The sequence below is a fragment of the Pecten maximus genome, chromosome 12 (genome assembly GCF_902652985.1).
Source record: "Pecten maximus chromosome 12, xPecMax1.1, whole genome shotgun sequence".
NCBI lineage: Eukaryota > Metazoa > Mollusca > Bivalvia > Pectinida > Pectinidae > Pecten > Pecten maximus.
Window position 1 is genome coordinate 918,217 of NC_047026.1, and position 267,916 is coordinate 1,186,132.

The 267,916-nt window shown below is 37.1% G+C and overlaps 7 protein-coding genes across 10 annotated transcripts; 4 read left to right on the plus strand and 3 right to left on the minus strand.

The window, feature by feature from the left end:
* Positions 1-4,484: 4,484 nt before the first annotated feature.
* On the minus strand, positions 4,485-13,760 carry LOC117339193. 3 transcript variants are annotated; one of them, XM_033900642.1, is made up of 6 exons: positions 13,696-13,760; positions 11,502-12,516; positions 9,863-10,033; positions 6,462-7,227; positions 5,758-5,996; positions 4,485-5,497 (listed from the first exon to the last, which is right to left on the minus strand). In XM_033900642.1, exons 2-6 carry the CDS (start codon positions 11,982-11,984, stop codon positions 4,931-4,933), a joined length of 2,226 nt encoding a protein of 741 aa, XP_033756533.1. In that variant the 5' UTR covers positions 11,985-12,516; positions 13,696-13,760; the 3' UTR covers positions 4,485-4,930. The 3 variants fall into 3 exon arrangements, with proteins under 3 accessions (XP_033756533.1, XP_033756532.1, XP_033756531.1); XM_033900641.1 differs by having other exon boundaries at positions 6,363-7,227; XM_033900640.1 differs by having other exon boundaries at positions 5,758-7,227.
* A 3,394-nt stretch (positions 13,761-17,154) lies between these two features.
* On the minus strand, positions 17,155-24,153 carry LOC117339194. Its single transcript, XM_033900643.1, has 5 exons — positions 24,083-24,153; positions 20,929-21,909; positions 20,444-20,608; positions 19,889-20,137; positions 17,155-19,651 (listed from the first exon to the last, which is right to left on the minus strand). The coding sequence occupies exons 2-5, from the start codon at positions 21,907-21,909 to the stop codon at positions 19,256-19,258; spliced, it is 1,791 nt and encodes a 596-aa protein (XP_033756534.1). The 5' UTR covers positions 24,083-24,153; the 3' UTR covers positions 17,155-19,255.
* Positions 24,154-32,267: 8,114 nt separating this feature from the next.
* On the plus strand, positions 32,268-38,835 carry LOC117339697 (uncharacterized protein C20orf194-like). Its single transcript, XM_033901414.1, has 5 exons — positions 32,268-32,412; positions 32,669-32,754; positions 36,198-36,288; positions 38,269-38,297; positions 38,696-38,835. The coding sequence occupies exons 1-5, from the start codon at positions 32,339-32,341 to the stop codon at positions 38,833-38,835; spliced, it is 420 nt and encodes a 139-aa protein (XP_033757305.1). The 5' UTR covers positions 32,268-32,338.
* Positions 38,836-41,644: 2,809 nt separating this feature from the next.
* LOC117339225 (uncharacterized protein C20orf194 homolog) lies at positions 41,645-194,714 on the plus strand. The gene is made up of 35 exons (XM_033900699.1): positions 41,645-41,732; positions 42,056-42,134; positions 43,182-43,209; positions 46,991-47,068; positions 47,559-47,617; positions 48,715-48,757; positions 59,444-59,499; positions 62,327-62,462; positions 64,724-64,805; positions 102,200-102,239; positions 105,384-105,468; positions 130,111-130,193; positions 130,643-130,648; positions 144,538-144,582; positions 155,678-155,835; positions 156,885-156,955; positions 157,299-157,443; positions 162,291-162,397; positions 170,881-171,027; positions 173,990-174,069; positions 176,830-176,925; positions 178,287-178,452; positions 180,923-181,011; positions 181,465-181,620; positions 182,315-182,391; positions 182,806-182,854; positions 184,729-184,810; positions 187,654-187,742; positions 188,417-188,503; positions 188,829-188,935; positions 189,592-189,666; positions 190,098-190,303; positions 190,929-190,994; positions 191,353-191,446; positions 191,788-194,714. Exons 1-35 carry the CDS (start codon positions 41,687-41,689, stop codon positions 191,895-191,897), a joined length of 3,123 nt encoding a protein of 1,040 aa, XP_033756590.1. The 5' UTR covers positions 41,645-41,686; the 3' UTR covers positions 191,898-194,714.
* A 5,759-nt stretch (positions 194,715-200,473) lies between these two features.
* LOC117339226 (exocyst complex component 6B-like) lies at positions 200,474-237,604 on the plus strand. Of its 2 annotated transcripts, XM_033900700.1 has the most exons (24): positions 200,474-200,667; positions 208,569-208,734; positions 209,490-209,628; positions 210,197-210,242; positions 210,749-210,953; positions 212,415-212,471; positions 214,159-214,320; positions 214,829-214,897; positions 217,965-218,048; positions 218,439-218,485; positions 218,674-218,794; positions 218,937-219,008; positions 219,206-219,255; positions 219,664-219,817; positions 220,541-220,650; positions 221,423-221,534; positions 225,348-225,427; positions 226,065-226,119; positions 226,371-226,443; positions 227,153-227,259; positions 232,588-232,729; positions 232,839-232,912; positions 233,491-233,603; positions 233,987-237,604. In XM_033900700.1, exons 1-24 carry the CDS (start codon positions 200,507-200,509, stop codon positions 234,126-234,128), a joined length of 2,541 nt encoding a protein of 846 aa, XP_033756591.1. In that variant the 5' UTR covers positions 200,474-200,506; the 3' UTR covers positions 234,129-237,604. The 2 variants fall into 2 exon arrangements, with proteins under 2 accessions (XP_033756591.1, XP_033756592.1); XM_033900701.1 differs by lacking the exon at positions 212,415-212,471.
* Positions 237,605-242,904: 5,300 nt separating this feature from the next.
* LOC117339228 (probable phosphoglycerate mutase) lies at positions 242,905-258,596 on the minus strand. The gene is made up of 6 exons (XM_033900704.1): positions 258,382-258,596; positions 250,375-250,584; positions 244,837-244,920; positions 244,611-244,709; positions 243,974-244,082; positions 242,905-243,659 (listed from the first exon to the last, which is right to left on the minus strand). The coding sequence occupies exons 1-6, from the start codon at positions 258,511-258,513 to the stop codon at positions 243,535-243,537; spliced, it is 759 nt and encodes a 252-aa protein (XP_033756595.1). The 5' UTR covers positions 258,514-258,596; the 3' UTR covers positions 242,905-243,534.
* Positions 252,841-257,472, plus strand: LOC117339227. The gene is made up of 2 exons (XM_033900703.1): positions 252,841-253,179; positions 255,992-257,472. The coding sequence occupies exons 1-2, from the start codon at positions 252,918-252,920 to the stop codon at positions 256,972-256,974; spliced, it is 1,245 nt and encodes a 414-aa protein (XP_033756594.1). The 5' UTR covers positions 252,841-252,917; the 3' UTR covers positions 256,975-257,472.
* Positions 258,597-267,916: the final 9,320 nt, after the last annotated feature.

The window sequence follows — 267,916 nt, forward strand, 5'->3', positions numbered from 1 at the left end:
CTCCAGAATGACCCTATTACAGGTCAAGGTGTCTCCAGAATGACCCTATTACAGGTCAAGGTGTCACCAGAATGACCCTATTACAGGTCAAGGTGCCTTCAGAATGACCCTATTACAGGTCAAGGTGCCTCCAGAATGACCCTATTACAGGTCAAGGTGCCTCCAGAATGACCCTATTACAGGTCAAGGTGCCTCCAGAATGACCCTATTACAGATCAAGGTGTCTCCAGAATGACCCTATTACAGGTCATGGTGCCTCCAGAATGACCCTATTACAGGTCATGGTGCCTCCAGAATGACCCTATTACAGGTCATGGTACCTCCAGAATGACCCTATTACAGGTCATGGTGCCTCCAGAATGACCCTATTACAGGTCATGGTGCCTCCAGAATGACCCTATTACAGGTCATGGTGCCTCCAGAATGACCCTATTACAGGTCAAGGTGTCTCCAGAATGACCCTATTACAGGTCAAGGTGCCTCCAGAATGACCCTATTACAGGTCATGGTGCCTCCAGAATGACCCTATTACAGGTCATGGTGCCTCCAGAATGACCCTATTACAGGTCATGGTGCCTCCAGAATGACCCTATTACAGGTCATGGTGCCTCCAGAATGACCCTATTACAGGTCATGGTGCCTCCAGAATGACCCTATTACAGATCAAGGTGTCTCCAGAATGACCCTATTACAGGTCATGGTGCCTCCAGAATGACCCTATTACAGATCAAGGTGTCTCCAGAATGACCCTATTACAGGTCTAGGTGCCTCAAGAATGACCCTATTACAGGTCATGGTGGCTCCAGAATGACCCTATTACAGGTCATGGTGGCTCCAGAATGACCCTATTACAGGTCATGGTGGCTCCAGAATGACCCTATTACAGGTCAAGGTGCCTTCAGAATGACCCTATTACAGGTCAAGGTGCCTCCAGAATGACCCTATTACAGGTCTAGGTGCCTCAAGAATGACCCTATTACAGATCAAGGTGCCTTCAGAATGACCCTATTACAGATCAAGGTGCCTTCAGAATGACCCTATTACAGATCAAGGTGTCTCCAGAATGACCCTTTTACAGGTCTAGGTGCCTCAAGAATGACCCTATTACAGGTCATGGTGGCTCCAGAATGACCCTATTACAGGTCATGGTGGCTCCAGAATGACCCTATTACAGGTCATGGTGGCTCCAGAATGACCCTATTACAGGTCAAGGTGCCTTCAGAATGACCCTATTACAGGTCATGGTGCCTCCAGAATGACCCTACTACAGATCAAGGTGTCTCCAGAATGACCCTATTACAGGTCATGGTGCCTCCAGAATGACCCTATTACAGATCAAGGTGTCTCCAGAATGACCCTATTACAGGTCTAGGTGCCTCCAGAATGACCCTATTACAGGTCATGGTGGCTCCAGAATGACCCTATTACAGGTCATGGTGGCTCCAGAATGACCCTATTACAGGTCAAGGTACCTCCAGAATGACCCTATTACAGGTCAAGGTACCTCCAGAATGACCCTTTTACAGGTCAAGGTACCTCCAGAATGACCCTTTTACAGGTCAAGGTACCTCCAGAATGACCCTATTACAGGTCAAGGTGTCTCCAGAATGACCCTATTACAGGTCAAGGTGTCTCCAGAATGACCCTTTTACAGGTCTAGGTGCCACCAGAATGACCCTATTACAGGTCAAGGTACCTCCAGAATGACCCTATTACAGGTCAAGGTACCTCCAGAATGACCCTATTACAGGTCATGGTGCCTCCAGAATGACCCTATTACAGGTCATGGTGCCTCCAGAATGACCCTATTACAGATCAAGGTGCCTTCAGAATGACCCTATTACAGGTCTAGGTGCCTCCAGAATGACCCTATTACAGGTCAAGGTGTCTCCAGAATGACCCTATTACAGGTCAAGGTGTCTCCAGAATGACCCTATTACAGGTCAAGGTGTCTCCAGAATGACCCTATTACAGGTCAAGGTGTCACCAGAATGACCCTATTACAGGTCAAGGTGCCTTCAGAATGACCCTATTACAGGTCAAGGTGCCTCCAGAATGACCCTATTACAGGTCAAGGTGTCTCCAGAATGACCCTATTACAGGTCATGGTGCCTCCAGAATGACCCTATTACAGATCAAGGTGTCTCCAGAATGACCCTATTACAGGTCATGGTGCCTCCAGAATGACCCTATTACAGGTCATGGTGCCTCCAGAATGACCCTATTACAGGTCATGGTACCTCCAGAATGACCCTATTACAGGTCATGGTGCCTCCAGAATGACCCTATTACAGGTCATGGTGCCTCCAGAATGACCCTATTACAGGTCATGGTGCCTCCAGAATGACCCTATTACAGATCAAGGTGTCTCCAGAATGACCCTATTACAGGTCAAGGTGCCTCCAGAATGACCCTATTACAGGTCATGGTGCCTCCAGAATGACCCTATTACAGGTCATGGTGCCTCCAGAATGACCCTATTACAGGTCATGGTGCCTCCAGAATGACCCTATTACAGGTCATGGTGCCTCCAGAATGACCCTATTACAGGTCATGGTGCCTCCAGAATGACCCTATTACAGATCAAGGTGTCTCCAGAATGACCCTATTACAGGTCATGGTGCCTCCAGAATGACCCTATTACAGATCAAGGTGTCTCCAGAATGACCCTATTACAGGTCTAGGTGCCTCAAGAATGACCCTATTACAGGTCATGGTGGCTCCAGAATGACCCTATTACAGGTCATGGTGGCTCCAGAATGACCCTATTACAGGTCATGGTGGCTCCAGAATGACCCTATTACAGGTCAAGGTGCCTCCAGAATGACCCTATTACAGGTCAAGGTGCCTCCAGAATGACCCTATTACAGGTCTAGGTGCCTCAAGAATGACCCTATTACAGATCAAGGTGCCTTCAGAATGACCCTATTACAGATCAAGGTGCCTTCAGAATGACCCTATTACAGATCAAGGTGTCTCCAGAATGACCCTATTACAGGTCTAGGTGCCTCAAGAATGACCCTATTACAGGTCATGGTGGCTCCAGAATGACCCTATTACAGGTCATGGTGGCTCCAGAATGACCCTATTACAGGTCATGGTGGCTCCAGAATGACCCTATTACAGGTCAAGGTGCCTTCAGAATGACCCTATTACAGGTCATGGTGCCTCCAGAATGACCCTACTACAGATCAAGGTGTCTCCAGAATGACCCTATTACAGGTCATGGTGCCTCCAGAATGACCCTATTACAGATCAAGGTGTCTCCAGAATGACCCTATTACAGGTCTAGGTGCCTCCAGAATGACCCTATTACAGGTCATGGTGGCTCCAGAATGACCCTATTACAGGTCATGGTGGCTCCAGAATGACCCTATTACAGGTCAAGGTACCTCCAGAATGACCCTATTACAGGTCAAGGTACCTCCAGAATGACCCTTTTACAGGTCAAGGTACCTCCAGAATGACCCTTTTACAGGTCAAGGTACCTCCAGAATGACCCTATTACAGGTCAAGGTGTCTCCAGAATGACCCTATTACAGGTCAAGGTGTCTCCAGAATGACCCTTTTACAGGTCTAGGTGCCACCAGAATGACCCTATTACAGGTCAAGGTACCTCCAGAATGACCCTATTACAGGTCAAGGTACCTCCAGAATGACCCTATTACAGGTCAAGGTGTCTCCAGAATGACCCTATTACAGGTCATGGTGCCTCCAGAATGACCCTATTACAGGTCAAGGTGTCTGCAGAATGACCCTATTACTGATCAAGGTGTCTGCAGAATGACCCTATTACAGGTCAAAGTGCCTCCAGAATGACCCTATTACTGATCAAGGTGCCTCCAGAATGACCCTTTTACAGGTCAAGGTACCTCCAGAATGACCCTATTACAGGTCAAGGTGTCTCCAGAATGACCCTATTACAGGTCTAGGTGCCACCAGAATGACCCTATTACAGGTCTAGGTGCCACCAGAATGACCCTATTACAGGTCATGGTGGCTCCAGAATGACCCTATTACAGGTCTAGGTGCCACCAGAATGACCCTATTACAGGTCAAGGTACCTCCAGAATGACCCTATTACAGGTCAAGGTACCTCCAGAATGACCCTATTACAGGTCAAGGTGCCTCCAGAATGACCCTATTACAGGTCAAGGTGCCTCCAAAATGACCCTATTATAGATCAAGGTGCCTCCAAAATGATCCTATTATAGATCAAGGCGCTTCAAGAATGACCCTTATATAGTACTGTAGTTATAAAAACACTTTATGATATATGTATATCACCTAGACGTTTATAGCTAAAGGTAAGGGAGACATTTTTTCGACAAGTTGAGAAGAGAATGAGACAAACGGGAAAAACTACTTGAAAACAAATAACCTAAAACAAATTTTTCCTCATTTTCAATCGGCTTTCAATTAATAACATCCTTCTTCTATCATCTATGATTTGATTTTGATGAAATCAAAGTTTAAAACAAACAATCATACCATTTCCATTTTATTTGTTTTTGTTGTTGTTAATACTCGTTATCAAATTATTAGTATGATTTGTATTAGATGTAGTATGATAATGGATGAATATGTTGTTAACACTTGTTATCAAAACATTGATATGATTTGTGTTAGGTGTAGCATAATTTTCGAATGTGTTGAATGTGTGTCTAATGTCATTTCTAATGTATAAATATGTTTAAAAGTTAAAAAATTGAAAAAACAAAACAAAACAAAAATCAAAATATTAAAAACAAACCCCCCCCCCCCCCCCCCCCCCCCCCCCCAAAAACAACATTGCAAGTCTTCAAAAATGTTAGCTTAGTAAATAAGGATGAGAATATTAAACGTACACGTGACACTGTCGTGAAAATTTGATGTAAAATGTCAAATGCATTTTGTATTGCTGCCGTTTCGTTCGTACACAAGATGTTACTTAGTACGAATCGCTGGAAATCCGAACCCCACATCGTTTGAGATTTCGAAATTTCATCTTTCTTTCTTTTCGTCCAACCCATGCGTAGTCGTACTTCTTGGACATTAATTCAGACACTTTCTGAATTAATGCAGATCCTTTCCTTTTAAACTGACCCTTTCTCACCATAATGTCAGCATGAGAATTCACGACTTCCTTGATGGCGCTGCGTACCCTTTTTTGAGAGAGGAGATAGCTAAACCAACTGCTGCCTTTTGGTACGCCTGTTGTTACCTTGTATAAAACAGGGTACACTTTCTTCTTACCAGACAGACGTACAGCGAACTCATACACTGCTGGTACATCCTTAACTTCTCCCCCCTTAAGTATCCCGTTGTTGCAATATGCGTCACACCATTCACGACGAGTGAGACTGATGTCTGGCCCGATCGCCGCAGACTGGGTTTTGGCGATGCCTAACATCCATTTTGACCACACCAGCCGTTTCAGTGGTCCTTTTGTAAATTTTGCATCCGTAAGAGTTTCCCTGTTTATTATTCCTCCTGACTTTGCCCTTGTTTTCGTTTTCTGTAAAACACGATTAAAATTAGCATTCAACATTTCCTAGACCTAAAACACATACAAAAATAATCTGAAAATGCGACCCCATGTCATGTAAACGGTACACTTCTTCAGAGTACGATTAGTTTTTTCTAAAAAGTTTTTTTTTTTTTTTTTTTTTTTTATAGTTTTCGAAGCACGGAGTGCAATATTTGATGTGAAATGTAATTCTTTTCAATCGATCTATTGCATGGTTTCGTTTACAATTATATCAATATCAATTTTACCTGATTTGTTTTTGCATTTTCGTCAGATTTTCTAGCAGATTTCGTCTTCTTGAAGGTTGATTTTCCCAATCGAAATACAGGTCCACCCCTACTCCCAGTGATTCCCATTGGCATTGGTGTTGGGAAAAGTCCAGGCCCACCCCCAAGACCAGTTGCCGTTGATGTCGGTAAAGGTCCAGTTCCCAGTGGAGTCGGTAAAGGTCCAGTTCCCGTTGATGACGGAAAAGGTATAGGCCCACCTATCATCGGGACACCTCCACTCCCAGTCCCCAATGGTGGCCATAAAAGTCCTGGATGTGATGAGGTTTCGCTTGTCTTTTTACCCTTGGTTTTTTTCGTAGTTTTGCTGGGTTTTCTAGTAGATTTCGTCTTCCTGGAGGTTGTTTTTTTGATCGCTGGTTTGAATAATGAAAGTCCAGATCCAATATCGGTTCCTAATCCAAATCCAGGCCCACCTCCAACCCCAGTGATTCCCATTGCCGTTGATGTCGGTAAAGGTCCAGGCCCACCCAAATGTCCAGTTCCCATTGATGTCAGTAAAGATCCAGGAATACCTCCGAACCATGTTCCCATTGGCATTGGTGATCGGAAAAGTCCAGGCCCACTTCCAAATCCAGTTGCCGTTGGTGTCGGTAAAGGTCCAGTTCCCAGTGGAGTCGGTAAAGATCCAGTTCCCGTTGATGTCGGAAAAGGTCCAGGCCCACCTCCAAACCATGTTCCCATTGGAGTACCTCCCATTGGTGTTCCTATCATCGGGACACCTCCACTCCCAGTCCCCAATGGTGGCGAAAAAAGTCCTAAAAGTGATGAGGTTTCGCTTGTCTTTTTACCCTTGTTTTTTTTCGTAGTTTTGCTGGGTTTTCTAGTAGATTTCGTCTTCCTGGAGGTAGGTTTTCCCAGTGTTGGTTTGGATAATGGAAGTACAGACCCGATCCCAGGTCCGAATCCAGAAACTGGCCCACCTCCAAGACCAAACCCGTACGGTGAAACTCCAATCCCAGTTCCCATTGGTGGCAAAATAAGTCCTGGATTGGGTGACATTTCGCTTGTCTTTTTACCCTTGGCTTTTTTCGTAGTTTTGCTGGGTTTTTTAGTAGATTTCGTCTTCCTGGAGGTTGTTTTTTTGATCGCTGGTTTGGATAATGAAAGTCCAAATCCAATACCAGTTCGGAATCCAGGTACAGGCCCACCTCCACCTCCAGTGATTCCCAACGGCACTGGTGGTCGGAAAAGTCCAGGTCCACTTCCAAATGCAGTTCCCATTGATGTCGGTAAAGGTCCAAGCCAACCTCCACGACCAGTTTCCATCGCTGTTGGGAAAAGTCCAGGCCCACTTCCAAATCCAGTTCCAAACGGTGGCGGTCCTGGATCGGATGATTTTGCGCTTGTCCTGAGTGTTGTGAAAATATCATCCCAGGTACTTTCCATTTCTTTTTCTTTGTTTCTTTCTCTCACTTCCGCTTCATAAGCCTATAACAGTCAAAATTGACCCTATTGTATCTTTACAGTGAAAAAGAAAAATATCTAGGCGACCTGGTCCTAGAACCATCAATGTTACATAACTTCTGGAACTTTTCCATGGCAAGTCAGATCCTACTTATCCAATTGAGATTAAAAAAAAATAATACATGTACAGATTTCCAAAAATCGTTTCCGAGACATTCCCCAGATATGGTAGTGTCGTATCTAAGGACGGGCAGACATTTTTTTTGTTATGCGTGGATACAACCAAGCCGCTGCTGCTATAAAAAGAAGGTGCTTCGTCACATTCGCATTCACTCTAACCTCAGGTTTTCACGGTGACACACCTGTATCACCTACACTATATCTCTACACCACGTGACCTACAACTGTATTCGCGAATGACACCAAAGAGAAGCACTTACCTGTAACCTGAGCAGAAAGATGGTCAGTGTCTCTCAATTACATTGTATCTTTCAAATCTTGTTCAAAATAAAGTCTCCAAATAAATGCTGGAAAATGCATAACGAATTAATTTCAAATACTCTATCCATTTTCTCACGTGTTTTTCGTGGGTGCAGCCATTTTGATAACAAGTAAACAGTCCGAAGAGTTCCGATTTTTACTCGCATCTACACTAGCATTCGGAACTCCTCGGATGTATTCCTATTGTCTACACTTCAATAGGGCTGTTGTAGTACAGTAGTGCGGTTTTATCACGCTTTAATTGCGTTATGACACGTGCACAAATGAACGAAGACACTGGGCGAACTTGATTCTGACGTGCCGGTGTGCCGACGGCAAGGTGGCAAGGCGGTAAAATAACTTGATTGCTTCAACCACATTAGGTTCTCAGAATTCCGAGACACACTTGTACAGCCACCTCGACGCAGACACACGCAGGTAAAAACTAATTGAGACCAAAACATATGCTCGAATTTCGGATTCCGGATTAATACTTATATTCCACCAACATATTTACGCATTTATTTTCTTCACTTGATTATCATTGTTATTTTTTTGTAGTACTCTTTATTAAAAGAGTTGTTGATTTATTTATTTATTATTACTTTATTTGTATATTTACTGGTCCAAACAATTATGTGGAGAGAGAGAGAGACAAACAGACAGAGGGAGAGACAGACAGAGGGAGAGAGAGACAGAGAGACGGACAGACAGAGAGAGAGAGAGAGAGAGAGAGAGAGAATTACCGAAATGATTACTTTATGAATTATATTCAAAGACATAATATGCAAGTAGAATGAATGTGAAAAAAAAGTAGAAGAATGACTGAGTGTGCAAGCCCTCCTGTGAGAGGACATAACTGTATTTGTAATATCAACATGTTTTGCCTGAATAAAAAGATTTTACTAAAAAAAAAAACAAAAAAAAACTTGATTGTGTCCCGAAAATGCGCGCGCAATTTCGGCACGTGCCAATCGGCGTAAATTCCTGCCGGATTGGAAGCACCGGCACACCGGCAAACAAGATGGCGACGTGTTCAACCGAATGATAAGATTAAGTTAAAAGTTAAAGAATTTCAACTTGTTTTGAGCCTGTCAGGCTATTTTAGTCATATATATTGCAAATAAGTTGATTTTGAATGTTCTGGAGCGTTCGATGTTTACAATGCTTTTGAAATATGTTTATTCATATATAGATATATAAAATAAATAAAATTAAATATGTTTTGGTCTTTGTCGGCCATATTGCAAGTGAGCCGTTTTGCTTGAATGTACGTGCCGTCGGCAAGCTCAAAACCGGCAAACGGCACAAACGCCTAGAATCAAGTTCGCCCACGGAAAATATTTCGATGGAAACTATGGATATAATACTGTAACACTTGTAAAGTTATTCTTGCTGCATATCCCACTGGAAAGACTCGGGTAGGAATTTACTCATAATTTTGTATTTACTCTGTTTATAATTGTATTAGATGCATGTTTTGTTGAGGCCCTAATATTTTGTATTGTCAATATTTTCTTTTCTTTCTTTTATTGTAAAATTCTTTTATTGTAAAATAAAATATATATGTATATAAAATTACCTCTTCAAATTCCATATTCAAGTTCTGCAATTGCGTACAATGTTAACAAAAACCCGTTGGCGTGTGTATTGAGAACGTATACTTTACTATAATGGAGAGATGTGTCGCTATGCGCATGTATCGATAGACTGAAACATGTCTCTTGATGTTGATGTTGCTGGTTTAAAGTCTCGATTTAGGTTACAACCTCTACTCGCGACTCTAGGTTAGAACATTAGTCCGGGGTGACTGTTAGATGTTGTCAGTTGGTGATTCCCTCCTCCTTTCTCAACGCGGGCTTGGGACCGGCTACGGCGGAGTTGAAACATGTCTCAATGAACGCACGCGCTTTTATAGCGGTTCGTATCCACGCATAACAAAAAAGAAAAATGTCTGCCCGTCCTTAGATACGACACTACCATAATCTGGGGAATGTCTCAGAAACGAATTTTGGAAATCTGTACATGTATTTTTTTTTTAAATCTCAATTGGATGCTTTTTAACTTGCACTGTCAGCTTTAAAAGGGAAACTTAAACACGTTATTCCCTCTTTACTATTTTTTATTGATAAAGTGAGTCACTCACGATAAATATATATCGTTTAATTGGTTTATTTACCTCAAACAAGTCCGATCCACTTTCCTTGTAGCAGATAGACATCAGAATGTCAAAAATAACTCCAAACTTAGCAAGCGAGACAACTTTTCCACCCGTCATATTTGCAATATCGGTATAAAACAAGAGAGCAGATGGAGAAGTGTCGACCGCAACGCTGTAGATCTTGACGCCCTGAGAATGAAAAAACACAACAACATATACACTGATAATAAGTGTATTTCAAAATTGAATTGCATAGCACATAGTTCATTATTACATTAAATATTTACTATTATGCTAAATATATACAATAGTGTAGATCTTGAAGCCTTGAAGATGAAAAATATATACATACAAAATATATATTCCAAAAGGTTATGTCTTAGATAACAATTATTATATCTGTGCTAGTCACTGACCATATTCCGAAATTAAAGCATAAAACATTTTAATTGGTGCATATATATGTATCTTCACACCTCTCATACATGACAGGGAATTCTCGTGAAACTCTCACATGTAAAGAAAGCTGGCACGCGCTGTGACTCAAAACAGTAGCATAACAATGACACAAATTGAGAACGTCATCAATTTCGACACACATTTCTATGTATTTTTAAATTTACATTTTAATATTTTTTTTACTTTTCTAAGTATAATCCAACATGGCCCCTTCCTACCTGTCTGGTATCTTTTTTCACAATATCATATCATATCATATCATATCATATCATTTCATATCATATCATATCCAATAGTCTTTCTCAACCATAATCCATAAGTAATGTAATTGAGTCAAAAGAATTTTACTAGGAAAGTAATATATTTAAGAAATAATTAACGATGACTCGTGTATTGTTGCATGATATACAACGAGGACGAGGATATTTTGCAATTAAATTAATAACGAAGGCCGCAGGCCTGAGTTATTAATAAAAATTGCAAAATATCCGAGTCCGAGTTGTATATCCTGCAACAATACACGAGTCAAAGTTGATTATTTCTATTCTACCATGTACTGTTTAGTTCTGAGATCGACCTCTTTCTAATAGAAAAACAGCAAAGAAACCCCGGGAAAACCTTGTAATTTATTTCTTGAGTATTGCATTATTTGTTGATGAAATATACATTTCTTTACAGGCACTACAGTACTACGATCAAGAGCATACATAATATGGCGTTGAATATGAAAATTAAAAAAAAGGGATAAAGAAAAGAAAAAAAAGGGGGCCTCCGTAGGATTCGAACTCGCGTCGTGATAAAAATTTAATGAAAGACCAACCAATTAGCCCACTCGGCTATTGTAACCTTATAAGAAATAAGTGAATATTAGATATATAAAGTTGTAACAGCGGTGACTCACGAGCGTGTATTATTGGCACGAGCGTGTATTATTGGAAAATAATACATGGTTTTAAACCAATCAAAACTGCCGTTGCAAAGCAAACATGGTAGAATACCCTTTAGTGTTTGGGATCGATTTGTCTCAGTCTTGGTCTGTCTGATACTTTGTAACATTTGATCCATTTCATGCTTTTTTCCAACGAAATATGTCAGCCCACGACTACAAGGTATCAATCTTTAACACAAACGTGATATATATATTGATATATATTATGCATTAAGATAGCATCAAAATATTAATAAAGCTTTTAGTTACCATTTTGTACAGTTCATGAGCCTCCACACGCCAGTTGATGTCGTTAACGAAGTCTCCATATCTATACCCAACTTCATGAGGTGAAGAATCGCCTATAACCACTAGGGAGCGCTGGCTACCTGGTGTCCATGACAGCACTTCTCGAGCCCTCCGAAGTACAAGTTCGTAGCATTCGTCAGCGTCGCCACCGCTGGTACGGCTTACTGTTTTTACAAAGTCGCACAGCTCTGGAACAGTTGCCCCGAAGTCAATCCACTTTACAATGTAGTTTGCGGCATCGAAATAATCGCCATGTGCGATTATAGCTATTCTGATTCCCGGAATGTCTGCCTGAAGTCGCTGGACCATGTCTTGAATCCGTCCACGAACTTCTTCAAGACAATCGTACATAGATCCAGTGGTATCAAAAGAAATGGCGATCTCTAGTAGACCTCCCGGAGGGAAGTGGTGGACTAGTGGTCGAATCGGTTCCTGGGTCGACATCCGGGACACTGGATTGCCGTTTAGAGAGTGACGCTTTTCTCAAGGATGGTTCTTTAACGAGAGATGACTTTCTTTTTGACAGAGAACTTTTCATTGATGATGTAGTTTCCGTTAGTTCTTTAAGCTCTGAAACAGACATGCGCAAAGCATCCACTGCTTCTAATGTTGAGCCTACACTTCTTCTTTTAGAACGCGAATGAGATAGGGGTATGATATCGTAATCCTTCCCGACGGATGCTGCTATCAAACTCCCAGTTTTCCCGATACTGGAGCCAGATTCAAGAGCGACTACAGAGGAACACACATCGGCTCCTTCAGATACAAACGTCGCTTTCCGTTTGAGAGAAGTGACTGATGATGAAGGTTTTAACGACAATTTCGATGAGGTGCTTCGCCTCACAGACGAAGCAGATCGTACAGAAGTGGGTCGGGTGGACTCGTCTGATGGTGTCAGAGTCATTGTTGTGTCCCGTCGGAGACTTGGTTTCTTTACCATAGTCGCCTCAGTACTTCTCCTCTTTATTGGAGGCATCTGTAAAAAAGAAAATACATATATTAAATTAATTCAATTTTATTTAAAAAACGAAAAACAAAACCCCAGCTTTCTATGCCTAGTGAAATCATGTATGTATATATGTATGAGCAAAAGAAATCAACACGGTATAAACAGTTGAATTTCGCTGACGGTTTCAGCCTTGATACAGCGGCCATCTTCAGGCGATGGTCTTTGATATCTTAGTTACGACATTATGACGTAATACATGGAAATCTGGAAATGTGTGTCTTTTACAAACTCTACAATGCCTGAACTGTAAGTAACACAACACATTTTAAAGGTGCCGTTTATATATGTGTATTTGTACGATCCGCCTTTGTACGGAAGTTACAAATTTCGATACTAAGGTTTTCCCCATATCAGTGTTTAAAGTCCCATGGTACATTTTGTTAACAGGCAGCGAATAGCGCTTATCAATCATTTTGTTATATATACAGTGTAAGCGGAATAATGATAGAACAACCATACAGCAATTTCGTCAAAGAAGGCACAACGTTAATATATATTTATATTGTATACTGTAAGTTTCAATGGGAATCAAAGGTTTCGAATATCAATCACAATTTTTGTCATTGAAAAACATAGACACCCTTATATAGTTACAAGATGTATTGTAAGACTTTAATATTTTTTTGATATTCAAACATGAAGGATATAAGTAGAGATCTATTTTCCATTACAAATCATGACATTTTCATAAAATCGGTTCATATAATGTAGACTAATGAACGCTACCTGATGAATCGATACATTAAACTTCTAATGTCAACATTCTCCTGGCATTCCATTGATAATGAAAATCAAAATATGGAAACATATTATAATGAGGATGTACTCTAGGGAGGGGAACATGCTCGTGTTAGAGAGATGGTTAAGTGTCGTTCTTATATAACATTGTTAACCTCGAGCATATCAAATAAAGTTAGTTGTCAAGGTTCATTTCACAGTGTGACGTATGTAAGATATAAATACATTCAGGTAAAATGACATCACAAATCAATTAAGGGTAGACAGCCCAGTGACTGCATTTGAACAGCAAACATAGTTTAGGTGTTTATATACTGAACATATTTATATAGTTATGCAAATTGAAAGTATGCGAACTGCATGCAGATAAGCCTGTTGTTGTCTGACAGTGTCAAAGATATTACTTACCTTGAGAATGGATTGAAGTCTAAAACCGAACTGGTAGTTTGTACAACGCTAATGTGAGGCGTTCTCATTGGTTGAGTCCGTGGAATTCCCTATTCACAGTGCCAAATAACATGCGCATTGTACGGGGAATCCCGAACAGGTCTGTTCGTGTTTCTACCCCGACAAGACTAATCCATGTGTCAGCATTTTCTTTATAATTATGTGTGTATCTTAATAGTTTCCTGTTGTGCAATATAGTGTGAACACACACACACACACATATATATGAGTGATCAATTATGCCCACAGTAAAAATAAAAACATCTACTAATTATTTCTGACTATCGATCTGAATAGAAAATGTTTATGTAAATAATGATCAGCGTATTTAGTGTTTATATATTAATCGCCAAGTCTATTGAACTGAAGTCGGCGACTACAAATTACAAGCATGGCCTTATATGTATACATAAATTCGATCTTTACACTCAGTCCAAAAATAAAAGCAAAATAAAATCCAATGCACGTTCAAGTGACGAAGAAATGTGGGTATATGATCAAATATATGTACAATACAAATGCTTAGGCGGAGATCTCTACAACAGAAGTTCAGGTCTCCGTAGAAGGTTTTATCAGTACTTAATTTGGTTTCATTTGTATCAGACGGACAGCCTTCCAAAACAAGATGTATTATAACACACAGGAAATTCGTTATCAGAACATTTTTTCCGGTTACAATTCTAACATCATTTCGTGGAGTTACGTGGCGTTTTAGTTTTGTTTAATACTACTAATTGATTTACCAGTATATCAATGTAACAATATTTTATATATGAGAAGACATGTATTGTTACATATACCATCTTGTCGTATATGACGTATTGTACACCTTATTATATATAACTTATTGTACACCTTATTATATATAACTTATTGTACACCTTATTATATATAACTTATTGCACACCTTATTATATATAACTTATTGCATACTTTATTATTAACGTATTGTACACCTTGTTATATATAACATATTGTACACCTTGTTATATATAACTTATTGTACACCTTGTTATATATAACATATTGTACACCTTGTTATATATAACATATTGTACACCTTGTTATATATGACGTATTGTACACCTTATTATATATAACGTATTGTACACCTTGTTATATATGACGTATTGTACAGCTTATTATATATAACATATTGTACACCTACTTATATATAACATATTGTACACCTTGTTATACAAAACATATTGTACACCTAATTATATATAACATTGTACACCTTATTATATATGACGTATTGTACACCTTGTTATATATAACATATTGTACACGTTGTTGTATATAACATATTGTACACGTTGTTGTATATAACGTATTGTACACCTCGGTATATATAACGTATTGTACACCTTGTTATATATAACGTATTGTACACCTTGTTATATATAACGTATTGTACACCTTGTTATATATAACGTATTGTACACCTTGTTATATATAACGTATTGTACACCTTGTTATATATAACGTATTGTACACCTCGGTATATATAACGTATTGTACACGTTGTTGTATATAACGTATTGTACACCTCGGTATATATAACGTATTGTACACCTTGTTATATATAACGTATTGTACACCTTATATGACATATTGTACACCTTGTTATATATAACATATTGTACACCTTGTTATATATAACATAGTGTACACCTTGTTATATATGACGTATTGTACACCTTGTTATATATAACGTATTGTACACCTTGTTATATATGACATATTGTACACCTTGTTATATATAACATAGTGTACACCTTGTTATATATAACGTATTTTACACCTTATATGACATATTGTTCACCTTGTTATATATAACATATTGTACACCTTGTTATATATAACATAGTGTACGCCTTGTTATATATGACGTATTTGTACACCTTGTTATATATAACGTATTGTACACCTTGTTATATATGACATATTGTACACCTTGTTATATATAACATAGTGTACACCTTGTTATATATAACGTATTTTACACCTTATATGACATATTGTTCACCTTGTTATATATAACATATTGTACACCTTGTTATATATAACATATTGTACACCTTGTTATATATGACATATTGTACACCTTGTTATATATAACATATTGTACACCTTGTTATATATAACTTATTGTACACCTTGTTATATATAACGTATTGTACACCTTATATGACACATTGTACACCTTGTTATATATGACATATTGTACACGTTGTTATATATAACATATTGTACACGTTGTTATATATGACATATTGCACACCTTGTTATATATAACATATTGTACACCTTGTTATATATAACAAATTGTACACCTTGTTATATATGACATATTGTACACCTTGTTATATATGACGTATTGTACACCTTGTTATATATGACATATTGTACACCTTGTTATATATAACATAGTGTACACCTTGTTATATATGACGTATTACAATATAAGATGCCAAACTAGCTGAAAATCTGGGTTGGCCTCCATACCACTGTGTTCGAACAGGATGTTGGCTCGTTGGATACATTTTCTTAACAATTTTCAAAGCACGCTGTTATGATGATATCTATGTGTATCAGATTATATTACTCCAAACCTGTACTTTCGGTTTGTTGGCTAGAGGAACCTGACGTTCAATGACAATACCAGCATCATTATGCCAGTCACCGACCCCACATGTAAAATTAAAAAGATGAAATATTTCAAATGTTTCAATCTTTACATTGGAATAACTGATTTACATTATTCAAGGAGGTATCAAACGTTAGAATTTGTCACCATAGATAAAAAAGAAATACCCCGTACTCCTCAGATAATACAGCGATAACATACTAAACAAATTTAATTTTTCATTTGAATATATAATTAATTTTTCTTTGTTTTCATGGTAAATACTCAAATGTGATTGGTCGAAAAATTCTTTTCATTCTTCTATGAAAGAAATTCCGAGAATGGCGCGAAAAATGTGACGTCACAATACGACAATTGACGTTGCGTATTGATTTGAGAAAAAGAATCCCATTTAAAACCAGTAAAATTGTACATAAAACATGTTTTAAATTAGAAAATCATTTTCAAAAAATATTTATAAGCGTTGATGTCAATTTGTTTTAGTTTCATCGGGTTATGAAACGATGAAACTAAAAAAAAATGACATCAATGCTTAAATGATGTATGCATATGATATTTCTATTCAAGAGTTGAGAAATAGTTTGAACATTTTTCTAAAGTTACTTTCACATTATCCATATAGAGGAACTTAGCTCGTCCGTCTCATAATATTTGTATGATTGTCCGGAGCTGTTGTCTTGAGATATTTACCGTTAAATTAAAAACCCTGATAGCAGCGGTAACATTAGGTAAAATAGGTAATATAGGTACGAATTAAACAACATGACAATAGTTACAGTGCATTTATTTGTCGATTCAGGAAAATTAAGCATTGGAAAGTTTGTAAATATATTAAGAGATACAGCCTTTTGGTGAATCTCAAAACCATCGAAAACTAAAGTAATAAGAATTGTCAAAATGCATTAAACCAATAGTAAAAATAGTATGTGTCTGTATTTGTAGGGGTATTATGATGAAGTGTAATTTTTACTCATATAAAGCACATGGTATTTTTTCTTCTCATCTTTTATTCAGTTTTTGTACAATATACATGTACATTGATATGTTACTTTGTCAGTATAACTTTGATGTTGACGTATCATTCGAGTTTAAATACACATTTCTCTTAAAGAAATAAGTAACAATATACACGTCTCGTCAACTACTATTGTAATAAATGACTGACTACTCTAATATTATTTCTTCGTTTTAAGTGATCCGATTCGGTTCTGTTTCTGTCCGATCCGGTCCGGTCCGGTACCGGACATAACATTATACGCCGCGTCACTTTCTATCCGTAATACATGACTTACTAACCTATACAGTTTGTTTCTCCGATTCGGTCCGTTTTTGTCAGCTTCTGTGTACTGCGTTTGTGTATTATAGTTCAACACACTTTACAGATAGTATCAATAACTATGGGAAAAACAAAGAACTAAAACCACATTGCGTTTTTATAGAATGAAAACAATAATAGATCTCAAACCACATTAGGTCTTTATAAAATAAAAAAAACAATGGTAGAACTCAAAGCTCATTTCGTTTTTTTATAAAATGAAAACAATAACAAAACTCAAACCACATTACGTTTTTATAAAATAAAAAACCAATGGTAGAACTCAAAGCTCATTTCGTTTTTTTATAAAATGAAAACAATAACAAAACTCAAACCACATTACATTTTCATGAAATAAGAACAATAATAGAACCTAAGTCTAGGTAGGACAATAATACAACTGCTAAGAAATTTGAGATGACGGGCCTGTTACAACTTATAAATGTTGAGGCAAGTCAGTATGAAAACAAACAACTATAAAAAGGATTATCCGATACACGTGCTTGCAAAGGACAGGAGTTAGATTACACATCCATGTATATTTAGTAAGTCAAATAGTAGGAGATAAGTTACACGTCCATGTATATTTAGTAAGTCAGAGTAGGAGATAATGTATACGTCCATGTATATTTAGTAAGTCAAATAGTAGGAGATAAGTTACATGTACATGTATATTTAGTAAGTCAAATAGTAGGAGATAAGTTACATGTACATGTATATTTAGTAAGTCAAATAGTAGGAGATAAGTTACATGTACATGTATATTTAGTAAGTCAAATAGTAGGAGATAAGTTACATGTACATGTATATTTAGTAAGTCAAAGGGTCGGCGATAACGTTACACGTCTATGTATATTTAGTAAGTCAACGTTTAATTATTTTCATTTTTAGAGATGTAAATGCATATTGTTAAGTTTACTGTGATTAAATAGAAAGAATACAAAGTGTTATAATAGTCAAATAATTTACATCGTATTCACATAGACATACAGTAGACGGGATAGTGAGCTAATATGGAACGAATACTTGTACTTTCTAAGACAGTGTTCGAGTTGTTTTTAAAATACACATAGGTTAAAGTACTATGTATCGCATATATATTTACACTTGTTGTGTAAAATCAGTACAATATTTACTTATTTAGATATCAACAAATACGTATGTACATTTATATTTACACATGTGATAATTGTCATATAGATGTTTTTACATCACACGAAATCAATAAATGATTTACACAAGAATGAATACACTTCGATGATATAAATTCAGTGAGGAAAATGAGAACATTCAATGTACACGTGACACGTTCGTGTTAATTTGATGCAAATGTCAAATGCATTTTGTATTGCTGCCGTTTCGTTCGAAAAACAGATGTTACTTAGTACGAATCGCTGGAAATTCGAACCCCACATCGTTTGAGATTTCGAAATTTCATCTTTCTTTCTCTACGTCCAACCCATGCATAGTCGTACTTTTTAAACATCAACTTAGATACTTTCTGAATGAATGCCGGTCCTTTCCTTTTAAACTGACCCTTTCTCACCATAATGTCAGCATGAGAATTCACGACTTCCTTGATGGCGCTGCGTACCCTTTTTTGAGAGAGGAGATAGCTGAACCAACTGCTGCCTTTTGGTACGCCCTGTTGTTACCTTGTATAAAACAGGGTACACTTTCTTCTTACCAGACAGACGTACAGCGAACTCATACACTGCTGGTACATCCTTAACTTCTTCCGCCTTAAGTATCCCGTTGTTGCAATAGGCGTCACACCATTCACGACGAGTGAGACTGATGTCTGGCCCGATCGCCGCAGACTGGGTTTTGGCGATGCCCAACATCCATTTTGACCACACCAGTCGGTTTAGTGGCCCTTTAGTGAATTTTGCATCCGTAAGACTTTCCCGGGTAAGTCGTCCTCCTGACTTCGTTCTTGCTTTCGTTTTCTGAAAAACAAAAGTGAAAAATTATCATTCAACATTTTCTTGACACAAAATAAACTCATTTGTATGATGTTCATCTGTAAACCTTAAATTGGTTAGGTTTTTTTGTTTTTTTTTTATCTTTTTTTTTTTTACGAAGCTCAGAAGTACACCATTTTTTTTTATCAAATGCAGTTGTTTTCAATCGCTATATTACAAGGTTTGGTTTTACTTATACAAATGTGGTGGATTTATTTCTACCTTGGATTTTTCCCCCGTAGTTTTAGCGGGTTTTCTTGCAGATTTAGCCTTCATGAAGGTTTTTCTCCCTAGTGTTGGTTTGGATAATGGTCCAGACCCTATCCCAGTTCCTATTGCAGTTCCCAATGGTGGCGAAAATAGTCCAGTGGGGGATGATTTCGCGCTTGTTCCGAGGGTTGTGAAAATTCCATCCAATGTACTTTCCATTCCTTTGTCTGTGTTTCTTTCTCTTACTTCCGCTTCATAAGCCTATAACAATGCAATTTAACTGTAACAAAGATTCTTAAGTATGATAATGTAGGCGTCCTTTTCATATTCACGAATATTCCTTAACTTAAGAAAATCCCATAACTTAAAATTTCCATAGAATAAATTATAGATTAAAAGGAAAATTTCTTAACTAAGATTTTCCCCTTCGTTCCAATAATGCTCTACTAGGTCAGGTTTGACGAAACCGGTAACAGACATTTATCGAATCATGAAAAACAAAACAGTTGGGGATTTTGTTGAATGTATTGTCATTTTCATATACAAAAGTTTCATGAGTTTATATACCTCAAACAAGTCCGATCCACTTTCCTTGTAGCAGATAGACATGAGAATGTCAAAAATAACTCCAAACTTAGCAAGGGAGACAACTTTTCCACCCGTCACATTTGCAATATACTGATAGAATGGAAGCGGCAAAGCGTTAACACAAACGCTGTAGATCTTGACGTCCTAAAAAGTATATATAAGAACATGTATTCCAGTTTTATGCAGTAGATGACATATATTTTGCACTAGTCACTGATTGTATTTATTGTGATCTTGACTAAACAAGATAACAAAGGCAGACAAAGATTAACCACGCTTGGCTGATTTTATGGTAAGTTGTCAAGAAAGTTGTCATGGTGTATTACCTCGCCAAATATTTCAATCTTTATGGGCTTCGATGTTCTTTAGGGGAATCTTTATGTGTTTCTTTCTTTGTCGGGTATACATGTTATCAATTAAAATGACACCAGTCAACTAATTAGTAATAATAATAAAATTGTTACCATTTTTTTCAGCTCCTGAGCCTCCACACGCCAGTTGATGTCGTTAACGAAGTCTCCATATCTATACCCAACTTCATGAGGTCCACAATCGCCTATAACCACTAGGGAGCGCTGGCTACCTGGTGTCCATGACAGCACTTCTCGAGCCCTCCGAAGTACAAGTTCGTAGCATTCGTCAGCGTCGCCACCGCCGGTACGGCTTACTGTTTTTACAAAGTCGCACAGCTCTGGAACAGTTGCCCCGAAGTCAATCCACTTTACAATGTAGTTTGCGGCATCGCAATAATCGCCATGTGCGATTATTGCTATTCTGATTCCCGGAATGTCTGCCTGAAGTCGCTGGACCATGTCTTGAATCCGTCCACGAACTTCTTCAAGACAACCGTACATAGATCCAGTGGTATCAAAAGAAATAGCGATCTCTAGTAGACCTCCCGGAGGGAGTGGTGGACTAGTGGTTGAATTGGTTCCTGGGTCGACATCCGGGACACTGGATTGCCGTTTAGAGAGTGACGCTTTTCTCAAGGATGGTTCTTTAACGAGAGATGACTTTCTTTTTGACAGGGAACTTTTCATTGATGTTGTGGCTTCTTTCAGTTCTTTCAGCTCCGAAACAGACTTGCGTAAAGTGGCCACTGCTTCTGACGTCGTACCGGGTATGACACTGCAATCTTTTCCGACGGATGCTGCTTTTAAACTCCCAGTTTTCCCGATGCTGGAGCCAGATTCAAGAGCGACTACAGAGGAATACACACCGGATCCTTCGGATACAAGCGTCGTTTTCCGTTTGAGTGAAGTGACTGATGATGAAGATTTTAACGATAATTTCGATGAGGTGCTTCGCCTCACAGACGAAGCAGATCGTACAGAAGTTGGTGGTGTCGACTCGTCTGATGGTGTCAGAGTCATTGTTGTGTCCCGTCGGAGACTTGGTTTCTTTGCCATAGTCGCTCCAGTACTTCTCCTCTTTATTGGGGGCATCTGTGAGAAATGGAAACAAATGAAATTATAACCGTAAGTTTGTATGCCTAGTAAAGCAGTTGACGCTCATCCTTTGGGAAAATTTGCCTTAAATTTTGTACTTTATTTTGTACTTTGCCATGCAAATCTATAGTTTGTTCATATTTTCCCATCGATTCACTCATAGATCACTATATAGGTATTTATATGTACGGAGTGTGTGCTTCGTAATATGCTTAATTTGCTCAAATTCCCTAAACTTAGTATGGATATGAAATATATGGCGACATCAACTCAATGCCAATGACGGCAAACATAGTAAGATTAATTTCGCTGGAATCACTTTACCTAACAAATTTCACTTCTATTGTAAATGTATGACTAGGTTGATGTGCTCCTCTCTATATTTAACATGTACTGAAGACATAGCAGCCTATGTGTAGGCCATGTTTGGCTGAATATCACATATAATTACATTTTTTTATTAATGAATTTGGGGGTAAATAAGAAATTTTTCAGTACTATTCCAGTTAATTGTATCTAGCTACTGGATAGAGTGAGAATAACAGACCACCCTGCTAGGGGTCTCCCAAACTCTTGGGAAACTGATTTTTAGTGTTATGTCGAGCGGGAAACCTATATTCTAATGTAAAATACATTTCTGTTATGTGTATTTATGTAATTCTTTCAATACTACTTAAAAAATGTTTGACGCAGTAACTGTAAAAGAAGTCTTTTATTCATTTATGTATATGTAAGTACGATTTCAGAGTTTGATAGACGGAGGGTGTCCAAATCACCCGCTCTCTAGATTGGAATTCCTGATTAGTTTTATTTAGCTAAAAGTTACTTATTGTAACAGTTCTTTTTAGGATATCAATATTTTATATTTTATTATGGTTTGGATGACTGATCACCAATGTTAAACTATGTTTTATACTTTGTACTATTTGTACAATGTTATTGTGATATATGACACTTTGATAAACAAATTGATTCATTGATTATTTGATTGATTGATCGATATAAACAGGTGTTCTTTTGAATTTTAATATTCAATACTATATAAGTATAATAGTATTATATAACATATTCAAAAAATTATTGAATCGTAGAGCTATTCGACCTCTCAAGTCAGAGTTTGATATTTACGTCGACCAGTTGGGATTTTTCTCCGTCGCCTCTTAGGTACCAACACTTCAGCACTGGCAGCTACATGATGCAGTAAAACGTTTTGGCACTTCTTTAACTCTCAATTAGTATTGGTAGGAACTATATCTTGTGGATCTTTTACAATCCTCCTGTATATACTGTATGTTTATACTCAATTTATGTTGAAAGGTCCTTCTCAAACGTGTCTTTTCACCACCCTTTCAGATTCACCTCCTCTGTGATAGCGAAAAGGTTTTTCCCCTCCCAGTGTCAGAAGTATCACGGTACACTTTGCAGACATTTTAATCGATTGGCAAGTCAATTCACAAAGAGAAATATTGTACAAAAATCGCACATTAAGATATGGATTTGGCAACATGTATACAACGGAGGCTTGATTATAGAACTGTATCATACAGCATATAACTAATACATTTATGTAAATTATATTGATTTGGCATATCACAAGTTTACAATGAATAGGAGTTCAGGGTATATATCACAATCTGTTTAAATGTAAATCTAAAGACTGCCTGATATAGCAACAAGATCTTTCAAAAGACGCCAATCAAGCATGAATATTTTTTCAATGATTCGATTCATATAATGTAGAACATAGAAAACTACCCAATAAATCAATATCTGAACTTTTAAATATTAATATTCTCGTATGGAATTTTCAATTGCGAAAATATCTTGTATATGATTTTAGAGAAGGATATTTAGAGAGGATGCTTAGTCACGTTTTAGTATAAACATTAAGCATACCAGTTATGGTGGGTTCGTGTATCAAGGTTCATTTGGTAGGGTGGCGTATCTAAGATATAAAAATAGTTTAGCAAAATGACGTCACAAATCAATTACGGGAAGACATATGTCAGTATCCGTGTTGAAGTAAGAATATTACACTGATATTGCACTACAAATATAACGTGTTTTTATAGTAAATCAATTGATACAATTTATATGATTTTGTGTACTTTGAACGTAGGCGTGCATTGGGATAGACAGGTTTTCTATAAGTATCGAAGGTATTACTTACCTTGAGCGTTAAGAGGTCGGAATTGACTGAAGTCTAAAATCACTCTGATGATTTATATAAGCTAACGTGAGACATTCTCATTGGTTGAGCCTGTGGAACTCTCTATTTATATCATTCAACAGCATGCGCATTGGACGGGGAATCCCGAACAGGTCTGTTCATGTTTCCACCCTGATAGGTATAATCTATGTGTCAGCATTTTTCTTGTAATTATATGTATTTCAATAACTTCCTGTTGTGCAATACTGTGAATGTTTTTGTAAAGGTTTAAGTAAAAAAATCAATCTTGGAAATCTACACATCTACTTCTGTGTATCTGTATTGGAAAGGTGGGTAGTTCAAAATATTTAAATAAACAAAGTTATCGTGGATATTATCTTGAAGTGTCATATACACACTGTACGATAGATTGACTGGTGTTGTTGTGTGTAAGGGGAGGGCACTCGGGTGTTTCCACCAAATCCTTCCATATACTTACAATGTACACACACACACTGCCCTTACACTCCATCCCGACATTACAATACACACACCTGTTATAATAGGGATATATACACTTGCACATATAAATATATATGTATAGATATCAAATGTACTTATATACTTGGAATAAAAATTTTCATTTACAAATTAACGTGTGGACGCAAGTGTCAACCCCCTTATTATTATATACTACATATTGCTTTATATGATCTGAAAATTAATTTGGACAAATGCTAGCCCGAGTTTCCTGTGTCCCTGACACCAGACTTAGATATTCTGACAGATATATGTCTGGGTCAGAGGAAACTGGGGCTAAGTAAATACATGCATTTTTTTGCCTGAAACGTATTCGTTATAGTGTCTGTTTTTAAAGTTATCCAACAAATTTAGCCTGATTGATAACGAAATGGGGTTATATGTGTCAATATCTAAACTTTTATAATGCACATTTACTTCATTTCTTCTTTTTTCACACATGGAGTTATTCCTGGCGATTCCTCTAAGAATAAACTACCTGTATGATGCAGTCTGTTGCATGCACTATCCGGTATGGCTACCTCACCAGAGAATACCGAAATGCAAACGTCAGAGTAAATCTAATTAACATCAACACACACTAGTGTAAAATACGAACAATGTCAAGATACAGACAGACAGTAATTATTTCCTCTTTTACAAGACCGTATGTCAATCAAATATTATAAATGTTACATTTCAATTTAGATTGATATAAGTAAAAATAAGTAAAAATTAAGTAATGTGCCCAACTCTCTTGCCATTTCATTAAGTTTCCCCATTCATACACATTATACATTATATTACGTCGTTGTGGTGTTTGCATGATAAATAACAGATCTGGACTAAAATTGCACGCAAGAAAAAAATATATACCAGATAGTAACTTTTATTAGTTGAACAATAAGAAGCTTATTTTTTTAAGTGATGTACAAAATTAATCTTTATCACCAACCAATTAGCCTCAGAGACAGACTGATTCCCCATCCAAACTTGTCACAAAAAGTATTATCATATGACCTGCTGCCAATAAGTTGTTACTGATAGGCTAAACAAATTCAATACATACTAGGATTAATTCTCAGTAGGAACAGTTACAGATATAACACTACTTTCGTACGATTTCAGCAAACAACAATTGATAAACTGATAAATGAAATAGTTCATCACAGTATTTACGACAGAACAATAAAGCATGAAAAATGGGTACGATCAAGATGGCGGACAAAGGTAAACACCGTGTTTGCATGTCTGTGTTTATCGACGACATTTATCGTGTTCTCCTGCCGTAATGACATGGAATGAGGTATGGTGAACAACACGGGAGTACTTATATAATTTCAAATATTTTGGCTGCATGTTGATGAAGTTTGATTGTGTCTCTATATAGTATATGTGATATATATATACGATTGAACTATACGTATATCAAATTTACCTGTGTGACCAAGAACTGTACTCAGTGAACGCACGTCCGAAAATTCGTCACGCTCCATTGTGTTCTACACGACGGTATGGATAGTGCTCTATTGATAAGTAGAGAGGGCTGTGAAAGCCTTGTTCTTTTATTACATGGCAAAACGGTCAAAGTGACAACGAGGAGTCATTCATTAACCGCCAAATGATCATGACATTTCCCAAGTCTCATTTTATGAACCTCCAGGTAACCCATCTAATGATATACCCGGGTATCTCAGTGAACTTAAATCCATTATAGACAAGCCCCAGTAATTATTATTGGAACAGATTCGAACCATTACACACGACAGTGAACCCGACCTCGAACAGTTACGCCATGCACTATTTAAGCTAGCATCCGGGGAGGAAGATTTCCCCATTAAAGAAGGCGTATTGCGTAAGAGGCTTAGGGCCCGTAGACCTGGGCCCAGTTGTTTAAAAGGTGATTAAGCTAATCACATTTTAACAACATTTTTCAAATTCTGATATAATAATTTCTGGTATAACTAACTTGACAAAACTTTATGAAACTCTGTAATTCTTAATTCTCATCCAACTGGCATAATTTAAAGATGAAATACTCACAGGCTTTGCAGCAAATGAGAAATGAAATTTTGACTAATCAAGTGATTAAGGTAAAATCACCTTTTGAACAACTTGGCCCTGGTGGTCAACCAATACCGTCAAAGCTTGCTAGAGATTGCTTTGTGCTCATTCGTGCTGCTGTCGGAGAATATACAGAGGAATTAACCGAAGTCGTAGCCACACGGAAAAAAACAGCGTTAAGTGTCCTCAAAAATACCTTCTACGGATGGAGAGAAAGGTATAAAAATTCTTAGAGAAGCGGTCGTATCTCTGCAATCAGATGTACGTAACCTGAAAGCTAGCAATACAGTTCAGGCTTCTGATCTGGAGTATCTCATTACACAAATGAAAAATCAACAAAAAGACAAAGACATTGCAAGAGAAAGAGCAACGAAATATACAGAAGAACTAAGGACTATGTAATGTAAACTTAACAAACTAGAGAAGGAGAACAGTGAATTAGTTGTTAAAGTGGATCTACAATCTGAAGAACTAAATGAACACAATGAAAATAACAGGACGTTGGAAAAAACTGTAACTGAAGCTCTAAAACTCGCTAGGAATGCCAAACTACGAGTTGAGGAAACCTGGACAAAAATATCTGATTGTGAGAGAATTGCTCACAAGTTCAATGATGAACACTCACGTGGGATTGAAGGATTTAAGAACAAATTGAAATATATTCTCCAAACAAGTAAACATTGTGTCAATGACGTCATTACAATTAACGACTGCCTTCCGTCGACATCCCGTTCTGTTGAACAAAATAAACATTCATTGGTTACGCTACAAAAGCAAATGAATGATGTCAAGCGACAAGTAAAGCAGGGGAAAGAAGAACACTCCGAGCGGCCCTCGACTACTGTGAAGAAAAGACAATGTGGATCTTCTAAAACTGTTACACCACCATCTCCATCACGTCCTTCGCCGACAACACCAAAGACACACAGTGTAAAACTCCAGAACTTATACGCGATGTTACTGGAGATGAAACCTCCATCCCACCTACTTGTGACCACTTCATTCAAATTGAAAAAGATTCAGACAATAGGTATTTGAAGTAACCCATACCCGCGATTCCTGTTCATTTTCCTTCTTCCGTGTGTGTTTCTAATAATTTGGAAAAATTTGAGAAACGTAACTTATCACCAGTGATTTCCTCTGGCTCACTGTTCGTTGGTTTCATTCCTAGAAAGGAAAACAGAGGCCGACGGTATTACATTCATGGTATTGATAAAAAGGTGTCATCCGAGAATGCTTTGCGCGATTTCTTGTATCAGAACTCCATCACATACACTTATTTACGATACTTCGCTCGGTCTTGGAAACACACTGCATCTGCTCAATTGAATGTAGTGAACGTTGAAGCCATTACCAAACGTATCGAAGATCCCATGTTCTGGCCAAAAGGTGTCCATGTCCGAGAGTGGTGGCCAAGAACTGTCTTCCAGAATCAACATGGAGATACCTACTAGCTTTAACTTCATGTGTTGGAACATTGAGGGTATTATGCCCTACCTTCTTAACTGTTTACATGAACATGACATTGATGTTTGTGGTATCTCTGAGCATTGGATCAGGGAATGTAATATTTCGTTTTTTAATCTTTTAAAAACACCGGATATTCGTGTTTTGTTAAACCTGTCAATGAAATCGATCCTTTCCGCTATAGATGCAATATCAGATTTTGTATATTATTTAAAGATCATTTGAGAGTACAAGAAATTAATGTCGATAGCCCACGAATCTTAGGTCTCGAAGTTCAAATGCCAAATAGTGAGTACCCTGATGTTTTCTCAGTTTACATACCTGGCTGCTAACTGCATCCAGATCAATTAATGTTTTATTAGATCAAATTGATATTTTAGAATCTATGGTTTCTGTATATTCCGAGAAGGGTAAGGTTGTTATACTCGGAGATATGAATGTTCAAATCCAAGGAAGTCGCTGTCGATTTGCTAGTAACGACAGATCTTCAAGTGTTCAACATGTTTTGAATAATACAAACATGGCGTCTGTAAATGTGACGGAAATATGCAAAGGTCCAATGTACACATATTATCAAACAACTGGATATTTCTCTACTATCGACCACATTATCATTAATTCAAGTTGTTTAGACTTGGTTGAACATTGTGAAGTATAAGATGATCACGAGTTAAATGTTTATGAACACCATCCTGTAATTTGTATGATGACTATTCCCAAACAGTTTTGCAAAGTTTTAAGTCCCGAATGGGTCAGATTTATTTGGAGAAAAGCTGAAGAGAATGGGTCTATCGACCTTTATAGGTATCCTTTAAATAGTCTCCTCAACAAAGTTGAAATTCCGGAAGATGATGTACATACTAATGTTATTGATATATTTTACAACAAAATCAAATGTTGTTTACTTGAGGCATCAGACTAGTCAATTCAGCGAAGTTCTTTTAAGAAGTATTTATAACCATATTGGAACAAGGATTTATCTGGTTTGCATAATGAAATGGTTTCCAAGAGGTCGTTTTGGAATGCGGCTGGCAGGCCAAGAGGGAATAATCAAATGTTCTTTGAATACAAGGCTGTGAAAACAAAATTCAGACGAAACCTTCGTCATGCTTTTAATCTATATATGTAAGAGCAATTAGCCGAAATAGATAAATCTGGAGACGTTGACCAAAATCTCTTTTGGAAACTACTTAAAAATCGTACAAAAAATATTGGTTGTTGTCAAACTGAAATGAAACACAATGGTACCACACTTCGTGAACCCGAACAAATTGTAGATGCATCCGGGCCACCATTTTAGTAAGTTGTTCAAGAATGAGATACTTGATTCGTTTGATGAAAACTTTTTTCAAGATGTACTACTTAAAGTTAATAAAATTCAAAATAAGTCTTATCAAGAAAAAGATATCTTTTTGTAAGAAATGTTTACCACGGGCGAAATGCGAGAAGTATGTAAGAAACTTAAGAACGGCAAAGCTGGTGGGTATGATAGCCTGGTTTATGAACACATTAAGTTTGGAGGTGATAGACGATTAAGCTTCATTACCATACTGTTCAATTTAGATGTAAAATACATGTATTAGCATATACCTGAAGACTGGAAAAGAGGAACAATTTTCACTTTGTATAAGGGTAATGGAAAACCCAAAGACAACCCGAATAGTTATAGGGGTATAACTCTTATACCTGTCTTTTTTTCTTTTCTTTTTTTTTAATATTCGAGTCAATTTTATCTGTCAGAATGGATTTTTTACTAGATTCTGAAACATTTCCAAACAGACAACAATCAGCTTATATGAAAAATGTATGTAGTCTATGCACTTCCTTTAACTTACAGGAATGTGTGAGATATAATCTAGAAAATGACTCTGATTATCTTACCTTATCTGCTAAAATGTACCTGGTTTTTATCAACGATTTATCAAATGATGTCGAATTGTCGGGAAAATGAGCATTTGTTATTGACCCCAAAGTTAATATCCCCACACAAGCGGATGACATATGTTTGATCAGTAACACAAGTGTTGGTTTACAAGATATGGTTACAATTTGTGAAAGTTATAGTTGCAAATGGAAATTTTCATTCTCTGTAGATAAAAGTAAAATTGTTGTTTTTACAAAAGGCAGAAAATAAGTTTTGGTAAAAGATGTGTATTTATATGGTAAAGCATTACCAGTTGTTGGGAATATTACGCACGTTGGTGTGGTTTTAAATTTTAAACTGTGTTCATCAGACAGAACGGAGTCTGCATGTAAGAGAAAGAAAAGTGGAACCATGGCTCTTGTTCGATCTGGTGCTCACCCTAGGACCCTTAATCCTTTAACTGTTTCAAAGATTATTAAGTTTTCCCGTCTGCACTGTATGGGTGTGGACTATGGCAATTATCGAGAACCGAATTAATCAAATTACAGCGCGCTCAACATTTTATCGTAAAATCCATTCAGAACTAGAACTGATATGGCCAATTCCCTAATTGGATGGACCACTATAGAAGGTTATATTGACATCAGAAAACTTTTATTTCTTGGTGGTCGTCTTTGCAGACTGGACAGTAAATACTTAACTCATACTATATTTCTCAAACGTCTGTTCATGTATCTTTTGAAGGAATCATGTCAAACTGGTTTTATTCCTGATATCGTGAGAATACTTCGCAAGTATGATTTGTTTAATCAGTTGTTGCAGTATACTTCAGAAACAGTTTTTCCAAGTAGTTCGAAATGGAAGTCAATCGTCTATAAAGCTGTTTTTAATTGGGAAGAATTAATGATGTACAATAGAATGAATAACGATTCAGATTTCAGTAGGTTTTTGCTCATTCAAGATGTAATTTCTCCACATATTTTATGGATTTATTTAATGTACAAAAACTGAAAGTCTTAGAGACGATCTTTGGTGTCTTATTAGTGCTGTTTTTTATATAGAATTTAGCGTGTTCTTACATTCCTTATCGGAATATAACTTAATTCATGTACTACTTGGTGGTAGTCTTCCCTACAGATTAAGTCCATCTGAGCATGTGATATTTGTACTACATAGTGCTATTTTTGTTGACAAAAGGTTGCTGTTATATTAGCATTAATATTGTAATACACGTATGGCATAAAATCTTTTTTCACATGAGTAGTGCCGAATTAATAACTGTTTGATTAATTTATCAATTAATTATTTATTATTATTATTATATCACCCCTTCGTGTGTGTTAATGCGTGTGAAAGCCTGAGAGGACTTTGCTGGTAGGGCTCTCCCCAACCGCTGGAAACCTCAGGCTTCACATGAATTGTAATAATTTTGTATTATTTGCTACGTGACCTTTCTTTCTGTAGTTATTTAACTATTTCATAATGTATTCATTTACCCAGTCATCTCTGTAATTAATTGATGTGTTTATGTTCATTCAATTACAAATCAAGTGTCATCGATGACACTTGATTTGTATTTTGACAACAATGTATATTTCTTTTTGTAACTCTTCAATTTGGAGGAAATAAAGAAATAATAATATCCAGGTTTTGAATGATGGTAGATCTACAGCTAGTTCTCTGATGACATAAGATCTATAAATTTAAACATATTAGGGTCAACATAATATTTCCTATACAAAAAATTGACCTAATTTCTGAATATAAAGGACATTCCATAAGAAAATGATAACAAAAACCATGAGGACATAATATGTTCTTCACTAGTTTTAACAAAAAATATGGTACGGGAAGTTTCCGCTTGCGTATATATAAAGCTCATTATATATTATGCACAATTTTTAATCAAGTCTTGATGTATCTGATCAACTTAATTTTTCTATACATGTAGAGGACTTAGTTGGGGATAATTCGTATGTTCTCAATGAATTTAAAATAGACCTATCGGTGCATATATTTATATGCCTTTCAAGTTTTGAACCCGCCACTGGTTACTCAAACGACTATCGTAACCTAAACTATCTTGTCGTCGTCGTTTTGTCAATGACTGCTTGACTGAAAGGTGGTAACTATTTTTAGATAAAAGATTATGCTTAAATCAATGAAAAACACAAACATAATTATAGCATGGCCATGTAATATATTTTTCTTCTCTAAGAATGAAAGTTAAAAGATGTTGACATATTTAAAAAGCTATTTTCTCGCACATTTATTGATAGGATCATGTCGGCATATTTTATTTTGAATGCCTTAAGCTTTAGAAAATTTAATGGCGACCGTTTTGTCTCGCTAAGGACGCTAAGATGTCAAGAACTTCGAAACGACCTTCTTCTGCTAGAAGAAACATAAAGATTGAAACATTTTCACCTTTCGTTAGGTTTGTAATAATATGATAACCGTATTTTTACTCAAAGTTGCATATAAACGAGGCGCATGAAATGGTAACTCCTATTTTTAAAAATCGACGGGTTTCAACCAAGTCTTGTTTGGTAGTGTCACAGAGCCATTTACTTTTGGTGAAACATACGTTATATATGTACAATATAATGCTATGTATGTATAATGTCAAATGTGAAAGAAAACAAACAGTTTACCAGCCCTATTGTTTATTTTCATGCATGTCTCTATTTTAGTGCTACACGACTAAGAAATGTGCAGAGTCTGCTGCAGGAGCAAGCCAGGGACACCGACAAACCGGACACTATTATTTGTATAGCAGGTGTGTATAATGTACCTCGACATACAGTGTTAGTACTTTTAGGAGTAATCTACATGTAGGTTTTAGGGAAGGACGCCATCTGAAGAAACATAGGGAAAATATAGAGTTAGCAATTAAAGGGAATTGAAGCCTGAGCACGAATTAAACCTATTCAAATCTATTAGTGAAGTTAAGGATGAGGACATACATATATAGCTCCACTGGAAAATGTTATGAAAAGAAGATGCAAATTGGTATGTTCTGGGGCATTTGATGATATTATTTGCAATACACAAAGTATAAGTATAAAAAGACTGAGTTTAATAGGATCTATAAGAGAAAGAGAAACTTTCTGATGAATGATAGTCATACATGCCATATTTTCAGGAGACCAATAAGGGAGATTGATGATTATTTTAAGGGAGTTTTGTCTAAAATAAGGGAGATTTGTGTGCGACATGAATATCAACATTTTTACTCAATTTTAAAGCAATAAACTAATTTTGAAAGTGATAAAGAATATTTATATTTATTTTGGATATTAATCATATTGTATATGCAAACAACAAAAAGTTGTATAAGGTAAAAAAAATGCAATAAGTATACATTCAGATTCTGATGATATGAATTTTTTCCCGATTTTTTTTATGCAACACAAAAAGTTTCACAGCTTTATGCATATTGCATAACAGCATTTGAAAAGGGTATATATTATAATTACATGTAGCTAAAGATTAAGACAAGCAAGTTATTCATTTATCAGTTTGGATTTTCTTAAAATTAGAAAGCTTGATCCACTCCGAGGGAACACATCAGTTGTAAAAATCACCATGAAATGTCCTGTGGGATACCTTATGTTGGACCATTTAGATATAAAAATATTCCAAGTGTGCAAGTGTATACATGAAATTATGAGAACGGAAGATGTAAATGTTAGGAGACTGCAATAAATCTTATCACGATCATTCTAGATTTTGTATATTGTCTCTGTCATGGACTGTACAGTCATTGTAAACACCCTGATTGACCACTTTGTAACGACCAACAGATGTGCTAATTTTGATAGTTTTCTAAAAGAAATTATCGGATTTCATCTTGCTATCACTGATCAACGATACACATGGTAAATGAAAAACACGTGTGATTTTGCGTCTGACCAGACTCTGTATCAATTACCATCATCAAAGTATGGTCCTAAAAGAAAACAAACCATAATTCAAGTCTGTTAGCTAAGGGGGTTAAAATTGTTTGTAAGCGACTTGCCTTTATTTCATGGTGATAGATATTCTAGCGCAAACATTACACTAGCCAGAGCTTCGTGTGAAAGCCGTGTCCAACAGGCGCCATTTTGATTGAGTGATCAATCAGTCGGCAAAAATACCGGAGGGAATTACAAAATACGGGAATTTTGGCTCTCCAGAGTGCCGGGAGGAAATAAATGACTTGAAAATAAGGGAGATTTTGTCTCACGCCGGGAGGTATGGCATATATGGATAGTGAAAAATGATTGAGAGATGGGGATTTTTAAGCAGGAAATGGGAAATTTGTTCTATTTTTGTGGAGGGGAAAGAGTACCCATAAACGGCATCAACGAACCCCTCTATAGTCTCAGCCTGCAGCGGCATCATCCTGAGCTTTGCCCTAGCTAGCCCTAGTTTCCTCTGGCCCTGACACCATGTCTGGTGTAGGGCCAGAGCGCAATACTATATGAAAATTTGGAATTATACGACACCGTTTGGTGTCACTAAGAATTTGGTGCAAATACAATAAAATCGGGTGTGACATAACACCTACCTTACATGAAATTTTGACTAGCGTAAAGCGACAGATGAAATAAAACACCTAGATGGGACTAAATGTGTGTTCTGGGGTAAATAAATATCTCATTTATCCCTATATGTAAGGTAGGTGTTATATCACACCCGATTTTATTGTATTTGCACCAAATTCTTAGCGACACCAAACAATGTCGGATAATTTCACGTTTTCATATAGTAGTGCGCTCTGGCCCTACACCAGACATGGTGTCAGGGCCACAGGAAGCTCAGGCTATGCCTATGTGTCTTCCTCTAAAAACTAGATTAATCCCCGATTCCTTTAAAGATGATTGGAAAATGAAACACTGGACCACAAACAACACAGCTGTCCAGTATAATTACCATACTGGACCACAAACAACACAGCTGTCCAGTATAATTACCATACTGGACCACAAACAACACAGCTGTCCAGTACAATTACCATACTGGACCACAAACAACACAGTATAATTACCATACTGGACCCCAAACAACACAGCTGTCCAGTATAATTACCAAACTGGACCACAAACAACACAGCTGTCCAGTATAATTACCATACTGGACCACAAACAACACAGCTGTCCAGTATGATTACCATACTGGACCACAAACAACACAGTATAATTACCATACTGGACCACAAACAACACAGCTGTCCTGTATGATTACCATACTGGACCACAAACAACACAGCTGTCCAGTATGATTACCATACTGGACCACAAACAACACAGCTGTCCAGTATAATTACCATACTGGACCACAAACAACACAGCTGTCCAGTATAATTACCATACTGGACCACAAACAACACAGCTGTCCTGTATAATTATAATTACCATATACTGGACCACAAACAACACAGCTGTCCTGTATGATTACCATACTGGACCACAAACAACACAGCTGTCCAGTATAATTACCATACTGGACCACAAACAACACAGCTGTCCAGTATAATTACCATACTGGACCACAAACAACACAGCTGTCCAGTATAATTACCATACTGGACCACAAACAACACAGCTGTCCAGTATAATTACCATACTGGACCACAAACAACACAGCTGTCCAGTATGATTACCATACTGGACCACAAACAACACAGCTGTCCAGTATATTTACCATACTGGACCACAAACAACACAGCTGTCCAGTATAATTACCATACTGGACCACAAACAACACAGCTGTCCAGTATAATTACCATACTGGACCACAAACAACACAGCTGTCCAGTATATTACCATACTGGACCACAAACAACACAGCTGTCCAGTATAATTACCATGCTGGACCACAAACAACACAATTGCTGTCCAGTATAATTACCATACTGGACCACAAACAACACAGCTGTCCAGTATGATTACCATACTGGACCACAAACAACACAATTGCTGTCCAGTATAATTACCATACTGGACCACAAACAACACAGCTGTCCAGTATAATTACCATACTGGACCACAAACAACACAGTATGATTACCATGCTGGACCACAAACAACACCACTGTCCAGTATGATTACCATACTGGACCACAAACAACACAGCTGTCCAGTATAATTACCATACTGGACCACAAACAACACAGCTGTCCAGTATAATTACCATAGTCAGGACCTGTGTTATGTTTGATTGGTTTTATTTTTACAGGAATTGACAGTAGATACAATGATGGCAGTATGGAGCTATTTAACTATCTCCTGTTTGGTTTCTTTGAAACTAGGAAGGCAGAACTGGAGAAGTAAGTAAAACAAATAGGATTTTGAAGATCAACAGACAACAAAACTTGAGCATAGTAACACACTTGTTTTTTGCAAGATTTAACCTTGCTACAGTAATAGGAGTGGAAAAATGCACGGCCAGACCGGGGTTTGAACCTGGGACCTCCGAACACTAGCCAGATGCTCTACCGATAAAGCTACCTGGTCGCCGATGATCGACCCGGTCCAGTTCCGCTACACTCTTCCCTCTCTTTTTTTTAAGTCTTTGACCCCGAAGACTTCACAACCCAGGTTTGAGTATCCCCTTGTCAAGTATTCACCGGTCCAGTTCCGCTACACTACAATATGAAATACAACCCTTTGGATGTATATAATACAGAAATTGACTTAGCCCCATGTATAATACACATCAGTGCTTAAGGTAACTTTTGAACAGGTGGGATTTTCACCCATACCTTAAGAAAGTGATGGGATTTTTCCCCACTTGTATCTTGAGAAAGTGGAGGGTATTTCTATTTTCAAAATATAACTTTTACTTCTCACAATTTTCAATACATTTGCTATTTATATGGAATGCTAAATTTAGATATCATGTTACAAGATATTAGATCTAGGAAATATATAACAAGTCAATTTTTTTTCTTGTCTTTAATTTATTTGAAGCATTTTTATCAATAGCAGAAATGTGATCATAAAATTTCCTGTCGCATTGTTGAATGATTAAACTATATTTTGTAAAGTCATTTTCTTTCTCAAAATCAAAACATGGTATACATTTTAAATAAAAATTATAAATAATACGTCATCCTAGTTTGGGAAACATTAGGCCTGGAAAATCAATCGTTTCATGTTTAGATAAAGTCCAGTGATTGTTCCTACATATAACTTGTTATTTCTTGATATATGTTTTGACTGCTTTTTAGACTTTATTCCCATCTGCAAAAACTGCATGCAAAAATATATAAAACCATGAAGATTGTCGCTTCTCCATTTTTTGCTAATATTCATGATCATCTAAATACTTAACATTAACACGCTTACCCAACAAGCGTCTCTGTGACTGATCACATGAGTTATCTGCTAAAAATTGGATCCCAAGACTGACGCAAGATCCGGATTCTGCCTGCATGATTGACGCAAGTTGAAGTACTTTGCTTGTATTATTTGCGAGGAATTGTGTGTAAATACATATTCACGCAGGCTATTTGGAGCACTGATACATGTTTAAATTAGGCTATTCCAATAGACCGTATAGCCAACCAAAGTCCCACACAGGATATGGGTAAAAAGGTCAAATGTACAGTAGGTCAGAATAATCTACTTTTGCTACATGACGCACCACCTCACATATATGAACCCATGCTTTTTGTACTCTATGACATTCCAGTGACGAAAAGAACCCCATTACGTTTTGCCTGCTGCTGACTCTAAAAATAACATTTAATTTTACCCACAATTCTTAGTCGACTTCCTGTTGGGGAAAAACCACACGAGGCAGAATCAACAACAACACAGTTCTGAACATGACAAAACCCCGACATAACATTACCGTTTAAGGTAATATTTAACCGTTTTTGACATTTTAACCATCAAATTTACACTATTTGTTGATAAAAGTATAAAACTTAAAAGAAATACGCGATGACTTTCGTGAAAATCGGAGCATTTCAATTTTTTGTCCCGATTGTTCTATTCGAATAACCGAAAAATACGACTTTTCCAACCCAATTAAACGAATTTTTTTAACATGATTTAAGAGAAAATGGTTTTGGTTTTTGAAATTTTACCCAATTAAACGAAATACCCGATTAAGCGTTCCCGATTAAGTGGAATGCACTGTATATGAGACAGAGTCTGGGGAAGCTTTTGCTTAGGTCAGAGGTCATAATAAAGGTCAGAGTGACCTACTTTTGGTACATAGCACACCTACAAAATTAATGTTAAAAATAAAATCCTAAAAAAGTATATATCTTACCTACTGATATAATGTTGTTTTTCAGATCTGGTTTTGAGGAGGAAGTAATAGATGGTAAGTAAGAATATAGCCTTAGTGAATTTTAATGATATTTTTCATTGTTTTGTTGCATCCATACAACTCCTTGTGTACTAATTTTATTACAGCTACTCTTTGTGACTTTCCAAGGTACTAATCTGTTTCAATATTTTATTACCTAGCTACACCATTTTCCCAAAGGGAAGAAAATAATGTCTCCTCTTTTGGGATATTTTATTCACATTTTAAGTAGGAGACACTTGGTGTTCCTTTTGTATTCATTAAGCCATAAGGTGCCTGCTATTCTGTTTACTCTAAAATTTTAGCTGTAAATTTAAATTTTTTTCCGCTATTAATACATTCTTTCAGAACACTGTTTTCTTCTGAAGATGCTTGTTTGGGCGATGTTATGCGGATTATGACTTGTTTTACAGATGTTGTGTTCGTGATTCGCCGGTACGAGGTCGATATCTACTGTAATCCTATCAACTACCACTACCTCCTTCCTTATGTTAGTCACTGGAGAAATGTCCGCTTCCATTGTGTCACAGAAAAACAGGTATTTATGGCGTGAAACACTTTCAGAGGTACGTCATGGTAAGGTAAAATAAAAGCGTAAGATATAATTATGCAGGATTAATGTAACAGAGCACAGGATTATAATTAAATTTAAATCATTGTCTCGGCTAGAGATCGAACCTGTGACCTCTGGCTTACTAGTCTTACGCTCAGCCGATCGAGCTAAAGAGAAGATCTCTCTAGCAGAGTGGTATATTGCGGCTAGTATTTACCAGGGTTACATAAACATAAGAGACGAAGCGTGTACTGTACTGGGCTATAACTCCTTGTTGTGGGTACGGTACTTTTTGAGGTTTTTGAGGTTTCGAGCTACAGTCTATTTAGTATCATGGTTCCCACATCCCACATATTCTGGTAATCAAACACTAGTGTAGTACTTCAACTTAACACTCTAGTATGTTGTATTTAACATTGTATCAGGTGTCATGACATTCAATGTCACTGATAGATAATAAAATTCATACTTGTAGTTGAAATACTGGCACTGTAAATAGTTTGTAACTAGTTTATAATATAAACTTTAATTAGTTTACAACAATTGGGAAACAGGTTATATTAACTTATATTAAACATGCCTGTTGGCCCGGATGTAAACAAGCAAGGGTCTTACTATGGGAGGAAACCGGAGTACCTGGGAAAAACTCAGTTGGTTGGGTAGGTGACCCCATACCTTTTCACGTCCGATCGGGGAATGAAACCCCAGTTGCCTAGGTGAAAGGTGGTAGGGGTTTAATTGTAACTAGTTTGTAATTTTTTCTCTACTTTACCAAAATTTAAAGCAAAAAGATAACTTTTTCACACAAGTTATGAAATAGACCTTAATTTTTAGCTCACCTGGTCCGAAGGACCAAGGTGAGCTTATGCCATACCGTTGCGTCCGTCGTCTGTCCGTCCGTCAACAATTGACTTCTTCTTCATAACTACACATCAGAATTTGACCAAATTTGGTCAGAAGCATCCCCATGGGTAGGGGACTCAAACTTGTACAAATGATGGGGCTGACCCCCTGGGGGCCTCTGGGGCGGGGCCAAAAGGGGTCATTTTGCGCTATTGATATAAACGTCTTCTTCTCTGAAACCAAGCAAAGGCTATCACTCATATTTTTCTGGTAGCATCACTATGGGGTGGGGATTCAAAATTGTACAAACGATGGGGCTGACCCCCCAGGGGCCTGAGGGGCGGGGCCAAATGTGGTCAATCTGGCTATATTGATATAAACGACTTCTTCTCTGAAACCAAGCAATGGCTATCACTCATATTTGCCTGATAGCATCATTATGGGGTGGGGACTCAAAATTGTACAAATGATGGGGCTGACCCCCCAGGGGCCTGAGGGGTGGGGCCGAATGTGGTCAATTTGGCTATATTGATATAAACGACTTCTTCTCTGAAACCGAGCAATGCTTGTCACTCATATTTGCCTGGAAGCATCACTATGGGGTTGGGATTCAAAATTGTACCAATGATGGGACTGACCCCCCAGGGGCCTGAGGGGTGGGGCCAAATGTGATCAATCGGGCTATATTCATATAATTGACTTCTTCTCTGGAACCAAACAATGGATATCTCTCATATTTACCTGGTAGCATCACCTTGGGGTAGGAATTTCAAATTGTACAAATGACGGGGCTGACCCCGTGGGGTCTGAGGGGTGGGGCCAAAAGGGGTCAGTTTTATAGAATTGATATAAACGACTTCTGCCCTGAAACTAAGCAATGGATATCACTCATATTTGCCTAGTAGCATCACTATGGGTGGGGATTCAAAATTGTACAAATGGTGGGGCGGCCCCCAAGGGGTCTGAGGGGCGGGGCCAAAAGGGGTCAATTTGGCTCTCTTAATATAAACGACTTCTTCTCTGAAACCAAGTGATGGATATTGCTCATATTTGTCTGGTAGCATCACTATGGGGTGGGGATTAAAAATTGTACAAATGATGGAGCTGATCCCCCAGGGGCCTGAGGGATGGGGCCAAATGTGGTCAATTGGGCTATATTGATATTAGCGACTTCTCCTCTGAAACCAAGCAATGGATATTGCTCATATTTGCCTGGTAGCATCAATATTGGGTGGGCATTCAAAATTGTACAAATGGTGAGGCTGACCCCCGGGGGGCCTGAGGGGCGGGGCCAAGAGGGGTCAATTTGGCTGAATTGATATGAACAACTTCTTCTCTGAAACTAAGCTAGGGATATCGCTCATATTTGCCTGGTAGCATCCTTTTGGGTAGGGATTCAAAATTTTATAAAGGAAGCAACTGACCCCCACTCCCCCCGGGGTGCAGAGGGCGGGGTCAAAAGGGGTCAATTGGTTTAAACAACTTCTTTTCTGAAACTAAGCAATGGATATCACTCACATTTGTGTGGTAGCATCCCTATCGGGTTGTGGCAAAAGTTAATTTTATTTCATGGATTAATGCATTTTTTGACATAAAATCCTCACGTACCCATATAAAATGCCTATGATATATTGACATAGCAATACCAGCGACAAATATACTTAATCATCATTCTTGTTTCATATCTCATGAAATCCAGGTGAGCGATACAGGCCCTCTGGGCCTCTTGTCTAGGTTTAATTACCAGGTAAATTTATTTTCAAGGTATCCATTTTTGTGATTTATTTTATTCTTTTTTAGAAAAAAGTAAAAAACAGAAACACTTAAAATAAAAAGCTTACTTTGTAATATATACATTTACTTAAATTTAATATGAATGACCCAATTACTGTATTAGCCAATCAATGTTTTGTATTTACTGGTATAACAATTTGTATTTTCTTTTTATTTTGTACAGTATGAAGATGAAGAAGAGTCTGGTAATTTCAAAATCCAGTCTTTTATAGAGATGGTGGCCGATAGTAAGATCGTAGGGATACCATTCAGTATTACAGGTTAGTGTTGAAATCACCTCTTTATTAGAGTTTTAATATAGAACACAAATTATTTCACATATAAGGACTATCTAAGGTGGATCAGGACTTACTTATTCCATATCTTTGTCACTGATTTATCATTATGTAGCAATCAATGTTTTGAAATATCTGGTTCTATTATCTTTCCAAATAACTCTTGTCAAATAATATAGGTTAGTCCAACAAGTTGCGGAAATTTGTTTTAGAAATAACAACCTATTTGAAAAAAATGTTTTCTGCATACAAGAATGCTATCATTTAGATACTAATTGTAATACTCCTTGGACTCCATTTTGTTCCAGGAAATCAGCAAAAGTTTGACAAGATGTTAGTGGAGAAATGGCCGATTGTGCAGGCCTATGCTCTCGAGGATTTCGGAGGGTAAGACATTGCAAAGAGACATAATAGCAACATCCTACCCACTTTTTAATTTTTTAGCTTAATCGGTCTGAAGGACTGTCACCTGATCTGGTGACCGGTGAGCTTACACCATGGTGTATCTTCCATTGTTTGTCGTCCTGTATCCTGCATTCATCGTTCGTCAACTTTTACACTATTTAAGAGCCACTGGGCAGATTTCTACCCTTTGGCGGGGAGTATCCTTGGGAGAAGAAAAACTAATTTTGTATAAACGATGGACCTAGCTCCTTTAGGTGCCTGAGGGGTGGGGCCAAAAGGGAAGTATGTACCAAATGGGCTAAAATCCTTCTGTAGGAATGAAAGGATTTAGTCCAAATTTGGTTTGAAACATCCTTTGGTGAAGGAGAACCTATTTTGTATAAACAGTTGGTCTGCTTTGCCGCCGGGGGCCTGAGGGACGGTTTGGGCCCGCTTTCGCAATACTCAGTACACTTGTTACTGTCTTCTTGCTATGTGTACAGTTTTATATTTTTAACACAATACTGCAAGCCAAATGTGTTCAATTCCATTGGCTTACTAGTTGATTTTTTTTGAAGTTTTAGGTTTCCTTAAAGGTAGAACTGTACATTCATTAGCTCTGTAGGTTTGATTGTGAAGTTACATTCTTTTGGTTGTGTTAAGATGGATACTGACTTTATGGGACAATTCACATGTTATGTAGATCATTTTGATGACAATTCACATGTTATGTAGATCATTTTGATGACAATTCACATGTTATGTAGATCATTTTGATGACAATTCACATGTTATGTAGGTCATTTTGATGACAATTCACATGTTATGTAGATCATTTTGATGACAATTCACATGTTATGTAGGTCATTTTGATGACGATTCACATGTTATGTAGATCATTTTGATGACGATTCACATGTTATGTAGATCATTTTGATGACAATTCACATGTTATGTAGGTCATTTTGATGACAATTCACATGTTATGTAGATCATTTTGATGACAAATCACATGTTATGTAGGTCATTTTGAATAATCTTCTTTTTCAGGCGAGGATTCTTCACCCTGTCACATGAGGTAAGTAATATATTTATTATCTCGTTGAAATTTATCCTGTGTCACAAAGAAAAAATAGTAATTTTGTAACATAATTACATTACAATTTTGAATTCTCAAGAACATGATGGTCATTTGTCAATGTCAAGTGTCAAAATAATTCACTGGTTTGGCAAGGTGTCAGTATTTTATGAATTACAACATTAATGAGTGAAAATTAATGGATTATATTATAATCAATAATTTCAACTGTTTTAAAAGTTTTAAATATATATGTATGTTTAATTAAAATTTGTAATGTAATGCTAACCTAGTGTTTATTCCTAGAAAACAATGATTTTACCACATCTCGGAAATATTATCAATATCCTATTTAAAAAATGGCTAAATCTCAAAATTAAGTATTCATTTTCATGAAGATGAAACTCAATCGATCGTTCAGGGTTTAGAATAGTTCAAAGTCAATTAAGAAAACTGCTTGAGAATAAATAGTTCACAGTGACTAATTTTGTCAATTTTATATAATTATACATGTACATTCATAATTTGGAAGGAACAATCAGACTTCTTTTGGATTCTCCATTAAATTGAGTGTGTGTTTGACTGTTTATCTACCTGTGTGTTTGACTGTTTATCTACCTATGTGTTTGACTGATTATCTACCTGTGTGTATCACTGTTTATCTACCTGTGTGTTTGACTGTTTATCTACCTGTGTGTTTTACTGTTTATCTACCTGTGTGTTTTACTGTTTATCTACCTGTATGTTTTACTGTTTATCTACCTGTGTGTATCACTGTTTATCTACCTGTGTGTTTGACTGTTTATCTACCTGTGTGTATCACTGTTTATCTACCTGTGTGTTTGACTGATTATCTACCTGTGTGTATCACTGTTTATCTACCTGTGTGTTTGACTGTTTATCTACCTGTGTGTATCACTGTTTATCTACCTGTGTGTTTTACTGTTTAGATACAGTGATAAACTGTGTGTATCACTGTTTATCTACCTGTGTGTTTTACTGTTTATCTACCTGTGTGTTTGACTGTTTATCTACCTGTGTGTTTTACTGTTTATCTACCTGTGTGTTTGACTGTTTATCTACCTGTGTGTATCACTGTTTATCTACCTGTGTGTTTGACTGTTTATCTACCTGTGTGTTGGACTGTTTATCTACCTATGTGTTTGACTGTTTATCTACCTGTGTGTATCACTGTTTATCTACCTGTGTGTTTTACTGTTTATCTACGTGTGTGTTTTACTGTTTATCTACGTGTGTGTTTTACTGTTTATCTACCTTTGTGTACCACTGTTTATCTACCTGTGTGTTTGACTGTTTATCTACCTATGTGTTTGACTGTTTATCTACCTGTGTGTATCACTGTTTATCTACCTGTGTGTTTGACTGTTTATCTACCTGTGTGTATCACTGTTTATCTACCTGTGAGTTTGACTGTTTATCTACCTGTGTGTTTGACTGTTTATCTACCTGTGTGTTTGACTGTTTATCTACCTGTGTGTTTGACTGTTTATCTACCTATGTGTTTTACTGTTTATCTACCTGTATGTTTGACTGTTTATCTATGTGTGTGTTTTACTGTTTATCTACCTGTGTGTATCACTGTTTATCTACCTGTATGTTTGACTGTTTATCTACCTGTGTGTTTTACTGTTTATCTACCTGTGTGTATCACTGTTTATCTACCTGTGTGTTTTACTGTTTATCTACCTGTGTGTTTTACTGTTCATCTACCTGTGTGTTTGACTGTTTATCTACCTGTGTGTTTGACTGTTTATCTACCTGTGTGTATCACTGTTTATCTACCTGTGTGTTTGACTGATTATCTACCTGTGTGTATCACTGTTTATCTACCTGTGTGACTGTTTATCTACCTGTGTGTATCACTGTTTATCTACCTGTGTGTTTGACTGTTTATCTACCTGTGTGTTTGAATGTTTATCTACCTGTGTGTTTGACTGATTATCTACCTGTGTGTTTGACTGATTATCTACCTGTGTGTATCACTGTTTATCTACCTGTGTGTTTGACTGATTATCTACCTGTGTGTATCACTGTTTATCTACCTGTGTGACTGTTTATCTACCTGTGTGTATCACTGTTTATCTACCTGTGTGTTTGACTGTTTATCTACCTGTGTGTTTGAATGTTTATCTACCTGTGTGTATCACTGTTTATCTATCTGTGTTTATTTACTCGTGTGTTTGACTGTTTATCTACCTGTGTGTTTGACTGTTTATCTACCTGTGTGTATCACTGTTTATCTACCTGTGTGTTTGACTGTTTATCTACCTGTGTGTTTTACTGTTTATCTGCCTGTGTGTTTTACTGTTTATCTACCTGTGTGTTTTACTGTTTATCTACCTGTGTGAATCACTGTTTATCTATCTCTGTGTTTATTTACCTGTGTGTTTGACTGTTTATCTACCTGTGTGTTTGACTGTTTATCTACCTGTGTGTTTGACTGTTTATCTACCTGTATGTTTGACTGTTTATCTACCTGTATGTTTGACTGTTTATCTACCTGTGTGTTTGACTGTTTATCTACCTGTGTGTTTGACTGTTTATCTACCTGTGTGTTTGACTGTTTATCTACCTGTATGTTTGACTGTTTATCTACCTCTGTGTTTGACTGTTTATCTACCTGTGTGTTTTACTGTTTATCTACCTGTGTGTATCACTGTTTATCTACCTGTATGATTGACTGTTTATCTACCTATGTGTATCACTGTTTATCTACCTATGTGTTTGACTGTTTATCTACCTGTGTGTATCACTGTTTATCTACCTGTGTGTTTAACTCTTTATCTACCTATGTGTTTTACTGTTTATCTACCTGTGTGTTTGACTGTTTATCTGCCTGTGTGTATCACTGTTTATCTACCTATGTGTTTGACTGTTTATCTACCTGTGTGTATCACTGTTTATCTACATGTGTGTTTGACTGTTTATCTACCTATGTGTTTGACTGTTTATCTACCTGTGTGTATCACTGTTTATCTACATGTGTGTTTTACTGTTTATCTACCTATGTGTTTTACTGTTTATCTACCTGTGTGTATCACTGTTTATCTACCTGTATGTTTGACTGTTTATCTACCTGTGTGTTTGACTGTTTATCTACCTGTGTTTGACTGTTTATCTACCTGTGTTTTACTGTTTATCTACCTATGTGTTTTACTGTTTATCTACCTGTGTGTATCACTGTTTATCTACCTGTATGTTTGACTGTTTATCTACCTGTGTTTTACTGTTTATCTACCTATGTGTTTTACTGTTTATCTACCTGTGTGTATCACTGTTTATCTACCTGTGTGTTTGACTGTTTATCTACCTGTGTGTTTGACTGTTTATCTACCTGTGTGTTTTACTGTTTATCTACCTGTGTGTATCACTGTTTATCTACCTGTATGTTGGACTGTTTATCTACCTGTGTGTATCACTGTTTATCTACCTATGTGTTTGACTGTTTATCTACCTGTGTGTTTTACTGTTTATCTACCTGTGTGTATCACTGTTTATCTACCTGTATGTTGGTCTGTTTATCTACCTGTGTGTTTGACTGTTTATCTACCTGTGTTTGACTGTTTATCTACCTGTGTGTTTGACTGTTTATCTACCTGTGTTTGACTGTTTATCTACCTGTGTGTTTGACTGTTTATCTACGTGTGTGTTTGACTGTTTATCTACCTGTGTGTTTTACTGTTTTTCTACCTGTGTGTTTGACTGTTTATCTACCTGTGTGTTTTATTGTTTTTCTACCTTTGGGTTTGTTTTACTACAGGTAGTGGATGTTAGTGCAGACCTACACTTGCTGTACAGACAGATAGACCCAGTGTCATTAGAAAAAACTATTACTGAGGTTAGTCACATTTCACCTATCTAGCCAACCCCACCCCCCTCCTTTTGTAATCAGTCAAATTTATAGAATGCAGTTAAAAAATCAAATGTGATAATTGCTTATTTGTAAAACAACCAACCTGTCATGAGAGGAAATTGTTACATAAAAAGCAATAAAAGAAAACCCTTGAAAATCAAATGACTGTGCACTTTTAAAAAACTTGATTTCTGCTATTATGATCAATTTAGTTGTTTTTCCCCAAAATTTGAAATAAAGTATCTATTTGGATTTTTCTTAGGATGTTAAAAACTGAAAAATTTAGTCACATAACCCCCCCCCCCCCCCCCCCCCCCCCCCCCCCCCCCCCCCCATAACAAACAAAAAATCCCTTGGTTTTACATATATGTGTAGTTTTGGTGTAGTGCTGTATATTTGATGTTTCTTCAGGGAGTAATTGTATTGGAGTCACAGAGAACTACAGGAGTCATTTATAATCTGGTCTCTGTTTCAGCAACTGCCACTGTTGGAGAGGCAATGGACTAACATGATTAGCACTGTGGATGCAGACTTGTAAGTAGAGTTATCTCCCTTGCTCTGCTCTGCCATTGTAATTATCACCTGCCAGTTACACTGATGATGTATGACTTCGTAAAAATTAGAATTGGGACTCAGGCAGTTGTTAAACTGATGATTTAGTGGATGATTGCAGATGACGGGAGCATTGATTTAGTAGAAGATTATAACTGACTGGTGCACAGGGTATCCTGATGTGAATCGACATGCAGCATAGTTGTACATAACATCAAAGATAACTGGAGGCGATGAAAGGGATCGCTCTTTTTAAACTCTCGGGCGTTACATGATGATGTGCCACAAATGCTTTGTAGTAAAATGAGTACGATTGAACCAGAATAAACAATCCATTGAATATAGGTTTATTAAATTGGCCAAATAAGGAGCAGTTGTGCTTGAGGATTCTCTATATACCTGATCCTGAGTTTTTGGAGACTATACCCAAAAGTTCTTTTTTTTTTGTTTTTTTTGAGTAAATTCTTTTTATTCAGGCAAAACATGTTGATATTACAAATATGTCCTCTCACAGTAGGGCTTGCACACGTCATTCATTCTACTTCTTTTTCACATTCATTCTACTTGCATATTATGTCTTTAAATATAATTCATAAAGTAATCATTTCGGTAATTCTTTCTCTCTGTCTCTGTCTGTCTGTCTTTCTGCCTCTGTCTCTGTCTCTGTCTCTCTCTCCCTCTGTCTGTCTCTCTGTCTCTCTGTCTCCACATAATTGTTTGGACCAGTAAATATACAAATAAAGTAATAATAAATAAATAAATCAACAACTCTTTCAATAACCCAAAAGTTCTTATTATCACACAATTATTAAAAAAATACTGATAAGTCAGAATGTCCCTTCTAAAAAACCTTAGTAAAAATAATGATAAATCTAAACAAAAATCCCTACCTACATGTATATACCCTATTGTTTTTTAGAAGAAACACTTGGAATACACATATTTTTTAATTTGGCATTTAGATACAAGTTGTACCTAGTGAATTGATTAATTCAAATTATATTATTGATCTATCAAATTCAGATTCTGAAATATGAATGAAACAGTATCTGTTAATTGTGTTTGCCTTTTATCTTTAGATCTAAAGATCCGAAATCTATCACAGAAGAAAAGATTTGTGAGGTAAGCTTTAATAAGTATTAGTGAAATATGTCACTTTATGGTGAAATTTGATAATATGTATCCATTAGTATCATGATATCAGTATAAAAATTGTGTGGCCTATCTAACACACACTGTTCTTACCAGGGCTAGCACTGAATGTATTAGTTGGAGTTTGGATATGTAAAAAGTAATGTATTCTCCTTGTCAGATATTTATGGTGTTAAATGTTGGTGGTAATTATGTATGATTGACAACATGATTTACTGTGTAGTTGTTGATGTGATACTAGGGCATCCAGTAGACCCTTGAGAGTATGTTTTTGACTCCCCAAATTGAGATCTGACTCTTGGGTTTGAAGGGACATGTCTATTTGACATATGTTTTGACCCTTCAGATTTCTGAGAAAAGGTGATTTGACTTCTGAAATTGGCCAGTATCATACTGTAAAAAATGATGCTATATAGTATGGTTGTCATGGTGACAATGTAGTATGAAATACTTGTGCCAGAATAGTGACTATATACTTATGCTGTGGTGTTTAACAGCATGGTGTCATTTTGACCCTTTAATGGATTCTCAATAAACAGGAGGCACAGAGTCATGATATTTGGCCGTTAGCTTAAGATGAAGGGCTACAAATTTGATTGGTTAAAATGAGTGACCTTGACCTAGGTTCAAGAACATTTGTCATTGAATATATTAAAATTTTAAGACAACTTCTTAAAAACCAAGAGGGCAAGGGTGACAATATTGGGCCAGTAACATGCTGGGATAAAGGGTTACCCTAATGACCTTGATTAACTTTTAGGATCATATGTGTGAAAATCTTAATATGACTGTCTGAATGTTTTGCTTTTACATGTACATGTAGTATGCTAGGATAAAAAGATACTGTTAAGTATAAGTTCATTCTAATCAATGACCTTGTTGTAATTTTCAAAGTCACAGCCAGGAAAAATATTAAGAATATTGAAATCTTTTAAATGATTTATTCTGAATAATCAAAAGACCCAGGCTGTGGAAGCCTGAAATATTGAAAGAAATTTCAAAATCAAGTGTTGCTGGAATGATAAGTAGAAATTCTATGTAGATAGATGACATGGAGAGCTATACCTATCACCAGTTTGTCTTCTGCCAAGGTAAAAAAAAATATGTCTTCTGCTGCCCAAGACCTTTGAATCTTTGTTTGAATGGTCAACTGGAAAATTGAATCAACATCTCAGATATAATGGTAATGGTTATTTGATATCTTAATTGCCAACCTGATGGAGCTTTCAGAAAGTGATAATTAAACCATGAACTAGATACTCATTTCAGAGTTAGGAATAAGTGAGAAATACAAGTCCATTTGGCCTCTTGTGTTTATTGGTGCACTGATGATAAGTTTGTTGTAACAGGTTTGATCCAACATTTGATGTACTCTTTAAGATTTCTGAACTTTTTTCAAGATGGCCACCAGGGTAGTTGGTGTGAGTTTTGTGCTCCTGCTATTAGCAGTTTTTTTGCAGTTACACAGCAGTCTGTATGACTTCAAACTTTGCAGACATGAATGCAACTACCCTAACAACACATGGCCAGTGTTGGATCTGAAAATTAGTTCTCATGGAAAAGAGATTTTGACAAGGACATTTCTACAAAGTCGGAGGCTAATCTAGTCCGATTTTACTACCGTAATTAGGTAGTATTCCCCACTGATGGTGTTTTCCCCTTTGAATAAAAACAAATTCCCCGTCAAGAAAAAATCACACAAAACAGGGGAAAAGTCTCCAAAACAGGGGAAACCCCCAAACTTTTATGATATATGTAAGAATAATAGCAAAGAATAGCCATAAAATGTTAAAATTTAAAGAATAATTCAAGAATACAATTACTCAAAAACCGAGTTCTGAAAGGGAGAGCAGTTCTCGCCTGGCTCTCTACCTTTGCCTGCTGTTGTCCCAGGACATAGAACTTAATCCTGGACCTATGGGAGCAAACAATAGGCAACCCTGGTAGTGGTGGAACAGGTACAAACTGTGTTCACTGTAACTTACCTATACACATGGACAATATTGAAGTCTACTGCACAGGGTGCTTCAACTCTTGGCATAAGGAATGCCTTTCAGAGAATTACATCGAGATCGGCGAAAAAAACCTTTTTAAGTGGTTTTGTGGTCGACCAATGCATCAATGTTTCAGATGCTGGCCACTCTTGCCCAATATTTCCGGAACGCCTTATTAACTGTCAAGTTTCAAATGGACTAAATTTTTTATCATGGAATGTCAGAAGTTTTAAACAACAAATTCGATGAAATTAAATCTATAATTCTCAAGATTAAATTTTTATCATGGAATGTCAGAAGGTTAAACAACAAATTTGATGAAATTAAATCTATACTTCTCAAGACTAAATTTTTTATCATGGAATGTCAGAAGTTTCAACAATAAATTCGATGAAATTAAATCTATAATTCTCAACTCAGACATGGACATTGTTGGATTAACTGAAACTTGGCTCAACGATAACCACCTTGACAAAGACTTTCAAATCGATGGTTTTGATCTTCGTCTTGACAGGAAGTCAAAAGTTGGAGGTGGTGTAGCTGTTTATGTGAAACATGATTGTCGCCTCATCAGGAGAGAAGACTTATACACTGAAAATATTAAAGGTTTATGGATTGAAGTACATCTCCCCCATTCGAAACCGTTAATTATAGGAAATGTGTACAGTCCCCGAACAATGACAGCAGTTGGATGAAGTCTCTCGAATCAGTGCTGGACAAACTCTTCTGTGGATTCGAGGCAATTATAGTTATGAGAGATTTGTAGTGAGAATTGGGGGAGTTGTCCCCCTTGGTTGGAACTCATTTCGCACGTGAACTAGTATTTAATCCCGCGGGGTGTCAGAGAGCGGTCTCTTTGATCCTGAACCCAGCAATGTGAACGTGAAGCCACTAAGCGGGAGTACTTGTCACCACAATGTCGGGTTTTGGGATACGGGAGCATTCATTAGTCTTTTAGAAAAGGCTGGTGATAACCCACACAAGTTTTCTCTACAGACTTTAACATTGACACTCTACAGGAAAGTGCTAACAGTAAACACTTACATCATCTTATGTGTGAAAACTTTAACGTGGAGAATATCATAACAGTTCCTACAAGAGTTCAAAGTGATAGTGTTTGTAAACTTTATTTATTTTACAACAATTGCGAAACAAGTTATTAGCTCACCTGCCCGAAGGGCAAGTGAGCTTATGCCATGGTGCGGCGTCCGTCGTCCGTCCGTCCGTCCGGCCGTCCGGCCGTCCGTCCGGCGTCAACTTTTTATTTAAACAACAACTTCTCAATAACCAAAAGGCCTAGGGACTTGATATTGGACCTGTAGCATGCTGGGGTGAAGGGCTACCAAGTTTGTTCAAATAAATGACCTTGACCTTCATTCAAGGTCACATGGGTTAAAAAAGCTATAATCTTCAAACGACTTCTTCTCAATAACCAAGAGGCCCAGGGACCTGATATTAGGCCTGTGGCATGCTTGGCTTAAGGGCTACCAAGTTTGTTAAAATAAATGACCTTGACTTTCATTCAAGGTCACATGGATCAAATAGGCTGTAATCTTCAAACGACTTCTTCTTGATAACTAAGAGGCCCAGGGACCTGATATTAGGCCTGTAGCATGCTGGGGTGAAGGGCTACCAAGTTTGTTCAAATAAATGACCTTGACCTTCATTCAAGGTCACATGGATCAAAAAAGCTATAATCTTCAAATGACTTCTTCTCAATAACCAAGAGGCCCAGGGACCTGATATTAGGCCTGTAGCATGCTAGGGTTAAGGGCTACCAAGTTTGTTCAAATAAATGACCTTGACCTTCATTCAAGGTCACATGGATCAAATAGGCTATAATCTTCAAACAACTTCTTCTTCATAACTAAGAGGCCCAGGGACCTGATATTAGGCATGTAGCATGCTTGGGTGAAGGGCTACCAAGTTTGTTCAAATAAATGACCTTGACCTTCATTCAAGGTCATATGGATCAAATAGGCTATAATCTTCAAACGACTTCTTCTTGATAACTAAGAGGCCAAGGGACCTGATATTAGGCCTGTAGCATACTGGGGTGAAGGGCTACCAAGTTTGTTCAAATAAATGACCCTGACCTTCATTCAAGGTCACATGGGTCAAAAAGGCTATAATCTTCAAACAACTTCTTCTCAATAACCAAGAGATCCAGGAACTTGATATTAGGCCTGTAGCATGCTGGGGTGAAGGGCTACTAAGTTTGTTCAAATAAATGACCTTGACCTTCATTCAAGGTCACATGGATCAAATAGGCTATAATCTTCAAACAACTTCTTCTTCATAACTAAGAGGCCCAGGGACCTGATATTAGGCATGTAGCATGCTTGGGTGAAGGGCTACCAAGTTTGTTCAAATAAATGACCTTGACCTTCATTCAAGGTCATATGGATCAAATAGGCTATAATCTTCAAACGACTTCTTCTTGATAACTAAGAGGCCAAGGGACCTGATATTAGGCCTGTAGCATACTGGGGTGAAGGGCTACCAAGTTTGTTCAAATAAATGACCCTGACCTTCATTCAAGGTCACATGGGTCAAAAAGGCTATAATCTTCAAACAACTTCTTCTCAATAACCAAGAGATCCAGGAACTTGATATTAGGCCTGTAGCATGCTGGGGTGAAGGGCTACTAAGTTTGTTCAAATAAATGACCTTGACCTTCATACAAGGTCACATGGATCAAATAGGCTATAATCTTCAAACAACTTCTTCTTGATAACTAAGAGGCCAAGGGACCTGATATTAGGCCTGTAGCATGCTGGGGTGAAGGGCTACCAAGTTTGTTCAAATAAATGACCTTGACCTTCATTCAAGGTCACATGGGTCAAAAAGTCTCTAATCTTCAAACAACTTCTTCTCAATAACCAAGATGCCAAGGGACTTGATATTGGGCCTGTAGCATGCTGGGGTGAAGGGCTACCAAGTTGTTCAAATAAATGACCTTGACCTTCATTCAAGGTCGCATGGTTTAAAAAGGCTATAATCTTCAAACGTCTTCTCCTCAATAACCAAGATGCCCAGGGACTTGATATTAGGCCTGTAGCATGCTGGGGTGAAGGGCTACCAAGTTTGTTCAAATAAATTACCTTGACTTTCATTCAATGTCACATGGGTCAAATAGGCTATAATCTTCAAAAGACTTCCTCTCAATAACCAAGGGGCCCAGGAACCTGATATTAGGCCTGTGGCATGCTGGGGTGAAGGGCTACCAAGTTTGTTCAACTGAATGACATTGACCTACATTCAAGGTCACAGAGTTGAAATATTTTTAAATCTTGCCATAGCCAAGAGTCACCAAGACCTGATATTAGGCCAATAGTATGCTGGAATGAAGGACTAGAATATTTATTGACATGAATAAATCTAGCTTACTCTGATATTTGAATAAATTGGTTATCGGCATAGTATCTGTAGAAATAACTTCAATCAACTGCAAATTTTCTGTATAGCCAGGTGAGCGATACAGGCCCATTGGGCCTCTTGTATTAACTTATATTAATCACGCTTGTTGGCCCGGATGGAAGCGTGCGAGGGGGTCTTACTGTGGGAGGAAACCGGAGTACCCGGGGAAAACCCACGTGGTCGGGCAGGTGACCCCATACCTTTTCACATCCGATCGGGGAATCCAACCCCGGCCGCCTAGGTGAAAGGCAAGTGTGTTACCACTGTGCCACCCGACCACCCTAGAGTGATAGTGGAACTAGTATTGACCATATATGGACTACCAAGCCAGAACAAATATTACATACTGAAGTTCCGTCCATATCAGTGAGTTACCACTCTCCAGTAATTGTGCTGTAAGATGTAATACTGAGAAAGTAGAAAACACCACCAACTCTATTCATTATAGATATATGAAAAAAATCCAATACTGATGCTTTTATCTGTGATATTGAAAATGTACTGTAAGAGGAGTGGGAAAATGCACGGACAGGCCGGGGTTCGAACCCGGTACCTCCGAACACTAGCCGGATGCCCGATTGAGCTACCTGGTCGCCAATGATCGACCCGGTCCAGTTCCTTTGCACTCTTCCCTCCCTTTTTTAAGTCTTCGACCCAAAGACTTCACAACTCACAGCCCAGGTTCTGGTATCCCCTTGTCAAGTATTCACCTCACTTGAAACAAGGTTTGGTCACGGCACCAAATCATGTAAGAAAGGTAGAAAAATGCACGGCCAGACCGGTGTTCGAACCCGGCACCTCCGAACACTAGCCGGATGCTCTACCGATTGGGCTACCTGGTCACAGATGATCGACCCAGTCCAGTTCCGCTACACTACCATGGTCATGTTTAGATGTTTTTGATGATGTTAATGACATGCTACAAACTTTCCAATCTTTGTTTAAAGATGTTGTAGATAAACATGCACCTCTTAAAGAAAAAAGAGTATGTTAGCGGAAAATTCCAGAATGGTGGCATGATGATATTACTATAAATATTCAAATTCGAAACAAACATAAACGTGTGATCTTGATCTTTATCGTAAGTGGAGAAATAAAGTGACAGTCATGATAAGATCTGCAAAATCCAAATTTTTCACTTCCGTTTTAGATCAGTGCAAAGATTCCAAAACCTACTGGAATAATTATAAGAAGTTTTCTAGTGTGCCAAGTTTTATAACAGATCTAGATGGCAATGATATTACTGATGAAAATGAAACAGGAAATTGTTTTAAAAAGTATTTTACCAATATAGCAGGGGCCGCGGTGGCCGAGTGGTTAAGGTTTCCCGACACTTTATCACTAGCCCTCCACCTCTGGGTTGCGAGTTCGAAACCTACGTGGGGCAGTTGCCTGGTACTGACCGTAGGCCGGAGGTTTTTCTTCGGGTACTCCGGCTTTCCTCCACCTCCAAAACCTGGCACGTCCTTAAATGACCCTGGCTGTTAATAGGACGTTAAACAAAACAAACCAAATCAATATAGCAAGCCAATATGTAAGAGAAGTTGGTGATAATGAATCTTCAGATTAGTTTTTAAAGCTTAAATTATTCACAGAAAGCAAATTGGAAGGTAACTTTTTTGACATACCAAAAGTTGACATTCCTTTTACTGAAAAGTTTTTATTAAACTTAGATGTCAACAAAGCCACCAGGCTTGATAATATTAAATTTCTGAAATATTGTGCTAAGGCTATTGCTCCAGTTGTCTGTAAACTGCTTAATGTGTGTATTGATACAAGTTGTTTCCCTCAAAACTGGAAATATGCAAAAGTATGCCCTCTTCTTAAAAAGGGTAAAAAAGATTTGTTGTCTAATTACAGACCAATCTCAATATTGCCTGTTTTATCTAAGTGTTTAGAAAAACACATACATGTTCATTTTTATAAATTTTAGACTATAAACAATTTGATTACAGATAGCCAGTCTGGTTTCAGACCTAAACATTCATGTCAGTCTGTACTTACCAACATTACAAATTCTTGGTTTGATGCAATAGATAAAGGAAAGCTGACTGGTGTCCTATTTTTGGATTTCCGTAAGACTTTTGATCTTGTTAATCATACAATTTTGCTTTCAAAACTTGACTTGTATGGATGTTCATCCAGAACAGTGCATTTTTTTTATAGTTATTTGAGCGGGAGATGTCAAGTTCTAAATTTTAAGAATGTTCTAAGTGATTCTCTCCCCCTTTCAGTTGGGGTAATAAAAGCTTCTATTATTTTGACAAAAAAGATGTTCTGCATATTTTCCAAAGAAAGTATGAAATTGGCCATTATTTTAGTTATTAATATATAATGTATAATCAATAATATTTATATAATAAAACATCTAAAAAAAATAGTATGCTGTTGTTATTCTTTTAAAAATCTGTCATAGATAGTCCATAACATATAGCACTTAACACATACATTTATCTATTACTACGGGGCCGCGGTGGCCGAGTGGTTAAGGTGTCCCTACACTTTATACTAACCCTCCAACTCTGGGTTTCGAGTTCGAAACCTACGTGGGGAAGTCGCTAGGTACTGACCGTAGGCCGGTGGTTTTTCTCCGGGTACTCCGGCTTTCCTCCACCTCCAAAACCTGGCACGTCCTTAAATGACCCTGGCTGTTAATAGGACGTTAAACAAGATAAATCAAACGAAATCATCTATACCATAGTTGTTATAGAACACAATTTGTTTACCGTAGGGAATAAGTAATTTGTAGTTTCAATGATTACTTTTGGTCCATGTATAGCTACATATACCGGTATGTATTTTTCTTTCACAAGTATCCTCTGTGTGAATTCCCTGGTCTGAATTTTCTGTGTCTGTTTTCCAATTATAAACACATAATTTGATACAAATCATCCATTTCTGTTCCTTAAGGTCCCAAGGCCACACTTGAGATCTATCATTGAATAAACATGTCAATTTGTGTCAATTAAGGAACGTGTCAAGCTCACTCATGCACAAAAATAGAAATATTGTGATTTTCTCTGAAATCATGAACAGTTTTGCATCATCAAAAGAAAATCATTTCAAACTACAAAGAATAATTGATGAAATAATATCAAACATCTTTTCCCAAGATAAATATTTCATATAAAAAGTGCCTTTGGTCTGTAATATTTTTTAGTTTATTTTGGCACTAATCACTGTACCATAGTTTCCTACACTACCCCCTGACAGTCTCTTTGATTCAAGAATCAAGGGATATGTCAATATTAATTACAAAGTCAGTTTTAATTAATTGATATAGTGATTATTCTCTCTGATTTGATCTTGATGGATTATTTCTCAGAATGTACCACATTTGAAAGTTTTTTAATGGTTAAGTGTTCGGGGTCCAAATTATATGTTTTTTAGCTCACTTGACTGAAGGGCATATGAGCTTATGCTGTTATGCAGCAATGGATGGCTGCCCATCCTTTTTCTGTCATTTTTTCCTTTTATAAAAGTCCATATCAATAACCAAGAGGCCAAGAGACTTGATAGTGGGTCAGTAGTATGCTTGGGTGAAGGACTACCAAGTTTGTTCCAGTGAATGACATTGACTTACATTCAAGGTCACAGCTGGCCAAATGTGCTAAAGTCATTAAAATGTCTTCTTGTCAATCACCAAGAAGCTCAGAGACCTGATAATGGACATGTAGGCATGCTAGGATAGAGGGCTACCATTCAAATGAATGACCTTCATTTCAGGTCACTGGGTCAAATGTGTTAAAATCTGTTTACAACTTTTTCTCAATTACCAAGAGACCCAGAGTCAAGATATTTGGCCAGTAGCATGCTGGGAATAAGGGCTACCAATTCAGTTTTGTTCTAATGATTGATCATGACCTTGACCTACTTTTAAGGTCACAGTGTTCAAATGTGTGAACAATTTGATCAACTTTTTCTCAATATCCAAAAGGTCCCATGTTCAAAATATTGGGCCAGTAACATACTAAAATGAAGAGGTACCAAGTTTGTTGAAATGGCTGACCTTGACCTACTTTTAAGGTAACAGGGGTATGCTGGGATGAAGATCTACAGAATTGATTTAAAAGTATAAATTTGGCATTCTCTTATCAGTTCACCTGGCCCAAAGGGCCGTTGAGCTAATTCCATGGCACAGCATCTGTTGTCCTTTCTCAGTCCATCCATAGTCTATAATTAGTCAACATTTCCTTTAAATTACTACCTGAATGAATTTTGATGAAATTTAGTCTGGAGCATTATTAGGCAAATGAGATATAATGTTATATAAATCAAGGGTGTGGTTCCTCTGGGGCTGGAGGTGCAGGTCTCAGTAGGGAAATAGAGATTAATCTTTCAAATCACTACTAGTCCTAAACGACTGAATAGATTTTGATGAATTTCAGTCTGGAGCTTTATCGGGCAAAGTATATAAGTGTTGTATAAACAGAGTGTGTGGCTTCCATTGGGATGTTGGGGTGGGGCCCAATTGGGGAAATGTAGCAAAACACTTAAAATCCCTTTTCTTTTAAGAATGACAGGATTTTTGTCTACATTTGGTTTGAACCATTGTTTGGAGAGGAAGCTCACAAAGTTGGAAAGTATTTGTAATGTAACTTATATGAGTGTACTTTTGCCATATGATTACTGAAATATGCTGGTGAGCGATGCAGCATTCACATAAATGTCATACACAAACTTGTTGTGTTAGAAGCAAGTGAGTTATACAGGCTCATTGGGCCTCTTGTTAAACTTAAGGGTTCTAAATTAAATTAGTCCAAGCATAAGGGTTCTGAATTAGCATAGAATTATATAAAAATTACGAGAAAACTTTAGTGACTCATTTGAAAAAATATAATGTTTCATGGTTTCTGTGAAAAATATGCCATATTTTTCTTTTGTATAAAGTTTTTCGATTAAATCATAAAATCTGAACAGTATATAAACTCTTGTACCGCTATTACTGTAGATATACTGGAATATTGACCTTAGTCAAAGATTTACCCTCTCCTTTTAGAACTTAAATTGTTCTGGAAATTGCTTGCAATTTTTGTCTAGGCTTCAATTTCCTTAGTTTTAGTGTTGACTCATTTGAATGTTAAGGGTCTTTTTTAACAAGTGTAGGAAACAAACTGTGTTAATTCTTTGATTTTGGACTTAGTAGATTATTATTGGTTTGTACATAGATTATTATTATGTGTACATAGTTCATGTAGGTGTTAAAATTCAGAATAATTAATGAAAAATATCTTTGTTTTAGCCTCTGAAGAGCTACTTTTTACATGGAATAGTTGGTGCTGGCTTAGTCGACAGAAGGTAAGATTTATACTGAACTGAAGTGCAACTCTGACAAACAGTCTTCATTGATATTCCTTATCTTAATTAAAGAAATTTATTAAAGTTTAAGAAAATATGTTTTTGTAATTTTGACAGACTTGCTGTCAAAAAAAGTCTTAGATTTTTATCATTAATGTTTGTTCAGAATTTAATACATTTGATAATTTTCTCATAAATGTTATAAAAAGTTATAAAAAATATGACAAAACATTGCATGAAAGTATATAGGGCTGTCATGCCAGCAGAAAGTTATTCAAAGTTATACTTGTGTCTACCTGTGACTACCTGTGACTACCTGTGTCTACCTGTATCTACCTGTGACTACCTGTGTCTACCTGTATCTACCTGTATCTACCAGTGTCTACCTGTGACTACCTGTTACTACCTGTGACTACTTATGTCTACCTGTGAGAGTGTGACTACCTGTGACTATCTGTGACTACCTGTGACGACCCCCTGTGACAGTGTGTATCTACCTGTGACTACCTGTGACTACCTGTGACTACCTGTGACTTCCTGTGACTGCCTGTGGCTACCTGTGTCTACCTGTGACTACCTGTGACTACCTGTGACTACTTGTGTCTACCTGTGACAGTGTGACTACATGTGACTTCCTGTGACTATCTGTGACTACCTGTATCTACCTGTGACAGTGTGACTACCTGTGACTACCTGTATCTACCTTTGACTACCTGTGACTACATGTGACTACCTGTGACTACATGTGACTACATGTGACTACCTGTGACGACCCCCTGTGACTACCTGTATCTACCTGTGACTACCTGTGACTTCCTGTGGCTGCCTGTGGCTACCTGTGTATACCTGTGACTACCTGTGACTACTTGTGTCTACCTGTGACAGTGTGACTACATGTGACTTCCTGTGACTACCTGTGACTACCTGTGACTATCTGTGACTATCTGTGACAGTGTGACTACCTGTGACTACCTGTGACTACCTGTATCTACCTGTGACTACCTGTGACTACATGTGACTACCTGTGACAGTGTGACTACCTGTGTCTACCTGTGACTACCGGTGACTACCTGTGACTACCTGTATCTACCTGTGACTACTTGTGTCTACCTGTGTCTACCTGTGACAGTGTGACTACATGTGACTTCCTGTGACTACCTGTGACTACCTGTGACTACCTGTGTCTACCTGTATATACCTGTGTCTACCTGTGACTACCTGTGTCTACCTGTGACTACCTGTGACTACCTGTGTCTACCTACAACTATCTGTGACTACCTGTATCTACCTGTGACTTCCTTTGTCTACCTACAACTATCTGTGACTACCTGTGACTACTTGTGTCTACCTGTGACAGTGTAACTACCTGTGACTACCAGTGTCTACCAGTGTCTACCTGTGACTACCTGTGACTACTTGTGTCTACCTGTGACAGTGTGACTACCTGTGACTACCTGTGACTACCTGTGACTACCTGTGACAGTGTGACTACCTGTGTCTACCTGTGAATACCTGTGTCTACCTGTGACTACCTGTGTCTACCTGTGACTACCTGTGACTACCGGTGACTACCTGTGACTACCTGTATCTACCTGTGACTACCTGCGACAGTGTGACTACCTGTGTCTACCTGTGAATACCTGTGTCTACCTGTGACTACCTGTGTCTACCTGTGACTACCGGTGACTACCTGTGACTACCTGTATCTACCTGTGACTACCTGCGACAACCTGTGACTACCTGTGACTACCTGTGACAGTGTGACTACCTGTGACTACCTGTAACTACCTGTGACTACCTGTGACTACCTGTGACTTCCTGTGACTGTCTGTGGCTACCTGTGACAACCTGTGACTACCTGTGACTACTTGTGTCTACCTGTGACAGTGTGACTACCTGTGACTACCTGTGACTACCTGTGACTACTTGTGACTACCTGTGACTACCTGTGACTACCTGTGTCTACCTGTGTCTACCTGTGACTACCTGTGTCTACCTGTGACTACCTGTGTCTACCTGTGACTACCTGTGACTACATGTGACTACCTGTGACAGTGTGAATACCTGTGTCTACCTGTGACTACCGGTGACTACCTGTGACTACCTGTGACTACCTGTATCTACCTGTGACTACCTGTGACTACCTGTGTCTACCGGTATCTACCTGTGTCTACCTGTATCTACCTGTGACTACCTGTGACTACCTGTGTCTACCTGTGTCTACCTGTATCTACCTGTGAATACCTGTGACTACCTGTGTCTACCTACAACTATCTGTGACTACCTGTATCTACCTGTGACTTCCTGTGTCTACCTACAACTATCTGTGACTACCTGTGACTACTTGTGTCTACCTGTGACAGTGTAACTACCTGTGACTACCAGTGTCTACCAGTGTCTACCTGTGACTACCTGTGACTACTTGTGTCTACCTGTGACAGTGTGACTACCTGTGACTACCTGTGACTACCTGTGACTACCTGTGACTACTTGTGACTACCTGTGTCTACCTGTGACTACCTGTGTCTACCTGTGACTACCTGTGTCTACCTGTGACTACCTGTGACTACCGGTGACTACCTGTGACTACCTGTGACTACCTGTGACTACCTGTGACTACCTGTGACTACCTGTGACTACCTGTGACAGTGTGACTACATGTGACTACCTGTGACAGTGTGACTACCTGTGACTACCTGTAACTACCTGTGACTACCTGTGACTACCTGTGACAACCTGTGACAACCTGTGACTACCTGTGACTACCTGTAACTAACTGTGCCTACCTGTGACTACCTGTGACAAAATTTACTCGTTTGTATTACAGTCATAAGGAAGTTCCTTTTGTTCTGTTTGGATCCAACACCAAGAAGTCTATTTTGGACAGTTTGAAGGATGGTGGCAAGACTGAGAAAAACCACATCCATTCCACTGGGACTGGAAATGATCCCTCTAAGTTTATGGTAAATTTGTCTGATAAAAAGGTTCTGTTCAGGTGATGACAAGTGTGTACCTTTGAGGAGAGATAAATTTAAGATCCTGATCAGTTTATGGTTACTAAGTCGTCTAGAAAATGATGATACCCTGTTAAGTTTTTATCTCCACTGCTAGAACAAAACATGAAAACAGATATCTGGAAAACATTCCTGATGTTTTTGCTAAAAGTGAAGGTGTCTGGATTAAGTCATGTCTATTGTATATATAGATACATAATCTGAATTTGTATATCATTATTGTTTTAACTGTGATGTATACATACTGGATTTATAGATACATAATGTGAGTTTGTATATCATTATTGTATTAACTGTGAGTGTATACATATTGTATTTACATATACATAATGTGAGTTTGTATATCATTATTGTATATAACTGTGAGTGTATACATATTGCATTTATAGATACATATTGTGAGTTTTAAATAAAACAAATAACAGTGATGCTTGATATATAGTTACCATATTTATTTACATATATAAACATACTCATTCATAAAAATACTACAATTGTACATGGACACTAAAGCTCAAGATTATATTACACATACAACAAACATATAAAATATAAATTTGGCACATGGGGCAAGACTCAGCTATAGATGTCTGTAGAACTGGCTGTAACTCTTGTTACATTGCTCCAGCTCTACCATGAGACACTGCTGTAACTCTTGTTACAGGTCTATGTATCTGTCATACATAAGGCTGGCTGTAACTCTTTGGTTACATTGCTCCAGCATTACTTATTATAAAATGGCTGGCTGTAACTCTTTGGTTACATTGCTCCAGCTTAACTTATAATTATGGCTGGCTGTAACTCTTTGGTTACATTGCTCCAGCTTAACTTATACTAATGGCTGGCTGTAACTCTTTGGTTACATTGCTCCAGCCTTTGGACCTATATATAAATATGAAGGTTAAAAACAGAACTGTTAGAATATTTTTGGGGTAATTTTCATGAGAGATTGGCTTTTAACCAACCCTTATATTTATACATGAAAATACTGCCCAATGCCACATATTGCATTTATAGATACATAATGTCAGTTTGTATATCATTATTGTATATAACTGTGATGTATACATATTGTATTTACAGATACATAATGTGAGTTTGTATATCTTTATTGTATTAACTGTGAGTGTATACATATTGTATTTACAGATACATAATGTGAGTTTGTATATAATTTTATTGTATTAACTGTGAGTGTATATATATTGTATTTACAGATACATAATCTGAGTTTGTATATCATTATTGTATTAACTGTGAGTGTATACATATTGTATTTACAGATACATAATGTGAGTTTGTATATAATTTTATTGTATTAACTGTGAGTGTATATATATTGTATTTACAGATACATAATGTGAGTTTGTATATCTTTATTGTATTAACTGTGAGTGTATATATATTGTATTTACAGATACATAATGTGAGTTTGTATATCATTATTGTATTAACTGTGAGTGTATATATATTGTATTTACAGATACATAATGTGAGTTTGTATATCATTATTGTATTAACTGTGAGTGTATATATATTGTATTTACAGATACATAATGTGAGTTTGTATATCATTATTGTATTAACTGTGAGTGTATACATATTGTATTTACAGATACATAATGTGAGTTTGTATATCTTTATTGTATTAACTGTGATGTATACATATTGTAATTACAGATACATAATGTGAGTTTGTATATCTTTATTGTATTAACTGTGAGTGTATACATATTGTATTTACAGATACATAATGTGAGTTTGTATATCATTATTGTATTAACTGTGATGTATACATATTGTAATTACAGATACATAATGTGAGTTTGTATATCTTTATTGTATTAACTGTGAGTGTATACATATTGTATTTACAGATACATAATGTGAGTTTGTATATCATTATTGTATTAACTCTGAGTGTATATATATTGTATTTACAGATACATAATGTGAGTTTGTATATCATTATTGTATTAACTGTGAGTGTATATATATTGTATTTACAGATACATAATGTGAGTTTGTATATCTTTATTGTTTTAACTGTGAGTGTATATATATTGTATTTACAGATCGTAATGTGAGTTTGTATATCATTATTGTATTAACTGTGAGTGCATGTATATATATTGTATTTACAGATACATAATGTGAGTTTGTATATCATTATTGTATTAACTGTGAGTGTATATATATTGTATTTACAGATATGTAGAGCCACGTCTCCACACTCTGCCCTGAGTTGTACCAGGACGTATTTCTTCACCAAGTTGTCAGATCCATTTCAAGGTAAGGAAAGCCTGATTTTTTAGCTGCACTAGTTTTTGAAATCACTGCTTTGCCAGAGAGTCAATATCTTTTGGCTATTGACTCAGCATATGAAGACAAGGTAAAATGTTCAGAACCCTTGTTTTTAAGTTGTGGTCATAATTTTGACAGTATATCTGTGATATTGATTTTGACTGTACACAGGTATACAAGGTAATAGAACATATGAATCTTATACATATGATTAGATCAACTGAGCATCGGAACATAAAATTAATTAAAAATCAATGGAAACACTGAAAATATCACTCTCATCACATACTGTACATTACATCACTTTATCACCTACAATGCCCTGTTATCATTGTCATAACACTTGCTACTTTACTTGACTTGAGCTCTGATTGGCTGTTTCTTTCTGTGGTGATGTCATAGTTTCTTGGTGTCATATATCCATTAAGATGTAGCCAAAATCTTCTACTGTTAGACTCTGTATAATAGAAACAATTTTGGAGTTCCTTTCTTTAATCTTATACAAAACAAGAACTGATGTAAATTCCTGTTATTTGAATACAATAAATAAAGAAGTGCCTGGCAGTAGATATAAAGTATTGAAATTAAGACGACCCGATCTTTAAAATTCTTTTGTGGTTTCAGTACTCCCACCGAAATGAAATCCATTTATTTCTTAAAAGCAAATAAAATGAGACGGAGCTAAGTGAGTTTCTGTAGGGAAGCTGGAGATTTCATGTATCTCTTGTTATACCGAAACAATACATCCCGATAATGGCAGCATGCATCCGAGAGCGAAGATTGTGTGACAAAGACGAAAAGCTTCAGTACGTGGAACGGCCAGCTGTGAATATATTTAGGCCTTTTGCTAATGGCTCTTTCCCATTTGAGCTATTAACTGCGAGACCACCATGGCAACATATTAGGTTTTTAAATGGCATGAAAAAGTGATGAAGCAGAGTAGTATGTTTATCATTTGCTGTGGGTTTAAAGTGTTAAGTTGTAGATGTCTTTACCAGTGGATGAACAACTTTGGTAGTACGATGGATGACTTTTCTAGACAGACATTTAAACCAGAAAAACAAGGACACCGGCACACACTGTTGTGATATTTAAGCAAGACAAATAATCTGTCTCCAAACTTAACTGGGAATTGTCTGTGAGTGTACATCTACGTAGCTCCGGTACAGAATCAATTGTCTGAATATTTATTGATCCCTGCAACAAAATACGAAACAAACTGGTCAACATGTTCTCACGACACAAAGCTAATTAATTCACAATCAAAAAGATGGAAAAAAGTTAATACCACCGATACATTTATCTTTCTCTTCCTGGTATTAACTAATAGAATATTTATAGGAAAGTGGATAACTGTGAAACTACATCACATGAAATTAACTCGGTTATTAGAGAAGTGTGAAGCCATTTATCATATGTGGGTATTAAGTGTACAATGGTGTTCTATCTTACACCAGGAGGAGGCGTCGTTTGAATGACGTCTCATCTCGACACCAAATTTCTATTATCAGAAGTTTCATGTGACTAGTATAATAGATAGGATCGAGATGTCGGTTTCGTGTGATTTGATCAATACTTGCCTCTTCACATATACACACTCCGAGGGGATTTGTCGCTGGCATAAGGGATTATCTATCGCTAATATCTGAAAACTGAACAAAAATAAGAAAATATGTATGAAATTGACTTCAAACAATGGAAGTCTTGGCACATATTTAATTTAACCATTGAATCATCATATGGCATCTACAGTCAATATAATTGATGACCTGGCTTTGCAGACAAGCATAAAATTGCCTGAAGCATGGTATGTTTGCCTATACAAAGCTGTCATATTGATACATGAAATGCATGCATTTCGGTAGTTATGTTTTTAATTCTCGTATATTCTGATTAACTCCAAGAAATTACTTGCTACTGCATAGACAGAGTTAACAACCATATTGTTGCTGTAGTGATGTTATAATGGTCATACATACACTGGCAGTTAGTCTGATGATATACATGGGTACCATTCTGTCTGACAGGTTGGTATAAAGGAACAAATGGTAGTATATTTTTGTTGAGGAAGGGATACATGTATATATATATATATATATATATATATATGTATATATCGTCATTGCAAGGAACTCAGATCTAGACTTGGCAAGGAAACATATTAGCTATATGCTATGCGATATAATTTAAAACTCTGAGTATTAAGACTCTTCTTTATAACAAAAACCTGTCTATAAAAAACCCACTTGATGGCAAATAAGGACCTCTTTAAAACAACAACCTGTCTTTAAAGACCTCTTTATAGCATTTTCAGTTTAATTACGTTTTTTGTAATTTATCATTTGTAACAAAAACCTGTCTATAAAAAACCCACTTGGTGGCAAATATCTGTCTATAAGGACCTCTTTAAAACAACAACCTGTCTTTAAAAACCTCTTTATAGCATTTTCAGTTTAAGTATGTTTTTTGTAATTTATCATTTGTAACAAAAACCTGTCTATAAAAAACCCACTTGGTGGCAAATATCTGTCTATAAGGACCTCTTCAAAACAACAACCTGTCTTTAAAGACCTCTGTATAGCATTTTCAGTTTGAGTATGTTTTTTGTAATTGATCATTTGTGACTTTAAGACATCAACGTCTATGTAAGACCTTGAACAAATTGGTTCTCATTCTTGATAAATACTTCAGACATGCATTTAGATTTTTTTTTAGCTTGCAAATTAAGTTTGACAACTATGTTGAAAATTGAGAGTTTATATTTTGGTCTTGTCAAAGGAACCCACACCTATATATGATAAGTATACTTATATCACTATTAACATTGTTTTATTGATGGAAAGGTTCATAAAGAATTATTTTTACATCACCAAGGTAGATTGGTAGATTACCATATTCATCCTATATTGTAAGCCCCAGGAGCCAATACAGATTTTGGCTCAACCAAGCGATGAGCTTATCACAGGAAAGTGAATTTCTGTATTTGTTGTTATTTTTTGGGTCAGCCCAAAATTTAAGGCTGTTTTTTCTGAAAAACACTTATTTTAATCTTCTTGAGATTGTCCTGACCTGAAATTCGTTAGTTTCACTGGGTAGATTCTGTTAAAAAAAATTGCCTGAAATGATCATGGGATGGTTCTGATCAAGTGAAGTTATATTTTCAGGGTTGATCCAAAATCCAAGATGGCCACCCTGGCCAACAGTATCACATGCAACTGAGTATGTACTCTACAGTACTTAAGTACAAGGGTCTATAAAGTCAGATGATCACTAAGGCCAATGGGCATTTTGACTCACTGAAATAGACATGCATGCATGGGTTTATTACTGGACATGGGTTTATTACCAGACATGGGTTTATAACCAGGCATGGACTTACTACCAGACATGGACTTATTACCAGACATGGGTTTATAACCAGACATGGGTTTACTACCAGGCATGGACTTATTACCAGACATGGACTTATTACCAGACATGGACTTATTACCAGACATGGGCTTATTACTAGGCAATGGTTTGTTTTCAAATAATTGCTGTATCCTTAGGATTTTGCTGTTTGTGTTTTGATGGATTTTGTGTCTTGTGTGTACTAGTACTTGTACACATGACAATCTGTCATCCAAACACAAGGTCCCAGATGACCTCAGTTTGATAATTCCCAGAGTTGGTTAAAGATACATCTATATTCATTTTGGCAAACATCTGAACCCTAATCTTTTTGCTGGTTGTTATATTGTATCCAACTTGGAATAACCATCAAATGACAAGTTCCAGGCGAACTGGTTCGTTGAGCCAGAATGTTGGTGTTCCATTTACAGCTGTTTCAGCCTGACTGATGACTGACTCATGAACTATATCCTCTAAGGTTAACTTTTACTTTTGACTCGTACAATAGTTTGGTATTTAAGGACTATTTTGTAATTTTCAGAGTCAAGGAAAAGACAGCAAAACATGTAACTCCATGGAGTTCTTGTGTTTTTGTCAAATGTACATAACATGTGACAGTTTTCAACTCTGGATATAGCTGGAATATGATCCTGTTTATCAAGCACTCTATAACCTATGTAACATCCTATATAATCAAAACACAGGATCATTTTAACTGCTATTTTGATACTAATACTACTTTTGAAATAGCCTGTGCTATATACCCCAATATTTCCTTAAGTCATATTAACTAATTCGATATAAATTCATGGTGATATCACAAAATACTGACCTGATAACTCTAGTATCACAATCTAGCTATAGACCTAGATCTAGTATTACAACCTAGCTATAGACCTAGATCTAGTATTACAACCTAGCTATAGACCTAGATCTAGTATTACAACCTAGCTATAGACATAGCTCTAGTATCACAACCTAGTTATAGACCTAGATCTAGTACATCAACCTAGCTATAGACCTAGATCTAGTATCACAACCTAGCTATAGACCTAGATCTAGTATCACAACCTAGCTATAGACCTAGCTCTAGTATTACAAACTAGCTATAGACCTAGATCTAGTATTACAACCTAGCTATAGACCTAGATCTAGTATTACAACCTAGCTATAGACCTAGATCTAGTATTACAACCTAGCTATAGACCTAGATCTAGTATTACAACCTAGCTATAGACCTAGATCTAGTATTACAACCTAGCTCTAGTATCACAACCTAGCTCTAGTATCACAACTTAGCTGTAGTATCACAACCTAGCTATAGACCTAGCTCTAGTATTACAAACTAGCTATAGACCTAGATCTAGTATTACAACCTAGCTATAGACCTAGATCTAGTATCACAACCTAGCTATAGACCTAGATCTAGTATTACAACCTAGCTATAGACCTAGCTCTAGTATCACGACCTAGCTATAGACCTAGCTCTATTATCACGACCTAGTTATAGACTTTATATCTAGTATTACAACCTAGCTATAGACCTAGCTCTAGTATTACAACCTAGCTATAGACCTAGATCTAGTACATCAACCTAGCTATAGACCTAGCTCTAGTATCATGACCTAGCTATAGACCTAGACCTAGTACCACAACCTAGCTATAGACCTAGCTCTAGTATCACAATCTAGCTATAGACCTAGAGCTAGTATTACAATCTAGCTATAGACCTATATCTAGTATCACAATCTAGCTATAGACCTAGAGCTAGTATCACAACCTATAGCTATAGACCTAGCTCTAGTATTACAACCTAGCTATAGACCTAGATCTAGTATGACAACCTAGCTATAGACCTAGATCTAGGTAGCACACCACAGTAAGACAGCTTGGCCATGGGCAATTTTTTTGTTAAGCAAATAACTCCTGTATTATGATATGCATAAAAAATGTAAAAATAAATGTACACTATAATTGGTATATTCAGTATGAAGTAGTACATACAGGCTTCACATTTATTAAAACAAAAATCAATAAATTGGTTCCGGATTTTAAATGTCTGGATTTTCCGAACGTGTGTTTAGACAGGAAGTTTAGTTTCGCCTACAGCGCAAAATGGAAGCCCACAGAAAAGGTAAGATAGCGGAAAAACTTAATTTACAACATACACGTATGTCCAAACAAGATTAATTCTGTCTTTGGGATAGAGATATTTAATTTTAAACAGGTTTCAGAAAAAAAATGGTGTAGAGAATTGTGCCATTTTGGGTCAAATATCATAATATTTTGCAATTTTTGAGAATTTTTTAAGCTGTTACCATGGTATTCACAGCTCTAAAAATCACAGAAAATATCAGTTTACTTATCCTTCAGAGCTCTATTAAAATTGCAAATGTTGTACAGATTTCAAATATATATACTTTATTAGAGGGTATATGTAAGGTTAACTGGCAATGTTTACATATCTAAAACATGTGCCATATTTTTCAGAATTTGGCATTTTTACTGTACACTGCTACCCTAGTATCACAACCTATAGCTATAGACCTAGATCTAGTATCACAACCTAGCTATAGACATAGCTCTAGTATCACAACCTAGCGATAGACCTAGCTCTAGTATTACAACCTAGCTATAGACCTAGCTCTAGTATTACAACCTAGCTATAGACCTAGCTCTAGTATTACAACCTAGCTATAGACATAGCTCTAGTATTACAACCTAGCTATAGACCTAGATCTAGTACATCAACCTAGCTATAGACCTAGATCTAGTATCATGACCTAGCTATAGACCTAGACCTAGTACATCAACCTAGCTATAGACCTAGCTCTAGTATCACAACCTAGCTATAGACCTAGACCTAGTACATCAACCTAGCTATAGACCTAGATCAAGTATCACAACCTAGCTATAGACCTAGATCTAGTATCACAATCTAGCTATAGACCTAGATCTAGTATCACAACCTAGCTATAGACATAGCTCTAGTATTACAACCTAGCTATAGACCTAGATCTAGTATCATGATCTAGCTCTAGTATCACAACCTAGCTATAGACCTAGATCTAGTATCACAATCTAGCTATAGACCTAGATCTAGTATCACAACCTAGCTATAGACATAGCTCTAGTATTACAACCTAGCTATAGACCTAGATCTAGTATCATGATCTAGCTCTAGTATCACAACCTAGCTATAGACCTAGATCTAGTGTCACAGCCTAGCTCTAGTATCACAACCTAGCTATAGCCATAGATCTAGTATCATGATCTAGCTCTAGTATTACAGCCTAGCTCTAGTATCACAACATATATCTCAGATATTAAAATCTAGAAATACTTTGTAGTATCATAGTCTATACATTTTATTAGGTCATCTGACCCGACCAAGTGTTGTTATTTTTCGGGTCAGTCTGAAATCCAAGATGGCCGCCATAGCCGCCATCTTGAAAAACACATTTTAAACTTCTTCTCAAGTTCCACTGGTGCCATTGAGTTGAAACTTGCCTGAAATGATCCTGATATAATCCTGACCAAGTGTTGTTATTTTTTGGGTCGGTCCGAAATCCAAGATGGCCGCCATAGCCGCCATTTTGAAAACACATTTTAAACTTCTTCTCAAGTTCCACCAGTGCTGTTGGGCTGAAACTTGTCAGAAATAATCCTGAGATGATCCCGACCAAGTGTTGTTATTTTTTGGGTCAGTCCAAAATCCAAGATGGCCGCCATAGCCGCCATCTTGAAAAACACATTTTAAACTTCTTCTCAAGTTCCACCATTGCCATTGAGCTGAAACTTGCCTGAAATGATCCTGATATGATCCCGACCAAGTGTTGTTATTTTTCGGGTCGGTCCAAAATCCAAGATGGCCGCCATAGCCGCCATCTTGAAAAACACATTTTAAACTTCTTCACAAGTTCCACTGGTGCCATTGAGCTGAAACTTGCCTGAAATGATCCTGATATGATCCCGACCAAGTGTTGTTATTTTTTGGGTTGGTCCGAAATCCAAGATGGCCGCCATAGCCGCCATCTTGAAAAACACATTTTAAACTTCTTCTCAAGTTCCACCATTGCTGTTGGGCTGAAACTTGCCAGAAATGATCCTGAGATGATCCCGACCAAGTGTTGTTATTTTTCGGGTCGGTCCGAAATTAAGATGGCCGCCACAGCCGCCATCTTGAAAAACACATTTTAAACTTCTTCTCAAGTTCCACCAGTGCTATTGAGCTGAAACTTGCCTGAAATGATCCTGATATGATCATGACCAAGTGTTGTTATTTTTTAGGTCAGTCCGAAATCCAAGATGGCCGCCATAGCCGCCATCTTGAAAAACACATTTTAAACTTCTTCTCAAGTTCCACCAGTGCTATTGAGCTGAAACTTGCCAGAAATGATCCTGATATGATCCCAACCAAGTGTTGTTATTTTTCGGGTCGGTCCGAAATCCAAGATGGCCGCCATAGCCGCCATTTTGAAAACACATTTTAAACTTCTTCTCAAGTTCCACCAGTGCTGTTGGGCTGAAACTTGCCAGAAATGATCCTGAAATGATCCTGACCAAGTGTTGTTATTTTTCGGGTCGGTCCGAAATTAAGATGGCCGCCATAGCCGCCATCTTGAAAAACACATTTTAAACTTCTTCTCAAGTTCCACCAGTGCTGTTGGGCTGAAACTTGCCAGAAATGATCCTGAGATGATCCCCACCAAGAGTTGTTTTTTTTCGGGCCGATTCGAAATCCAAGATGGCCGCCATAGCTGCCATTTTGAAAAACACATTTTAAACTACTTCTCAAGTTCCACCAGTGCTGTTGGGCTGAAACTTGCCTGAAATGATCCTGATATGATGCTGACCAAGTGTTGTTATTTTTCGGGCCGATCCGAAATCCAAGATGGCCGCCATGGCAACCATCTTGAAAAACACATTTTAAACTTCTTCTCCAGTTCCACTGGTGCGATTGAGCTGGAAATTGGTGAGGATGTTAAGGAAGGAGAGCCAATAAAGTGTTGTTATTTTTCGGCTTCGTAAAAACTTTGACATGGCAGCCACGGCAGCCATTTTGTAACATGATTGCGCAATCATGGTTTTCCTGAACAACACCTATTTCAAACTTCTTCTCAAATTCCATCAGTGGGATTCAGCTGTAACTTACCAGAAATGATCCTGAGATGGTTCTGGCCAAGTGTTGTTATTTATTGGGTCAGTCAGAAATCCAGGATGGCCACCATGGCCTGCCACTAAACCTGCTACAGAGAATGCATACTACAATAGTATAAGGGTCTTTAATTTAGAGTCAGATGACCGTTAAGGCCCCTGGGCCTCTTGTTTGTATTGATAGTGGGGGTATACTGTGTTTGATCAGGGTTAGGTTTCACAGGAACTACTTGTTATACATAAGTAATCAATAATATTTGGATCTCTTTGGGTTTACTGTCTAGATATCATTCGAAAAAGATACCCACATTCACACCACAGATTTTAACATGCTCAAAACATTACAAAGTTAAACAACAATATTTGTAGCTAATTAACTATAATTTTCCAATTCTCAGAATATCTGGAACTTAATGTTTTTTTTGTAGCCAAGCAGTGTTTGTACCAGTTCTCAAAAAAATTGGAATTAAAACATAAATCGAGGATATCTAACACAGAGCCTTCAGTAATACCAAATATATTTCATGAGTGTGGCTAATATTTTGATATTTTTCATGAGTGCATAGCACTCAATGTAAACAGTGGGCTTATTGTAGGACAATGTAAACAGTGGGTGTATTGTAGGACAATGTAAACAGTGGATTTATTGTAGGACAATGTAACAGTGGGTTTATTGTAGGACAGTGTAAACAGTGGGCTTATTGTATGACAATGTAAACAGTGGGCTTGTTGTATGACAATGTATACAGTTGACTTATTGTAGAACAATGTAAACAGTGGACTTATTGTAGGACAGTGTAAACAGTGGGTTTATTGTAAGACAATGTAAACATTGGACTTATTGTAGGACAGTGTAAACAGTGGGCTTATTGTTGGACAATGTAAACAGTGGACTTATTGTAGGACAATGTAAACAGTGGACTTATTGTAGGACAGTATAAACAGTGGACTTATTGTAGGACAGTGTAAACAGTGGGCTTATTGTTGGACAATGTAAACAGTGGACTTATTGTAGGACAATGTAAACAGTGGACTTATTGTAGGACAATGTAAACAGTGGACTTATTGTAGGACCATGTAAACAGTGGACTTATTGTAGGACAGTGTAAACAATGGGCTTATTGTTGGACAATGTAAACAGTGGACTTATTGTAGGACAATGTAAACAGTGGACTTATTGTAGGACAATGTAAACAGTGGACTTATTGTAGGACCATGTAAACAGTGGGCTTATTGTAGGACAGTGTAAACAGTGGGTTTATTGTATGACAATGTATACAGTTGACTTATTGTAGGACAACGAAACAGTGGACTTATTGTAGAACAATGTAAACAGTGGACTTATTGTAGGACAATGTGAACAGTGGACTTATTGTAGAACAATGTAAACAGTGGACTTATTGTATGACAATGTATACAGTTGACTTATTGTAGGACAATGTATACAGTTGACTTATTGTAGGACAATGTGAACAGTGGACTTATTGTAGGACAACGAAACAGTGGGTTTATTGTATCACAATGTAAACAGTTGACTTATTGTAGGACAATGTAAACAGTGGGTTTATTGTATGACAATGTATACAGTTGACTTATTGTAGGACAACGAAACAGTGGACTTATTGTAGAACAATGTAAACAGTGGACTTATTGTAGGACAATGTGAACAGTGGACTTATTGTAGAACAATGTAAACAATGGACTTATTGTATGACAATGTATACAGTTGACTTATTGTAGGACAATGTATACAGTTGACTTATTGTAGGACAATGTGAACAGTGGACTTATTGTAGGACAACGAAACAGTGGGTTTATTGTAGGACAATGTAAACAGTGGGTTTATTGTAGGACAGTGTAAACAGAGGGCTTATTGTAGGACAATGTAAACAGTGGACTTATTGTAGGACAGTGTAAACAGTGGGCTTATTGTAGGACAGTGTAAACAGTGGGTTATTGTAGGACAGTGTAAACAGTGGACTTATTGTAGGACAATGTAAACAGTGGGTTTATTGTAAGGACAGTGTAAACAGTGGGTATATTGTAAGGACAATGTAAACAGTGGACTTATTGTAGGACAATGTAACAGTGGGTTTATTGTAGGACAATGTAAACAGTGGGCTTATTGTAGGAAAATGTTATAGAATCTGTAAGCATTTTTACTTAAAGCAAAATATATCAATGGGTTTATTAACAGGCATGGGCTTATTGCTGGGTAAATACGATATACTGTTTAGTTTATCTCAAATACAATCAATAAAATATCTTAAAATGTACAGATCACTGCTTGATATCACGTCACATACGCCTACATAAAGTCTTAGTAAACTAGGTTACAGCTAAAAAAAAGCTTGAAACATCACATCCATTTATAAACTCATGGTCAATATCTAACAATAAACAACAATTCAACAGTCATTGTCATATTGTTTTATTTCAGACACAGTTTCATCACATACAAAAACATATTTGAAAAATACAATTTGTAAAATAATGATCATAAGGAAATTTGTTGGTAATGAGCAATATATTTTGATGAAATATTAGACAGTAGCAGTTTTTAAATTGCATTTAATATTAAAAAAAAAATTTAGTGCAGAAGATATTTTGTTTATCTAATAGAATCACCAAATCACTTTTATGACAGTGTATGAAAGTATATATGAAAATTCCTTAGACAATTGGTCTACAGAAAATTGAAATCCCATAGCTCAAGTCATTTTGCTATATAGACCCATTTTGTAAACACATATTGTTGAAAGTACGTAGCATGATTGTGTCACGCAAACGCTGGCATCTTCCAGTTCATACTCGCTCACATGTTTGAAGCCAATAATGCACTGTTCTCAGTAAAAAACATCTTGATTGTAAGCTCTGATTTTATATACTGAATTGTCAGAAAATATAGGAATGATGTTTACACGAGGTTTTAAGTATGTCAGGACTTTCATAGCCGATCAGGCCAACATGTAGATATTTTACATAGACCGACCAGGTTTTCTATAGCATCGGGCCATCGAACCACCTTTACTTCCGAACACTGTCATGACGAGCTAAAACTTACTGATGAATGATTTCATTGTAAAATTTTTGTGCTACATATACATTGTATTATGAACAATAGAACAGAGTATTGTATTTCCATTCTCAGAATTATTCAGGCTTTAAGTCTGAAACCAACTTTCTTGTAACCAGATTAAAATTCTCCAACATAATCAAAGATGAGGTCTAGACATTAGGGTATGCATGATGGAATTATGTTTAAAGCCTTTCCAGGAGAAATGTGAAATATGAATAATTTATTAGTGACATTTTGTAAGGAATTGAGCTGAATCTCAGCAGTTTGAGCATGAGAACAGTATATATTACCAGCCTTGAAAATTCTTGAAGAAAATTACCTCTGAATTGATGAATACTCCTGTCTTTGTTTATCTATATTGTTTTTTGGGTCATGGACAATTGAAGTCATTTAAGACAATGAATATGTCTGTAATTGTTAAGACGTTATTTGTACTAATTACAAGCTTTTCAAATTAAATGGTCTGTGTTAAGTGTAAATGTTTTATTGCTAATTGCACTGGTGGGAACATTATCATACATCTCTTAAAACTCGTCTGTCCCAAACAGTTCCAGATTGATGGCCCCATTAACTGCTAATTATACTGTACAGGTCGTTATTTTGGTGTAGTTCCATTTTTCACTATCTTTATGGATGGAATTAAATGGTAAAAATTTATATAGTTTACAAAAAATAATACAAAAAAATAGAAATAAATATAGAAATTATGACAAAAAATTATACAAAAAATAAGAATAAATACAAAAATATGACATTCTTCAAAAATTCAATAAAAATGTCTTTTTTAGCATGAGTATTCAAACATTTAGTCAAATGGCGAAAAAAAAACCAAAAAAAAAACCAGTATGGAGTAATGGAGCAATGGAGTATAGTATAAACGGCAGTTTAGCAGATTAAATGTTTAATTGGGTATACTTGTTTTGTGCGAGTTCCTGATAAGCCAATCTAAGTGCTGTAACAGACCTTGTAGTAAACTCATTTTACCATCATGAACCCTGGATTATTGACTTGGAAACCAATCTCCATAATTTTATTTATTCTTTTAGTTCCTGCGGGCATAAGAATCCTAGAATTGCTAATTAACATAGCTGGTATGCAAATGACAACCAATTATACAGACTGTATGTGGGGAGGTTAGGATTCTTCCCGAAACAGAAATATTCAGAAATTAAACTTTACGGTTGGCGTATAATTGGAATGTGTAATTTCATTGTAGACTAGAACAAAAGCCTTGTCATTATCAAGATATATTATGGACTTTAAGATAGGGGAGGGGGGAATGTATTCACCAGTAAAAAAAAAAAGGGGGGGTGGGGGGGGTGGACGGGTGGGGTTGCTCAGGTAATGGTTATGATATATATTCTCAAAAAAGATCTAACCTTGAACTTGTTATGACCTGTTGAACTTTCAGATAAGATGTGACTTTGACATATGAACAAATTTAAGAATAGATGTGGTAATCGTTCAAACATTTTCAGAAAGTCATTATCATTTAGAAAGCAACACTCTATGAAGCATACGACTTTATCAGATCTTAATGTATCTGATGAAGGACAGAAATTGAGGCAGTATTGATATTATTATGATGCTGACCTCTGTTTGAGATTCAATATTTTTAAGTATAAGATTAACTCATGAAAAATAGAAAGCTTGGAAACAGTTTAAAATAAGAGAGAAAATGCATGATGGTACCTTTCATAATTTTCAAGAAAAATCTATCCTTTGAGAACTATAAACTATCAACAGCATTCAGACAGGAATGTGCGTCAGTATTAATTAGATCGACCTTGACCTTTGTTGAATTGACCCATCATCAGCAGAGAAGAACAGGAATATGATGCAGTAAATGAGAATTATGAACTTGACATTTGTTTGAACTGACCCAGCATCAGCAACTGAGGCAGTATTGAATATTTTGACCTTGACCTTTGATCTTTGTTAGCACTTACTTGCCATTAAGTACATATGAGACAGTATTGAATATTTTGATCTTGACCTTTAACCTTTGTTAGAACTTACCTGTCATTAAATACATGTGAGACAGTATTGAATATTTTGACCTTGACCTTTGACCTTTGTTTGAAATAACCTGTCATTAAGTGCATGTGAGACAGTATTGAATATTTTGACCTTAACCTTTGACCTTTGCTAGCACTAACCTGTCATTAAGTACATGTGAGACAGTATTGAGTGTTACTACCTTGACCTTTGTTAGAAGTCTGACTCATCAACAGCAACAGCAGCAGATTGAGAGAAGAGTGAGGCGATACTGTTTATTATAACAAAAGTATAGCTGCTGATGGAGGATGAAGTTGATGTAGTAGAGGATGCTGAAGATGTTCTGTAGGCTGATGGTGATTGAGCTGTCCATCTGGACGAAGCCTGGGGCTACCCCGGCCAGAATGTGGAGGAAAACAAATGGAAGAGTCAACACAAGGTTCAAAGTAATCATAGTTAGCACTAGTTTTGTCAACGCTCTGTCCTCTAATATTCGTCTGTTTAGTACCAATGCAGAATTACTGCTACACTTCGCATCAAAGTTTTTTGATGTGATTTTTTCAGTACTGTGATGCAGAGGAATGCACGCCGCTAACATTAGGAATATAGGTAAGATAACAAACATGGCAGACAAATACCAGAAATATATTATTGAGAAGCCAGCTCCATCTGCCGCCGGAGTACGATATATCACTGGAACGCTACTCGTGGAGTTATAAAGCGGGCTGAGCCCGTACCGTGATATGTTGTATTCCCATAAACGTGGTAGGACACTCACCAGGCCCACACAAGTTACTATCCCGGTAATAATCCATGTCTGTGATGAATGTTCCGGGAATGTAGGTTTTGTGAATTGAGAAAGTCACGGACCGTTCAAGACTTAACGAAACAAGAAGCCAAAGACATATATGGGTGAACCATTCACGACTTATCATGCTGTAGTATTGCGCATAAACCAACCAATCACTGTGGCCGAAGTAATACGGAGCACACATCACTGTTGTAGCACACACATGTAGCAAACTAGCTACAGACATACCTAGGAAGTATGTATCGAGGGACAGGCGTATCTGTGAGGACAAGATCACAATATTGACCACCTGACCCAGGACACAGAAGAAAATGACCATTGGAAGTAACAGATAACAAATGTAACTGACCACATCCATCCATAGCAATGCCTTGCCAGGGTCATTCCCAGCCAAGGTCAAGTTGAAGGTCATGTTAAAGCACACAGTATGTACCGTCAAGCAACGCCGTGGAGGTAGCAGCAGTAACGGTTCATTTCGGAAAGCGAACATCTTGAAGAAGAGTCTACCTATCGGTGGCATCACCAGAGATTCAGGGCTTTTCTGGACTTCTGCTTCGTTGGTTTCAACATCAAGAGAGCGTAACCCTTTAGGATGTGTCTGGTTTTGAGGTTTATGGTATGTGGAGATAGTGTAACCCTTCAGGACCTCGCTGGACTCAAGTTTTCTGGCTACAACACTACTGGAGACCTCAGTGTCAGTGTTGAAGCAGCACCACTCTGAACCACAGTGTGAAGATTACAGGTCAGCTACAAAAAGGAAAGGTTCATTGATCAGTGTATGTAACAATAAATAACTCTTTCAGGTTTAAAAGGAATGTCAAAATGAAGCGCAATATTAGGTCTATGGCAACTGACTACCTAGAACTATTATATTATAACCTTGTTTAAATCTCCTTTGTCAGTTGAATTGTGACTTGTGACCAGAAGTTTTGATGTGTTTGTCAAGGTGTTTGAAGAAAGTGACTTTGGATAAGGGATTACTCCAGGATATTTTTATAGTGTTATCACAATGAACTGCCCAATCTTAACACAGTTAGGTATGGCATTTCAACTGATCTTACTATCCTATTTTTGGTAATTGGTTATGTTTTATGGAATACATATTTTCTCTAAGAAAGAACAATTTTTTTATTTGACCTTGATGATGTTGGTTGAGAGTTAGTATTTTGCCTCAGTTTCATCCATATTCATTAATTTGAAATTTTTCCATCGGAATGAATCATTGAATTTTAAGAAAAAAAATCTTAGTTAAGGAGCTTTCCTTCAATTCTGTAATGCAATTTCCTGTGGAAAATTTTAACTTAAGGAATATCAATCAAATTTGGGATTGGTTGGTTTGTTTTTCTGATCTCGGCCCTGTTAGTGTGGAAGGAAATAAAAACAAAGGTTGATAAATTATATTTGATAAAATATTAAGACTGAATTATACATCTAAACATATCTGATGTTTTCTAAAATGTTCTGAAATTATGTATTTGTAATAAAACAGTTATGTCACTGTACCAGGTGACTGGCCATATGTCCAGAGCCCTGATAAATCAGTAGGCTTAGTATCGGTTTCCACCGTTGGGAGAACTTAAATGATATTACAGGTCCAAAGATAAGATTATGTAAATATTAGTGTTTATTTCTCCTAAGTCCTCAGAGAGAATATTGATTATAATGTCTGTGTCCAATTTATATAAATTATTAATGTTTGTATATGGAATAGAACAAAAGCATTTGGAGTTGTTAATCTTTAGGATACTGTTTAGTTTATGACACTCCGGGGCTGCCCAGGTGTCTTTCTGTTCTAATCTTAGACTAGTTATTACTGTAACCTTTACACCAATACTGACACCAGCCAGGAAGGTGTCACATCGACAGGCCTTAATGTCAAGGATCTCCAGTGTAAAGATGTAGATACATTTTCCTTACATATGCTGAACTAATAAGATACACCAGATGTAGGTAGAGTCAGAAATGTTAATTTATTAAAGCCTATTGTATTAACTCTTAGACTACTATTTGAGGCATACGATGCTCTGATATAAATGGCTCTTACTGCTATACATGTCAAAAGTTGTTTCTGGACTCGGTTTTTGATGGCCAGTCACGGTATCAAATCTCTCGCCCGTGGCTATGTTTGAGCCTCAAAGTGAAAGTAGAAAACTTCTGATTGGTTCTGATGTCATTAATTTTGATATTCTTGTGATTTTCCCTAATAAAGAAAAAGGTGTACAATAGATCGCAAGTTGGAAAACTCTTCTAGCAAAAATGGCCACGGACACTCAGATGGTTGTAGCGAGGTGGGATTTGACTTACCTATCATCAGCAGTAATAAAGGTTTCTTAATGTTTAAAGCAGTTGATTGATGAATATTGTGTGAAACAAAATCGTCAGAGCTTAAATGGGTTTCTTGTATTTCAACGAGGATGAGAATATCAGACCCTCCCCGACATGCGACAAAGGTAGATTCTTTTATAGATACCACTCAATGAATTGTTACTGACATGTTGATATCGGAGACATACTATTTCTATCAACATTATTTCCAACGAAAATTCTAATTATATTTTCATACAAATAAATCAAAATGCTAAAAGTTGTGTTAAATAAAAAAAGTTATATGACTGCAAAAAAAAATTAAGCAACAGAAAGCTGGCTTTGACATGAGTTACGATTTATGTGGGATTTCAGGTATAATTATTGAGATGTTGTTGATCAAGAAATGTGACAGACATTAATGTAACACTACCAGTCCAATGATAAAATACGAGAAGTACACTTTTTTTCATAATTGTTTAGACAGTTTATTTTCCAACTTGACAATAGTTTACCTGGCAATGATTGTGGACAGGTGAGATTAGCCAGGCAACTTGTTTGCTAAAGATAGGATTTTTAAAAATGATTTACATAATTAGGAACTCATTGAAAATGTGTGTCTAAGCATAACAAAATATCCAGTAGTTTTTACTCAAAATTCATTTAGATTGTGATGTTTTGCCTAGAAATTCTTCAACATAATTCATTAACAAGTTCAGAATTTACTGGGCGTTTTTACCTAATAAATGTTATAAGAAATATTCAGTTTTGGAACATAGAAATCAAGTTGGCTTCACTGACATGATTTACAATTAAAAATACTTGTGTTTATGATTATTGAAATAATGTGTTAAAGATAAAATTGATTAAAAAAAAATCACCTTTTCTTACCTGTATAACATCTATCAACATGTTACAAACATTTTTTAAGTTATGATAGTTTGAAAACAACACTAAATAAATGTTAATTAGATATTAGATGATTCAGCACTGATGGCTATTACTATACAAAACAAATGCAGCAGCCTAAGTGTTAACATGTTTGTCTGGTAATAAGCCCATGTCTGGTAATAAGTCCATGTCTGGTAATAAGACCATGTCTGGTAATAAGTCCATGCCTGGTAATAAGTCCATGTCTGGTAATAAGTCCATGTCTGGTAATAAGTCCATGTCCGGTAATAAGTCCATGTCTGGTAATAAGTCCATGTCTGGTAATAAGCCCATGTCTGTTATTAAGCCCATGTCTGGTAATAAGTCCATGTCTGGTAATAAACCCATGTCTGGTAATAAGCCAATCTCTGGTAATAAACCCATGCATGGTAATTAAGCCTCTATTTCTGGTAAAAAAGCCCATCTATGGTAATAAGCCCATGTCTGGTAATAAGCCCATGTCTGGTAACAAGCCCTTCTATGGTAATAAGCCCATGCCTGGTAATAAGCCCATGTCTGGTAATAAGCCCATGCCTGGTAATAAGCCCATGTCTGGTAATAAGCCCTTCTATGGTAATAAGCCCATGTCTGGTAATAAGCCCATGCCTGGTAATAAGCCCATGTCTATTAATAAGCCCATGTCTGGTAATAAGCCCATGTCTGGAAACAAGCCCTTCTCTGGTAATAAGTCCACCCACCAATGTCTATTTCATTCCAGTAGAAATGATAACAAATGCTTTATCATTGTCCTACAATAATCCTACTCATACTTTGTGTCAAATTCATATGTTGGCCTGACCGAGGATTATTATAGAATAAGTACAGTACTGCAGTCTTGTCCATTGATTTTATTCTGAAAAATGTTATTTTATGATCCTTTGAAAGTCAGCCATATTGTAAAGGTGATATAGCCGTCCAGTATTAAAACCATGAATGTCGGCCATATTGTAAAGGTGATATAGTTGTCCAGTATCAAAACCATGAAAGTCGGCCATATTGTAAAGGTGATGTACTTGTCCAGTTTTAAAACCATGAAAGTCGGCCATATTGTAAAGGTGATGTACTTGTCCAGTATTAAAACCATGAAAGTCGTCCATATTGTAAAGGTGATGTACTTGTCCAGTCGGCCATGAAAGTCGGCCATATTGTAAAGGTGATATACTCGTCCAGTATCAAAACCATGTTTTGTAATGAGCCTACCTTATGTTATATTGTCGTTTAATAGAATTAAAAGCAAATGATAATTCTTTGTCATAAATAGGTATAAGCCTATCAGGTTATGTTTTGGCCTCTGGAGTTATCGAAAGATGAATATGGTAAACAAGTTTGATAATACAATTTGACAGGTAAAACTTACTTATGTTGAGCAACAGATTCATTTGAAAACTGAAATATAGGAATAAAATCTCAATATTTTTTCTTTACTGACCTTGAAGTGATATTATCGTGTATAATTTGCCGCCGTAATCATTGAACCGTGAATCACGTTCATCATTCGCAGGAGTTTCGTAATCAACTTTTACCGGTCCAGGAGATGTGGCAATCCAAAATGACATCACAACATCTGCCAGGAAATCGTAATATCTGTTACTAACTTTCTGTTAGGATAAAACACACAATTTGATATCACTCATACATTTCCTGTGGTCCGTGATATCACTCATACATTTCCTGTGGTCCGTGATATCACTCATACATTTCCTGTGGTCCGTGATATCACTCATACATTTTCTGTGGTCCGTGATATCACTCATACATTTCCTGTGGTCCTTGATATCACTCATACATTTCCTGTGGTCAGTTGACGGGAAGTTATAGGTATCCGTGTTAAATCAAGCAGAATTAATATTGATCTTTGTACAGCATGATCTTCCAAAGACACAATGTGAAATACAATTTATAAATTCCAGACCGTCCAAGAGGAAGACTAATGAGACAAAATTCTCCAACCGTCCTTAAAAGATCATATAGTCCGGTTTTTTAAGCATTTCCTTACTAATCAACCATCGGTTCATGACAGCTATAAATGTTCGCGTCCCTGTAATAGTGGATGACCGTGTTGTTGAAATTCTCTCAGTATTGGGTGGGAGCAGACCACACGATTAGGATGAGGAACTCACCGATTCCGCAGACAGAATGCTCTGTCAACTGGTAGCTGCACTCTGTATCAACAAGCCTATAGGTCTCTCTGGCTCTAATAGTAACAGTGCTATGATTTATAATACTGATATAGGATAGCCGCTTCAATACTGCTGATGTCCTTTGACAATTGTCCACGATCTGACACCAGGAATGTACGACCGAGTCCTTAACTGACTCTACCAATAATATTTGCTTGTCTATAGAACTCATCATGGTAGTAGTTCATTAGTTCTGTAGAATTCCATCTTGAAACATTCGAAATAGGGATGATTAGCGGCTGGTCATGTCGAATTAAGCATCGAGCAGTCACACCCGTGAGGATGTCCTAAAATCAATATCCAGGCCTCTTAACTATTTTCCCATCATTGCCTGTATCTAGATTAATAATATCTTCCAATTATTGGTTGACAGAAAGCTTATGAATTATTCACTATATAATTTGCCGTCATTTAGGGATACTGGTGAGAATATCCACGTCCAGGGAAAACAAAATATTGTGTATTGTTGTACAAGGTCTGTCATGTGATTTCCTGCTGGTTACTAAAATCTCATTTGTGTTTCATATATTCTCCTTTTAGAATTTCCATACTCTGCAAAAATAAAGCAAAAGCATAGATAATAATAACAAAATCAATAATATCAAATAAAAACTTATATTTACTTATATGTTTGATATACTGTAAATGTAATCAGTAAGTGACATGATACATATATCAGACAACAGTCCTCATATGACCCTGGCTGTTGGTGTCCCCTAGACACCAGTCCTCATATGACCCTGGCTGCTTGTGTCCCCTAGACAACGGTCCTCATATGACCCTGGATGTTGGTGTCCCCTAGACACCAGTCCTCATATGACCCTAGCTGCTTGTGTCCCCTAGACACCAGTCCTCATATGACCCTGGCTGTTGGTGTCCCCAAGACAACAGTCCTCATATGACCCTGGCTGTTGGTGTCCCCTAGACACCAGTCCTCATATGACCCTGACTGTTGGTGTCCCCTAGACACCAGTCCTCATATGACCCTGGCTGCTTGTGTCCCCTAGACACCCATCCTCATATGACCCTGGCTGTTGGTGTCCCCTAGACACCAGTCCTCATATGACCCTGGCTGTTGGTGTCCCCTAGACACCAGTCCTCATATGACCCTGACTGTTTGTGTCCCCCTAGACACCAGTCCTCATATGACCTTGGCTGTTTGTGTCCCCTAGACACCAGTCCTCATATGACCCTGGCTGTTGGTGTCCCCTAGACACCAGTCCTCATATGACCCTGACTGTTTGTGTCCCACTAGACACCAGTCCTCATATGACTTTGTCTGTTGGTGTCCCTAGACAACAGTCCTCATATGACCCTGTCTGTTGGTGTCCCACTAGACACCTGTCCTTATATAACCCTGACTGTTAGTGTTGCACTAGACACCAGTCCTCATATGACCCTGGCTGTTTGTGTCCCACTAGACACCAGTCCTCATATGACCCTGTCTGTTGGTGTCCCACTAGACACCTGTCCTTATATGACCTTGACTGTTGGTGTCCCCTAGACATCTGCACTGATATGACCTCGACTGTTGGTGTCCCTTAGACATCTGCCCTGATATGACCTTGACTGTTGATGTCCCCTAGACATCTGCCCTGATATGACCTTGAATGTTGGTGTCCCCTGGACATCTGCGCTGATATGACCTTGACTGTTGGTGTCCCCTGGACATCTGCCCTGATATGACCTTGACTGTTGGTGTCCCTTAGACATCTGCCCTGATATGACCTCGACTGTTGGTGTCCCCTAGACATCTGCCCTGATATGACCTTGAATGTTGGTGTCCCCTAGACATCTGCCCTGATATGACCTTGAATGTTGGTGTCCCCTAGACATCTGCCCTGATATGACCTTGACTGTTGGTGTCCCCTGGACATCTGCGCTGATATGACCTTGACTGTTGGTGTCCCCTGGACATCTGCCCTGATATGACCTTGACTGTTGGTGTCCCTTAGACATCTGCCCTGATATGACCTCGACTGTTGGTGTCCCTTAGACATCTGCCCTGATATGACCTTGACTGTTGGTGTCCCCTAGACATCTGCCCTGATATGACCTTGAATGTTGGTGTCCCCTGGACATCTGCCCTGATATGACCTTGACTGTTGGTGTCCCCTGGACATCTGCCCTGATATGACCTTGACTGTTGGTGTCCCCTAGACATCTGCCCTGATATGACCTTGACTATTGATGTCCCCTAGACATCTGCCCTAATATGACCCTAGCTCTTGTGAGGATGCTACACTCAATCAGACAAACAAATGTGAAAGAACAGGGAAATACATACTACTGTTCAGAGCACCCAGCATAAACACACACTATGCACTAGCCATAGCAACCCACTCCCTATGACCATTCGACTGTTTGAATTATTCAGTCTATAATTGATTCCTCATTATTACAGAATTATCAGCCACATATATTTTTTTTATTTTTTTTTTTTTATTTTTGTTGTTCCAAGAAAAACATACAAAAATATATAATATAAGTAGGTATATTAAACACCGTTGTATGTATGTTATCTATATAGTATATTTCTACATTAATTTTGCATGATTTTAATGAAATATTTAAATCTAAAAAATGTATCAATCCATTTTGTTTACAGCTCCAATCATGTATCCATGTTTAGAAGTCTTGTCAATGAATTTACCATGACCTGTTTTTAGCTCATCTAACCCAAGGGCTGGTGAGCTTTATGCCATGGCGCAGCGTCCATTGTCTGTTGTTTGTCAGTCTGCTTTCCATCAACATTTCCTTTAAATCACTACTTGTCCTGAAGGCCTAAATGAATTTTGATGAAATTTGGCCTGGAGCATTATTAGCTCACCTGCCTTAAATGAAGTGAGCTTATATGCTATGGTGCATCATCTGTCCGTCCATCCATCCGGCAGTCCGTCCGTTACAGCATCAACTTTTTCCTTTCAACAACTCCTTCTTAATAACCATGAAGCACAGAGGCCTGATATTGGTCCTGTGGAATGCTGAGGTTGTGAAAGGTTATCAAGTTTGTTCAAATGAATGACCTTGACCTACATTCTAGGTCACAGGTGTCTAAAAGACTAAAATATTTAAACAGTTTCTTCTCAATAACCAAGGGGCCTAGGAAGTTGATATTAGGCCTGAAGCATGATTGGTTGAAGAACTGCCAGGTTTGTTCAAATGAATTACCTTGACCAACATACAAGATCACAGGGGTCTAACAGGCTAAAATCTTTTAAACAACTTCTTCTCAATAACCCAGAGGCTTGGAGACTTGACATTGGGCCTGTTGCATGCTTAGGTTAAGGACTGCCAAATTTGTTAAAATGAATGACCTTTACTCACATTCAATGTCACAGAGGTCAAATATGTTAAAATCTTTAAACAATGATCCCTCGATTGGCAGGAGACTCCTTTGGCATTCTTAGGGGCTGCTCATTCTTACAACTAAATTTACATCATCACAACTAACAATATTACATAATTAAATTTGACTCACTACTAAAAAAGATAACCTAAGCAATTGAAATACTAATGATACTATAGGGGTATGCAACCCCCGAGCTTGAAATTAAAGGGGATTTCCTTCTTATATTGCACAAATATATATAATATTTCTAGAGTTTGAGGAGTTTGTATCATCTGATAAAGTAGGGGAAGTGTCATCAGCAAATTGATTGATCAAGCATTCTCGAGTTATTATTTTCATACCATTAATATCAGGATTTACTTTCATTGCTGAGCTTAACATCTTTACTCTTAGGCTGAAGATATAGGGACTGCTTGGGTCACCTTGCCGAGCTACACATATTTCATGCTTACAAAAATCTCAGATATTATGACATTGTGATCTTCTATCTGGCTGGCTATGTTTTATAGTTTCATCTTCTATTTGGCGTGCTGTGTTTTACAGTTTTAAGATGTTAAAGTTTCTTTTGATATGAAATGTAGGATAATAATGGATTTTGAATGCAGGCGTCTGACAGCTGGTTGGGGTTATTCGAAAGAAGACTCGACATTCATTGGGTGATATGATACGTATAATGATCAGTGCTATACAGATAGAGGCAATATATGTTTCTGCTAAATATCTCACTTGAATAAATAAAATGGTTATATGACCACATACTGCCAATATATGGGGACAATTAATCAGGGGATAAACTGGGGACAATTTATGATGGGACGAACTGGGGACAAAGTACAATGGGACAAACTGGGGACAATATTACTAGGGGACAAACTGGGGACAATATTACAAGGGGACAAACTGGGGACAATTTATGAGGGGACAAACTGGGGACAATTTATGAGGGGACAAACTGGGGACAATATTACTAGGGGACAAACTGGGGACAATATTACAAGGGGACAAACTGGGGACAATTTATGAGGGGACAAACTGGGGACAATATTACAAGGGGACAAACTGGGGACAATTTTACCGGGGGACAAACTGGGGACAATATTAGCAGGGACAAACTGGGGACAATTTTAACAGGGGACAAACTGGGGACAATTTATGAGTAGACAAACTGGGGACAATATTACCAGAGGACAAACTGGGGACAATTTATGAGGGGAAAAACTGGGGACAAGCCCCCTTCGGGAAAAGCTATCTGGGTACATTGCTTAAATTTGGGATAAATCCTATTCTATGTGGAATAATTCTAACTGCAGAAAATGTTATCATAAACCTGTTACACAGCGTCTCCATATGTTTAAGTCTGCATATCATCTCCCACTTGATACAATTCAATACATCATTGCTGATAAGATTTTCAATTCTGCACTTTTGACATTTGTTGTACATAATGTATTTCTAGTTTTTTCCTCTCAGTGTAGTTTTAATACTCCCACACCACCACAGTATCTCCTCCTCTACTACAGGAATAGATTATTCTGTTGTTATTACCAATATCGGGGTTAAATTTCACAGTCAAAGTTATCAATAAATATCAGATTGTGGTTCTATATCCCCACGATTACAGGGTGTATGCCACAGTTTGGTGTGGAGAGTTTACAGAGGAAATGGCCGTAAGGTTAAGTGGAGTCAGCAGTATGTCATGTAACAGTGACAAGTGCCGCCCCAGAAATCATTTCATTCCCCTATTTGTTGGTAAATCTCCAGAAAATCTGATCTAACTGTGACAAGTGTTAAAGTGGGAAGGGGTAGTTTACTAGTTCTGCCTGACAGTGCTGTCTTATATATAGGTTTCCATTGTCTATAAATAATTAAGGAATCTTCTCAATTTCAAAGGATTTTATGAAACCGTACCAAAAAAATCCATCTGATCTCGGTTGGACTTAACTCTCCACTATATGGTTATAGATTTAGCTCTAGTTTTATTGAAGAAAAGTTATGAAGTTAATATGAAGTCTAACTTATCATTCTTAGTTTTTAAGAGTAAAATGTGCCATTTGATAATAGTTGAAATTATAAAATATTTATGATAAAGTTTGTAACAAATTTTACAGCTTATTTGAAATAATGAATTGATTTCAGAAAATTTAAGGAATAATGAATATATAACTGAAAAGTGATTTGGTAGCTAGGTCAGGAAAAATGCCACATATATATAAACTCTTTAGCAGTTGATTGAGGATATCCTTGGAATAATTAATTGTTGTTAAATTTCCTGGCCACCGATGGAAAAAATGATGCATTCTCTTGAATTTATTAATAAAGTTTAAAAATATTTCTGCAGCTAAAGAAGCTGACTGAGGATATAGAGTTATCTCCCTTTGCACTCTCTCATTGTGGATTAATAGACTTGATTTGATGGTTAGGTAATTATAAAGTAATGGGTATAACTTAGGATATAGAGTTATCTCCCTTTGCACTCTCTCATTGTGGATTAATAGACTTGGTTTGATGGTTAGGTAATTATAAAGTAATGGGTATAACTTAGGATATAGAGTTATCTCCCTTTGCACTCTCTCATTGTGGATTAATAGACTTGGTTTGATGGTTAGGTAATTATAAAGTAATGGATATAACTTAGGATATAGAGTTATCTCCCATTGCCCTCTCTCATTGTGGATTAATAGACTTGGTTTGATGGTTAGGTAATTATAACTTAGGATCAATACCATCACTGGGGCCAACACCTTATCAGGCAATCATAGGTTGAGACAACCAACTACTTGTAATTATAGTTGTGATTTATAACTTAAGAAGAAGTGGCTATGTCAGCTTAGAACAGTGTTGTGTGCACTTAACACTTATTTCACTGAATCACTTCAGCGTTTGTCATAATAGGATTGTAAGTGTGAAACGCTCAGTTCTATAATACTATAGCGTTTCACATTAAGTAAAGTGCATGTCAGTTGCAGATGTCCTCCATTCTGGTGCTGTGACTTAATGCATGCTATGAGTATTTGCAATTTGTGTGCTCCGTGACTTCGATCCGCGAGAAAAATTTCTAAGGATTTCACGGAACCCAATAGAAATTGTAGAAAAGTTTTTGGACTCAATTTCAGGGTATTTCATATAATGCACAAAATTGTCCATAAGAAAACATTCAGCCCTTAGTATTTGGACTCGTTTTCATGGACAACAGTTTCTTGGACAAGGTGTGCTATTTCTTTGTTGTATGCTGTAGAGAATCGGTGAGATTCAAGGATTGTGGCTATAGACACGGTGAGAGATTGGTGATTCTGACGTTGTGACATGTGGTAATTCTGTATTGCATGTATACAATTACACTTTAATGCTGGAGTATCACAAGTATATCTTCCTTTTCCTTATAAATCTGACATGTAATTCAGATGACACGCCCCCTGCCTGTAGTAGAAGGAATCCCAGTCCCTCTGTGATTTTATGCTTGCCACTTTTCAATGAAATGAAACAATTATCTTGGAATGTTTAAAACCGATCAGTTCAATAAATCACTTTTGTTTTATCTTGAAATTGTTTAATCTTATTTAAGATAAGGAAATGTTGCAGCTTTTATCCTATATGACATATTTAATTGTATGGCCTCTTCTATCCTGAAGCTTTTATCTAATAGATATATAATATGGCTTTGTTGTAGCACTGTATTCGTCTGTGTGGAAAATATCAATAAGTGATCAGTAGATGATAATCTTTGTACTTTCCCGATGAGTTGGCCCGAGAAACATAGCTTGTGGATATTGTCGTGTGTAATTGAACGAGTTTATGTTTAGAATCCAATTTGTCTCCTGTATATACGATAATGTCTTCAACCGAATATTACATCATCTTGGTATTGCTTAACTTTTGGGTCAATATTAAATGTTTCACGTAATTGCGTTTTGACATTCTACGATAAGCCCTTCGTTACTGGTGCCTGACCTCTGATTGGCTAGTTCTGTCAAGTGTTGAATCTGTATATCCTATAGGGTGATTGTCGAGGATGGATGGGAAATAACATATCTGGTTGACAGCTTGGTCATGTACTGTATACATTTAGTCATTGAATTTAAAAGGAATTTAAGTAATTTTATGAAATCAGCTACTTTACGAAGTACTGATTTCAGAAAAAAAAGAAATATTTCAGTCGGAGGATAATGTCAAAGGTTGTTGTTGATGGTTGATGTTGAAGGTTGTTGATGGTTGTTGTTGAAGGTTGTTGATGGTTGTTGTTGAAGGTTGATGTTGAAAGTTGTTGATGGTTGTTGTTGATGGTTGATGTTGAAGGTTGATGTTGATGGTTGTTGATGGTTGATGTTGAAGGCTGATGTTGAAGGTTGATGTTGAAGGTTGTTGATGGTTGATGTTGATGGTTGATGTTGAAGGTTGTTGATGGTTGTTGATGGTTGTTGTTGATGGTTGATGTTGAAGATTGTTGTTGATGGTTGTTGATGGTTGTTGTTGATGGTTGATGTTGAAGATTGTTGTTGATGGTTGTTGTTGATGGTTGATGTTGAAGGTTGTTGATGGTTGATGTTGAAGATTGTTGATGGTTGATGTTGAAGGTTGATGTTGAAGGTTGATGTTAAAGGTTGTTGATGGTTGATGTTGAAGGTTGTTGTTGATGGTTGATGTTGAAGGTTGATGTTGAAGGTTGTTGATGGTTGATGTTGAAGGTTGATATTGAAGGTTGTTGATGGTTGTTGATGGTTGTTGTTGATGGTTGATGTTGAAGGTTGTTGATGGTTGTTGTTGAAGGTTGTTGATGGTTGATGTTGAAGGTTGTTGTTGAAGGTTGATGTTGAAGGTTGTTGATGGTTGTTGAAGGTTGTTGTTGAAGGTTGTTGTTGATGGTTGTTGTTGATGGTTGATGTTGAAGGTTGATGTTGAAGGTTGTTGATGGTTGTTGATGGTTGTTGTTGATGGTTGATGTTGAAGGTTGTTGTTTAAGGTTGATGTTGAAGGTTGTTGATGGTTGATGTTGAAGGTTGTTGTTGATGGTTGATGTTGATGGTTGTTGTTGATGGTTGATGTTGAAGGTTGTTGATGGTTGTTGTTGAAGGTTGTTGTTTAAGGTTGATGTTGAAGGTGGATTTGTTGGCAGTTATTATACCCCCCGTATAGGGGGGGTGTACTGGAATCAGGTTGTCCGTCCGTCCGTCCATCCGTCCATCCGTCTGTAGACACAACGATGTACCGGCTACTCCTAAACTACTGATCCGATTTCTACGAAACTTCATGGCAATAATCCTTATACATTGTAGATGTGCGTAATCTATATCACGTCGTATTTTTTTGGTTACCATGGTAACCAGGGCACAAAGCTTAGTTTTTTGGGCGAGTTTGTAGACACAACGATGTACCGGCTACTCCTCCTAAACTACTTATCCGATTTCAACGAAACTTCATGGCAATAACCCTTATACATTGTAGATGTGCGTAATCTATATAACATCGTAATTTTTTGGTTACCATGGTAACCAGGGCACAAAACTTAGTTTTTTGGTCTACTCCTCTTATGGTTACCATGGTAACCAGGGCACAGAACTTAGGTTTTTTCATGACAATAATCCTTATACAATGAAGTGTGTGTAATCTATATCTCGTCATAATCTTTTGGTTACCATGGTAACCAGGGCACAAAACTTAGTTTTTTGGGCAAGTTTGACGCAACGATGTACCGGCTACTTCTCCTAAACTACTTATCTGATTTCAACGAAAGTTCATGAAAATAATCCTTATACATTGTAGATATGCGTCATCTATATCACGTCGTAATTTTTTGAATAAATCCCATTCACACTTTACCTTTCTCATAACCTTTTTAATTTTTTCTTTGTTATAAATTGATCAATTGAAAAGAATTTCTCATGTGAAATCATTTCATAATGTCATGTACAACAATTTATTCATAATATAGATAAAAAAAGAATTAGGGTAACCAAGAAAACTGAATACGACTAAGTGAGATTTAACTGTATATCTCGTTTATTGTATAAATGAACACATAGTAACAATGGGGGTTGCAGGAGCGGGGGGTATGAGTTGGCCCTCTGGACGACAGTTCTAGTTGTTGAAGGCTGTTGTTGAAAGTTGATATTGACAGTTATTGTTGGCAGTTATTGTTGAAGGTTGATGTTGAAGGTTATTGTTGATATTTATTGTGGAAGGTTGTTGTTGAAGGTTTGATGTTGAAGGTTGTTGTTGGCAGTTATTGTGGAAGGTTATTAAAGTTCATTGTTGAGGTTCATTATTTGACAATTGATTCCCTTTTAATACCCCAGGAAATGTAGAACTTTCCCCCTAGATATCAACTGAAAGCGGTTTAACTTGCATTGTTTAAGTTTGAAGCCTTAAACAATTTTCAAAAATGAGATGAGCTTTCCTGATAAATAAGAAAATTCTGACGAAGATGTATATCTATGCTGATAACTTGTCGTCAATATGATTAAATCTTTATTGAATTGCCTTCCAAACAGACTGACTGCTGTGTGTTATATCTGTAGAAGCTGTCACCTGATGGACACAGTGTTAACTGTGAGACAACTCTTTACGTTGGATTAAACATATCACTGTTGGGATTAATTTTCAGTAGACAATGAGTATCTATTGATATGTCTGTTTTATAAGCAAATAATACCTCACGCAATAGGTGATTCTTTTTTCTACAGATTGACGTAGATGACATACATTGATGTTTTAATCCTGGTTTATTATATCATCCAGATAGACAACAGATAAGATTTTACCAGTTTACTTATTTTTATGTTATGAAGATATGACACAAAAAATGGATTTTACACCAAATAAACAACAAAATGGTTTATAATAAGATCTACATTCTGGGTTTTAGCTCACATGGCCCATCATACAGTGTAGGTATAGCACATAATAGCAACTATATTTGAAAAACACTTAAACACATACAAAAATTCAAACTTTATTCACAGAGAAACACTTGTCATCTGCTTTATCTTTCTACATAAGAGAAAATGGTATTTTTCATTAGAAGCCGAACATTTTCTGGGAAGGAACTTTTCTGCAAAATGCAAGCTGTGATGATATCCTAACATCATAAATGGTATAATAATGTGTCACATTAGTTCAATGTCCAGTTTGACCACGCTTTCACACTGTAAATGAACCATTTGTTTCTTGGTTCTTTGACCTGATGATAAACATGTATAGAGCATGTCTATGGTCTATGTAAACATCAGGTAATTTTAACACACTGCACAGTGTTGAACATATAGCTTGGTACAGAATAAAGAGTTCTTTAACAAAATGATCTTAAACACCTTACTGATGTCTGGTATCGTGGACAGAAGTGCAGGTCTTCTACCTCTACAAAGTACCTGTGACCTGTAAATATGGTGTAGGATGGCTTGTAGTATCACTCTATATATCCAGTGAGGACCCCATGTTGGTTAATAAGACCATGTTGGATAATAAGCCCATGTTGGATAATAAGCCCACGGCGTGTAATAAGCCCATGTCATGTAATAAGCCCATGTTGTGTAATAAGCCCACATTGTGTAATAAGCCCACGTCATGTAATAAGCCCACGTCGTGTAATAAGCCCATGTCGTGTAATAAGCCCATGTTGTGTAATAAGCCCACGTTGCGTAATAAGCCCAGGTCCTGTAATAAGCCCATGTCGTGTAATAAGCCCATGTCATGTAATAAGCCCACATTGTGTAATAAGCCCACATCGTGTAATAAGCCCAGGTCATGTAATAAGCCCAGGTCGTGTAATAAGCCTAACATTATTTAATGAGGTTTGGTCAAAATGGCAACAAATGAATTATCACAGCTCTGTATAAGACCATTTATAAGCCCATCCCCTAGTCAGAAATTGTGTTGTCCATTGGGCTTACAGCAGGACAAATTTGGTATAGACATTTATACTTAACATTACATACAAATTGTTGTATATCTGCTGTCCATGATATATTAGATAGCATTATCAGTCCTTTAGACAAATTGGGGTTACATAAATAACGGATTGTTTCGTGATCGCGACTAGACTAGATTAATGAGGGTACGCTGTACTTGTGGCTGCTGATTCCAGGCAGAACTGACCTCTCGGCTCACAGACTTGACCTCTCAGGTGACGGAGCTCATCTTGAACGTAGCTTGTAATCAGCTACGTGGACTGATACCAGAATTAATACATGTAGATCTATCCCAATTTTATCATAGACAGTATTAGGAGGATCGATACATGATGGGTAAAACATGAAATTTTTCAGGCAAACATGCTTTTTAGGTCATCTGACCCGAAAGGATGGCCCGAGTGTCTTAAGTCATTGGGCTCCATCTGTTGTTGTATGCCATGCATGAACTTTTTCACATTTCAAACTTCTTCTTAAGTTCCATCAACCTGAAATAATCCTGAGGTGGTCCTGACCAAGAGTTGTTATGTTTTAATTGGTTTGTTCTGAAATCCAAGATGGCTGCAATGGCTGCCATTTTGAAAAACACAATTGCAAACTTTTTTTCTAAGGTACCTCCTGTGGGGGGCCTTAAATGATTTTGTGATGGTTCTGACCAATTTAATGCTTCACATTTATATTTGTATTTTTCCAGTACCTGACAATACTGTTTCTGAGTATGTTATACTGCAATAGCACTGGGATCTGTTAAAGTCAGATGACCATTCAGGCCTATGGGCCTTTTGTTTATTTATTCATTCAATACTATTTGTGACATTAAAATCAATTAAATTGGTTGATTACACATATATTGACCTAAAACATTCGTGTTATAATTCATGGGAAAAGATATCTCGGGATGAAATACATCGTGAGAATTCCATCACCATGCTATTTAGGGTCCAGCTGGATATTTTGATGGGATTTTAATGTTTCTAGTTGAATTTTACTTGAGGACTGTTGTACTGTCAAAGCAGTGAAATTCTACCACTGGGTTTGAAAACCTTAAAAATACATTAAAGCTCTGGATCTGTATGAGCAAGTTTGATGTATTAAAAATAAGATTTTATTGGAATCCTCTTGATTTTTTCTGTTATTTTGGTATTTAAAAAAAACTGGTTATAAGATTTTTCAAAAACAATCTTTTCAGCTCATCTGGTCCTAAAAAAAGTGCATAGTCCAATGCAGGAAGTCAAATTAGGTTAATATCATCAGTTTAGTGCTTCCAATTATTTCAACTTAATTTTTATCATCTTCAACTAGAAAGCTAAATGTTGGTTACAAAGTTAAATCATGGCCAAGTATAGTAATGAGAGAGACTGCAGGCTGATCCCAGAATGGGAAAAGATTTGTTCATACCTTATAATGAAAGTATTTTGCTAATCACTAAATTATCTGGGTGAGTGATGCCAGGCCCTCTGGGCCTCTTGTTTCAATGATCAGGGGGTGGTTAAAGATTATATATAAAAAAAAGTCAATATTGTGGGGAATAAGGTATGAATATAATTAATGGTTAGAAAAGCTATATATTCTAATAGACATACAATATTTTTCAAATTAAAAAGAAAAAAAATTATTGGTATCTGATGATACACAGTATTAGGTACGATCTCATGGGAGATTTATACAGGACTAAAAATATTTGGGTCGTACAAGGATCCCGGATCCTAAAGAGAGTGATGCCTCTGAGTTAATGCAAAACATCACCAAATACCTTATATTAAAATTCAACCATGCAAATTGGTAGGCTGGGTTTGTCAAGTGACAACGTGATAATACGCTGCCTGTTGTGGGCTGTTGACTTGGAGGAATGTACTCAGTTGGCTCGAAGGTTAAGTTGTTTTATACATCATGGTAATCAAGTTTTTCCAGAAAATCGAAATCCATGAATAATATTTTGGAAAAGAAAGAAAATCAATCTCTGATCTCTTTTTGTCATGCCTTAAAAATCTCATGTAATTGAATATTTTAAAAATAAAATTGATATAAAAATGGCGAGTTGTTTTGAAGGTTTTCTCGTCTGTGTTTATACTATTTTTACTTGCCTGTGGCGCCACTCAGAACAGAGAGCATGGCTTCATCAATAAGGAGTCATACGGATAGAAAAATCTCTCTCCGTGACACACACCAACCGTCACTCATAACTTCCTCTCCAAACAGATATTGATTTCTTCACTGACAGTCCCTTTCTTGGCGCGTTGCAACATCATTTTACTTCAGTAAAATCAAATTTAAAAGTTCCAAGTTTGGACATTTATGCCATGAAACAAGAGAGATTAGAGTAGAAGGTTCTTGCCCATTATATTCAGCTGTAGAGTCTAATTGAAGAAAAAAATAATTTTTAACTATGTATACTTCTAATGAAATCATCAGATTACAAAGTGTTCTGTATACAGATGACATTTTGGTGAGATCAGGATTTTGGTAAATGGGTCAAATTTCTATATGTATATAATAATGATATCTTTTCTTTTTTTTTTTTTGTCAGTGATTTTCATGTAAGTTGCTTCTAGGGGCTCAAGTATTTCAAATAATTTTAATTTTTTTTGCTGCGGACTGTCTTGATCCTGAAATTCTAACCTTAACTACTAATTGAATATATGTTGTGTGAAACACTAGACTCTCCCTTTCATGCAAGTGTAATTTTCTAAAGACCAATACTGAGATTTTGCCTGTTTATGTATACAATGTAATTTAAATTGAATTTAAAGTTTTTGTTAGAAATTTCCTCTGGCTTTTACACAGAGATATCACACAGGACGCAGTTTTATCTGTTTACGGCATCGGCAGGGAAGCTCACTGTTTCAGGAAACCCACCAAAATCTGCTGTAAGAGGGTTAGGCTCAGACACAAAGCCACATTTATATTACTTTGATTAGGTTGGAGTTCCGATCGTTTAATCAGATTTGATGAGGAAAAATGCAAACATCTCCTCAGAAATTCAGAAGCAGTAGTTGCAGGCGATACCATTGTGTGACAGGTCAAAGGCTGTACGTCTGACCAGGATTCAATTACAGCTCACTCTTTCCTTCTTGTCCCTTTCACACCAGCTTTACAATTTCAAATGACAGTTGGGCATTGGTTTGCCGATTGGCAGAAAATCTTCGGGAAATACTAAAAAAAGGACAAACATAAACTGGATCAATAGTGATTCCGATCAAATTTGTCGGAGAGAAATAGAAGTGTTAGTTCTTCCTTCAACTTGTAGCTCCAGGGTTCTGACAGCAATCGTTAAACACCTAGTTTTTATGGAGGTATTCAAGGTTTCAGTAGAAGCCATCTGTCAAATTTGATTTACAACCATTACGTTTTTTTTCTATTCTTCGATATCTCGTCAGTAATTTCTCTAAATGTTTATTTACTTCATTAAATGTATGACAGCAATATTCAGATCAAACAGAATATGAATCAAGATTTATGATTGTGTGATGATTTATCGCACATTATCAGACAGCAGTCACGCATTTTATTAGGTCACCTGAGACTAAGTTTCAGCTGACCTTTTGCAATCGCCTTTTGTCTGGCATCGTGTGTTGTTCGTCGTACGTCATAAATAAATTTTTTTAACTTCTTCCAATTACCAACAGGCCCAAAGACCTGATATTGGGTCTATAGCAAGCTGGGATGATGGGCTACCAAATTTTTTCAAGTGAATGACTTTGACCCTCATTCAAGGTCACAGGGGTCAAATATGCTAAAATCTTTAAACGACTTCTTCGATGTATATAATGAAAAGGCCCATCGTTTCAATACTAGGTCTGTAGGATGCTGGGATGAAGGGCCACTAATTTTGTTCAAATGGATTACCTTGACCTTTATTCATTGTCACAGGGGTCAAATATGCTAAAATATTTCAATGACTTCTTCTTGATAACCAAAAGGTCCAGAGATCTGATATTGCGTTTATAGCATTCTTGGGTGAAGTGCTATAAAGATTGTTCAAATGAATGACCTTAACCTTATTCAAGGTCACAGGCGTCAAACATGCTAACATATATCAAAACTCAGGTGACAGTTAAGGCCCATGGGCCTTTTGTTTCTTCTTGAATCTACCACTGTCTTTATAAATTTATGCACACATTGCCAGTGAATATGAATGTTAGAAGTATACATTGTGAAATGGATTTCAGTAGTTTTCAGCACGTGTTTCCCATGAGAATGTTTGAGATAGACGGAGTACCAGCATTTTGCTAAGTCTATTTTCCCATGTTTCAAGTATAACGTGTTGTTAGGCAATATAGTATTATTTATGGAATACATTACCCCAAAACTGTCTGGATTAATTGATCATGTGTTCATGTTTATTGTGATAAAAAAGAAAAAAAATGTGTGAATTGCATGATATTCTGGGAAAATTATAACAACTAACTACTTCAGTGCTTAAGTAGAGAACAGTGTTTTTTCCTACTGATCATCTTTGTCTTCTGAAATATTGATATGGGTATAAAACTGTCGGAAAAGGCTCCGTATGATTATGGATAACAAATAGGGGACATATCGTATGGCATTGTTATGATGACAATCTTTTTTGTGACAGAATGATAAATTTTCATGTGACAAATTGTTACATGGTCATGGAGGTCGGCCATTTCCACATAAAACCAAAGAGGTCTCTTCTCGTTTACAATGGATACTGAGCCTTGTTTCAAGATGGATTTTTTTTCTGGGAAGTTCAAGTCGACTGTGGTGATTATTAATAGTTACATATTTTTTGTGGTGTCATTTTGACACTTTGTAGGACAACATTTCATTGAAATTTTGACAGGTGATAAGTCATTGCTACAAGTATGAATGCAATTGAAAGTTGTGTTTGTCGACTCCTGTAGTCACTCCGACAGGTTGGAGAGTCTATGAGAAAATAGGATGAGGGCTCCAAGGGCAAAGGGCTTACAGAATAGTGATAGGGGCTCCATTAATAACGGTTGTGATGACAATAAAGGGTAAGATATTTGGTATAGATGAGAGAACAGCAATGAGGGTTTGATCCAAGGTAAGAGATTGGAATCCAAAGGTGGAAAGTTCGCAGGCTGACTGAACATCATCAAAATAGGTCGAGGAAAGGAAAGACAGCTTGAATGCAGACATTAGAAACACTATAAAATACACAGGATAGAGCTTGAAGTATAGAGCATATTTAGGATAACAATAGAAACAGCTTATTTGGCTTTAACATAAGCAATAGTTTACTGTGTACTGTAAATCAAATTAACCGAGGTTATTTTCGTTGGGGGCTAATTTCTTAATTCAGATATATTAACAATATGCGTGTGGGTAGTTTTCGTGATCGATCCACCTTTGTTTGTAGTTCTAGATTATGCAAATTGATATCAAAATGATATGCGTGGAGGAAATTTTTGCGATTAAAAGGACTCTGCATAATTAGCATAAATATCTCCCTTGTATATTTCCACATTTACAGTACTATACTTATCCACAAAGTGAGCTATAAGGGGTTCACACGTAAGCTCATCCTAAGTTTTTATTAACAGGTTACTAGGTACTTTCAAGAGGGCTAATTTGAGGATAAATACGGTTCTTAAGAATTCTAATAGTCAGACTTGATAAAGAACAGTGATGATGACTTCAGGTATGGGGCGTGTAGACAATCTTGCCAACATTACAAATTAATTAAAGTATTGGTGACTTCAGGCCAAAGGGTCTACTGAGTATATATAAAGATGGTAACTCTTAAATATCAGCGACTCTGGAATTTGCTTCAGGGTTTTAACTTTGAAGCAGTATAGATCTCTTCCCCATAACCATATATAGCATTGTTTGACATCAACAAATAAAGCTATTAACAAATTGAACATGAACATATTTTGATCTTTGGTCAAATCAAACCAGGTGAGTGATACAGGCCCTCTGGGACTCTTGTTTTGTATTTGCAGTCCTGATATCTGCTCAGTATTGTTTATTGTTTTCTATATATAAAATAGAACAATGGAACGAGAGCAATGTCCATAAAGTCCCCGGTAAAAGTCTTGACTTAGCTGGGTCTCCTTGTCGTAAAATGTTTCGGGAAACTACAGTAGATCAAATCGTTTTTACAGCAATTAGATAAGTCCTAGCCTCCGTAAATCATTTTAAACTGGTTGTACTAGAAATTTTCAACAAACATAAAATCCTTAAATATCTGTTTTATGATGTCTACATTATGTGTGGATGACTTTCACAGAACAAGTTTAGATCATTTTGACAGTGAGTTACAATGTAAATCTGTATCTTTTTGTCGTCACAGGGCCCTATGAGGACTACATAGTAGAAGATGAAGAAACCAGGTAGGTTGCTTCAAGAATATTTTGTTTTTTATTACGAAATTCTTTGTATGTTTGGGAATAAAATATTATGTCTCCACCATTTCCATAATCAATAATATTATTGTGTAAAAATCTGCAACCCCATATGGAAATGATGGTATTCTTGTGTAAACAACTGGGATAATCCTCCCTCATGGAAATTAAATTATTCGTGTGTAAACATCCCCTCCCCCATGGAAATGACGTTATTTTTGTGTAAACATCCCCACCTCCATGAAAATGACGTTATTCTTGTGTAAACATTCCCTCCCCCAAATAAATGACATTATTCTTGTGTAAACATTCCCTCCCCCAAAGAAATGACATTATTCTGGTGTAAACATTCCCTCCCCCAAATAAATGACATTAATCTTGTGTAAACATTCCCTCCCCCAAATAAATGACATTATTCTGGTGTAAACATTCCCTCCCCCAAATAAATGACATTAATCTTGTGTAAACATTCTCTCCCTTATAAATGACATTATTCTTGTGTAAACATTCCCTCCCCCAAATAAATGACATTATTCTTGTATAAACATCCCCTCCCCCAAATAAATGACATTGTTCTTGTGTAAACATCCCCTCCCCCAAATAAATGACATTATTCTGGTGTAAACATTCCCTCCCCCAAATAAATGACATTATCCTTGTGTAAACATTCCCTCCTCCAAATAAATGACATATCTTGTATAACATTCCCTCCCCCAAAGAAATGACATTATTCTTGTGTAAAAATTCCATCCTCCAAATAAATGACATTGTTCTTGTGTAAAAATTCCCTCCTCCAAATAAATGACATTGTTCTTGTGTAAACATCCCCTCCCCCAAATAAATGACATTATTCTGGTGTAAACATTCCCTCCCCCAAATAAATGACATTATTCTTGTGTAAACATCCCCTCCCCCAAATAAATGACATTATTCTTGTGTAAAAATTCCCTCCTCCAAATAAATGACATTGTTCTTGTGTAAACATCCCCTCCCCCAAATAAATGACATTATTCTTGTGTAAACATTCCCTCCCCCAAATAAATGACATTATTCTTGTGTAAACATCCCCTCCCCCAAAGAAATGACATATCTTGTATAACATTCCCTCCCCCAAAGAAATGACATTATTCTTGTGTAAAAATTCCCTCCTCAAAATAAATGACATTGTTCTTGTGTAAAAATTCCCTCCTCCAAATAAATGACATTGTTCTTGTGTAAACATCCCCTCCCCCAAATAAATGACATTATTCTGGTGTAAACATTCCCTCCCCCAAATAAATGACATTATTCTTGTGTAAACATCCCCTCCCCCAAATAAATGACATTATTCTTGTGTAAAAATTCCCTCCTCCAAATAAATGACATTGTTCTTGTGTAAACATCCCCTCCCCCAAATAAATGACATTATTCTGGTGTAAACATTCCCTCCCCCAAATAAATGACATTATTCTGGTGTAAACATTCCCTCCCCCAAATAAATGACATTATTCTGGTGTAAACATTCCCTCCCTAAAATAAATGACATTATTCTTGTGTAACCATTCTCTCCCTTATAAATGACATTATTCTTGTGTAAACATTCCCTCCCCCAAAGAAATGGCATTATTCTTGTGTAAACATTCCCTCCCCAAAATAAATGACATTGTTCTTGTGTAAAAATTCCCTCCTCCAAATAAATGACATTGTTCTTGTGTAAACATCCCCTCCCCCAAATAAATGACATTATTCTGGTGTAAACATTCCCTCCCCCAAATAAATGACATTATTCTTGTGTAAACATCCCCTCCCCCAAATAAATGACATTATTCTTGTGTAAACATTCCCTCCTCCAAATAAATGACATTGTTCTTGTGTAAACATCCCCTCCCCCAAATAAATGACATTATTCTGGTGTAAACATTCCCTCCCCCAAATAAATGACATTATTCTTGTGTAAACATCCCCTCCCCCAAAGAAATGACATATCTTGTATAACATTCCCTCCCCCAAAGAAATGACATTATTCTTGTGTAAAAATTCCCTCCTCCAAATAAATGACATTGTTCTTGTGTAAAAATTCCCTCCTCCAAATAAATGACATTGTTCTTGTGTAAACATCCCCTCCCCCAAATAAATGACATTATTCTGGTGTAAACATTCCCTCCCCCAAATAAATGACATTATTCTTGTGTAAACATCCCCTCCCCCAAATAAATGACATTATTCTTGTGTAAAAATTCCCTCCTCCAAATAAATGACATTGTTCTTGTGTAAACATCCCCTCCCCCAAATAAATGACATTATTCTGGTGTAAACATTCCCTCCCCCAAATAAATGACATTATTCTGGTGTAAACATTCCCTCCCTAAAATAAATGACATTATTCTTGTGTAACCATTCTCTCCCTTATAAATGACATTATTCTTGTGTAAACATTCCCTCCCCCAAAGAAATGGCATTATTCTTGTGTAAACATTCCCTCCCCAAAATAAATGACATTATTCTTGTGTAAACATTCCCTCCCCCAAATAAATGACATTATTCTGGTGTAAACATCCCCTCCCCCAAATAAATGACATTATTCTTTTGTTAACATTCCCTCCCCCAAATAAATGACATTATTCTTGTGTAAACATTCCCTCCCCCAAATAAATGACATTATTCTTGTGTAAACATTCCGTCCTCCAAATAAATGACATTGTTCTTGTGTAAACATCCCCTCCCCCAAATAAATGACATTATTCTTGTGTAAACATTCCCTCCCTAAAATAATTGACATTATTCTTGTGTAAACATTCTCTCCCTTATAAATGACATTGTTCTTGTGTAAACATCCCCTCCCCCAAATAAATGACATTATTCTGATGTAAACATTCCCTCCCCCAAAGAAATGGCATTATTCTTGTGTAAACGTTTGGGACAGACCTCCCTCATGGAAATGACACTATTCCTGTGCAAACATCCCCCCCCCCCCCCTTATAGAAATGATAGTATTCTTGAGTTAATCTATACTTTCAGTACTCTGATAGGTGTATTATTTTCATCATGATTATGACATTAATATACGTAAGAAACATTTTCTATTACCTACATATTACGTACATTTGTATGACACAATCTTTAGAGCATACATGTGTTTGATATCATCAACAGGATTCTGGTTCAAATGTATTCTGCCATGGTGGATAGTGTCATGGAAGGGATGCAAGTGTACGCAAACACACTGAGTGTTCACAAGGTAAGATATATACTTATCTATCCAGAAATAAGTCCATGTCTGGTAATAAGTCCATGTCTGGTAATAAGACCATGTCTGGTAATAAGTCCATGTATGGTAGTAAGTCCATGTCTGGTAATAAGTCCATGTCTGGTAATAAGTCCATGTATGGTAGTAAGTCCATGTCTGGTAATAAGTCCATGTCTGGTAATAAGTCCATGTCTGGTAATAAGGACATGTCTGGTAATAAGTCCATGTATGGTAGTAAGTCCATGTCTGGTAATAAGTCCATGTCTTGTAATAAGTCCATGTCTGGTAATAAGTCCATGTCTGGTAATAAGTCTATGTCTGGTAATAAGCCCATGTCTGGTAATAAGTCCATGTCTGGTAATAAGTCCATGTCTGGTAATAAGTCCATGTCTGGTAATAAGACCATGTCTTGTAATACAGTCCATGTCTGGTAATAAGTCCATGTCTGTTAATAAGTCCATGTCGGGTAATAAGTCCATGTCTGGTAATAAGTCCATGTCTGTTAATAAGCCCATGTCTGGTAATAAGTCCATGTCTGTTAATAAGCCCATGTCTGGTAATAAGACCATGTCTGGTAATAAGTCCATGTCTTGTAATAAGTCCATGTCGGGTAATAAGACCATGTCTGGTAATAAGTCCATGTCTGGTAATAAGTCCATGTCTGGTAATAAGCCCATGTCTGGTAATAAGCCCATGACTGGTAATAAGTCCATGTATGGTAATAAGTCTATGTCTAGTAATAAGACCATGGCTGGTAATAAGTGTAATAAGTCCATGTCTGGTAATAAGTCCATGTATGGTAATAAGTCCATGTCTGGTAATAAGACCATGTCTGGTAATAAGCCGATGCCTGGTAATAAGTCCATGGCTGGTAATAAGTCCATGTCTGGTAATAAGTCCATTACTGGTAATAAGCCCATGTCGGGTAATAAGTCCATGTCTGGTAATAAGCCCATGTCTGTTAATAAGACCATGACTGGTAATAAGTCCATGACTGGTAATAAGTCCATGTCTGGTAATAAGTGTAATAAGTCCATGTCTGGTAATAAGTCCATGACTGGTAATAAGATCATGTCTGTTAATAAGTGTAATAAGCCCATGACTGGTGATAAACCCATGTCTGGTAATAAGTCCATGACTGGTAATAAGTCCATGTCTGGTAATAAGTGTAATAAGTCCATGTCTGGTAATAAGCCCATGGCTGGTAATAAGACCATGACTGGTAATAAGTCCATGACTGGTAATAAGTCCATGACTGGTAATAAGCCCATGACTGGTAAGAAGTCCATGTCTGGTAATAAGTGTAATAAGTCCATGTCTGGTAATAAGTCCATGACTGGTAATAAGATCATGTCTGTTAATAAGTGTAATAAGCCCATGACTGGTGATAAACCTATGTCTGGTAATAAGTCCATGTCTGTTAATAAGTCCATGTCTGGTAATAAGTCCATGTCTGGTAATAACTCCATGTCTGGTAATAAGCCCATGTCTGGTAATAAGACCATGTTTGGTAATAAGACCATGACTGGTAATAAGTCCATGTCTGGTAATAAGCCCATGTCTGGTAATAAGTGTAATAAGTCCATGTCTGGTAATAAGTCCATGTATGGTAATAAGTCTATGTCTGGTAATAAGTGTAATAAGTCCATGTCTGGTAATAAGCCCATGTCTGGTAATAAGTGTAATAAGTCCATGACTGGTAATAAGTCCATGTCTGGTAATAAGCCCATGTCTGGTAATAAGTGTAATAAGTCCATGTCTGGTAATAAGCCCATGTCTGGTAATAAGTGTAATAAGTCCATGTCTGGTAATAAGTCCATGACTGGTAATAAGATCATGTCTGTTAATAAGTGTAATAAGCCCATGACTGGTGATAAACCCATGTCTGGTAATAAGTCCATGACTGGTAATAAGTCCATGTCTGGTAATAAGTGTAATAAGCCCATGTCTGGTAATAAGACCATGTTTGGTAATAAGTCCATGACTGGTAATAAGTCCATGTCTGGTAATAAGCCCATGTCTGGTAATAAGTGTAATAAGTCCATGTCTGGTAATAAGTCCATGACTGGTAATAAGATCATGTCTGTTAATAAGTGTAATAAGCCCATGACTGGTGATAAACCCATGTCTGGTAATAAGCCCATGTCTGGTTATAAGTCCATGTCTGGTAATAAGCCCATGTCTGGTAATAAGACCATGTTTGGTAATAAGTCCATGTCTGGTAATAAGCCCATGTCTGGTTATAAGTCCATATCTGGTAATAAGCCCATGACTGGTAATAAGTCCATGACTGGTAATAAGATCATGTCTGGTAATAAGTCCATGACTGGTAATAAGATCATGTCTGGTAATAAGTCCATGACTGGTTATAAACCCATGACTGGTAATAAGTCCATGACTGGTAATAAGATCATGTCTGGTAATAAGTCCATGACTGGTTATAAACCCATGACTGGTAATAAGTCCATATCTGGTAATAAGCCCATGTCTGGTTATAAACCCATGACTGGTAATAAGTCCATGACTGGTAATAAGATCATGTCTGGTAATAAGTCCATGACTGGTAATAAGTCCATGACTGGTAATAAACCCATGACTGGTAATAAGTCCATGACTGGTAATAAGATCATGTCTGGTAATAAGTCCATGACTGGTAATAAGTCCATTACTGGTAATAAGTCCATGTCTGGTAATAAGCCCATGTCTGGTAATAAGTCCATGACTGGTAATAAGATCATGTCTGGTAATAAGTCCATGACTGGTAATAAGTCCATATCTGGTAATAAGATCATGTCTGGTAATAAGTCCATGACTGGTTATAAACCCATGACTGGTAATAAGTCCATGACTGGTAATAAGATCATGTCTGGTAATAAGTCCATGACTGGTTATAAACCCATGACTGGTAATAAGTCCATATCTGGTAATAAGCCCATGTCTGGTTATAAACCCATGTCTGGTTATAAACCCATGACTGGTAATAAGTCCATGACTGGTAATAAGCCCATGTCTGGTAATAAGACCATGTTTGGTAATAAGTCCATGACTGGTAATAAGTCCATGTCTGGTAATAAGCCCATGTCTGGTAATAAGTCCATGTCTGGTAATAAGTGTAATAAGTCTATGTCTGGTAATAAGACCATGTCTGGTAATAAGTCCATGTCTGGTAATAAGTCCATGTCTGGTAATAAGCCCATGTCTGGTAATAAGCCCATGTCTGGTAATAAGACCATGTCTGGTAATAAGTCCATGGCTGGTAATAAGTCCATGACTGGTAATAAGTCCATGTCTGGTAATAAGCCCATGTCTGGTAATAAGCCCATGTCTGGTAATAAGATCATGTCTGGTAATAAGTCCACGACTGGTAATAAGTGTAATAAGTCCATGACTGGTAATAAGTGTAATAAGCCCATGTCTGGTAATAAGTCCATGTCTGGTAATAAGTGAAATAAGTCTATGTCTGGTGATAAGACCATGTCTGGTAATAAGTCCATGTCTGGTAATAAGCCCATGTCTGGTAATAAGACCATGTTTGGTAATCAGTCCATGACTGGTAATAAGTCCATGTCTGGTAATAAGCCCATGTCTGGTAATAAGATCTTGTCTGGTAATAAGTCCATGACTGGTAATAAGTGTAATAAGTCCATGTCTGGTAATAAGTCCATGTCTGGTAATAAGTCCATGTCTGGTAATAAGCCCATGTCTGGTAATAAGTCCATGTCTGGTAATAAGCCCATGTCTGGTAATAAGTCCATGTCTGGTAATAAGACCATGTCTGGTAATAAGTCCATGTCTGGTAATCAGTCCATGACTGGTAATAAGTCCATGTCTGGTAATAAGCCCATGTCTGGTAATAAGTCCATGTCTGGTAATAAGCCCATGTCTGGTAATAAGACCATGTTTGGTAATAAGTCCATGACTGGTAATAAGTCCATGTCTGGTAATAAGTCCATGTCTGGTAATAAGCCGATGTCTGGTAATAAGTCCATGTCTGGTAATAAGACCATGTTTGGTAATAAGTCCATGACTGGTAATAAGTCCATGACTGGTAATAAGTCCATGTCTGGTAATAAGACCATGTCTGGTAATAAGCCGATGTCTGGTAATAAGTCCATGTCTGGTAATAAGACCATGTCTTGTAATAAGCCCATGTCTGGTAATAAGTCCATTCCTGGTAATAAGACCATGTCTGGTAATAAGTCCATGCCTGGTAATATTAGTCCATGCCTGGTAATAAGCCCATGCCTGTTAATAAGTCCATGTCTGCTTGTGTCTACTTTCAAGGTCACAGGATCAAATGTGTTAGTATCTTTTACTCCTTTCCTTTAAATAATTAAAAGCACTTGTCAAACAAACATTCCAAAATCCTATTTCAAATGCATATTTACAACAGTAAATAATAAGTCATGCTGGTGATTTTGTGTTGGCTCTGGTGCAAGGCATGGTTTCTATGTGTATAAGTTTAGTCTTTATTCAAATACAGACTGACAAGGTGCATTACTAAGTCATAGGTAAGTCCAAGTATGCTTTGTGATGCTGTTCACCTCCAGTATAGAGTTCAAGTCTGCAACATCATTGTCCAGGATGATATACTCATTGCTGGAATCACAAAGCATGCATACTTTAAGTCCATACTTGGTTATCTGGACTGATACTGGGAATTAAGTTAAGATTTCCCCTCCAAGAAATCATTCCTTCATCAACTGCAGTATATTGTCCGGGATGAAACACTCATTGAAAATTTGTTAGAATGTCTTGATATGGCTTCCTCAACTTATGTAATGGGGAATCATCTGTTGTCAGTCGGATAATAGCAAAGGATTCATCTCTAGACATCAATTACAAAAAAATGGTGTATTGATAACTTGATCTGTTGACCAATAATCATGTGTTTGCCTGCTTAACAAGTCCCATAGCTGTAGTCATTGCAAAGATATTGCTTTCATTTCAGCAACTGAAATAACTGGGAGTCCATTTTTAGCTAACCTGGCCAGAAGGGCCATTATGAGCTTATATGCCTTCTTCAGAAATGACTTTTTCTTCATAACTGTGAATGGGCATTTAACCAAATTTGAGTGATAGTATACTTAGGTGATAAGGATTCAAATGAGGTTCTGACCCCCAAGGGGACTGAGGGCGAGGCCATAAAGGGGTAATTTGGCCATATGGATTTGAGGGACTTCTTCTCTGATACTTATTTAAGTGATGGATATCAACCATATTTACAAGAAGCATCATTTTGTGGTGGGGATTCAGAATTGTACATATGAAAGGGCTGAGGAGTGGAGCATGATGGGGAAATATAGGGAATACTAAAGATTATCCTTCTATCGTAGGATTTGTTCCATATTTGGTCTGAAGCATCCTTGGGTGAAGGAAAATCAATTTTGTATAGATGTTGAGTCGTTGCCCCCTAGAGGCATCATCATGGGGGTAGGGGCCTCATAAGGGGAACATAGCAAACTCTTTAGGAACTTCTTTTTGGTAAAAATAGGCCCTTTCGTCTTTTCCCACCTCTACGAACTTTGTTATATCTTTAAAGCAGATAAGATCCCCACATCAAAGAGATAAACACAATCCTGATGTAAAAATAGGTCCAGGTGTCTTTCCCCACCCAAAGGGACTTAATTAGTTTCTTTAAACACAATTATGTTTTAAAAACAATCCTTGGGGTCTTTTCACAGCCCAAGGGAGTCTGGACTTCGTTTCTGGGTTATATCCTTGAAGCAGTTGAGATCCTCATCCCATAACCATGTATAGCATTGTTCACATTCAACAAATGTAAAGCTATTAACGAATTGAACATCAACATTATTTTGACATTTTATCGAATCCAACCAGGTGAGTAATGAAGGCCCTCTAGGCCTCTTATTTATGACTATTATGTTAGCGGTGTGTAAGGAATTATTAACTGAAAACATCAATTGACAGATTTAACAAATAAGTATCAGTTGTGGTGAAACTTGACATGGAATATACCCGACTACAAGTATCTATAATTCTGTATCTGAATTCAGTGTACCTGTCAGATAAACATGTACCTTGGAACATTTTACCACTCAAAAAAAGATGTTATGTTTCCTGTGACATAACACAACACTGAAAATAGGCCCTAAACGTAACGGATATCGTGAAAATATGTGTGCTGTCCGCGAATTTATTGATCGTTGTTCCAAAACAATATTGAGTTTGATTTTCATCTCTGACATACATTTCCATCTCTGACATACATTTTCATCTCTGACATACATTTTCATCTCTGACAATACATTTTCATCTCTGACAATACATTTTCATCTCTGACATACATTTTCATCTCTGACATACATTTTCATCTCTGACATACGAAAGAATGGAATAGTAAGTTTTTATTAATATATCAATAGATCAACTAGCATTTAGAAATGGAGGTTTCCATATATCTTGTGTGGAACGCCAAAAGGCAGGCATAGCACTTGACCAGTGGAATGCCAAAAGGCGGGTTTGGTACCATTAGTTCATGTGGTAGATGTTTGTGGACAGTGTTGTCCGTTTTATGTTGTAGATGTTTGAGGGCAGTGTTGTCTGTTTTATGTGGTAGATATTTGTGGACAGTGTTGTCTGTTTTATGTGGTAGATGTTTGTGGACAGTGTTGTCTGTTTTATGTGGTAGATGTTTGTGGACAGTGTTGTCTGTTTTATGTGGTAGATGTTTGGTGACAATGTTGTATGTTTTATGTGGTAGATGTTTGTGACAGTGTTGTCTGTTTTATGTGGTAGATGTGGACAATGTTGTCTGTTTTATGTGGTAGATGTTTGTGGACAGTGTTGTCTGTTTTATGTGGTATATATTTGTGGACAGTGTTGTCTGTTTTATGTGGTAGATGTTTGTGGACCGCGTTGTCTGTTTTATGTGGTATATATTTGTGGACAGTGTTGTCTGTTTTATGTGGTAGATGTTTGTGGACAGTGTTGTCTGTTTTATGTGGTAGATGTTTGTGGACAGTGTTTTCTGTTTTATGTGGTAGATGTTTGTGGACAGTGTTGTCTGTTTTATGTGGTAGATATTTGTGGACAGTGTTGTCTGTTTTATGTGGTAGATGTTTGTGGACAGTGTTGTCTGTTTTATGTGGTAGATGTTTGAGGACAATGTTGTCTGTTTTATGTGGTAGATGTTTGGTGACAATGTTGTCTGTTTTATGCGGTAGATGTTTGTGGACAATGTTGTCTGTTTTATGTGGTAGATGTTTGTGGACAATGTTGTCTGTTTTATGTGGTAGATGTTTGTGGACAGTCTTGTCTGTTTTATGTTGTAGATGTTTGTGGACAGTGTTGTCTGTTTTATGTGGTAGATGTTTGTGGACAGTGTTGTCTGTTTTATGTGGTAGATGTTTGTGGACAGTGTTGTCTGTTTTATGTGGTAGATGTTTGTGGACAGCGTTGTCTGTTTTATGTTGTAGATGTTTGTGGACAATGTTGTCTGTTTTATGTGGTAGATGTTTGTGGACAGTGTTGTCTGTTTTATGTGGTATATGTTTGTGGACAGTGTTGTCTGTTTTATGTGGTAGATGTTTGTGGACAATGTTGTCTGTTTTATGTGGTAGATGTTTGTGGACAGTGTTGTCTGTTTTATGTGGTAGATGTTTGTGGACAATGTTGTCTGTTTTATGTGGTAGATGTTTGTGGACAATGTTGTCTGTTTTATGAGGTAGATGTTTGTGGACAGTGTTGTCTGTTTTATGTGGTAGATGTTTGTGGACAATGTTGTCTGTTTTATGTTGTAGATGTTTGAGGACAGTGTTGTCTGTTTTATGTAGTAGATGTTTGTGGACAGTGTTGTCTGTTTTATGTGGTAGATGTTTGAGGACAGTGTTGTCTGTTTTATGTGGTAGATGTTTGTGGACAGTGTTGTCTGTTTTATGTGGTAGATGTTTGTGGACAGTGTTGTCTGTTTTATGTGGTAGATGTTTGTGGACAGTGTTGTCTGTTTTATGTGGTAGATGTTTGTGGACAGTGTTGTCTGTTTTATGTGGTAGATGTTTGTGGACAATGTTGTCTGTTTTATGTTGTAGATGTTTTGGGACAATGTTGCCTGTTTTATGTGGTAGATGTTTGAGGACAATGTTGTCTGTTTTATGTGGTAGATGTTTGTGGACAATGTTGTCTGTTTTATGTGGTAGATGTTTGTGGACAGTGTTGTCTGTTTTATGTGGTAGATGTTTGTGGACAATGTTGTCTGTTTTATGTGGGAGATGTTTGTGGACAGTGTTGTCTGTTTTATGTGGGAGATGTTTGTGGACAGTGTTGTCTGTTTTATGTGGTAGATATTTGTGGACAATGTTGTCTGCTTTATGTGGTAGATGTTTGTGACAGTGTTGTCTGTTTTATGTGGTAGATGTTTGTGGACAGTGTTGTCTGTTTTATGTGGTAGATATTTGTGGACAGTGTTGTCTGTTTGATGTGGTAGATGTTTGTGGACAGTGTTGTCTGTTTTATGTGGTAGATGTTTGTGGACAGTGTTGTCTGTTTTATGTGGTAGATGTTTGTGGACAGTGTTGTCTGTTTTATGTGGTAGATGTTTGTGGACAGTGTTGTCTGTTTTATGTGGTAGATGTTTGTGGACAGTGTTGTCTGTTTTATGTGGTAGATGTTTGTGGACAATGTTGTCTGTTTTATGTGGTAGATGTTTGTGGACAGTGTTGTCTGTTTTATGTGGTAGATGTTTGTGGACAGTGTTGTCTGTTTTATGTGGTAGATGTTTGTGGACAATGTTGTCTGTTTTATGTTGTAGATGTTTGAGGACAGTGTTGTCTGTTTTATGTAGTAGATGTTTGTGGACAGTGTTGTCTGTTTTATGTGGTTGATGTTTGTGGACAGTGTTGTCTGTTTTATGTGGTAGATGTTTGTGGACAGTGTTGTCTGTTTTATGTGGTAGATGTTTGTGGACAGTGTTGTCTGTTTTATGTGGTAGATGTTTGTGGACAGTGTTGTCTGTTTTATGTGGTAGATGTTTGTGGACAGTGTTGTCTGTTTTATGTGGTAGATGTTTGTGGACAATGTTGTCTGTTTTATGTTGTAGATGTTTTGGGACAATGTTGCCTGTTTTATGTGGTAGATGTTTGAGGACAATGTTGTCTGTTTTATGTGGTAGATGTTTGTGGACAATGTTGTCTGTTTTATGTGGTAGATGTTTGTGGACAGTGTTGTCTGTTTTATGTGGTAGATGTTTGTGGACAATGTTGTCTGTTTTATGTGGTAGATGTTTGTGGACAGTGTTGTCTGTTTTATGTGGTAGATGTTTGTGGACAGTGTTGTCTGTTTTATGTGGTAGATGTTTGTGGACAGTGTTGTCTGTTTTATGTGGTAGATGTTTGTGGACAATGTTGTCTGTTTTATGTGGTAGATGTTTGTGGACAATGTTGTCTGTTTTATGTGGTAGATGTTTGGTGACAGTGTTGTCTGTTTTATGTTGTAGATGTTTGTGGACAGTGTTGTCTGTTTTATGTGGTAGATGTTTGTGGACAATGTTGTCTGTTTTATGTGGTAGATGTTTGTGGACAATGTTGTCTGTTTTATGTGGTAGATGTTTGTGGACAGTGTTGTCTGTTTTATGTGGTAGATGTTTGGTGACAGTGTTGTCTATTTTATGTGGTAGATGTTTGTGGACAGTGTTGTCCGTTTTATGTGGTAGATATTTGTGGACAGTGTTGTCTGTTTTATGTGGTAGATGTTTGTGGACAGTGTTGTCTGTTTTATGTGGTAGATATTTGTGGACAGTGTTGTCTGTTTTATGTTGTAGATGTTTGTGGACAGTGTTGTCTGTTTTATGTTGTAGATGTTTGTGGACAGTGTTGTCTGTTTTATGTAGTAGATGTTTGTGGACAATGTTGTCTGTTTTATGTTGTAGATGTTTGTGGACAGTGTTGTCTGTTTTATGTTGTAGATGTTTGTGGACAGTGTTGTCTGTTTTATGTTGTAGATGTTTGTGGACAGTGTTGTCTGTTTTATGTAGTAGATGTTTGTGGACAATGTTGTCTGTTTTATGTTGTAGATGTTTGTGGACAGTGTTGTCTGTTTTATGTGGTAGATGTTTGTGGACAGTGTTGTCTGTTTTATGTAGTAGATGTTTGTGGACAGTGTTGTCTGTTTTATGTGGTAGATGTTTGTGGACAATGTTGTCTGTTTTATGTGGTAGATGTGGACAGTGTTGTCTGTTTTATGTGGTAGATGTTTGTGGACAATGTTGTCTGTTTTATGTGGTAGATGTTTGTGGACAATGTTGTCTGTTTTATGTGGTAGATGTGGACAGTGTTGTCTGTTTTATGTGGTAGATGTTTGTGGACAATGTTGTCTGTTTTATGTGGTAGATGTTTGTGGACAGTGTTGTCTGTTTGATGTGGTAGATGTTTGTGGACAATGTTGTCTGTTTTATGTGGTAGATGTTTGTGGACAATGTTGTCTGTTTTATGTGGTAGATGTTTGTGGACAATGTTGTCTGTTTGATGTGGTAGATGTTTGTGGACAGTGTTGTCTGTTTTATGTGGGAGATGTTTGTGGACAGTGTTGTCTGTTTTATGTGGTAGATGTTTGTGGACAATGTTGTCTGTTTTATGTGGTAGATGTTTGTGGACAGTGTTGTCTGTTTTATGTGGTAGATGTTTATGGACAGTGTTGTCTGTTTTATGTGGTAGATGTTTGTGGACAGTGTTGTCTGTTTTATGTGGTAGATGTTTGTGGACAGTGTTGTCTGTTTTATGTGGTAGATGTTTGTGGGCAATGTTGTCTGTTTTATGTGGTAGATGTTTGTGGGCAATGTTGTCTGTTTTATGTGGTAGATGTTTGTGGACAGTGTTGTCTGTTTTATGCGGTAGATGTTTGTGGACAATGTTGTCTGTTTGATGTGGTAGATGTTTGTGGACAGTGTTGTCTGTTTGATGTGGTAGATGTTTGTGGACAGTGTTGTCTGTTTTATGTGGGAGATGTTTGTGGACAGTGTTGTCTGTTTTATGTGGGAGATGTTTGTGGACAGTGTTGTCTGTTTTATGTGGTAGATGTTTGTGGGCAATGTTGTCTGTTTTATGTGGTAGATGTTTGTGGGCAATGTTGTCTGTTTTATGTGGTAGATGTTTGTGGACAGTGTTGTCTGTTTTATGCGGTAGATGTTTGTGGACAATGTTGTCTGTTTGATGTGGTAGATGTTTGTGGACAGTGTTGTCTGTTTTATGTGGTAGATGTTTGTGGACAATGTTGTCTGTTTTATGTGGGAGATGTTTGTGGACAGTGTTGTCTGTTTTATGTGGGAGATGTTTGTGGACAGTGTTGTCTGTTTTATGTGGTAGATATTTGTGGACAATGTTGTCTGCTTTATGTGGTAGATGTTTGTGACAGTGTTGTCTGTTTTATGTGGTAGATGTGGACAGTGTTGTCTGTTTTATGTGGTAGATGTTTGTGGACAATGTTGTCTGCTTTATGTGGTAGATGTTTGTGGACAGTGTTGTCTGTTTGATGTGGTAGATGTTTGTGGACAGTGTTGTCTGTTTGATGTGGTAGATGTTTGTGGACAATGTTGTCTGCTTTATGTGGTAGATGTTTGGTGACAATGTTGTCTGTTTTATGTGGTAGATGTTTGGTGACAATGTTGTCTGTTTTATGTGGTAGATGTTTGAGGGCAGTGTTGTCTGCTTCATATAGTATCAGCATGGCTAATCACTTTCTAAATATAAAGAAAATATATGACCTTTTTTTGTCCTGGTGCCAGTTGGTGATGACATAAATTGTGCAGGTGGATTAGGAAAACATTGTCTTTTATTTTCTTACATGTCTGGTGTTTGTGTCTGCATCAAGTAATGGAGTTCGAGCTATGACAAAGACACAGCTAGATGTCACCCTAATGTGAAGTGTCACCCCAGGGGCTGTCCTCTGTGTAAGCTCAGCTGTCATTCTCTAAAACTCTCACCAACACTTGACACAACCAAGCGGATTCATCGAGTGTCAGCACATTTGTACAAAACAGACTTCTGTAGACTTTTTTAATTGATGTCTGATGGGAATTTACTGAGAGTTCTGTGATAATAGCAGTTTTGAAGATATGCCAGAGATGTTTGATCTCCGATGAGTTTCCACAGGATTATGTGTTGTCTGGTAGTCAGTGTCAGTTTTGTGACTTTATGTTATTGAAAAAAAAAAAAAAAAAAAATATTAAATCATTTCTGTCAGTATTTCCTTAAAACACATGCACTCTTTTGAATTGATCATATGATATTGAGCACATACATACACCTAAAATACTTTAAATTATTTATTGTTCAGATTCAATCTAATTAAAATTATACTTGTAATTTCTGCTCCTCTATGATACACTGTAATACAAGATCTAACAATACCTCGTAGGAGGTCATCTTAGCATGACCTTTGAGCTCAGCCAATCAGCACGCCGCCTATGAAATTTTCAGTGTGATTTCATTCTTCGGAAGTATAAATACTTATGTAACATTTCCCAGGTATTCCAATGCTCAGTAGCAAAGGTAAACAATATGACTTCGCCCACTCTGGCTCACTGAGAACACCTCAACAAATTTATAATTTTTTAAGTTTTTCCTGAATCATACGTGAGATAGACTGTGATGGCAAAAGTGTTGTGAAAAAAAATTAGTTTGAACATGTAGAGTAACGTTTTTGAAATCTAGTTGGCAACATAATCCATCCTGTTGGCGAGATATTGTATAATCGTTTTCTGTTCTTTTTTCAATGTAATGCCCAGAGGATTAGCAACTTTTTTATTACCATGGCCATTAAGGTTTCTGAAATTTTACGTATCAAATCAAGTGCTGAATTGAGTCCCTAATACTACGGAGACGTAATCTAAGGCTCCTATATCTCAAGACTCATTGGTTGACTAATGACGTCATTGACCAGTTTTCTTTGGCTTATATTTGAAGCTCAAAGGTCATGCTGAGATGACCTCCCCTAGAGTATTGTTAGATCTTATATTGTTGTGTATCGTAGAGAATCGTAGAGGAGCGAAAATTACAAGTCTAATTTTAATTAGATTGTGTAACATACTGTAACATAACATATTACTGTAACATACTGTAACATAACGTATTACTGTAACATACTGTAACATAACGTATTACTGTAACATACTGTAACATAACATATTACTGTAACATAATGTATTACTGTAACATACTGTAACATAACGTATTACTGTAACATAATGTATTACTGTAACATAATGTATTACTGTAACATACTGTAACATAACGTATTACTGTAACATACTGTAACATACTGTAACATACTGTAACATAACATATTACTGTAACATACTGTAACATAACATATTACTGTAACATACTGTAACATAACATATTACTGTAACGTACTGTAACATAACATATTACTGTAACATACTGTAACATAACATATTACTGTAACATACTGTAACATACTGTAACATACTGTAACATAACATATTACTGTAACATACTGTAACATAACATATTACTGTAACATACTGTAACATACTGTAACATACTGTAACATAACATATTACTGTAACATACTGTAACATAACATATTACTGTAACATACTTTAACATACTGTAACATACTGTAACATACTGTAACATACTGTAACATAACATATTACTGTAACATACTGTAACATAACATATTACTGTAACATACTGTAACATAACATATTACTGTAACATACTGTAACATACTGTAACATAACATATTACTGTAACATACTGTAACATACTGTAACATACTGTAACATAACATATTACTGTAACGTACTGTAACATACTGTAACATACTGTAACATAACATATTACTGTAACGTACTGTAACATAACATATTACTGTAACGTACTGTAACATAACATATTACTGTAACGTACGTACTGTAACATAACATATTACTGTAACGTACGTACTGTAACATAACATATTACTGTAACATACTGTAACATAACATATTACTGTAACATAACATATTACTGTAACATACTGTAACATAACATATTACTGTAACATAACATATTACTGTAACATACTGTAACATAACGTATTACTGTAACGTACTGTAACATACTGTAACATAACATATTACTGTAACATACTGTAACATAACATATTACTGTAACATACTGTAACATAACATATTACTGTAACATACTGTAACATAACATATTACTGTAACATACTGTAACATAACATATTACTGTAACATACTGTAACATAACATATTACTGTAACATACTGTAACATAACATATTACTGTAACATACTGTAACATAACATATTACTGTAACATAACATATTACTGTAACATACTGTAACATAACATATTACTGTAACATACTGTAACATAACATATTACTGTAACATACTGTAACATAACATATTACTGTAACATACTGTAACATAACGTATTACTGTAACATACTGTAACATACTGTAACATAACATATTACTGTAACATACTGTAACATACTGTAACATAACATATTACTATAACGTACTGTAACATAACATATTACTGTAACATACTGTAACATAACATATTACTGTAACATACTGTAACATAACATATTACTGTAACGTACTGTAACATAACATATTACTGTAACATACTGTAACATAACATATTACTGTAACATACTGTAACATAACATATTACTGTAACGTACTGTAACATAACATATTACTGTAACATACTGTAACATAACATATTACTGTAACATACTGTAACATAACATATTACTGTAACATACTCTAACATAACATATTACTGTAACATACTGTAACATAACATATTACTGTAACATACTGTAACATAACATATTACTGTAACGTACTGTAACATAACATATCACTGTAACATAACATATTACTGTAACATACTGTAACATAACATATTACTGTAACATACTGTAACATAACATATTACTGTAACGTACTGTAACATAACATATTACTGTAACATACTGTAACATAACATATTACTGTAACATACTGTAACATAACGTATTACTGTAACATAACATATTACTGTAACGTACTGTAACATAACATATTACTGTAACATACTGTAACATAACATATTACTGTAACATACTCTAACATAACATATTACTGTAACATACTGTAACATAACATATTACTGTAACATACTCTAACATAACATATTACTGTAACATACTGTAACATAACGTATTACTGTAACATAACATATTACTGTAACGTACTGTACCATAACATATTACTGTAACATACTGTAACATAACATATTACTGTAACATACTGTAACATACTGTAACATAACATATTACTGTAACATAACATATTACTGTAACATACTGTAACATAACATATTACTGTAACATACTGTAACATACTGTAACATAACATATTACTGTAACATACTGTAACATAACATATTACTGTAACATACTGTAACATAACATATTACTGTTACATACTGTAACATAACATATTACTGTAACATACTGTAACATACTGTAACATAACATATTACTGTAACATACTGTAACATAACGTATTACTGTAACATAACGTATTACTGTAACATAACGTATTACTGTAACATACTGTAACATACTGTAACATAACATATTACTGTAACATACTGTAACATAACATATTACTGTAACATACTGTAACATAACATATTACTGTAACATACTGTAACATAACATATTACTGTAACGTACGTACTGTAACATAACATATTACTGTAACATACTGTAACATAACATATTACTGTAACATACTGTAACATAACATATTACTGTAACGTACTGTAACATAACATATTACTGTAACATACTGTACAGGAACGTGTGAAAGTTTCTGATATATGTTTTGTTATAAAGTATTTACTTGAAAAGTATATATTTAGATGTATCGTTTTTAAATCTATTACAACATGCAGCCACAGCCTTGAGAACAATGATTTTAATGTCATTGTGTCTATTTCATAATATGTAACAACCACAGGTATGTGTCGTGATTTTTACAATTGGAATCTGTGACATCAGTATCTTCGGATATCAGACAATTCAAAAACAGGTCAATAATATACGTTTCATTAGGTATGAAGGTATAAGTTTTATCAATACTTATAAGGACACATGATGATGTTCATACATATGGATCGTGTTGCTTGCCACCTCCGCAACCTCCCGCTGTATTTGTTCACGACATGTTGCAGTGTCTTAAACCTCTACACTCCTCGTACCCTTGTGAGTGTTGGCTAGTTGAAACATACGCCATAATTAATCTCCGTTACTCAGGGGATACTCGTCACCCTTGGGCAATGTTGCCAATTCACCCGATTTCTCTGGGTTTACCAGTTTATAAAACAACCCAGAGTCAGTAACCCGATTGACCCGTCAGGTTTTTAATTGACAAACATTTTGGATTCAAGGCCAGGGATGACCCAGATTTGGAAACATTGTTCGGAAATATTTATCTATATGTGGATGTCATGGCTTCTATAATGACTTAAGATCGAATAGAGATTGTCCCAGTGACTTAAGACAAATAGACATTGTCCCAGTGACTAAAGATCGAATAGACATTGTCCCAGTGACTTAAGAGATAATAGACATTGTCCCAGTGACTTAAGAGGTAATAGACATTGTCCCAGTGACTTAAGATCGAATAGACATTGTCCCAGTGACTTAAGATCGAATAGACATTGTCCCAGTGACTTAAGATCGAATAGACATTGTCCCAGTGACTTAAGAGTGAATAGACATTGTCCCAGTGACTTAAGAGGGAATAGACATTGTACCAGTGACTTAAGAGGTAATAGACATTGTCCCAGTGACTTAAGAGCGAATAGACATTGTCCCAGTGACTTAAGATCGAATAGACATTGTCCCAGTGACTTAAGATCGAATAGACATTGTCCCAGTGACTTAAGATCGAATAGACATTGTCCCAGTGACTTAAGATCGAATAGACATTGTCCCAGTGACTTAAGAGGGAATAGACATTGTACCAGTGACTTAAGAGGTAACACACATTGTCCCAGTGACTTAACACAAATAGACATTGTCCCAGTGACTTAATAGGGAATACACATTGTCCCAGTGACTTAACACAAATAGACATTGTCCCAGTGACTTAATAGGGAATAGACATTGTCCCAGTAACTTAACACAAATAGACATTGTCCCAGTGACTTAATAGGGAATAGACATTGTCCCAGTGACTTAAGAGGTAATAGACATTGTCCCAGTGACTTAATAGGGAATAGACATTGTCCCAGTGACTTAAGAGGTAATAGACATTGTCCCAGTGACTTAAGAGCGAATAGACATTGTCCCAGTGACTTAATAGGGAATAGTCTTTGTCCCAGTGACTTAGGAAGTAACACACATTGTCCCAGTGACTTAATAGGGAATAGACATTGTCCCAGTGACTTAATAGGTCATAGACATTGTCCCAGTGACTTAAGAGGTCATAGACATTGTCCCAGTGACTTAAGAGCGAATAGACATTGTCCCAGTGACTTAATAGGGAATAGACATTGTCCCAGTGATTTAATAGGGAATAGACATTGTCCCAGTGACTTAATAGGTCATAGACATTGTCCCAGTGACTTAAGAGGTCATAGAAATTGTCCCAGTGACTTAAGACGGAATAGACATTGTCCCAGTGACTTAAGAGGGAATAGACATTGTCCCAGTGACATAAGATCGAATAGACATTGTCCCAGTGACTTAATAGGGAATAGACATTGTCCCAGTGACTTAATAGTGAATAGACATTGTCCCAGTGACTTAAAATCGAATAGACATTGTCCCAGTGACTTAAGAGGGAATAGACATTGTCCCAGTGACTTAAGAGGGAATAGACATTGTCCCAGTGACTTAAGAGGTAATAGACATTGTCCCAGTGACTTAAGAGGTAATAGACATTGTCCCAGTGACTTAAGATCGAATAGACTTTGTCCCATTGACTTAAGAGGTAATAGACATTGTCCCAGTGACTTAAGATCGAATAGACATTGTCCCAGTGGCTTAAGAGCGAATAGACATTGTCCCAGTGACTTAAGAGCAAATAGACATTGTCCCAGTGACTTAATAGGGAATAGACATTGTCCCAGTGACTTAATGGGGAATAGACATTGTCCCAGTGACTTAAGATCGAATAGACATTGTCCCAGTGACTTAAGATCGAATAGACATTGTCCCAGTGACTTAAGAGGTAATAGACATTGTCCCAGTGACTTAAGATCGAATAGACATTGTCCCAGTGACTTAAGAGCCAATAGACATTGTCCCAGTGACTTAAGAGCCAATAGACATTGTCCCAGTGAATATTTCTGTATTGAGATGATACATGTCTTCTGAAAAAATTTATGTAAATTGTGTTTTTTTTTGCGTTTTATGTTCATATTCCAGTGAAAAAATGTTGAGAAATGATGCGAAAAAATGGTGATGGCCATAATATGTCCTGGTGCATCCTGTACTTGTATACAATCATTGTAGGTCTTATAATTATAGTATGATAAGATGACAATTGAGTGCTGGAATTTTTCACGTGTTAGATTTAATCATTAGACATCAAATTTAAATTTCGTTTTAATAAAAAATTGTTTTTAGAAATTCATTCACCTCCACATATATGTACCAGTCAATATCTACTGGCATCAAGATTTTTCAACCTCATAATCTAAGTTTATGAAATTAGTGAAAGCATTTTGCTGTGACCACTGTCAGCAAGCTTTGCAATCATTGATTGCACTTCTTATAGTCTAAAGGGACTGAGTTAGAGCTACCATAGCCATTTTCTCAGCAGTTGATGTGATCAAATAGCATGTATTACCGTACTGCAGACAAGATTTTGCATCCTCCATGACTAAGTTACGGACTTTTATAGTCAAGATATACTTTCCTTCTACACCAAACTACCTGTTTTACAGCTAAGTCAGCACTCTAAAATGGCATGTGTTGACCAAGTCTATGAGGCTAGCTAGACACTGTGCCTGGTCTATTATAGCCAAGTCTTGTTTGTCAATATTGACTGCAGATAATTCAATAAAAATCTGTTTCATGTGCCAGGGTTTTCACCGCAAAAGATGTATCACCCCAGTAAAGATCGGTATCGCAATATTACTATAACATAGTCGACTGGACCCGTACAACTCTGATCGGAGATACTAGACAAAGCTTGCAGACAATACCGTGATTCAAACGTGATAAAGAGTTCAGTTGAGGCCATACAGATTGCACTGTGAAACTCTAGTAATAAACTGTGGTTTTAGCTGATTGCTTTTTCGGTGTTAGGCTTAATTTGAAAACCAGAAATTATAAATTTCTTTTTGAATTCACACAATGAGATATACAAACCTGTCTATAAGGACCACAATTCATAAATAGTGAGATATACAAACCTGTCTATAAGGACCACAATTCATATAGTGAGATATACAAACCTGTCTATAAGGACCACAATTCATATATAGTGAGATATACAAACCTGTCTATAAGGACCACAATTCATATATAGTGAGATATACAAACCTGTCTATAAGGACCACAATTCATATAGTGAGATATACAAACCTGTCTAAAAGGACCACAATTCATGTAGTGACATATACAAACCTGTCTATAAGGGCCGCAATTCACATGGTGATGTCATACAAACATGTGTATAATGGCCATAATTCACATGGTGAAATATACAAACCTGTCTATAAGGACCACAATTCATGTAGTGATATATACAAACCTGTCTATAAGGGCCACAATTCACATGATGATATCTACAAACCTGTCTATAAGGACCACAATTCATAGAGTGAGATATACAAACCTGTCTATAAGGACCACAATTCATGTAGTGAGATATACAACCCTGTCTATAAGGACCACAATTCACATGATGATATCTACAAACCTGTCTATAAGGACCACAATTCATATAGTGAGATATACAAACTTGTCTATAAGGACCACAATTCATAAATAGTGAGATATACAAACCTGTCTATAAGGACCAAAATTCACACAGTGAGATATACAACCCTGTCTATAAGGACCACAATTCATATAGTGAGATATACAAACCTGTCTATAAGGACCACAATTCATATATAGTGAGATATACAAACCTGTCTATAAGGACCACAATTCATATATAGTGAGATCTACAAACCTGTCTATAAGGACCACAATTCATATAGTGAGATATACTAACCTGTCTATAAGGACCACAATCCATATAGTGAGATATACAAACCTGTCTATAAGGACCACAATTCACATGGTGAAATATACAAACCTGTCTATAAGGACCACAATTCACATGGTGATACTATACAAGCCTGTCTATAAGGGCCACTCAATAAAGACCATAAGTGGTCTTTACAGGCAGGTGACCTTTGTATACAGGTATCCCCCATATACTCCACTCCAACTTAAGAACAAAAATCAACACAAACTGCAATTAGTCAGTGGGGACAATTCGGAACACCCAGCGTTTATTGTTTTATGTTTCATATGCATGCACCTTTCTGCTCTAATGTGTGACAATGACATGTTGAGCTTCAATTCGTTAATTTGCACAATATGACAGAACACCCTACACCATTCTCCAAACCTCAGAAAATATTTAATCATCAATTTTCCACAGAGTGAAACCAGGAAGATTATCAAAGTTTTCCTACGGAAACATCAGATGTATAGGTACCCAAAGGACAATTACTTTCCACCATTCTACGAGCTGTTGAATTCAACATTTAATTATTGGCTATGTGTTAAAAGTTTTCCTCTCTGTCTATCAGTGTACATGCATTTTATATAATTCCTCAGTGAATTATTACATTAAAATCAGTTACAATCTGATTGTATACTTTTCTTTTTCTTAGAAGCACCCCAAGGGCACCATCTTTATAAATTATTACATTGTCATAGCCAGCAGGGATTTCGGACATACATCTATCTAGCAATATACTCTTTATGCTTGTTTATAATGAATAATGTTTGGAACCAGAACAGGGTGCCTTTATAGACAGGTTTTCTCTATGACAGGTGGCCTATAACACAGGTTTTTCGCTATGACAGGACCTTTTAGGCAGGTTTGGCGGTACTTTGAGTATCCTCTGGGTTTTCAAGTCACATCCAATAAACAATATTTCAATAACTTTCTGGGATTTAATTATTTCTGATAGAACATGCAAAAAGATACTTCCTGAATATTTCCTTGTTGATAAAATTAAAATAGTCCCTTGTCAAGTAATTTAGTTAACTTTCTTCTACAGCTGAAAATGTTTGGAAATGATGGTTTGGTGCTGTTGTTTGGGTATCTAATTCTGTGGGTTTTTGTTTCACTGATAACCTTATTTCAGTGTAATGTCTGAGCTAATGGAAACATTTGATCACCTTGATGGATATCTGCCTGGGCCATTTTTACCATCTCAAAGATTCAGTTTTTATTACCGGCCAAATTGGATTCAGGCTATAACACATATTAATTTAACTTTGATACATGGATTTGAAAATGAAGTTTCTGTGCTGAATCTAAGCCTTCAAAATCAAATTAACTAATCATTTGGCAGTAGTCGGATTGCTGCAGGGTATTAGCTCTTCCAGTTTGAATGATATCTGCTCTCAAGAGTACTGGCCAATCGAAATTCTGAAACATAATATTTCTTTGGTATAATGATATAGCCCATGCAGTCTGAAACAATGCAAACTCAGGGAGACAGATCTGAGGATCATTGTGTTTTAGATATGCATTTTAAAGGTTTAAGTATCAGTGTTATTGAACAAACATTGTTTTTCATTACTGAAAACTAGCGTTGGCAATGGTTAAACATTGTTTTTCATTACTGAAAACTAGCGTTGGCAATGGTTAACCGATTAACTTGTTAACCGTTCATAATATTACTTATCGAATACTAATTTGGATAACCGGTCAACCCCAAAACAATTAAATGCTTGGATTGTCATCCTTACATCGAGATAGCATCCGAAGCATTTCCCCCCAGCACCTGTGTTGTCTCAATAATTTTATAGAAGATGTCAAATGGCCACAGGTTTGCTGAAGGTCATTGGGGATAGATTGGGATTACTATGAGCTTTGCTGAAGGGGGCGGGGATAGATTGGGATTACTCTGAGTTTGGCTGAAGGGGGCGGGGATTGATTGGAATTACTCTGAGCTTTGCTGAAGGGGGCGGGGATAGATTGGGATTACTCTGAGTTTGGATGAAGGGGGCGGGGATAGATTGGAATTACTCTGAGCTTTGCTGAAGGGGCGGGGATAGATTGGAATTACTCAGAGTTTGGCTGAAGGGAGCGGGGATAGATTGGAATTACTCTGAGCTTTGCTGAAGGGGGCGGGGATAGATTTGAATTACTCTGAGTTTGACTGAAGGGGGCGGGGATAGATTGGAATTACTCTGAGTTTGGCTGAAGGTCGTGGGGGATGGATTGGGATTACTCTGAGCTGTGCTGAAGGGAGCGGGGATGGATTGGAATTACTCTGAGTTTGGCTGAAGGGAGGGGGGATAGATTGGGATTACTCTGAGCTTTGCTGAAGGTCGTGGGGGATGGATTGGATTACTCTGAGCTTTGCTGAAGGAGGAGGGGAAGGATGTAGATTACTCTGAGCTTTGCTAAACGAAAAAAATCCTATTGTGATTATCAACAGAATCCTGATGTGTATGTTATACATATCCTTGTCTATAAACTCTGACAATGATTGTGTAAGTCATTGTTATGTCCTCAGACAATGATTGTGTAAGTCATTGTTATGTCCTCAGACAATAATTGTGTAAGTCATTGTTATGTACTCGGACAATGATTGTGTAAGTCATTGTTATGTACTCGGACAATGATTGTGTAAGTCATTGTTATGTCCTCAGACACTAATTGTGTAAGTCATTAAGATGTATTTTTAAGGTTTCGTCCTTGCTAATAATGGGAGTTTTGAAGAATTTCATTAAAATATGCTGCTCATGAAGCTGCATGGGATTTCCCAGTGAGCCCCTATCCTTAGAATCATCACTAGACTAGAGGGGATTCCCCAGTGAGCCCCTAAGTCCTTAGAAACATCACTAGACTAGAGGGGATTCCCCAGTGAGCCCTTAAGTCCTTAGAATCATCACTAGACTAGAGGGGATTTCCCAGTGAGCCCCTAAGTCCTTAGAATCATCACTAGACTAGAGGGGGATTTCCCAATGAGCCCATAAGTCCTTAGAATCATCACTAGACTAGAGGGGGATTCCCCAGTGAGCCCCTTAGTCCTTAGAATCATCACTAGACTAGAGGGGGATTCCCCAGTGAGCCCCTATCCTTAGAATCATCACTAGACTAGAGGGGGATTTCCCAGTGAGCCCCTAAGTTCTTAGAATCATCACTAGACTAGAGAGGGATTTCCCAGTGAGCCCCTAAGTCCTTAGAATCATCACTAGACTAGAGGGGATTTCCCAGTGAGCCCCTAAGTCCTTAGAATCATCACTAGACTAGAGGGGATTTCCCAGTGAGCCCCTATCCTTAGAATCATCACTAGACTAGAGGGGATTCCCCAGTGAGCCCCTAGGTCCTTAGAAACATCACTAGACTAGAGGGGATTCCCAGTGAGCCCTTAAGTCCTTAGAATCATCACTAGACTAGAGGGGATTTCCCAGTGAGCCCCTAAGTCCTTAGAATCATCACTAGACTAGAGGGGGATTTCCCAATGAGCCCATAAGTCCTTAGAATCATCACTAGACTAGAGGGGGATTCCCCAGTGAGCCCCTTAGTCCTTAGAATCATCACTAGACTAGAGGGGGATTCCCCAGTGAGCCCCTATCCTTAGAATCATCACTAGACTAGAGGGGGATTTCCCAGTGAGCCCCTAAGTTCTTAGAATCATCACTAGACTAGAGAGGGATTTCCCAGTGAGCCCCTAAGTCCTTAGAATCATCACTAGACTAGAGGGGATTTCCCAGTGAGCCCCTAAGTCCTTAGAATCATCACTAGACTAGAGGGGATTTCCCAGTGAGCCCCTATCCTTAGAATCATCACTAGACTAGAGGGTATTCCCCAGTGAGTCACCTGAGCTCCAGGGGACATGTTCTCTTACACTCTTCCATCCACAAACTTTGAATCTTCCCTGTCCCCAATTAACTTAGATGGAACCCCAGTTCTTTAGCTCAAATGAAGCCATGAAGTCTTCTAAACAGTAGCTTAAATTACAGTTGTGATGATCAATAGCATCAAATCCGTAATAAGAAGGATGATAATGAAAAATTCCCTGCGCATGCATGCTAGGGCTTGAACAGACAATATTTCTACCAAAATAGGCTAAAACAAAACTTCGCTTACCTAACCTGGTAAGCTAGGAGACTTTTACTCTTGGCTTTCACATTTTGAAAAAAACAAGTATTTTACCAATATTTTTTGAAGCCAGACTAGAGCTGACTTAATTCTGCAACCTTTACAGGAACATAGCAATATCACTCTAATCTTAGTAACCCAGATATTTATATATACAGCAGTCATGGGTTAAACATTAACTAATATAACAGTTCCATGGCTGTTGTGATGAAATATTTTCCCAGTGCTTAATGACAAATGAACTCAATATAAACACGCTGATCATTTTGAATGTTTCAGGCCCGAGCTATGGCTGTCGACAAATTGTTGGATCATTGTAAAAAGATCGGTAGTCCCATTATACAGAAATACCTACAGCGCAGGTAAGGACGAGAATAACATTGTGAGGTGTACACAGATGTAGAACTTGCTTTTTGAGAGATTTTAACAGATTGAAAGTTTTCTGGTGTTTTGTGATATGCTTTTAGTCATTTTAATTTCATTCATTTTGCTTTACATTATATCCAGCATGAACAAGCTAAGTTTGACTTCTCCTTTATACCTTCATACTGAACACCTTAAGTTCTTGTAATAACTTACAACTGATTACTCTACTTACGGATCACTGTAAAGATTATCATTTCATGAGGTTCTTTTATTCACTATTTTCAAGGATAAAATATATTTATATTAGAAAAAAAAAAAAAAAAAATCATACTTCTGGTAAAACTGCAAAAAATTGTACCATAAAAATACATTATTGACATTATTAAATTGTATTAGTTTTCATTTGATTCTGTCAAATATTTTGATTAACTTTCTTTGGTTTCAGCAATGTGTAAGTAAGACTAGAAAAACATTCCCTGTTTGTAGGTACAGCCACCTATAGACCCCTCATACCTCACTCCATACTGCAAATTAACTGATTGGTGTTTGAATTAAATTTGCTTTTAAAAACATAATTATTCAGGGAATAAGAAAGAGAAATAATTATATTTTGTAAGATTTTTTTTTTTTTTATTTAGACTTAATTAAACATTTCCAGTTAATTTGTATAATCGATAGTTAGCTCTAGTATTACTTATTCAGTTCAGCTTATAGCTGGGAGTTTGACTTGCAGCTGTAAGGAAGGAACTCTTATGTTTAAATGTACAATAACAATGTAGGTACGATGGAAATAATCAATTTACTGATTGGTGTTTGAATTAAATTTGCTTTTAAAAACATATAATTATTCAGGGAATAAGAAAGAGAAATAATTATATTTTGTAAGATTTTTTTTTTTTTTTATTTAGACTTAATTAAACATTTCCAGTTAATTTGTATAATCGATAGTTAGCTCTAGTATTACTTATTCAGTTCAGCTTATAGCTGGGAGTTTGACTTGCAGCTGTAAGGAAGGAACTCTTATGTTTAAATGTACAATAACAATGTAGGTACGATGGAAATAATCAATTTACAGTTCACTAACAGAATTGTTGGATTAGCTTTTAATGAAGTTCTATTGTTTCAATTTAATTATGTTACTTAAGTTTTTATGTTGTTTTCTTTTACAAAATGTTGGTTGCATTTTTAGGTCATTTGAGCTTTTGACCTATTCTGATCACTTTCTGTCTGTTGTTGTCTACCATCGTCTGCCGTCCATCAATTTTTCTTTCAAACGAAAGCCCAGGGTACTAATATTGGGCCTATAGTATGCTGGGATAAAGGGCTACCAAGTTCGTTCAAATGGATGAACTTGACCTTCATTCAAGGTCACAGGGGGTCAAATATGCTAAAATCTTTATACGACTTCTTCTTATTAACTAAAAGGTTCAGAAACCCAATATTAGGTTTGTAGCATACTGGGATGAAGGGCTACCAAGTTTGTTCATATGGATGACCATGACCTTCATTCAAGGTCACAGGGGTCAAATATGCTAAAATATTTAAATAATTTCTTCAACCAATAGGCTCAGAGACCCAATATTAGGTCTGTAGCATGCTGAGATGAAGGGATACCAAGTTTGTTCAAATGGATAACCATGACCTTCATTCAAGGTCACAGGGGTCAAATATGCTAAAATCTTTAAATAAATTCTTCTTGATAACAAAAAGGTCCAGAGACCCAATATTAAGCCTGTAGCATGCTGGAATGAAGGGCTAACAAGTTCGTTCAAATGGCCGACCTTGACCTTCATTCAAGGTCACATGGGGCCAAATATGCTAAAATATATTAAAATTCAGGTGACTGTTAAGGCCCAGGGGCCTCTTGTTTTGTTGGTTTCATGTACATTGTTTGCTAAAAGTGTGGTCAGCTAGTTAAAACTTTCATATATACATTGTATATTGTTTAACAAGGGGGCGCTTGGGATGGGGGTGTTGTTAACTACAATTGTTGCCTGATAGTTAAACCTTCCAAATCAAAATTTGAAGACAAGTACTAGCTGTAGTAGGAGATATTAAGTGTAGAAATCTGAAGACATGTACAAACTGTAGTAGGAGATAAGACACGTACAAACTGTAGTAGGAGATAAGACATGTACTAACTGTAGTAGGAGATAAGACACATACAAACTGTAGTAGGAGATAAGACACATACTAACTGTAGTAGGAGATAAGACACATACAAACTGTAGTAGGAGATAAGACACATACTAACTGTAGTAGGAGATAAGACATGTACTAACTGTAGTAGGAGATAAGACACATACTAACTGTAGTAGGAGATATAAAGTGTAGAAATCTGAAGACACATACTAACTGTAGTCGGAGATAAGACACATACTTACTGTAGTAGGAGATAAGACATGTACTAACTGTAGTAGGAGATAAGACACGTACTAACTGTAGTAGGAGATAAGACACATACTAACTGTAGTAGGAGATAAGACACATACAAACTGTAGTAGGAGATAAGACACATACTAACTGTAGTAGGAGATAAGACATGTACTAACTGTAGTAGGAGATAAGACACATACAAACTGTAGTAGGAGATAAGACACATACTAACTGTAGTAGGAGATAAGACACGTACTAACTGTAGTAGGAGATAAGACACATACTAACTGTAGTAGGAGATAAGACATGTACTAACTGTAGTAGGAGATAAGACACATACTAACTGTAGTAGGAGATAAGACATATATACTAACTGTAGTAGGAGATAAGACATATACTAACTGTAGTAGGAGATAAAACATGTACTAACTGTAGTCGGAGATAAGACATGTACTAACTGTAGTAGGAGATAAGACGCATGCTTACTGTAGTAGGAGATGTTTAGTAATATTGATGGTTTCGTTGTCATTGAGGAATTGTCTCCATTCAAATCTATAATTGTGTGCTGTTGGTCCCTTGGTATTTGCTTTTGTTGGTTTTTGGTACGTTCAGCATTAAATGGTAGACGATATGGCACATAACGACTCCTCTCTGCCTCCAAATATAAAAGACAGGGGCGAAATTGATATAGATAGCTTTGTAGTGTGCAGTACCATACAATTTCTCTACACACTGCTCTTGTGGTTTTTGGCTGTGAAAATTTATTGAGTTTTGATTGAAACTGATTCGGTGATATAACACAATTTAATTTCTTTAGAGGAACACAGAAGTCACATGAAAACATAGGTTTCTTTTTCAGACAGGGAAACGTTTTATAAATTTTGGATTGGTTGAGCAGTTTCGCAGGTTTAAATGTACATGCTGTAGACTATAGGTCTATAGCTGGGGTATAGTGGTATTGTGTACTGAAACAGAGACAGGGATTTGATTATTGGGTTGAAATTGTAGGTATGTACAGACATTTTGATCCAGGACAGCAGCATTTTACTGTAGACTAGAACTGTGAGCAAGGCTTCTGACAGAGTTCTTGAGCTTGAGTGTCACAGACATTTTCAGGAGCAATGATATGTTACAGCCATTTAACCCATGTCCTGTCTGTAGTAGATACAGGAGTCCTGACTGATCCTCCCCATACATGTCCTGTCTGTAGTAGATACAGGAGTCCTGACTGATCCTCCCCATACATGTCCTGTCTGTAGTAGATACAGGAGTCCTGACTGTAGTAGATACAGGAGTCCTGACTGATCCTCCCCATACATGTCCTGTCTGTAGTAGATACAGGAGCCCTGACTGTAGTAGATACAGGAGTCCTGATCCTCCCCATACATGTCCTGTCTGTAGTAGATACAGGAGTCCTGTCTGTAGTAGATACAGGAGTCCTGACTGATCCTCCCCATACATGTCCTGTCTGTAGTAGATACAGGAGCTAGTCCTGTCTGTAGTAGATACAGGAGTCCTGACTGATCCTCCCCATACATGTCCTGTCTGTAGTAGATACAGGAGTCCTGTCTGAAGTAGATACAGGAGTCCTGACTGATCCTCCCCATACATGTCCTGTCTGTAGTAGATACAGGAGTCCTGACTGATCCTCCCCATACATGTCCTGACTGTAGTAGATACAGGAGTCCTGACTGATCCTCCCCATACATGTCCTGTCTGTAGTAGATACAGGAGTCCTGACTGAAGTAGATACAGGAGTCCTGACTGATCCTCCCCATACATGTCCTGTCTGTAGTAGATACAGGAGTCCTGACTGATCCTCCCCATACATGTCCTGTCTGTAGTAGATACAGGAGTCCTGTCTGTAGTAGATACAGGAGTCCTGACTGATCCTCCCCATACATATGTCCTGTCTGTAGTAGATACAGGAGTCCTGACTGATCCTCCCCATACATGTCCTGACTGTAGTAGATACAGGAGTCCTGACTGATCCTCCCCATACATGTCCTGTCTGTAGTAGATACAGGGGTCCTGATCCTCCCCATACATGTCCTGTCTGTAGTAGATACAGGAGTCCTGTCTGTAGTAGATACAGGAGTCCTGACTGATCCTCCCCATACATGTCCTGACTGTAGTAGATACAGGAGTCCTGACTGATCCTCCCCATACATGTCCTGTCTGTAGTAGATACAGGGGTCCTGATCCTCCCCATACATGTCCTGTCTGTAGTAGATACAGGAGTCCTGTCTGTAGTAGATACAGGAGTCCTGACTGTAGTAGATACAGGAGTCCTGTCTGTAGTAGATACAGGAGTCCTGACTGATCCTCCCCATACATGTCCTGTCTGTAGTAGATACAGGAGTCCTGACTGATCCTCCCCATACATGTCCTGTCTGTAGTAGATACAGGAGTCCTGACTGATCCTCCCCATACATGTCCTGACTGTAGTAGATACAGGAGTCCTGACTGATCCTCCCCATACATGTCCTGTCTGTAGTAGATACAGGGGTCCTGATCCTCCCCATACATGTCCTGTCTGTAGTAGATACAGGAGTCCTGTCTGTAGTAGATACAGGAGTCCTGATCCTCCCCATACATGTCCTGTCTGTAGTAGATACAGGAGTCCTGACTGATCCTCCCCATACATGTCCTGACTGTAGTAGATACAGGAGTCCTGTCTGTAGTAGATACAGGGGTCCTGATCCTCCCCATACATGTCCTGTCTGTAGTAGATACAGGAGTCCTGACTGTAGTAGATACAGGGGTCCTGACTGATCCTCACCATGCACATAGGTTTACCTAATTGATTGATTAGGACACTTTTAAAATAGGACATCACTCACTGTGGTCCCACCTATAATGCTTGAGTTTTGACATATTTAAGTCAGCCATGTCGTCGGTAACAGAATGACCCTCCTGTAACAATATATAGATCCAATGATAATTGATGCCAAATATGGTAATCTGTTTCATGATGTTGATGGTGTTTTTAGTATGATATTATTTATGGTATTATATTTCAATTTCTACTCAAGTTGGACTCAATGAAACTACCAAACTTAATCTGTTTCATTTGCTCATGAATTTGACCAGATTAACATTGATCAGTGCGTATGAATACCTAGACAAAATCCTTCCGCGGAACGATTTCACTTTTTCTACATTGTTGTTATAAACATGGAATAATTATTAAAATTATCAAATTTATAATGTATTCTTGTACTTTATGAAAGACCAGATATGCTAAATACTTCTATTTTGACAAAATAATGCTTTTTTAATCCTAAAATGGCGGACTATTTAACTCGACCGACTAGACATGCACAATCCGGAACTCCTCGGACTTTTCCGCATTTGGACTTGCACAAGCTTCGAGACATTAATGTCTAGCGACTTTTTTATTCGAAAAAAAAAACCAAATGAAATATAAGGATTGAATCTTGATTTGGTCGATTTCATGGGGTCATGAATTGAGTTGCTCTTGAGACAAATTCAACATGAACTGCTTTGCAGTTCATTAAATTTGTCTCAAGAGCAACTCAATTCATGACCCCATGAAATCGACCAAATCAAGATTCAATCCTTAAATATATCGTGCAGCATAGCTAGGTGTTAAACGTTAATGATCTCTAGTCATGGCCAATTATATATATGATGGTATATCTAACTGGATAACCAAGCACTGTTTTCAGTTTCTGGTATTCTGAGGTAATATCAGAATCCATATATCATAAAAAGCCATAAGTATTGAATAAATTTTGTTTTTAAACACTAAACTGTCACGTGTTTCACAGAATTTGTTTTTTAAACACTAAACTGTTGCGTGTTCATGTCATCACTTCATAACTCGTCAGTGGGTTTTCATGCAAAAGATCATTTTAATTTTGGAAACTTAATTGCTTTTTGAACACTCATCCCTGTTTGACTGGTGTTGAAGTTATTGATTCCATCACTTCCATTAGTGGTAAATGTTTGCCTCTTGTACAATTCAAAAGCCCCCTGGCTTAGCGCACCAACACAGTATTCACCCTTCTTCCCTCCTCCCATCTCAGCTCGAGTTAAAACTCTAGTCATGATGCTGATCCTGTATATCTGGTATGTTTAGTTGCTCTTTTTATGATGTGTTTTTCAATGATGAACTTTAAAAGGAAATTCTATTTGAGGGTTCAAGCTTAGGATATGTTGATGAACTCGGATATGTTGATGAACTAGGATATGTTGATGAACTAGGATATGTTGATGAACTCGGATATGTTGATGAACTTAGGATATGTTGATGAACTAGGATATGTTGATGAACTCTGATATGTTGATGAACTCGGATATGTTGATGAACTAGGATATGTTGATGAACTTAGGATATGTTGATGAACTCGGATATGTTGATGAACTAGGATATGTTGATGAACTTAGGATATGTTGATGAACTCGGATATGTTGATGAACTAGGATATGTTGATGAACTAGGATATGTTGATGAACCAATTTTGGATAATCAATAGACACTCGATCTTCCTAATACCAGCTAGAGTGAGGTGTGAACTTTATGTTGAGAATGAAAAGTGAACTGTCAAAAACTTCTGTCTGCTTCTGTCAGATCTTTACCTCGATCTAACTGCCGGTTCAATACCAATTCTGACTCGATCTTATGTTTAAAACGTAACTCTGCCACAAATAAGTCGTAAATTTTGTAATCTAAGCTTAAATATCAGTTTTAATGTAGTTTTAATGTTGTTAGAAAGATAATGTTTTCCATCAGGCAATATGTAATTACCCAAAAAGCAATTTACATATACATGTAATCATGTTTTAGAGATAAAATTTGTATCATTGTATATGTATTAGTGTAAAGAACTAGTACATTAACAGTCGGTTTTGTTTTAATATCCTTGTGGTGCTATTAAAGATAGAATCTCAAGGCCATCTTCATGTGAGGAATATTTATACCCCGCAACGAAGTTAGGGGGGTATACTGGAATCAGGTTGTCTGTCCGTCCGTCTATATAGACACATTTTGTCCGGACAACTCCTCCTAAACCGAAGGGCCGATTCCAATGAAACTTCACACAAATATAGAGGGCCATGTGTAGATGTGCATGCCACTTTCTTTTTCTCAAAATTATGGTTGCTATGGCAACTGGTCACTATATTACTGGGTTATCTTAGTTAGCCTCTAATTAACAGTTCCAATTCACCATTGACCCGTGCAGATTGTGGGGGTATTAGTCAGCCATCCTGGCGACAGTTCTAGTTATATATATATCTAGTTGACAGACCTTATATATATACACAGACCTGTTTAGCTAGCTGGCTAGATATATGTAACCTATGTTAGCTAGCTAAATAGACATTTAATGGTGTATAGCTAGCTAATATCTGTAGTCTAGCTAGCTAAATAGACATTTAATGGTGTATAGCTAGCTAATATCTGTAGCCCAGCTAGCTAAACAGACATTTAACAGTGTAAAGCTAGCTAATATCTGTAGCCTAGCTAGCTAAATAGACATTTAACAGTATATAGCTAGCTAATATCTCTAACCTAGCTAGCTAAACAGACATTTAACGGTGTATAGTTAGCTAATATTTGTAGCCTATAGCTAGCAAAAAAGACACTCAGCAAGGTTAGCTATAGTTAATATATAACCAGTTTGCTAGCTTTAGACAGTTGTTATTAACATAGATATTGTATAAAAGTCCAGCCACTTGCCAAGTACATAAATAGGTTATCAACATGTTTTATGACAAACATTATAAAGCTCCATTCATATTTACATATATATGAAATCATTGTTTTCCTGATGGTATTGTGGTTTAGCATGAAACTTGATTGACAATCTGATATATTTTGTACACGGCCATGGTATAATGGCAGTATATGCTTTGAGGTCTGCCAATGTCTGGTTGTGATATGGGACTTGTTCTTGCATATAATAGTTATTTCACATGTATAGTCAATATAGAAATGGCAACCATACAGGACATAGACTGTATTTGTGATGTTGAACATACATCAGTAATCTCGCTGTCACTGATACCAATCTCCAAAGGTCGCACATTTTTTTTTTTTTTGGAATTCAGATTCTTTCAGAAGCAGTAGACCTCCACAGCAGTGAATTCATTTAATGTTGTCATATAAATTTTTACATGATTGTAATGTGTAGATTGATAGTAATATAAGCCGTTATATATAATTTGGAAACATTTTGCAACACACAAGTATCGTTTGGGTAGGTGAAATAATGGAAGTCATGGGGGTTTGTTAAGATGACATTGTCCGCCGTAAATCTTATCGGTTTTCAACTCAGCGAAATGTATAACTGGGGATTTCCCTGGACTACTGGGCCAATAATTGCTAGCATGGTTTTGTCCGGTGAACCAGAAATGTCCTCTATTTGTACCCCCATTAGCACATCATGTATGTCAGCCACGATGGACGAGCAGTTAGGCCGTTACGTGCCAGTCTTCTAGGATATTGTTATTTCCCACATTTATTTATGTGTTAGATGTTTTATTACTAATCAAGAGGTTTGTCAGTTTGTGTAAACGTGGGTTCAGCAGATATCTCGTAAATTTTACTTTGTAAGTGGTCGCGTGATTGGGATTTCCTGTATTCTCCTATGGAATAACACCACGGTACACCATCCATTCCGCAGTGATGCATATTTCGGACAGAGCAAAATAAAAATCTATCACAGAATGGCGACAACGTGATATATTTTGTTTATCATCTTATCAATTTCCTTCATTCCTCATCAAACACCAGCCAAAGAAACTGTTGGGTGTTGGGGTTATGGTTATACAAGAGGAAAAAACATGCTTGTTTGTCTATCTTTTGTAGTATAGATCTTCTGAATTTGGGCTCATAATGCTTCCTCATACATTTTACATGCAACATGACAATTTAAAATAGGTAAAAATAAAAAAACAATTTTCTGTTACATTTTCACCCATTACACAATGTTACATTTTCACCCCATAACACAATGTTACATTTTCACCCCAATACCTTATGTTACATTTTCACCCCATAACACAATGTTACATTTTCACCCCATAACACAATGTTACATTTTCACCCCAATACCTTATGTTACATTTTCACCCCAATACCTTATGTTACATTTTCACCCCAATACCTTATGTTACATTTTCACCCCATAACACAATGTTACATTTTCACCCCATAACACAATGTTACATTTTCACCCCATAACACAATGTTACATTTTCACCCCATAACACAATGTTACATTTTCACCCCAATACCTTATGTTACATTTTCACCCCAATACCTTATGTTACATTTTCACCCCAATACCTTATGTTACATTTCACCCCACAACAGAATGTTACATTTTCACCCCAATACCTTATGTTACATTTTCACCTCATAACACAATGTTACATTTTCACCCCATAACACAATGTTACATTTTCACCCCAATACCTTATGTTACATTTTCATCTCATAACACATTGTTACATTTTCACCCCATTACACAATGTTACATTTTCACCCCAATACCTTATGTTACATTTTCTCCCCATAACACAATGTTACATTTTCACCCCAATACCTTATGTTACATTTTCACCCCAATACCTTATGTTACATTTTCACCCAAATACCTTATGTTACATTTTCACACCAATACCTAATTTTACATTTTCACCCCAATACCTTATGTTACATTTTCACCCCAATACCTTATGTTACATTTTCACCCCAATACCTTATGTTACATTTTCAACCCAATACCTTATGTTACATTTTCACCCCAATACCTTATGTTACATTTTCACCCCAATACCTTATGTTACATTTTCACCCCAATGCCTTATGTTACATTTTCACCTCATAACACAATGTTACATTTTCACCCCAATACCTTATGTTACATTTTCACCCCACAACACAATGTTACATTTTCACCCCATAACACAATGTTACATTTTCACCCCAATACCTTATGTTACATTTTCACCCCAATGCCTTATGTTACATTTTCACCTCAATACCTAATTTTACATTTTCACCCCAATACCTTATGTTACATTTTCACCTCATAACACAATGTTACATTTTCACCCCAATACCTTATGTTACATTTTCACCCCATAACACAATGTTACATTTTCACCCCAATACCTTATGTTACATTTTCACCTCATAAGACATTGTTACATTTTCACCCCATTACACAATGTTACATTTTCACCCCAATACCTTATGTTACATTTTCTCCCCATAACACAATGTTACCCTTTCACCCCAATACCTAATTTTACATTTTCACCCCAATACCTTATGTTACATTTTCACCCCAATACCTTATGTTACATTTTCACCCCATAACACAATGTTACATTTTCACCCCATAACACAATGTTACATTTTCACCCCAATACCTTATGTTACATTTTCACCCAAATACCTTATGTTACATTTTCACCCCAATACCTTATGTTACATTTTCACCCCAATGCCTTATGTTACATTTTCACCTCATAACACAATGTTACATTTTCACCCCAATACCTTATGTTACATTTTCACCCCACAACACAATGTTACATTTTCACCCCATAACACAATGTTACATTTTCACCCCAATACCTTATGTTACATTTTCACCCCAATGCCTTATGTTACATTTTCACCTCAATACCTAATTTTACATTTTCACCCCAATACCTTATGTTACATTTTCACCTCATAAAACAATGTTACATTTTCACCCCAATACCTTATGTTACATTTTCACCCCATAACACAATGTTACATTTTCACCCCAATACCTTATGTTACATTTTCACCTCATAAGACATTGTTACATTTTCACCCCATTACACAATGTTACATTTTCACCCCAATACCTTATGTTACATTTTCTCCCCATAACACAATGTTACCCTTTCACCCCAATACCTAATTTTACATTTTCACCCCAATACCTTATGTTACATTTTCACCCCAATACCTTATGTTACATTTTCACCCCATAACACAATGTTACATTTTCACCCCATAACACAATGTTACATTTTCACCCCAATACCTTATGTTACATTTTCACCCCAATACCTTATGTTACATTTTCACCCCAATACCTTATGTTACATTTTCACCCCATAACACAATGTTACATTTTCACCCCATAACACAATGTTACATTTTCACCCCATAACACAATGTTACATTTTCACCCCAATACCTTATGTTACATTTTCACCCCAATACCTTATGTTACATTTTCACCCCATAACACAATGTTACATTTTCACCCCAATACCTTATGTTACATTTTCACCCCAATACCTTATGTTACATTTCACCCCACAACAGAATGTTACATTTTCACCCCAATACCTTATGTTACATTTTCACCTCATAACACAATGTTACATTTTCACCCCATAACACAATGTTACATTTTCACCCCAATACCTTATGTTACATTTTCACCTCATAACACATTGTTACATTTTCACCCCATTACACAATGTTACATTTTCACCCCAATACCTTATGTTACATTTTCACCCCAATACCTTATGTTACATTTTCACCCCAATACCTTATGTTACATTTTCACCCCAATACCTTATGTTACATTTTCACCTCAATACCTAATTTTACATTTTCACCCCAATACCTTATGTTACATTTTCACCCCAATACCTTATGTTACATTTTCACCTCAATACCTAATTTTACATTTTCAACCCAATACCTTATGTTACATTTTCACCCCAATACCTTATGTTACATTTTCACCCCAATACCTTATGTTACATTTTCACCCCAATACCTTATGTTACATTTTCACCCCAATACCTTATGTTACATTTTCACCTCATAACACAATGTTACATTTTCACCCCAATACCTTATGTTACATTTTCACCCCACAACACAATGTTACATTTTCACCCCATAACACAATGTTACATTTTCACCCCAATACCTTATGTTACATTTTCACCCCAATGCCTTATGTTACATTTTCACCTCAATACCTAATTTTACATTTTCACCCCAATACCTTATGTTACATTTTCACCTCATAACACAATGTTACATTTTCACCCCAATACCTTATGTTACATTTTCACCCCATAACACAATGTTACATTTTCACCCCAATACCTTATGTTACATTTTCACCTCATAAGACATTGTTACATTTTCACCCCATTACACAATGTTACATTTTCACCCCAATACCTTATGTTACATTTTCTCCCCATAACACAATGTTACCCTTTCACCCCAATACCTAATTTTACATTTTCACCCCAATACCTTATGTTACATTTTCACCCCAATACCTTATGTTACATTTTCACCCCATAACACAATGTTACATTTTCACCCCATAACACAATGTTACATTTTCACCCCAATACCTTATGTTACATTTTCACCCCAATACCTTATGTTACATTTTCACCCCAATACCTTATGTTACATTTTCACCCCATAACACAATGTTACATTTTCACCCCATAACACAATGTTACATTTTCACCCCATAACACAATGTTACATTTTCACCCCAATACCTTATGTTACATTTTCACCCCAATACCTTATGTTACATTTTCACCCCATAACACAATGTTACATTTTCACCCCAATACCTTATGTTACATTTTCACCCCAATACCTTATGTTACATTTCACCCCACAACAGAATGTTACATTTTCACCCCAATACCTTATGTTACATTTTCACCTCATAACACAATGTTACATTTTCACCCCATAACACAATGTTACATTTTCACCCCAATACCTTATGTTACATTTTCACCTCATAACACATTGTTACATTTTCACCCCATTACACAATGTTACATTTTCACCCCAATACCTAATTTTACATTTTCACCCCAATACCTTATGTTACATTTTCACCCCAATACCTTATGTTACATTTTCACCCCAATACCTAATTTTACATTTTCACCCCAATACCTTATGTTACATTTTCACCCCAATACCTTATGTTACATTTTCACCTCAATACCTTATGTTACATTTTCACCCCAATACCTTATGTTACATTTTCACCCCACAACACAATGTTACATTTTCACCCCATCACACAATGTTATATTTTCACCCCAATACCTTATGTTACATTTTCACCCCATAACACAATGTTACATTTTCACCCCAATACCTTATGTTACATTTTCACCCCAATACCTTATGTTACATTTTCACCCAATAACACAATGTTACATTTTCACCCCATAACACAATGTTACATTTTCACCCCAATACCTTATGTTACATTTTCACCCCAAAACACAATGTTACATTTTCACCCCAATACCTTATGTTACATTTTCACCCAATAACACAATGTTACATTTTCACCCCATAACACAATGTTACATTTTCACCCCATTACGGAAAATTTATACCATGTTTATTGTATTCTGGTATCTCTTCTTTTGATATTTTATCTTTGTAACTAATAAAAATGAAACTATAAATGTACAAATTTTTTGCGGTGGTCTTATTTTTGCGCAACAATCATTGTACTGAATTATGATTGTGATGATTATTATACTATTTCTATATCAATTGATAGGGGTACACTAATTCTTCATCAAGCTATTCCATTTAGATTTGTAAACCGGCTAAAATTTGGGTGCCGTTTACTGTAGCTATATTAATATATACACTATATATTGTAAAAAAAAAGATGATTGTGTGTCACAAATTATTTCTATGACTTGTTTTGTGATAGGGAGATATTACAGGAAGGGTACAGATACTGTATGTAAAGGGGTCGGGATACTTTCCATGAGAATTAAGATAATTTCAGCTCAGAATGAGGTTCTACCGAGTAGTTAAGCCACAGATGACTAATAACAAATCTCAAGCATTTTTGTCAGTTTGTCTTCTGTTGTAATCGGTCTGATATTTCTTGTTTATTAATGTTTCAGGTCCAATATTGTATTCACAATGGAGGCTGCTGGTAGTGAGGGATGGTAAGTTGATTTTAAAAGCTAGTCTCTACATAACTCTGTCTTAAATGTTTTATTGTCAATATATTGATAAAAGTAAAATTGCTGATGTCTTCAGCAACAAATATTTCTCATATTAGTGTGAGGAAAGTGATAAGGTGATACATTGAGTGATCAATGACCAAGTGTTTCCAAGATGGCCGCCATGGCCAACAGTGCCACTATACTTGGTACTGAGTTTGTACAAGTACAGTCTTTAGAGTCAGATGACCTTTTCCAGTATTACCGTTGTTTTAGTGATGTGTTTATAAAGGATGATGTTTAGGGTCAAATTCTCTGCTGTTTATGTGTTTCTTTTTTGTAGTTTTCATTTTATTGTATTACTTATTTTAATTAAATCATTGAATTCATTTTATCAATTAAATATGATAATTGATATGAAATCCAAACTGGTGTATTATCTCATAATAAAATCCTGCACAGCTAGCTGTATGTAAACATAAAACTGAGAATTGATTTTGGTAATCTGGTGTTGCCAAATATACCAAACAAGGGCATTGGGAGTCCATGAAGCCTTACGATGTGAAATACCAAAGATCGACAAGTTGTGAGCTTAATACATTATTGATGTGTGGCACTTGTTCCTCAGACCAACACTCATTAGAAACCTGGTTGGAGGAAGTATTCAGGATAAAAGAATTAAGTTTGATTTGAAGTAACATGATTGAGGAAAGCTTGACACATAAAAACACGATTAGATGAGTTTGATACATATAGTAGCATAGCTGGAAGAGTTTTTAAAGGTCTTGCACAACTGAGTCAGCCAATCAGCTGCTGTTTCACTGGAACCAAGTCCCTGAAGAAAATGGTTTCTTAGGTTTGATTCTATTAGAGTAAATATATGAAATGGGTACTTTCTATCTACTAGAATAGAGGGTAGGGTCTTGTGATTTGAAAATAAAAATAAACACTTCAACTAAAAATAGAATGACATATAATTACAGGTGTAAAAAGGCAAGAATTCCCCAGGTCGGCCCCCGACGGGTTCCCTCGTTCACTGGGTATATCAGGGTTACTGTTTCCTCGTTCACTGGATATATATCAGGGTTACTGTTTCCTCGTTCACTGGGTATATCAGGGTTACTGTTTCCTCGTTCATTGGGTATATCAGGGTTACTGTTTCCTCGTTCACTGGGTATATCAGGGTTACTGTTTCCTCGTTCACTGGGTATATCAGGGTTACTGTTTCCTCGTTCACTGGGTATATCAGGGTTACTGTTTCCTCGTTCACTGGGTATATCAGGGTTACTGTTTCCTCATTCACTAGGTATATCAGGGTTACTGTTTCCTTGTTCACTGGATATATCAGGGTTACTGTTTCCTCGTTCACTGGGTATGTCAGGGTTACTGTTTCCTCGTTCACTGGGTATATCAGGGTTACTGTTTCCTCGTTCACTGGGTATGTCACGGTTACTGTTTCCTCGTTCACTGGGTATATCAGGGTTACTGTTTCCTCGTTCACTAGGTATATCAGGGTTACTGTTTCCTCGTTCACTGGGTATGTCAGGGTTACTGTTTCCTCGTTCACTGGGTATATCAGGGTTACTGTTTCCTCGTTCATTGGGTATGTCAGGGTTCCTGTTTTCTTGTTCACTGGGTATATCAAGGTTACTGTTTCCTTGTTCACTGGGTATATCAGGGTTACTGTTTCCTCGTTCACTGGGTATATCAGGGTTGCTGTTTTCTCGTTCACTGGATATATCAGGGTTACTGTTTCCTCGTTCACTGGGTATATCAGGGTTGCTGTTTCCTCGTTCACTGGATATATCAGGGTTACTGTTTCCTCGTTCACTGGGTATGTCAGGGTTGCTGTTTCCTTGTTCACTGGGTATGTCAGGGTTACTGTTTCCTCGTTCACTGGGTATGTCAGATTACTGTTTCCTCGTTCACTGGATATATCAGGGTTACTGTTTCCTCGTTCACTGGGTATATCAGGGTTACTGTTTCCTCGTTCACTGGGTATATCAGGGTTACTGTTTCCTCATTCACTGGGTATGTCAGGGTTACTGTTTCCTCGTTCACTGGGTATATCAGGGTTACTGTTTCCTCGTTCACTGGGTATATCAGGGTTACTGTTTCCTCATTCACTGGATATATATCAGGGTTACTGTTTCCTTGTTCACTGGGTATATCAGGGTAACTGTTTCCTCGTTCACTGGGTATATCAAGGTAACTGTTTCCTCGTTCACTGGGTAAATCAGGGTTGCTGTTTCCTTGTTCACTGGATATATCAGGGTTACTGTTTCCTCGTTCACTGGGTATATCAGGTTTACTGTTTCCTCGTTCACTGGGTATATCAGGGTTACTGTTTCCTCGTTCACTGGGTATATCAGGGTTACTGTTTCCTCGTTCACTGGGTATATCAGGGTTACTGTTTCCTCGTTCACTGGGTATATCAGGGTTACTGTTCCCTCGTTCACTGGGTATATCAGGGTTACTGTTTCCTCGTTCACTGGGTATATCAGGGTTACTGTTCCCTCGTTCACTAGGTATATCAGGGTTACTGTTTCCTCGTTCACTGGATATATATCAGGGTTACTGTTTCCTCGTTCACTGGATATATCAGGGTTACTGTTTCCTCGTTCACTGGGTATGTCAGGGTTACTGTTTCCTCATTCACTGGGTATATCAGGGTTACTGCTTCCTCGTTCACTGGGTATATCAGGGTTACTGTTTCCTCATTCACTAGGTATATCAGGGTTACTGTTTCCTTGTTCACTGGATATATCAGGGTTACTGTTTCCTCGTTCACTGGGTATGTCAGGGTTACTGTTTCCTCGTTCACTGGGTATATCAGGGTTACTGTTTCCTCGTTCATTGGGTATGTCACGGTTACTGTTTCCTCGTTCACTGGGTATATCAGGGTTACTGTTTCCTCGTTCACTAGGTATATCAGGGATACTGTTTCCTCGTTCACTGGGTATGTCAGGGTTACTGTTTCCTCGTTCACTGGGTATATCAGGGTTACTGTTTCCTCGTTCATTGGGTATGTCAGGGTTCCTGTTTTCTTGTTCACTGGGTATATCAAGGTTACTGTTTCCTTGTTCACTGGGTATATCAGGGTTACTGTTTCCTCGTTCACTGGGTATATCAGGGTTGCTGTTTTCTCGTTCACTGGATATATCAGGGTTACTGTTTCCTCGTTCACTGGGTATATCAGGGTTGCTGTTTCCTCGTTCACTGGATATATCAGGGTTACTGTTTCCTCGTTCACTGGGTATGTCAGGGTTACTGTTTCCTCGTTCACTGGGTATATCAGGGTTACTGTTCCCTCGTTCACTGGGTATATCACGGTTACTGTTTCCTCGTTCACTGGGTATATCAGGGTTACTGTTCCCTCGTTCACTAGGTATATCAGGGTTACTGTTTCCTCGTTCACTGGATATATATCAGGGTTACTGTTTCCTCGTTCACTGGATATATATCAGGGTTACTGTTTCCTCGTTCACTGGGTATGTCAGGGTTACTGTTTCCTCATTCACTGGGTATATCAGGGTTACTGTTTCCTCGTTCACTGGGTATATCAGGGTTACTGTTTCCTCGTTCACTGGGTATATCACGGTTACTGTTTCCTCGTTCACTGGGTATATCAGGGTTACTGTTTCCTCGTTCACTGGATATATATCAGGGTTACTGTTTCCTCGTTCACTGGGTATGTCAGGGTTACTGTTTCCTCATTCACTGGGCCATATCAGGGTTACTGTTTCCTCGTTCACTAGGTATATCAGGGTTACTGTTTCCTCATTCACTGGGCCATATCAGGGTTACTGTTTCCTCGTTCACTAGGTATATCAGGGTTACTGTTTCCTCATTCACTGGATATATCAGGGTTACTGTTTCCTCGTTCACTGGGTATATCAGGGTTACTGTTTCCTCATTCACTGGGTATATCAGGGTTACTGTTTCCTCGTTCACTGGGTATATCGGGGTTACTGTTTCCTCGTTCACTGGGTATATCAGGGTTACTGTTTCCTCGTTCACTGGGTATATCAGGGTTACTGTTTCCTCGTTCACTGGGTATATCAGGGTTACTGTTTCCTCGTTCACTGGATATATCAGGGTTACTGTTTCCTCGTTCACTGGGTATATCAGGGTTACTGTTTCCTCGTTCACTGGGTATATCAGGGTTACTGTTTCCTCATTCACTGGATATATATCAGGGTTACTGTTTCCTCGTTCACTGGGTATATCAGGGTTACACTGTTTTTTGAGTACTGGTGTACTCTTATATGCCATTGAACCTTTAGAATAATATCATCTCTCAGGTAGTGAAAACTTTAAACTTTGATTTTATATGAATTTCACATCATTTGAACTTCAGATGAGTGAATTAGGGGACGGAGTCACTAGTAATAACATAAAGTAAAGTAGTTAGTTGTGTGGGACCTGTAACAAAGAGATACAGGGTTCCAAATGTTTACACATTGATTATTGATAACATGGTGCTTACTGTGTTTATCTGACAGTACAAGCACTCGAGCAGTTCAGTAGAATAATGCTAACAATTGCTGATTATTGTCTTCCAATATACCCACCAATTGACTAGAGTCAATATACCCACCATTTGACTCAATAGTCAATATACCCAACATTTGACTCAAGAGTCAATATGCCCACCATTTGACTAAAGAGTCAATATGCCCACCATTTGACTAAAGAGTCAATATGCCCACCATTTGACTCAAGAGTCAATATGCCCACCATTTGACTCGAGAGTCAAAATACCCAACATTTGACTCGAGAGTCAAAATACCCAACATTTGACTCGAGAGTCAAAATGCCCAACATTTGACTCGAGAGTCAAAATGCCCAACATTTGACTCGAGAGTCAAAATGCCCAACATTTGACTCGAGAGTCAATATGCCCACCATTTGACTCGAGAGTCAAAATACCCACCATTTGACTCGGGAGTCAAAATACCCACCATTTGACTCGGGAGTCAAAATACCCACCATTTGACTCAAGAGTCAATATACCCACCATTTGACTCAAGAGTCAAAATACCCACCATTTGACTCAAGAGTCAAAATACCGACCATTTGACTCGAGTGTCAAAATACCCAACATTTGACTCGAGAGTCAAAATACCCAACATTTGACTCGAGAATCAATATGCCCACCATTTGACTCGAGAGTCAAAATGCCCACCATTTGACTCAAGAGTCAAAATACCCAGCATTTGACTCAAGAGTCAATATACCCACCATTTGACTCGAGAGTCAAAATACCCACCATTTGACTCGAGTCAAAATACCCAACATTTGACTCGAGAGTCAAAATACCCAACATTTGACTCGAGAATCAATATGCCCACCATTTGACTAAAGAGTCAATATGCCCACCATTTGACTCAAGAGTCAATATGCCCACCATTTGACTCAAGAGTCAATATGCCCACCATTTGACTCAAGAGTCAAAATACCCAACATTTGACTCAAGAGTCAATATACCCACCATTTGACTCAAGAGTCAATATACCCACCATTTGACTCAAGAGTCAATATACCCACCATTTGACTCAAGAGTCAATATACCCAACATTTGACTCAAGAGTCAAAATACCCACCATTTGGCTCAAGAGTCAATATACCCACCATTTGACTCAAGAGTCAGAATACCCACCATTTGACTCAAGAGTCAATATACAAAACATTTGACTCAAGAGTCAATATGCCCACCATTTGACTCAAGAGTCAATATGCCCAACATTTGACTCAAGAGTCAATATGCCCACCATTTGACTCAAGAGTCAATATACCCAACATTTGACTCAAGAGTCAATATACCCAACATCTGACTCAGGAGTCAATATACCCAACATTTGACTCGGGAGTCAATATATCAACATTTGACTCAAAAGTCAATATACCCCCATTTGACTCAGTAGTCAATATACCCACCATTTGACTCAAGAGTCAATATACCCACCATTTGACTCAGTAGTCAATATACCCACCATTTGACTCAAGAGTCAATATACCCACCATTTGGCTCAGTAGTCAATATACCCACCATTTGACTCAAGAGTCAATATACCCAACATTTGACTCAAGAGTCAATATACCCACCATTTGGCTAAAGAGTCAAAGTTTATATAAATGGTAACTGATTCCAATATATAACTATTTTATTTTAAGACTTGAATTGAAATTGAGGTAAAAGGGTTGTATATGTTTTAGTAATATATATGCAGGTAGCCATGCAAAATCAATTTGTCAACCATCTTTGCAGTAATGCTCATGCTTTGAAAACTAACAGAAACATGTTGAAACTCTATCGTATAAAAACTCCACATAATAGTGCAGGGCTTTCTACGCTGGGACAATTTGAATTAAAGGTTAATGGTACTTGTATGTTAGTAACCTGATCAGGAATTTACCAAAGCCACATACACATATATATATCATCTCTGTCCAGCTCTTAACAGGATTTGCTGATACCGTATATGGCTGATCCTACAATACCACTACCCACACACAAACCATGTGGAGTACAAGTTGATAGAATATTTATGGTGGCTCTCTGGTAAAGACAGGCGTTTCCATGCATTTTCATTTTAAACTGGCATGGCTGTTATTGGAAATTATGTCCGAAAAACATCTGGAAATCTTAAATAGCACTGCATCAATATATATATATATAAGTTTTTATTTGGTTTTAATAAAAGTTATACAATGTATATAAAATCCTTTTATCTTGTTGTCATCAACACAAGAAGTTGTTTCATTCCGTCAGTAAATCAGATATTGTTGTCATCATTATAGGACCCCGGGGGGCTGGGTAGATTACAAAATCTCAAGGATACCTCGGAGACTAATTGTAAACCATTATATGCAGACATCCGAATGTCAATCAGCATATACCAGACAGAATATTATTGGGAACTTCCTGATAGTTCATTTTTTACCTGTCATAAAACTGATGTGTGAGATAAAAAAACACCCATCTATTCAAGTGATCTCCCTTCATACTGCCTGTATTGTCTTAATTTGACAAGTTCTTTCTTGTTTATGGTTAACGATAAGGAAATCACATGAAGCTTGTAGAAGGCGTAATAGTGTCTATCCAATGGGAGAATTTCCAATGCCAGAAGATATCCATATTTCTATGTGTCTGTTAACACTGGTGGTGCAGATATTTTTATCTACAAAAATATATTTCTATGAATGACTTTGGTAGGTAGACAGGACAGCAGAAATATTGTATTTATCCACAAATAAGCCCCTGTCCACAAAAAAGTCACCTTCTACATTTTTGGAGAATTTATTAAGCATCAGTTTTAAAATCGTACAGAACTTATGAGAAGTTTAAAATGCATGGTTTCCAAATAAGCCCTCCCCAAATTTTTATAAAAAAAACTTGTTCACTAGAGTAAGGGGTTTATTTGTAAGATAAATATGGTACTAAACTTTTACACTAGAGGGGGGTTTATTTGTAGATAAATATGGTACTAAACTTTTAGACTAGAGAAGGGGATTTATTTGTAAATAAACATGGTACTTAACTTTTCTAATAAAGGAGGGGTTTATTTGTAGATAAATATGGTACTAAACTTTTACACTAGAGGAGGGGATTTATTTGTAAATAAACATGGTACTTAACTTTTCTAATAAAGAAGGGGGTTTGTTTGTAGATAAATATGGTACTAAATTTTACACTAGAGGAGGGGATTTATTTGTAAATAAACATGGTACTTAACTTTTCTAATAAAGGAGGGGGTTTATTGTAGATAAATATGGTACTAAACTTTTACACTAGAGGAGGGGGTTTATTTGTAAATAAATATGGTACTAAACTTTTACACTAGAGGGGGGGGGGGGGGGGGGGGGGGGGGGGGGGTTATTTGTAGATAAATATGGTACTAAACTTTTACACTAGAGGAGGGGGTTTATTTGTAAATAAATATGGTACTACCTTTTGCAATAAAGGAGGGGGTTTATTTGAGGATAAATATGGTACTGAACTTTTACACTAGAGGGGGGGTTTATTTGTAGATAAATATGGTACTAAACTAAAAGGAAGTGGTTTATTTGAGGATAAATATGGTACTAAACTTTATCCTACCTCTAACACTGTATTGACCACACCATAGGTCCATAATTGTTAATGATGTATCTGAATGCCAATGCATACAACCAAACTTTCAACTATCATAACTCCTACTTATCCTCCCAATATACCATATTGTCCCTGCAAAAAGCCCAGGTATAGCCGATGTATTATCTTTGACTGTTGAGGTAGGGGATACTTGCTGGGCAGTAAAATGGCATTTATTGCAACATTAATTAAACTGCAATATAGATATGGATGTGCTAATTAATTACCAGGCATAGGCTTATTGCAGGGTCAATGCAGGGTCAATGCTTTTAAGCTTATCTAGCTGTTGTTATTAAATCTCATATATCTGACCTAATTACCAGTTTCCTGAGTGGTTTAATTATATATACAGTGTAATCGGCGATTTTCTGCCGATGTTAAAGCTGGGTATGTGAGCTAGAATACATTAATCCCCAATGCATTTTAGCAATATTTTTCCCATTATGAACTTTGTAATTAACAATTGTGATTTAGTGTTCACACCTGTTCAATCAGTGTTACTGTCAAGCTTAAATGTGAAGAATGGCAAATATTACGCGAAAAGGAGAGAAAAAAAGACAAGAAGGGACAAATTTGGCGTGTGACATCCTGTTAAACTGGTAAATTGATGGATTTGCATGTGACGCTGTTTCCTAGAGAAATTACGTCCCGATACAAGAGTTGTACGGAGTATTTTCCGTGATACATGCATTAACAAAAGACAAATAGACCATGAGAGCTACAGTAAAGAAACTTCAGTATACAACTTAACCTGCTCTGATTAAATGTGACATTGCCATGTCTCACTCACAAATGAACATAAATTGGCCTCTCTGTTGACTGTAACTCAGGCTTATATTTGATGTCTACGGGGATTGAGGTCAAGGAAAGGTCACAGCTATTTATAGATATAGAAACTTGTGAAAAATCAGCAAAAAAATTTACTGACACTGTGTGAAATATGAAAATAGTCTTCGGTTGTCTTTTTTTCCAATTGTAATAAAATCACTTAAAGAATAGTTTTTTTTCATCAGCTGTTATCATGCTGTACACGAAATAGTAACATTAATTAATTGAGGATTTCCAATATGACAAATGCATGTTGGAAATTTTATAAAAACATAGTAGTGAAGGCCAGTTTATCAACACATCGTTTTTACTCTGCTGTCTAAAAATAATATTTAACATAACAGAACTACAATCTAAGATTAAGGCCGCGACAGTTTCAATGAAAGTAGAAAATTAACAATTTACTAAATCAAAAGTTTCCTTTCCAGTAAAGGCAAACATCAATAATCAGTAGTGGTCAATGCTTCTAGATTTTCTAGATACAATTGTCAATTGATCATTGATATTTTCAGATGGAATTAAATGTCTAGGTTAAATTAAAAAATTAAAAAGTTACACTGAGAAATTAACATTTGAATAACAAAGCCCTGCATATTTACAGTGACTAAGCCATGATTAGGAAGACCAGGGGGGCATAGACCATTTTGTACATTCAATTTTGAAATTCCCAGTATAGTCAAAACTTTACGCCAAAGGCCATTGACATCCGAAACTGACGAGCCAAACCCAACATCAAACAGCCTGTCGGTTCCATCTGCATTTAGACTGGCGCTGATTAGAAATTGATTCGTCTTAGAACAGTTAGAATTATCAGAGTGGTATGAATGAAATATCTCCGAAATAAGATTCATAGATGGAATCGCTGTAATTATACAGTATTCATTCATATGTCTGCATTGTGTACATTTCAACGCCAGTATAGTGGACGCCATCTTTGATCATATCAAGCATCTAAATGACATAGACTCCGTGGAAGGGGAGCTGAAGGGCGCAATTTGGCTATATCGTTTAAAACAACTTCCCTTCTAAAACTGTGCACAGGATATCATTCATATTTGACTGGAAGCATTCCTAAGTAGTGGGGATTCAAGATTCAAGTACAAATTGTTGGGCTGACCTCCAGGGGGCTGAGGGGCTGGGCCAAAAGGGAGCAATTTGGCTATATTGACTTCTCCAGAATTATGCACTGGATATCACTAATGTTTTATTCAAAATATCCCTAGGTGGTGGGGATTCAAAATTGTGAATTGGATAGGCTGACCCCTAGGGGTCTGAAAGATGGGACCCAGGCCAATACAGGAAATATATAGCAAAATTTAAAATCCTTTTTATGTAGGAATTAAAGGATTTGGTCCATATCTGGTCTGAAGAATGATTTGGTGAAGGGGAACCCATCTGATATACCAATGAAGCTGGACCCCCAGGATTCTGAAGTGCTGGGCTTAATATGGGAAATATTTCAAATTCTTTAAAATCCTTCTGTTTCAGTGACAGGATTTTGTCCAAATTAGGTCTTTGAACCATCCTTGAGTTAAGGGAAATCAATTATTATAGATGGAAAGTCTGAGGCCCCCAAGGGATAGGACCCAATAGGGGAAATTAAGCTAATCATTTTAGATGTTTCTTTTGTAGAAAAGATGTCTGTCTGTCCAACTGTCTGTTTGTCCATCTAAAAATTTTGTTCCCAGCTGTTAACTTTAGTATTGACCAACTGATTTACATGAAATTTGGTCAGGATGTTTTTACAAAATACATACTGAGGTCAAAAATCAAGGTCAAAGGTCAAGGTCATTAGATCAGATTTTGTATCTTTTCGCTGATGAATATTTTGTTGGTGGGAAATAACAGTCAACTGACCAAACATCAAGGTCACTGAGTCAAAGGTTAAGGTCATTTGAGTTCAATAACTTTTGCTATAATGACTGAAATATCCAGGTGAGTGATACAGGCTGAAATATCCAGGTGAGTGATACAGGCTCTGTGGGCCTCTTGTTTATCAGTGGATCCTTGATGCCCAGACATCAACCTTCATATACCTATGAAACACATGTTGTGAGTGGTTTACGATCCAGTCGAGCACAATTATCATCTGTACTGATTGTCATAACTTATCTTTGTGGTTTCTGTTCACAGCTCATGTCCAGTAGAAGATGGACAGCGGTCACTGAAGATAAAGACGGTCAAGCTCTTCCTTTATGATATACCCAGTGTGACACATACTGGCAAGGTGGCAGGCTCCCTGGCCTACTCTGAAGTGTTCCTGGACTCTGTTATAAGGGTCCAGAGAGATGGTAGGTATAAAGCTGGAATCATACTCCAAGTAATTTTGCTGGTGACCTTCACTAAAAGGCCTCTCTGCCACATTAAGATGGCCACTTAGTAGTTGCTATCTTGAAAATCTTGTTAACACTACTTTTCCTGAATGGAAAATTGTATCTAGACCATTACTTATTAGTTGTGTATATATGGTATACAGATGGTCTTAGATAAAATTAAACTTGTACCTGCCATCTTCAAGATGGCCACCCAAACTACCATCTTGAAAATTCTGTAACATATCAGCTATTCCTAATACATTTTAATGTTAGTCAGTTTGAACTGGTTAAGCAATGGTTCATGTAGTTACAAAATTCTCATTAGCAAGATATAGTATTTCTAAGTGGAATAGTTGATTATTCTAAAGCAAAGTAGCAAGTTACAGTAAAAAGATAAGGTAAAGCAAAACAGTTAAGCATTACAGTAAATTTACAGAAAAAAAAATTACAGTAAAAAAATACAGTAAAGACCTAGTGAAAAATTAAATTAGAAAATTACAGTGAAACATTACAGTAAAAATTTACTGTGAAAAATTTCAGCAAAAATGAAAAAATTATTCTGCATTGTGAAATTTTTTTAAAACTTCAATGACAACATCCACATGTGACATTGCCCAGATCACCAGTAAACTTGTACTTTCATGGCCTAATTTGTGATAATGACAAAGTTTGGAGTGCCTTCACAATAAAATTTTCTGTCTGCACATTGGAGTATAATTTGAGGCGATAGATACTGGGCCCTCTGCCAGTATGTGGTAGAGAGAGACTGGCCTGACGTTGTGTCTCATAACACCGTCTTCAAAGGTCAATTAGATTACGGACAAATACAGGTAGCATTATCCCCACCACCAAACACACCAATATTCAAATTCACAACTGCTCAATTTGATTTCAGTAATTTTCTGCCTCAGACAAATAATTTCATTTCACCAGCTGCGTAGGTTTGGGAATTCACAAACTCATGTTGGGCATGATGTGTAACAGTATTCGGCTTTTTGACAGTTTTTTTGTGTGTTTTGTTTCAGATGGGACACAGTATTTGAATAGTGAGATATTGATCCTCACCGCTAATTTCCCACGATTCCAAGCATGGCATGTACGTGATTGAGTTATGATTCTGTTTTGCCAATCTCATTATATAACAATATTGATATGTATTTTTAATTTGAAGCTGGTTATTTCACAATTAAATGTAAATTGAATACATTAAAAATGAAATTAATTTTAAACCATCTGTATAGAATTTCTCGTTATTGATGGTGGTAATTGATACATAGAAAGCATTGATCAACATCTTTATGCTGAAAGGAAAAAAATAATAATATTTTAAAAATAAAATAAGTGAAACGTTTAGATTCATGTTAGGAACAATAATTAAAGATTCTATGTTTCTCTCATGTATCATCATTTAGACAATGTTTGTTTTGTTTGTTGAACAGCTGAGTGGTGGGAGAAACAGTTCCTTACAAGCTATACAGGACAAAATGAACCGCGGTCTCAGTGACGTCTGTGGCAAAGTGTTGATGGCAGGAGAAACCGTCTCCGCTGGTACAGCACGGAGCCTCTGTAGATTCCCTGTAGAAGGTACAGATTATATTCCATCTTCTATCAATACAAGATATACACTTACTAGATATTAGAGATCTCTGATATACACTTACTAGATCATAGATCTCTGATATACACTTACTAGATCATAGATCTCTGATATACACTTACAAGATCATAGATCTATACACTTACTAGATCATAGATCCCTGATATACACTTACAAGATCATAGATCTATACACTTACTAGATCATAGATCTCTGATATACACTTACTAGATCACAGATCTCTGATATACACTTACTAGATCATAGATCTATACACTTACTAGATCGTAGATCTATACACTTACTAGATCATAAATCTCTGATATACACTTACTAGATCACAGATCTATACACTTACTAGATCACAGATATCTGATATACACTTACTAGATCACAGATCTATACACTTACTAGATCACAGATATCTGATATACACTTACTAGATCACAGATCTCTGATATACACTTACTAGATCACAGATCTCTGATATACACTTACTAGATCACAGATATCTGATATACACTTACTAGATCATAGATCTCTGATATACACTTACTAGATCATAGATCTCTGATATACACTTACTAGATCATAGATCCCTGATATACACTTACTAGATCATAGATCTATACACTAACTAGATCACTGATATCTGATATACACTTACTAGATCATAGATCTATACACTTACTAGATCATAGATCTATACACTTACTAGATCACAGATCCCTGATATACACTTACTAGATCATAGATCTCTGATATACACTTACTAGCTCATAGATCTCTGATATACACTTACTAGATCATAGATCTATACACTTACTAGATCATAGATCTCTGATATACACTTACTAGATCATAGATCTCTGATATACACTTACTAGATCATAGATCTATACACTTACTAGATCATAGATCTCTGATATACACTTACTAGATCACAGATTCCTGATATACACTTACTAGATCATAGATCTCTGATATACACTTACTAGATCACAGATATCTGATATACACTTACTAGATCACAGATCCCTGATATACACTTACTAGATCATAGATCTCTGATATACACTTACTAGATCATAGATCTATATACACTTACTAGATCATAGATCTCTGATATACACTTACTAGATCATAGATCTCTGATATACACTTACTAGATCACAGATCCCTGATATACACTTACTAGATCATAGATCTATACACTTACTAGATCATAGATCTATACACTTACTAGATCATAGATCTATACACTTACTAGATCATAGATCTATACACTTACTAGATCACAGATCTCTGATATACACTTACTAGATCATAGATCTCTGATATACACTTACTAGATCATAGATCTCTGATATACACTTACTAGATCATAGATCTATACACTTACTAGATCACAGATCTCTGATATACACTTACTAGATCACAGATCTCTGATATACACTTACTAGATCATAGATCTATACACTTACTAGATCACAGATCTCTGATATACACTTACTAGATCATAGATCTCTGATATATACTTACTAGATCATAGATCTATACACTTACTAGATCACAGATCTCTGATATACACTTACTAGATCATAGATCTCTGATATACACTTACTAGATCATAGATCCCTGATATACACTTACTAGATCATAGATCTCTGATATACACTTACTAGATCATAGATCTGATATACACTTACTAGATCACAGATCCCTGATATACACTTACTAGATTACAGATCTCTGATATACACTTACTAGATCATAGATCTGATATACACTTACTAGATCACAGATCCCTGATATACACTTACTAGATCATAGATCTCTGATATACACTTACTAGATCATAGATCTCTGATATACACTTACGAGATCATAGATCTCTGATATATACTTACTAGATCATAGATCTATACACTTACTAGATCACAGATCCCTGATATACACTTACTAGATCATAGATCTCTGATATACACTTACTAGATCATAGATCTCTGATATACACTTACTAGATCACAGATCTCTGATATACACTTACTAGATCATAGATCTCTGATATACACTTACTAGATCATAGATCTCTGATATACACTTACTAGATCATAGATCTCTGATATACACTTACTAGATCACAGATCCCTGATATACACTTACTAGATTACAGATCTCTGATATACACTTACTAGATCATAGATCTCTGATATACACTTACTAGATCATAGATCTCTGATATACACTTACTAGATCATAGATCTCTGATATACACTTACTAGATCATAGATCTATACACTTACTAGATCATAGATCTCTGATATACACTTACTAGATCATAGATCTCTGATATACACTTACTAGATCATAGATCTATACACTTACTAGATCATAGATCTCTGATATACACTTACTAGATCACAGATCTCTGATATACACTTACTAGATCATAGATCTCTGATATACACTTACTAGATCACAGATATCTGATATACACTTACTAGATCACAGATCCCTGATATACACTTACTAGATCATAGATCTCTGATATACACTTACTAGATCATAGATCTATATACACTTACTAGATCATAGATCTCTGATATACACTTACTAGATCATAGATCTCTGATATACACTTACTAGATCACAGATCCCTGATATACACTTACTAGATCATAGATCTATACACTTACTAGATCATAGATCTATACACTTACTAGATCATAGATCTATACACTTACTAGATCACAGATCTCTGATATACACTTACTAGATCATAGATCTCTGATATACACTTACTAGATCATAGATCTCTGATATACACTTACTAGATCATAGATCTATACACTTACTAGATCATAGATCTCTGATATACACTTACTAGATCATAGATCTCTGATATACACTTACTAGATCATAGATCTATACACTTACTAGATCATAGATCTATACACTTACTAGATCACAGATCTCTGATATACACTTACTAGATCATAGATCTCTGATATACACTTACTAGATCACAGATCTCTGATATACACTTACTAGATCATAGATCTATACACTTACTAGATCACAGATATCTGATAAACACTTACTAGATCATAGATCTCTGATATACACTTACTAGATCATAGATCTATACACTTACTAGATCATAGATCTCTGATATACACTTACTAGATCACAGATTCCTGATATACACTTACTAGATCATAGATCTCTGATATACACTTACTAGATCATAGATCTCTGATATACACTTACTAGATCACAGATCTCTGATATACACTTACTAGATCACAGATCTCTGATATACACTTACTAGATCATAGATCCCTGATATACACTTACTAGATCATAGATCTATACACTTACTAGATCACAGATCTCTGATATACACTTACTAGATCATAGATCCCTGATATACACTTACTAGATCATAGATCTATACACTTACTAGATCATAGATCTCTGATATACACTTACTAGATCATAGATCTCTGATATACACTTACTAGATCATAGATCCCTGATATACACTTACTAGATCACAGATCCCTGATATACACTTACTAGATCATAGATCTCTGATATACACTTACTAGATCATAGATCTCTGATATACACTTACTAGATCACAGATCCCTGATATACACTTACTAGATTACAGATCTCTGATATACACTTACTAGATCATAGATCTCTGATATACACTTACTAGATCACAGATCCCTGATATACACTTACTAGATCACAGATCTATACACTTACTAGATTACAGATCTCTGATATACACTTACTAGATCATAGATCTCTGATATACACTTACTAGATCATAGATCTGATATACACTTACTAGATCACAGATCCCTGATATACACTTACTAGATTACAGATCTCTGATATACACTTACTAGATCATAGATCTGATATACACTTACTAGATCACAGATCCCTGATATACACTTACTAGATCGTAGATCTCTGATATACACTTACTAGATCGTAGATCTCTGATATACACTTACTAGATCATAGATCTCTGATATACACTTACTAGATCATAGATCTATACACTTACGAGATCATAGATCTCTGATATATACTTACTAGATCATAGATCTATACACTTACTAGATCACAGATCCCTGATATACACTTACTAGATCATAGATCTCTGATATACACTTACTAGATCATAGATCTCTGATATACACTTACTAGATCATAGATCTCTGATATACACTTACTAGATCACAGATCCCTGATATACACTTACTAGATTACAGATCTCTGATATACACTTACTAGATCATAGATCTCTGATATACACTTACTAGATCACAGATCCCTGATATACACTTACTAGATCACAGATCTATACACTTACTAGATTACAGATCTCTGATATACACTTACTAGATCATAGATCTCTGATATACACTTACTAGATCATAGATCTGATATACACTTACTAGATCACAGATCCCTGATATACACTTACTAGATTACAGATCTCTGATATACACTTACTAGATCACAGATCCCTGATATACACTTACTAGATCATAGATCTCTGATATACACTTACTAGATCATAGATCTCTGATATACACTTACTAGATCACAGATCTATACACTTACTAGATCATAGATCTATACACTTACTAGATCACAGATCTCTGATATACACTTACTAGATCATAGATCTCTGATATACACTTACTAGATCACAGATCCCTGATATACACTTACTAGATCATAGATCTCTGATATACACTTACTAGATCATAGATCTGTAGCTGTAGGTTTATGTTTTTTTCAGTCCAGCTGTATGTATACGAACAGGCCCTGATCATCTACCATCCTCAGTCCGGTGCTGTTTCTCTCCTAGACAACAGAAATCTACAGTCAATAAATTTCTATGATGGGGTATGTATCTTAACCAAGTTTCTTTATCCATCTGTTTTTCATGTCTTCCTGATTTCTGCACATATTAATTCTGCTGCTTTCTTTGTCTTACTTGCTTCCTTATCATGATCCTTCTGTACACTTAACCCTCCTGTACACTAACACTCCTGTACACTTTACCCTCCTGTACACTTTACCCTCCTGTACACTTTACCCTCCTGTACACTTTACCTCCCTGTACACTTTACCCTCCTGTACATTTTAGCCTCCCGTACACTTTACCCTCCTGTACACTTTACCTCCCTGTACACTTTACCCTCCTGTACACTTTACCCTCCCGTACACTTTACCCTCCTGTACACTTTACCCTCCTGTACACTTTACCCTCCTGTACACTTAACCCTCCTGTACACTTTACCCTCCTGTACACTTTACCCTCCTGTACATTTTACTCTCCTGTACACTTTACCCCTCCTGTACACTTTACCCTCCTGTACACTTTACCTCCCTGTACACTTTACCCTCCTGTACAATTTAGCCTCCTGTACACTTTACCTCCCTGTACACTTTACCCTCCTGTACACTTTACCCTCCTGTACACTTTACTCTCCTGTATCCACACTTTACCCTCCTGTACACTTTACCCTCCTGTACACTTTACTCTCCTGTACACTTTACCCTCCTGTCACTTAACCCTCCTGTACACTTTACTCTCCTGTATCCACACTTCACCTCCTGTACACTTTACCCCTCCTGTACATTTTACCCTCCTGTACACTTTACCTCCCTGTACACTTTACCCTCCTGTACACTTTACCCTCCTGTACACTTTACCCTCCTGTACACTTTACCTCCCTGTACACTTTACCCTCCTGTACACTTTACCCTCCTGTACACTTTGCCCTCCTGTATCCACACTTTACCCACACTTTACCCTCCCGTATACTTTACTCTCCTGTACACTTTACTTTCCTGTACACTTTACTTTCCTGTATCTTTTTTTTTTTTTTTTTTAGGGTACAAAATACTTTTATTTCCCAGACATTTATGCATGTAGACCACTGCCAAGGTTGGGACCCTGGGATCAGTGTCCGAACAAATAGGTCCTCATGTAAGAGGGCTCTCATTCAACATACAATATAGTACAATGTACCAATCATTCATTCATCCATTCATTCATTATTCATCCATTCATTTTTCATCCATTCATTCATTTATTTTGAAATTATTTATTCATTCTGTAATTCACGTACTTTCCTGTATCATCTTTATACTTTAAGTGAAGGGCTATGTTCCTATAAACAGATATGTTTATGATTTAATGAATGGCAGGCTATGAAGGCTGTTGTTTCAAATGAAAATCATCACACTTACGGGAGGCCATCCTTAAATGACCTTAGCTGCCGATAGGACATTAAACAAATAAAACCAAACCAACCCAAATTATGCAATGTTGGCTGAACCTCAACCTAATGCTGCATTTCTGTAAACAAAGAACTGAAGAGTGGAGGTGGAGTACTTGGAGACACCTCAATCGGCGATGTGACACTTTTTTAGCCGTCCTTATCCCTGATTGTAAGACGACTAACTTGATGATGATTAGTCTGGCCAGACGTCCGACTATATCCCGGCTGTAATGACTGGTACACCTTTCTGTCATCAAAGCCGACAATTAGTCTGATTAACTGTGATGATTTCTGATGAAGTGTGTAAACCCCAGTTATAATTGGAGAAATTCTCTATTGGTCACTTCAAATCCATACAGATGTCAAAGTGATACGCACTTGCTTCTTTTTAATTTGAAAGTTGTTTTTATTACAATTAAGTTCCAGTCTGTCTAAGAATCATGTGAAACCTTAAAATGTTGATTGATGATATGTCTCAGGATGGAATATGTTTTATTTTAATAAAAGAATAAAATGATTGAAATTGAAAGAAATGTTTTAACTTAAGTGCATTTGGGTTTTTTTTATTACCATATTTGTTAATAATTACCCTTCTTTAATTACTATGTGTTTATAACTAAAATGCCATTTGCAATATTGAGATTACTCCTTAAACCAGATCAATATCGTGATCAGTTAAGATTAATCATTTAGAAATATCTTTGCTTTCTTATTTTATTAAAAAAACAAAAAGCAAAAAATGAAAAATTTAATATGATTTTTAAAACTGATAAAACAACCATTCTTAGTAAATATGAGTTATCTCCCTTTGATATCTGAACTCTAAAACAAAGTTTATATCTAAAATAAAAATAGATTCAAATCAAAGAAATGACAAATCATTCATAAAGCCATGTTATTATACAAAATAAAACTATAACAAGCACATGTTGTGAACATTTAACGAATAGTCTTCTAAACGGAACATACAGTAATACTGACTTTGGTTAGAGAGTTGCTGAATTTGCCTGTCAAGGATGATTGAGAATTCCGTCAAAGTTTTAACATTGTATACACTATAGGCCATGCAAGCTAAATAACAACAGTGAAAAGTCTGCGAAAAATATAAAAAATTAATTACATATTCTCTGTAAAGATGTTGTTTTATCAATCCCATGTGTGATTTGGTGTTTTCTTATGATTTGATATGTCCTCTTTCTAAATTTATCAATAGTTTTTGTTCATTGATCTGGCTATGGATGATAAACTCATTCAAAGAACTCATTTTTTTTCATAAATGAACTTAGGAATTTTTGCATGTGTTCCTAAATGAACTTTGAAATTTGTACATGTGTTCCTAGTTCAAGCTTTCATTGCAATCAATATTATAAATTTTTCAAAGTTAGACATACACAAACAACAATTGACAAATTAATTACCCAAATATATGAATTATGTCAAATAATCATATATTTTTGTTGTATTTAAATGCAAATTTTCATAGAACAATCTATGAATTCTATGGTTACCTTGGAAACGGGCACATTTTGCTATAATAAAAAGTGTTTTCTTCAATACATCTTGGTGATATATATATAGATAGATAGTGAAAAAAACAATATATGACATGTCACTCTCTGCATGATCCTTAGGCAGACTAGTACTTAAATCTCCAAACGTCCAGGGAAAAATTCAATCGTCAAATTTTACCTAGAACTTACTTTATGTTGTCCATCCAGGAATTAGAGATCTACCATACAGATGGTAATTTCTAGCATTTATGTACTAGGTATATAGTTGTATACAATGTCTGGGGCTATGTGCCAGTCAAGGAACTGTTATGATGAACTCCCCATCTGTAATCTTCAGGACGCAAAGGAAAATAAACAAGTCCAGAAATATGTAACTGAATGTTATATGGCCTAATAACTGAATGTTAGATGGCCTAATAACTCAATGTTAGATGGCCTAATAACTGAATGTTAGATGGCCTAATAACTGAATGTTAGATGGCCTAATAACTCAATGTTAGATGGCCTTATAACTCAATGTTAGATGGCCTAATAACTCAGTGTTAGATGGCCTAATAACTCAATGTTAGATGGCCTAATAACTCAGTATTAGATGGCCTAATAACTCAATGTTAGATGGCCTAATAACTCAGTATTAGATGGCCTAATAACTCAATGTTAGATGGCCTAATAACTCAGTATTAGATGGCCTAATAACTCAGTGTTAGATGGCCTAATAACTCAGTATTAGATGGCCTAATAACTCATTATTAGATGGCCTAATAACACATTGTAAGATGGCCAAATAACTCATTGTTAGATGGCCTAATAACTCAATGTTAGATGGCCTAATAACTCAATGTTAGATGGCCTAATAACTCAGTGTTAGATGGCCTAATAACTCAATGTTAGATGGCCTAATAACTCAGTATTAGATGGCCTAATAACTCAATGTTAGATGGCCTAATAACTCAGTGTTAGATGGCCTAATAACTCATTGTTAGATGGCCTAATAACTCAATGTTAGATGGCCTAATAAATCATTGTTAGATGGTATAATAACTCAGTGTTAGATGGCCTAATAACTCATTGTTAGATGGCCTAATAACTCAATGTTAGATGGCCTAATAACTCTGTGTTAGATGGCCTAATAACTCAGTGTTAGATGGCATAATAACTCAGTGTTAGATGGCCTAATAACTCAGTATTAGATGGCCTAATAACTCAGTATTAGATTGCCTAATAACTCAATGTTAGATGGCCTAATAACTCAATGTTAGATGGCCTAATAACTCATTATTAGATGGCCTAATCACTCAATGTTAGATGGCCTAATAACTCATTGTTATATGGCCTAATAACTCAGTGTTAGATGGCCTAATAACTCTGTATTAGATGGCCTAATAACTCAATGTTAGATGGCCTAATAACTCAATGTTAGATGGCCTTATAACTCTGTGTTAGATGGCCTAATAACTCAATGTTAGATGGCCTAATAACTCAATGTTAGATGGCCTAATAACTCTGTGTTAGATGGCCTAATAACTCAATGTTAGATGGCCTTATAACTCTGTGTTAGATGGCCTAATAACTCAATGTTAGATGGCCTAATAACTCAATGTTAGATGGCCTAATAACTCAGTGTTAGATGTCCTAATAACTCTGTGTTAGATGGCCTAATAACTCTGTTAGATGGCCTAATAACTCAGTGTTAGATGGCCTAATAACTCAGTGTTAGATGGCCTAATAACTCAATGTTAGATGGCCTAATAACTCAATGTTAAATGGCATAATAACTCATTATTAGATGGCCTGATAACTCAATGTCAGATGGCATAATAACTCAATGTTAGATGGCCTAATAACTCAATGTTAGATGGCCTAATAACTCAATGTTAAATGGCATAATAACTCATTATTAGATGGCCTGATAACTCAATGTCAGATGGCCTAATAACTCAATGTTAGATGGCCTAATAACTCAATGTTAGATGGCCTAATAATTCATTGTTAGATGTTCTAATAACACATTGTAAGATGGCCAAATAACTCATTGTTAGATGGCCTAATAACTTATTGTTAGATGGTCTAATAACTCAATGATAGATGGCCTAATAACTCAATGTTAGATGGCCTAATAACTCAATGTTAGATGGCATAATAACTCATTGTTAGATGGCCTAATAACTCAATGTTAGATGGCCTAATAAGTCATTGTTATATGGCCTAATAACTCAATGTTAGATGGCCTAAAAACTCAATGTTAGATGGCCTAATAACTCATTATTAGATGGCCTAATAACTCATTATTAGATGGCCTAATAACTCAATGTTAGATGGCCTAATAACTCAATGTTAGATGGCCTAATAACTCAGTGTTAGTTGGTGTAATAACTCATTATTAGATGGCCTAATAACTCATTATTAGATGGCCTAATAACTCAATGTTAGATGGCCTAATAACTCAATGTTAGATGGCCTAATAACTCAGTGTTAGTTGGTGTAATAACTCATTATTAGATGGCCTAATAACTCATTATTAGATGGCCTAATAACTCAATGTTAGATGGCCTAATAACTCAATGTTAGATGGCCTAATAACTCAGTGTTAGTTGGTGTAATAACTCATTATTAGATGGCCTAATAACTCAATGTTCATTGGCTTATTAACTCAGTGTTAGATGGCCTAATAACTCATTGTAAGATGGCCTAATTACTTAATGTTAGTTGGTGTAATAACTCAGTATTAGATGGCCTGATAACTCAATGTTAGATGGCCTAATAACTCAATGTTAGATGGCCTAATAACTCAGTGTTAGTTGGTGTAATAACTCATTATTAGATGGCCTAATAACTCAATGTTCATTGGCTTATTAACTCAATGTTAGATGGCCTAATAACTCATTGTTAGATGGCCTAATAACTCAGTGTTATATGGCCTAATAACTCAATGTTAGATGGCCTAAAAACTCAATGTTAGATGGCCTAATAACTCATTGTTAGATTTCCTTATTGCCATAATAGATATGTGGCAATGACCACAGTACAAAATGAATATCGGGAGTGATACAGGCTCATTTTGCCTTTTGTTTGATTGAGATAGGTAGCGTGTACTCATACACTATCTGTGTACCCTTGTTCTGATAGAATCCTACCTTTACAATAGTATTTTGCTCATGTCTTTACCTGCATGTTGTAATTTAGTTTCATTTGAATGATGATTCCCTTGGTACTCCAGGAGAACGAGTGATTTGATTTAAGAGATGAAATGTGTGAGAGCCTCCAGAGCCTGATCTGGAGGTGTGTTGTTGGTTGTGTATCTGATTCCTCACACGCGATTGGTACTAAACTTGTAGAATTGTGCTGTATCATCCCCCAGAGGGTCGTGGTAAACAGTTATCTGTGGTGTCCGTTATAAAGGTGCTAGTCAATAGTGTGTCTTTTGTTTGATCATTTGAGGTTCCTAACTGACGGTAAGGTCTGAGGTCTTCTGTCACTCTGCACGCCATTTTGAAATTCTTATCAATAGTTGCACCAGTTATGTAATAAGTTGTAAAACTGACAGAAATGAATTGAACTGTATGTATATCTCTTGATCTTCAAAATCTAAAATCTCAGTGTTTAGATTTTCATGATTTTCCCTTCTGGAGTTCCTGAATTTTCTCCCTAGAGAATTAATAGTTTGAAAAATATTTCATTTTGAATATTATTCACAAATTACATTATGTCGAATCTAAAGTTAAGAATTCAATTAATAAAAATCAAGTGAAAAAATATTATCATGAATTTGATTAGTATTATTTTTGTTTAAGAAGAAAACAGGATATTCATTATCAATTAGAAGTTGGTTTGAAAGACGGAAGCAATTAATAAATAGGAAATCCTTTAGTTAAAAATGGAAGAGGAATTGATAAAAAAAAATGAGAAACAATTCTCACAGGGCACTTCATTACACTAAACGTCATTAATCCCTTCCAATTTAATTAGAATCAATTAATGTGAATTTTACCTCTGGGAACACGGCATTAAGCTGGTTTGGGAAATGTTGAAACAAGGAGAGAATGTTTACGAAGTGGCAGCATCCTAAATGAGAGCTGGTCGTTATACTGGAGAGAAGTTGTAAATAAGGGCTAGTTGTCACCCGTGGGAGGGGCTGTAAATAGCCTGGAAATCTCATTGAGTGTGACAGCTGTGACAAATGTTTCCATCATTTGTATAAAACTAGAGACATTCCCAGAAAAGACATTGACATTTAGTGTCTTCCTTCAAGTCCAGTTCAACAACAGACAGCATGTAAGCTTTTGTTGTGTGATGTCGGTACATGTTATCAAGGATGTAAAACCTTCAGTAGAATTATCTACTGGTGTTTAAAAAATCTCATAGCCATACATCGTTGTACACTAGCTGTAAAGAGTTAGGATCAGGCGGGGCTATAGTTTTTTGCCCTCCCGTCCGTCCTCCCATCCATCTTCCTATTCATCCTCTCGTCTGTCCTCCCATCCATCTTCCTATTTGTCCTCACATCTGTCCTTCCATCTGTCTTCTTATTTGTCCTCACATCTGTCCTTCCATCTGTCTTCCTATTTATCCTCCCATCTGTCCTTCCATCCATCTTCCTATTTGTCTTCCCATCTGTCCTTCCATCTGTCTTCCTATTTGTCCTCCCGTCCGTCCTCCCATCCATCTTCCTATTCGTCCTCCCGTCTGTCCTCCCATCCATCTTCCTATTCATCCTCCCATCTGTCCTCCCATCCATCTTCCTATTTGTCCTCCCGTCTGTCCTTCCATCTGTCTTCTTATTTGTCTTCCCATCTGTCCTTCCATCTGTCTTCCTATTTGTCCTCCCATCTGTCCTTCCATTTTTCTTCCTATTGTTTCCCCTCGTCCCTCATTACTTCCTATTGTCCTCCCGCTTTCCCCCCATATCTTCCTATTGTCCTCCATCGACCTCCTTATTCCCCTCTGTCTCCATCCATCTTCCTATTTTCTCCAAACTGTCCTCAGTTTTGAGAACCCAGGAATAGTTTAGAGACTAGGAGTAGGTTTAGCGACTAGGAGTTAGTTTAGAGACTAGGAGTAGGTTTAGAGACTAGGAGTAGGTCTAGAGACTAGGAGTAGGTTTGGAGACGAAGAGTAGGTTTAGAGACTAGGAGTAGATTTATAGACTAGGAGTTAGTTTAGAGACTAGGAGTAGGTTTATAGACTAGGAGTTAGTTTAGAGACTAGGAGTAGGTTTAGAGACTAGGAGTAGGTCTAGAGACTAGGAGTAGGTTTGGAGACGAAGAGTAGGTTTAGAGACTAGGAGTAGATTTATAGTCTAGGAGTAGGTTTAGAGACTTTGGGTAGGTTTGAAGACGAAGAGTAGGTTTAGACACTTTAATTGAGATTTTTTTAAATTTCATTGATGAGAATGATTTTGTCATTATATGCATATATCCTGTGTTTCACAATACACAATCCATTTCTAGTTTGGATTGACAGCCGGGGGATACTAAGATTTACCTTTTTCAGACTAAATCATGTGATAGGATTTATCATATTGAAAAAATAAACTTTGTAAGTTTTGTACATGTACATGTTTTGTCTTATAGATTTATTTATTTTTTAGGGGACTGGTAGTGTTTTAGCTGTACTATACCTGGTCGTCAAGGAAACGGCAAAGTCCAACCTACCAACATTCTTGATTTCGGAGAGCAACCATATTTATCTGAGCCTCACACCAAAGACAAAGGCCTACAAATATATGTACTCAGAGGTAAACTTTTAACACTGTTATTAGTGATACATTTTATTCTCCATAATTAACTGGACCTAGCTTCATTTGTTATGTATTAAAGTTTACTTTGAGGAGGGCATTCTGGTGAACTATTTTAGCTTATTATAAAAGGATGGAATAGACATTGTACCACCAGGCTAAAGGTAAATTCCTGCTACCCAGGACTGGTAAGGTGACCTTATACTCTCCACTGTTGCATTATTTTAAAATTGATTATTTTACAAAAATAAAGAAGAAGCTTCGTTATTTACCGACAGGGACTTAGCTGTAGATAAAGGCACTACTTTTTTCTTTATGCTTAAAAACATTTGTATAGTGACACTTGGCTTTGCCATGCTGTGTCTAAACTTAAGTGTGAGTTAACCATATGTATCCTGTAATTATCCAAGCTAGAGGCGAAAACATAAAATTTTGCCTAGAATTAGTGAGTGATGTTATTGTTGTGGGTGAGGTTATTGGTGTGGGTGGTGTTATTGGTGTGGGTGATGTTATTGGTGTGGGTGATGTTATTGGTGTGGGTGGTGTTATTGGTGTGGTGATGTTATTGGTGGGACGGAGTGATGTTATTGGTGTGGGTGATGTTATTGGTGTGAGTGATGTTATTGGTGTGGGTGATGTTGTGGGTGTGGGTGATGTTGTGGGTGTGGGTGATGTTATTGGTGTGGGTGATGTTATTGGTGTGGGTGATGTTATTGGTGTGGGTGATGTTATTGGTGTGGGTGATGTTATTGGTGTGAGTGATGTTATTGGTGTGGGTGATGTTATTGGTGTGCGTCTGCGATGCCGTTCTTGGTGTGGGTGATGTTATTGGTGTGGGTGATGTTATTGGTGTGAGTGATGTTATTGGTGTGGGTGATGTTATTGGTGTGGGTGTGGGTGATGTTATTGGTGTGGGTGATGTTATTGGTGTGGGTGTGGGTGATGTTGTTGGTGTGGGTGTTGTTGTTGTTGTGGGTGCTGTTTCTTGGTGTGGGTGCTGTGTCTTGGTGTGCGTCTGCGTGCCGTTCTTGGTGTGGGTGCTGTTATTGGTGTGGGTGCTGTTCTTGGTGTGTGCGTGCTGTTCTTGGTGGGGTGCTTTCTTGGTGTGGGTGTGGGTGCTGTTCTTGGTGTGGGTGACTGTTCTTGGTGTGGGTGTGGGGTTGCTGTTCTTGGTGTGGGTGGTGTTCTTGTTGTGGGGTGCATGTTCTTGGTGTGGGTGCTGTTCTTGGTGTGGGTGGTGTTTTGGTGTGCGTGCTGTTCTTGGTGGTGCGTGCTGTTCTTGGTGTGGGTGCTGTTCTTGGTGTGGGTGCTGTCTTGGTGTGCGTGCTGTTCTTGGTGTGGGTTGCTGTTCTTGGTGTGCGTGCTGTTCTTGGTGTGGGTGGTGTTCTTGGTGTGGGTGCTGTTCTTGGTGTGGGTGCTGTTCTTGGTGTGGGTGCTGTTGTGCGTGTGGGTGCTGTTCTTGGTCTGGGGCTGTTCTTGGTGTGTGTGCTGTTCTTGGTGTGGGTGCTCTTCTTTGTGTGGGTGCTGTTCTTGGTGTGCGTGCTGTTCTTGGTGTGCGTGCTGTTCTTGGTGTGGGTGGTAGTTCTTGGTGTGGGTGCTGTTCTTGGTGTGGGTGCTGTTCTTGGTGTGCGTGCTGTTGTGGGTGTGGGTGCTGTTCTTGGTGTGCGTGCTGTTCTTGGTGTGGGTGCTGTTCTTGGTGTGGGTGCTGTTCTTGGTGTGGGTGGTGTTCTTGGTGCGGGTGCCTGTTATTGGTGTGCGTGCTGTTCTTGTTGTGGGTGCTGTTGTGGGTGTGGGTGCTGTTCTTGGTGTGCGTGCTGTTTTGGGTGTGGGTGATGTTATTGGTGCAGGGTGATGTTATTGGTGAGGGTGGTGTTATTGGTGTGAGTGATGTTATTGGTGTGGGTGATGTTATTGGTGTGTGTGATGTTATTGGTGTGAGTGATGTTATTGGTGTGGGTGATGTTATTGGTGTGGGTGACGTTATTGGTGTGAGTGACGTTATTGGTGTGGGTGATGTTATTGGTGTGGGTGATGTTATTGGTGTGGGTGATGTTATTGGTGTGAGTGATGTTATTGGTGTGGGTGATGTTATTGGTGTGGGTGGTGTTATTGGTGTGGGTGATGTTATTGGTGTGGGTGATGTTATTGGTGAGGGTGAGGTTATTGGTGTGAGTGACGTTATTGGTGTGAGTGACGTTATTGGTGTGGGTGGTGTTATTGGTGTGAGTGATGTTATTGGTGTGGGTGATGTTATTGGTGTGGGTGATGTTATTGGTGTGGGTGATGTTATTGGTGTGAGTGATGTTATTGGTGTGGGTGATGTTATTGGTGTGGGTGATGTTGTGGGTGTGGGTGATGTTATTGGTGTGGGTGATGTTGTGGGTGTGGGTGATGTTATTGGTGAGGGTGATGTTATTGGTGTGAGTGATGTTATTGGTGTGGATGATGTTGTGGGTGTGGGTGATGTTGTGGGTGTGGGTGATGTTATTGGTGAGGGTGATGTTATTGGTGTGGGTGATGTTATTGGTGTGGGTGATGTTATTGGTGTGGGTGATGTTATTGGTGTGAGTAAGGTTATTGGTGTGGGTGATGTTATTGGTGTGGGTGATGTTATTGGTGTGGGTGATGTTATTGGCTTTGGTGAGGTTATTGGCGATAGTAAGGTTATTTGCGATGGTCAGGTTATTGGCGATAGTAAGTTAAGGTTATTGGCTACGGTGAGTTATTGGCGATGGTGTGTTTTTTGGTGTGGGCTTAGCTTAGAATAACTATGGTGAGTTGGTATTAATAATAGAACATATTGATCTAGTCCCTTAATGCTGTTTTGTTACGTTCATCATAAATTGTTTAAAAGACACATTTTTACTCCCAGTTATTGACATTTTACGTCATAAATGTGGGTAAAATGTGCCGTGCTAGGATATAATGAATAATGCTATTTCATGTTTTGCCCATAACTTAGGTTTTACCAGCGTGGAAAACGGAATCTAGTCTGCCTGCTGTCGTAAGGTGTGACACATTACCCCGGGAATATGCTGACACGTAAGTGCCCATCTTGGAAGGAGGTAGATAATAAAGTTGTCACTCAACACCAATTTATTGCGAAGTTTTACAGCATCACTATAACATAATATACATAGAATACTTGTCAGAATTCCTGCTGCTGTTCTGAAACCAAATTTGGTGACAGAATCACTTTTTGTAAATCTTTAAAAATACATTGTATGCAGGTTTAAATGCCAGTTTTGAGATTACATATATTTTTATACTTGTTAGCCTCTTCAAATTTTGTCTTCAAAATGATTCTCATAGCTGGTTTGTATTTCAAGGTTTAGTAGAAGATTATGTAGTGAGATGGCTAAAATTATTTAAATCTTTTACACTGCTTTATCACATATAGCCAAATTGTGTGATATGTGATAAAAAATATTGATTACTTGATATACATATTGATCAACAAGATATTGATATTTGATAAAGATATTGATTATTTGATAAAGATATTGATATTTGATAAAGATATTGATTATTTGATAAAGATATTGATTATTTGATAAAGATAATGATTATTTGATCAAGTTATTGATTAATTGATAAAAATATTGGTTATTTGATAAAAATTATTATTATTTGATAAAGATATATTGATTATTTGATAAAGATTTTAATAGGTAAACAATATCTACAAAGTAGCAAAGTTTATTTCAAGATCTGATATAAATTGTCTCTATGCTGGAGACAACTTTTACGAGCACACAGAGGTGTAAAACGCTGACAATGTCAGACTAACTTGTAGTTGACAAATCGGCTGGGTTATCAGGATTCTCTCGATCTGATTTAAAATCGAAAGTTGTTTTAGTAAAACAAATTTTCATCGAGGCCTTTTTTCCACAAATATATTAAATTGATGTAAATCATTCACTGTAAGCTCGGTTGTCATTACTTTGTACAAGTCTCTTTGATCCCTTGGGATGGTGGAATTGTGTGTTGAGTTAGGTGTCAGTAAATGTCTTTGTTTAGGCTTTATGACTTGTGCCATGGGATTTTGTTTATTTCATATCACGCAGCTTAGACACAATTAGGATATGACTAATGTGATGTTTATAACATGTCAAGGCTATGACGTGAGTCAAGGATAATAATTTAGGTTATGATATGTCAAGGCTATGACGTGAGTCTAGGATAATAACTTAGGTTATGATATGTCAAGGCTATGACGTGAGTCTAGGATAATAACTTAGGTTATGACATGTCAAGTCTATGACGTGAGTCAAGGATAATAACTTAGGTTATGACATGTCAAGACTATGACGCAAGTCAAGGATAATAACTTAGGTTATGACATGTCATTGGGCTATGACGTGAGTCAAGGATAATAACTTAGGTTATGACATGTCAAGTCTATGACGGGAGTCCATGATAATAACTTAGGTTATGACATGTCAAAACTATGACGTGAGTCAAGGATAATAGCTTAGGTTATGACATGTCAAGGCTATGACGTGAGTCCATGATAATAACTTAGGTTATGACATGTCAAGACTATGACGCAAGTCAAGGATAATAACTTAGGTTATGACATGTCATTGGGCTATGACGCGAGTCAAGGATAATAACTTAGGTTATGACATGTCAAGTCTATGACGGGAGTCCATGATAATAACTTAGGTTATGACATGTCAAAACTATGACGTGAGTCTAGGATAATAGCTTAGGTTATGACATGTCAAGGCTATGACGTGAGTCCATGATAATAACTTAGGTTATGACATGTCAAAACTATGACGTGAGTCTAGGATAATAACTTAGGTTATGACATGTCAAGACTATGACGTGAGTCTAGGATAATGACTTAGGTTATGACATGTCAAGGCTATGACGTGAGTCAAGGATAATAACTTAGGTTATGACATGTCAAGACTATGACGTGAGTCTAGGATAATAACTTAGGTTATGACATGTCAAGACTATGACGTGAGTCAAGGATAATAACTTAGGTTATGACATGTCATTGGGCTATGACGCGAGTCAAGGATAATAACTTAGGTTATGACATGTCAAGGCTATGACGTGAGTCTAGGATAATAACTTAGGTTATGACATGTCAAGGCTATGACGTGAGTCTAGGATAATAACTTAGGTTATGACATGTCAAGACTATGTTAAGTCTGTGATGGTAGACTCAGTCTATGACGTACAGGGTATGTTAAGTCTATGATGGTAGACTCAGTCTATGACGTACAGGGTATGTTAAGTCTATGATGGTAGACTCAGTCTATGACATACCAAGTATGTTAAGTCTGTGATGGTAGACTCGGTCTATGACATACCAAGTATGTTTAGTGTATGATGGTAGACTCAGTCTATGACGTACAGGGTATGTTAAGTCTATGATGGTAGACTCAGTCTATGAAATACCAAGTATGTTAAGTCTGTGATGGTAGACTCGGTCTATGACATACCAAGTATGTTTAGTGTATGATGGTAGACTCAGTCTATGACGTACAGGGTATGTTAAGTCTATGATGGTAGACTCAGTCTATGACATACCAAGTATGTTTAGTGTATGATGGTAGACTTAGTCTATGACGTACTGGGTATGTTAAGTCTGTGATGTTAGACTCAGTCTATGACATATATCTGGTATAGCGTAAGATCTTGTGAAGATGACTATGTTCATGTTACTTCTGTACAGAAGAAAAAATGGATTGTTTAGTTTGATATATGATTACTTATATCATACTATGTTTGTATATATTGATGTTGACAGGTAATATCATACTATGTTTGTATATATGACAGGTATAACTACCTACAGAACCACTACCAGCTGAGTCCACCTTCTGTTCATCTGACAGGATTTCCCCGAGCCCTGTCGACACTTCCTAACCTCAAATTGTAAGTGGTGATCACTGTAAACTATCAATCATGCTTTGTCTCATTTTTTGCCGCGTCCGAAGTCCAGATCACATCCTGGCCCCCCGAAGTCCAGATCACATCCTGGCCCCCCGAAGTCCAGATCACATCCTGGCCCCTGAAGTCCAGATCACATCCTGGCCCCTGAAGTCCAGATCACATCCTGGCCCCCTGAAGTCCAGATCACATCCTGGCCCCCTGAAGTCCAGATCACATCCTGGCCCCCTGAAGTCCAGATCACATCCTGGCCCCCCGAAGTCCAGATCACATCCTGGCCCCCCCAAACTCCAGATCACATCCTGGCCCCCCGAAGTCCAGATCACATCCTGGCCCCTGAAGTCCAGATCACATCCTGGCCCCCTGAAGTCCAGATCACATCCTGGCCCCCCGAAGTCCAGATCACATCCTGGCCCCCCAAACTCCAGATCACATCCTGGCCCCTGAAGTCCAGATCACATCCTGGCCCCTGAAGTCCAGATCACATCCTGGCCCCCCGAAGTCCAGATCACATCCTGGCCCCTAAAGTCCAGATCACATCCTGGCCCCTGAAGTCCAGATCACATCCTGGCCCCTGAAGTCCAGATCACATCCTGGCCCCCCGAAGTCCAGATCACATCCTGGCCCCTCAAGTCCAGATCACATCCTGGCCCCCTGATGTCCAGATCACATCCTGGCCCCTCAAGTCCAGATCACATCATGGCCCCCTCAAGTCCAGATGACATCCTGGCCCCCCGAAGTCCAGATCACATCCTGGCCCCTCAAGTCCAGATCACATCCTGGCCCCTCAAGTCCAGATCACATCCTGGCCCCTGATGTCCAGATCACATCCTGGCCCCTCAAATTCTATTCACATTGGAAAACTTTCTGGGAAGAATAGTTATCTCCCATTTCAATGTAATGTTCTACAGACAGGTTCCTACAATGTAGCGCACCACTTGAGGCATAAGTTACCTCCCCTTGCAATGTAATATTCTATGACAGGTTCCTGGCCCATCACTTGGTCATTAGGACAAATTACTCCCCTTTGTCATTGGGATAAGTTACCTCCCCTTTCAATGTAATATTTTATGACAGGTTCCTGGCCAAATACTTTGTCATAATGACAAGTTACCTCCCCTTTGTCATTAGGATAAGTTATCTCCCCTTTATCATTAGGACAAATTACCTCCCCTTTGTCATTGGGATAAGTTACCTCCCCTTTCAATGTAATATTCTATGACAGGTTCCTGGCCAAATACTTTGTCATAATGACAAGTTACCTCCCCTTTGTCATTAGGACAAGTTACCTCCCCTTTATCATTAGGATAAGTTACCTCCCCTTTCAATGTAATATTCTATGACAGGTTCCTAGCTCACTACTCAGCCAGTAGCGTGAGCGACATCCCAATCCCTGAGGTGGCTATTCCTGCCATCCGTAACATCGTCCAGCCTCTCGACACTGATCGCAGCATCGCAGAGGAGAATCGCAGACCTGGTGAAGAGAGAGAACCGGAGGATAAAGCTATAGAGGTACAGTAAATTATTTATCATCATTTAAATTTATTATACCCCCGCAACAAAGTTAGGGGGGTATACTGGAATACTATGTATATACTATGTGCATGCCACTTTCTTTTTCTCAAAAATATGGTTGCTATGGCAACTGGTGACTATAAACAGGTTTTCCGATAAGAACCATAACTTTAAGTTTGTGCGGACAACTCCTAAACTGAAGGGCCGATTTCAATGAAACTCCACACAAATATAGAGGACCATGTGTAGATGTGCATCTCACTTTCTTTTTCTCAAAATTATGGTTGGTATGACAACTGGTCACTATATTACTGGGTTATCTTAGTTAGTCTCTTATTAACAGTTCCAATTCACCATTGACTCGTGCAGATTGCGGGGGTATAAGTCAGCCATCCTGGTGACAGTTCTAGTTAATGCTATATGAATTTATTGAGCCTCCTTGTCAAGTTTTTTGCATTTTTTTGGCCCTTTTTAGCCCACCATCATCAGATGGTGGGCTATTCGAATCGCCCTGCATCCGTGGTCCGTCCATCCCTCCCTCCCTCTGTCCGTCCGTCCGTCCGTCCGTCCGTCCGTCCATCCCTCCGTCCGTAAACAATTCTTGTTATCGCTATTTCTGAGAAAGTGCTGAAGGGATCTTTCTCAAATTTCATATGTAGGTTTCCCTTGGTTCCTAGTTATGCATATTGCATTTTGAGACCAATCGGAAAACAACATGGCCGACAGGCAGCCATCTTGTATTTTGACAATTGAAGTTTGTTATCGCTATTTCTCAGAAAGTACTTAAGGGATCTTTCTGAAATTTCATATGTAGGTTCCCCCTGGTGCCTGGTTATGCATATTGCATTTTGAGACCAATCAGAAAACAACATGGCCAACAGGCAGCCATCTTGGATTTTGACAATTGAAGTTTGTTATCGCTATTTCTCAGAAAGTACTGAAGGGATCTTTCTCAAATTTCATATGTAGGTTTCCCATGGTCCCTAGTTATGCATATTGCATTTTGGGTCCAATCTGAAAACAACATGGCCGCCAGGTAGCTATCTTGGATTTTGACAATTGAAGTTTGTTATCGCTATTTCTTAGAAAGTACTAAAGGGATCATATATAGGTTCCCCTTGTTTGAAAAGTACTTCAGGAATGTTTCTCAATTTACACAGATTAGTAAGAGGAGGGGAAAAATAGAGAAAAGATCAATCTGACATGGAACCTATAAAGATCATTCAATGGTGGGCGCCAAGATCCCTCGGGGATCTCTTGTTTTAGTTTGCTCTATGGCCTCCTATAATCAATTGTTAAGGCCCAAGGTTAATTAACATCACTTACAAGTCCTAAAAGTTTTAAACAGCTGTATGATGTTTCCTTCATGACTCCACTGTATGTAATTCTTAATTTGTATTGAATGGTTCTATTGTCTTACCTGGGGCTCTCTTGAAATTATGTTAATCTATTTCAATCGATTTGGCCTTATAATTCAACATATTTGAATTTTACCCCCAATTCGGATTTATATTCAAACTTGTACAACCCTGCACCTATGGGGATTTTCCAGGGGCTGCGGTTATCACTATGGATTGGATATTACCAAGTTAATTCCAAATTTACCTTAAGGAATAATCCTACAGAGTAGCCCCTAAGAATGCCAAAAAATTATAATGTGTTGATACATGAAAGTAGAGTTGTTCAATAAATGTAACTTTTATAGCTAATGTGACTTGTGTTATTGTATAAACAATACTTTAACAACCTAATCATTCATACTCTGTTAGCATTGGGTTGGAGTTGTTTAAATTATTGATGTTTTCTACAGGTAATTTAAAATTGTGTTTATGAATCATTTAATTTAATATGTTGATATATATAAAATCCTTGGTGTTTTAGATTATGGTTGTTAGAAGGGTTATATAGAATAACAAATTATAAGTGTTTGTTTTAGATTGTGGTTTTGAGAGGAATAATAGAATTATAAAATCCTTTGTTTCAGACTGGGGTTGTCGGAGGAAAAACAGAATCATAAATTCCTTGGTGTTTCAGACTGTAGTTGTGGGAGGGATAATAGAATTATAAAATCCTTGTTGTTTCAGACTGTGGTCGTTGTAGGGATAATAGAATTATAAAATCCTTGGTGTTTAAGACTGAAGTTGTGGGAGGGATAATAGAATTATAAATCCTTGGTGTGGTTGTGGGAGGAATATAAGAATTATGAATTCCTTGGTGTTTCAGACTGTGGTCGTTGTAGGGATAATAGAATTATAAATCCTTGGTGTTTAAGACTGTGATTTTCGGAGGGATAATAGAATTATAAATTCCTTGGTGTTTCAGACTGAGTTGTGGGAGGGATAATAGAATTATAAAATCCTTGTTGTTTCAGACTGTGGTCGTTGTAGGGATAATAAAATATGTATTGTGTTTGTTTCAGACTGTGGTCGTTGTAGGGATAATAAAATATGTATTGTGTTTGTTTCAGATTGTGGTTAACATTGTTGGAGGAGTACATGGGAATCACAAGGCGACGTTATGTGACACATTAACTGAGATCACCAAAGACAGAATCAAGTATGTACCTAACATAGGAATTATCTCTCACCACAGAAACGCAAAATGTCAATAGTCAGTGGTCATACATATTGGTTTGGTTAATTGAGGAGATGAACCTATTTATTCCTGAACTATATATCTTTAAATTCAAACTATGAAATGGCTGGATTATTCTAAAATATTCTCAATTTTTTCTTAATCCATCAATAAAAAAAAATGAATTCAGAATTATTGTAACAAGATGCTGATTTTTGGGTTAACTTTAGGTCTAAACATTAATGTTGTAGAGTTAGATTGTGAAATTTACTGAATTATTTGAAATTTTGGAACATGGATAAATTTTAGCCGAAATCTGCAGGATGAATAAATCATCTACATACTTTAGTTATTCACGAATAATTAGCCATGTAAGCTCAAGGTGGTTAACTAATGAGTCATCCTCAAACTTGTACATTGACGCTGATTTTTCAGGTGGACCGTTCTACGACAGCCTCTGGATACTACGGACTCTTACATTCCTGGTCAGCTACAAATGTCTTTGACCTCCCTGGTCAGTAACAACAGGAGAAGACGGTCAGTGGTGATGTCCACCACGTCCAAGGCCCGAGTGTTAGTGGTCACTCCAATGTAAGTCAGATGTCATGTACCATGTAAAAATTGTATGTTGGAGATGATGGGACTGTCATGTCTGTTTCAAATTTCTGTATGTAGAATGTATTTTATTTCAAATGCACGGGTGAGTATTGTAGATGTCTCCAATTCGATTGAAAACCAGATGTCTTGTTTTAGTTATGATTCTTTATTTTGGACACTGATGACACTGACGAGTCCTAGAATGATGAAATGGTTTGTATATTGTCCCTAACATCACTGACATGTCTTAGAGGGACAAAACAGCTGTATGATGTCCATTTCATCACTGACAAGTCCTCGGTAGAAGAATAAAACAGCTGTATGATGTCCTTAGCATCACTGATGAGTCCTAGAAGGACGAAACGGCTGTATGATGTCCCTAGCATCACTGACGAGTCCTAGAAGGACTAAACAGATGTATGATGTCCATAGCATCACTGATGAGTCCTAGAAGGACGAAACGGCTGTATGATGTCCCTAGCATCACTGACGAGTCCTAGAAGGACTAAACAGATGTATGATGTCCATAGCATCACTGATGAGTCCTAGAAGGACGAAATAGCTGTATGATGCAGTTCTATGTTCATTATTTGCCGTATGAAAATTTAATTTTACTAATGTTTGTTTTTTGTTTGATTCATGCCAGTTTAACTTCCCCTTATATATGTAGGTGTTTATCTTGTTGTAGGAATGTGGACATTGTACAAGTGGTCCAAGCTATACATTGTCATCCAGACCCAGAGGTCAGAAAGGTCACCAAAATAGGTAATTTAATACCACTTTATTGAACTTATGACCAGCATCTTTTGTTTCCTTTGTTAAGTTTGATATGCTATATACTGACAAAGTATCTAAACTGAAATGGCGGATCTAAACCAGGCCAGGATCTTATCAAAGTTTTCTAACTTAAAGAAATTCCGTAATGTAAAATTTTCCATAAGAATTAAAGCATTTCAACAGAATTAAAGGAAAGCTTCCTTAGCAAATATTTCTAACTTAAATACAATAATGATTTCCTCTGAAGATTTATAAGTAAAAAAATTAGTTAGAAACATTGATGAAACTGTAGCCAAATGTTTTCAGATTGTACATCTTCACATGCCATGTTTGTTTTAAGACGTGTAATTCTTAAGATCTAACCCAGAATGTTTTAAGACAATGTGACTATCTGTGTAACAGGTGCTGTGACGGTGTGTGTGGACCCTCTCAATGCCTACATAGAACGCAGGTAAGCCTTTCTTATGCCCAGGCTAAAAATTTGAAGAAAAACCAAAAACCAAAAACAAAAAAACAAAAACCAAAACCAAAGAAAATTTTAAAATTAAAAAAAAATGTTTTTCAACTAGTAAGAAATTTCTTGTACCTGATTCTTAATCTTCCACGAAAATTTTCAAGGAAGCACCATTGAAGTCATAATCATCCTTCTACATGTACAGTATATCAACTTTGAGCGATACAGGCCCATTTGGCCTCTTGTTTTCAAGCAGGTGAAACAAGGAAATTTATTTATTTATTTATTTTTTGAATGGAGGGTGGGTGAATAAATTGTTGTTATTCTACAACGCACCGTCGTTATTTAATGCCACATTCTAATGAACTACTGTTACATGTATTCGATGCCACATTCTATAATGAATTGCTGTTATTCAATGCCACCGTCTATAATTGATTACTAATGTTCAATGCCACCGTCTTTAATGTTAATTGCCATTTTTCAATACCACAGTCTATAATTAAATCTTCTCACATTTTCTACAGGCTGTTAATTCTGTTTGACATTTCTTGTTTTTAATTGGCTATAATTATCCCTTTGTAATAGTTTCCATCTGCCAAAAGCAACGTGAACTGCGTATCTCATAACTAACTTTAACTGAATTTTAAAATTGTCCATGTTGTCGGAAGTGTCCAAGTCAGTACAAGAGATCTCAACATTTTTATTGTTTTTCTTGTTTCAAAAATAGTTTAAATGAATTGTCATCAACAAGAAGGTGTTGTCTGATTGTCAGCTAAATTGTCTGTATTTTTTTTTACATATTTACACATGACAATGCCGTATCATGTGAACATGTTGATTACCTGATGTACGAAGGGAGATAACTCCTACCCTAGGTGATGATTATCGCTACATGTACCAGTAAAATGAGCTCAATGACAGGTTTAGAAAAAAAAAGAAAGTTTAAATAATGATTTATCAAAAGATGAGATTTTTGCTGAAACACCAAATTTAATGTGTCACCAGAAGCATAGAGCTTGAATTGTAAGAAACATAAGTTAACATTCTACCATGTACCGTATTTGACCTAATAAGGGCGCCTACCCTAATAAGGGCGCCCCTACCTTTTTTCAAGGAAATAAATCTTTGACTGAGTGTCAAAATGGTGTCAAAATGGTGTTCAAAAGTAATAATTCATGTGAAATATTTTGCTACTTTATGTGTTCAATTTTCTTTAAAACAAATTAAGTAACTGAAACACATGTTTTCGCCACATTTTGTGAATTCCTACAGGCTACAGATGACATGTCAGTGCAAAGAGCACCCAAAACTAAACACACATACAAATAATAACTTACCATCTTTATTTGAAGATAAAGTAAAGACTTCATTCTTGTTGATAAATAACTTTTGTTCAGAACAGAAAGCTAGTAAAAGACATTGTAAATCAATTATTAGGTCAAAGAAAACGATGTCTGATATGATCTGGGAAATCACCTGTTTCTATAAATAGAACACAAAAGAGTTCCATTTGAACATAAATGGTGGAACACACGTTCTCTGGTCTAAAGATCAGCTGGCATGGTTAACAAGTTTACAGGAGTATTCAAGTGATGTTTTAGCTTAATATATGATAATGAATAGATATCTTCATCTGGAATATTTTTATGACTGAATATTTTACCGTTTCCACAACCTTGGGTATTCTGCTATAAGGTATAGTCTGTTTCATAAAACTTCAGAATAACTAATCTTAATAAGGGCGCCCCCACTGTCAATTACCCGCGCCCTGCGCCCTTATTAGGTCAAATACGGTATTGTAGCATTACCCTAGACAATAAACAATGTTCTGAAATGTTTGGTATGACTAGTAATGGTTTCTATTACAGACTAACAATACCTAACCTGCTCAATGACTGTGCCCAGGGCTGGGTGAACAATATCCTCTTCACCTCCTCAACATCAGTCAAGGTAAGTCGCTATTGTGATCAGTCGTCATGGTAATGCACTTGTGTAGACATTTGTTGAAAGAAAACAAGTCTGTGCAAAGGCATTGTTCACGGAACCTAAGTCTGCAATAATTAAGCCCCTGCCTGGTAATAAGCTCCCCAACCCACCCCCAACCCCCCAACCCCCAGTATCTATATGTTATGCATTTCAGTGAAGATGTCAACTAATATTTAATCAACTTGCAATTAGCCCATCCCCACATCAGAGATTACGTGCTAAGCTCTCTGGACTGATTGTAAGATAATAAGGTAGGTATACAGGTAAGGAGGTTTGTGTCATTTGTGATGCCTTATTGATATTTAATTGTTATGATAAATCTCAGTTGGTACAAGACAATTGAAATAGTATGTTATATTGTTTAGTTAGATCAGTTCCTACTCTATGTTAATTCAGTATAGCTACATGATTACATCGTTTATTCAGTATAGCTACATGATTACATCGTTTATTCAGTATAGCTACATGATTACATGGTTTATTCAGTATAGATACGTGATTACATTGTTTATTCAGTATAGCTACATGATTACATGGTTTATTCAGTATAGATACATGATTACATGGTTTATTCAGTATAGCTACATGATTACATCGTTTATTCAGTATAGATACGTGATTACATCGTTTATTCAGTATAGATACATGATTACATCGTTTATTCAGTATAGATACGTGATTACATGGTTTATTCAGTATAGATACATGATTACATGGTTTATTCAGTATAGATACATGATTACATCGTTTATTCAGTATAGATACATGATAACATGGTTTATTCAGTATAGATACATGATTACATCGTTTATTCAGTATAGATACATGATTACATGGTTTATTCAGTATAGATACATGATTACATGGTTTATTCAGTATAGATACATGATTGCATGGTTTATTCAGTATAGATACATTATTACATGGTTTATTCAGTATAGATACATGATTACATGGTTTATTCAGTATAGATACATGATTACATGGTTTATTCAGTATAGATACATGATTACATGGTTTATTCAGTATAGATACATTTTTACATGGTTTATTCAGTATAGATACATGATTACATGGTTTATTCAGTATAGATACATGATTACATGGTTTATTCAGTATAGATACATGATTACATCGTTTATTCAGTATAGATACATGATTACATGGTTTATTCAGTATAGATACATGATTACATCGTTTATTCAGTATAGCTACATGATTACATCGTTTATTCAGTATAGCTACATGATTACATGGTTTATTCAGTATAGCTACATGATTACATGGTTTATTCAGTATAGATACATGATTACATGGTTTATTCAGTATAGATACGTGATTACATGGTTTACATCATTTATTCAGTATAGCTACATGATTACATGGTTTATTCAGTATAGATACATGATTACATCATTTATTCAGTGTAGATACATGATCACATCGTTTATTCAGTATAGCTACATGATTACATCGTTTATTCAGTATAGCTACATGATTACATCGTTTATTCAGTATAGATACATGATTACATGGTTTATTCAGTATAGATACATGATTACATCATTTATTCAGTATAGATACATGATTACATCATTTATTCAGTATAGATACGTGATTACATCATTTATTCAGTATAGCTACATGATTACATGGTTTATTCACTATAGATACGTGATTACATCATTTATTCAGTATAGATACATGATTACATCATTTATTCAGTATAGATACATGATTACATCGTTTATTCAGTATAGATACATGATTACATCGTTTATTCAGTATAGATACATGATTACATGGTTTATTCAGTAACACTACGTGATTACATGGTTTATTCAGTAACACTACATGATTACATGGTTTATTCAGTATAGCTACGTGATTACATGGTTTATTCAGTATAGATACGTGATTACATCGTTTATTCAGTATAGATACATGATTACATGGTTTATTCAGTATAGATACATGATTACATCATTTATTCAGTATAGATACATGATTACATCATTTATTCAGTATAGATACATGATTACATGGTTTATTCAGTATAGATACATGATTACATCGTTTATTCAGTATAGATACATGATTACATCATTTATTCAGTATAGATACATGATAACATGGTTTATTCAGTATAGATACATGATTACATCATTTATTCAGTATAGATACGTGATTACATCATTTATTCAGTATAGATACATGATTACATCATTTATTCAGTATAGATACATGATTACATCATTTATTCAGTATAGATACGTGATTACATCATTTATTCAGTATAGATACATGATTACATCATTTATTCAGTATAGATACATGATTACATGGTTTGTTCTGTATAGATACATGATTACATCGTTTATTCAGTATAGATACATGATTACATAATTTATTCAGTATAGATACATGATTACATGGTTTATTCAGTATAGATACATGATTACATCATTCATTCAGTATAGATACGTGATTACATCATTTATTCAGTATAGATACATGATTACATCATTTATTCAGTATAGATACATGATTACATGGTTTGTTCAGTATAGATACATGATTACATCGTTTATTCAGTATAGATACATGATTACATCATTTATTCAGTATAGATACATGATTACATGGTTTATTCAGTATAGATACATGATTACATCGTTTATTCAGTATAGCTACATGATTACATCGTTTATTCAGTATAGATACATGATTACATCATTTATTCAGTATAGATACGTGATTACATCATTTATTCAGTATAGATACATGATTACATCGTTTATTTTCAGAACCAATCTTTGCTGGAAATTCAGAATCTACTTCGGTCTATCAACACAGATGTAGCTTTTTTCTTGGCAGAAAATGGCAAAGTAACAAGGTGGATATACAATCACATTAAAGATATACTCTGTTATAAAGAGAGACTCACTTACAATGTAATAAAGATATACTCCATTACAATGTTATAAAGAGAGACTCACTTACAATGTAATAAAGATATACTCCATTACAATGTAGTTAAGAGCTACTCCATTACAATGTTATAAAGAGATAAAACATTACAGTGTAATAAAGAGATAATTCATTACAATGTAATAAAGATATAATTTATTACAATGTAATAAAGAGATAATTTATTACAATGTAATAAAGAGATAATTTATTACAATGTAATAAAGAGATAATTCATTACAATGTAATAAAGAGATAATTCATTACAATGTTATAAAGAGAGACTTCATTACAATGTAATACAGAGATAATTCATTACAATGTAATACAGAGATAATTCATTACAATGTAATAAAGAGATAATTCATTACAATGTAATAAAGAGATAATTCATTACAATGTAATACAGAGATATTCATTACAATGTAATACAGAGATAGTCCATTACAATGTTACTGTATAAGGAGATAATCTTTAATGTACTAATTACAGATGAACTGTCAATTTTCTAATAATAAAATTATAAAAGCTGAAGTTATAAGCTGATTATATTCCAGGTTAGGAACATTTAATGTAACTTATTCCTGTTTTTATTTATAGGAGTATGGACATCGATGCCATGCTGTCAGAGACAGCCTTCATGCAGGATGAAAAAGTGCGGGCTAGACATCTTCTGTGTCCCGGCTGGTATGTTTAACTTTACTGGATTTGGTAATATGTACTTCCTGGGGTTTTAATTTCACAATATTCATGGTTGTTAAATACACACAAAAATGGTTGATATCAGGTGAATTTAAAATTGAATACAGTCATGACTAAATTGAATACAGTAGCTAACTAAATTGAATACAGTAGCTGACTAAATTGATCTCAAATCTGTTACAATAACAAATTCATTGTTTGAATAAGAGTACAGTATAGCCTATGTTTTTGCTGTGACCTGGCCTACATTGCGTGTGAGCTGTTTAGTTGTCACACAGACTGCTTTACACTGTAAATAAATTATGTTCAGGTCCTTGGAGGCATGGAAGGAGCAGACAACTCTACTCAAAATGAACAGCATTCTCCTGAGATTCTCACAGCCCTTGGAAAGTCCACTTCTACTGAAAAAGCTCAAAGGTAATTAAAAAAAATTAAAATATTCTTTGTTTTTGGTAATGTTCATTAATTTCTCCCTTAATAGTCCACTACGGCTGAAATCAGGGGAACTAAAGGTTTCCTTTCTGTCTGCCTTGTATATATGTGTGTAAACACCAATGTTTGTCAGCTCTCTAGCTGTGTCATTCCGCAAGAGATTTTGATTAAAGTTAATTCACAAGTACAAAGGACCCTAATACTATGACAAGTTTGAGTTTCACGATTGTTGGGTCAAGGTCAAAGATCACTGTTACTATTTTTAGAAAATCCTTGTCAGCTCTCTAGCAACTTCATTCCTTGCAGGATTTTGATAAAACTTAACACAACTACAAAGAACCATAATATTTCAAACAAATTTTAGTTTTGGTGTTGTTGAGTGAAGGTCAAGGTTATTGTTACTATTTTTTAGAAAAGCCAAGTTTCTTTATAAATCTGGCGGGGACAGTGGTAGGGGACATGTATTGCTTTAGTAATATTTTTGGGTTTTTTTTGTTTGTTTTTTTTAGGTTTTTTTTTTTATGCAATGTATACTTTCCAATCAAGCCAATCTTAAGTTTTAAAAATTAATACATAAATGAAACAGTAAAACTCACTACTTTGGTCTATTCGTGCATTTATGTGATATTTTGTACCTTCAGGCCTGAAGAGTTCTTTGATGACATTTCCATGCAAGGGTAACATTTACTTTGTACACGGCATGCTTCACTTCACAGGTAAGGATTCCGATATATAACCTCGGGAATTAGAAATCAAGAACATTACAAACCCTTTCACTTTAACCCTTTAACTAGATCTGTACTTACAACTTGGACCAATCAGATGAAAAACTGTACAGTAAGTGTGATGATCTCAATATGATTAGGTATGAAAAATCAGGATATGTGAGGGAGAGTTTTGGGGAATGTGCATAACTGGAAAAAGTAAAGCATCACTTTTAGAAACTTTTCACAATACATTGTAGTTTTCTTTCTTTTTTACGTTATTTTACCTCTTAATTTCAAACCTAATTGTCAAGAAGCTATAGGTATAGTCTTGTTGCATTTGTGGTACGTTTACATGGAGTGGGGTAAATCATATTGAAATATTGTATTGTACGAACGCCTCATTATACCATAGTATTTAATTCTGGATTATTTACCTACAGATTCTCCAAACCTGAAGGAGCTTCATCACATCACCCTCAGTGATACCACATCTCTGACAGCTGCCAAAGGTCTCGACCAGTTATCTAGTAGTACAAGCAATGGGGATGGTCCTCACAATACCAAGGGAGATAACTTCCTCGTGATCACTGGGTGTGAACTACGGGAAAACGTGGTAAAGGACTGGGTCCGACTCTGTGTCAAACAGGTATGGATTCTTCTTTTAATAAAGTATATTTAAGTTTAAGATTTTCAAAAATATTTTTGGGGGTTTCTGTCAAAAGACGTTTAAAAGGCTTAGTATTAAGTCTTTTCTATGAATATAAATATGAATTATTTGATATATTATTAGTGATTTATAATCAAAATAAGGTCCTGAACAGATCTTAAAGTCCTCTAATACCTGTCATTTGAATGCATTACAAACTTCACTATTAAATATTTAGGATATTAACAAAAGTTTATATTCTTCAGTGTTTTAATTGAAGTTATGAATTTAAAGTGTTGAAATTCTAGTTAATATATGGTTATTTCTGTAAAATCTAAATGATTTATAAGATTGAGTGAAATTTAAAATTGAAACTTGTAAATGTATGTTTACCATTACATATCTAATGAGCTGTTCTACTGAATGATCTATTGTAATGCGTTGTGATATTGAGACTAACAAGCAAAGTTTAGTAAGCAATGTAGAAGACTTCTGAGGTAATTCTATTGATTTTAAACTTAACAACCAAGCTACGTGTTAAACTGTTTTATTAAGTTGGTTTCCTGGAGGAAACACTTTGGTCTCATTAGTGAACAAATTTCACAATCGAATATTTTGTTTGTAGAAGCCTGAGAAAAAGAAGCTTATAACACGCAAAAATGTCTCGAAGGAAGATGTAAAGAAAATCCATGTAAGTATATAGAATGTAACTGGTTAATATGTTATTATCAATTTTGATTAACAATAAATATTTTTGTTTAGATACCGCATAGATTAACTATGATATTGGACACAATGTTTCTTTGAGGGTTATTCTCCTCTTGTAGATTTTCTCAACTGACATTTTGTTTATGATAAAGGTGCATTGGGACTCGTTTGATCAGATTTTGAAAGAATATTAGGTTAAAGTTGAGAAAAAGATGGAGTTCAATCATTAACAAGTGGAATCCAAGTTACTGAACAGAAATGTCATCACCCTGTGGTTCGTCACAACTTGTGTGGCTATCATTTGTGTATGTTTAATGATATGAATTATCTCCCTTGATCAGACTCGGCATCACCTGGAGGCCCTCCCAGAAGGCTGGTTCTATAACGGAACACAATTCGTCAGCTTTGACGGAGAAAAGCAGAATACACATCCAGGTAGGTTTTACTTATATATAACAGACTTCAATATAATGTACATAAAAAAAACCAGGTTTTGTAAGCAATTTTTTATTAAAAAAAAAAAAAAAAAATCAAAAATCTTTTGATTTATATGGCAATGTTGTATTTAAACAAAAAATTGGTTTGTTTAATTGTTGTTTGTTGATGTTTATTTGGTGTAATAAATTGTTGTTTGTTGATGTTTATTTGGTGTAATAAAATGTAAATTGTTGTTTGTTGATGTTTATTTTGTGTAATAAATTGTTGTTTGTTGATGTTTATTTGGTGTAATAAATTGTTGTTTGTTGATGTTTATTTGTATTCCTTTTTGTTTACAGACCTGGACAAGTTTATCCAGCAATACATCGAAGAAACAAATCACAACGTAGAAATTTTCAACAAGAAAGTGGACGAGATTTCTAGGAACTATGTCGACCTTTTCTCATGATCTCTGCCGTCTGCTATTGTGAGCAAACATCGTAGATGTGACTATACATTCATGCTGATTCCGCCGGTGACATTTGACCTCTGGCAATGCCCGTATTTGGACGAAAATACCTGCTGACAGTACTTCTCATGTTCTACTGACTCTTAAACACTAATAATTGTTGCCTGAACTCTGCAGACTTTTTTTCATGATTTCCTTATTTGGAGAATGATCTTTTTCACTCGGCACCACTGAAAACAGATCTTTCTTTTTTTATTGTTTTAAAGATCTTGTTAACCTTTCACCTTTTGACCTATTAGTATGATGACCTCCGTATTTTATTTTCGTGAAATATTGTGATAAACATCAGCATAATATCAATAACCTCTTGTGACATTAAACATTATGTCATGTTGGGGGACATTTTACTATGAAGGTCTCTGGTAACATTTTTGTAAGAAAACCTCCAATGTTTCCTCAATTGTCATGACCTATTATGACCTTTCAATATATGAAAACATTTTGTATATCTATCTATATAGATATTGAATTCCAAGGGTTCACACAAAAGAAATCCAGCCAATAAATAAATATTAACATTTTTATGCAAAATTCACTATATAACAGTATTAGTACATAATTATGATATGTAATGGTCTTGAAGCCAAAGTCTGAATTAAAAAGATTTGAATGTTAGATGGCTACGAAGTATGCGAGTGTGCATGCAGGGAAGATGTGATTTCGTAAACATGACTTTGTGAATCCCTGAAATATCTAATGATGTCTGATAATAGATGAGAGAAATATCCTGAATTGAGTTCATACACTCACATGAAATATCCCTACTCTCATCTGGTTCAGGTAGGAAACAAAAGTCTTAAAAGAAACTGCAGTATCTGCAATTGTCACCTGTTTGTATAATTCAGGCAATATTTTTCCAGACCACATTAAGCTCAAGATGATTTACTAAAGGGTTTTTCCAGTAAAAAAAAAGGTCTTTCCAGCGGGATGACTCAAGGTTTGTTAATCAAGAACCACTGATTCAAAACAATACTTGAATATTTTATAGGATAAGTTTTCTCCGACCGCCGCCCTGGATATACTATCTCTTTACTTCTAGAGTCCTCTGGTGGATATATTACTGGATTGGCCCTTACATTGGTATATACTGTAGTTGTATAATTTTGAGGTGCTGAAAGCAACCTGGTTGTATATGTGCAGTAATGTATCATTTTTGTATAACCACGTGATGTAATTATTTTTTGTTTTTTACTTGAAACAATTTCCCACTCTACAGAGTAATAATAAGCTACTACATGTATTTGTTCAATATTACTTGCAGTATTAAGCTGATTTTCAGCTGTCTGTACTAGAGAAATGTTATTTTGTAGAACATTATAGTTACATATGTAACGGTCAGTTTATTATGTGGACCAATAACAGCATCCCTAACTTACCAACCCTCCCTACTTCAGGAGACTCGCATCATTTTACGGGAAATTTACATTGAAAATCTTCAAGTATGAAGAAGTTACTTTCAAGTAAAACTGAAGCTGATATTTGTTATCAATTGTCTTAACATTAGATTTATTAGTCAAGAAGAAAAAATAGCTTAAGTATTGGAATTTTTAAGGTATAAGTTTGTCAAAAGATATCTATAACATACTTTTCTTAATTAAGTTTGAAAATTTGAATACACAAAATTTGCCCCGTGTATAAATTCGAAGAAGTTGGCATGTATGGGAATCAGGGTACTGATTTCACAAATCCAAGTTGATGCTGAAATGACTCATAAAAACATGTCATCGGTTGTTTAAAAAAAAATAATCAAACAATGGGAATAAAAAGTATTGTGTTTGTTATAGACTGATATATAATGTCGTAACACTACCAGTCAATGAGTTTGATACCAATTCAAATTTTACAAAATTTCATTAAAATTCATCATTTGTTCAATTATAATTATAAGACTTATTTGTGAATTCAGAATACAGATGTTACCCATATGTACATGGGTTGATATATTAGTATTTAATGTGAGGCCTCTCACACATTTTCTCTGTCTGGTTATATTTTGTTATGTTGATGATGTGTGTTGTACTAATGTAAAAATTAGGTTTACAATTACAAAATACATTTTGTACATAAAATTCCCTGTAAAAAATTCATGAACATCCTTGGACTCTTCATAGACAAAAAATATGAACAGCTAATGAACTGTACCATATGTACAGATTTCATGAACTATAGAGTTCAGAGTTCATATGAAGTTACAGAGTTCATGAACTCATGAACTTGCTTCTCTCTGCTGTTTAAATGGGACAATTCATGAACAGTTCATGAATAGTTATTATTTAATTTGAAGTTCATAAATATTTCGTGAACCTTCATGAAAACTTTATCATAATTACATATGAAGTTCTGGATAATTGTGAGACTTTGATTCTAGAGCAGTTTACTGCATGGATTTCAAAATTATAGTCTTAAGGGAGAACTAACTGTATCAAGAGCAAATACTAGGAATCTGCATAAACATCTGATATTTGTTGTAAAAAACAGATACGGTATACCATATATCTATTCAGAAATAAGTCTGTGACTGATGATAAGCCCATTCATTCAATACATGCTTATTGTGATTCAGTTAAAAAGAAATTGTATTCTTTGTCCTGCAATAAGCCCAATTTAACCCCCAAGAGTTAATGTGTTGGCCCCCCTGGGCTTATTACATAAGTTATAACTTGAACCTTGTATGTCTGTGATGTTGATGATAAATTTATGATATGATTTACTGCTGTTCTAGCTAGCTATACATTTACTGCTCAACAAATTATTATAAAAAAAAATATAGACACTTATTGTTGCATTCTTATGATATTGTGTCCATGGTATAACAATATGTTTTTCCTAAAAAGAAAAGTAAAAAAAAAAAATGTGTTTGCTTGGCGTTTGTTATCAAATAAGATGAAGGTTATTTATGTATTGTGATTTTTTGAGAAAAACGATTTTCTTCGATTAAATGGGTATATATGTAAAATCTAATTTTGATATGAAAATGCTGATTTAATGTTTACCAGATAATTACATATAATGTTAATTTGTTATATTAATGAGTTCTGTCCACTTCATGTCTGTGATATTACCTGGGTATAGGTAAAGGTGTACATGTAGCCATATCTGTCCTGAAATGTTTAAAATGAGACAAAGAAGGGAAAGTAAGTACAAAACTGGCTCATATATCACTCATGATGGGGATTATCACTTTAAACTGATTGGTAACCTTCAAACTTACAGATAAATTTCCCTGTAAGTTAAATTTAAGTAGTATTATAAAACATAACAGTACATGTTTTCAATTTCTGAAAAACTGTAAATATATTTCTTTTGTTAGTTGTGCGTAAACAAAAAAATAATTTAGATATTTTATGAAGTTCTCCCTTCCCCTTTAATATCAGCTTTTTGCCAGGCAACAGTTTCATCAACACTCCCTAATTTACGTAATCCATTAACTTTTCCGTAGAAATTCATTAGTGAATTTTAGGAAAACAGGAGCCTTCCGTTAATTCTGTAATGAAATCCTATGGAAAATTTGAAGTTACGAAATATTGACGAAACTAGGGCCTGACATATATCATATAGGTATTAAAAGGTTGTTATTGTTGAAGTTGTACATTAATGTCCGTCCAAATATAATAATACAGACATTCAGGGGAGGCCAGAGCAATAAATGATCTTTGCCAAATTAATATGTTCCAATGTTCCATAGTTATTTTTTTATTCAATATTATTTAGCATTTTATGTGTAACATTCCAGAATTGTATTATAATCTATTTCATTGTGTGAATTTATTTCGGTATGTGAAATTTAAAATGCTTGTATTGTATAATTGTATGAGATTTATCTGCCTGCACTAAATGTTTGTATGAATTACAGCTCTGGAACAGTCTCCCTATAATGAGATATTCCATTATAGCATCTTAAACAACTATAACTGTAAAGATCACTGATGGAATATAGTATCAGGCATTATAGTATCATAGAACTAGGACGTACTTTCCCTTTATTATGAAAATTTAAAGTCTCCACAACCATGTTTTGTTAATACAGTACCTAAATCAAAGCAAAACAATAACATGACAATTTAGTAGGCCCTTAAGCATATGTCACTGCTCGTTAGCAGAACACTTCGCATGCTTAATCAGGTTGCATTACCCCTCATGGGGCCCCGCCAATGTTATCGTCAGTCGAGGCTATATGCAGTTGCGTCTTGTCTCTTCAAGAAAAGGAAACATGTATATGAAGATCATTGATATGTTATATACCGTATGTATTCTAATAAACGCCCCCACCCTAATAAACGCCCCCCCCTTTTTTTGGAAAGAAAAGTTCCTCAACTCGAGAAAAAGAACTTACCGTGGCACAGTTATATATCCATCCACGTGTGTCCAGAGGTAATTATTTAAAGGATATCCAACATAAAACTAACACAAACCCCAAAACAAAGTTTCAGTAACTATATACACAGTACCACTATATGTTTCATGGTGTGAAATGGGTACATACAACAGATCTCACAACTTACCGACCCTGAAATTTTGATCTCCATAAAACGCCCCCCCCCCCCCCCCCCCCTTGGAAAAATTTCACGCCCCCAGGGCGTTTATTAGAATAAATATGGTATATTGTAAAACCCGATATTGATTACACAAAAGGTATATTGTCTAATTAATGATACATTACAATGAGGGATAGTGAGTAACTATAATCTTCTACACACATCTTTGTTTTCGCCTACTTTATTATCCGTTTCTATTTTCGGAAAGTGACGGTGCAATGACTCGTAACTATGTGTATGCACCTACATTCTCCATTCAGCTTTCTCCGTAGACCTAACGAACGTCCATCAAAGTAAACAGTATTTTAGAACTTTTAGAAAAAATAACGCGTTAAAATATCCCGTATGAAACTTTACAGTTATAGTTGTTTTAAGCTTGCTCCCATATTGTTACATACTATAGATATGTTATCACCTGTGCATTTTCTGTTTATCACACCAGTACAATATAATAACACGTTTGCACTATCTGTTTATAAATAAGATAAAGAGATCTGTATTACTATCACATTCTACATGAGACAATCACCTAGACAAGGGAAATAACTCTGGGATTTTAAGAACGCATAAAATAAACGAATTACCCTAGTATATTTGATATGTTGAATCAATTGTAAGCTGTTTACTTATCCAGCAATAAATCACCTAATGTCTGGTAATAAACCCGTCCCAGAATTATTACAGTTCAGTAGAAATACCATCAAATACAGTTTTACTGCACCGGACTTATTCCCTACTTTGTGCCAGGTATCATTTGTTGATATTGAATCTAGAATTGCTATATAACATTAATAAATATAAGTCAGAATAAAATAATTTCATTTTTCCTCTTGTGTTATGTGTGAACATATGTGTTTAGGTAATTTGTACGGCATAATTTTAAAGCTCATTTGTACAATGTGTCACTTGATTTGTACATATGTGTCACTTGACTTGTTCATGTGTCACTTGATTTGTACATGTGTCACTTAATTTGTACATGTGTGTCACTTGATTTGTACATACGGTATGTGTCACTTGATTTGTACATGTGTCACTTGATTTGTACATGTGTCACTTAATTTGTACATGTGTCACTTGATTTGTACATGTGTCACTTGACTTGTACATGTGTCACTTGATTTGTACATGTGTCACTTGATTTGTACATGTGTCACTTGATTTGGACAATGTGTCACTTGATTTGTACATATGTGTCACTTGACTTGTTCATGTGTCACCTGACTTGTACATGTGTCACTTGATTTGTACATGTGTCACTTGATTTGTACATGTGTCACTTGACTTGTACATGTGTCACTTGATTTGTACATGTGTCACTTGACTTGTACATGTGTCACTTGATTTGTACATGTGTCACTTGACTTGTACATGTGTCACTTGATTTGTACATGTGTCACTTGACTTGTACATGTGTCACTTGATTTGTACATGTGTCACTTGACTTGTACATGTGTCACTTGATTTGTTCATGTGTCACTTGATTTGTACATGTGTCACTTGATTTGTACATGTGTCACTTGATTTGTACATGTCACTTGATTTGTACATGTGTCACTTGACTTGTACATGTGTCACTTGATTTGTACATGTGTCACTTGATTTGTACATGTGTCACTTGATTTGTACATGTGTCACTTGATTTGTACATGTGTCACTTGACTTGTACATGTGTCACTTGATTTGTACATGTCATTTGATTTGTACATGTGTCACTTGACTTGTACATGTGTCACTTGATTTGTACATGTGTCACTTGATTTGTACAATGTGTCACTTGATTTGTACATATGTGTCCCTTGACTTGTTCATGTGTCACTTGACTTGTACATGTGTCACTTAATTTGTACATGTGTCATTTAATTTGTACAGTGTTTGTATGTTTCAGTTGGAACAATATGTGTTGGAAGTTTTCAATGTTTGAAAGTGCTGAATTTGTTTAAAATGATTATTTATTTTTTCACTATGATTTGTTGTAAACAAAATAAATTGTTACTGAAAAAAATCATATGTTTTGTTTTCTGTGATTATCTTACATTTATGGAATTAATTGAGATGAATTATATCCTGTTCATTTTTTTTTTTTTCCCACTTAGCCTATAGAAAATTAAAAAGTACCCCATTTTATTTACAGGAAGTCTTATAAACTAAAGAAGCTGGGACCCCATTTACAAACTACCCAGTACAAACTCTGTTTACAGATCACCATATTTATCCTAACACAAACCCAACCCCCAATAACCTCAGTATATAAGTAGTAAGTATTGAATTTGGAGGAGAGGTTATTTGTGAACCTCTTTTATTTAGTTTAATTACTAGTTCAAAATTGATGATTATGCAAAAGGGCTTATTTTTGGGCGGAGGCTTTGTGGGCTGAGGGGCTTATTTGTGGACTGAGGGGCTTGTTTGTGGGCTGAGGGGTTTATTTGTGGCAGAGGCTTTGTGGGCTGAGGGTCTTATTTGTGGGCTGAGGGGCTTATTTGTGGGCTGAGGATCTAATTTGTGGGCTGAGAGTCTTATTTGTGGGCTGAGGGGCTTATTTGTGGGCTGAGGGGCTTATTTGTGGGTGGAGGCTTTGTGGGCTGAGGGTCTTATTTGTGGGCGGAGGCTTTGTGTGCTGAAGAGCTTATTTGTTGGCGGAGGCCTTGGCTGAGGGGCTTATTTGCAGAAAAATATGGTAAGAGTTTTGCTGACCATTTACTGGTGAAATGTACAATTGTCGAATATCTGTACTGAAGTCAATTTTAGGTAAAGAGGCATTCTGATAGCCACTTCTCCTGCAAACATGGATATCGGAAAAAAATGATTATACATAGATTGTATGTTAATGTACTGTATTTTGTATCAGGAGATATTGTGGAATGGTGGCAGGAATGTTTCAAAATGGAAGGATTATTGAACAATATTCCTCTGTTGTTTTCTCGTCGACTCAGCTTTTATTAATCAGAACATGAACGGAGAGGTTAATATGTCGTGTGACACAGCTCTGCGATATATATGTGTTATAATGTATCGTAATGATATGTGTTATAATGTATCGGTAATGTTCCTCGGAGAGTTGTAAATGTCTGCCGATAACTAGGGATTAATGTAATAAGAATTTGTGAACTGCTTTGAGAATATAAGCTGCTATATTGAGCTCGGAGATGAAGTGGGACATCAAATCATGACATTATTGTTTTTTTGGGTTTTTTTTTCATTAATGATTATAGACATTTTTATGCAGATGATGCAATGTTTACAGTATAAGATTAATCTGTATTGATAGTAACTATACCTTGATAGATATAGCAAATTCTGTCATAAAGGTAATTCTTGTTTAACAAATTTATTACAACTATATCGGTGACTATTATAAGGTACATCAAATATATATGTGGAAACAGAAGAAGAAAAAAACTCAAGGTCTATCCAGTTTTAAAATTTATTTATCTTACAGCAATTTTATTGTGAAACAATTGATTAATTATTTCTTATTTCTATAAGGAAGAGTTATCTGCTCTTTTCGTGCCCAACTGGGGAATGAAATATTGTGTGCTTGGTGAAAGGACTGCAGGAATGATATATATGTAGGTGCCTATAGCACTGCATGTGTCATCTGAATACTCCAGACTGGAAAACTTTTCTCGCACACTAAATTCATTCATTTTGTTGCACTATTACCTTATTTCATTTTATTTATTTATTTTTTAAAATAAGATCGAGCATCTTGATTATGTTGAAAAATTATGTTTCAAACCTCCGGCTTTCAGATAAAAAAAATAACACATTAGTAAAAAATAAATCATTTAAATACCAATTATTTGTCATAACATCTAGCAAAAACTGAACATATAAAAGTTATCAACATATGTAAACATTACCACAAAAATATATTTTCGTCATTTCGAAAAAAAAAAAAAAATCAGGTAAGTTAGATGATAGTGAGATTTTTACCGGTATTTCTCTTTTCGCGGACTTGATAAGTCTATGTACCGGAAGTAACTGTCAGGTGCGCACTGGAAAATTGTAAATATGGCGGAACCTGTAACTCCCAAGAAGCCTCCTGACTGGAAGCAACTGACTGAGACGGTTCAGGATGCTAATACTTTAAGAGAGGAGTCTATGAATGCCCACCACGATCATCTTATCACAGAAATAGAGACTTCCGATGGACCACTGGGGACTACGCTTAGGTAAAACGTTCTTCTCTTCTTCGGAGGGGTGGTATCCCGCATCCCCATCCGTCTGTCAACACCCATCACCAGACATTGGCCGAAGTAGTTTAGTGACCTCAGGCCTCAATCTGATGGACCGTTTATTTTTATGACGGGGTTTTCATGTTTTCCCTTTCTCTTATTTTTATCTACGAATGTGTCTGTGTATCTGACGTCATCAAAATATACATGTAGCAGACGAACTGTCTGTCAATCTGAATATGACCAGTCGTCCCACTGGTGTTGTCATTTTGTCAGTTTATAGTCGAATACACGTAAACAAGTAGTTAGGATCTTCTCGAGGTATTTAGATTAAGGTAAAGAAGTCGAATGATATTACTTGAGGAAAATAAAATAATCTGCCAGTAGATGTATAGATAGAGACAGGCTCAGAAAAGTCTGATATTACTGGAGTAAAAAAATCCTGACTATATGGATCCCGGAGAGTTCTATTTTGTAGATAGTTATATACAGGTTAACTACATTGCATGATTCAACTTAGTTAGCTAATTAGTTTGTCTCGCCAACTTAAGTGTTCTATATGTGTCCAGCTATAGTATTTTAGCTAGGAATTGCCAGCAGTGTGACGTACTGTATATATATAGCTATGTATACAAGCAAAACAAAACAAAAGCGAACACAAAAAATAAAAACACCCAGTGCATGATCAAGGTATGGTTAAAGTATTGAATTCATACTATAAGAAAAACTGCCTCAATAATATTTAGAATGGGTTCATTAGTTGCTTCTGCATGGCATACATAATTGTGGTGCATTTGCTGTGCAGCTACTGAAAGCAAGGACTGGCCTGGGTTGACAGATCTATACGTATACATAGCTTTAGATTATTGGGGTTCGAGTCGAGGGAGATCACCCCAGAGTGGCTATATATATATACGTTTGACTGGATGCATAAGACTGTCGGACTGCCTCTTTTCAAAACCTGGCAGTCCTAAACCTAACTCTGGGAAAAAATCTTAATTTTAGATGAAGTTTCCTGCATTCTGTTTTTTCCTAGCATATAAGATATTAATTAGATCTTACATCATGGAGTTTTCTAAAAAAAAAAAATTGGAAAGGAAAGTTTTTAAAGTCAATGAAGAAAACTTCTCTTAAACATCATATAATTATAGGTTAAAAAATGTTGGCAGCCCACTGGACTGGACATTTATGATTAGGCAGCATATGTAACACTGGTCATGCAACCAGATTCAAGTCAGCCCTGCAGGGCTGCCCTGGCTATATACTCTTACATGTTGTTATTCAGCTTCAAAATGTAACAGTCACACTAATAAATTGTGCCCTGATGATGGCCTAGCAGGCCGAAACATGTCAGCAGTATCATTTTCAAGCCTGGACTCTAGAGTTGCTGCTCTTCTTTCATACCTTGATATTCTTACATGTTGTGTCGATCCCTGGCAATACGGATGATTACGTTGGTATAATGCTGCACATTTAACAAAATGATCTGTTAGATAATCAAACTAGTTGAGTCTATGTTTATATAATATTAGATCTGTTATGACGGTAATTTTTGTATAAGGATTTTCAGTTGAATCTGTAACACAATTTTCAAAATTTTGAAGTGTCCCTATACTTAAAAGATGTACTCAGAATTTGAGACCATGCATCCTAGAAGAATTTCAGCTTGAAGCATGTGTCTTGGACTCAAATATCTCTATCCATATATAATACTGCGATAGATTTACTGGATGATGGAGGTCTCTACGACCTGTTCAATAACAATACATAATTAGTCTGTTCTACTTATGAAAACTAAAAAAATTCATTCTTGTGTTAATGATTGCTACTATAACATAAATTGTTTTGCTTATATATATATATAGCATCCTGTATATTGAACATAAGGAAATGAAACTCTTTTAAACCCTGAATAGATATTATTTAGGTGACATATATATGTATGTTAATGAAGTATTGGCGAGCAATATAATCTGATTGAAGCATGATTAAATACGCGTACAGTACTGATAATATTTCCTATATAGACCCATCTTATGGAAGGAACCTAATGGCTAGGTTAATACAAGGCAAAGTAAAACACTTAAAACACACTATAAATAGGCTCATGTCAGATGTATAGTCCAATGTCTGACATTATAAACTATACAGGCTCATGTCAGATGTAGTATAATGTCAGACACTATAAACTATACAGGCTCATGTCAGATGTATAGTCCAATGTCAGACATTATAAACTTATAAATACAGACTCATGTCAGATGTAGTCATGTCAGATGTAGTATAATGTCAGACACTATAAAGTTGTAAATACAGACTCATGTCAGATGTAGTATAATGTCAGACACTATAAAGTTATAAATACAGAATCATGTCAGGTGTAGTATAATGTCAGACACTATCAACTTATAAATACAGACTCATGTCAGATGTAGTATAATGTCAGACACTATAAAGTTATAAATACAGAATCATGTCAGGTGTAGTATAATGTCAGACACTATCAACTTATAAATACAGACTCATGTCAGATGTAGTCTACTGTCAGGTGTAGTCTAATGTCAGACACTATAAAGTTATAAATACAGGCTCATGTCAGATGTAGTATAATGTCAAATGTAGTATAATGTCAGACACTATACACTTATAAATACAGACTCATGTCAGATGTAGTCAAATGTCAGATGTAGTATAATGTCAGACACTATAAACTTATAAATACAGACTCATGTCAGATGTAGTCTAATGTCAGATGTAGTCTAATGTCAGACACTATAAACTTATAAATACAGACTCATGTCAGATGTAGTGTAATGTCAGACACTATAAAGTTATAAATACAGACCCATGTCAGATGTAGTATAATGTCAGATGTAGTATAATGTCAGACACTATAAAGTTATAAATACAGACTCATGTCAGATGTAGTATAATGTCAGACACTATAAAGTTATAAATACAGACTCATGTCAGATGTAGTGTAATGTCAGACACTATAAAGTTATAAATACAGACCCATGTCAGATGTAGTATAATGTCAGATGTAGTATAATGTCAGACACTATAAAGTTATAAATACAGACTCATGTCAGATGTAGTATAATGTCAGACACTATAAACTTATAAATACAGACTCATGTCAGATGTAGTCTACTGTCAGATGTAGTCTAATGTCAGATGTAGTGTAATGTCAGACACTATAAAGTTATAAATACAGACCCATGTCAGATGTAGTGTAATGTCAGATGTAGTCTGTCAGATGTAGTATAATGTCAGACACTATAAACTTATAAATACAGGCTCATGTCAGATGTAGTATAATGTCAGACAATATAAACTTATAAATACAGACTCATGTCAGATGTAGTATAATGTCAGATGTAGTATAATGTCAGACACTATAAAGTTATAAATACAGACTCATGTCAGATGTAGTCTAATGTCAGATGTAGTATAATGTCAGATGTAGTCTAATGTCAGACACTATAAACTTATAAATACAGACTCATGTCAGCTGTAGTATAATGTCAGACACTATAAACTTATAAATACAGACTCATGTCAGATGTAGTGTAATGTCAGACACTATAAAGTTATAAATACAGACTCATGTCAGGTGTAGTCTACTGTCAGACACTATAAACTTATAAATACAGACTCATGTCAGATGTGTTAATGAAGTGTTGGGGAGCAATATAATCTGATTGAAGCATGATTAAATACGCGTACAGTACTGATAATATTTCCTATATAGACCCATCTTATGGAAGGAACCTAATGGCTAGGTTAATACAAGGCAAAGTAAAACACTTAAAACACACTATAAATAGGCTCATGTCAGATGTATAGTCCAATGTCTGACATTATAAACTATACAGGCTCATGTCAGATGTAGTATAATGTCAGACACTATAAACTTATAAATACAGACTCATGTCAGATGTAGTATAATGTCAGACACTATAAACTTATAAATACAGACTCATGTCAGGTGTAGTATAATGTCAGCTGTAGTATAATGTCAGACACTATACACTTATAAATACAGACCCATGTCAGATGTAGTATAATGTCAGATGTAGTATAATGTCAAATGTAGTATAATGTCAGACACTATAAACTTATAAATACAGACTCATGTCAGGTGTAGTATAATGTCAGCTGTAGTATAATGTCAGACACTATAAAGTTATAAATACAGACTCATGTCAGGTGTAGTATAATGTCAGCTGTAGTATAATGTCAGACACTATACACTTATAAATACAGACTCATGTCAGATGTAGTATAATGTCAGACACTATAAAGTTATAAATACAGACTCATGTCAGATGTAGTATAATGTCAGACACTATAAAGTTATAAATACAGACTCATGTCAGATGTAGTATAATGTCAGACACTATAAAGTTATAAATAAAGATCGACTCATATCAGATGTAGTATAATGTCAGATGTAGTATAATGTCAGACACTATAAAGTTATAAATACAGACTCATGTCAGATGTAGTATAATGTCAGACACTATAAAGTTATAAATACAGACTCATGTCAGATGTAGTATAATGTCAGACACTATACACTTATAAATACAGACTCATGTCAGATGTAGTATAATGTCAGACACTATAAACTTATAAATACAGACCCATGTCAGATGTAGTATAATGTCAGATGTAGTCTAATGTCAGACACTATAAACTTATAAATACAGACTCATGTCAGATGTAGTATAATGTCAGACACTACAAACTTATAAATACAGACTCATGTCAGGTGTAGTATAATGTCAGCTGTAGTATAATGTCAGACACTATACACTTATAAATACAGGCTCATGTCAGATGTAGTATAATGTCAGACACTATAAAGTTATAAATACAGACTCATGTCAGATGTAGTATAATGTCAGACAATATAAACTTATAAATACAGACTCATGTCAGATGTAGTATAATGTCAGATGTAGTATAATGTCAGACACTATAAAGTTATAAATACAGACTCATGTCAGATGTAGTCTAATGTCAGATGTAGTATAATGTCAGATGTAGTCTAATGTCAGACACTATAAACTTATAAATACAGACTCATGTCAGATGTAGTCTAATGTCAGATGTAGTATAATGTCAGATGTAGTCTAATGTCAGACACTATAAACTTATAAATACAGACTCATGTCAGATGTAGTATAATGTCAGACACTATAAACTTATAAATACAGACTCATGTCAGATGTAGTATAATGTCAGACACTATAAAGTTATAAATACAGACTCATGTCAGATGTAGTATAATGTCAGACACTATAAAGTTATAAATACAGACTCATGTCAGATGTAGTATAATGTCAGACACTATAAAGTTATAAATACAGACTCATGTCAGATGTAGTCTAATGTCAGACACTATAAACTTATAAATACAGACTCATGTCAGATGTAGTCTAATGTCAGATGTAGTCTGTCAGACAACAGCTAATACTAGACAGTTGTACGATAGACCCAAATGAATAAGGCATATAAAGTCTAATGCTAAATTGTGGTCTTATTGAAACCCTATACAGTCTAGCCAATTCTGAACTGTCTGCAAGAATATTTAATTATGCCTTTGTACTACATAACACTGCAATCATATCCTGTAGATAGAAGAGCACTTGATGTTGGTGTATATTTTACTTGACATTACAGATCCTGTATTGTGGTGTACTTTATACACACACCAACTAAAATAGGTCACTAATCAGACCTGTGTCAGACCTAAAGGGAATACCAATTATAATCATGATCATGTTACAAATTGTCTTACTGTTAGAAAACAATGCAATGAATCATACTTGCAAAGCATCTCGGGGCAGGGAAAAAAATTCAACATCACTTGTCCTTCCAGCATGTTTGGTTTCAAAAGTATTGCATATATATATAGTACTCAAAGGTGAAATATAGTGGTTTCATAAGATGAATTCCTAGTACAGTATTTTAAATTGCTGTGAGGAAAAGGTGAAAATTACAAGAAATTTAGCATTTACCACTAGTGGCATTTTCCTCTCTTTGTTATATTTGGCACCCATGCCATCTAATTTGCCCATTGTCTATCTGGTATAGGGTCTCATTTGTATTTTAGGGGTTCAAGACTTTATTGAAGGAGGGAGGAATTTAGTGGAATTTGATTGGGCTTAGTGCCTGTGGGCAGGTGGCTCAGATGGTAAGAGTGTCTTTACAGAGTTTGGAGGTCCCGGGTTCGAGTCTCGGTCTGGTTTATCTCGTTTTTCCTCTGTCATATTTATTGTGCCGCTTTTGCTAGGAATCAAACGCTGGACCTTTGGCTTTCTTGTCTAGACTTATGCTCAACCAATTTAAAGAGTTCTTATGTAAGTTCTTTCTAGCTTGCTGAATGGTAATATATTGTGGGTAGTATTTATTAGGGCTACTCTACAGGGGATCATTCTCCTCCAGGAAAGAACTTGAGTTTTCAGGGATTACAGCATGATATATATATATATATACTTGTGAAAGCTGAAGCTGAGTACATAGAGCTCATGATCATCATATTTATTTAAATGCCTCTTCCAGTGCTAGGAGTCAGTGCCTCTTTGCTAGTGTGGCTAAAATATGTGCATTTATATTTATCTATAGCCAAACCGTATATAGTGTCTGGTAATTTGTAATTACATTACAGACTGTATATAGGCTATATTGTATAATAATGACTGACTGGTGCATGTATTTTTTTGTATACATACCAAAACATCAGTGATTTTTAGAGGCGCATGAGCAATTTTCAGACCGGACATTCGTGTTATCCACGTACTCATGGCCTTCCTTTGGGACTTACCCAAGATACATATTCTGATAGCTCATGATCATGACGGCTCACTCTATATATCTTAATATTGGCAATCATCTATATTTTATATATGGACTAGCTTCAAAAATTATACAAAAAATGTCTGACATTATAGTTACAAGCACTTCATCCAATATGCTAGTGTCATCCAACACTAGCTTATAATGAAAAAGAATATCATAACTGACTTGAAACTCTCTTCAACTGGCATTTAAACACGATACTGTTTATTAGCACAGGTCTCTGTATATGACTACTTTTTAATAGATTTTAGATTATCTGACTTTGGTCCTATGAAATACAGATCAGTTAATGAATATTTTATAGATATGTGTATATGTGAAGATTCAAACACCGAGTCTGACATCTCTGATATTGTATATGTCTGTACCCTATTGGTCAGGACAATGTATCAAACAAATATAAAGTCATGCCATCAGTCGCATCCGATCAAATCATTTAGTTTCTGTCGCGTGAAGTGACCGTCATGTATATATGAAGGCAAAATGTTCAGCACCCTGGAATGGACATTCACCATATGAGTCAAGTGGTAAAACACACAAGCTATATATATATTTTGATATACATGTAGCTGTTAAATATTTTATTCTCAAAGATGTTTAAGAAGACATGTACTGGAATCAAGACGAGTCTCAGTCAGAAGATGACAGTTCGTACACCACAATGGTGCCGTTTTTCTCAACTTATTTTGGGCTTACTCTGTATGTTTATTTTATCAGTGATTTTACAGATTGATGTGTGGTATGTTTGATTTATGATATATAAATTAATTCCAGTATAAATTGTACTGTATACACTCACAAGTATTCTTGCATACAAGTATAATATGTACTGCAGTCATGGTTTTCGTGTGGCGATATTGATTTTGATTTTCTGTTTTGGATTTAAGGGTATTGATTGTCAATACATTGTATGCAAACTTTTGTAAATTTTAAGTATGGAATTTACAAATTTTACGTTTTTGCTCTTAAAGTGGTATATGTGATATACAACAGCAATACTGATTATAACATTAACATTGATGTTACAGAGCGGTTTACGAAGGCGATGAATTGGAAAAGTTTAAAGGGAGACTTGATGACCACATCAAGTCACATGACAAAGAGATTGAGAGGATGTGTAACTACCATTACCAGGGGTTCATCGACTCCATACGCGAGCTGCTTAAAGTCAGCATGGATGCTGCCCAGCTCAAGGTAAGGAGACTCACAACCTAAAACCAAGAATGTGCTCAGTCAAGTTTATACTTCAAATATATCATTCAGTCATATCCTATGATCTACACACAGAAAATTGTTGCAAAAAGATTTTTAAAGTTTAGAAAAAAAATTTTAATAAAAATTTTTTTAATTGATCAAAATCTAGTTTGTCATTTAATCAGGAAAAATAATTAAATCTAGTTTGTTAAATTAATTATGATATATAATTACATAATATCATAAAGTATAATATATAGAGCTCTCCGGGTTTTTGATATATCGAAGATACACTGTATGGAAATGTCCAGAATGGCAGTAAAAAGGAAAAACTTGTCATTGGAAAGTTTTGAATGCACGTACCGTATTTATTCTAATAAACGTCCTGGGGGCGTGAAATTTTTCCAAGGGGGAGCTTTTAATGGAGATCAAAATTTCAGAGTCGGTAAGTTGTGAGATCTGTTGTATGTACCCATTTCACACCATGAAACATATAGTGGTACTGTGTATATAGTTACTGAAACTTTGTTTTGTGGTTTGTGATAGTTTTATGTTGGATATCCTTTAAATAATTACCTCTGGACACACGTGGATGGATATATAACTGTGCCACGGTAAGTTCTTTTTCTCAAATTGAGGTATTTTTCTATCCAAAAAAAGGGGGGTGGCGTTTATTAGAGTGGGGGCGTTTATTAGAATAAATACGGTATGTAGTATATGTATACAGTGTTAATGCTCTTTGTCTCCTTTGATAGGATGAGATTCAGGCCGATAACCAAAGTCTGCAGGAATCCTGCTCTCCTCTGATGACCAAGGGGGAACAACTCATAAAGTGTCGTCGCATTCAGCGCAACATAGCCTCGGCCGCCGAGAACCTTAACCTCTGTTTGCCTGGTTTGTATCTAATTGAAAGTTCTTCCGTGTAATTTCATAAAAAAAAAAATTTTTATGGGTGGTTAGGTAATGTAAGTTTGCCCATAATGCCATGTATCACAGGTTTCAGGAAATAAATTCTATATAGTTGAATGTCACATAAAAATGAAATAGGACAAATATATAGGGAGGAAAAGTGGATGGTGAAATGATTATTGTACGCTGTATTCAAAACTTTTATGATTTGAGCTGTTTATCCTCAGTACTTAATTTAGTAATATCATGCAAAGTTCTGCCAAATCAAAATCTAATGATTTTGGGTGAAATTTGACAAAATAATGGTGTAATTTAATACATTTATTATTATTTGAGCTTTACAAAGTATATTCAACTTCAGTAGGGATGAAAGATTATGTCAAATCTAAATCTAACAATTAAGTTAGAATTAGGGGTCCCTCTCCCCCGACCACAGCCCACCCCCAAACCACTGGAAAAATGGAGTTAGCCAGTATAATAAAGAATATTTGTAATACATGTATAACATAATATCAGTTGTCAATACAAAGTCAGTAATGTCTTTGTTATTCAGTGTTGGAAATGTACGGTAAACTACAGGACCAGATGAGAAGTAAAAGGTAAGTACAGGGAAAGATGGCCGTCTTTTTTATCTCACATCAAAATACTGTTTTGTAATCATTATGGATATAGCTGGTCATGTTTTTTGTTGTTTTTTTTTAAAGGAAACTCCCCTTTCTTGTAAGAAATAGGCAAGTAATCTTAAGTTTATATATTATAAGTAACTCCAAGGAAGGTGATTTATCCATCCGCAGCAAAGACACTAGATGATTTATAACACTTTATGTAGGTAAGATAACTAAGTCTTTGTTCAGTCAACAAAGACATTCAATGTTGATTGTACGAGGTAGATTTAAACATTACTGTTATTTAAGGTGAGAGTACCTAAAATGTATTTAAATAACCAAAATTTGAAAAAGTACGTGATTAAGGAAAATTTCATGATTAGATAATGTAATTCATATTTGAATATATCTGCAAATGAAAACACATAATTATTGCTTAATATGACTCTAAATTGATGATATTGTGATACTGATTAAATTTACTTTTGACATGTATATAGATATTACCCGGCGTTAAAGACTTTGGAACAACTTGAACACACCTACCTTCCCCGTGTAAATACCCACTGGTTTTCGGAGACCATGAGTGATGCTATACCCAAGTTACGTGAACGCATTAAAGAAGCGTCCATGTCGGATCTGAAGGACTTCCTGGAAAACATCCGGAAACACTCGGCAAAGATTGGAGAAGTGGCCATGAAACATGTAAGGATATTTCTTGTTGTTAATGGTGTTGTCTCTTCACTTAAAACCTGTTTAATTCAACATCAATCTGGGACAAAATTTGTTCGTTTTCTAATGGAAGATGAAGAATGTCACCAGCTCAGTATCCAGAAATGGTATTAATGTCCCGGCTAGTTAAATAGTGGGCTTTTGTATTTTCAAAATCAACATACCAGTTAATGGTTGGAATTCAAAATTGTACATCCCTGTATTCAGGCATGGAACAGAACCTTTGTCATGGAATATGAAAATTGGTTAAGATTATAAGAATCCGGTGGCATGATGTGAAAATGATGTTAATTTATTCAGGATATTTGCATATTTCTTCCATCTGCATGTTACATAGTTTTGATACTTTGTTTTAAGAATTAACAGAGAATTGATTAATTGTGGTGTTTCAATGAGATGTTAGCCAGAATTTAACATCAGTATTAAGTGCTTTGTAGTCGGCCGTGTCTCTTTGTATATATATACTTTTATATTTTTTGTTGCTTGAACACCCAAATTCATAACCTGTTTAGACCAAAATCATTTCATTTGTTTAATAATCTCTCACACTAAGTACTGAAATAGTAAGATAATAGCTCAATGTAAAATTATTTCAATAATTATAGAATATAAAGAGAAATTAAGAAAAAAAATTAGTTTATGACATTGATTAATTTTGTACGCTTGGATATTTGATATTCAAAGACAAATTTATACTGTTATAGGTAAAATTCTATTGTTTTACTTTACCTGTGTCTCTAATAATATGTAGATCTGTGTATTGATATATATACTGTGTGTATATGTTTGTAAAACTAAAAGTATACATTCAACAATCTTAACTAATACTGTTACAGTAATATACATCTAACAAAACATACTCCTCGTACATCATAACTGATTCACATCTGTATACTGTAAACAGGAAATATCATTCCAGTTTATTTTCACCCTCAGATAAAAGGCAGATTTAACAAGGGCCAAAAAATGTTATCAGCTTTCTAAGTTTATAAAATAGGTAATATTGACTCCTTTTTGTTTCCCCTGTGTTGAAAAGTTGCGAATCGGATACTACGATGTTGCTTTTTGTCTTTGGACTGAAAAACATTTTTTGGGGATTTTCGGGTGTGTCCAGAACACAATTTTTAAATCTTTGGTAGCCTTAATGCTAATAAGTAGAATGAGTGGATACTCAAAAGATTTGTTCGAGTCCCACAGGAAAGGAAAAGGAATATCCGAGTCCCATAAATCGCTGCCTATTCAACCTAAATAAAGAAGTTGTTATACAGCTGCAGAACAGAAATAATCAAATTTAGGTAGAATGAGAAATATTCTTGTTTACAGTATACTTACCATAGTGTCATTATACAGTGTACCTGTTTTGTTCTTTACCACATTTAATTCCTGTTTTCTGAATCATATCATCAATATGCAAATATGTTTCCACGACAACAGGAGAAACAGAACACATTTACCGGAATGGAGGATAACACAATGTTGCGAAGAATCAAGGTCCTATTTATGTTTTTTTTTTCCCAGAGAAGCTTATCTGTTCACTGATTCCTTACCATTATGTGACACAACCTGTCTATTTGTAAGACTGAAATATAGAAGGAACATTGTCCTGTATGTCTATCAATGTATTGGTCTAGGATGGAGAAGTTGTGGCACATAATGGCAAGCATCCCATGTCATCATCATACTGCATAAGGGCTGCACATTGCATGCTGTTTTTGAAATGCAATGCACCATCTTTCCTAAGAATGTCCTTCATTTGTTTCCTGTCCATTTGAATGTTCAGATCTCGAAACATTTGTGTAATACTTGACAATGCCAGAGCTGTATCTAGTGTATAGTAAATTTTGTATGAAGGCATTTTTATTTCTTTTGCAGATTTCAGATCATTGTACTACTTTAAATATTAAAGCACGTCTTCATCATTGTATATATGTAACTTTAAGCATTTCATGACTGATTCTAAACCTTTTTTTATTTATGTGTTTCCATCAGTTACTGCTGAATTTGAGATATTTTGATACAGCCTTTGAACAAAAAGCCCTTTGTAACAGATCTTACTAATCCCCCTTGATTACCCTTGATAGTTATCTCCCCTTGATTACCCTCGACTAGTTGTCTGCCCTTGATTGCCCTCGACTAGTTATCTCCCCTTGATTACCCTTGATAGTTATCTCCCCTTGATTACCCTCGACTAGTTGTCTGCCCTTGATTGCCCTCGACTAGTTATCTCCCCTTGATTACCCTCGACTAGTTATCTCCCCTTGATTACCCTCGACTAGTTATCTCCCCTTGATTACCCTCGACTCTTTATCTCCCCTTGATTACCCTCGACTAGTTGTCTGCCCTTGATTGCCCCCCCACCCTCACCCCCACCCCCTCCCCTCTCCCTCTCTGTCCCCAACATTCTAAGCTGAAATGTGTTTGTATAATGTGTATTGTTCCAGCATTTCCTATATATCTTAAGTATCTTCTATTTGTACGAGAAATACTCTATGTCTTGCACATCTCCCAATTCCCTTTGCCTTTTCACCACCAATATCAATGTTTAAGCTAGTCTGTATTTCTTTATGTATGATGTGTACATTTGAGGGACTTCACGATGTATAAAACCTGGCATTTTTTCAAATTGTCTAAGAACAATCATTGCATGTCAGTTGTATTTATGATCTTGTTTTCCTGATATTGTGTCTAATTTATTAGAAATAACACCTATTAAACAACTTATTTCATTTCAGTTTGATTTTTTCATTTACTGATTAAAAAATATGCTAAAAATTAATGTAAACCATTTGTATATTTGTTATGTTAAAAATAAACTTCTTAGAAATAGACCACAAATTCAATAAAATAAATAGTAATGAATAGGTATATTTTACATATATGTAGCTATGTCTGATGGCAGTACCACAACATGTATGTACATGTTTAGGTATATAGTGAATTGGTGATCCTGTACATAGACAAAAAACTTCTGTTGTGAACAAATTAAATGTCAAATGTAAGGTGCACACTATAGTGCAGAAATACATGTAAATACCGAAAAGAAAGAAGGTGATAATTAAAATTCTACAAGTTTATTTTTATTGATATCAACCTTTCTTGAGCAGGGTAAAGTGTTGTTGGGTAAATGAGAATTAACTAGTGTGTGTGTGTGAATGTGTATTACCTTGTCTATTTAAAGGCTGCTGAGCAGAACAACATGGACCCGTCTATAGTAGCCGTGAGTAAGAAGAAGGAGAGAAAGCGAGCCCCTCCACCTCCCAACCCCTTCACAGGAGAAGTTGACCAGGAACCAGAACCGGTCACAGATGACACGCCGGAACTTAATGAGGAGGAAATGGGGGTTTGTTTTCTTAATAATATACACTTTTTGTTATGGGAATCATAAATTAAAGGTTTTAATAAGTTTTTGATTTAAATCAATAATAAAATTACTTTGTATGCCTTTTTTATGGTTCAACAGTATGACTTAATTGTCAGAAATCTACCCCTCTAGGACCATGTCATTGGACCGGTTTGCAAGCTTAGAAAATACATGGGTTAAAATTGTATAATTTTCTGGCCAGATTTTAGTCATGAATTTAGACAAAAATCCTGACTTTAGTTTTTATAAACAGAGTATATATAGAATTGTTGTATAAGTACTCATGTGGATAGAAGTTTAGTGTTATACTTGTTTATAAATAGGAACCATGTTTTACTGTAGTTTTCTGTATTTATTGAACACTTTACACAGGTGTTATCTGGATATGCTTTTGTTTATAAATATTGTGATGAATCCTAAACATAAACATTTTGAGGAAACAAAAATAGAAATATAGACATTCAGTTGTGTATTGTTTCTTTGATAGGAATTAAGTGCTCAAGATCTGATAGACTTTTCCCCAGTATACAGATGTCTACATATCTACACTGTGTTGGTAAGTTATCACTAGCCACAGATATCAATGATGTTGCATGGTCCAAAGTTAATGAATTGCTATATTTGACACAAGAATAATTAGGTGATAGATTTGTGTCACAAGACTTTCTGAATGTGCTTAAAATTTTGTATGTTAAAAAGAAAATCACTTTCCACTGTCATTTTATCACTAAACTGTTAAAAAGATATTTTTTAATGCTACTGTATTTACCTGGCATTCATGAAGCCATTGTCTTGTGACGGACCCACCCATGTCTGGTAATAGGCCCACCTATGTCTGGTGATAAACCCACCCATGTCTGGTGATAGGCCCACCCATGTCTGGTAATAGGCCCACCCATGTCTGGTGATAAATCCACCCATGTCTGGTGATAGACCCACCCATGTCTTGTGACGGACCCACCCATGTCTGGTAATAGGCCCACCCATGTCTGGTGATAAACCCACCCATGTCTGGTGATTAACCCACCCATGTCTGGTAATAAACCCACCCTTGTCTTGTGACGGACCCACCCATGTCTGGTAATAGGCCCACCCATGTCTGGTAATAGGCCCACCCATGTCTGGTGATAGGCCCACCCTTGTCTGGTAATAAACCCACCCATATCTGGTAATAAACCCACCCTTGTCTGCTAATAAACCCACCCATGTCTGGTAATAAACCAACCCATGTCTGGTGATAGACCCACCCATGTCTGGTAATAGACCCACCCATGTCTGATAATAAACCCACCCATGTCTGGTAATAAACCCACCCATGTCTGGTGATAGGCCCACCCTTGTCTGGTAATAAACCCACCCATGTCTGGTAATAGACCCACCCATGTCTGGTGATAGGCCCACCCATGTCTGGTAATAAACCCACCCTTGTCTGGTAATAAACCCACCCATGTCTGGTAATAAACCCACCCATGTCTGGTAATAGACCCACCCATATCTGGTGATAGGCCCACCCATGTCTGGTAATAAACCCACCCATGTCTGGTAATAAACCCACCCATGTCTGGTAATAGATTCACCCATGTCTGGTGATAGGCCCACCCATGTCTGGTAATAAACCCACCCTTGTCTGGTAATAAACCCACCCATGTCTGGTGATAGGCCCACCCATGTTTGGTGATAGGCCCACCCATGTCTGGTAATAAACCCACTCATGTCTGGTTATAAACCCACCCATGTCTGGTAATAAACCCACCCATGTCTGGTAATAAACCCACCCATGTCTGGTAATAGACCCAACCCATGTCTGGTGATAGACCCACCCATGTCTGGTGATAGGCCCACCCTTGTCTGGTAATAAACCCACCCATGTCTGGTGATTGGCCCACCCATGTCTGGTGATAGACCCACCCATGTCTGGTGATAGGCCCACCCTTGTCTGGTAATAAACCAACCCATGTCTGCTGATTGGCCCACCCATGTTTGGTGATTGGCCCACCCATGTCTGGTGATAAACCCACCCATGTCTGGTGATTGGCCCACCCATGTCTGGTGATAAACCCACCCATGTCTGGTAATAAACCCACCCATGTCTGGTGATAGGCCCACCCTTGTCTGGTAATAAACCCACCCATGTCTGGTGATAGGCCCACCCATGTCTGGTAATAAACCCACCCATGTCTGGTGATTGGCCCACCCATGTCTGGTAATAAACCCACCCATGTCTGGTGATTGGCCCACCCATGTCTGGTGATAAACCCACCCATGTCTGATAATAAACCCACCCATGTCTGGTGATAGGCCCACCCTTGTCTGGTAATAAACCCACCCATGTCTGGTGATAGGCCCACCCTTGTCTGGTAATAAACCCACCCATGTCTGGTGATAGGCCCACCCATGTCTGGTGATTGGCCCACCCATGTCTGGTGATTGGTCCACCCATGTCTGGTGATTGGCCCACTCATGTCTGGTGATTGGTCCACCCATGTCTGGTGATTGGCCCACTCATGTCTGGTGATAGGCCCACCCATGTCTGGTGATAGGCCCACCCTTGTCTGGTAATAGACCCACCCATGTCTGGTGATTGGCCCACCCATGTCTGGTAATAAACTCACCCATGTCTGGTAATAAACCCACCATGTCTGGTAATAAACCCACCATGTCTGGTAATAAACCCACCCATGTCTGGTGATAGAACAACCCATGTCTGGTGATAGACCGACCCATGTCTGGTAATAAACCCACCCATGTCTGGTGATAGAACAACCCATGTCTGGTGATAGACCGACCCATGTCTGGTAATAGACCCACCCATGTCTGGTAATTAACCCACCCATGTCTGGCAATAAACCCACCCTTGTCTGGTAATAAACCCACCCTTGTCTGGTAATAAACTCACCCATGTGTCGTAATAGACCCACGCATGTCTGGTGATAGGCCCACCCATGCATGTCTGGTAATAAACCCACCCATGCCTGGTGATAGGCCCACCCATGTCTGGTGATAGGCCCACCCATGTCTGGTAATTGGCCCACCCATGTCTGGTGATAGGCCCACCCATGTCTGGTGATTGGCTTACCCACGTCTGGTGATAGGCCCACCCATGTCTGGTGATTGGCCCAGCCATGTCTGGTGATAGGCCCACCCATGTCTGGTAATAGGCCCACCCATGCATGTCTGGTAATAACCCAACCCATGTCTGGTGATTGGCCCACCCATGTCTGGTGATAGGCCAACCCTTGTCTGGTAATAAACCAACCCATGTCTGGTGATAGGCCCACCCATGTCTGGTGATAGGCCCACCCATGTCTGGTGATTGGCCCACCCATGTCTGGTAATAAACCCAACCCATGTCTGGTGATTGGCCCACCCATGTCTGGTGATTGGCCCACCCATGCCTGGTGATAACCCAACCCATGTCCATTGAAGTTTAGGGCTAACAGTGTTATTCCATTGTCCTACCAAAGTCTTATTTTTGACCCCTTAGGTTGAGTCAAAGTTCATGTCGTCCAAGGCTTATTTACAGATTTTTACGGTACAAACTTCATTAGTTGTGTGAAACCTTTTACAATATACGTGTTTTCCTGTATTAAATGTTAATAACTAGTTTGGTAACTGTATTTCAGGGAGACCGTGAGAAATTTGAGACATACTACAGAAAACAGCGGCGGAAACAAGCGAGGCTGTCCCTACAAGCTGCCTCCAACATGGTACATAATTGTGATATAAGAAATAATTTTTCAGCTTTGTTCTTACTGATATGTATGCTTCATTTTTCACAGACATTTTAAATGACCTGCATCAAAAATGCAGTTTTTATTATTTACACAACATAAAAGCAACAAAACGGAAAGAAATTATTTCTTAATATTTTTGACAGTTTTTCTGATGCTTCCATAAAAAAAAATCAATAATCTTCATTCATTGATACATTACATACACTATATTCACAAAATATATGAAATATAATAAAGCATGTGTGTGCCAAATTAGGGCCCTGACCTGACAATTAACACAGAAAGACAGTAAATAAACCTTTCTTCAACATCTTGATATGCCATATTTGTTCATTTTTTCCAATTGATGTTTTTTCCTTTCAGCATGAAGCTATTGATAATTACAAGAGATACTTCCATGATATTGTAGGGTAAGTTTATCTTGGTATTCCAGTACACAACTCACTCCAGTACTTCACTTAGTATACAAAAGTTTATTCATTCTTATGCCAAAGTTTAATTTAGATTACTGGTAGATTTCTACCTTGTTAAATTTGAATTAATCGCTCTTTATCTGAAGTCATTAAGTGTAACATTTTACAAACACTATTTTTGCCAGGTTTTTCGTAGTAGAAGATCATATTTTAAGTACAACACAAGGCCTGGTTAACCGTGCCTATATGGACGAGTTATGGGAGATGGCCGTGTCCAAACTGGCTGCATCCTTACGGACAAGCTCGGTAAGTGATTATTTTGTCACATGTTTCTCGATGACAAATTTTACAAGTATTTCTTTTGTCTGTTCCCTGATGGTGAGATGGACAAGTTTTGTGTTCTCTATGACTTTCAGATTTATATTTTGATATTTGTTTTATGTTGCAGGCTTTCTGTAAGGATGCCAATATGATGTTGGAGATAAAAAAGTTGATCGTACTATTCTGTCATACTCTGAGGGTAAGTTCTAGTAAATATAAGTATGATCTTTTGGAGGGGATTGGGGGGGGGGGGGGGGGGGGGGGGGGGGGGGGTCAGGCAGCTGGGTTTGGGTTTCATTATATATGAAATGTATGGAAATATACATGTGTAACTTTGACGATTTTTTTATTCGTAAGATGACAAAACATTGTGTTAATTTGTTTGATGACTTTCAGGGCTATGGTTTTAGTGTGGGACATCTACTGGAACTTCTCTTGGAATTGAGGTAAAGGCAAACTTTTTTTTATGTGTACAAATTTTTAATGTAAACGTAAACATTTGTATTTTAAGTGTTTCTTATTATCAAAATAAGGTAAACTTTTTTTTTTTAGGTGTCTTTAGACTTTGTGTAAACATTTTATCTGTAGGTGTCTTAAGACTTAATGTAAACATTTTGTCTTAAGGTGTATTAAGACTTCAGATAAACAATTGATCTTTAGGTGTTGTTAGACTTTGTGTAAACATTTCATCTTTAGGTATCTTAAGACTTAAAATAAACTTTATGTCTTAAGGTGTCTCTTGGATTAAGTTGAAACCTTTTTGTCTTTATAGTGAACGTCTTTTAATGAATTATTGATATGGGAAATGTTTTGAGATTTCTGTAAACACTTTCATTCCATTCTGATATCACCAGGGACCAGTACAGTGATATTCTGACACGACAATGGGTGGAAGTGTTTAATGAGATTTTTGATGATGATAACTACACACCTATTTATGTGGAAAATGAAGAGGAGTTCCTGGCTGTGGTCACTCAGTTCCCGTTCCAGGATGATGACCTTCAGCAGGTAAGTCATATCTCTAGTCCATTCCAGGATGATGACCTTCAGCAGGTAAGTCATATCTCTGGTCCACTCCAGGACGATGACCTTCAGCAGGTAAGTCATATCTCTGGTCCACTCCAGGACGATGACCTTCAGCAGGTAAGTTATATCTCTGGTCCACTACAGGACGATGACCTTCAGCAGGTAAGTCATATCCCTGGTCCACTCCAGGACGATGACCTCCAGCAGGTAAGTCATATCTCTAGTCCATTCCAGGACAATGACCTTCAGCAGGTAAGTCATATCTCTGGTCCATTCCAGGACGATGACCTTCGCAGGTAAGTCATATCTCTGGTCCATTCCAGGACGATGACCTTCGCAGGTAAGTCATATCTCTGGTCCATTCCAGGACGATCACCTTCATCAGATAATTAGTCTTATCTCTAGTCCATTCCAGGAATTAAGGCCTCAGTGAAAAACATCAAAAGAACTGCAGTCGCAATACATTGGCAAAGTATAAGTTCAGACAGGTTAACTGAAGACATCATTGTGTTTAATTGTTTATAATTATTAATGGTCATTCCAAATGATCTCAAACTTGATTAATGACCAATCAGATTGCCCCATTGAATGATACTGAAATAATCTTGTAGGTCTGTGACGCTGTGTCATCATCTGTAGAAAGATGCACTACTGGGTACATAATTATATGAAGCATATTCATGTATTTTGTTTCCTTGTTGACAGAGTACGTTTCCTAAGAGGTTTCCATTTTCGGAGTTTGTGCCAAATATCTATAACCAAGTGAAGGCGTACATCAATGCCTGTTTGAAGTTCTCCGCTGACCTCCACCTAAGGTAATCCCTCAAATCCATCCCTCTGTCCCTCAAATCCATCCCTCAAATCCATCCCTCTGTCCCTCAAATCCATCCCTCAAATCCATCCCTCTGTCCCTCAAATCCATCCCTCTGTCCCTCAAATCCATCCCTCCTTTCCTCAAATCCATCCCTCTGTCCCTCAAATCCATCTCTCTGCCCCTCAAATCCATCCCTCCTTTCCTCGAATCCGTCCCTCAAATCCATTCCCTCTGTCCCTCAAATCCATCCCTCAAATCCATTCCTCAAATCCATTCCTCAAAGCCATCCCTTTATACCTCAAATCCATCCCTCCTTTCCTCGAATCCGTCCCTCAAATCCGTCCCTCTGTCCCTCAAATCCATTCCTCAAATCCATCCCTTTATACCTCAAATCCATCCCTCCTTTCCTCAAATCCTTTCCTCAAATCCATATAAGATGGGAGAACCAGAGATGTTAGGTTCTTACCTGTACTTTTGGATCAGTATGTGATATCAAGGATCCTATTAGATTGATATCAGCTTTGGTAGGACTACCCTACACTCCTGTAGCTGCCTTCTGTTATTAATGGAATGGCTATGCCTTGGTACAACTGGAAGTTCCATCTCTTGACATTTAGTCAGATAATAAACAAACTTGTTCTGAGATGGCTTCCTCACTTTATTATGTGGCCTTATATCACTACCCTGGATACAGTCTCTGTATCACATGTATTTCGGTAGATGCAAGTTGATAATTTTAGATATGTATGTAAATGTCAGTTTCTTTTTTATAGCCACACTGAGATTGATGACATGATAAGAAAGTCAACAAACCTACTGCTGACGAGAACCCTCGGGAGTTGTCTGTCGTCACTCATCAAACGTCCACGGCTCTCTCTCCTACAGGTAAGTATCTACTGCTGACGAGAACCCTCGGGAGTTGTCTGTCGTCACTCATCAAACGTCCACGGCTCTCTCTCCTACAGGTAAGTATCTACCACTGACGAGAACCCTCGGGAGTTGTCTGTCGTCACTCATCAAACGTCCACGGCTCTCTCTCCTACAGGTAAGTATCTACTGCTGACGAGAACCCTCGGGAGTTGTCTGTCATCACTCATCAAACGTCCACGACTCTCTCTCCTACAGGTAAGTATCTACTGCTGACGAGAACCCTCAGGAGTTGTCTGTCGTCACTCATCAAACGTCCACGGCTCTCTCTCCTACAGGTAAGTATCTACTGCTGACGAGAACCCTCGGTAGTTGTCTATCGTCACTCATCAAACGTCCACGGCTCTCTCTCCTACAGGTAAGTATCTACTGCTGACGAGAACCCTCGGTAGTTGTCTGTCGTCACTCATCAAACGTCCACGGCTCTCTCTCCTACAGGTAAGTATCTACTGCTGACGAGAACCCTCGGTAGTTGTCTGTCGTCACTCATCAAACGTCCACGGCTCTCTCTCCTACAGGTAAGTATCTACTGCTGACGAGAACCCTCGGGAGTTGTCTGTCGTCACTCATCAAACGTCCACAGCTCTCTCTCCTAAAGGTAAGTATCTACCACTGACGAGAACCCTCGGGAGTTGTCTGTCGTCACTCATCAAACGTCCACGGCTCTCTCTCCTACAAGTAAGTATCTACTGCTGACGAGAACCCTTGGGAGTTGTCTGTCGTCACTCATCAAACGTCCACGGCTCTCTCTCCTACAGGTAAGTATCTACTGCTGACGAGAACCCTCGGTAGTTGTCTGTCGTCACTCATCAAACGTCCACGGCTCTCTCTCCTACAGGTAAGTATCTACTGCTGACGAGAACCCTCGGGAGTTGTCTGTCGTCACTCATCAAACGTCCACGGCTCTCTCTCCTACAGGTAAGTATCTACTGCTGACGAGAACCCTCGGTAGTTGTCTGTCATCACTCATCAAACGTCCACGACTCTCTCTCCTACAGGTAAGTATCTACTGCTGACGAGAACCCTCGGGAGTTGTCTGTCGTCACTCATCAAACGTCCACGGCTCTCTCTCCTACAGGTAAGTATCTACTGCTGACGAGAACCCTCGGTAGTTGTCTATCGTCACTCATCAAACGTCCACGGCTCTCTCTCCTACAGGTAAGTATCTACTGCTGACGAGAACCCTCGGTAGTTGTCTGTCGTCACTCATCAAACGTCCACGGCTCTCTCTCCTACAGGTAAGTATCTACTGCTGACGAGAACCCTCGGTAGTTGTCTGTCGTCACTCATCAAACGTCCACGGCTCTCTCTCCTACAGGTAAGTATCTACTGCTGACGAAAACCCTCGGGAGTTGTCTGTCGTCACTCATCAAACGTCCACAGCTCTCTCTCCTAAAGGTAAGTATCTACCACTGACGAGAACCCTCGGGAGTTGTCTGTCGTCACTCATCAAACGTCCACGGCTCTCTCTCCTACAGGTAAGTATCTACTGCTGACGAGAACCCTTGGGAGTTGTCTGTCGTCACTCATCAAACGTCCACGGCTCTCTCTCCTACGGGTAAGTATCTACTGCTGACGAGAACCCTCGGTAGTTGTCTGTCGTCACTCATCAAACGTCCACGGCTCTCTCTCCTACAGGTAAGTATCTACTGCTGACGAGAACCCTCGGGAGTTGTCTGTCGTCACTCATCAAACGTCCACGGCTCTCTCTCCTACAGGTAAGTATCTACTGCTGACGAGAACCCTCGGTAGTTGTCTGTCGTCACTCATCAAACGTCCACGGCTCTCTCTCCTACAGGTAAGTATCTACTGCTGACGAAAACCCTCGGGAGTTGTCTGTCGTCACTCATCAAACGTCCACAGCTCTCTCTCCTAAAGGTAAGTATCTACCACTGACGAGAACCCTCGGGAGTTGTCTGTCGTCACTCATCAAACGTCCACGGCTCTCTCTCCTACAGGTAAGTATCTACTGCTGACGAGAACCCTTGGGAGTTGTCTGTCGTCACTCATCAAACGTCCACGGCTCTCTCTCCTACAGGTAAGTATCTACTGCTGACGAGAACCCTCGGTAGTTGTCTGTCGTCACTCATCAAACGTCCACGGCTCTCTCTCCTACAGGTAAGTATCTACTGCTGACGAGAACCCTCGGGAGTTGTCTGTCGTCACTCATCAAACGTCCACGGCTCTCTCTCCTACAGGTAAGTATCTACTGCTGACGAGAACCCTCGGTAGTTGTCTGTCGTCACTCATCAAACGTCCACGGCTCTCTCTCCTACAGGTAAGTATCTACTGCTGACGAGAACCCACGGGAGTTGTCTGTCGTCACTCATCAAACGTCCACGGCTCTCTCTCCTACAGGTAAGTATCTACTGCTGACGAGAACCCTCGGGAGTTGTCTGTCGTCACTCATCAAACGTCCACGGCTCTCTCTCCTACAGGTAAGTATCTACTGCTGACGAGAACCCTCGGGAGTTGTCTGTCATCACTCATCAAACGTCCACGGCTCTCTCTCCTACAGGTAAGTATCTACTGCTGACGAAAACCCTCGGGAGTTGTCTGTCGTCACTCATCAAACGTCCACGGCTCTCTCTCCTACAGGTAAGTATCTACTGCTGACGAGAACCCTCGGGAGTTGTCTGTCATCACTCATCAAACGTCCACGGCTCTCTCTCCTACAGGTAAGTATCTACTGCTGACGAGAACCCTCGGGAGTTGTCTGTCATCACTCATCAAACGTCCACGGCTCTCTCTCCTACAGGTAAGTATGTACCACTGACGAGAACCCTCGGGAGTTGTCTGTCGTCACTCATCAAACGTCCACGGCTCTCTCTCCTACAAGTAAGTATCTACTGCTGACGAGAACCCTCGGGAGTTGTCTGTCGTCACTCATCAAACGTCCACGGCTCTCTCTCCTACAGGTAAGTATCTACTGCTGACGAGAACCCTCGGTAGTTGTCTGTCGTCACTCATCAAACGTCCACGGCTCTCTCTCCTACAGGTAAGTATCTACTGCTGACGAGAACCCTCGGGAGTTGTCTGTCGTCACTCATCAAACGTCCACGGCTCTCTCTCCTACAGGTAAGTATCTACCACTGACGAGAACCCTCGGTAGTTGTCTGTCGTCACTCGTCAAACGTCCACGACTCTCTCTCCTACAGGTAAGTATCTACCACTGACGAGAACCCTCGGGAGTTGTCTGTCGTCACTCATCAAACGTCCACGGCTCTCTCTCCTACAGGTAAGTATCTACTGCTGACGAGAACCCTCGGGAGTTGTCTGTCGTCACTCATCAAACGTCCACGGCTCTCTCTCCTACAGGTAAGTATCTACCACTGACGAGAACCCTCGGTAGTTGTCTGTCGTCACTCATCAAACGTCCACGACTCTCTCTCCTACAGGTAAGTATCTACCACTGACGAGAACCCTCGGGAGTTGTCTGTCGTCACTCATCAAACGTCCACGGCTCTCTCTCCTACAGGTAAGTATCTACCACTGACGAGAACCCTCGGTAGTTGTCTGTCGTCACTCGTCAAACGTCCACGACTCTCTCTCCTACAGGTAAGTATCTACCACTGACGAGAACCCTCGGGAGTCATCACTCTTCTACAACTCTCTCCAATTTTTATTGATACGATATGATTATTGTGAGTGTGTAAATTTGTCATTTTATTAATTCGTTAAAAATCAGATGAGCTTAAATTTGAAAATAATGGTATTAAAAGAATAATTATTGAATAAGTACATGAGAACGTGTTGTTTTTACCATTTCAGTTAATTCAGATTGCCATCAACATGAACTACCTTGAGAAATCATGTGGATACTTGGAGGAGTATATCTCCAGTATTACAGGGTATGTTATGTATCATACAAACCAGTAGTAACAAAAGAAAAACCTTATAATACCACTCACAACAAAATAACAATGGAGGGGATGGAATCCTGTGTCTGTCCATCTGTACTTTCTCAAGTAAAAAAACATTCGTGTCTTCATCACTCTGTACCTGATCATAACCTGTCGCTGTTGTGCTGAGTTTCAAGGATGTAATGTCCTTTTTTTTTACTATGTTAAGTTACAATGATGTAATTGTTTGACATATGACCTATGAGTGTGATGGCTCTCAGGAATAAAGAAACTGAATTGAGCGTGGAGTTATGTCCCTTTAATTTGTTGATATCTAGTTGTGAGGGTGTTAAGTTAACCTTAAACTTTCACTCAAGTTAGGTCTGACTTACTTTAGAATAAGCTTTCATTGAATTCCTTAAAGTTATTTCCTGGGTCACTTAAGCCATGTACAAGTTTATACAATGTAATACATAATTATGAATTGTTTCAACATTAATTTAGTGACATCGCACAAATTACATTTTTGTTCCAAGTGTCAGAGAAGTTGTTTTTGAAATGTACAAAAAAAATGGAGCACATTTCGAAGGAATGCTCTGTCAGTATAGAATTTTTGTATCAACATGTTGTAACGTTGACATTCCAGTGCCCAGAATGACAGCATACACATGGCTAGACTACACGGAACTTCAATGTTTAAGGTATTGTGAAGTTTAATATACATTTTACAATCGGTAATAACCTCAGGTAGCAACACCAAAATTTTAAACAGAGATTGGCTAAATTTTGAAACATTAAACTTCAAACCCTGCCAAAAAATTGTAATAGGAATTTCTGTTTTAGCAAGATTGAGAAAATAAATAGTTGTATAGGCAATTTTCACTTTTCCACAAAAATATAGAGACAACCATACATTGTATGTGTAGTTCTGATAGATTTATTTCTCCTATAGGACGCCCGTAGTGATGCAGAGGAGCATATCTACAAACAGCTGAACCTAAAGATTGATGAATTTTTGGAATTAGGTAAATGAACTGAAAGATATCCTTGAAGATCAAACTGTTATGATGTATAATATTTAAGGAATGTTAACTTTGAAAACAGAATTAATGGTCATATTTGCAACATATTTCTTGATTAATGATCCATTAACTTCATTTAAAAAAAAAAAAATGAAAAAAAAATGAAATGATATGACTTTGAAATTGCTCAGCCAAGGGTACATAAATTCACATAAGGGGCCGCGGTGGCCGAGTGGTTAAGGTGTACCGACACTTTATCACTAGCCCTCCACCACTGGGTTGCGAGTTCGAAACCTACGTGGGGCAGTTGCCAGGTACTGACCGTAGGCCGGTGGTTTTTCTCCGGGTACTCCGGCTTTCCTCCACCTCCAAAACCTGGCACGTCCTTAAATGACCCTGGCTGTTAATAGGACGTTAAACAAAAACAAACATAAATTCACTTGTTTTGACCACATATTGGAGGCATCATTTAAAAACTACCAACACAAAAAGACAATCTATTTTACAATCTGTGTTTCAGATATCTTATTACAGGTACAGAAAATTTAATAGGTTACTTGTGTATCGCAGAATTATCAGTGTCTTAGTATCGTTTGTGTTAAATGCGTCATACAATGTCAATATTTGGTACTGTTGATGTCCACCATGCCAAACTTCATTTTCAGAATGACACGTTTTCTCTCAAGCTTGAATTGTTTGGATTACTTTACAGCTAACTATGATTGGATGGTGACTGAGGCCAAAGGTCATGCCAGCGGTTACGTCGCAGACTTAGTGGCATTCTTACAGAGTACATTCATGTCCTTTACCAATCTTCCGGTAAGTTCAGGCCTTACTTCTCCCCTCCCAAGTTCTCTTGTTTGGGAGATGAGTGATGTATTCCCTACACGTACTTGGTGTAGTTAATTGTCATTGAACCAGATTAGATTATATTGGTATTTTGACTGAGTGTAGATTTGGTTTGGGAGTATCTCTTTATACTGACTGCATGTGGATTTGGTTTGTGGACATTTGTGTTGGAGTTTATTTGGGTACAGTTTTACTCTATATCTATGTTTTTATCACTATTATACTGTAACATCATACAACAAGACACAAGGTATTGGCTCTTTTTAATGCATATTGGGAGATAGGTACATCAGCCAAAAAAATAGAAAAAATATACCAGTACTGTTTTGTCTAGGACTCGTCACTGATGTAAAGGCCTACAGTAACTGTGGATTAAAAACAACCAACTTATCAGCATGGTACAGGGGTATATATTGTATCACCTCATGTATTGAACATTGATATTTAGCCTTCAATATGTTCATGGTACAAACTTAAACTCAAAGTAGCGGGTGGGCTTATAGCAGGACAATGAAATATCAGGGGATTGGCAGCTGTCGTTTGTTCCTCTGTCCTTCCTTCCTTCCTTCTGTCCTTCCTTCCTTCCTTCCTTCCTTCCTTCCTTCCACACTTCATTCATGCTTGGATGTTGTATTCACCTAGGAGAGGCGATGTGTCATGTACTAGAAGTAGGTCACTATAGGTCACGTTGACCTAGATTTTGATCTTTGTGCTACATAAAAGAAAAAGGTTGTTAAGCCACTATCTTATACACTACTCGTCTCTGAAACTTTATCATTGAGGCATTTGTACACCTGTGTGAGGCAGTGTGTCTTGTTTCAAAAGTAGGTCACTGACTTACATCTAAAAAAAGTGTGTCTGAGCTCAATTTTCTATTCTTTTCTCTGGAACTTCTTACTTAGGGCAAGGGTTCACTTGCATTGAACTTCTGATATCACATAAGATTAGTGATATTATCAAACTCATTCACATCCAGATGCAATTATTGAACTGCTGAATATGGTGGGTCTGTCAGTCATTCATTGTCAACAATTAATTTCTCCTTGAATTCATCATCTGTACATTCTTGTTACAAAATTTCATGTCTGGTTGCGGACTGTATGATGAATTGTCTTGGTCTCAGTAAATACTTTGTTATGAACAGGTTTAAAAGAGTAATTCCATTTTTAAATCAATGACTTTTAAACAAATGTTTTTCTGAGAAACAACAACCCTTGCCAATTCTTTATACTGCCATTATCTAAATTCAGTTGCCATGGCGATCACATTAATGCTATGTTAACATGGTATTGACCTGTGATATATTTTGTTACCATGGTGATGGTGTTTACAGGACATTGCCCTCTGCGTTGACCCAGGGGTAACTGTTTCTGTGTGGTCAGCATGGACGTTATGTTTTACTTTGGATTTAAGTTACATATATGCTACAGGAATGAGCGAGCTTTAAGGATAGTGTTGAAGCTTTTATTTGCACAACTATATAGACGTGCAAACACTTCAGCTTGTTGTTTTAGGCTAGAGTTGGAATAAGATGCTATACTGGGACCTAAAAACCTTAGATTAATACCTAATATTACCATAATTAGTAACACTAATAACAAAAATGTAATGTATCTGGTATTAATTTGAGATGTTGGGGGAAAAATATTGATAATTTAAAAACTGGTATATATAATTGTCAGTTGTTGTTTTAAGCACTTATTATGAAAATAAAATATTTACTTCATGTGAAATTGAATAAGATGTCTTAAGTAAGGTAGATCTGGGCCGATACCTTCATCATATCAAATTCAACAGCTTAAGGATTATATTTCTGTGTCTCACAGCAGTAAACCAATAGTATAGGTTGTCCAGATTGTCCCAGTATAGGTTGTCCAGATTGTCCCAGTACGGGTTGTCCCAATATACCAGTCCAAGTGTCTCACAGCAGTAAACCAATAGTATAGGTTGTCCAGATTGTCCCAGTATAGGTTGTCCAGATTGTCCCAGTATAGGTTGTCCAGATTGTCCCAGTATAGGTTGTCCAGATTGTCCCAGTATAAGTTGTCCAGATTGTCCCAGTATAGGTTGTCCAGATTGTCCCAGTATAGGTTGTCCAGATTGTCCCAGTATAGGTTGTCCCTGTATAGATTGTCCAGATTGTCCCAGTATAGGTTGTCCAGATTGTCCCAGTATAGGTTGTCCAGATTGTCCCAGTATAGGTTGTCCAGATTGTCCCAGTATAGGTTGTCCAGATTGTCCCAGTATAGGTTGTCCAGATTGTCCCAGTATAGGTTGTCCAGGTTGTCCCAGTATAGGTTGTCCAGGTTGTCCCAGTATAGGTTGTCCAGGTTGTCCCCGTATAGGTTGTCCAGATTGTCCCAGTACAGGTTGTACAGATTGTCCCAGTATAGATTGTCCTAGTATAGGTTGTCCCTGTATAGGTTGTACAGATTGTCCCAGTATAGGTTGTCCAGATTGTCCCAGTACAGGTTGTCCAGATTGTCCCAGTATAGGTTGTCCAGATTGTCCCAGTATAGGTTGTCCAGATTGTCCCAGTATAGGTTGTCCAGATTGTCCCAGTATAGGTTGTCCAGATTGTCCCAGTATAGGTTGTCCAGATTGTCCCAGTATAGGTTGTCCAGGTTGTCCCTGTATAGATTGTCCAGATTGTCCCAGTATAGGTTGTCCAGATTGTCCCAGTATAGATTGTCCAGATTGTCCCAGTATAAGTTGTCCAGATTGTCCCAGTATAGGTTGTCCCAGTATAGGTTGTCCAGATTGTCCCCGTATAGGTTGTCCAGATTGTCCCCGTATAGGTTGTCCAGATTGTCCCAGTATAGGTTGTCCCAGTATAGGTTGTCCAGGTTGTCCCAGTATAGGTTGTCCCAGTATAGGTTGTCCAGATTGTCCCAGTATGGGTTGTACAGATTGTCCCAGTATAGGTTGTCCAGATTGTCCCAGTATAGGTTGTCCAGATTGTCCCAGTATAGGTTGTCCAGGTTGTCCCAGTATAGGTTGTCCAGATTGTCCCAGTATAGGTTGTCCAGATTGTCCCAGTATAGGTTGTCCAGATTGTCCCAGTATAGGTTGTCCAGTTGTCCCAGTATAGGTTGTCCAGATTGTCCCAGTATAGGTTGTCCAGATTGTCCCAGTATAGGTTGTCCAGATTGTCCCAGTATAGGTTGTCCAGATTGTCCCAGTATAGGTTGTCCAGGTTGTCCCAGTATAGGTTGTCCAGGATTGTCCCAGTATAGGTTGTCCAGGTTGTCCCAGTATAGGTTGTCCAGATTGTCCCAGTATAGGTGTCCAGATTGTCCCAGTATAGGTTGTCCAGGATTGTCCCAGTATAGGTTGTCCAGGATTGTCCCAGTATAGGTTGTCCAGATTGTCCCAGTATAGGTTGTCCAGATTGTCCCAGTATAGGTTGTCCAGATTGTCCCAGTATAGGTTGTCCAGATTGTCCCAGTATAGGTTGTCCAGATTGTCCCAGTATAGGTTGTCCAGATTGTCCCAGTATAGGGTTGTCCAGATTGTCCAGTATAGGTTGTCCAGATTGTCCCAGTATAGGTTGTCCAGATTGTCCCAGTATAGGTTGTCCAGATTGTCCCAGTATAGGTTGTCCAGATTGTCCCAGTATAGGTTGTCCAGATTGTCCCAGTATAGGTTGTCCAGATTGTCCCAGTATAGGTTGTCCAGATTGTCCCAGTATAGGTTGTCCAGATTGTCCCAGTATAGGTTGTCCAGATTGTCCCAGTATAGGTTGTCCAGATTGTCCCAGTATAGGTTGTCCAGATTGTCCCAGTATAGATTGTCCAGATTGTCCCAGTACAGGTTGTCCAGGTTGTCCCTGTATAGATTGTCCAGATTGTCCCAGTATAGGTTGTCCAGATTGTCCCAGTATAGGTTGTCCAGATTGTCCCAGTATACCAGTTCATGTGTTTGTGCTGTTGCTGTAGTTTCCCGATTGTACTGCAGTAATCTCCATTGTATGAGAAATATTCCTTAACATATGCAGTTTATCAACACAGATTCACTGTTCTGTAGTAGATAACATTTGCGATTGTTTATAAACACCCTGATTTTGCTGTTCATGTTTGTGGATGAAATAATATTGATAGTTTAAGTTCTCATGTGCACAAAAATTTGTTTTGCATCATTTGTTACCATCAATTTGTAAATGATTGGATCAATGCTTCGACCCACCTAAATGATTTCTGTTATGAAGTCTTGCAAGCTATACATGTATATATTAAACCAGTTCTACTAACACAGTACTACATGCCGTGGTATACATTGTATACAGTACCGTATACAATGATAGGTACATTTACTTACATGTATACATAGAATGTATGTACCACTTGGAGTTTCATAAATTATCATTTTACGTTATAATAATTATATGCTAAAAATCCTTTCAGTTCGTATTAATTTTGCATTTGCTGAACAAATTGTATGAAAATTTCAATTCATTTGTAAAAGTCTGAATACAAGGTTTTCCTGTTTGTGAAGTCCGTATTATTAGACACAGTTCATGTTGTGTGAAGTTTTGCATTCACATTTACAAATGTAACATTTGAAATACACTACATGTGTACGGTAATATAATTATGTACACTACTTGTGTACGGTAATATAATTATGTACACTACTTGTGTACGGTAATATAATTATTTACACTACTTGTGTACGGTAATATAATTATGTACACTACTTGTGTACGGTAATATAATTATGTACACTTGATAGAAACCAGTTAATCTTCAAAATTTAATTGACATACATTATAAGTATCAGTATCAATTGAAGCAATTGATTACGTAATCTGTTTCTAAATGCAAACAATGCTAGTACAGTGTGTCGGCTGATAGTGTCCCACAGTATATCCTGGTAGTTTGTGTGACACTTTCCTAGAGTGGACAAAGTTTCAGTAAGATAGTTACTGTTAATTAGGATATGTGATATAGAATGAAATGTATATAAATGTCCCTTTGTTGGTACATCAACAGAGTTTCACTAGACCAGTTTTGTCTCATGGCGGAAAATCATTAGAATTTATTGTACAGACTCTAAAATGAAATCAGTAAGTTAATCAAATTTTAAATTGACTGTTGTATGACTGTTATAACTATGTTTGACCGTTATAACTATGTTTGACCGTTATTACTATGTTTGACCATTATAACTATGTTTGACTGTTATAATTATGTTTGACCGTTATTACTATGTTTGACCGTTATAACTATGTTTGACCGTTGTAACTTTGTTTGACCATTTTGACTATGTTTGACCGTTATAACTATGTTTGATTGACAGGAGAAAATAGCCAAGACTGCGTGTATGTCTGCATGTAAACATATCGCCAACAATCTGCTGGAATTTATCCGTGACAACGACCTGAAGCAAATGACTCTTGGCGCTTTACAACAGTTTAACCTGGACCTAATCCAGTGTGAACGTAAGTCTTTGATTACACTATATCAAAAGTCACTAGATTTGAATATAATGTCTTTGAGATACTTTGACTGTTCTGTATGACAAAGTTGACTCGTCCTTTTCGTTGACAGTGTTTGCTGCCTCCGAGCCGGTACCTGGATTTACTGATGGAACACTAGTGATGGCCTTTGCAGACGTCCGACAGGTACATTTACTATTTATCAATTGCTGAAATTTTTATTATGGCTGATCCATCATGGTGGAGCATATAGTGGTACCTATGTCCTTACATGTCCCATCTTGTCATGTCCTGTCCTGTCCCTATCCAATGTAACTACACTCATAGCTAATCTCAGTAACTACTGAGGTTTCTGTCAAACCAACATGCTATACCAGAATGTATGAGATATCAAACCGTCTCTAAATGTTGTCTAGAATACTAGACCTTAGAGAAGGGAGTCTCTAAATCTTGTCTAGTGTACTAGACCTTAGAGAAGGGAGTCTCTAAATCTTGTCTAGTGTACTAGACCTTAGAGAAGGGAGTCTCTAAATCTTGTCTAGTGTACTAGACCTTAGAGATGGGAGTCTCTAAATCTTGTCTAGTGTACTAGATTTTAAAAAAGGAAGTTTCTAAATCTTGTACAATGTAATAAAGTGTTTGATACTGGAGAATATTTTGCTTTACAAAAGTATGATTCATGTTTGGACAATAGATTTGAATTGATGAGGTAGCCAGGGAAAACACAAAGTACAATATGTAACATTTTTGATTATGATTGACAGTTGTTGGACCTGTTCCTGAACTGGGATTGGTCAGTCTACCTGGCCGACTACGGTCAACCCAAGTCCAAGTATCTACGCGTCCAGCCACAGGTGGCCATCAGTATCCTAGAGAAGTGAGTATTCAAATCAGGAGACTGGTTCACATCTAACTTGTAATTATCACCTGGGTCCTATCAGGAAACAGCTCAGGTGAATCTTTTCATTATATATCTTGTAAAATAATTTTGATTTAAAGAAAATGCAGAGTACGAATTATCGATGTAGATGATTTGTTTGGAACTTTTCATCTCATTGAAAGTGAGTACTGTGTATATATTGACGATATTAAACATTATCAGTATGCTTGCAGGTCGCTACATTTCCTATTTATTGCAACTATGAGTAGTGTAGTTGCTTTACCCAAATATTATTATTATATTTCAATTGGAAATATTATAATTATATTCTTCACACATCAGTTATTGGAAATTAATGTGTAAACACCATTTGTTTTTAGGTTAAACAATGCTGATAAAAAGAAAAACAATCTTTTTGCATCGCTGAAGAAGGGAGAGCGTGACAAGAAGAAATTGTTAGACACTGTTTTAAAACAGCTTCGTGGACTTGTCAATGGCACTGCACCTCAAGTACAAGGTTGAGGTCACAGGTCAACCTCAGAAAACCTTGAAGGTTAGAGGTCAAGTTGTTGCTTCTAAGAGAGCAGTACTAAACTTTAATGAATATCTTTATGATGTAAAGATATTCAGGAGAGATAACTCTTTGACATTTCTGATTCTGTTTTGGTGTTGATATTGAGCCAGAGTGGTTTCTCTGACACATCATCTTGATATATAACTCGGTGCATGGTGTCTTAGACAGTGGAATAAACGGATTCTTCGTCATCAGTGTTCCGATTAACCAGACACCAGGCTGAGTGAATATTGTCAGGATTGTATTCCTGAATTCTTCGACTTAGCTTGATTGCAAGATTGTGGAGAGAAGTGTCCATATAGAACTGCCCTAATGATACAAGAAACATCAAAGCCACGCAGATCTGGCCCAGTACAGGATAGAGAAATATCAGTCTAGGCCTGGCCCAGTACAATATCAGTCTAGGCCTGGCCCAGTACAATATCAGTCTAGGCCTGGCCCAGTACAATATCAGTCTAGGCCTGGCCCAGTACAGGATAGAGAAATATCAGTCTAGGCCTGGCCCAGTACAATATCAGTCTAGGCCTGGAGACTGGGCCTGGAGCCTTGGCCTGGGCCTAGACTTGGTCTAGTACAGGATAGAGAAATATCAGGCTAGGCTTGGCCCAGAGTATCACAGCTTACATCATGATGGCTTTGTGATATTGGTAGTCAATGTTTTATGTATCATTGTATACCTGTGATAACTGCAACTTGTGTGAGGCTTTGTGTGTAAATGTACAGTGCTTGTGTAAGAATAGGCTTCCTTGGGTAAATGCACAGTGCTTGTGTGAGAATAGACTTTCTTGGGTAAATGTGCAGTGCTTATGTGAGGTAAGGCTTTCCTGTGTAAATGTACAGTGCTTGTGTGTGGGGCATTGTGTGAAAATGAATAGTGGCTTTAGATTTGTAGCAACTGGGTAGTCTGACAGCTGACAGATTCCCCTGACTGATACTGATACTGATGTAAGTATCAGGTTGCTGGATTAACAAGTTCAGTCTAAAATATGAAGTGAAATGTGTATAAGATGTAATAAGGTAACATTGTTATAACTTAAAAACCAACTGAGATGTCATTCCCGTATCACAAAAGTCTGGTACTATCACATGTTTCACAGGTTCACTGCATTATAAAAAAAAATGAACTTTTTCTTCCTGCTCATATAAAAGGGAAACGTGAAATCATGCTTGGCTTCTGCATCTGTTGTTAGTCTAATGTCTATCTGATGACTGTTGTCTTTGAAACTCTACCGATCTAGAATGGCTGAGTACATTTTGACTAATTGATAACATTGAGGATGTGTACAGACAACTGGCTCCAAAGTCCAAATCCATCCCCTAGGGACTTAACTTGTCACAGGAAAAAACAGAAAAAATCAACCTGCCTTTTGATTCAATGATGTTTCTGGACATGTACAAGAATTAGTCAAATCATCTAGCCCCATCCCTATGGACTCCCCTGACTGATACGTCCCTATGGACTCCCCTGACTGATACGTCCCTATGGACTCCCCTGACTGATACGTCCCTATGGACTCCCCTGACTGATACATCCCTATGGATTCCCCTGACTGATACGTCCCTAGGGATTCCCCTGACTGATACGTCCCTAGGGATTCCCCCGACTGATACGTCCCTAGGGATTCCCCTGACTGATACGTCCCTAGGGATTCCCCTGACTGATACGTCCCTAGGGATTCCCCCGACTGATACATCCCTAGGGATTCCCCTGACTGAAACGTCCCTAGGGATTCCTCAGACTGATACGTCCCTAGGGATTCCCCAGACTGATACGTCCCTAGGGATTCCCCTGACTGATACGTCCCTAGGGATTCCCCTGACTGATACGTCCCTATGGATTCCCCTGACTGATACGTCCCTATGGATTCCCCTGACTGATACGTCCCTAGGGATTCCCCAGACTGATACGTCCCTAGGGATTCCCCAGACTGATACGTCCCTAGGGATTCCCCCGACTGATACGTCCCTACCATGACATGGTAAATTAAGTACTCTAATGCTATCAGGTTTGGTATTTCCCTCAGTTTAAACTTGGAAGCAGTTCACATCCCAATTAACACTATTAAATTTATCTTTAAAAGCCTTATACTTATTCAGGCTAGTCAACAAAGTTCCTATAAACCTTTCATGGAAGCAGTTGTCTTAAGTAAGGGTGTTGCCCCCTTGGTGCTGAAAGTCAGAGCCCAAAAATTAAAAAAGAACTTCAGTATCAGTAATTATATTACTTTGAATGTCATGATTGCTTAATTCCTGGGTAAACAGTAAGAAGTCCTTTGGTGTTCCTTAAAGAAAAGAACTAGGCCTTGGTGTGTAAGTGTAGATAGTCCATTAAAGACATTATCTGGAAGAAATATAATGTCCGCTTGTTAGCTCACTGGTCTGGAAGAAATGTAATGTCCGCTTGTTAGCTCACCTGGTCTGGAAGAAATATAATGTCCGCTTGTTAGCTCACTGGTCTGGAAGAAATATAATGTCCGGTTGTTAGCTCACCTGGTCTGAAGGACCAGTTAGCTTCGGCCATGGCACAGTGTCTGTCGTTTATCAACTTTACACTACTAGTCATGAACCGCTAAGCAGATTTCACCCAAATTTGGTGCGGAGCATGTCGTTTATCAACTTTACACTACTAGTCATGAACCGCTAAGCAGATTTCAACCAAATTTGGTGTGGAGCATCCTTGAGTTAAGAAGAACCAATTGAGTGAAGAAGAATCAGTTTTGTATTAACAGTAGGCCTGGTTCCCCAGGGGCATATGGGGCAGGGCTGAATAGGGGAAATATGCTTCAAATTAGATAAGATTGATTTAAGGATTCGGTCAATATTGTTCTGAAGCATCCCTGAGTGAAGGAAAACTAATTTTGTGTAAATGGTGAGCCTGGCCCCCGAGAGGCCTGAGGAGCATGCAGGGCCCAACAGGGGAAATATGCAGCAAAAAGGTTAAAATCCTTCTTCTGTAAAGTCCATTTTTGGTCTGAAGTATCCTTCGGTGCATGGAAACCAGTTTGGTGTGAACGTTGGGTCTGGTCCTCCAGGGGCATGAGGCACAGACCAGATAGGGGAAATATAGCAAATTCTTCAAAAATCCTTCTGTAGAAATGCAGTAAGAGTGTTTCCCCATATTTACCGTCATATTCAAGTGAGCAATTCAGGCCCTCTGGGCCTCTTGTTAGGCATATCCAGATGGTGAACATGGCATTTCTTAATTTTTTTTTTATTCATAGAAAATCCATCCAGATCAAGTCAGATATGAGAAACTGTCCATTGTCATCTAAGGAAATAAATGAGGATTTCTGGTCCGGTGGTTTTCTTAAAAAAAAAAAAAAAAACTCCTGTGTAAGTAATGTGGGCATTCCGTCTGATTGTTAGACCGATCCAGACATCAAACTTGGTATTTCTTATCCCATTGTTTTTGTTTTATTATTTTTAAAAAATGTAACAAATATTATTAAACATACGTTTATGTAAAAAATTAAAAATTAAAAATATTGAAGCTTTCACTTTCTGAACCATCTTTAATACTTACCTATTTAATAGATAACAGACCAGGTTGTTTTTTTCTTTAAAAAACCTCAGTTTTTCATGGTGATTAGATGACGATTGTCCTTTGAATATGGGAGAAATATGAATCAGCAGTTTATCACAATTGGAGATAACTGATGTTTTATAAGTGATGATGGCTTTTACCTCACCTGGCCCAAAGGGCCTGTGAGCTTATGTTATGGTACAGCGACTGTGGTCTGTCGTCCGTCAACATTTATTTTAAATCCCTACTTGTCCTGAATGTTTGAATGGATTTTAATGAAATTTCGCCTGGAGTATTATTGAACAAACGAGATCTAATGTTGCATAAACAAAGCATATGACACTCTTTTTCTTTTTCAAGAATGACAGGATTTTGTACACCTGTAGTTTGAACCATCGTTGGGAGAGGCAGTTCAAAAGTAGGACAATATTTTAAATATTACTTCAGTGAGAATATTTTGCCATAACTACTAAAATATCCAGGTGAGCGATGCAGGCCCTATGGGCCTCTTGTTGTTGGTGTGAGTTGGATCAGATGAGATGTGATCTTAAGTTGTGTGAGTCGGATCTGATGCGTTGTATGTGTGCAGTGATTTTGATTACCGTATTAAGATTGAAAATCAGGTGTGTAATTCTATAATTGAATATGGAGTATTCAAATATTATGTATTTATTTACTTTCTTTCCTGTTTTGCTGATTTTCTGAGTATTGCTTTGATGAATGATGTATTTAGTATCTTTGAACAAAAGAAGACTTTTCCTTTTCCTTAACCTGAGGAAAGTCAGGATTTGATATTTGTGAATTTTACACATGAGTACACGATGAATGTATGTTTTTGGACTGTAAGAATGTCCGTGTTTTTCAATGTTTTGTCATATTTTCATTCCAGATCGGAATAGTTCTAAGTAAAAATTGTACATTGACAATTACTAACAAGGGAATTTTTCTGAAGTGAAGAAAACTTGTTTTCATTCCTAAATAAGTCTTATTATACCTGATTATGTTATATTTTATCAATGCCACATTTTGATTATGTCCATTCGGTACATTTTCAGAAGATTTGAGAGCATAGGATTATTGATACCAGTCGTTCTCCATTTAGTATTAACATACCTTGTGTAAATATGATTTTATGAAATGGTTTGTATTTATTGTGTACATCATATGCACCATACCCTTATCCCTCCCAAACAGGACATTGTACCTGGTGAAACTACTCTCCACCAACAACAAAACACTCTGACCATAGTATGTTCACATTCTCAAATGTGAACGATTTTACTTAGTTTTTATTCTGTAACCAACTCCTCAGCTGCAGTATCTATCAGAATTCAACTCCTCAGCTGCAGTATCTATCAGAATTCAACTCCTCAGCTGCAGTATCTATCGGAATTCAACTCCTCAGCTGCAGTATCTATCAGAATTCAACTCCTCAGCTGCAGTATCTATCGGAATTCAACTCCTCAGCTGCAGTATCTATCAGAATTCAACTCCTCAGCTGCAGTATCTATCAGAATTCAACTCCTCAGCTGCAGTATCTATCAGAATTCAACTCCTCAGCTGCAGTATCTATCAGAATTCAACTCCTCAGCTGCAGTATCTATCAGAATTCAACTCCTCAGCTGCAGTATCTATCAGAATTCAACTCCTCAGCTGCAGTATCTATCGGAATTCAACTCCTCAGCTGCAGTATCTATCAGAATTCAACTCCTCAGCTGCAGTATCTATCAGAATTCAACTCCTCAGCTGCAGTATCTATCAGAATTCAACTCCTCAGCTGCAGTATCTATCAGAATTCAACTCCTCAGCTGCAGTATCTATCAGAATTAGTGTATTGCATTTATTCTGTAACCAACTCCTCAGCTGCAGTATCTATCAGAATCTGTGTGTATTGCATTTGTCCTTAATAGTAAATGGGCCAATTGAACAAATTTAAATATAATTGTTAAGTAATAAACATATTCTAAAAACTTCAATATTAAGTAAAACTATACCTCTAAATATGGGAATTTGTGTTTTAAATGCCAGTTACTATGTATTTATATAGGGATTCATCTATACATTACGTTTTAAACTCTGCATTAAAATGGGCATGAATACAGATATATTGCATTGGGATTCCATATTTTATGAATCCCACTTGTACTGAGAGCTATGTTATAAAAATATTATCTTTTGTGTTCATACTTATCTTAAAGTTTTAATCATTAGGTACAAATACATTAAAGTTTTGTTTTTATTTCCATATTTATATACTGTAATAAGCCTGGTGGCCAGCACACCTTCACTTAAAGTAGTTGGGTGGGCATTAATTATGGACCAACACACTGCATTAGGCATGGGTAGGCAGGCATGGGCGTATTGTCGGATAAATATGGGTTGTGATATTTGTACATTGACATCTTGCCACCACTTTAGTACGGAGAGGGATAAATCATTTTATTCAAGTACATACTCAAAAGTGCTTAGTTACAGAGAAATTTTATGAAACCATGTGATGTTTGTTGTAAAGTGAAGCTTGTGAGAACATATGCAGTACAATTTTTTTGAAGGCATTGTTATTTCAAACAAGGTCGATAGCATTGCACTGCATATTAAAATTGCTTTAATGATCATTTTAATTTCTAGTCAATCCAATAAAATTTTAAACGCAAGATTTGCTTATTAATAGGGAATTTAGTGAAATGAAATTATGGATTGTAACATAGGAATACCTCTAGTTATTATTGAAGTCAGCTGGCTATTAAAATTTCAAACTCTCTCACATCTCTTCCTAACCTTACTTTTGTATACATACCTGTACATGTGTATTAAGTGTGCATTCGTTTACAGTTTGTTGTACATATTTGAAGGCATAAAAACCTCCAATACTGGTAAATTTTGATAATTAAAAAATACTCTTGTCTTTGAAATTAAACAGATGAGCTGTTTCCCTGGCCAAGGGTGACGATTTACCTTGATCCAAACACTTGATTTCTTGAAGAGGATCGTAACTTTTGGCTAGTGAAGATGATCTGAGAATGACTGCATTCATACTGAATATAAATCTAGTTTTATACACGGACTGTAGGTTTAGATGGCATTAGAACGTCACAGAAACATCCACTTTTTGTGTTTCATGGCAATAATTATAAGGTACAAGTTAATCTAACTAATTCACTGTCGATAAGTGTACGCATGGTTTTAGATGTTTTTAAACATTATTCAAATTAAAAGAATTTTTATATGGTCATATATTATTTTTTGTATAATGGATGCCCGGATTTATCTATTTTTTTTATTATTATTTTTATTTATAAACTTTCAAGGGTCATTTGGTGGCAATTAAATTAGCACTAGGAAAGTGTAAGGAGGCAATTAAGTTCTGGGTTAAAATGTGAAAACTTTGATTCTCTTAGATCTAGGTATACTTGAAACAGTGACCGTAATTTATCATAGTGTCCATAGCTTACTTTTGTCAGTTTGATTGAAATGTTACGTTCATTTGTGACAGTATCAGTTTCGTCCAAATTCTTTCACTATGATATATATAAGTTTGTATTTTCAATACTAGTCAAAGTAAAGCTGAAATTTAAAACAATTTCAGTTTGTTTAACGGTAGATGTACCTAGTCTTTCTCATAATTCTTAGTTTAGTCAGATTTGTAAAGAAAAGAAGACATTTTTTTAAAACTATAAAGTATCCGACATTGAAAAAATCAACATCTAGATTAAAACTATGTGTACAGTTTTCATGGTTATATTGATAATGAAAATCTTTAAAAAAAAAAAGAAATGTACTTTTATCACTATTATTGCATAAGCCTCTGTATGTTATCTCTGTAAATGTTACACTTTTTATAAAGCAATCATTTAGCTTAAACTGTACTAGTGTTTCACACAGTCATAACATTGTAAATGTGATACTGTCCGGAGATCGATAATACTTGATTATCTGGACAGAATATGTGCATGCTTCAATCGCCTGCAGTGGTACAATCCATGTGTAAGACTAGTTCAGAATCCACTGTACCAGAAGGGTAGGACGCAGTACTAGTGAACCCAGACGTTTCAACTTACCAGTAATAATTTTGTGAAATGATATCAAGTAGATACGAGACCTTAAAGGCGTCTTCCTCCCTGTCAGGTACAGTAGTTTTTGAAGTAGTACTTACTGTATTCTTTTTCCAAATAAAAACAATATGGTTTATATCAGTGTTTGCGTTATTGTACTTCATATGTTTCACATCAACTTATCAGAATTTAATGTGTTCAGATTTTCACCTATTGAAAAAATTAGCCCTTCATCTTAACATGCTACAAACCTATTTTCAGGTATCTGGGCCTCTTGGTTATCAAGAAGTTATTTTAAAGAGTGTAAACATATTTGACCCCTATATGACCTTGAATTAAGGTCAAGGTCATCCATTTGAACAAATTTGGTAGCCCTCATCTGAGCATGCTACAAACCCATTATCAGGTCCCGGAGCCTGTTGGTTATCGAGAAAAAGTTGAAAATGTAAATTGTTTACGACCGACGCCAAGCAACACACGCAGCCAGACAAAAGGTAATTGCAATAGGTCAACTGAGACTTCGTCTAGAGTGACCTAAAAACTTTGATTGTTATATCTTGGCATTTAGACCCACAACTTTATTGGTCACCCACCATGGAACCTGCAGGGACTCAATCTTTGCATTGTCTATCAAATTATCTGTACATTATCTTGTCCGTACTCTTTCCTGTACATTACATGACACTGGAACTGCATAATTGGGGCACAAAGTTTACTTTGGTGAGCAATATATTGTAGTGAACATCATGGATTATCTCCCCTGATTTGGAACTGTCTTCCGCCCAAGGTCTTAACCTACGATAGAAACGAAAACTGGAGTACTGACTTCATTGTTGGGTTTCGGGATACAGGGCACTTCATTGGCCTCTCAGAGAAGACAGGTGATATTTCTTACACCAGTTTTCTCTACAATATATCTGAGGTAGGTCACTGACCAACATTTTGACCTTTGACCTCATCAAAGAAAAAGTTTATCTTCATCATTACTCTTCACTGGAAGGTCATACTTTGGGTTTAGGCTCATCTTATAATCTATTTGATCTAATTGATCATTTATGCATTCTTGGCTTATAATGTCACCTCCATTGAGGATCTAGTCTCCGATTTGCTGAATTGTTTTGTTTTAAACACAATAATAAGACTGTAAAAAACTGAACTAAAACATTTTATTTTCCAATTCAACACTTTAGATAGATCTGTCAGTAAATCTAGATTCATTAAGTATACAATTATGCAAGGTTTGCTAGCTGGCAATGGAATGAGTGGAATATCTTGACACCAAATTTGACAAAAAAGTGATTAAATTTGCACCATAATATCTTCAAAATCTTTTACATGACATGCGGATTTCTACAGGAAGCAACTATAAACACACCTTAAATGGCAGGGAAGGGTAGATTTTGGACAAACATTATAAATATAATAGAAATTAGGTTTACATTAAATATAAGTTAAAAACCATATTTCCTCGATAAATAATCTCCAGACTACAAAAATAACTTCCACAGTAAAAATAATTTCAAAAAAGTAGCACAGATGTTGACTTAATATTATTGAGTTTCAAGCCTAGCTATCAACTGTCTATTAGCACTGCAGTTTACACTTCTAAGTGTATATCGATGAACTGCAGATGTTTCATAGCAGATCTTTAACAAATATCAAACAACAAGATGCATACATTGAAACAAATGCGAGTAATGAAACTTGTGCTCAAATCTCTGTGACGCTCAACACCCTTGTGGTGAATCAGTCTTGTGTGTCAATCGTTGCCATGGCAGCCTACTGCTTAGCCTTGCCCTGATTGGCTACTTTCTCCATTGCAGCCTTGACCTGAGCTTCGTCAGCCAGGTAGTAACTTTTTACAGGCTTAATGTCGGCGGTAAGCTCGTATACGAGGGGAATACCTGTCGAAAGATTCAAACATTTACTGACCATATTTTATCATTGTAAGCTTAAATGCTTTACTATTATAATAGTTCATACCATGTTGTACAAATCTTAATCACGAAACAATAAAGCAACCAAAATATTACTCGGGGAAGATTGAGGTACTCTCACCTGTTAGGGAACAAATCTCACCTGTCAAGACATATTTAATGTTCATTTCACATACATAATTCTCATGTTCTGAAATTTTAACATACACCAGTCTCATTTGTGAGGTATGTACATATGTATATTAAGTTAATTATTTAGGGTAGATAAGCAAAATACTTACCAGTAGGGATATTTAATTCTGGAATTTCTTTATCAGAAATGTTGTCGAGGTATTTGACCAGTGCCCTCAGACTGTTACCGTGAGCAGATATAAGGACCCTCTGGCCGGACTGTCAATAAATAACAAAAGTTCCAAAATCTAAACAGTTTACTACTTCATTTGATGGAGTTCTTTTTAAATTATCTCTTTTAATTATAGCTTTATGATCTTGATCAATTCAACTCTTTACTCCTTTAATTATATCTCTTAAAATCCTTATCAATTAACCTCTTAAATCTTGATCACTGTTAACAGGTAGTAATTTGGTATTAATTATGGGTACAACTACAGGGCTTTTTCTCACTGGTTTGGGAAAGGGCCTTTTTGTCTCATTTTGGGAAGAAAATTGGTGAATTGGGAAATATTTTTTCAGGAGTAAACTGCAAATTTTGGGAATTTGGCTTAAATATGAAATGATTTCAATTGGGAATGGGGCCCATTAACGGCCCCAAAAAGCCCCCAGAAAAAGCCCTGATTACTAAAGCCAAATGTTTTGAGGCTTTATGAGATAAACACATGATGATGCCCCTGTTTGATTATGAGGAGAATATGAAGCCACATTGACCTACTATACTGCACCATTGTTTTAGGTACTGACTTTAATTGTTGGGACTATTATGTCGTGCCAGTAAGGAAGTACTCTTGCCACGGTGTCTTTGAGGCATTCACATCTTGGAACAACTGATGCATCCAAATGCTGAAATAAAAAGGTTCAAGATAGTTTATATCTAGAGAAAGAATTTTTGTATTGAACATCATGAAAATAGTTTGAAAATATTTTTCAAAATTACATGTAAAATTCTTTAAATGAATTAAACACATACTGCATATTTTGCATCATTGGAAGAAAGTCTTTCATCTCCATCCTCCAAAGCCGGTGGGGGAACATCGTATGATCGTCTCCAAATCTGAAATTATATAAAACAAAATTAAGTCAAAACAGCAAAAAATGATTGAAATATTTAAATGAAATACCTGGTGAAATTTTTGATAAAAGCTAACAATAAATCTACATAAAAAGCCATCAAGATAAATCTGTTGATTCTGATTTACTGACAAAAAGAGGGAAAAGTATAGCAAGAGATTAATCATAAAATATTGTAAAAAAATAAATATATCCCAAGATACTTTGGTAGGAATACACTGGAGGCCTGACATGAATTTATACAATTTCCATACAGTTAGTATCTAGTGGGGTTACAGAATGGGCTATAGATAACTTCTCCCTAGCCTATTTGGTATATGGCTGAGCTACATGAAGTATTTATCAGGATACAGAATGGTATATAGAGATATTCTCCTCAGCCTGTTTGGTAACGTTACAGAATGGACTGAGGGAAATTCTCCCTAGCTGAGTCTGAGACAACTGAATAAGACAGTCACCTTGACTTGTGATTGAGACAATTGAACTAGACAGTCACCCCTAAGCTGTGACAACAGAACTAGACAGTCACCCCTGAGTTGTGACAGAGACAACTGAACTAGACAGTCACCCCTGAGCTGTGACTGAGACAACTGAACTAGACAGTCACATCTGACCTGTGACAGAGACAACTGAACTAGACGGTCACCCCTGAGCTGTGACCGAGACAACTGAACTAAACAGTCACCCCTGAGCTGTGACTGAGACAACTGAACTAGACAGTCACCCCTGAGCTGTGACTGAGACAACTGAACTAGACAGTCACCCCTGACCTGTGACTGAGACAACTGAACTAGACAGTCACATCTGAGCTGTGACTGAGACAACTGAACTAGACGGTCACATCTGACCTATGACTGTGACAACTGAAGAAGACAGTCACCCCTGAGCTGTGACAGAGACAACTGAACTAGACAGTCACCCCTGAGCTGTGACTGTGACAGCTGGACTAGACAGTCACTCCTGACCTGTTACTGAGACAACTGAACTAGACAGTCACTCCTGAGCTGTGACTGTGACAGCTGGACTAGACAGTCACTCCTGAGCTGTGACTGAGACAACTGAACTAAACAGTCACTCCTGAGCTGTGACAGAGACAACTGAACTAGACAGTCACCCCTGAGCTGTGACTGTGACAGCTGGACTAGACAGTCACTCCTGAGCTGTGACTGAGACAACTGAACTAAACAGTCACCCCTGAGCTGTGACTGTGACAGCTGGACTAGACAGTCACTCCTGAGCTGTGACTGAGACAACTGAACTAAACAGTCACCCCTGAGCTGTGACTGTGACAACTGAACTAGACAGTCACCCCTGAACTGTGACAGCTGGACTAGACAGTCACCCCTGAGCTGTGACTGAGACAACTGAACTAGACAGTCACCCCTGAACTGTGACTGTGACAACTGAAGTAGACAGTCACCCCTGAGCTGTGACTGTGACAGCTGGACTAGACAGTCACATCTGAGCTGTGACCGAGACAACTGAACTAGACAGTCACATCTGAGCTGTGACCGAGACAACTGAACTTGACAGTCACTCCTGAGCTGTGACTGAGACAACTGAACTAGACAGTCACCCCTGAGCTGTGACTGTGACAGCTGGACTAGACAGTCACCCCTGAACTGTGACTGAGACAACTGAACTAGACAGTCACCCCTGAACTGTGACTGTGACAACTGAAGTAGACAGTCACTCCTGAGCTGTGACTGAGACAACTGAACTAGACAGTCACATCTGAGCTGTGACCGAGACAACTGAACTAGACAGTCACTCCTGAGCTGTGACTGAGACAACTGAACTTGACAGTCACCCCTGAGCTGTGACTGTGACAACTGAACTAGACAGTCACTCCTGAGCTGTGACTGTGACAGCTGGACTAGACAGTCACCCCTGAGCTGTGACAACTGAACTAGACAGTCACCCCTGAGCTGTGACTGAGACAACTGAACTAAACAGTCACTCATGAGCTGTGACAGAGACAACTGAACTAGACAGTCACTCCTGAGCTGTGACTGTGACAACTGGACTAGACAGTCACTCCTGAGCTGTGACTGTGACAGCTGAACTAGACAGTCACTCCTGAGCTGTGACTGTGACAGCTGGACTAGACAGTCACTCCTGAGCTGTGACTGTGACAACTGAACTAGACAGTCACCCCTGAGCTGTGACAGAGACAACTGAACTAGACAGTCACTCCTGAGCTGTGACTGTGACAGCTGGACTAGACAGTCACCCCTGAGTTGTGACAGAGACAACTGAACTAGACAGTCACCCCTGAGTTGTGACAGAGACAGCTGGACTAGACAGTCACCCCTGAGCTGTGACTGAGACAACTGAACTAAACAGTCACCCCTGAGCTGTGACTGTGACAACTGAACTAGACAGTCACCCCTGAGCTGTGACTGAGACAACTGAACTAAACAGTCACTCATGAGCTGTGACAGAGACAACTGAACTAGACAGTCACCCCTGACCTGTGACTGAGACAACTGAACTAGGCAGTCACTCCTGAGCTGTGACTGTGACAACTGAACTAGACAGTCACCCCTGTTCTGTGACTGAGACAACTGAACTAGACAGTCACCCCTGAGCTGTGACAGGGACAACTGAACAAGACAGTCACATCTGACATATGACTGTGACAGCTGAACTAGACAGTCACTCCTGAGCTGTGACTGAGACAACTGAACTAGACAGTCACCCCTGAGCTGTGACAACTGAACTAGACAGTCACCCCTGAGTTGTGACTGAGACAACTGAACTAGACAGTCACTCCTGAGCTGTGACAACTGAACTAGACAGTCACCCCTGACCTGTGACTGAGACAATTGAACTAGACAGTCACCCCTGAACTGTGACAGAGACACCTGAACTAGACAGTCTCCTTGGCCTATGACTGTGACAACTGAACTAGACAGTCACCCCTGAGTTGTGAACAAAACAGTCACACCTGAGCTGTGACTGAGACAACTGAACTAGACAATCACCTTGACCTGTGAACTAGCCAGTCACCCCTGACCTGTGACTGTGACAACTGAAGTAGACAGTCACACCTGAGCTGTGACTGAGACACCTGAACTAGACAGTCACACCTGAGCTGTGACAGAGACAACTGAACTAGACAGTCACAACTGAGCTGTGACTGGGACAACTGAACTAAACAGTCACCCCTGAGCTGTGACTGAGTCAACTGAACTAGACAGTCACTCCTGAACTGTGACAACTGAACTAAACAGTCACCCCTGAGCTGTGACTGAGTCAACTGAACTAGACAGTCACTCCTGAGCTGTGACAACTGAACTAGACAGTCACTCCTGAGCTGTGACAGAGACAACTGGACTAGACAGTCACCCCAGAGCTGTGACTGAGACACCTGAACTAGACAGTCTCCTTGACCTATGACTGTGACAACTGAACTAGATAGTCACCCCTGAGTTGTGAACTAAACAGTCACACCTGAGCTGTGACTGAGACAACTGAACTAGACAGTCATCTTGACCTGTGAACTAGCCAGTCACCCCTGACCTGTGACTGTGACAACTGAACTAGACAGTCACATCTGAGCTGTGACCTAGACAACTGAACTAGACAGTCATCCCTGAGCTGTTACAGAGACAACTGAACTAGACAGTCATCCCTGAGCTGACTGAGACTACTGAACTAGACAGTCACAACTGAGCTGTGACTGAGACAACTGAACTAAACAGTCACTCCTGACCTGTGACTGAGACAACTGAACTAAACAGTCACTCCTGAGCTGTGACAGAGACAACTGAACTAGACAGTCACTCCTAAACTGACTGAGACTACTGAACTAGACAGTCACCCCTGAGCTGTGACAGAGACAACTGAACTAGACAGTCACATCTGACCTATGACTGTGACAACTGAACTAAACAGTCACCCCTGACCTGTGACAGAGACAACTGAACTAGACAGTCACATCTGACCTATGACTGTGACAACTGAAGTAGACAGTCATCCCTGAGTTGTGACTGTGACAACTGAACTAGACAGTCACCACTGAGCTGTGTCAGACTGAGACAACTGAACTAGACAGTCATCCTTGAGCTGTGACTGAGACAATTGAACTAGACAGTCACACCTGAGCTGTGACTGAGACAATGGAACTAGACAGTCACCCCTGAGCTGTGACTGAGACAACTGAACTAGACAGTCACATCTGACATATGACTGTGACAACTGAACTAGACAGTCACATCTGACCTATGACTGTGACAACTGAAGTAGACAGTCACCCCTGAGCTGTGACTGAGACAATGGAACTAGACAGTCACCCCTGAGCTGTGACTGAGACAACTGAACTAGACAGTCACATCTGACATATGACTGTGACAACTGAACTAGACAGTCACATCTGACCTATGACTGTGACAACTGAAGTAGACAGTCACCCCTGAGCTGTGACTTAGACAACTGAAGTAGACAGTCACCCCTGAGCTGTGACTGAGACAATTGAACTAGACAGTCACCCCTGAGCTGTGACTGAGACAACTGAACTAGACAGTCATCCTTGAGCTGTGACTGAGACAACTGAACTAGACAGTCACCCCTGAGCTGTGACTGAGTCAACTGAACTAGACAGTCACTCCTAAACTGTGACTGTGACAACTGAACTAGACAGTCATCCTTGAGCTGTGACTGAGACAATTGAACTAAACAGTCACTCCTGAGCTGTGACTGAGACAACTGAACTAGACAGTCACCCCTGAGCTGTGACCGAGACAACTGAACTAGACAGTCACACCTGAGCTGTGACTGAGACAACTGAACTAGACAGTCACACCTGAGCTGTGACTGAGACAACTGAACTAAACAGTCACACCTGAGCTGTGACTGAGACAACTGAACTAGACAGTCACCCCTGAACTAAGACAACTGAACTAAACAGTCACACCTGAGCTGTGACTGAGACAACTGAACTAGACAGTCACTCCTGAGCTGTGACTGAGACAACTGAACTAGACAGTCACCCCTGAACTAAGACAACTGAACTAAACAGTCACACCTGACCTGTGACTGAGACAACTGAACTAGACAGTCACTCCTGAGCTGTGACTGAGACAACTGAACTAGACAGTCACCCCTGAACTAAGACAACTGAACTAAACAGTCACCCCTGAGCTGTGACTGAGACAACTGAACTAAACAGTCACACCTGAGCTGTGACTGAGACAACTGAACTAGACAGTCACCCCTGAACTAAGACAACTGAACTAAACAGTCACACCTGAGCTGTGACTGTGACAACTGAACTAAACAGTCTCCCTGACCTATGACTGTGACAACTGAACTAGACAGTCACCCCTGAGTTGTGAACTAAACAGTCACACCTGAGCTGTGACTGAGACAACTGAACTAGACAGTCACACCTGAGCTGTGACTGTTCCGACTGACAAATGAACTAGACAGTCACCTTGACCTGTGCCTCTCCGTGTTTGGCTGCTGTCTCTGCCTTATTCAGGCCTTGTAATCCTCCATAGTGACGCTCGTTGAGTCTCCAGTGCCTTGTGACAGGGATCCAATGGTTGTCCATCTCATCCTGGACTAAGTACAGGGTCTTTATTGCTCGCTTCAAAACACTGGTGAAGGCTACATCAAACACGTAACCCTTCTCCTTCAACATCTGATGAAAAACAAACATATAACTAATTATTTCTATGAACATGTACAGTGATCAATTCAATTATGATATATTTCTATATAATGCAAATCTATCAGAAATTTTGTGCGATATAATATAGTCAAACCTGTCTGTAAAGACCGTTCTAGAGAGACACTGGTCTTTATAGACAGGTAAATGTTTTCAGAGTTGTCTTTTAAGCTGTCTCTAGTGCCTGTGGAAGAATAGGAAATGAAAAATTAGAACATGAAAAAAAGGGAGGATGATCTGGAATTCCCAACACATCTTATTACAAAGGATAAAAATCCCCTGAACTCAAGGCATGTTTGTATAATTATAAAGGGCCTTTAAAAAAAGTCTAACAAAATGGCATTTCCTATATCTTTTTTGCAACATATTTATTGAAGTTTTTGTTTGCAATGTGATTTCAATGACATGAGTATCTAGAGCTGTGACTGAAAAAGTGCCGTTTGTCTGCTTATTTTTGAAACACACTTTCTTACTTACCAATATGTATCCAAGTTCAGAGGATTTTATTGTGTGTCCTCATACATTAAAACCACTGTATTAAAATGGCATTAGCAGCTATAGTGTCATACCAAATGCAAAATTCATAGTTATATATAGACACAGGGGTTAGTTAACGGGTTGCATCTTATATCATTTGTAACGGACCACTGTGATATAATGGACTCAGGGATAGAGCATTTAAGGATTGAATATTACTTTGGTCGATGAGGTTGATGAATTGAGTTGCTCTTGAGACATATTGAATGAACTGCGAGGCAGTTAATGTTTAATTCTTCTCAAGATCAACTCAATTCATCACCCCATGAAATCGACCAAAGCAATATTCAATAGGTCTATTTCAGTGAAATAACACATAGTTTTCCTTATAAACTAAAGAAGCACTAGCCTTCTGTTACTAGAACTTGTGCAAGACTAATATTTTGTGTTAAATGAAAAAGTCCATCATTAGAAAATTACCAAACCAGTATTAAGACAAAAATATGACTATGCAACATATTTGCCGCAAAACAATATGAAAATGGCATGATTTACTTGAAATGTTGATTTTGGCCTTGAATTGAAAATTAATTATAAAAAATGTCTGCCAGCTGTGCGGAAGAATAATGACCACTGTGTCTTCTGGTTGTCTCCTGCTTCAATTCGAACTGAACAGCCATCTTTACGAAATATGTGATGAAGTTGTTATGTTTACCGATAGTTCTCTTTGATCGACTGAACTTCCCTGTACACCATGATTGAAATGGAGGCCTCATTTAATTTTCGAACACCTGTCACACAGGGACTTGACACGCATTTGGACAATTTACATGATTATGAATTTATTTGATTTTAAATGAGCATATTTAAAGCATTACAAGCTAATTTTGAATGTAAACAAAATCAGTCATCACTCTAGGGCTTGAAGGAGAGATTTTTACCTGATAAAAATTGGAGTTTCATTGAGCCCAACTTGAGTAGAAATTGAATATTATCCATTGAACAGAGTCCTGTTGTTATTACACGTTGTGATCACGTGATTAATCTGTAGGTCACTGTGACTGTATTTTGTGCTATAAATTTACATTCGGTAAGCCCCTGTTGATACAATTTCGACATATATTTTCATGACGTGATACAAAGTTTTACGTCAAGAAATATAGATAATTGTAAAATTTTAATGTAAAATGGCTAATTGTTTTCCCGTTTGCCTGGGCCTGTGAGGGGTGTGTCCCTGTGGGTCCAATGATTGGGCAGTGAAGTAAGCTGGTACTCACGGCCTCCGTCCAATCCCCGATTTACCCAGGGTCCCCTAGGTCCCGGTTTAGGTTTGAATCACAGAAGTTTTATTCATTCGAGATACTTTGGCTTGCGTGTCAACTTTGTTTTTTGTCACGTCAAGTCGGAAGTTCGGAGCCTAAGTCGGGCACATACGACCGAACTTTCATTACGATGGTATCAATCACGAGCATATTCGAGTAACAGAAGATCAGGAGAATCAATTCTTCGACACGAAACCTGATTAAGCTGTATAATTACGAACTCTCGATTTATTTCCCATTGTGTTGGGAACTCCGAGCTACGAGTCCAACGATCCGATTTGTGTTGGGAACATCGATTTACGCACTTGTTAATATGGCCGGTGAATGGTGAATGAACTTGATTGGGTCATGCAGAGAAATCGTAGAACCAAATCCCGAATTGATTATCGATCCTTACACGAAGGGAATTGGGACAGTAGTGTGTCCGATATATCTGAAACGAACCCTCAAGAACTGTCTATAAACATTGCAAATCAAGAGGACCTATTTTTCGCTTCGTGTGCAGGAATGGCTGAAGGGGGTAAATCTGTCACGCCCCGGGCTAATCGCAGTCTAGAGAACGTTTGCATCGAGTCTCCTTTGGTTAGTGATGTGGACAAGCGCCTTGAGGAGGCAGACCGGGAGATCGCGCTGTTAGAGAAAAAACTGGAGTCGGCCAGATTGAACAGTGCATTAAAGGACAGAAGGAAGAAGCGGGATGATCTTCAGAGGCAGTTAGATGACATCCAGCAGGATCAGCCTCAATCAGCAGCGACTGGCCTTGGTTCAGGTATGCCTAACGACATAGACTTGATTAAACTGAGAAAAATGGACCAGCTGGTCAGCAGATCGAGCAAGAAGATGTCCAGGGTGTTGCCGGAATTTTCCGGTAGTGATACTGACTCTGACACTCTATCAGTCGCCTCATCGGCTTCCTACAATAGCTTTAAACGAGCACGTAAGGGTGAAAAACTCAGATCTGGTTTGAAAGCTAAAGCTGGAGACGTCGTGAAATTCCCTCAAGCTTATCCCCACCACTTTCTTCAATACGAATATGTAAGTAAGAATCCCCAGTTTCAAGATCTCACCTTTAAATTATTTGTGGCGGGAGAGCTTGAGATAATTTCCAAGACGAGCTCTGCTTCAGAGAAGGAAGGAAGGACAGTATTCCTTCAGAAAATTGTGTATTATAGCAATATTTATGAATGGAAAGCCTTGCTTGCATGGTATGCGGCATGGCTTCGCAAGATAGAGTTGGGTGAGAGATCATGGTCAGATGATCCCTCAAGTATTGAAGTCCCAATTTTGGCGAAACATGTGTTGATGCAAAAAAATGAGAAACCCAGAAATAGTGGTCCGATTCAGTCGGACTCTGGGAGAGTTTGGTTTTGTGTAATGTTTCAGAAAAATCGTTGTAGCGAAAGAGGGGATCATGATGGCGACATACGGGGTGTCAAAAGGCATTTGCTACATATCTGTGCCACATGTTGGAAAAAAGATGGGGTAAAAAGACAACATCCTGAATCAGCAGAGACATGTCCAAATGCCTTGTGACTAACCGTCCCGTCTGTAGGTATTGAGATAGATCCAGACACCTCAATTATAGAACCCGAGTATGTGCCTTTTGAATTTGGAGGTAATTTGTTTGTATCGGGTGGCCAAGATATTGATTATAGACATATACCTATAGACGCTGTAGATGATATAGTTTCTGAGGTACCCGAAGAAACTGTTAGAAATTTACAGGTTCAATCCTGCTTTAATTTTAATACCCAAAGGACCCCTGTTAAGTCAAATTTTAACATCAGATATATGAAAGACAGGTTAGAGTTGTACTCGGATCTAGAGGTTTTAAAATTTTTAGAGTTTGGTTTTCCCATAGGGTTAGACAACCACCTCTTAATTCATCGCCAGGAGGCTACTTCAGAGGTAAGTTCTTCTATCAAGTACAGAAATCACAAAGGAGCTACAGACTTTCCTCAGGAAATAAGTGAGTATTTACGTATTGAGTTGGCAAATGAGTCGGTGTTAGGTCCATTTGAGGAAAATCCGTTTTCCTTACCCATGGTGATTTCCCCCTTAAACTCAGTTCCAAAGAGGGATTCTGAGGAAAGACGCATAATTTTGGATTTGAGCTTTCCGGACTCTAAGTCAGTAAATAGTTGTATCCCCAAGACTTCATATTTAGGGGACCCCATCTCATTGTCATACCCCAGGGTAGATGACCTGGTAGAGATTATCAAGGAGAAAGGGAGGGGTTGTTGTCTTTTCAAGAGAGACCTTAGGAAGGCTTACAGACAAATTCCCATCGACCCGGGAGATATTCGTTTTTTAGGTTTCTCTTGGGAAGGTAAGATGTATTTTGATCGGGTCTTATCTATGGGTTTGCGTTCGGCAGCGTACATTTGTCAAAGAGTCACAAGTCTGATTTCGTTCTTAATGCTGCAGGACGGTTTTCTGGTCCTCAATTATCTAGATGATTTTGCAGGGGCTGAGTGCCCGGACATGGCAGATTTGGCTTTCTGGAGACTTGGTTCCCTTCTCTCTGATTGTGGCTTTATCGAATCGGAGAAGAAGGCAGAGCCTCCTGCCACTCGTATGGTTTTTTTGGGTGTCTTGTTTGACACAGTCAGGATGGTCTTAGAGGTCCCTGATTTTAGGTTGCAGGAAATAGGAATCTTAACCTGCGAATGGTTGAAAAAGGAAAGGGCTTCCTTAAAGGAGATTCAATCCCTGCTGGGAAAATTACAGTTTGTCGCTGCCTGTGTTCGTCCAGGTCGACTTTTTGTTAGCCGTATATTGAACTGGCTCCGGTCGATTGGTCAGGACAGTCATCGTTCCTGGAGTATTTCAGAAGAGGTGAGAAAGGACATATTGTGGTGGCACATTTTTCTGGCACAGTATAACGGTGTGTCCATTATGTTTCTGGAACAATGGTCCACTCCAGACACTGAGTTTGCCTCAGATGCTTGTCTCACAGGCGGGGGAGGCTACTTCATGGGTAGATACTTTCATACAGAGTTCCCAGACACCATCCTTCAACTGTCCCCATGTATAAACATCCTAGAGTTGTTAACAGTTATGGTGAGTATAAAACTCTGGGCCAGTGCCTTTAAAGGTAAGAGAATTGTCATACTATGTGACAACGAAGCCACGGTATCGGTCCTCAACTCAGGTAGGTCCAGAATTCAATTTATGCAGAGCTGTCTCAGAGAGATATGTTACTTTGCTGCTAGTTTTGAATTTGAGATCAGGGCGCAACACATCTCTGGAATTCAAAATCGACTACCAGACCATTTATCCAGGTGGCATTTAGATGTTATACACCAGCAGGAGTTCATCCGTTTGACCAAGGAAGTTGACCTGGTAGAGGAGGTAGTACCCTCTAGCATGTTCTCCTTCTCCCACTCTTGGTAGATTATCTACACATAGTAGTTGAGACAGGGTATATATATAGTGATGTATCCCTCTCTTGGTGGTTTACCCTTTTCTTCAGTTTTGTACATATGTTGACACTATATACATAGCAGTGTATCTTTTTCTAGTTTATAAGGTAAATTTTAGCGATATCAGGCTTTATGACTCCTGTTTCATCCTTCCAGACACTGCCTGGTCACAGCTTAGGAAAGATCTCAAGGTGTCCGCTAGAGCAGCCTTCGCTGAGGGTACTTATAGAAATTTCCGTACACAATGGAAAGCTTATTTTCTGTTTTGCGAAGCGTTCCGGAAACAGCCGTTGCCGGTAAGCACGGAGATTATATGCCTTTACGCTCAGTTTTTAAGTCGGACTTTCATCAGTGTCGATTCTATTCGCAACTATATAGCGGGAGTCAAAACTCTTCACATGTTGCTAAACTTAAAGTATGACATTAGACAATATGAACTGAACTTAGTTTTGAAAGGTTTGTCGAGGTTGAACCCACATTGTCCCTCTCAAGCGAAACCTATCACCCCTCAGATTCTCGGTAAGATACATCAGCGACTAGATCATGATGATCCAGAGGACACCACTCTGTGGTGTATGTTTTTATTCAGTTTCTATCTCATGCTGCGGAAGTCTAATTTAATGCCTAATAGTAGTCACAAATTTGACCCTAGTAAACATCTTTTACGACAGGATATTTTAGTAGAGGATGGGGTCCTCTTGGTTGTCGTAAAGTGGTCTAAGACCAATCAATTCGGACATCGGATCGTGCGTTCCCCTCTGGTGGCCATTCCTGGGTCCCCACTTTGTCCTTTACATGCCTTTGTTCGCATGACTGATCTAAACCCTGCACGTCCCAGGGCCCCAGCCTTCCTTAAGACTACAGGAAAGAAAATTGTCCCCTTTTGTTACCCACAATTTCAGCAGAGGCTACGGGAACTTATTCATAGTGTAGGCCTAGATGCTGCCTCGTTCTCTTCGCATAGTTTTCGCAGGGGAGGGGCCACTTGGGCCTTTTCTTTGGGGATTCCAGGGGAGTTAATTCAGGTGCAGGGGGATTGGGCCAGCGACGCCTACAAAACGTATATCAGTTTTTCCTTAGAGGATAGGCTTCAGGTTTGCAGAAACATGAGAGATGCAATTTTAGCATTGCATCATTAACCAAGTTATCAGCCTCCCGCAGTTTTTTCGGGCTTGGTGGCCGGAGGCTTGGCGGCCCCTCAAACTGCTTGTATTTGTGTTTAATATGTTTGCTTATTAACATGCTTATTCATAAGTATTATTAATTTGCTTAATTTGAGCTTTGTTTGATTTGAGCTATGTTTAATTTGAGCTATGTTTAATTTGAGCTATGTTTAATTTGAGTTTTGTTTAATTGAGCTTTGTTTAAATTGATCTTCATTTATTTGAGTTTGATCATGTAGATGCTTAAAGCTGTGTGTTCGATAACAAGCTTGCATGTAGTGCTAGAGGTGTATTTCCTTTTGGGGTTGCCTTGCTTATGCCATTTGCATACCAGAGACATTTAAGTAAAGTGGAGCATGGCACCCTAACTGGCTGACGCCTTCTAATGTGTTATACAATAAATTGTTACGGGCATACAGTTGTTATGTTGTAAATATCGTTGACCAGGCAGGGGAGAGAATTGTAAAATTTTAATGTAAAATGGCTAATTGTTTTCCCGTTTGCCTGGGCCTGTGAGGGGTGTGTCCCTGTGGGTCCAATGATTGGGCAGTGAAGTAAGCTGGTACTCACGGCCTCCGTCCAATCCCCGATTTACCCAGGGTCCCCTAGGTCCCGGTTTAGGTTTGAATCACAGAAGTTTTATTCATTCGAGATACTTTGGCTTGCGTGTCAACTTTGTTTTCCCTCCCTCCCTCCCTGGTCATAGATAGGACCCCATGCGGCCCCTCAAACTGCTTGTATTTGTGTTTAATATGTTTGCTTATTAACATGCTTATTCATAAGTATTATTAATTTGCTTAATTTGAGCTTTGTTTGATTTGAGCTATGTTTAATTTGAGCTATGTTTAATTTGAGCTATGTTTAATTTGAGTTTTGTTTAATTGAGCTTTGTTTAAATTGATCTTCATTTATTTGAGTTTGATCATGTAGATGCTTAAAGCTGTGTGTTCGATAACAAGCTTGCATGTAGTGCTAGAGGTGTATTTCCTTTTGGGGTTGCCTTGCTTATGCCATTTGCATACCAGAGACATTTAAGTAAAGTGGAGCATGGCACCCTAACTGGCTGACGCCTTCTAATGTGTTATACAATAAATTGTTACGGGCATACAGTTGTTATGTTGTAAATATCGTTGACCAGGCAGGGGAGAGAATTATCAATAACAGATACCCTGTACCAGTAAAGTCTACTGTAGGCTAGACTTCTACTTCAGTGATTTGTATTGTAAACATTGGTATTATTATATGGATAATTATGTTCTTACTTACAGATAGAATATTACTTGTAGTCTACAACTGGCTATCTGTTTCGAAATGCATCGGCACCTGCAGCGCTCACCAATAGCCTACTGGGGACTACTGTACTGACAGCTAACGTTAACTTACCTTTCCAGCATTTTTTGCCTCCTCACATCCCTGCTCTGACAAATCGGCATCAAACCAGCCACAGAATTTGTTCAATTTATTCCATTCACTCTCCCCGTGCCTGACAAACACGATTGTGTACTTAGTAGTCATCTTTGCCTGTGATGGTGTTCGTCCGATCGACCTTCAGCTGTACCGGCAAGGACGACCTTGACTTTGCAAGGTTGCACTTCCGATGTCTGGTTAATACACTTGTTAGAGTTACTTCCCTTTACACAGTGTGTACAGTACCCGGTATATAGACACAGGCGTCTGATGATATACTGAGTACATGTAGGGACTAATATGTTTTCTTCCTACCAAAAACAGACGCCTGCGATATAAGAAAACGATAAAAATTCAGAAAGAGTTTGAATCTAATATGTAAACGGATGATCTACAATTTAAGAGCAAAGTTTAACGTTATGGGTGGCGGTTTGGTTTGTTTTTGTTTAACGTCCTATTAACAGCCAGGGTCATTTAAGGAGGTGCCAGGTTTTGGAGGTGGAGGAAAGCCGGAGTACCCGGAGAAAAACCACCGGCCTACGGTCAGTACCTGGCAACTGCCCCACGTAATTTTCGAACTCGCAACCTAGAGGTGGAGGGCTAGTGATAAAGTGTCGGTACACCTTAACCACTTGGCCACCGCGGCTCGTGCCACCTAACGACATAATAAAAAAAAAAAATGCAAAAGTAACGCGTTAAAATGCAAAAGTAACGCGTTAAAATACAAAAGTTACGCGCTACTTCTGCATTTTAATGCGTTACTTTTTTAATGCGTTACTTTATGTCGTAATTGACAAGGATCGCCACCCATAAAAGCTTTGATATCACTTATTTTAGTAAATCGATACGTCCACCAGGTCCTGCATTAGCTGTAATACTATACAGCCGACAGATGCTATAGGTAACGAGAAAACTGGGTTGGAAGTCAACATTAAATTAATGTAATACTTACCTCGGTTGATAAAACAGTTGTGGTTAGAAGTTAACTCTCCTTTAATTAGCATTTGCTGTCCATATACTATTGTTGTTTTGGTAAGTTCATGGTGATATTTCATTTTTATGACATATAGCTTAAATACATGTATTTCATTAAGCTTAATGTTAAATATTACATGTACGTTATAATGATAGTAAATATAATTCAACGTTATAATAATTATACACTTACATGAATACTTTTTTACAATTTTGCAGCTGGCGACTGTCACGTCACCTGCCGCTTGGTTCTTGTTTGTTTTTGTTTAACGTCCTATTAACAGCCAGGGTCATTTAAGGACGTGCCAGGTTTTGGAGGTGGAGGAAAGCCGGAGTACCCGGAGAAAAACCACCGGCCTACGGTCAGTACCTGGAAACTGCCCCACGTAGGTTTCGAACTCAATTTCAATTTGTTTATTCAGTAAGCCTTACGGCTTATGAGATTCATGACATATAGCATGATAATAATAGTACACAATTGATGCAGCAATTAACAGGAGAGTGACAAATATATATAAACGCACCCTTACAAGGCTACCTACAGTTACTCACACATGATCACATCCTCACGAGTACGCATGCGCACGCATCCTCGCCCACGTACACCAATACACAGTGAATGCACAAGAGAGTAACATGGCTATACATTGTCCTAATATTATAGATATTAAGATGTACATAGATAATATTTTTCAAGATTTTCATAAATAAATTTACCTAAATTATGATGCATCAGAGCGTTGCTTAAATGCAAAATGTATAAATTTCCCCAGATTATTCAACTCCTTGGCATTATTTACGCTAAGTAGTTGAACAAGTTTAAATACACTAGGTTTACGAAAATAGTATGGCTTCAGGTATTTAGCACGTAGATTTGAATAAAAAGGACATTTAAGAATAAAATGAAACTCGTCCTCAATATCACGGTTATTACATACCGTACACAATCTATCTGATCTAGCGATATTCGTATATCTTCCACTTTCTATATTAAGCTGATGTGAGGACAATCGTATTCTTGAAATACCTTTCTTATATAATTTATCAATAGGTTTTCTTAAATAAAATTGCAGACCGTCATTATCTATCAAATGTTGATACAAAACACCTTTCGGAGAGTTTCTAATATTTGACAACATTTCATGTGTGTGAATTTCATGGAATTTGTTTTCAATCAATTTATACATTGTTTTCCCATCGTAATTACTGTTCCATAGGTATCCCAACCCTAACTTATCCAATTCTAATCTGATATTTACAGTCCATTCATCATTATCTAACAACCTTTGCTCATAGCATGCTTTCACCACACAATTATCTGTATCTTTAACTTTGATCCAATATTTCAATATTTTTAATTTTCTAACAATATACATTGGCAGTCTACCTAATTCAAAATGTACTAGGTCATTACATGTATTTTTGGCAACACCTAAGACATATTTACAGAAGCGTGTATGCACTCTCTCAACTTCTACAGCTCTGTGAAAACCCCATATTTCACTTGCATACCCTAATACACTACTTACATATGTGTCAAAAACTGAACATAAAGTTTCAACATTAAAGTTTTGATTTTTAATCTTATTTAATAATGAAAAATATGATTTTCTTCCCTTTTCTGCCGCATGTTGCTGTGTTTTGTTGAATTTGCCGTTGAAATTAAAAAGCATACCCACATAATTAAACTCATTTACAGCTTCAATTTCAATGTTATTATAAAACCATTTTTCATCTTCTCTTACCCGTCCACCATTTCTAAAAATCAATATTTTCGTTTTATTTACATTAAGTGTAAGTTTCCATTTGTTGTACAGGAGCAGTGCATTTAACATAGATTGCAAATCACCTGGTGATTCTGCTAATAAAACCGAGTCATCTGCGTACATAAGCAAAAATATTGTAATCAAACCTATTTCAACAGATGGACTGTTTTCAGTAATAAAATTCATTTCACAATCATTGACAAAAAGACTATATAAAATCGGCGAGAGGACTTCCCGTTGAAAGAGACCGATTCGGTTATTGAAATAATCTGAAATATGACCATTGTACTTAACACATGATTTTACATTATCGTACAAAGATTTTATAATCTTTAATAATTTCCCCTGGACTCCCTGCTTTACAAGTTTACACCAAAGACTACTTCTGTCAATAAGATCAAATGCTTTTTTGTAGTCTACAAAACAGCAATACAATCTCTTTTTATGTTTTAATGTTTTGTTAACCAGAGATTGGAGCGCAAATATTGCGTCGACAGTTGAACTACCCTCTTTAAAACCAAATTGGGCATCAGAAATAACGTTATTGTCTTTATCCAATTTTAAAAGTCTTCTATTCAGGACCGATGTAAATAGTTTCCCCATACAGCTAACCAGGGTTATGCCTCTATAATTTCCTATGTCGTTAACATCCCCCTTTTTATGAATCGGTACTATACAACCACGTGACCAAATTTCCGGGAAATAACCAAAGTTTCGTAATACACGGAAGCATAATTTCCTCAAATTCTAAAAATAACTCATTAAAGATACAATCTTCGCTACAACTTTTATCTCTTTTTTGATTTCGAATGGCGATATGTACCTCATCTTCAGTAAATGGTTGATCTAGTTCTTCAAACACAGCGAAATCTGTGTTTTCATTTGACATATCTAGAGGAATATTGTCTAAAATAGAATTACTGTCTCCGCCCAAGTTTTTGAAGTGTTCTACGAATTCCTCCATATTAATATTAGAATTTGAGGCGTTATTTCGACGTTTTGAGAAATATTTGTAAAATTGTTTGGGGTTAGACTTTCTGAGAAACTCAACCATATTACCTTCTTGACGCATATATTGCCTTTTTAATCTAAATTCTAATTTTTTGTACGCAGCCTTTTTTCTTATGAGAATAGTGTGATTTGAAACAGACTTACATATATTATAGTCAAATAAGGCCTTTTTATATTCCCCGTATTTTCTTTTACACTCTTCTGAAAACCATGGTTTGTCCTCTGTCTTTGTTTTCGCCTTATTTGATGCACTACATTTCGATTGATAGTTCGAAGTTTTGATATCACAATTAGGTAATACTATATCATTTACAATGCCACAAAAGTTGGCTATACATACATCAACATCTTCTTTAGTATTAAAAGGCATACCACAGGTATTCATAAGTACTTCCGCCATTTCGTTAAGACCATTAGATATATTACCAACACTATCTCCATTCCATCGGACATTTGGTAGAGTACTACCTGTACATGATTTATCATCATGGTTTACATTTTCATTCAAATAACTACATTCAAGAGTAAAAGACAATACTGAATGATCAGACAGAGTATTAAACTCGCCGGAAGAAAAATGTCGAACACGTGACATATATTCACAGTCCACAAGCAGATAATCAATTAGGCTTGTGCCATTTATGCTATAAAAATTAAAACTCCCTTGCTTATCATCTGCATGACGCCCATTTACAATACGTATGCTGGTAGATTTACATACGGATAATAATTTTCTTCCGTAAGTGTTTACGTTTTTGTCCATGTTCGTACGTTTAGAAGTAGTTGAATCGTTATTATAGTTAAAAACATTATTGATATCTGACCTGTTAAGACCATCATTTGCAATAAAATCGTCCCTAGTTCCTGTTCTAGCATTAAGGTCACTGGTAAAGCATACTCATTGGGACTGTGTACCGTTCTTCCTTTCATACAAATCAATTCTGGGAAAATCTTCAGGCTTCAATAAGTGATGCGGTGGAAATATCCAGTAATGTCATACTGCTTGGAGACCTCAATGTTGACATGCTGACTATGTCACAGAATCATGTTTTATCTGATATAATAAATTCGTTTAATTTTATAAATGTCATAAATGAACCTACTCGTATAAGTCCCACGAGGTCAAGTTTACTCGATCCAATTTTGGTATCAGAATCAATTTCATACACTTATTCCTCTGTAGTATCTACTGAAAATGTAGTTACTGACCATCAAGGTTGTGTTGTACATGTATATATTTCTGTTCCGTCATTTCAGAAACTAACATATAAACGTAAAATTTGGTTATATAAAAGAGGCGACTATGTACTTTTTAATCGTCTTGTTGAAGAATATGATTGGGATACTCTTTTCGCTACATGCAACTCTGTCAATTCGGCCAGTGAACGTTTTACTGAAATTTTTCTTGATTCTGCTCGTAGATCGATACCACATAAGGAAATTACTGTAAGACCAAACGATAAGCCCTGGATGTCTTCAGACCTTAGAAAAAATATGAGAGCTCGTGATAGATTTCGGAAAATAGCCAAACGTACCAATCATCCACGGGACATAGCTAAATTAAAAAATTAGCGAAATAAAGTGAATAATATGAAAAAGTATGCACGACAGTCTTTTTATGAAAATGTTGGAAATCTTATTGAGTTGTATCATTCGTCTGATCCTAAAAACTATTGGCGACTTGTCAAAAGATTGATGGGGAATTCTGAGACATCACGTCCTATCCCTACTTTAGTTGATCCAATTTCGGAACGTTTATTAGTCGATGATAAGGCCAAATGTAATGCATTGAACGACTATTTTTGCAGTATCACTAGCATAGATGACAACAATAACGATGTTCCTTTGTTAGAACCTAAAACAGAGAGTTCTTTTGAGTTACCTGTAATAAGTCAAAATGACATATCTGATGTTTTGATGAATTTAAAACTTGGTAAAGCTTCTGGCTCTGATGAAATTAGCCACCATATGTTGAAGTATACTGCTAAAACTGTATGTAGACCACTTGAATTGCTTTTTAATTTGTCGTTATCAACTGGTATTTATCCCGATACTTGGAAATTTGCTAAAGTGATACCTCTTTTTAAGAAGGGTGATAGGCATTCTCCTTCTAATTATAGACCTATATCACTTTTGTCCTCTGTTGGTAAAACATTTGAAAGAGTTATCTTCAAGTATTTACATAATTATTTTCTTGAAAATTCACTTTGCTATCAGTATCAATCAGGGTTTATGCCGGGTCACTCGACCGTATATCAATTAATTGATTTATATCATAACATTTGCCTTGATCTAGAAGAAAAAAAACATTCTTGTTTAGTTTTCTGTGATATTTCTAAAGCGTTTGACAGGGTTTGGCATAAAGGTTTATTAGTAAAACTAAAGTCATACGGGATATGCGGAAATTTTCTATCATGGATTGAAAACTACTTAACCAACAGACGACAAAAAGTTTTTATAAATAATTGTTATTCGGATTTTGGTTTGATACATGCTGGCGTCCCTCAAGGTTCCATTCTTGGGCCTCTATTTTTCTTAATATTTATCAATGATATCTCAGAAATTCTTCAATCTACTGCACGTCTTTTCGCTGACGACACCTCTTTGAAAGTCTCTTCATCTTCATGTCTAGAAATACAAACAGTTTTAAATAGAGACCTGGATGCTTTAAACAGATGGGCTAGTTACTTTTAATCCAAATAAGACGGAAGTTATTTTTATTTCTAATTCGGATAACGTTGATGAAGATCTGGAACTGATTTTTGATGGCCATTTTTTAAATTTTAGTAGTAAGCATAGACATCTTGGAGTTACATTAAATTCAGATGCTAAATGGGTAGATCATATAAATGAAATTTATAAGTCGGCTATGGGAAAAGTAAATATATTGCGAAAACTTAAATATACATTAAAGCGTGATGCTCTTTTACGAATTTATAAAACTTATATTTTACCAGTTTTAGAATATGCGTGTGAAGTTTGGGATGGGTGCACTTCAAGTGATTCAGAAAAGTTAGAGAAGGTTCACCGGGAGGCAGCTAGGATAATAACAGGGTTACCATTATTTGCTAGAAACGAGTCATTGTATTCAGAAACAGGTCTAGAATTACTTTCAGTTAGAAGGAAAAGACGGAAATTACAATTAGTTTACAAAATGGATAGACATCAAACTCCAAACTACATTACAAATTTACTTCCCTCTACAGTCGGTGAAAACAGACAGGGTCTTAGAAATAATGAAAAATATAGAATCCCAAATTTTAGACTGTCTATTACAAACCAATCTTTTCTACCTTCCTCTTTGACGATGTGGAACTCTATACATTCTGATATTAGATCCATGCCTTTTTCTGCTTTCAAGTCAGCTTTAGCCCCTAACTTACCATGCTCAGTACCCCCTTATTACTTAATTGGTGATAGAAAACTTAATATTATTCACACTAAATTAAGACATGAATGCAGTTCCCTTAATCATGATCTTTACCGTTCAAATCTGGTCCAAAACTCAAATTGTGTAAATTGTGGCTATTATTGTGAGAATGCCTATCACTTCTTCTTTGAATGTCAATCTTACACAAATGCTCGAGTTGTGCTTTTAAATCATTTAAGTGATTTAGATATAAATATATCTTTAAGATTATTACTTTTTGGAAATGAAAATATGTCTTTGGATTTAAATTGTGTTGTATTTAACAAAGTACAAAATTTTATAAAATCCAGCGGAAGATTTTAAACAAGATTTTAACAATATTTAACATGTTTGAAAATTTTATTGACTTTGTTATATTATTTTGTGTGAGTGCCTAATGTTATGTAGGCCTATATCTCTTTCGTACTGCAGTTGATCAGTCTGTAATATCATCTGTTGTCTATGTAACTATTGTAAGGAAATGGCTCCATAAGTTGTAATAACTTGTGCCAAATCCTATTTGCAAATATGTGTAAATAAAATATGTTTAAAGTAAAGTAAAGTAACATAGATGTTTCCGTTCGTTTTATAACGGATAATAGAATCTTCAAGATTTTGAAAAATATCGATATCACGATTATGATAAAACACACTATTTTCCGGTGGAAAGTAACAAAAACATAGAAATAAAGGTTCTAATAAATTACATGTACCAACTTCTACCCAGTATATACACTCATATATATTTTCAACAAGTCGAACATAATTGGCGCAATTACTTTTATAAAAAATCACTATACCGCCTCCTTTACCAGTAGTTCTTAGGAAAACGTATGTACAATACCCAGGTAAATCTACTTCATCTGTGTTGATCCAACATTCTGAGAGAAATATAATGTCATGTTTATTAACAATTTCTAAAAAGTCAGTTTCATTGAGCTTGTTGACAAGTCCTTTGCCTATGTTCCACGATAGGATTGACAGATCACCCTCCTCACTGTCCTACCTGTCGTTCAGCCGAGAATCACGCGGAATCGCGTTGGAATCCCAAGTTCGCTGTGAACCTCTGGTGTTGGGTGGCTGATTGTAATGGTTGGGAGCACCGGTCGGCCTCGTTCTCGCCGTGTTGGTGTTAGAAGCACGTCCGTTCGAAGCGCGGGACGGAGTCCCAGGCGGAACTCTCCGCCGCGGAGCAATAGGAGGCCGCTGCTGACCGCCACCAGAGGTGGGGACGGGCTGCCTGTCCTCGGGGCCTGAAGTTGGTTCTCTTGGCCTTCCGGTGTGTTGATGGGCGCGGTTGGCTGCGTAGCTATCACCAGCAGTCTGACCTTCCTCATACTGGATGCCGTTTATGTAAAGTCGGTCTCTGACCAGCTTCACGGTCTGACCCGCGTTCTTGTGGCTTCGGAGGACCGGATACAGCTTCTTTCGTCTCTCTTCTATTTCCACAGGATACTGCTCGTGTATGCCAAACGGGGTCCCTTTTAGATGAAATGATCTGCCCTTGACCAACTGGAGATCTTGGTGGTATAAAAATCTGGCAACAATCGGCCGGGGCTTACCACGCATGTACCTTCCAAACCGGTGGACATTTCCAAATTCTATTTTGCGTTCTATGCCGAGTTCAATATACATGAAGTCTCTAATGAGAGCTAAGGTGTCCTCATTCCGGGATTCTCCACCTAGTCCAGTGAACAAAAGGTTGTACTTCATAGACCTGCACTGTAGGTCTAGTACCGTCTGCTTGGTGTCATCGCGATCTAATCGGAGAGTTTCTAACTGTCTTGAAAGTTCAGTGATGGTTGCTTCATGCTTTTTGACTGCCGCTGTCAAATCACTGTTGTTAACCCACTTGGCGTTGATTTCGTCGTATTTTCCCGATACAAAACTAGCCGTGGTTTCAAATTCACCACATCTCCGCTCAGCGTCCAACACTCGTCTTTCGACTTCACTAACTCGAGTAGATAGATGGGAGAGATGTTCCTCAATCACGTCTAGCATGTCTAGCTTCTCTATTTTACTGAGAATAAAGTCGAGTTTACGGTTGGTTTCGTCGAAGCGCTGTTCATCAACTTTATCCGTGGCTCTAAATGTCGGTTTCGGAGTGGACGATGGGGGAATGGGTGTGAGCTTGGTTGGGCTGCCGTACAGTACGCCACTGACAGCGTTCAGTATACTACTCATAGTACTTGAAGAATTGTTACTGCTCACGCTTTCATCTCCTTCATCTAAATCCTTCTTCTTCCTTTTTTTGCTTTTACCCATGGTTGTGAAACGGTTATCGCAAGAAATACTATAATAATTCTCCTTTAGAAGTCCACATGAGGCCGATATAAATCCTCAGAGTAGT

Excerpts from the sequence above, each read along its gene's own strand:
- LOC117339226 (XM_033900700.1), top strand. The coding sequence starts at position 200,507 with ATGGCGGAACCTGTAACTCCCAAGAAGCCTCCTGACTGGAAGCAACTG. Across the intron at positions 200,668-208,568 it reads CCACTGGGGACTACGCTTAG|AGCGGTTTACGAAGGCGATG; the intron begins GTAAAACGTTCT and ends TTGATGTTACAG. Across the intron at positions 226,120-226,370 it reads ACGGAACTTCAATGTTTAAG|GACGCCCGTAGTGATGCAGA; the intron begins GTATTGTGAAGT and ends TTTCTCCTATAG.
- LOC117339193 (XM_033900640.1), bottom strand. The coding sequence starts at position 11,984 with ATGTCGACCCAGGAACCGATTCGACCACTAGTCCACCACTTCCCTCCG. Across the intron at positions 10,034-11,501 it reads CTCATGAACTGTACAAAATG|GGCGTCAAGATCTACAGCGT; the intron begins GTAACTAAAAGC and ends TTTCATTCTCAG. Across the intron at positions 5,498-5,757 it reads AAAATGCAAAAACAAATCAG|AAAACGAAAACAAGGGCAAA; the intron begins GTAAAATTGATA and ends CGTGTTTTACAG.
- LOC117339227 (XM_033900703.1), top strand. The coding sequence starts at position 252,918 with ATGGCTGAAGGGGGTAAATCTGTCACGCCCCGGGCTAATCGCAGTCTA. Across the intron at positions 253,180-255,991 it reads AGCGACTGGCCTTGGTTCAG|ACACTGCCTGGTCACAGCTT; the intron begins GTATGCCTAACG and ends TCATCCTTCCAG.
- LOC117339194 (XM_033900643.1), bottom strand. The coding sequence starts at position 21,909 with ATGCCCCCAATAAAGAGGAGAAGTACTGGAGCGACTATGGCAAAGAAA. Across the intron at positions 20,138-20,443 it reads GTGGATCGGACTTGTTTGAG|GCTTATGAAGCGGAAGTAAG; the intron begins GTATATAAACTC and ends GCATTGTTATAG. Across the intron at positions 19,652-19,888 it reads CTACGGGGGAAAAATCCAAG|AAAACGAAAGCAAGAACGAA; the intron begins GTAGAAATAAAT and ends TTTGTTTTTCAG.
- LOC117339225 (XM_033900699.1), top strand. The coding sequence starts at position 41,687 with ATGGTGGCCGATAGTAAGATCGTAGGGATACCATTCAGTATTACAG. Across the intron at positions 156,956-157,298 it reads CACGATTCCAAGCATGGCAT|CTGAGTGGTGGGAGAAACAG; the intron begins GTACGTGATTGA and ends TTTGTTGAACAG. Across the intron at positions 191,447-191,787 it reads AAAGCAGAATACACATCCAG|ACCTGGACAAGTTTATCCAG; the intron begins GTAGGTTTTACT and ends TTTTGTTTACAG.
- LOC117339697 (XM_033901414.1), top strand. The coding sequence starts at position 32,339 with ATGTCAAGAACTTCGAAACGACCTTCTTCTGCTAGAAGAAACATAAAG. Across the intron at positions 36,289-38,268 it reads AGGAAGGCAGAACTGGAGAA|ATCTGGTTTTGAGGAGGAAG; the intron begins GTAAGTAAAACA and ends GTTGTTTTTCAG. Across the intron at positions 38,298-38,695 it reads TGAGGAGGAAGTAATAGATG|ATGTTGTGTTCGTGATTCGC; the intron begins GTAAGTAAGAAT and ends CTTGTTTTACAG.
- LOC117339228 (XM_033900704.1), bottom strand. The coding sequence starts at position 258,513 with ATGACTACTAAGTACACAATCGTGTTTGTCAGGCACGGGGAGAGTGAA. Across the intron at positions 244,083-244,610 it reads TAATAGTCCCAACAATTAAA|TCCGGCCAGAGGGTCCTTAT; the intron begins GTCAGTACCTAA and ends ATTTATTGACAG. Across the intron at positions 243,660-243,973 it reads AGAATTAAATATCCCTACTG|GTATTCCCCTCGTATACGAG; the intron begins GTAAGTATTTTG and ends ATCTTTCGACAG.